At 49.5% G+C, this 285,177-nt stretch overlaps 3 protein-coding genes, 2 long non-coding RNA genes and 2 other non-coding genes across 18 annotated transcripts; 4 read left to right on the plus strand and 3 right to left on the minus strand.

Annotated features, from left to right (window-relative positions):
* The first annotated feature begins 16,886 nt into the window (after positions 1-16,886).
* SMURF1 (SMAD specific E3 ubiquitin protein ligase 1) lies at positions 16,887-108,332 on the plus strand. Of its 3 annotated transcripts, XM_019987960.2 has the most exons (19): positions 16,887-17,019; positions 82,784-82,822; positions 83,945-84,053; positions 85,545-85,678; positions 85,827-85,892; positions 87,332-87,407; positions 88,841-89,082; positions 89,807-89,891; positions 90,495-90,572; positions 91,522-91,668; positions 92,748-92,946; positions 94,337-94,440; positions 98,356-98,470; positions 99,621-99,799; positions 100,779-100,916; positions 101,590-101,710; positions 102,594-102,795; positions 104,071-104,155; positions 105,401-108,332. In XM_019987960.2, the coding sequence occupies exons 1-19, from the start codon at positions 16,965-16,967 to the stop codon at positions 105,498-105,500; spliced, it is 2,274 nt and encodes a 757-aa protein (XP_019843519.2). In that variant the 5' UTR covers positions 16,887-16,964; the 3' UTR covers positions 105,501-108,332. The 3 variants fall into 3 exon arrangements, with proteins under 3 accessions (XP_019843519.2, XP_019843516.2, XP_019843517.2); XM_019987957.2 differs by lacking the exon at positions 90,495-90,572; XM_019987958.2 differs by lacking the exon at positions 90,495-90,572 and having other exon boundaries at positions 104,080-104,155.
* Positions 17,979-82,783, plus strand: LOC139179767 (uncharacterized). Its single transcript, XR_011564126.1, has 2 exons — positions 17,979-33,623; positions 33,864-82,783. It is a non-coding gene; the product is annotated as an uncharacterized lncRNA (long non-coding RNA).
* Positions 108,333-111,762: 3,430 nt separating the features above from the next.
* On the minus strand, positions 111,763-202,288 carry TRRAP (transformation/transcription domain associated protein). 9 transcript variants are annotated; one of them, XM_070780187.1, is made up of 73 exons: positions 202,131-202,288; positions 199,821-199,981; positions 199,354-199,403; positions 194,548-194,658; positions 193,423-193,527; positions 192,403-192,486; positions 191,595-191,651; positions 189,924-190,049; positions 188,358-188,435; positions 188,072-188,160; positions 187,157-187,253; positions 186,246-186,384; positions 184,916-184,994; positions 184,075-184,309; positions 183,111-183,474; positions 182,924-183,021; positions 182,303-182,497; positions 181,263-181,454; positions 179,176-179,341; positions 176,910-177,166; positions 174,363-174,563; positions 171,698-171,849; positions 171,062-171,261; positions 169,590-169,807; positions 169,295-169,492; positions 168,264-168,524; positions 167,628-167,789; positions 166,004-166,100; positions 164,603-164,724; positions 164,146-164,316; positions 162,679-162,747; positions 160,253-160,306; positions 160,103-160,123; positions 158,393-158,512; positions 158,039-158,158; positions 157,516-157,680; positions 157,240-157,421; positions 156,880-157,078; positions 156,318-156,446; positions 153,194-153,460; positions 151,837-152,043; positions 150,473-150,631; positions 150,241-150,375; positions 149,869-149,979; positions 148,884-149,030; positions 147,341-147,554; positions 146,668-146,793; positions 145,887-146,033; positions 145,091-145,290; positions 144,452-144,573; positions 144,069-144,282; positions 142,763-142,942; positions 140,742-140,888; positions 139,398-139,517; positions 138,890-139,177; positions 138,617-138,754; positions 137,891-138,003; positions 137,359-137,494; positions 134,387-134,578; positions 131,473-131,701; positions 130,603-130,868; positions 129,962-130,062; positions 126,774-126,975; positions 125,469-125,640; positions 124,025-124,108; positions 122,332-122,531; positions 121,334-121,595; positions 119,195-119,420; positions 118,286-118,503; positions 116,757-116,941; positions 114,237-114,440; positions 113,960-114,154; positions 111,763-112,736 (listed from the first exon to the last, which is right to left on the minus strand). In XM_070780187.1, exons 2-73 carry the CDS (start codon positions 199,918-199,920, stop codon positions 112,452-112,454), a joined length of 11,655 nt encoding a protein of 3,884 aa, XP_070636288.1. In that variant the 5' UTR covers positions 199,921-199,981; positions 202,131-202,288; the 3' UTR covers positions 111,763-112,451. The 9 variants fall into 9 exon arrangements, with proteins under 9 accessions (XP_070636288.1, XP_070636289.1, XP_070636292.1 ...); XM_070780188.1 differs by having other exon boundaries at positions 182,924-183,018; positions 183,108-183,474; XM_070780191.1 differs by having other exon boundaries at positions 124,025-124,115; positions 125,476-125,640; positions 131,506-131,701; positions 183,108-183,474.
* Positions 117,226-125,610, plus strand: LOC139179766 (uncharacterized). The gene is made up of 3 exons (XR_011564125.1): positions 117,226-118,133; positions 118,247-124,108; positions 125,469-125,610. It is a non-coding gene; the product is annotated as an uncharacterized lncRNA (long non-coding RNA).
* LOC139179816 (small nucleolar RNA ZL1) lies at positions 199,487-199,692 on the minus strand. Its single transcript, XR_011564178.1, has one exon. It is a non-coding gene; the product is annotated as a small nucleolar RNA ZL1 (small nucleolar RNA).
* Positions 202,289-207,508: 5,220 nt separating the features above from the next.
* Positions 207,509-223,680, plus strand: TMEM130 (transmembrane protein 130). 2 transcript variants are annotated; one of them, XM_070780195.1, is made up of 8 exons: positions 207,509-207,702; positions 214,365-214,670; positions 216,494-216,653; positions 217,642-217,808; positions 218,499-218,583; positions 219,620-219,822; positions 221,701-221,813; positions 222,295-223,680. In XM_070780195.1, exons 1-8 carry the CDS (start codon positions 207,618-207,620, stop codon positions 222,481-222,483), a joined length of 1,308 nt encoding a protein of 435 aa, XP_070636296.1. In that variant the 5' UTR covers positions 207,509-207,617; the 3' UTR covers positions 222,484-223,680. The 2 variants fall into 2 exon arrangements, with proteins under 2 accessions (XP_070636296.1, XP_070636297.1); XM_070780196.1 differs by having other exon boundaries at positions 207,525-207,702; positions 222,331-223,680.
* Positions 213,360-213,432, minus strand: TRNAG-CCC (transfer RNA glycine (anticodon CCC)). Its single transcript has one exon. It is a non-coding gene; the product is annotated as a tRNA-Gly (tRNA).
* Positions 223,681-285,177: the final 61,497 nt, after the last annotated feature.

The following is a 285,177-nucleotide window of genomic DNA, read 5'->3' on the forward strand; positions in this document are numbered from 1 at the left end:
AGTTAAAAAGAGGGACTTCCTTGGTGGGTCCAGTGGCTAAGACTCCTCGCTCCCAGTGCAGGGAGCCCAGGTTCGACCCCTGGTCAGGGAACTAGATCCCACGTGCTGCAACAAATCTAGAACTAGATCCCATGTGCTGAGACTAAGACCTAGCACAGCCAATTTAATTAGCCAATTGGTTTGGCTAATTAGCCAAATAAATATTAAAAAAAATAAAAACAGGCAGTGCAGCCAGATAATTTTTCTTTTTAGAAAATAGAAAACACAAACTAAGCGCCCCTTCACTCAGTTTGGGTGAATCATAATTGGCAGTATATTCCAAATCCCTGATTCTCTTGTCTTTGAGAAATGTGACTGTTTAGAAAACTTGAAACAGTTTCCTTTTTCAGGGGAAGGGCAGAGAGGTATAACATTTAACAAAAAGTCAAAATTAGGGGAACTTTTATTGTTAACAAAGTCCTGGTCACTACCTACACATTCAGTTAAATGAACACACAAACCAAAATCCCTCTCTGGAAGGTGGCTTAGATACAAATACGCCTGGATTCAGAACAGTCACAGGATACACAAAATATTTTTACAGATATCCTCCATACCCGTAATGCTTATAGTAACAGTATGATGTTGGTATTATATCTACTTTATAGATGAAGAAGTTGAAACTCAGATTTAAAGGAATTGCCCAGGATCCCCTAGCCGGTCAACAGGGAAGTATTTAAACCCACTCATGTGTGTGCTTAGTCGAGTCTGACTCTCTGCAACCCTTTGGACTGTAACCCATCAGGCTTCTCTGTCAGTGGGGTTTTTTAAGCAAGAATACTGGAGTAGTTGGGCTTCCCTCGTAGCTCGGTTGGTAAAAAATCTGCCTGCAATGCAGGAGACCTGGGTTCCATTCCTGGGTTGGGAGGATCCCCTGGAGAAGGAAATGTCTACCCACTCCAGTATTCTTGCCTGGAGAATCCCATGGAAAGAGATTCTGGCAGGCTACAGCCTGTGGGGTCGCAAGAGTTGGATATGACTTAGCGACTAAACCACCATCACCACCACTGGAGTAGTTGCCGTTTCCTGCTTCAGGGGATCTTCCTGACCCAGGGATCGAACCTGGGTCTCCTGCATTGGCAGGCAGGTTCTTTACCTGCTGAGCCATCAGGGAAACTCTTAAACCCACTGATCTGCTGATACCAAATCTGCTCTAGGTCATATGTGTAATGTGAAGATTGCCAGGGACTCACGCTCTGGGTTTATCCTGGCTCTTATATGCCTTGAGTTTTTAGATCTCTGCATTTGAGGGAAGGAAACTGATGATTGCTAAACAATTTGTGGCAAGTCTCTAGATTTGAGGAAAGAAATGTTGGGTGGTTCATCGCTTTCCTAAGTCATCCACTGTTGGCACCAACCCCCTCTCACCCCTGTATCCCACCCACTTAGATATGAAGTATTCTGCAAAGGATTGCATTCAGGGGGTGGAAACTCCTTCAGGGAATGAGGTGTCAGCCAGACTGTTCCGGTTCCATGAAACGTCTCTAATGTTACTTAGCCCCACCCTTTTTCCAACGGAAGCTTTCTCCTAAGACTAGTCCACTGTTAGCATAACATTCCCCTTGGATTCTCCCTGGTTTATTTATTCAAGTCTCTTAATTTTCATCCGTGAGTTGAGAATCTAACCAGAACCTATAAGTTCAACTGCAGTAAGGACAGTCTGTCTTCTATGCAGCGAATACTTTCCTGCGAGAAAATCAAACTGTATTCTCACTTGATTCCAAGGACTCTCACGAAAGAGAAGTGTGACAGCCTTGTCCTGAGCTCAGTTAAGACATCACAGACTGAGCAAATTGCAACATCTACGTTGATTATACCTCTAAGTGACAACCTGAGATGAAAATTCACAGCAGAAATAGATGGGGCTTATCAAGAAAGCTGCTCAAGCCTTTTAAGAAGCAAAGGTTGGGGGCTGCCTTCTGAAAGGTAAAGTTACCGACCATACCTCCCAAGTATATTTAAATGAATGATGCTCCTGAATTAATTGCTGACGATTTTTGAGCCGCTTTAGAAACTTGCTGCTTAAGATAACGAGGTGAAAACACTCAGCGAGCAAGTCACCCTCCACATGCATCCAGGTGAAGCGACTGACGTGTTCCTTTCTCCACAGACACCCACAGCATACCGAGAAAGGGGAGCGTTCAGTTTGGCTCTTCTGTCTCATTTATACATGGTTTGAATGATTTGCTTATGTGATGGGTCTCCAGTACTAGACACAGTGAAGGACCATACCTAACTGATCTTTTCAATTTGCCAAACAACCCGATTCCAAACCCGGCAAAGGACTTGAATAGACATTTCTCCAAAGAAGCGATATGAATGATCAACAAGCACGGAAAAAGATGCCAAATGTCGTGAATCAGCAGGGAAATACAAATCGAAACCGCATGTGATACCACTTCACACCCACTGACTCGGATGACAGTAACCCAGAAAATAACAAGTGATGGCCAGGATGCCGTGAAATGGAAACCCTCGTGCGCTGTTGGTGGGAATGGAAGATGGTGCAGCTGTTACAGAAAATGGTTTGGTGGTTCCTTAAAAATTAAAAATAGAATAGCATATGATTCAGCACTTCTGGGTATCTACCCCAAAGAATTAAAACAAGGATCTTTAAGTGATATTTGTACACCCATATTCATAGTGCCAGTATTCATGGTATCTTAACAGGTGGAGACAACCCAAGTGTCCATGGACAAATGAATGGAGAAGCAAAGTGTGGTCCATCCGTACCAAGGAATATGATTCAGCCTTAAAAAGGAAGGAAATTCTGACACATTCTACAACGAAGATGAATCTTTTTTGTGATTTTTATTTTTTTAAATTGATGTATAGTTGATTTACAGTGTTTTGTTAGTTTCAGATTACAGCACCACATCTCTTTTATCCGTTCATCTGTGAATGGACATTTAGGCTGCTTCCATGTCTTGGCTGCTGTAAATAGTGCTGCTGTGAACACTGGGGTGCATGTATCTTTTCTTTCTATTTTTAAAAAGTGTTTATTTTTTTGGTTTCAGTGCATGTGGGATCTTAGTTCCCTGCCCAAGGATTGAACCCACGCCCCTTGCATTCGAAGCACAGAGTATTAACCACTGGATGGCCAAAGAAGCCCCCCCATGTATCTTTTTGAATTAAGGTTTTCTCCAGATTGATGCCCAGGAGTTGGAATGCAGAATCATATGGTAGCTCTATTTTTAGTTTTTTACAGAACTTCCATACTGTTCTCCATCTTGAGGGCATTAAGTGAAATCGGCTAAATACAAAAAGACAAATATTGTGTGATTCCACTTACATGAGGTAACTAGAACAGTCAAATTCACAGAGACAGAAAGTAGAAGGGTGGCTGCCAGGGATGGGGAAAAGGGAGGAAATGAGGGCATTATTTCTTAAAGGATACAGTTTCAGTTTTACAAGATGAAAAGAGCTCCAGAGACGGAGCATGATGAGGTAACACAGTGCTGTGACTTTATACTTAAAAGGGGTGAAGGTGGTACATTTTATGTGTATTTTGCCTCAACAAAAAGATTGGAAAAAAGAAAACCAACAGAAAACTTATATCCAAATAACATAAAGGATGCAAATAGCAAGAAAGAAAAAAATCCCAAAGAAAAATGGACAACCCCCTTCAAGCCCCCAAAACCTTGAATACACACATCTCTAAAGGGATTCCTAACAGCCAAAGCGATACCTATTATTAATCAGGAAGTGCTTCCCGGGTGGCTCAGTGGTAAAGAATCCGCAGGAGACGCAGGTTCGATCCCTGAGTCGGGAAGATCCCCTGGAGGAGGAAATGGCAAACCACTCCAGTATTCTTGCCTGGAGAATCCCATGGACAGAGGAGCCTGGTGGGCTACAGTCCACTGGGTTGCAAAGAGCTGGACGTGACTGAGCACTCATGCACTGTACACGTGCTGCACCACAATTTAATGTAATATTCATATTAGTCAAAATGCAATTTAACACATAATCTTCATATTATCCTCCAGTTAGAACAATCCAAATGTCCATAAATGGATAAATTGAAATATAGTCATACAATAGAATACTGTACAGACAATAAAGATACAGGAACTGCAGCCATAACACAAAAATATAGATGAATCTCAAAGACATTACGCTGAATTAAAAAAAGATGCCAAAAACTGTATGGTTCCATTTTTAGAAAGGTCAAAAAGAGGCAAAAGAAAGCTGGGTTCATACTTAATGGATCAAACTGTGAATAAAAGCAGGAAATACTTTACCCCAAGAGTCAGGAGAGCGGTTACCCTGGGAGGGGTTGGAATCAGGAAGGTGAATTCAGATGTCTTCCTGGGCCTGGCAGGGTTCTATTTCTTCATCCAGTGATGGTGACATAGGAATTTCACTTTTCCATAAGCATGTCATCTTTCACAATAAAAATGTTTCTAACAGCAAAAAAAAAAAAAAATCTTTGCACAGCAGCACAAGAACTTGGTACACTGGGGTTCTTAATAAGTGTTTGCTTAAATTATTATATAGAGTGGGCATATTCAGTCACTCAGTTGTGTTCAGCTCTTTGAGACCCCATGGACTGTAGCCCGCCAGGCTCCTCTGTCCATGGGATTCTCCAGGCAAGAATACTAGAGTGGGTTGCGATGACCTCCTCCAGGGGATCTTCCCAACCCAGGGATTGAGCCCAAGTCTTCCACATTGCTGGTGCATTCTTTACCGTCTGGGCCACTGACTGTGTATTTAAAACATAGTTGAAGGGAGGGGAGAAATGGAAGCCTAAGCATCTTTTCTATGGGCTCGGCCTCATTCATCCAGGGAGGCCCTGGGCAGGTAGAGGGCTGATGTAGGCTTGAGGGACGGAGGGATGGACCGAGCTTCGGTTTTCAGCATACTTTAGTGCTGCAGCAGGCACTCGAAAGGGCTGAACCTGGATTTGAAGAAGCGATCCTTGAAAACCTTTATCAAGCTCACCAAGCAGAAATAGAAGCTAGTAATTATGTAGCATCCTTCCCTCACACAAGCCAGAACCCCAAATTAATTTAATTTGTTTATATTAATGCCTTTAAATAATGAGGCGTTGCTCCCACCCCTCTTTCTTGGTACTAGGGGAGTCTCTCTCACGTTCATCTGCACTTGTTTCTATTTTTGCCCAATCACGGTAAGATTAGAGCCCCGCCCGATCTCTCACTGAGTTTGATTTCAACACAGTGCATAAGACATACAGCAATGATTTCGTGACCAGTCCAGCGTATCTGTAGGAGTAGGGAATTGGGTCCCCTCCTTGCTGTCAGAAACTTTGGTTAATATTCTCCGCAGACAGGCACTTGCTCCAGCTCTTCTTTGATAATTAGTGCAAGGGTGTGTGATTCATGAATTTTCCAGTTTGTTTTAAATCACAGACTTCCTTTTTTCCTGTTAAGCTGTCTCCATCTTCCTATGAGTCAGTGTGTGCCTGGGGAGTAAAAAACGAAACTCTAATTTAAATTATTGGTATCTGTTTAAATGAAATGATCAATCAGTTCAGTTCAGTTCAGTCACTCTGTTGTGTCCGACTCTTTTCGACCCCATGAATCACAGCACACCAGGCCTCCCTGTCCATCACCAACTTCCGGAGTTCACCCAGACTCACGTCCATCGAGTCAGTGATGCCATCCAGCCATCTCATCCTCTGTCATCCCCTGCTCCTCCTAGCCCCAATCCCTCCCAGCATCAGAGTCTCTTCCAATGAGTCAACTCTTTGCATGAGGTGGCCAAAGTACTGGAGTTTCAGCTTTAGCATCATTCCTTCCAAAGAAATCCCAGGGCTGATCTCCTTCAGAATGGACTGGTTGGATCTCCTTGCAGTCTAAGGGACTCTCAAGAGTCTTCTCCAACACCATAGTTCAAAGCATCAATTCTTCGGCGCTCAGCCTTCTTCACAGTCCAACTCTCACATCAATACATGACCACAGGAAAAACCATAGCCTTGACTAGACGGACCTTTGTTGGCAAAGTAATGTCTCTGCTTTTAAATATGCTATCTAGGTTGGTCATAACTTTTCTTCCAAGGAGTAAGCATCTTTTAATTTCATGGCTGCAGTCACCATCTGCAGTGATTTTGGAGCCCCGAAAAACAAAGTCTGACACTGTTTCCACTGTTTCCCCATCTATTTCCCATGAAGTGATGGGACCAGATGCCATGATCTTCATTTTCTGAATGTTGAGTTTTAAGCCAACTTTTTCACTCTCCTCTTTCACTTTCATCAAGAGGCTTTGAGTTCCTCTTCACTTTCTGCCATAAGGGTGGTGTCATCTGCATATCTGAGGTTATTGATATTTCTCCCGGCAATCTAATCTTGATTACAGCCTGTGCTTCTTCCAGCCCAGAATTTCTCATGATGTACTCTGCATATAAGTTAAATAAGCAGGGTGACAATATACAGCCTTGACGTACTCCTTTTCCTATTTGGAACCAGTCTGTTGTTCCATGTCCAGTTCTAACTGTTGCTTCCTGACCTGCATACAAATTTCTCAAGAGGCAGGTCAGGTGGTCTGGTATTCCCATCTCTTTCAGAATTTTCCACAGTTTATTGTGATCCACACAGTCAAAGGCTTTGGCATAGTCAATAAAGCAGAAATAGATGTTTTTCTGGAACTCTCTTGCCTTTTCCATGATCCAGCGGATGTTGGCAATTTGGTCTCTGGTTCTTCTGCCTTTTCTAAAACCAGCTTGAACATCTGGAAGTTCACAGTTCACGTATTGCTGAAGCCCGGCTTGGAGAATTTTGAGCATTACTTTACTAGCGTGTGAGATGAGTGCAATTGTGCGGTAGTTTGAGCATTCTTTGGCATTGCCTTTCTTTGGGATTGGAATGAAAACTGACCTTTTCCAGTCCTGTGGCCACTGCTGAGTTTTCCAAATTTGCTGGCACATTGAGTGCAGCACTTTCACAGCATCATCTTTCAGCATTTGAAATAACTCAACTGGAATTCCATCACCTCCACTAGCTTTGTTCATAGTGATGCTTTCTAAGGCCCACTTGACTTCACGTTCCAGGATGTCTGGCTCTAGGTGAGTGATCACACCATCACGATTATCTGGGTTGTGAAGATCTTTTTCATACAGTTCCTCTGTGAATCGAATGATAGGGAATGTTAATTCAAGGCTCTCCTTCCCTCATCGTGTTTCTGAGACAGGTATTAGCCTTTTAGGGGCTATTCAGTTCTCTTCCTCTTAGGGAGAAAGAACCTACTGTGTGTGGTTTAGGCAGGAGTCAGCACCCCAGTTCCCTCTATGGAGGTAAAAGGGGCTTTATTTGTCCTTCTCACTGTCCCCAGACAGTGAAAACAGGGGGCTTGCTTTCAATGCAACAAATTGGGAACTCCTTCTAGAACTTAAAATCTTTAAAAAAAAATTTTATTGAAGTATAGTTTATTTACAGTTTTGGTGTTCGTTTCAGGTGTACAGCAAAATGAACCAGTTAAACATATGCATCTATTCATTCTTTTTTAGATTATTTTCCCATATAGACCATTACAGAGTACTGAGTAGAGCTCCCTGTGCTGTACAGGGAGTCCTTATTAGTCATATATTTTATATGTAGTATATGTATATATGTCAATCCCAATCTCACAATTTATCCCTCCCCCACTTTCCCCCTGGTAAACATAAGTTTGTTTTCTACATCTGTGACTCTATTAGAGTTAATAACCCTGACATGCAAGGACAGATGGCGTTAATTCCTAGGGGAGCAGGGGTGGCATCCTGGCCGCAGTTTCTGATTGAAGAATCTGCTCCTTGGCTGATCAGATGTATTGATCACAGTCCATGGTTTATCTTAAAATCTAGCAAGGATTTTATGACCCCTTGAAGTTTTTCTAACAGATCTCATTTTTGCTTAGGTTACCTAGCATTGATTTGGACATTCTGGCCAACATAACTCTGTTGTGGATTTTTGCATTTCCTTGCTCTCTTCCTTTCGTTGAGACATTAGAAAAGCAACTGGATGCCTTTCACGGGGGTTCTCAAACCCGAGCTTGCGTCAGGATCGCCTGGAGGGCTTGTTCAAAACCAGCCTGTTGCGTCGCCTCTTGAGTTTGATGCTGTAGTAAGCTGGGTGGTGCCGGAGAATTTGCCTTTCTTATTATTTTTTTATTCTAAAATATGTTTTTTTTTTTTTAATTTATTTTTAATTGGAGGATAGTTGCTTACCAATATTGTGCTAACTTCTGTCACACATCAACGTGAATCAGCCATAGGTATACATATGTCCTCTTCTCCTGAACCCCCCTCCCACTTCCCACTCCATCGCACCCCTCTAGCTTATCAGAGAGCACCTCCTTTGAACTCCTTGGGTCATACAGCAAAGAATTTGCATTTCTAACAGTCCCCAGGTGTCGCTGCTGCTCTGGTGACCACACTTTTGAGAACCATTGTCTTAGAATATACAAGCGCTTCCTCCAAGCTTGCTGTAAGACTAGCAAAAATATTTAGCCAACAGACAAGTGATTTGGGGACTTAAGATTTCCTTTGGTTTGTTGATTTCCTTGGTTGCCTATATATTGCCTATATATTGTAGATGAAATATAACCAATTTAGAGAATTTCTAATCTTTTTTTTCTGGGCCAAAGAAATCATGAAATCTGTAAAGAGTAATAGACCAGAACTTTAGACACATCTTTTGTTTACTAATAATAAGATCATTGTGTCTCATTTTTTTTTCTTTTTTACTTTTTAAATTATGAAAGTATGATAACACATTTATAGGAAACTTGGAAAGTACAGAACAAAGTTACATATGGTTCCACTATATATTACAATTATTTAAGTAGATAAATTAAGATTTTTAGTTGGAGTTTCAATATCAGACTCTCATAAAGTAATAGAATGAATAGACAGAAGAGTAGAAGGATATAGAAGACCTGAAAAGCACTATGAACCATTTCAACATAATTAAGATTTATACAATTTTTACACCACACACACAGTGAAGTTGCTCAGTTGTATCCAACTCTTTGCGAACCCATGGACTGTAGCCTACCAGGCTCCTCCATCCATGGAATTTTCCAGGCAAGAGTACTGAAGTGGGTTGCCATTTCTTTCTCCAAGAGATCTTCCTGACCCAGGGATTGAACCCAGGTCTCCCACATTGCAGGCAGATGCTTTACTGTCTGAGCCACCAGGGAAGCCCTTTTACGCAACAGCAGGATACAAATTCTATTCAAGTTCCCATAGACTATAAACCAGGATACACTGGAACATACCCAGGGACATAAAACAAAGTGCAAAAATGTTACGGTCTAAAGGTATTGAAATCATACTGAGTCTGTTCTCTTATCTCTGTGGAATTATGATAGATAACAATATCAAATGGAGAAGGCAATGGCACCCCACTCCAGTACTCTTGCCTGGAAAATCCCATGGATGGAGGAGCCTGGTGGGCTGCAATCCATGGGGTCGCTAAGAGTCAAACTGAAGTCTTAATCGACTGAAGTGACTTAGCAGCAGCAACAATATCAAAAGATATTTGAAAATAACCCACATATTTTCAAGTGCAATGTAACATTTACTAAGACAGATCTTTGACTTAGCCATTGAAAACCTCAATAAAGTTAAAAGACTGAAAAAACACAGAGGGTAATTGCAGAGAATAAAGCATTTAAATGAAAAATTAATATCAAAGATACTTTAAAATCAAGCTTATATTCTTAATAGTGTCTTACTTTTATTTGGATAATCAATTGCTTAGAACACTGCTAATCTAAGTGAGAACTACTCTATAAACAAAATTACATTTTTAAATGAATAATAGCAGTTCAATTATTTTCTCATTTTTCACTCATGACCTTACTTGTTTCTGAACACAGACTGTGAGGTTCAGCTATGATCCTTAAAGAAAGACTTTAGAGTTATTTTTCTGGAGAAGGTAATAGCACCCCACTCCAGTACTCTTGCCTGGAAAATCCCATGGATGGAGGGGCCTGGTGGGCTGCAGTCCATGGGGTCACTAGGAGTCGGACACGACTGAGCTTTTGACTTCACTTTCACTTTTCACTTTCCTGCATTGGAGAAGGAAATGGCAACCCATTCCAGTGTTCTTGCCTGGAGAATCCCAGGGATGGGGGAGCCTGGTGGGCTGCGGTCTATGGGTCACACAGAGTCGGACACGACTGAAGCGACTTAGCAGCAGCAGTTATTTTTCTGGGATTTCCCTTAATTACTTGGCTGCATCTATTTGAAGAAATAATCTATATCTCAAATAGTTCCACAGCCATAAAACACAGCGACTACACATCTACGGCTGAAAGGGAAAATAGTAATATGAAATGCTGGCAAGAATGCTGAGGAGCCTTGCTTGTAGGTAAGTGAAGCGTTATAACCACTCTGGAAAAGCTTGGCAGTTTCTTATAAAACTAAACATTGTCCTTTCCTTATGACTCAGCAATTATACTCTAGGGTATCTTATCCCAGAGAAATGAAAAATTCTGTTGACATCAATACCTGTATACAAATGTTCATAGTAGTTTATTTGAAATAACCAAAAATTCGAGTTAGTCCAGGTATCCTTCAAAGGGTGACTGGTTAGACAAACTGTGATACGTCCATATTATGGAACACTGCTGCTGCTGCTGCTAAGTCGCTTCAGTCGTGTCCGACTCTGTGCGACCCCATAGACGGTAGCCAGGCTCCCCCGTCCCTGGGATTCTCCAGGCAAGAACACTGGAGTGGGTTGCCATTTCCTTCTCCAATGCACGAAAGTGAAAAGTGAAAGTGAAGTCGCTCAGTCGTGTCCAACTCTTAGCGACCCCATGGACTGCAGCCTACTGCTATGCTAATGCTATGCTATGCTAAGTCACTTCAGTCATGTCCGACTCTGTGCGACCCCGTAGACGGTAGCCAGGCTCCCCCGTCCCTGGGATTCTCCAGGCAAGAACACTGGGGTGGGTTGCCATTTCCTTCTCCAATGCATGAAAGTGAAAAGGGAAAGTCAAATCAAAAGCTCAGTCGTGTCCGACTCCTAGCGACCCCATGGACTGCAGCCCACCAGGCCCCTCTGTCCATGGGATTTTCCAGGCAAGAGTACTGGAGTGGGGTGCCATTGTAAAAAGGAAAGAACTCTTGATACTTGTAACTACTTGGATGATTCTCCAAGGAATGATGCTGCATGAAAAAAAAAATCTATCCCCAAGGATTACATTCTATATGATTCCATTTATGTAACATTTAAAATGAATAGCATTTAAAATGGAAGTCAGATTAGTGGTTGCCAGGTGTTGAGAGTGGGACAAAAGGTGTGGGTATGAAAGGGCAACATGAGGGATCCCTGTGGCATTGGAAGTGCTCGGTGTTTTGACCATGGTGATGGATACGTGAACCTATCAAATGGTAAAACTGTGTAGAACTTAGCACACACACTATATAAGTAAAACTGGGAAAATCTGAACATGATTGGATTGCATCAATGTCAATACCTGGTTGTGATATTATACTACAGTTTTGCAACATGTTACCATTACGGGAAACTAGCAAAGTATCTAGAAGCTCTCTGTATTATTTTTTACAACTTCATGTTTCAAAGCATTATCTCAATAAAAATTTCAATGAGAAAAAAAGTAAAAAGCCTTACCAATGATAATAACATACTAAGACTTGCATCAAGTTTAGGTTATAATTTAGAAAAAGATCCTAAAGCCTTCTGGGCATAAAAGGATAGACGAATGTGCTAATTAATCATACTTGTTTTTTAAATTTTTATTTATTTATTGGTTGTGCTGGGTCTTTGTTGCTGTGTGCAGGTTTCCTCTTGTTGAGGTGAGCAGGGGCTACTCTCTAGTCGGCATGTGCTTCTCACTGTGGTGGCTTCTCTTATTGCAGAGCACAGGCTCCAGGCATGCAGGCTTCAAGAGTTGTGGCACATGGGATTACTTGCCCTTCACATGTGGAATCTTCTCGGACCAGGGATTGAACCTGTGTTTCCTGCATTGGCAGGTGGACTCTCAACCACTGGACCCCCAGGGAAGTCTCACAATTATTTTTTAAAACTTGATGTTTAGGTGAAAAGTAAAAGAATCCTAGATCCTAGATCTACAAAACACTGTAAAGGTTAGTTTGATGTAACCGCTGGTCTCAGAGGCACCGGCTCAGGTCTAGACGTGTCTTCTCAAGAGGCATGTTTTAGAGCTGTCTGCTTCCACCAAGCATTCTCTGCACGGTATTCCAAACAGATTTCCCTAGGGCCATAGAACTTGCTGGTTTCAGAGCAAAGACTAGCACATGTATTTTACACTCACTAATTTTGTTGTTTGTTGTTTAGCCACTAAGTCGTGTCTGACTCTTTGCGACCACATGGAATGTGGCCTGCCAGGCTCTTCTCTGACCATTGGATTTCCCAGGCAAGAACAGTGGAACAGGTTGACATTTCCTCCTCCAGGGGATCTTTCCAACCCAAGGATCAAACCTGCATCTCCTGCATGAGGGCAGGCAGATTCTTTACCACTGAACCACCAGGGGAGTCTTCTTGAACACATACATATGGGATATTCCCAATGCTGTTCATTTGATCGTTGCCTTTAGATTAGGAGTAATGGGACCTTACAGGATCCATAAATTGGTTTCAGGTGTTCATGAACCCACAGAAATGGGATGCAAAATTTGGTGTGTATTTGCATAGATCAGTTTTTCTGGTGAAAGTCTCCACTGTTGCTATCAGATTCTCAAAGAGTTTGGGACACAAAAAAAGAACTACTGTAGTCAGACCCAGAGAGATTTTTTTTCTTCCACTGGAAAACCTTTCAAATGCCCAATAACACTGAGTCAGGGAAGTGATACATCTCGGGGCAGTAAAATCAGTTGCCAAATCCTACACGGAAAGCTGGATCAAGACTGCTTTCTGTAAATCATTGCAAAAAGGATACTCACTGAACTTTGTCTCTGTCTCAGCAGAATTGTTTGGCATTTCCTGTCTATTTGTCAAGATAGCTTTAGGAGAGAGTAGACATCCCTTCCTATTTGTGGTGGACTGGTCCAGGACCTCCTGAAGATAGCAGAATTTTTGGATGCTCAAGTCCCTTTTACTATATAAGATGGCATAGTATTTGCATATAACCTAAGCATATCTTCCTGTTGGGTCAGTTTTTTCCCCTCAGTTCTTGTCTTGTAGCAAAGAATTGAAACGACAGACCAGGACAGCTCAAACAGGCAGGATTTATTAAGCAAGTGGCATGCAGTACACGCTTGAGATGTTAGAGCAGACCCACCCTGGTAGGAATGGCCTCAATCCACTTGGGCTTCCCTTTTTATACTTTTTGGAGGTTATACTTTGGAGGTTCCTGAGGCTCTGTTTGCTATTCTCCACGTAAAATGGGGTTTGCACCTAAGACCAATCAGGGAAGGGAATGCAGATAGGGTGTATGCTCAAGGCCAATCAGGGAAAGGGGCATGTTAGGCATGTTTTCCCCAACAGGTTCTCACCCCCAGCTGTGGTTTTCCTTTTCTCAGGCTTTTTCCTTTCCTTTGTCTGGTCTCTGCATGCTTCTTACCACTTCCTCTGCCTGCCATCTTGGAACCTGTTTCCCTATTCTAACTACCTAACATTCCTATAGACTTGAAATCATCTCTAGATGTAGATGCTATGTAAATAGCTGCTGGTACAGAGGGCAAATTCAAGTTCTGCTTTTGGGAAATTTCTGGAATTTTGAGTATTTTTAATCAGAGATTGGGTATCAGGGTACATTTTTTCTTTTTTTTTAAGGTTTAATTTGGAGCTGAGAAGCACATTGAACACATTGAGGATATTTGTATAGTGAGAAGATTTTTTTTTTGCCACTCAGCATGTGGGATCTTAGTTCCCCAACCAAGGATCAAATCCATGCCCCCTGCATTGAAAACATTAAGTCTTAACCACTGGACCACGGGGAAGTCCTTCAAGGTACATCTTAAGTTTGATATAAGGCTGGCCTACAGCCTCAGCACAAAATTGTGGTGATGGTTTTTAAGTGGGCAAACATCTTTTTATCATCTTTATCAACTTTTAATGGAGTTGGTGTAAGGACAGAAAATTCAGCAGCTATGTGACTGCAATGCCACTGAACCCTGCACTAGAAAATGCATTCACTTTGCACAAGCTGTTCCCTCTGTCTATAGTGCCCTTCCCCACTTCTTGGCCCAAAAGACTTCAACTTCAACTTGCCTCTAAATCCCTAGATCAAGATCTTCTGTGACTCTTCTGAGCTCTCCATCTCTCTCCTCCCAAGCAGAGTGGTCCTGTAATCTACTTTCTAGCCTCTGACACTGTATCTTTGTCCGTTCTTGTCTGTTTCAGCCATTCAGCAGAGCCTTGCAAGTGCTGTGCTGCTGCTGCTGCTAAGTCACTTGAGTCTTGTCCGACTCTCTGCGACCCCAGCGATGGCAGCCCACCAGGCTCCCCCGTCCCTGGGATTCACCAGGCAAGGACACTGGAGTGGGTTGCCATTTCCTTCTCCAGAGCATGAAAGTGAAAAGTGAAAGTGAAGTCACTCAGTTGAGTCCAACTCTTCATGACCCCATGGACTGCAGCCTACCAGGCTCCTCTACCCATGGGATTTTCCAGGCAAGAGTACTGGAGTGGGGTGCCATTTCCTTCTCCAATGCATGAAGGTGAAAAGTGAAAGTGAAGTTGCTCAGTCGTGTCCGACTCCTAGTGACCCCATGGACTGTAGCTCTGACTTATGTTTCTTGTCCCTAGTCATGTATTACTTGCTAATGAGTAAATAAAATGCAATTCAGTAACCTCCAGAAGTAGCCTTCTGACTCAGGAGTTGAGGAAACAATTAAGAAAAGGCCCAGACATCCAGGATGGTAAGAAAACAATGAGGTTAAGAAATGAAAGGTTTTTAGGTCAGAAACAGCTGGCGTAAGAACAGGGTTCAGCACTAAGGTAAGCAGAGAAAGGAAGACATTTAGTGTAGTTTACAGAGAAGAGGCTCCTCGAATGTGGGAACTGAGCAAAGGGAGAAATACTGACCGCACTGGAAGCGGAATGGGGATTACGGAGGCACTGCGTACTCTAAACGGATTTATTTAGATCCAGGGACTCAGTGACAATCGTCTCAAAGAGAAACAGAGCTGGATACTGGATCCACTGCTCTGTTGCTTCAACATAGCTTGTATTCTTGGATATTTCACTGCTGCTGCTAAGTCGCTTCAGTCGTATCCAACTCTGTGCGATTCCATAGACAGCAGCCCACCAGGCTCTGCCGTCCCTGGGATTCTCCAGGCAAGAACACTGGAGTGGGTTGCCATTTTCTTCTCCATTGTGTGAAACTGAAGTCGCTCAGTCGTGTCCGACTCCTAGCGACCCATGGACTGTAGCCCACCAGGCTCCTCCATCCATGGGATTTTCTAGGCAAGAGTACTGGAGTGGCTTGCCATTGCCTTCTCCGGGATATTTCACTAGACTCATTCAAAGTCTGAGGTGCAAGGGGCCATAGAAATGATCTAGGTCTGTCCTTTTAAGTCACCAATGGAGGCTGGAAGAGGCAGCTTTGAATCCAGCTCGGGAGTCTTGAGCTCAGCAAGGGCAGGTGGGCATGTCAAGGGGCCCTAGGAAGAGGGCTGTATTCTGAAGACTGTGACCCCAAGGAAGGTCTCTATTCTGAAGACTGTGACCCCAAGGAAGGCTGCAGGGGATGGCTGCAAGGGATCAGAGCCCGGTTTCCTTAAGACACAGACCAAAGAAGGCATCCAGAGAATCAGGTAGTTGGTCAAAGACAAGTCTGATAAACAAACCCAGCTTTCCCTATCAACGTATTTCCTCTTTGTAACAGGTTAACAGAGGGGTTTGTTTGCTGAAGAAAGCATAATGAGCTTTAGTTCCAACCTGAAACTCTGGGAGAAGTGTTAGCAGAAAGCAGAAGCGCAGGCCTTAAAGCTACCTTTTTGTTTGGCTCAGGTGTCTGTTGACTGGATGGTGACAACATCCACCTCTTTATCTGCCTCTCGCATCTTATTTACCTTGCCCATATACGGCACTTCCTGCGATTCTGGCAACTTCGTTACGGGTCAAGAGAGAGCACTATTTGCCCAGAACATACCTAGAGGACTTTGTCTCTGAGAAGTCCCTCCCTTGAATTGCATTTTTTAAGACACTCTTTACTAAAAGTAAATAAACTGGAATTGCACGCCTATTTGTGCAAAGTCCTTGGTGTAATCACAGACCTCGGTTTGCTGTAAGCCCGCTTTCAATAGCTCTCACGAGCTCGGAGCCTTGAGTGAGAGGCCTGGAAAATCGATGCCGTTCTCTGAACCTCAACGTCCACATCTGCAAACCGACTCCGTGGGAGAATGTGGCGGAGAACGAGAACGACCGCACGCGGGCCTCGCCGTCCCGCCCGCCATGGGGCGTGCCCGGCGCTCGCTCCCGGCCGCCGAGGCTCTGCACGTCGTGCCGGGTCCCGAAAGCCTCCGATCCCCCTCCTCCGCCCGGCTGCGGGACGCCCCAACCACCGGCTTTGGGAGCCCGCGCGCCCGGGGGCTGGGCCGGCGACGCGGCCGCGCTCCGAGCCCCGCCTCGCCATCCCCGCGGGCGCGCGCACGCACGCACGCAGGCGCGGGGCCGCACGGCGCGGGCGCGCGCAGGGCCGGGCCGGCACGGCGGCGGGCGCGCGCGCGGCTCCGGGAGGCGGCGGCGGCGGAAGCGGCGAGGGCGGCGGGCGTCCGGCTCTGAGGTGGTGGCGGCGGCGGTAGCGGCGGCGGCTCCGGACTGGGCTCGGCTGAGAGCGAGCGAGGGTCGGGGGCGCCGGGTCGAGCGCCGATCCCCAGGCTTGACCATCTGCCGGCCGCCCAGACGCCTGGGCCGCGGAGTTTGTGTCCCGGCTCGGACCCCGGCGCCCAGCCCGGAGCCGTAACCTTGAGGCGGCGGCGGCGGCGGGGCCGGGCCGGGCCGGGCCGGGGGGCGGCGGCGGCGCTGGATCCGCGGCTGCCCGATCGTTGGCGGGAGATGTCGAACCCCGGGACGCGGAGGAACGGCTCCAGCATCAAGATCCGTCTGACAGGTACGGCCGGCAGGAGGCCCCCGCCGGCGCCCGCTCGTAGTCCGCACTGCCCCTCCGGCAGCCCCGGAATTTCCCGCAGGGCGCCCCGGGGAGGCGGCCCTCCCCCTCGCCGGCCGCCGTCCCGGGACCGGCTCGCCCCCCTCAGCTGGCGCCCCTCGCGGCTCCCTCCCGGCCCCGCCCCCGCCTCCGGCCCCGCCCCCTCGCTTCTCGCCCCCACCCGCCCCCCGGCTTCCCTGCTTCCCTGCTTCCCCCCACGACCCGCCCCCTCGCGTCTCCCCTCCTGGCCTCCCTCGGTCTCACTCCCTCCATCCTTCTCTCTCCCTACTCGGGCCTCTCGCTCCCCCCTCCCGGCCCCGCCCCCTCTCGTCTCCCCTCCCGGACCCCCTCCGTCCCCCCTACTCCATCCTCCACGTTCCCCTCTCCTCCTTGCCCCTCCGTTTTTCTCCCCCCTCCATACTCCTCGCCCCCTTGCCCCTCACTTTACCTTCCTGGACGCCTTCCGTCCCCCACTCATCCTCCCCACTCTCCTCTCCCCCTCACTTCTCCCCTCTTGGACCCTTTCCGTACCCCCCCAGCCTCCTCGCTCCTCTCGCCCCCTTGGCCCTCGCTTCTCCCCTCCTGGCCCGCCCCTCACCCCCTTCGTCCCCCTCGATTTCTTCCCTCCCTCCTCACCTGCCCCCTGTCTTTTTCCTTCTCGGTCCCGCCCCTCTCTTCTCGCCAGCTTTTCCCATCCTCTGGCGTTTCCCTGTCTCTCCCCGCCCCCATCTACCCTCTGGCTTCTCCCTCCTAGTACCCCCCCCCCTCCCACCTATTTCTGCCCCTTCCCCCATCCGTGTTCTTCCTCTCTCCCCCCGCCCCCCTCCACTTGCCCCCTTGCTTCTCCCCTCCGCGCCCCGCCCCTTTCTCTTGAGCCCCGCCCCCTAGCTGGTTTTTCCAACCCACCGCCCCGCCCCCAATCCCGCACCCGTTTTCTACCTTGTCCCTCCCTCGCTTATCTCCCAGCCCCGCCCCCTTGCCTCTGTCTGGCGGCCTCCACCCTTTCCTTCAGCCTCTAATTCCTCAATCCAGTCTCGTAGCTTCTGCCGGTCCCGGTCCCCTCACTTCCCCTCTGGTCCAGACCTCTTCAGTCTGAGCCACTTCCTCTCTCTCAGGCCAGGCCACTATCTTCTCTTGACTCTGCTGCTTCAGTTTTTTGCGTTACCGTCACCCCTGTCCCACCCACCTCACCCCCCCACCGCAACACACGCACGCGCGCACGCACGCACACACACACACACACACACACACACACACACACGTACGCACGCACACGCACACTCTGGAGGCTTTGGCAGCTGCATTAGCGCAGGCTTCTTGATTCACTCTCATTGAGTCTTCAATGAAATGCCCGTGTCTCCTAGGTGGCTCTGTAGTGCCACCTTCAAGGGTGAGCTCGAAGCTCTGTTCTCCGACTGCGACGTGGTGGTTCTGGTGTGTGTAGCTGCCAGTCGTGTCTGCCGGCCGTGCCCCTGGCTGGCGGGCTCCAGAGATCCTGGACCAGTGTGCACCCGCTTCTGTCTTTTCCTCGCTCTCCCCACTACTACTGCCCCGTCTCCCGGTTTAAATTCACACCTGAGGCTGGATTGTAGTGTTGCAAATACGGTTCTGCTGGGGGACTTTCCAAACGCAAATATTTCCAGCTCTGGAAAGGAAATATAAAGTTCAGGCTAATCCCTGTTAGGGGTTTTCCCCTGGATTTTTCTGTTCAGTGACAGGTCTGATGATGACTTCAAAGTCGGTCGGGTCAGATTCTTTAAAAAAGAGAATGAGCATTTGGGATGGCCCTCAATTATTGGTGAAATCCCTGGAAACAACAGAGAGTGATTTTTTTCAAACTAAAATTTCCTCTGAGAGTTCTTAGTTGTTCCATGATCCATTTTTTGTTTCAAGGAAAGGGAGACAGTTTTTTTGTAGAACGATGTCAGATCACGTTATGATTAGATAACACAATCAGATCATAATTATTTGAACCCAAATCCAGACCCTGGTTTTGTCAATAGCAAATATGTCCCAGGGATTTTTGTTTCTGGAGAAATAGAATTCTTTATCCCAGGGCTGGTAGGAAACTCTCACTGTGTAGATGTAAGTATATACATTGTTTTACGGTTACATAAAAGCCACGGTTTTTACTTTGTAATACTTGTAAAACTTTAATGACTGACACCTTTCATTTGGTTCTCATTTGCAGTGTAATCTATAATTGACATGAGATTGGTTTCAGGTTTCTTGTTAAGAGCAGAAGTAACTGATTTTGTGAGTTAGATAAAAGTGTGATTAATGTTTTAGAAGGACTAGGTTTTAATTACAACTTTGTGTCAGGTGTGTATTATTAATCAAGCCTAGTTAGCAGGTCTGGACCTGAGCCTTTTCCGCCTGGAGTGGGGGTTGTTTCTTCCCAAATTATTTTTGGTCTCAGGAATTTATAATTTTTATTTAGTTTTCGGCTGCGCTGGGTCCTAGTTGCTGGGCAGGCTTTTCTCTAGTTCTGACCGTGTGCTGGCTTCTCATTGCTGTGGCTTCTCTTCTAGCCCAGGAGGAAGGGTTCTAGGGCACATGGGCTAGGGCCGCGGAGCCACCAGGGCAGCCAGTTTTCAGGAATTTAGATGTCGCAGATGCAGACATGCGTCAGAGTTTTTGGACATGTTTGCTATTGAAGCATCAAGTTATGAATGTTCTTTCCAAAACGACTTTTGCCTTTCCCCCTGCTGATGTTATTCCTGATCTGAGGGACTCTGTGGTCCTCCCTGCAGAGAGGTTGAGAATTTAGTGTTGATTGCAGATGCACATGATGCCAGTAGTCTGATGAATGTTAATTTACCTGGAAACTACGTAAATTATGTGGAAACTACATAATGTACGTAGGAATGAGCTATCTTGTTGGCAGTGGGAGGGTAGGTTTCTGGCCCCATCTTTGAACTTGTCGAGGGGAGGTTAAAATCTCTTCTGGAAACTTGGGAAACCATCTTTCAAGAGGTGTGTACTTTTGTTACCTGTTTCAGAATTTATTTCCCTGTGTGATATTTGAAAAAAGTGATTTTGTTTTTAGAATGAGGGTTATTCTAACCAGTCAGGGAATACCACACAGGGCACAGTAAAATGAAAAACATAAAGAATTGGATTATAAAAGAGCGTTTAGAACTTCGGGGTCCACAGTTATATATGGTGGTTGAGTAGAACATTGGGTTTAGAATTAGAAGACTCGATTCTGGTAAGATTACCATTAACTATGATATGGAGCAAATCATTTAACCTTTCTGGGTTCTCTGTTTCCTAATATATAAAATAAGATTTCAATCCCATAGTAGTCTTCTTTTCCTTCTTGAGGATGTATCAGTGTGACTGTCTACTTGTTCCAAATTACTGTTTGCTTATACTTGCTTTTGTTAAATCTCAGTCCTGATATTTAGAATTTATGTTAAAACCCAGCACCTCTGTTTGATTTATGCCAAGCATTACTTTTGTGTAATGGTTACATTTATGATTTCCGCCCCCCCTTTCTCTGGAACACTTTTTGTTTTTGAAAACTATTGTGTCGCAGGTTGACCTGCTTTGGAAAGCAGGCCCAAACTAGTAGAACATGTAAGTCTTTATATTGAAAAGAATATGATTTTAATGAGTGTCTTTGTGATATCTTAACAGGAAAATCATTCTTTAATGGTTTCAGTAGGCTTGGAGCATAATATGTTCAAAATTGAGTGGTCTTGGTTGAAGAGCTTTATTTTGTAGATAGTTTAGAGTCCTCTGACAAATCAAATACTTTGGAAACACTTTTTATCTTAAATTCAAGTAGAATTTGCAAGAACTTTGTTCTTACATGGTACACAAATGAATCCCAGATACGATATTTAGGCCACTTTGGTAAAAGAATGGAAATTTTGAGTTCTCAGGGTTCCGCTGCTGCTGCTGCTGCTGCTGCTGCTAAGTCGCTTCAGTCGTGTCTGACTCTGTGTGACCCATAGACCGCAGCCCACCAGGCTCCCCCATCCCTGGGATTCTCCAGGCAAGAACACTGGAGTGGGTTGCCATTTCCTTCTCCAATGCATGAAAGTGAAAAGGGAAAGTGACACGACTCTTAGCGACCCCATGGACTGCAGCCTACTAGACTCCTCCATCCATGGGATTTTCCAGGCAAGAGTACTGGAGTGGGGTGCCAGTGCCTTCTCCATTCCACAGTGCCCTTCAAACAAATTCTGTTTTATTCTACCGTTATCTTGTGAGTTAAAATGTGGTGTGTGTGCACTCAGTTGTGTCTGACTTTTTTTGAGCCCATGGACTGTAGGCCTCCAAGCTCCTCTGTCCATGAAATTTTCCAGGCACGAATACTGGAGTGGGTTGCCATGTCCTACTCCTGGGGATCTTCCCCACCCAGGGATTGAATCCGAGTCTTCTGTGTCTCCTGCATTGGCAGGCAGAGTCTTTACCACTGTGCCACCTGGAAAGCCCAGTTAGTTAAAAAAACAAATGCCCAAACTTTTATTTTTTAGGGTGCTTTTATGCCTTGAAACACTCTCAGATCTCCTCGTGTTTTTATATCTTTCAGAGCGTGACTGTGTACTGGAAAGGGAGAAAAATTCTAATTCCAAGTAGAGAAGGGGAAAGAGAGCTTCCTTGATAGCCTATGGATGTAGAAGCTGTTTTTAGAGCTGTAGCATGTGTAGTGTAAGGCTGACTTTTTTGGTATCTTGGATGATCCAGCTTGGAGAAAAGCAGCTGTAGTCATTAGCTGTTAATAACCTTAACTGATCAACCACAGGTGACCTGAGTGGTTCGAAATAGTTGTTTTTCTTAAAGATGAAGCAATCTGAAGACGTCGCCTGTGTCAGTTTGTATTTACGTAAGGCAGGCAGAACTCTTGTTTTAATCAGCCGAAACTGTGATGAGGGACTAAGTCATCAGTATTCACCCTCCACCTGAGTTTACCTAACAGTGTCTCCGGTTCATGAAGGTACAGTCAAAGCACTTTTTTGAATTGAATTACTAAGGATGAGTGGTGGGCTTAGATCAAATGCTTATTCAAAACTTAAACTGCAGTTACACTTTAGAAGGACTCACCTTCTGCCAAATACATGTTCTCGTATTGACTTTATTTTTGATTTGGTTATATCCATGCTGTGTTAAGAAAAATCTTTTCCCTCAAATCCATTAAAAAAAAAACAAAACTTTGACCACCTGAGTGCCTTGAGAAATGGACCTGTCCATATGCCCTGCTTCTCTCTGTATTTTGATTGTAGTTGTGATTTATCAAACTACAATTTTTTACTTCAAGCCTATTTCTTTGTCTGTTCAGAACTCCTATTTTTTGCAACCATGAAAGTCGTGTCTGAACTTCAGTTTTTCTTTCTCTTCTCCAAATTTTCCTTTTCTATGTTCGGTCACATTGGCTGGTTCTAATGTGGAACATTGGGTGAGGGGGAGGTCCTGAGGACTGAGTCACTTGTGAAGAAGTATTTCCTAATGAATTAAAAAAAGAAACACTGCCCCTTAGTATTTCAACATCAGCTCACTGATCCAGTTCACTAGCCTGGCTGTTTTGTAACATGCTTGTGGGCACTGGTTAGAAGTTAAAATAGCTGAATTGTGCATTTTCTTGAGCGCTAAGAGCAAAAAGGAAGTTCAAAAAACCTTCTGAGATGGATGAAATAATTGGGTGTTCATACCATGCTCTGATTTTCTGGGTGAGAAACCCTAACTTTTAGGATTCTCAAATCAATGTTTTTGTTACTTCAGAACCATTTCAGTGGTTAAATGTCTTTAAACAAAAAACATGTAAAAAATATGTGGGTTTGTTGTGTTTTGTTTTTTTTTTTTGTCACTGAACAACCTAAATGACTAGTTTGCTTGTTTTGTCAATGAATTTTATTGAGAAAAAGCCCCTCACTTAAATTGTCTTGTTGTCAGCCACATCTAGCTGCCCGTAGTCCCTAAGGCCATTCTAGTTAAGAGCTGCCGAACTCTCTCTTGTGGAAGAATTTAAAAAAAGCTCATAGCCTTGTGGATCAGGCATGTCTTCTTTTTAAAATGTTAGAATTCCTGTTGTGTCTATAGATGAAATTGAATCCATTTAGATACTTAAACTGAGGGAAATGTTGTTTCCATATTTCTAGATTAAAGGGGAAAAAAATCCTCTTATTGTTTTAAAACAAGGCTTAAATAATGTACAATCAGTGCGTCTGGTGATGGCCCCACTCTGTAATTCCAGCTGTGTTCACCTCCATTGCAGCTGAAAGGAATTCTAATTGGCTGAGGAATGTTGGCAGCGTCGTGTATCACAGAACTCGGACCTGTTATGCTCGCTGCCGGGTGATGCATTTCAGATGTTTTAGGCTCCTGAGTCCAACTTGAAGGTTGCTTGCAGGGAGTCTGGAAGAGCATGTTGTGAAGCGGGGCTTGCAGACAGCAGCCTGGTTTGCTTTCTTCGTGTTGTCGGGCATCCGCTAAATTCTCTAAAGGCCTTGGTGCTTCCTTGTGACTTAAATACCTGACTGGCGGGTCCGACTTTTCTTTCTAACTCACAGAAGTGCCGCGGTGAAGAAAGGGGTGGTGGAATTATCATCCATTTGTGACTCAGTTTTCCAGTCGGTAATGGAGGTACCTGCCTTTTTCTGTCAGGCAACGACTTGATATGCATTCAATATTTGGATGAGCAGTTGTGAATTATTCCTAGAGGAGCACAGTGTAAATACAAAGTCATAGATTCCTGTTATTTCTTGTGCTTAAATGATCATGTAAGTGCTCAAGCTAATAATGTACTGAAGAAAATTATGGAATCTACAGATAAACATGGAAAAATTATGCTCAAGAATGAACTGCTAAATTCTCTATGCATTCAGAAAATTCCTTAGAGAAACAGTATCCTAAGCCAAGTGATATCACAGCATCATTTTAAATTGTGAAACCTTGGAAGCATTCCCGTCAAAATCAGGACCAATGCAGGGACGCACACTGTCACAGTTGTCAGCTAGAGAAAGACATCAGAAAGCAAAATCCCTGTTTGCAGGTGCTTATGATTTTATATCTTTGAAAGTCCAAAAGAATCAGCTGAAAAACAGTTACAAGCAAAACTTTAGTAGTTGGATAGAAAATTTTTCCATGGAAAATAAAATGGATAAAAATCGACAGGCTAGGAAAAACACTTGGTAGTCTGTGTGTTATGAAAGTCTAGCTTGCTTATAAAGAGCTTTTAAAATCAATTAGAAAAAGGCCAGTGACCTATTTGGCAAAGGATGTGGACAATTCACAGAAAAGGATGAAAATGGATTTCAAACATGTGAAAAAACATGCAGTCCTGTTCATGCCAAACAACATTTACGGATTCAAACTAAGGGGGAAACAGTTTTCTGTCTAGCAGATGGGCAGTGACCAGAGTTTAACAGCATGTCATGATGACAAAGGTGTGGAAAAGCAGAAACTGTTTTACACTGTGGTCGAGAATATAAATTGGTACAATCGAGTAGGAAGGGCAGCTTGATATTGGATAAGAAAAGTATGGCTTCTCTGGTGGTTCAGAGGTAAAGAATCCATTTGCGATGCAGGAGACTCAGGAGACGTGGATTCGATCCCTCCTCCAGGGGGAGGAGGGCTTGGCAACCCACTCCAGTATTCTTGCCTGGAAAACCCCATGGACAGAGGAGTCTGGTGAGCTACAGTCCATGGGGTCCCAAAGAGTCGGATTTGACTGAAGTGACTGAGCACATGCAATGAATGTATATACCCTTGGACCTGACAATTTTGCACTTAGGAATTTTTCTTACAGATATTATAATCACACATTTATGTAAAGCCTATGTGCAAAATTGTTACAGCATTGCTTAAAATTATAAAAGCTAGAAACAATTTAAATCTGCATTAATAGAAAACTAAATAAATGATGACATATCCCCAGGGATACATAGCTGTTTAAAAGAATAAGCTAGTGTTTATATTCTGAGATGGAATATTTTCCAAGGTCTGTTATTGAGTGGGGAGAGGGGGAAGCATGATTCAGAAGAGTGGAAATCATATATACTGTTTGAGTAATAAATAAAACAAAATGGCAATTTATGGTGTATGTGTATAGACATCACTGGAAGAGTCCTGTTGAAATACTGATTGTGATGACCGCTGGGGACGCAAACTGGGACTTGAGGGTACAGATCAGAGCGGGAAAGACAGAGACTTGGTTTCACTGTGTTTCTTTTACTATTTCATCTCCTCCCCGCCCAGTTCTTGTCCCCGCTTTGAGCATATATTGCTTTTCAACAATTAAAAATGGTAAAAACAAACAACAAAAGAATCTATAACTCTTAAGCAAAGATTTTTTAGAGCAACTAGTACATTAATTGCTAATAGTAATTATTTCAAATATGGGTGTTTTGGACATTCAAAGTAATTGTGCCAAATACACGTTAAAGGGCTGAAGTAGCATCTAAGGGTGTATATCCACGTCATGTGTATTTCACTACTAGGAAGATTCCTGGGTCCCAGAGAGTAAAATGCATTGCGTTCTTTGTAAGTCTGAATAGATTTTTTCCCTCAGAGAATATGTTCATTCTGATACTAAGAACCCGTCCCCCAGTCCCCCAAAAAACCCAAAACCAAAAAAAAAAAAAAAAAAGCAGAAGCTCAAAAGCCCTTGTTCTAGCATAATATTAAAAAGCTATTCCAGCCCAAATGATTCTTTGCAGATTCAGGAATCTAATCCTCCTTAGACCTACTTTTTTATAGAGAGTCCTTTGAAAGACTGGAGTCTCGATTCTGAATAACAGTGTTGGTTCATATCACTTATTTGGAATGTCGTTTGGGGTTATCACTGACCTATTCTTGTAAAATAACCTCCTCCCTGAAGTGCGGTAAAAATGCTAACTTGCATAAACCAGCTGTAATAATTTGGTAAATTTGGTATTTTTCCCACATATCTCTAATCAATAAATTTATTTTGAACCTCTAAAAAGGCCTGTTTATTAATGTTAGTGGTACCTAAAAAAGAAATATTGATAGCTGACTCTGTAAATGGAGAAAAAGTCATCACCACATGTAATTTGTTGCTTTTTTGTTCTCTTAGAGCTTTAGGATAAAAACCTTAAGTTTTACCATATTGTATTTCTACATATATTACCTACAGATCATAGGTTTGAGAATTGCTTGATGAGAGTTTGTCCATATGAATAATACTAATAGTAATTATATCTGTACGGCGTCTCATAGTTTCCAGAGTTCTCATAAGCATTTCCTCACTTAAGGCAAGATGCAAGCCAGCCGCAAGAAGCTTTTTTTGATTTTTGTTTTTAATTGTGTTTTTGTTTCTAGGTTAAAAAAAAAATCATGAAATTTGTCTTATTCTTTAAAAACACATTTAATTTAATCATTTCATGGGCTGATAGAAAAATTCTCAGAAGCAGCTATAATAGACGCATTCCCTGGTGGCTTAGATGGTAAAGAATCTACCTGCAATGCAGGAGACCTAGGTTTGATCCCTGGGTCAGAAAGAGATCTCTTGAAGAAAGGAATGGCAACCCCCTCCAGTATTCTTGCCTGGAGAATTCCATGGACATGTAGCCTGAAGCCTGGCAAAGAGTTGGCACGAATGAGCAGCTAACACACACACACGCTTTGCAATAATCAATAATCATGTGCAGGAGAAGGCCTGCATGTCTTCATGGGATGTTGACTTAATTTAGGCTACACTGAGGATAATCGACACTCACAGAATTAGACAGGTTTTTTTGGGTGGAGATAAGGTAGCAGTTTTTTCTCTGTAACTATACGAGGTTGGAAACATGACATTCTTCTCCCCTACAACATGCCGAGTAGACTAAGCTTTTCTGATCCCCTTCCCAGGAAACCTTGCTCTCTACAGTCATTCCCACTTCATTGAATCTACCCAGTTGCCCAAACCAAAAAAAAAAATGAAAAATAAGCCTTGTTGTCATTCTTCGTATCTAATTCAGCCTCAAGTCCTCATTTCTGTCACCACATTTTGTCTGGAATGTGTCTTCTCTTCTTGTCCACTGACCCCATCCTGGTTCCAGCTGCCATCATCAGCTCTGGCTTGGAAAGCTGCAGCTTGCCCTTTTGTATTTCAGTGTTACTTACAACCAGAATCATCCAGCTGCAGTGTTAGTTATTTCTCTCTTTCAGTGATGTTAAAGGATTCATGAAAAAAGTTCTCACTTGGGCAGATCCTCAAGTAGGGTGGAAAGAATTGGCTCCATCCATTCCTCCATCCAACCGCTTATTTCCCACTGCCCTGAGGGGGAGGCTAAGGAGAAAAACGGGAAAGCTGCGTTCACTTCTGCAGCTCCTTCACTCCTGCCTCTGTGCTCACTGCCTCCAGCTCCAGTTCCAGGAGCCTTGGTGAGGTGGCCAGCTGTCCTTGTCAGGGTGACATGGAGCTTCCCTCGGTCTAATGATTGAGGAGTGGCCAGTGGTGGAGCTGGAGAGCCTATTGCCAACAGGAAGCCTTCGGCCTTGCTGTCTTGTTTACATCGGTTGTCCCACTGAAGGTGGCTTGGCTCACAGTGGTGTTCACACATATTCATTGGTTGAGGGAGCTAATGACCTTCTTGTTGATCGTGTTCCATGGCCGCATGTGAGTAGGGCACTGGAGGACACCCCTCTTGGAGGTGGTGTTTGCTGGGGTGGGCCGCTTCTTGTAGGCCACGGGGTGAGAGACTGGGGCTGGGAACTGGGCAGTCACAGCCTGTGGTCCGCTAGGCTTAGGATGTCTGTGGCCATATGACACCCCAGAGCTAGTCTGCCCCTGGACTTTGGGCAGTTCCACAGGTTTGAACCAAAGCCTGAAATACTCTCAAATCTAGAATTTGGCCCATCTTTGTAACCTTTGGTTTCCCGGTTATCTCCTCAGCTTCTCCCTCAGGGCTGTTGGAAAAAAAGTAGTTGGATGGAAGTAGTCATTAATTTGTCCCTTGCCTAGGGGGTGTTTTGCAGTTACATCTTGAAGGATCGTGTTTGAGGGTGTCCTGGGGGTCAGGACTCGTTTGCCCACCCTACCCTGAAGTCTTGTCTCCTGCCCAGGGTACCATTCCCCTCTCTCTGTCCTGTTTCCTCTCTTCACACTATTGGTCCCCTTGGATTGCAATTTGAAGCAGAAAGGGCCTCTTAGCAAAGGCATATTTTTCTCCCTTTTCATTTTATCTCCTCGTGGAGCCTTACAAAATACTGTGAGCAGGAGTCAGAACCTTTCCTTATCTTGAATCTTCCTATTAAGTGCCGTCATGCTCCTTGTATTGTCATCTTGGCGGGCACATCTGACTTCTTTCTTAGAGAGTAAAGACTAAAGGCTCAGGCTGAGGACGTAAGGTATTCATTGAATTTTATCCTGTTTCCTTTCTTCAACCAATTTCACAGTTCTACTTCTGTCTTGTATTTACAATACCACACTTCCTAATGCCAATTTTTTATTAGTTTAAAAAAAACAGAATGCTTTCAGATGGAAGTAGCAGAAAACCTAGCTTAAATTGGCTCAATAGAAAGAATTTTCTTTCGTAAATTTACTGAAAAGTCCAAAAGTCATTCCAGCAGCATGGCAAGGACCTGATTTTCCCATTTCTCAGTGTTGTGACCTCAGACCATTCTTGGCTGCCTCCTCCACTTGCGTTCGGAAGGTAGGAGGTGGCCACCAGCAGCTCCCATGGCTGTTTGCGTCTAGCTTTAATCAGCAGAGATGTTAAGAGAGCACTTCCCCAATGGCTTCTTCCTGGAGTAGAAGTCCTGGAGCTGAATCTTCTTGTCTGATTGGCCTTTTTGGGTCCACGTGTCCATCTCTGAACTAGCCACTGGCTAGGGTGATGGGGATTAGGGTCCATCTTGGAATCTAGTACTGGTATTAGTCTCCCAACATATACGACAGGGGCATTTGAGGGAACTGGAAAATAAATACGAGGAAGGCAGCCAACAAATAAGTAGACGATACTATTTAAAGAACTTTTGAAGAAAAAAAAATACTGTCTTTGTACTAGTGTGAATTAAAAAATGTGTTTTTGTAAAAGTCCCAAACATTTTTACCAAGTGTTAGGAATGGTAGTTTTTTATGTGAACTTACCCCAACAAACAACTCAATGGGCATGAATTTGAGCAAACTCCGAGAGATAGTGGAGGACAGAGAGGTCTAGCGTGCTGCAGTCCGTGGGGTCGCAAAGAGTTGGACATGACTTAGCGACTGAACAACAACCACCCTAATAAATTTCATTGTTGATGTATAGTGTTGTTTTATTTGGGGCTATTTCAACACTGATTTAAACACAATTTAGCTACAGAGTAAAGGAATACATTCTTAAATCATTAGCCATAATAGAATTAAAAAATTTTTTTAAAAATATTTATTTGGCTGTACCAGGTCTTGGTTGTAGCATGCAGGATTTTTGGTTTCAGTATGCAAACTCGTAACAAACTCTTACCAACCCTTCCTTTAAGTAAAGGCTATGAAATAATATCTGTTCTTGATATTTGAAACTCTATATTTTTACTTCTATGTTCCTTAAAAAAAAAAAAAAAGTGCTTAGAAGATGCTTGACTGAGCCTTGAACTCATGCCCCAAGGAACAGTTGGCTCTCTCAGACCCCCAGCAGTCTCTTCCTCCGTGGAATCAGTGGGCAGGGGTGAAGGGTAGGCTTAAGAGCTGGGCTGGAGCCAACCTGTGCCTTTAGACAAGTGACCTCATCTCTTTAATTTTCCCAGCTATAAAAATGAGGTAAATAATTGGAGCCACTTCAGAGTATCGTGGGTATTAAATAAAATAATCCACATGCAATGTCTGGTATACAGTAAATGTTCAATACTTGTTAGCTAATATTAACATTGTCATATTTCAGCGACTCTGAGTTGAAAGTCACACCATTGTTTTATGGACCAATAAAAAAGAAACATCAGTAATTACACTGCAATGTGATTCATTTGACAATTTCAGAGATGTTAAAATATGGAGAAATGTGTCTTAGCATCAGTGATACATGGTATTATGGCTGTCTCTGACTCTAAAGTCCTAGAAATTGTTTGCATACCCACAAATTAATGCCATCTGTCTTCCGTTTAAACATAACACAGTGGGATCTGCAGTTTCCTTTCCTTTGTGTTTTTGTCCTGAACTTATATTGGATTTGGCCTCATGTGTCGCAATATTGGCAATTTCATAATTACTAATTCATTGTGTACGTTGAGTAGTGGATCCTGTAAGACCCATGAAAGGCTTCGCAAACGGGTTCTTTGCGTTTCTTCACTGATCGAGAAAGAAACTTGAGATACATTTCAGGAATTCATTAATATTAGTTGAATACACCTATTTGGAGGCTCCCAGCAGGTTAAATGATAGTGCACATAACCTTTTAGAAAAGCACAGGTTGTTGGCAGAAAGCCCACTTAGGGAAGTGCCTTTGATGCACCCAAACGCGTGCTGTTAGAAAGCGTGGTATTGCCATTTGAAAGAAATGCATGGCAGTTGATTTTCCCCTAAAATATAAATGCGGACAGTATATTGTAGAACTTGAGAGATAGTCACAGGCTATTTAAGTACAAACTTGGTATAGAAAAAAGTGGCTATGTAATGTGCTTAGCATAAATTTAGAAGGAAAACCCATAAGGATATCACATAACTCGATAGAGTGCTATTTCTCTTGGAAATTTTCTGGTATTTAGAGTGCTGAGAATGGGATAGTATTCGCCTGTTTTTTTTTGTTTTTTTTTTTCAGGCCTGTTTTTGATATAAAATTGAAATGAATGATGGAAGAGGTTTCGGGGACTTGACCTAAGTGTTTACTTATTGCATTATTTATGGCTTCCTTCATCAGCTGAATGTCAGCAGGATTCTACTTCTATTGACAGCTGCGTGAGCAGAGCAGACATGTTGTTGGGTTACCTTGTCACAAGCCTGGAGGCAGGCCCCTGGCACATCTGGCCATGAAGCATTTAAGCGTTGTTTAGGGATGTTGATCATGATTTTGTCAAAGGCTGTGTCTCAGTGCAGACCATATTTTAATGCATTCTGAAACATTTCTCTTCTGGGGAGAACCCAGGAGACTTTGCTGGTTTTTTTTTTTTTTTTCTTTTTTTTTTTTGAGATTTTACATAAGATTAAGCTTAACAATGCCAGAAGTACACTTTTATTTTAGAAAAGGACATTTTTTTTTAGAGAATAAATGGTACTGAAGTTGAAATAACAGGACAAATTATTTCGAAGAGCAGACATTTGATCGGCTTCAGTACTTTTCTCATCACCTACAATTGTAGTGATGTTTATATTTGGAACAGAGAGAAGTCAGTCCAAAATCTCTCAGCGAGGCTTTACAAAGGGATGTGATTATGTCAGTGTTACTCCAGGTGTTTAATTTCAGGCTGTATGAGTCAAGAACTTGGTGTTTCTTATATTAGAATAGATTGGACTTGATTCAGAAAAAAACACCCTCCAAACAACCTATTAATTTGAAGTGTATAAATCACAGCCTAAAAATTATTTTAGTTTTAAAATAGATTACACGTGTGTGTGATATAAAAGGGTACCCATTAAAAATGCCCTGTCCTCCTCCCTGTCCTTTGCCAACCAGCTTGCCTTCAGAGACGTTAGCTATTTTTTAAAATGTTTTACATATTTTAGAATTTTTTATTGGTTTTTAATGCTGTTTGTTTTAATGTGACATTAAAAATTCTGCTTATTTATTTGTACCTTTTTAATATTCTTTTCCATTATAGTTTATCACAGGACATTGGACATGTTTTTCTGTGCTGCACAGCAGGAAGCTTGTTGTCCATCCCGTAGGTAATAGTTCGCAGCTGATAACCCGCCCCCTCCCTCTTGGCAGTCACCAGTCTGTTCTCTGTTGGTGATTCTGTTTCATAGCTATAGGTTCATTGTGTCATATTCTATATCCCACATATAAAGGATATCATAAAGTACTTGTCTCTGACGTACTTCACTTCTATGATCATCTCTAGGTCATCCGTGTTGCTTTGTTCTTTTTTATGGCTGAGTACTATTTCACTGTATATATGTATCATGTCTTCTTTACGCATTCATCTGTCTATGGACATCTAGGTTATTTCCATGTCTTGGCAGTTGTGAACAGTGCTGTTATAGACACAGGGATGCATGTGTCTTTTGAATGATATTTTTGTCTGGACATATGCCCAGGGGTGGGTGGCACGGCTGGATCATATGGTAGCTCTAGTTTTAGTTTTCGGAGGAAGCTTCATACTGTTTTCCACAGGGGCTATCCCAACTTACATTCCCACCGCCAGTGTAGGAGGGTTCCCTTTTCTCCACCCCCTCTCGAGCATTTGGTATTTGTAGACTCTGTAAGGACAGCCATTCTGACTGGTGTGAGGTGGTACCTCATTGTAGTTTTGGTTTGTGTTTCCAGAGACGTAACTGTTTTTACCACGGTAATACTAGTTTCTCCTGTAGTAGTCTCGCAGAGGTTTTCTGTCCCCTTTTCTCCCTTTCTCCCTCCTGTTAACACAGAGGATAGCCTACTCCATGCGCTCTTACTTCTTTCGTGCCCCCACCACCCCCAGCACTCCGGAGCTGCCTCTGCGGTGGTGCAAACAGCTCAGTGACTGTCCTTGTGCCCTTCAGTTAGGTGGGACCGCGTGGTTGGTTCAGGCTGGTCAACCGTGAGGAGCAGTGATCTCGCCCACCCTGGGGCTGCTGCTATAAGCGCCTCCCACTCGGCCGTGGAGCACCCAGCACTGTGTATCACATGGGGGAGCCTCCATCAGCCTGGGTCCCTGAATGATTATATAGAGCGGGAGGTCCCCTTCTGCCCCAGCCCAAGCCCCAGACCCAGCCTGTGTTGGATAAACCAGCCGTGTGCTTATTTCAGATTGTCTTACAAGTTGTAATTGGAGCTTCAGGGGGCTTCTCCAGTCTTGCTGATAGGCTGGTGTTTGTGTAGTGGCTTTTTAAAAAAAAGGTGTTTGTTTTTTGGACACCAGGCCTCCTCCTATTTACAATCAGGTTTAAAATCCTTTTTCGTGCAAAAGAGATCACTCCTAAATGCATGGGAGGGAATTGCATCTGGTGGGAGGCAGAGTCGGTGGTGGAAGGCCCTGCCCTGTTTCCCTTCCCTTCACTCTGCCCCACATCACACAGGCTGGGGCTGGCAGCCTTCATTCCCAAAGTTTGGGATCTCTCCCCAAATACCCTAGAATGGGAGCCTGCCACGTGCCGGCTTCCGAGCTTCCGTGTTGGGAGATCACTCATTGGTGCGCCCCTCCTGTCCTGTAGCCCTTTATATGCAACTTTGAGCAGTGGATGCAGGGCCATCCCTGTGCAGAGTATGGGTTTTGGAGCACAGCTGACCTGGGCTTCAGTTCCAGCTTCGCTGCTCAGGAGCTGGGTGACCTAGGTAATCATAATCAGGTATCTGGCAATTATTGACTTTTTACTACTTGCCAGACAGACGCTAGGCTAAGCAGTTTCCCTGAGGTCTGTTTCCTCCTCTCAGTAAACTTACCAGGGAAGTTCTGGTCTTGTCCTCATCCTGGAGACCGTGGAGCGCAGTGGAGTCGGCAACCCAGTTTGACTACATACCAGTGACCTTGAGCAAATCGGATATTTCATCTTTAAGCAGCAGAAGGTACCCACCTCCTAAGGTTGTTGCCAGAAATAGTACCTATCTCCTAAGGCTGTTGCCAGGAATAAATGAAGTAACCAGACACCAAGCAGCATACAGTAGGGGCTACCTTGCCTGAGACTTCACTGAAAATTTTGTAAATGGACTAAAGTTGAATTGCTTTGTTAACTTTGCATCTTACTTTAAGTTGATGTCAGTGTGGTTTCTAAATCTGGTTTCTTCCTTTTTGTCTCTGAATTAAAGCCTTCATCAAACGCCATTCTGTGAGGAACTCCCAGGTTCACCCGACCTTCCCAGAGAGAGAGCACTTTAAGGCTTCTTACATGGAGAGGGAAGTGAGCCTGACACCGATGCATAACAATACAAATAGGAAAGAGAATATTTGTTCTCCCCAAATTTCCACCGTCTCTTAACCAACCTCAGATTTTTTTTTTTTGTATTAGCTATTTCCTACTTGGCCTATACCCCTATTGATTATTTACTAAAAATCAGATTCAACTGTGCCTTGTTATCACATATGTATTACTGAAATGTTACTCTGTTGTTACGCTTCCACAGAAAAAATAAAACCTTGGTGACTTTCAGACGCTCTCACATTCTTGGTATAAGTTAACCCTGTGCTGCTTTTCCATTTGGTTTGGCCCCTAGGTCTCCCCACAGGCTCACCCAATGACTCAGCGGTAGAGAATCTGCCTGCAATGCAGGAGACACAGGTTTGATCCCTGGGTTGGGAAGATCCCCTGGGGGAGGAAATGTATTCTCTAGTATTCTCCACTCCAGTCTTTTTGCCTGGGCAATCCCATGGACAGAGAGCCAGCAGGTCCATGGGGTTGCAAAGAGTCAGACACAACTTACCGACAGCCCACATAGCCCACCATACCAGGTCTCCCAACCACCGTCTCTCTGGGAAAGAACTTGACATTCTGTTCAGTGTAATGAAGCTGACTGTTGCTCTGAGCTGGAGTGTTCTGTGGCTCTATGTAATCTGTCTGTGAACTCAGGAACCAAGTTTAGGAGAGAATTTGCTAGCACAGATAATTGTGTGGTCTGGGAGAGAGTTTGAACAGCACCCAAACACAGTGAAATGTGGTCCAGACACAAGACAAAGGATGTGAAATGGTGATTGTGTAAAAAAGGTGCATGTGGAGTGTCAGTGTGACTGTCAGCCTTTTCAGTAGTGTAAGGACCAGGACATTTCAAAAATACTAAAAACAGGTCTTTCTAGTTGTTTTCATTGTGGCCTAATAATATCAAGCAGCTGCTGAGGTTACACGAGAAAAGAAACATGCCCAGTGGCACTGAGAGTGGAGACTTTGTCCGCCTCGCCTCCCCCTCCTCTTCCCTCCCGCTTCTGCTCTCCCTTCCCCCAGGGAGCAGGTCCTGTTGGGATCGCAATTGATTGATCGATTTTGGCTGGGTCCATTTTGGCTGGGCTGGCGTGTGGGATTGTTAGATGAAGCAGGCAGCTACTTAATCACTCAGTCATGTCCGACTGTTGGCGACCTTATTGGACTGTAGGGTCCAGGCTCCTCTGTCCGTGTAATTTTCCAGACAAAAATACTGGAGCAGTTTGCCATTTCCTACTCCAGGGGATCTTCGCAACCCAGGGGACAAACCCGCATCTCTTGTGTCTCCTGCTTTGGCAGGCAGATTCTTTACCACTGAGTTGCGGCATGCGGCATCTTGAGCGCGGCATTCGGGATCTAGTTCCGTGACCAAGGATATAACTTGGGCCCCCTGCATTGGGCGCTCAAGAGTCCTAGTCACCGGACCACTAGGGAATTCTCTTTATTTTTTTCTTTTGGAAGCTCTCTTGAACAATACTTTTCCCTTGAGGTGTGAGGAGCTTTCCTTGGGTGTGGTGCTCCCCTCCACCATTTGTATAGTTTCCAGCCTGCTGTGATTTTATCTCTCAGCAATGTTCCAGGAGGTTTTAGTGAAAATACAAAACTGCCAAACCGTCTATCAAACGGAGTTTGCAGAGAAAGCTCTTGGGAAAGGACAGACTGAGTATTTTAAGTGGTCTACGATCCAAAGCATTTCCTGGGTTGAGTGTTTATCGAGGCTGAGCTTTACTTCCAAACTAAGCTTGGGAAGAATCTGGGACTGTTTCCCAGTTGCTGGGGGGCAGGGAGAAGAGGAGACAAGTCTTTAGGAATGAGGAAACTCACTATTTGTCTCTTACACAGTCATCTGCTGGAATCTGTCTAAAAGAGACGGCTTGCAGAATAGAACCAGTTTTGGAGCATGAAGTTGGATGAGGCTGTTAAATGTTAATTTTAAAATTATATATAATATTTTAACTTTATTTTGGAAATGGAACATTGGAGAAGATTAGCTTTTAAATGGCTCACTCTTAAAGGTTAAAAAAATGCATAGAAAAAGAGCATTATCTCTCTGTTGTTGTCAGTGTTTAGTTACTAAGTCACGTCCGACTCTTTGAGATCCCGTGGATTGTAGCCTGCCAGGTTCCTCTGTCCATGGGATTTCCCAGGCAAGAATACTGGAGTTGGGTAGCCATTTCCTTCTCCAGGGGATCTGCCCAACCCAGGGATCAAACCTGCATCTCCCGCATTGCAGGCAGATTCTTTACCGCTGAGCCACCTAGGAAGCCCCTGTCTCCCTGTTAATTGTTGTTCCATACCAGGTTTTTGTGTGTTGGGGGTGGGGGGTGTTTTCTTTTTTCATGTGTCTCATTTTAGAGTTCAAGGTCTAAATCGACACATTTGGGAAGAGTAAGGTGTTGGGGAAATAGTAGCCGTAAGAAAGAAGATGGTTCTTCCTTCCTGTCTGACTCAGTGTAGAGAACTCATTTTCAGACAGTATGCTGATTTCAGTACCTTGATGCCAGATGATGTCATGACAGACATCCTGGTATACAGAGTAATTCCTTGCTCGAAAACCCGTCTCCCTTAGTTCACCGTTCCTCTCCCTAAAAGTTTTTGTAGTCACTCCTTCTTTATTGAGAATTAAGATGTTGGTGGGACCAGAAGAAAATTTCTTTGGGCTGAAACATGCCAGCTTCACTTCCTCAATGATGACACATTTATATGTACTTTTTAAAGTTGTTGATTTCGCCCCCACCCCCGCTGTGCTGGTGGGCATGTGGATTCTCTAGCTGAAGAGGCTGGCATCCATGGTGAAAGACTTCAATCTAAATTTAGCCGCTTTTCAGAGGTTTCATAGAATACTTCCTTAAATGAAGTCACAGACTACAAAAGCTCCTGCTGCATGGGGCTTCCAGGTTTGTTATTTTTTTCTGCTCCAAATGAAGCCAGGCAGGAAGGACAGACTCTTACTCCCAGCTGCTCCAGGAGGTTCTCCTGTTTTAGCCAGAACCCACTAGCAGCCTTTGTAATGAACTTGAAGATGAGGAGAGAAGATTTGGTGGTAAATGTGACAGAAACGGGAAACAGTCACGAGCCTGAAAGTGTGGGTGAGACAAACACTTTGGGTCGTATTGCAGGTCGTGGGCAGCCATGAATTTAAAAGACGCTTGCTCCTTGGAAGGAAAGCTGTGACAAACTGAGGCAGCATACTAAAAAGCAAAGACATCACTATGCTGACAAAGGTCTGTCTAGTTGAATCTATGGGTTTTCCCAGTAGTCAGGTACAGATGTAAGAGTTGGACCGTAAAGAAGCTGAAGAATTGATGCTTTTGAACTGTGGTGTTGGAGAAGACTCTTGAGAGTCCCTTGGACAGCAAGGAGATCCAACCAGTCAATCCTAAAGGAAATCAACCCTGAATATTCATTGGAGGACAGATGCTGAAGATTCAATACTTTGGCCACCTGATGTGAAGACCTGACTTATTGGAAAAGATCCTGATGCTGGGAAAGATTGAAGGCAAAAGAAGAAGGGATGGCAGAGGTTGAGATGGTTAGATAGCATCACTAACTCAATGGACATGAATTTGAGCAAACTCTGGTGGCTCAGCGGTAAAGAATCTGCCTGCAACACAGGAGACTTGGGTTCGATCCCTGGGTTAGGAAGATCCCCTGGAGGAGGAAATGGGAACCCCACTCCCGTATTCTTGCCTGGGAAATCCCATGGACAGAGAAGCCTGGCAGGCTACAGTCCGTGGGGTCACAAAGAGTTGGACATGACTTAGTGATTAAACAACAGCAACTGGGAGATAGATGGTGGAGGACAGGGAAGTCTGGCATGCTGCAGTCCATGGGGTTGCAGAGTCAGAGCTGACTTGGCGACCGAACAACAGCAGAAGTTAGCATCGGACACCAAAAGGCCTTCTCTATTTTCCTGACACCTGTCAATGTGCCTGAAGACTCACTAGCCATGAATTAAAGCAGTATATTTATTTTGGGCGGTTAGTGATACAATTGGAAGATCTTCAGAGTCACGAGAAAGTGTTGAAAATAGGCCTTTGGACTATAATGGTGGTCATGGGTGTTTTGTACAGTCTCTGTCTTGTAGAATTACAGAAGATGTTTTAAGTCAAGCTCCTTTTCAGTATGGGGAACGCCCTTACCTGTTAGTGCCTGAAGGCCCTAGGCTGAGATCTTAACTGGGAGGAAAAAGGAGCCCAGGTTTCCTGCCCGAGGCGTCAGGAGTCCTAAGGATGGCTTGCTAGTTGTCACTGACTCAAATAGCCTTTCAATTTCTTACGTAAGCATCACATTGTTTATACAGTCTTCTAGTTGAGAAATTTGTAATTACACCCTTAAAAAGTATTCCAATATCTGACATTGTTGTAGAATCTCATTCCCAGTGGTTTTCCATGCTCAGTATGGATCCGCATACTTAACATACCTTCCCGTAAACATGTTTTCATTATATAAGCATCTCTTTATTTATTCTCTTGTAAAGGTTATTTATTTATTTTTTTTTGACAGGGTCGGGGGAAGTAATATACACATACATACTTTTAGGTTGTTCAAGAGGGCTTATTTTGAAAAGGAAGTCTCTTTATACTTACCTGGCCATCAGATTCTCTTCCCCAGAGACAGTTCACCAGAAACAGTTTCTTATGAGTTTGTTAAAATGTTAGATAAAAATGCTTGTATGTATAGCCTTCCTTGACCTATTGCCCCCCTTTTAAGGGAGATCATATCATTCACAATCCCATGCGTTGCTTTTTTCACTAAATAATGCATCTTGGAGTGCTTCCAATATCAGTATAGCGAGGGCTGCCTCCCTTTTTTTTGTAGATTGAAGTAAACTTCACTGTGCGATCCAGTGACTTAGTGCGTTCCCGGTGTCGCGCAGCCATCACCACTGTCAAGCTCTGGGGCGTTTTCCTTGCCCCCATAAGCAGCTGAGTACCTGCTGAACGGTCGTTCTCCATTGTCCCCGCCCGAGCCCCGACGCCTGCTTTTGTCTAGAACTTCGCCTGTTCTGGTCGTTTCACAGACTCATACGACACATGGCCTTCTGTGTCTGGCTTCTTCCACTTGGCATGATGTTTTCAGGGTTTATTCAGGTTACGGTATGTGTCAACCCTTCTTTTTTACAGCAGAATATATTTCATTGTATGGATACAGACATTTTGTTGGTCCGCTCGTTGGTTGATGAGCATTGGGATGATTTCCATTTTTTGGCTATTACGAACAACGCTGCTGTGAGCATTTGTGCCCACGTTTTTGTGGAACCGCATGTTTCAGTTCTCTTGGGTTATACCCAGGGGTAGAAATGGTGGCGTCACATGGAATTCTGTTTAAATTATAAGGAACCAGTAAACTGTTCTCCACAGTGATTGCACAGTTTTACCATCCCACCAGCAGTGTCTGAGGTTCCGATTTCTCCATATCCTAGTGAACATTTGTTACTTTGCATTTTTAAAAAAGTTACTAGTACACTGTCCTAATGACAGCGAGGTGATATCTTACTGTGATTTTGATTTGTGTTTCCCTAAGGATGTTGAGGATCTTTTCATGTGCTTACTGGCCATTTGTGTATCTTCTTTAGAGAAATACCTATTAATTGGTTTGTCTTTTTGTTCTTGAATTGGTAAGAGTTCTTTATATATTCTGGATACCAGATCCTTGTCAGGTGCGTGATTTCCAAACATTCCCTCTCCGTGGTTAGGTTGTTTTTATCACTCTCTTGGAAGTTTCCTTTGCATAAAAGCTCTTCATTTTGATGAAGTCATTTGTTTTTAAATTTGGTTTGTGCTTTTAGTGTCATATGAAGCCATTACCTAATCCAAAAATGATGAATCTACCCCTGTGTTTCCTCCTAAGAGTTTTATAGTTTCAGCTCTTACCTATAGGTCTTTAATCCATTTTGAATTAATTTTGTATATGCTGCAAAGTAGGGATCCAAACATACGCTTTTTGTGAGTGGATATCCAGTTGTCCCAGCAGCATTTGTTGAGAAGACTACAGTGGAGCCCTGAACAGCATGGGTTTGAACTGCACAGGGTCACTTATACATGGGTTTTTTCAGTAGTAAATACTCTAGTATTACTCGATCCTTTGTTGGTTGACTCCACAGATGCAGAAGCACATTTTCAGCTGCCTGGGTGGTCAGGTCCCTAACCCCCATGTTATTCAAGGTTTAACTATATTTATTGAAAAAGACTTTCCCCCCATTGATTGGGCTTGGCATCTGTTGAAATCATTTTACCATAAATGCGTGCTTTTTCTAGACTTAATTGTATGTTGTCTTCATCTCTCCTTATGTCAGTACCACACTATTTTGATAATTATCACTTTGTAGTGAGTTGACGGAGAAGGCAATGGCACCCCACTCCAGTACTCTTGCCTGGAAAATCCCGTGGGCGGAGGAGCCTGGTGGGCTGCAGTCCATGGGGTCTCGAAGAGTGGGACACGAGTGAGCGACTTCACTTTCACTTTTCACTTTCATGCACGGGAGAAGGAAATGGCAACCCACTCCAGTGTTCTTGCCTGGAGAATCCCAGGGAGGAGGGAGCCTGGTGGGCTGCTGTCTATGGGGTTGCACAGAGTTGGACATGACTGAAGCGACTTAGCAGCAGCAGCAGCAGCAGTGAGTTGAAATAGAAAGTGTAAATCTTTTTCCTTTGTTCTTTTTCAAGATTGTTTTGACTCTTCAGGGTTCCTTGCAGTTTCATATGAATTTTAGAATGAGCTTGTCCATTTCCATTAAAAAAAAAAAAAAGCATTTGAGGTTTTGATAGGAATGGCTTTGAACCTGTAGATCTATTTGGGGGTTGTTGTCATCTTAACATCATTAAATATTACAATCCATAAACATGGGATTTTATTTTTCTATTTATTTAGGTCTCTTAAAATTTCTTACAACAGTGTATTATAGTTTTCAGTGTATAAGTCTTGAACTTCTTTGGCTAAATTTATTACAAACTATTTTATTCTCTCTAATGTTAATGTAAATGCAATTGTCTTAATTTTATTTTTAGATATTCATTGCTAGTGTATAGAAATACAACTGATATTAGACTGCTGACTGTATTCTGCAGTTTTGCAGAGCTCATTTATTAGCTCTAATAGTTTTTATATGGATTCTTTAGAGTTTTCTGTATGTGAGGTTTATGCCATTTGTGAATAGAGAGTTTTACTTCTTCTTTTCCGATCTAGATGCCCTTCATCTGGCAAAAGCAGCCATTCTAGTCTTATTCCTGCTATTAAGGGAAATAATTTAGTCTTTGGGGTCTTCCCCAGTGGCTCAATGGTGAAGAATCCATCTGCAGTGCAGGAAACATGAGTTAGATCCCTGGTCTGGGAAGATCCCCTGGAGAAGGAAATGGCAACCCACTCCAGTATTCTTGCCTGGGAAATCCCATGGACAGAGGAGCCTGGTGAGCAACAGGGCATATTCTCTTATAACCTTTTCTCTCTATAAGACTGGTAGGAATGACCCCAGGTATACTGCTTGTATTAGTGATTTGAGTCATCTCTCTCTTTTCCATGGCCAATCTAGATAGAGATTTGTTGGTTTTGTTGATCTTTTCAAAGAACAATCTTTTGCTTTTGTTGATTCTGTCTACTATTTTATTCTGTATTTTGCTTGTCTCTGCTCTGATCTTCTGCCTGCTTTGGGTTTAATTTGTTCTTTTCCTGGTTCCTTTAGATGGAAGATTAGGTTATTAACTTGAGATCCTCCTCTTTCAGTGTAGGCATTCAAAACTACATTTCCCACTTTGCAGTGCTTTCGCTGCATCTCATGCTTTTTAATATGTCGGATTTTCATTTTCATGCATCTCAAAGTATTTTCTAATTTATCTTGCGATTTTTTTTCTTTGATGTACTGTTTTTTAAAAGTGTTGTGTGGTTTCAACATATTTGTGAATTCCAGATTTCCTTGTTATTGACTTCCAGTTTCATTCCACTGTGATTGTAGAAGATACTTTGAATTATTTCAGTCTTTTAAAACTTATCGAGACTTGTCTTTTGTCCTAATATATGGACTGTGCTGGAGAATGTTCCACATGCACTCGAGAAGGATGCGTTTTCTGCCATTCTTGGGTGGAATATCTGGTAGATGTCTGTTAGGTCTAGCTGATTTATGGCGTTGAGTCTTTCGTTTCCTTGTCGATCTATCTTACTGTTCTTTCCGTTATTGGAAGTGGGGTACTGAGGCCCCCGGCTGTCATTGGAGAACTGTTTCCCTCCTCAGCTCTGTCAGCTCTTCCTCATGTATTTGTGGCCCCATCATTAGGTACGTATGTAATTTTTACATCTTCTTGATTAACTGACTCATCATTATATAAGGTCTCTCTTTGTCCAGTCTAACAACTTTTTGTCTTAAAGTCTATATTGTCTGGTATTGCCATAGCTGATATCCAGCTGTCTTTGGTTGCTGTTAGCATGGAATGCCTTTTTCTGCTCTTTCACTTTCCGCTTATTTGTGTGTGAGTCTCTTGTGGGAATTCCCTGGCAGTTCAGTGGTTAGAACTCAGTGCTTTCACTGCCGTGGCCCGGGTTCGATCTAGGGTTGGGGAACATGTGACATGGCCAGAAAAAAAGCCTTTTGTGGACAGCATATAGTTGGATCCTGCTTTGGTGTCCACTCTGTCCATCTTTGCCTTTAGTTGGAGAGTTAAACACTTTTACTTTATGTACTTGCTGATAAAGCATTCTACCATTTTGATATTTGTTATCTGATATGTCTTACATACTTTTGGGGTTACTCTATTCCTCCGCTGCCTTGTTTGTGTTAAATCAGTTGGACTTCTTTGATGGACATGCAGGTGTCTCTAGTCTTAGGGTTTTACCCATGACTCTGCCCCGGATATGCTTGAGTATGTGTCATGGTGCATATCTCAACAACTGGAGATCCAGTTGCTGCTGGAGTGATGCTGACAGAAATAGAAAAACAAGGAAGAAGTCCTTTGTTCTTTCTCTCCTCTTTTAGCCTCTCTCTAGGATTTCCCTTTGGCAGAAATGAACAGGGAGGCAGCCAGCACTGGGTCCTGGAAATGTAGATTGTAGAGCTGCAGCCCCGGCCCCAGAGTGAGCTGAGAGAGGGGAGAGGATGGGCGAACAATGGCACGTAAAAATCATCGTACTCTCTTAACATCTTATTTCCAACGTCTTAAAATTCAGTCAGTTTCTTATTATCATATCGGGAGAGATCAATCTCTTGTAAATTACAGTTCACAGCACAGATTTCTTAATCTTGTGATTCTGAATCCTATGCATGGTTTTCACAAACCTTCTCCTGTGATCCAGGGTGTGAATATTATGTTAGGCTTGCAGTTGTGTCTTTTGTGGCAGTTGAAAAAGGGACTCTGGGAAGTGCCGTGCATCTACGCTTACTGTGTCCTTTTTCACTCAGGGATGAGCAAGATGCTGTCAGTTCCTGCGTTAGTTTACTGGACAGACGATGCATTTCAAGTCTCAGCTGTATTTTACCTTCCTTCCCCCCACCCAGTTCCTATTATTCTGCCATTATCAAATACAGGTATACCTCAGAGACATTGTGGGTTTGGTTCTAGATCACTGCATTACAGTGAATATTGAATAAAGTGAGTCACATGGACTTTCTGGTTTCCCAGGGCATATAAAAATTATGTTTATGCTCTTCTGTAGCATTCTGTCTAAATACTGTCATGATGTTGTTGTTTAGTCACTAAGTCATGTCCGACTCTATTGCTAAAAAATGTTAACCAGCATCTGAGCCTTCAGTGAATCATAGTAACGTCAAAGATCACTGATTACAGATCACCATAACATATGTAATAATAATTGAAAAGTTTGAAATATTGTGAGAATTACCGAAATGTGACAGACACACGAAGTGTGCAAAAGCTGTTGGATAAATGGTGCCTATAGACTTGCTTGACACAGGGTTGCCATAAGCCTTCAATTTGTAAAAACCTGCAGAATCTGAAGTTCCATAAAGCAAAGCACAGTAAAACAAGGTATGGCCGCAGCATGCCTAAGAGGAGGTGACCTACCCAATGTTTCGGCATCTGTAGAACAGTATAAATAACGCCTTAGAACTGGGAACAAGTTTTATCTGGTGGGAATATTCTAGAGTAATAATGCTGTCAGTTTTTGCCTGGAGCAGTTCTGTTTAGCCTTTTGTTTGACCCTGTTGTCCTGGCATAGTTCATAAGAAGACTTGCTCTTTTTCTAAAACGGGCTCACATTTGGTTGATTAGGTCACTTGATACAAAACTTAACTGACTATTATTCAAGCCAGTTTCTCTGGTATTGTTCTATCTTTAGAAATTCTGAAACTTGGCTGCTCAGATGTCTGGCTGTGTCGTAGGTCACCATGTGAAGAACATTCACATAGAGAGAGGCTAAAGTCTGGGGTCGGGGTTAACATAAGGCCTGAGACTGAAGACTGTGTAGATCCGTAGACATAACATGTACAAGGTCTTCAACATACGTGATTTGGCAGAAGATAAAGAATCCACCTGCAATGTAGGAGACCCCAGTTCGATTCCTGGGTCAGAAAGATCCTTTGGAGAAGGGATAGGCTACCCACTCTAGTATTCTTGGGCTTCCCTGGTGGCTCAGATGGTAAAGAATCCGCCTGGAATGTGGGAGATCCCTGGGTTGGGAAGATTCCCTGGAGGAGGGCATGGCAACCCACTCCAGTGTTCTTGCCTGGAGAATGCCCATGGACAGAGGAGCCTGGCGGGCTCCAGTCTGTGGGGCGCAAGAGTCGGACACGACTGAGCGACTGAGCACAAGCACACATCCGCACATCCAGATACATGTACGTCTCTAACGAGATTGTCCCGTCAGTTCTTTATTAAAGGAATGATTCTTTTCAAGAGAAGCAATCCTATTAATCTTTTAAAAATCGAATGTCTTGAGTGCAGGGGAGTAACAGGGAATGCCTGCTGTGGGCCAGCTGTGGAGACTCTGCAGCAACAATGGCCAGTGTTGTTAGGTTGTGAGCAGGGTGCGAGTCCCGTTATGGTTCGCCTAGGTCTGCTCCGCTGGTGCCTTGCGCACGGCTTCAAGGGTTTCTCTTAAACCTTGCAGTGAGTTTGGAGATGTCTGTTCTCAATGATTGTTTTAGAGAGAGGAATGACTTTTTTTTTTAAAAAATGAAGCATAGTTATTATAATTTACAGTGTTTTAGTTTCAAGTGTTCAGCAAAGTGATTCATTCACATATGTGCTTAGTCGCTCAGTCATGTCCAACCTTTTGCGACCCCAGAGACTGCAGCCCGCCAGGCCCCTCTGTCCATGGGATTCTCCAGGCAAGAATAGTGGAGTGGGTTGCCATTTCCTTCTCCAGGGGATCTTCCCGGGCCAGAGATGCAACCTGCGTCTCGCGTGTCTCCTGCATTGGCAGGTGGGTTCTTTACTTGCTGAGTCATCAGGGAAGCCCCATTCACACACACACACACACACACACACACACACACACACACACACACGCTCTTTTTCAGATTCCTTTCCGTTATAGGTTATTACAGGATATAATAAAGTTCCCTGTGCTATTCAGTAGGTCCTTGTTTTCTTGTTATTTATTACTTTACATATAGTAGTGTGTATACGTTAATCCCAAGCTCCTAATTTATCCTCCCCCACCACAAGAAAAATGACTTTGGAAAGCGTTCTCATATAGGCAAATAAGATTAGCAACCTCGCTTTTGCTCCTTTTCACAGGGTTGGGATGGATATTTGTCATCTGTTTTCTGGGTCACATGTGGATAAATGCAAATGAGTTTGCTATTGAGGTGAACTATAGGATGTTTCTCTCCCCTGGTGTGGTTACTAACTGTCAAGAGAAGAAGTGAGATTCCATTGAGGATACCCTTTTCTCTGGGAAGGCCATTTGGTGCTACTTAGGACTGGGCTTAGGGGAGGCTGGGACCATTTATCGTTGCTTCCTTGCTGTGGCTGTAAGCTGCTTGGCACAGGGCCGCCCTGCAATCAGAACAGAAAGCTCGTTTCCACCGGGGACTGCTGGGGGCGGTTACCCACCTCTCTGTGTCTGACAACAGTTGTTTTCCAGTTGTGTTCAGTTCCAGGGATTTCCAAGAGCTCCTTATGAGTCTGGACCAAGAGGAAGGCAAGCGAACACAATCAGAACGATCACAATACAGGCTTCATATCCTTTAAAAAATATTTATTTTTATTTATTTGTTTGGCTGTGCTGGGTCGCGGTTGCGTTGTGAGAGGCAGGATCTTTAGTTGAGATGTGCAAACTCCTAGTGGAGGCCTGTGGACTCCAGCTCCCTGACCGGGGATCGAACCCAGGCCCCCTGCACTGGGAGCGCAGAGTCCTAGCCTTCAACCACCAGGGAAGTCCTGAGGTTTCATACGATTTTAAGTGAGGCTTTGTAGTGTTTAGGAAGGAGTGCATGCTTTGAGATGCTCCCACCAAGGGCTCCTCATGACAAGCGCTTTAATGGGTCACCCAGTGAGGGTGGGGGAGCGCTTTCTCTTTTAGAGTTTCTGTATTGTTTTTGGTTGCGCTGGCTCTTGGTTGCTTTCTCTCGGTGCTGGGAGCAGAGGCTGCTCTCTCGTTTCGGTGCTCGGGCTTCTCACTGTGGTGGCTCCCCTTCGTGCAGGGGCTCTAGGCAAGAGAGCCCACTCTGTGTTGGATCTGCAGGTGGAGGGGACAGTGAGTCTTTTTGTTCGTTCCTGTTCCTGTTGGTGGCCCAGGATCGCACCTTTCCTGTAAACGGATCACAGAATCTAAGTGTAGTGTTTCCACCTGGTTAATAACTGTAACTCCGTTTGGGTCTCACCCTCCCATTTTCCATAATTACGTATCCGATCTGAGAAAAATGCAAAGGGAATAATAGTTTATTGTTTCTGCAGTGATGAGCAGGTAACTCAGAAAAATGCAGACAGCTTCTTAGCTTTGATTGAGCCCATAAATCACTCGAGGAAAACCACCTGGAGGAAGAAGAGCTCTGAGGGCAGTGGGCTCCGGAGGAGGGCTGCCCCGCCTGCCTCGCCTGTGGCTGTGCCCCTCTGCTGGTGGCTCTAGCAGCAGCCCGAGTTTAGGCTTTTCCCTTGTGGTTCATGTGACCTTGTGTTCCCAATATTTACCAAATATTTCAAATAGTTTTCCCCAAAATTTCCTCCTTCATTTCCCCCAGGGCGCACATTCAGACCATAAAAGGCTCTTTTGAGATAAATGTTAAAATTTCACAAATGATAGTGTCTCTTAATGATAGGTTTTTAGACTTAGATTTACTGGGGCTTAGAGTAGTTTAATGATAGCCTAAGGTTTTCTAAATCTTTGATATTTTCCAGTTGCTTCCTTTGATAATCCATCTTGATGGAGAAGTCTTTACAGCCTGGATTTATTTCCTTAACCTCAATGGTTATTAATCAAGCAACTATTTCTTGCAATGACTTTTTCCCATGCAGTGAGGGATACCAAATAAGAGAAGGGAATTGATCAGATATAGTCCCTGCTTTCCAGACTCTTAGATTGGGAGAGTAGGAAAATTGGCAGATTGTAGTACACACTCCACTGGGAGGTAAACAGAATCACAAGGAGATAAGGGCCAGCAAACTCACTCCATCTGGATGGGCTTGGGGAAGGTTTGTGGAGCATGTGGCATTTGAACTTGGTGTTGTGTTATTGGATGGAAACAGGAAGAAGGGTAAGGGCATTTAAAATAATGGAATTTGGGACTTCCCTGGCAGTCCAGTGGGTGAGACTTCAAGCTTCCAGTGCAGGGGGCACGAGTTCGATCCCTGGTCGGGGAACTGAGACCCCATGTGCTGCTGCCAAAACAATAAAGTCACCTAACAAAACAATTAAATAGTGCAAGTAGCTTGAGTGAAGGCTTAGAAGTGAAAGCACTTGGCATTTGTTGGGGGAAGGGGTGTGATGAGATGTTCTGTGTGGGGGGGTTATAGTCTCAGGGGGAGAAGCTGCAACAGAAAATGGGGTCTTTATCAGAGTCCGTGCATGTGGTCAGTACTGTCCTGCCCTTTAGGCACCGACAGTGTTATATTTTGGGCAGAACTCAAATGTCTGTCACTGTAAAACAAAAATCAAGACACAGTATATAGGGTGGTTAAGGACACAGGATTTTGAAGCTGGGTTGCCTGGATCTGAATCCTGAATTGCTGTGTGACCTTTCGCAAGTTACTCAGTCTCTCTGAGGCCTCAGTTTCCTCACATATAACATGGGGATAATAGTACCTACTTAAAAGTTTATTGCAAGTTTTTGGAAAAGGAAATGGCAACTCACTCCAGTATCCTTGCCTGGAAAATTCAATGGACAGAGGAGCCTGGCAGGCTACAGGCCATGGGGTCGCAGAGTCGGACACGAGTGGGTGACTAACACACATGTAAGTCATTTATGACAGGGCCTGGCCTTATAGTAGATGGTGTATAGTATTAGCAACTGTGATTGTAGTAAGTGTTAGTAGCGATTCGCATTTGGGTATAGCGTGCAGTTTGATTTTTTTCCTCTGAGAAAGAGATTAGATTAGCCTTTCTGTAGATGATAGTCTGTGCAGTTTTGCATTAGTGAAATTGTAACATCCTTGGCCTGTAAGTGCATGAAGGCTCCTTTGGATTTTGTATTCACTGGAAGAAAAAATGTCTGTCTTGAGAACCTGAGTCCTTTGCCTGCAGTTGTCTAGCTACTGACTGCTTCCTGGATGGAGCTGATTTTGTGAAGGTCAGTTGGTTGTGTAGCTTGTCACTTGTGTGTGTGCAGTGGAATTATAAGAGAATGACATCGTGTGTATCTGTAGAGTGTTTTGGTTACAAGTAACAGAAGCTGACTTGGGCTAATTTGAGCATCAGATAATTTATGCAAAGGCTGCTGAGAACGCCTAGAACGGCTGGAAGGCTGGCACCTAACTTGAGGGAAGGCAGGAACCGAGTGGCCTGGGCGTCCAGGAAGATGACAACCATTTCACAGGCTAATAGCCTGGTCGGTGTCACTGTGATTTAGGACATCCTCCTTCCAACCCTGACATCTCCTCATGCCCCGTTATGAGAGCAAAAAGTTGAAGACAGTTTACATGCCTGGTGATGAGGGTCAAATACATTCTAGAACAGCCATGTAATGGGATGCACTGCAGCCCTTAAACATTTCATAGTAGAATATTTAGTGACATGGAAACTGTTCACAGATTCTATTAAGTGAAAATGGCAGGTAGCAAAACTCTATAGGTAGGATAATTATATTTAAAAATTCAGTGAAGTAGCTGCTATTATTATTCCTATTTGACACACAGATATTAAGTTCCTAAGTTTGCTCAAGGTCGCGGGGCTAATAAAGGGAAGAGGCAGGATTCAGACCTGGGAGTTCAGAACCAGGCACTTGGCCACTTTTTGGTGAGGTTATGGGTGGTTTTATTACTTGGTCTGACTTCTGGATGAGCATATATTACTTCTGTAGTGACCAAACTGGCTCTGAGATTACTGTAAAAATGTAAAGTTTTAGATTTTTCTTCCAGTTACATGTCCAGAGATACCCACTGCAAGTATGTTAAGTGTGTAACAAGAAATCTCAGAAGTTACCTCCATCAATATATGAATTCCCTTCTTGAGCTTGTGTCACACACTACGTGTTCACCAGTAATGGAACGAGTGATTACCATCATCACAACCAGAAAACATTACTGAGATTTTAAACTCAGTGTTGCTGCGTTTTCAGGATTATATCAAAGCACTGATAACACAGCTTGTGTTTTAAATGGAAGATTTAAATCTGTGAAGCTTTTTAAGATTTATGTTTGTCGTGTCTCGGCACGAGTTTCTCGTTTGTAGTCTGGTTATGAAAAGACTCTGGTTTCCATATGTATATTTAAAATACTCTGAGTCATGGATTCAAATGAGTAATAGACACTTTATTCTTATCAGATTTCTGCTTTGTCATACCTTAACTTGAAGGCCATGCATTTATTTTGGTTTTGGAAGAGCAAACATTGAATTGGCAAAAATGAGATTAGTTTTAAGTATTCTTTCCCGTGTCTTTTATTACTTTCCAAAAATTTGTTGGAATGAAAGTTGATATTCTGTTTCACAGGAAGTGAGGGAAGGGGCCCATGGATATACGCACAAAGGCATACATGTATAATACACACATATACACACACACACACACACACACATATAGTGCCGGGTGCTATGTTCATGGTTGTTCTAAATTAAAAACAAAACATTTCCTGTTTCCTCATCCTTTTCAGCAAGTCTCAACTCAAATATGAAAGCACATTGATTGTGAGAGGTCATTATATGCAGCACTAAAAAGAAAATGTTGTAAATTATTTATACTATTTATTTATACTATTGGAGGAGAGACTTAAGTATAGGTTTTTTTTTTTTTAATCATGTAGTATTCTTCTGAGTTGTAATTAAAAAGTATAAGTAAAGTGGATGAAAGAATCCCTAAAACAACCTCACATTCAGGTTGATTCTGAGTCAGCTGACCCAGAATCAACAATATTTGTGTCTTTCTACACTAGGCCATAAAGAGAGTTGGCAATGCAACTGTTTTGGAAGAGTGGCCCACTCTTTCTCTTATTTATTTGAAATAGCGTTGATTTACTGTGTTGTGCTGGACAAATTTTTAAATTGGAGAATTGTTTGCCATAGACAGTGAAAGCCGTTTGCCTATCCTATACCCCTCCCCGCCTTCCCCTGCTATTACCTGATAAGACAGCCACTGATTCCAGAGTTAGGGACGCGAGCCTGCAGACTTCATTCTAGGCCTGTGTCCACACGTATTGTATCATTTTATCTTCCTCGTATTCCATTGTCATGGGATCATACTAGTGTTTCTAATTGGTTTTTCAGATTAGAAACATCTATTTGGAAGGAGATCTAGCAACTTCATTTTATTTTATTCTCTGTTAAAATTTCTATTAAAAAATTTGAATACTCTGCCTATGGTAATAAATAAATTAGAGAAGGAGCACCAGAGAGATTAGGCTGAAAAATTGACAATATCTCTGCCTTCCTTTCTCCACTCCCCAGAGTTGCTATTTTTGGTTCCTTCGGTTACTCCAGATAATACAAATATCCTTCTCAGTGTCTACTTACTTTTGCAGAACAGTGTAGCTACTGTGTAAGAACTTTTCAGGTTTGTATAGATTCTGTTTGAAGACAGCATGACTGTCTTCCACCCACTTTTATTTAAAAATATCACGTCTGCTCCTAAGACCAGAGTATAGTCCCTGCTTCATTACTGAATTTCTGGCAACCTTTAAGTCTAGGTTTCTTTAACCAGTAAATCCAGGAAAGTAACACCATTCCTGTCACATGGCACGCCTTTACTGTGATATTGACATGACTATAGAGTAGATCACTTCTCTTTCAAAACTCTTTAGAGACAGATGTATAGGAGGGTAGTAATTTATACAAAGAACTGAAAAATGCTGAGATGAATCCATTAAAACACTAGCAAGATTTTAGAATTAGATATAAAAATTTCAAGTTACTGTTTATAGAATATCTTATTTCGCCTAAATTTTGTGCAAATAAAAATTGTACAGCCATCACCAGGATCTTATTTTAGAACATTTTCATCACTCTAAAAAGAATGTAGATTTAAATGGGATTAAAAAAACGAGAGTCCTAGTTTGTGCCTGTAAAAAGCAATTTATGATGCCTTATTAAAAATTTTCAAATGCATGTCATAATATCATACTTTATTTCAGTTCAGTTCAGTTCAGTCGCTCAGTCGTGTCCGACTCTTTGCGACCCCACGAATCGCAGCACGCCAGGCCTCCCTGTCCATCACCAACTCCCGGAGTTCACCCAGATTCATGTCCATCGAGTCAGTGATGCCATCCAGCCATCTCATCCTCTGTCATCCCCTTCTCCTCCTAGCCCCAATCCCTCCCAGCATCAGAGTCTCTTCCAATGAGTCAACTCTTTGCATGAGGTGGCCAAAGTACTGGAGTTTCAGCTTTAGCATCATTCCTTCCAAAGAAATCCCAGGGCTGATCTCCTTCAGAATGGACTGGTTGGATCTCCTTGCAGTCCAAGGGACTCTCAAGAGTCTTCTCCAACACCACAGTTCAAAGCATCAATTCTTCGGCGCTCAGCCTTCTTCACAGTCCACTCTCACATCCATACATGACCACAGGAAAAACCATAGCCTTGACTAGATGGACCTTTGTTGGCAAAGTAATGTCTCTGCTTTTGAATATGCTGTCTAGGTTGGTCATAACTTTCCTTCCAAGGAGTAAGCATCTTTTAATTTCATGGCTGCAGTCACCATCTGCAGTGATTTTGGAGCCCCAAAAAATAAAGTCTGACACTGTTTCCACTGTTTCCCCATCTATTTCCCATGAAGTGATGGGACTGGCTGCCATGATCTTCATTTTCTGAATGTTGAGCTTTACGCCAACTTTTTCACTCTCCACTTTCACTTTCATCAAGAGGCTTTGAGTTCCTCTTCACTTTCTGCCATAAGGGTGGTGTCATCTGCATATCTGAGGTTATTGATATTTCTCCTGGCAATCTTGATTCCAGCTTGTGTTTCTTCCAGTCCAGCGTTTCTCATGATGTACTCTGCATAGAAGTTAAATAAACAGGGTGACAACAGACAGCCTTGACGTACTCCTTTTCCGATTTGGAACCAGTCTGTTGCTCCATATCCAGTTCTAACTGTTGCTTCCTGACCTGCATACAGATTTCTCAAGAGGCAGATCAGGTGGTCTGGTATTCCCATCTCTTTCAGAATTGTCCACAGTTGATTGTGATCCACACCGTCAAAGGCTTTGGCATAGTCAATAAAGCAGAAATAGATGTTTTTCTGGAACTCTCTTGCTTTTTCCATGATCCAGCAGATGTTGGCAATTTGATCTCTGGTTCCTCTGCCTTTTCTAAAACCAGCTTGAACATCTGGAAGTTCATGGTTCACGTATTGCTGAAGCCTGGCTTGGAGAATTTTGAGCATTACTTTACTAGCGTGTGAGATGAGTGCAATTGTGCGGTAGTTTGAGCATTCTTTGGCATTGCCTTTCTTTGGGATTGGAATGAAAACTGACCTTTTTCCAGTCCTGTGGCCACTGCTGAGTTTTCCAAATTTGCTGTCATATTATACCCCCCCATAATATCGTGTTAAAAGTCTTTGAGTTTGACTAGATGTGGAAATGCAAAATAAGAAAAACTAAATTATTCTGTATTTTTGTATATATCATTTTTCCCCCTTCAGTGTGAGATTAAAATCTCTGAATCTTCAAAAGTGAAATTGCTACCCCCAATTACAGAAATTGATTGTACATCATACAACAGATCACACATATGTGTTGTGTTTCAGTTTGAAATTTAATTGTGCATTTCTCCTGTAGTGTATTTATTTGTATGTCTAACCTCCAGTCCAAACATGAGCCAGGACCACAGTATCTCCGTTTTTAGATTAGTAGAAACTGCGTGTTAACATTGATGGGACATTCTTATCAATATCCCCCAGCTCAGACCCCAGCTTTCTTTAGGACATAGCAATAGCATTGCTCCTGAACAGGAATCAAATTCACTGGTAACTTTTTAGGAGGTTGAATTCTCAAATGGAAATAAACAGTTGAAAAATTGATTGACATTAAATATTGGCTCCCTCTTCCTCTCGTTATTTGTGTGTGTGTGCTTAGTCTCTCAGTTGTGTCTGACTGCCGCCCATGGAGTGTATCCTGCCAGGCTCCTCTGTCCATGGGGATTCTCCAGGCTTGAATACTGGAATGGGTTGCCATGCCCTCCTCCAGGGGATCTTCCCAACCAAGGGATCGAACCCAGGTTGCTCCCGAATTACAGGAGGATTCTTTACCATCTGAGCCACCAGGGAAGCCCCAATTATTATTTTTTTAAAGTCTCTAAATCACTTTACTCAGTAAAGAGTTCTTTCTCCTACCAGGTTTATCTCTGGCCATTGGTTTTTGGATATGGGTTTAAAATTTGGTGGGGATTATCTTCTCTCTCTAGCTGACTCTGAAAATTCTTGTTGCTTCACGATGTGAAGCATCCCACATCCTCTTCTCCATCGCACGTCAGGAACTCTCGCTTCTGTAGTCTCTGTTTGAGCTTCGGTTTGATCATTGATAGAATGTTTCTAGTATTAACTTATAAAACAAGGCTATGAGTTAATGATTGTTGTTCCAACAAAGATATAGAACTTATTCAAGTAAATGTGCTTCTTTATACACATCACCTGGGAAGACAGGATCTATATTTCTATAGACAGTTGGGCTCAGAACTTGCAATTTGCTTTTTGTAAATTGCAAAAGGCTCTGGTTGCTCTCTTCCTTTTTTTTTAAACTATAGTGCAACATCTTTCCAGGACTAAATTCATAGATTTCCTGTTGTCTGGCCTGTTGCTAACCTCAGTGTATTTAAGAGAATGTGTGATATTTGTAAGCCTCAGTTATTAATAATGATCCTAGACCAGTTGTTTAAAATAACAGGCAGAGACTCTGAGTTTTGAGCGTAATTTGCTTCAAACCTTCTGCTCACAGGAAATAAATGCCTGGACCTCCATTCTGTCCAAACCGATTAACTTGTTACAGCCCATGCCTTTCCCGCGTACTTTCCCCTGCTTTGTTGCTATTTAGCCCGCATGCCTGAATAGCTCTGGACTTTGTAAAAACAGGGACTGTTCATTTAACTGAAGAGATTAGCTTGACAGTTTATAAGTAGATCTTATCCTACATATTTAGAAAGCATATAACATTTGGCATTATTTAAGGGTAAAAGTCTTTCAGAGTCATATCTTTATGCTGTTTACCTCACCTTTGTGATGACTTTTTTGGTTCAATATTTTCCAAATAAATCCTAAATTGATTGTTTATAGACGAGAAAATAACCCATTAACACCAGTGCCAAGTGGTTCATAAGCAATATGTCATATATATATATATAACAACTTTATTGAGATATGATTCAGTAACATAAAGTCCACCTTTATGGACTTAAAGTCCAGAAATAAAAAGCGTAACAATTCAGTGGCCTTTGGTGTTTCGTGGTGTTATATACAACCATCACCACTGTCTTTATTTACTTACCTATTTATTTGGCTGTGCTGGGTCTTAAGTTGCGGTATGTGGGACCTTTGAACCCTGATTTGTGGCATATGGGATCCAGTTCCCTGATCAGGGGTCAGACTTGGGCCCTCTGCGTGGGGAGTGCGGAGTCTTTGCCGCTGGATCACCAGGGAAGTCCCGACCACTGTCTTATTTTAGAACATTTCCTTCACTCTAAAAAGAAACTCTGTGCCCAGTAAGTCAATCCCTATATCCTCTCCTCTCATTTCATGAAATCTACTATTTTCTGTCTCTATGGATTTGTTTGGCATCACCTGACTCAATGGACATGAGTTTGAGTAAGCTCCAGGAGTTGGTGATGGACAGGGAAGCCTGGCGTGCTGCAGTCCATGGGGTTGCAAAGAGTCGGACATGACTGAGCGACTGAACTGATGGATTTGTCTATTCTGGACATTTCACATCAAGGGAATCATACAAGATGTGATCTTTCATTTAGCATGTTTTCAGGGTTCATTCATGTTGTTTGTATCCGCAGTCCATTCCTTTTTTTGCTGAATAATAGAATAATATTCCATTGTACGGATATGCCATATTTTTCACTCATCGTTTGAATTGTTTTTGCTTTGGGGCTATTATAAATATGCTGCTAATGAAGATTTATGCACAAGTTTTTATGCACACATACATTTTCGATTCTCTGGGGTACACACCTTACGTGTGGAATTGCTGGGTCATATGCAGTTCTGTGTTCAACATTTTGATGACCTGCCAACTATTTTGCAAAGTGACTGAGTCATTTTGCAGTCCCACCAGTCAAGTTTAAGTGTTCCAGTTTCTCCACATTCTCACCAGAACTTGTTACTGTTATATTTATTTTGCCTATCTAAATGACTGTGACATAGTATCTAACTGTAGTTTTGATTTGCATTTCTCTGATAAGCATCTTTTCCTGTACTTAGTGACCACTTGTATATTTTCTTTTGAGAAATGTCTCTTCACATCCTTTGCCCATTTTTAATTGGTTGTCTTTTTATTGTTCATTTATAAGAGTTCTATATTCTGCATACAGGTCTCCTTGTGTATTTTCATATAGTTTTGAAGTATTCTGTGGATTGTCTTTTTACTTACAGTTTTTAATTTTGATCAAGTACAATTTATATATCTTTATCACTTCTACTTTTGGCACCATATCTAGATAAGCACTGCCAAAACCTAAGGTCACAAAGCTTCGCTGCTATAGTTTCTTCTTAAGAGTTTTGTAATGTAACTCTGGCATTTGGGTCCATGGTCCATTTTGAGTTCATCTTTGTGTATGACGTGAGTTAAGGCCCCAGCCTCATTCTTTTGTGTGTAGATATTCAGGTATCCCAGCACTATTCGTTGAAAAAACTGCTGTCTCCCCACTGAATTATGTTGGCACTTGTCCAAAATCAATTGACGTCAATGTTCGGGTGTATTTGTGGGCTCCCAATTGTAGTCCGTTGATCTATATTTATATGTCTACCTTATGCCAGTACCACGCCATTCTGATTACCATAGCTTAGTCATAAGGTTTTTAAAATTTGTGTTTATTAAAGTGTAGTTGATTTACAATGTTGTATTAATTTCTGCTGTACAGCAAAGTGACTCAGATATATGTATATGTATTTCTTTTCATATTGTGTGCTTTGTTAAGGGGTTGAGTGCCAGTCTGAATTTGTATAGTGCCCTGTGCTGTACGGTAGGGCCTTGTGTTTATCCATTGTGTATGTAATAGTTTGTGTCTCCTAATCCCAGACTCTCAGTCCATTCCTCCCCCACCCGCCTTGGGAACCACAAATCTGTTCTCTATATCTGAGAGTCTGTTTCGGTTTCATAGATATGTTCATTTGTGTCATATTTTAGATTCCACCTATAAGTAATATCATATGGTATTTGTCTTTCTCTTGCTAAGTCATTCCACCTAGCATGGTAATCTCTAGGGCCATCCGTGTTGCTGCAGATGACATTATTTCAGTCTTTTTTTAGCTGAGTAGAATTCCATTTATATACACACACACTACATCTTCTATGTCCATGCTTCTGTTGATGGAAATTTAGGTTGTCCCGTGTCTTGGCTGTTGGAAACAGCGCTGCTGTGAGCATAGGGGTGCATGCGTTTTCGAGTTATAGTTTTGTCCGCATGTATGTCCAGGAGTGGGATTACTGGATCACATGGCAGTTCTCTCTCTGGCTTTTTGAGGAGCCTCCATACTGTTTTCCATAGCTTCTACAGCAGTTTACAGTCCCACCAGCAGGGTAGGAGGCCTCCCTTTTCCCCACACCCCTCTGCATTCGTTATTTGTAGAGCTTAGTCATAAGTTTTGATACTGGTGTGAGTCTCCACCTTTGTTCAGGGTTGCTTTGGCTTCTGAGTCCAATGAATTCCCATAGGAATTTTGGGCTCAAACTGTCAATTTATTAAAAAACAACAACAGCTGGAATTGTAATAGGAATGCAATGGATAGTAGATCGCATTCAGCTCTGAACAGGTCTCGTTATTTCAGCTGTGCATAGGAGACTTGTGTCTTGGTGGATAACAATGCAAGTCGAAAACTAAGTTTTTTGAAGAAACACTCAACTGGCATTATCTTTGTATTAAACTCTTTCCTTGGTTTCATTATTAAAAATATAGATGTGGCATCCTTTGGTCAGAGTATTTGCTTTGCAGGCTTTTTACTCTTCCCATTTTTCAAAGTTTTCACTTAGCATTTAAAAAAATGTTTATATTTCTCTGTTTGTTTATTGTTGGCTGAGCTGGATCTTCGCTGTGAGCGGCCTTTCTCTAGTTATGGTGAGCGGGGGGCTGCTCCAAGGTTGTGCGTGCGGGCTTCTCATTGCAGTGGCTTCTCTTGTGGAGCACAGGCTCTAGGGCACGTGGGCTTCAGCAGTTGTGGTGCACGGGCTTAGTTGCCCCATGGCCCGTGGGATCTTCCCAGACTAGGAGTTGAACCTGTATCCCTTATATTGCCAGGCGGATTCCTTTAAAGACAAGGAGAGACAGAATTGGGAGAACCAGGGTTCTCCAAGGTCTTAGCTGTATATTATAGAATGGTATGAAAGAAATTGGTGGTCTTATCAGAGTATTCACCGTGTGGCTTTTTTTTCCCTTCCCCTATCTTGAGAAAGAAATTGCCTAAGAAAGCAAGAAAGCACTTTGTAAGAAGTTTAGGTCTTTTTCTCTTGGAGTCAGTTTAGTTCAACATTGTCTTCTCTTGCCACACCTAAGGCACTGTGCTGGCTGCTGCAGGAGGAGAAAGGGGAAGACTTCCTTTGATTTTTGAAACAGCCTCCAGATAACATCAGTCTTCTTGCCTCCAGCCTCTCCCCATTCCTTCTCATTTTCTCCTCCAGCAACAAGAGTTCCTAGCTTCTTAACAAAGTCATCTGGCTCCTGGTTGCCTGGGGTTGGGGTAAAGTCCAAATTCCTGAGCCTTGCAGATAAGACCTCTTCCAGTCTGGACGTAGCCTTTTCTCTTGCTCACGAACTGGGCATCCCACAGAAGCACAGTTTTCCCTGAATACATGATGCCTCTCAAACACGCTTTCCTGTGTGTTCCTTCTCTGTAGAATCTCCTACTGCAGCCCTGTCCTGCCAGAAGAGGCCAGTCCCCTTCTCATCTTCCTGCAGCGGTGTCTTCAGAACCTTCCTCATATTATTCATTTCCTTGTCTTTGCTGCTGCTAGAGAGGCAGAGACTCGGTCATCTGTTTCGCCCGTGGCACAGGGCCTGGCGGAGCATTTCCTCACTGTTATGGTATTTATTTGAACTTTTTCTTTTATATCAGAGCGTAGCCGATCAACCGCGTTTTGATAGTTTCCGGTGGACAGCAGAGGGACTCAGTCATACATGTATATGCACGTATCCCTTCTCCCTCAAACTTCCTCCCATCCAGGCTGCCACAGAACATTGAACAGAGTGCTCTGTGCTACACAGTAGGGCTTTGTTGGTTACCCATTCTAAATAGCTCATCTCAAACTTAATTTAGAGTCAGTCTGTGTCAAAGATTTATTTAATGCATAAATGGGGAAACCAGTAAAGTAGCAAGAATGATATTGGCCATATAGCTTTTAAATGAAGGTACTTTATCTTGCTTCCCTGGTGGCTCAGATGGTAAAGAATCTGCCTGCAATGCAGGAGATTTGGGTTCAATCCCTGGGTTGGAAAGATTCCCTGGAGAATGAAATGGCAACCCACTCCAGTATTCTTGCCTGGAGAATTCCATGGACGGAGAGAGGAGCCTTGTGGGCTACAGTCCATGGAGTCACAAAGAGCTGGACATGACTGAGCCACTAAACAAAAACTGTAGTAAATTTATTGTGTAATTATAAAATTCACTGTTGAGAACTTTCGTCTTTTGTTTCATGAATGTTTTAAATAAAAGCATTTTTTGATGGTGACAATGAAAATTTCACTGGTAGCTAATTCAGGTTTTGTTCTGAAGAGATCTTTATTTCATCTTTTAAAACATTTTCAAAATAAAAATGTTTATTTTTAAAATTTTTAATTAAACTATAGTTGATTTATAGTATTGTGTTAGTTCCAGGTATACAGCTTCAGACTCGTTTACATTATAGGTTATTATAAGATACTGAATATAGTTCCATGTGCTAAACAGTAAATCCTTGTTAGATGTGTATCTGTTAATCCGTACTCCTAATTTATTCCCTCCCTCTCCCCCTTTCCCTTTGGTAACCATTAATTTGTATTCTGTGTTTATGAGTTTTTCTGTTTTGTAAATAAGTTCATTTGTTTTAGATTCCACATATAAGTGGTATCATATAATGTCTGCCTTTCTCTGCCTGACTTCACTTAATATGATCGTCTCTAGGTTCATCCATGTTGTTTCAAATGACACAATTTTGTTCTTTTTTATGGTTGAGTAATATTCCGCTACGTATATTTGTATGTGTGTGTGTGCACACACGATTATATATATATCACATCTTTGTCCATTCATCTGTTGATGTACATTTCATCTTGCTTCTTGAAAGCTATTTTTACTGGGTAGAGAATTCTAGAAAGTGAAACGTGTTAGTTGCTCAGTCATGTCTGACTCTTTGCAACCTCATGGGTTGTAGCCTGCCAGGCTCCTATGTTCATGGAATTTTCCAGGCAAGAATACTGGAGTGGGTTAGTGGGTTGTCATTTCCTTCTCTAGGGGATCATCCCAACCCAGGGCTCGAACCTCCTTCTCTGGTGTTTCCTGTATTGGCAGGCAGATTCTTTACCACTGAGCCACGAGGGAACGCCAGTAGTCTTTCCTTTTTCTATGGCTGTTTTTAGGATTTTGTCTTTGTCTTTTATTTTCTACAGTTGTGCTCTGATATAACTAGATACGCTTCTTTTTATTTACCCTGCTCAGGCTTTCTGAATTTGTGGATTGCTGTTTTTTATTACTTCTTACATTCCCAGCCAGGATCTCCTTCATTCTTGCTTTTGCCCACTCTTTTTATTCTCTTTCTGGGATTTCAGTTAAACTTAAAATTAGGGGTTCTCACTGTAAGTTTGTTTTGACCTTTTCCTAATTTTTTAAGGTATAAAAGATTGTCCATTTGTAACTTTTCTAATAAAAAATTTTAATCTCATAAGTTCCCTTCTGAGCCTTACTTTAGCTGAATTCCACAAATTTTGGTATGTTTTTAAAAAATTTTTTCTCTCAGTGTAATAAAATATTCTTTACTTTCCCTTTAGACCTTCCCTTCTATCCACTGATTATTTAGAAGTATGGTATTTACTATCCATGTGTTTGAAGATTTGTTTTGCTTTATAGTTGAATTCCATTTTGATCAGAGAACATAGATTGTACAATTTCAAGTCTTTTAGGTTAATTTGTTTTTCGCGTATTCTGTGGGTAATTGAGAAGAGAGTGTAAAACTGCCATGGTTGTGTGGAATGTAATATAAATGTCAGTGTGATCAGTTGATGGCCTTCGTCCTCTATTCTCACTGGCCTTCTGTCTGCTACTTTTATCAGTTACTGAATGAAGTGTTGAAGTCTGTAGCTGTAATTTTGTCTTTTTCAGTTCTGTCTTTTTTTTTTTTTGGCTGTACGGGGCCTTTGTCGCTGTGCGGGCTTCTCTCCAGTTACAGCGAGCAGGGGCTACTCTTCAGTGCGGTGTGCAGGCTTATTGCAGTGGCTTCTTCTGTTGCGGAGCAAGTAGGCTCAAGGGCACTGAGTTCGGTAGTTGCGACACATGGGCTCAATGGTTGTGGTTCCCGGGCTCTAGAGCACAGGCTCAGTAGTTGTGACACATGGGCTTAGATGCTCTAAGGCATGTGGGATTTTCCTAGATCAGGGATCGAAGTCGAATCTCCTGCATTGGGAGGCGGATTCTTTACCACTGAGCCATCAGGGAAGCCCCCAGTTCTGTCCCCCAGTTCCGGCTGCCTTTGCTTCAGGTATTCTGAAGCTCTGTTAGGTGCACACATGTTTATGGTTGTTATGTCTTCTTGGCAAATTAACACTTTTACCACTAGTTAATATTCCTCATTATCCCTTTCAGTATTCTTCGCTCTAAAGTTTGCTTTGTTTCATATGGATACAGTGACTCCAGCTTTCTTTTGATTAGTGTTTGCATGGCGTATCTTCACACAAGTTTCCTGGTTCTTTGTATGCTAAGTAATTTAGGTTTATATCCTGGACGTCTTGAGTGTTGTGTCATGAGATTGCATCTTGTTTAAATATTATGGACAGTGTCGATGTACAGTTGACCCTTGAACAACACAGGTTTGAATGGCGCAGGTCCACTTAAATATATTTTTCAATAACTGTGTACTGCAGTGCTACTTGAACTGTGGCTGGTTGGATCTGTGGATGTGGAATTGCAGATACTGAGAGCTGACCAGTGGCAAGGGGTGGGGATCCTGTCCCTTACCCCAGGCTGTTCAAGGTCCAGCTGTATTTGTTTCACTGTCATTGACCTAGTTGGGTTCAGAGTATGTGTTCTAAGCAGCCCTCTGGGCATTGTGGTTCAAGGTCAGTTCTGTTTCCAAACCTGTTCAGAGCTGTCTGTACCTGACCTGGGTGCTGCTATAGTCACCTGAAGCTCGGTTGGTAGTTTACCCATAGGTCAGAGGTGCCGGCCATTTGTGTTTGCAAGTCATTTGTAGCAATCCAGAACTAAGACTTGAGATTTTCTTGGGTACCAACTGCTACAAAGGTGGGCTGCTGCCTGAATTCCTGCCCCCAGCATGCTGCCTCCTGGGACTAGCCCAAACCGAGAGTTTAAGTGACTTACAAGATGTTGGTTTAGCCAGAACTGTATTTTAAAAATTAGTTGTGCAGCTATTTAAAAAGTAAGTTGATAACTATTTCCCTAAACATGGCCAGTTTTGACATTTTCAATTAGTAGGAGAGGGTTCTCTTTATGATCTGTTTAATATAAGGCTATTCATTTTTCCAGTTGATTTCCTTTCTTATAAAAGGGATTATTTATGAATTTTTAGTTTGATCCTCTTTTTATTTCTAATATTTTAGTTTTCTGCCCTGTAATATCTAAGGTTACTTTCAGGTAATAATCATTAGATTTTAATTTTGAGATATTATATACTTGGGTTTCAAACAACTTCTATCATTTATTTTAAAATCTTGTCTATAAATTTCAACTCAGTTAATACTAATGAAACTTACAACTTGACTTTTGTCTGTTATTTTTTAAAATTCACATTAATGTATTATAACATAGAAAGCCCAGTTATTTATTTAGACTGAAAAGCTTTTATTTTAGCAAATTATTTATAATCAACTCATAACTGAAAAATTGACTTACCTTAATTCAACCTTGGGATTTATACTTAGCTTTTATTTTCAATTGTTACACACACACACACACACACACACACACACAGAAGACTGCACATGTAGGGTGATGTAATTTGGATCACATTGATATTTTTCTAAATAAAGAGAATGTCTTAAAGAACAACCCTATATATGAAGAGAAAAGAAATCATAAACTATATATAGCTTGGCATAAAATAACTTGTGCATAAGAATTTTAGCAATGAAACTGCAAACCTCCTCAGGATTTGGGCACCATTTCTGTAGGGCTCTGGCAACTTGGTAATAATTAATAGCATCATGGCGTGGTTGCTGTGTGACATCTGACTGCATTTTGGGCAGTAAATTCCAAGAGAATCTCTATTTTCCAGGACAAAACACACTAAATCTTTGTGGAGATAATTCTGTCTACATCTCACCTAATTTTTATGACTAGAACTGAAAACAGTGGCTTTGAGATGAGAGGAAAGAAAATTTGACAAAAATTATCAAGAATGCCAGACTGAAGGCAGCTTTCAATTTGATTAATTGATTTGTAATTCAATTTTGGAAACATTTTCTGAATATAGGGATTTTGGAGATTACTACCAAAGCTGCTTATCATTCTGAAAGTTGGGAGGAGCAGAGGGAACAGAATATGTTTTTGGTGTAAAGCTTGCATTTTCTCCTGCTCTCGTTTGAGCAGTATGATTATTGGAATACCGCATTTGCTTGTCTTCATTCTGCTCTTGTTCCTTCTTTTGCCAATGCTCTGCCTGGCCCGATCAGTGCCTGATGGATAGTGTAGAGTTGGCGACGGACGAGAAACTTCCGGTGTGAGTCTGTACAGTGTCTGAGGTTTGGATAACACCAGATCTGACTGTCAGTAGAAAGCAGACTCTACAGTTGATTCTTGTTATCCATGGTAACTATGTTCTAAAGTCCCTCAAACTAAATTAGTGGACACAGAACCATGGCTTCTGAAGGAATACAGGATTCTGTTCCCATGAGCCTCTGCTACCTTTTTGTCAGCTGATCAACACATAAGCTTGTTTCATGCTTCTGTTGAAAGACACCGTATTTAATACATATTGCCGATTCATTAACACTTAAAGCAAGGGCAGCCCCCGCTGTGAGTCATCCTGGATGAAGCTCACCTAACACACATGAATTTTCTGGAAGGCGCTTCACAGCCTTCTTTGGTTTAGGAGCAGTAGGTCGCACTTCATCACTGTACTTTGGGCCTATTTTAAATAGCAGAACCACCAACAAAAGCACGACAATGTGGGAAATGTGGCACTAAATGGACCGTAAAAAGGACACTTTATGTGGTATGACACTTGAAACAAGAAGGCAAGATATCGCCTGTTCAACCACAGCTGGGAGTGTGCACGCTGGGTGACAAGTTAGTGCTCATGTCACTCTGCATGTGTCTATGAGTGAGAGGAAAAGGGCCCCAAGTACTGATTTTGGAGTTACAAGCACATTTAACAAGTAGGCATGTTTGCGAATACCGAGTTCATGAGTAATGAGGATTAGCTCTACTTCAAAGACTAGGAGTTTGTGTCTGCTAATCCCAGCTTTCCAGACCATCCCTCCCCAACCCCTTCTCCATCTTGGCCACCACGAGTCTGCTCTGTGTCTGAGTCTGTTTCTGTTTTACAAGCAAGTTCCTTTTGTTGCATCTTAGATTCCACATGTAAGTGAGATCATATGGTATTTGTCTTTTTCTCTCTGACTTCACTGAGTATGATCATCTCTAGGCCCATGTATGTTGCTGCAAGTGGTAGGATTCCGTTCTTTTTCACAGCCGAGTAGTATTCCCCTGTGTACACGCACCACATCTTCATCCATTCCTCTCTCGATGGAGATTTAGGTTGTTTCCGTGTCTTGACTATTGTGGATAGTGCTGCTGTGAACAGAGGGGTGCATGTATCTTTCCCAATTTTAGTTTTGTCTGGATAGATGCCCAGGAGTGGGTTGGCTGGATCATATGGTAGCTCTATTTTTAGTTTTTTGAGGAACCTCAATACTGTGTGGATCAATGCTAGTTTACTTTCCAACATTATTTTGACAAATAGCATAAAAATTTAAAGGCTTGAAGATAAACTAATCAACAGTATTTTTAAAATTTAATTCTTATCTCTGTCTCAGTCCTCGCAGTAAAACTCAGTCAGTTAACACATGGATCCTGGGCTTTACCTCCCTCCCCTGCCTGCCTCCTCTGATTTCTGACAGTATTTCCTCTCCATGAATCCAAAACCTACCCAGCCTTTGAAACCCAACTTGTCTCATTTACACAAAAACAAACCAAAACAACCTTTCTAAGCATTCCCACAGTAATATTGTGTTTCTCTGAATTCTTCTGATCTGCCTGTACAGCTCATTTTGAAATTTAATTCCATGTGGTGGTGGTTATTGAGCAAGATGTTAATCTTAGATCCATTTCTGTCATGGATCCTACTTGCAGTTTAAAATCTGTTTGGAGGGGTATATAAGTAACAGTTAAAAATGTAAGTAATTCTACAGGGCACTAAAGGGTAGGGACAGATGATAGGAGAGGGGAGTCCTGAGCTTGGCCTGGAAGCGGAGATCTGGAAGGATGATGACGTAGCGGAGGGCAGCGGGCGGGGGCTCTCGAGCAAAGGAGAGAATTAATTCGTGAGCGGGGAGGGGTATTGGGGGGATGGATTGGGAGGTTGCGATTAGCAGATGCAAAGTATTTTATGGAGAATGGATAAACAACAAGATCCTACTGCAATAGCACAGGGAACTGTATTCGATATCCTGTGATAAACCGCAGTGGAAAAGAGTATGAAAAAGAATGCATGCATATGTTTAGCTGAATCACTTTGCTGTACAGCAGAAACTAACACAACATTGTAAATCAATTATCCTTCAATAAAATTTTTCGAGAAGCATGAGAAAGATCTGGGAGACAGTACAGTAGTCTGACTGGAGGGGCAGCACTCTGTGGGCCTGGGTGGATGGTAAGGCCAGAAAGTGATTATAGAAGTTTATGTGCTGGATGCTAAGAGTTTATACTTTTTTTCTCTCTCTCTCTCTTTTTTGGAGAGGGAGGGTGGTGGCCAGGGATGACTTTATATTTTATTTTGTAAGTGGTACTGAACTCAGAGGTTTATGGGAAGGGGGTTACATAATAGCGTTTTATTCATTTAGCCAACAAATAATTATTTCACGATTAAAATGAATTCGAGAAAAGAAATGCCAGAGCCTGTTGTCATAACTCAGGAGACGAGAGTGGCCGGGAATTGAGCAACCATAGTGGGCCTGGAAAGAATAGATTTCAAAGATACAACAAAGGATGAATTGATATGACTTGATGAGTCACGAACAAAAGGGATCTGCTTTGCACTATTGTTTGCTTTTCTTGATTTATGGTGTCTGTTGAGCCAAACTGTAAGCTCTTTGGGAGATACACTGCATTTTACACTTTTGTTGTAGGTGCCCATTGTCTTTTTATTCCAGTGTAAAGAATGTATTATTCCACACAACGTGACATTTTAGACAGTGTCTTGTAACTCCCTAATAAGAGAAAGCTGAGACTGAAGGGTGTGTCTTATGAGAAACAAACACCACTTTCATTAGTCCTTGAATCACTATTGCAGTTAGTTTTTAATTGAGATATGATTATCATGTCCTAAACTATACACTTTCAAGTTACAGTTCAGTGTTTTCAGTATGTCATGGAGTTTAACCAGTTACCAGCCGATTTCAGGATATTTTCCTTACCTCCAAAAGGAACCCCCACCAACTTGAGCAGTGCCCCCCCATTCCTCTTTATCCCCAGCCTCTGGCCACCACTAATGCGTTTTCTGTCTCTATAGATGTCTGTTCAGACTTCTATAACAAAATGCCATAGGCAGGGTGGTTTATAAACAACAGAAATCTATTTCTTGTAATTCTGGAGGCTTGGAAGTGGCACCAGCTGACTTAATGTCTGGTGAAGCCCCAATTCCTGGTTCATACGTGGCTTTCTCATTGTCTCTCTGTGGTCACCAGGGCAAGGGTGCTCTCTTTTGTAAGGGTGCTAATCCTATTGGTGAGGACTCCACCCATGACCTAATTGCCCCTCAAAGGCCTTGCCTCCAAATACCATCACATGGGTGTTAAGATTTAGCATGTGAATTTTGAGGGGGCGCAGACATCCAGTTTATAGCAGTGGATTTGCTTATTCTGAACATTTCATATAAATGGGATCAGCACTATGTGGTCCAGTGAGTGTCTGGCTTCTGTGACTAAGCGTAAAGTGTTCAGGATGCATCCATGCTGTAGCGTCTGTCATGTATCAGTGCTTCTTTTTTATGGCCGGATAATATATCACTGTAATGGCTGCACCACATTTGATTGACCCATTCATCAGATTATGGACATTTGGGTTGTTTCTACTTTTTGGCTATTAAGAATAATGCTGCCATGAACATTCATGTACAAGATTCTATGTGGCCATATATTTTCAAGTCTCCTGAGCGTAACTAGTAGTGGAATTGCTGGTTCATGTGGCAACTCTCTGCTTAATGTTTTGAGGAACTTCCAGGCTATTCCAAAGTGACTGTACCACTTTACATTCCCACCATCAGTATATGAGTGTTTCAATTTCTCTCTGTCCTTGCCAACTCTTGCGTTTGTCTATCTTTTTTATTTTAGCCATCGTAGTGGGTGTGAAGTGGTATTTCATGGTAGTTTTTATGTGTGTCTCCCTGATGGTTAATGGTATTGAGCATCTTTTATGGGCTTCTTGGCCATTTGTATATCTTCTTTGGAGACATGTTGGTTCAGATCCTTTGCCTATATATTTTAACTGGGATGTCTTTTTATTGTTGCTTTGTAAGAGTTCTTTAAATATTCTGAATTCAAGTCCCTTACCCGATTTTATAAATACTTAATTTATGTATATCTTCTCCCATTCTTTTAGCACGTCGTCTTTTCCCTTTCTTGATATCTATTGAAGCAGAAAAGTTTTAAATTTCAGTGAAGTCCAACTCACCTATTTTTTCTTTTGTTGCTTGTGATTTTTAAAAACTGATTTCCTTCTTATACTTATGGCTGCGCTGGGTCTTCGTCGCCGTGTGCAGGCCTTCTCCAGCCGCAGCTGGTGGGGCTTCTCCAGTCGCAGTGCGGGCTTCTCATTCCAGGGCTTCTCCTGTTGTGGGGCACAGGCTCCAGGCTCCCAGGCTTCAGAGTTGCAGCTCATGGTCTTAGTTGCTCTGGGCCATTGGGATCTTCCCGGACCAGGGATCAAACCCATGTCGCCTGCATTGGCAGGTGGGTTCTTTACCACTGAGCCACCAGGGACACCCCTGTTGGTGGCGATTTTGGTACTACATTTAAGCAACCACTGCTTTGTCCCAGATGTAGATTTATTTAATCAGACCTATGATTTCTTCTAACTTTTATATATGAGTGAGATTAGGGGTCCAACTTCATTCTTTTGCATGTGGCTACTCAGTTGTCCTGGCACCATTTATTGAAAAGACTGCTGTCTTCCCATTGAAGTGGTTTGGCACCACTATTAAATTTGAATTTTCGTAAGTTTGACAATACATTGATGAAATAAGCTCCAGAAATCTATTGTTCTAACATACTGACTTTATTGGCTTTGAATCTTACAGAGCTTGCTTCGGTTAGTGGTGACTGTGGATTTGGAGAGTATTTCTAAGACTTTTTGAAGCAATAGCATGAGAAGCACTGTTAATGCCATGAAACTCGTGGTCCTTTCCAAAGCCACAGGATTGTCGTCAGGAGCTGTCATGACACAAAGCTCCCTGTGTTTATGGGTTGGCTTGCTGCTACCACTGATTTCTTCTGATAACTTTATGGATTGCTTCAATGAGGATAACTTCAAAGAATATGAGTTTGGAATTCTAAGCAGCCTATTAAGAATTCAGGACTCTGAGGGTGCTAATGGGCTTCCCTGGTGACTCAGTGGTAAAGAATCTGCCTGCCAGTGTAGGAGATGTGGGTTTGATCCCTGGGTCGGAAAGATCCTCTGGAGAAGGAAGTGGCAACCCGCTCCAGTATTCTTGCCTGGGAAATCCCGTGGACAGAGGAGCCTGGCGGGCTGGGATCCCCCATTCTTCGTAGTTTTTATGTGTCTCCCTGACGTTCATGGTTGCGGTCCTGGTCATGGTGTTCTGCAGTTCAGAGGGTTGCAAAGAGTTGGACATGACTTAACAGCAACAGACGTGCTGATGGCATCTGCTTCCAGCTCCAGGTGTCCTGCAGGAGGTTGGCACCGTGAAGGCTGGATTTGCTGTGAGTTTCACACTTACTGGGCACTGGGATCCACCACATTAGACCCGAAGCCAGTAAGTCCATAACCTGGACTAGCCTCACACCCACGTTGTGTGCTTTCCAGGGTTGGGGTTACAGAGGCTTAGGAGCTGGTGTGCGGCAGGAAGCCTTGTCCTCCGTGGCTCCCATGTGCTCTCAGTCACCCATCTGGAGGATCGCTGCCAGTAAACAGAAAGGCCACATGGTATCTTCTATACGGATGACGTGAATTTTCATTCAAGTTACTTTAAACATCAGGTGATATTACTTCCCAGGGAAAGCAGTATGGCTACTCAAAATAACTTTGATATATTTAAGCCCAATTTTGTAAGACTTAAAAATGTGGGGAAAAAAAATTAATGCAGAGGCCACATCCAGGGATAAAATGTTTGCAAAGGATATGTCTGATAAAGGACTGTTAATCCAAAATAATAACTTTTTTTTTTAATTGAGGTATAGTTGACTTATAATAGTAGTTTCAGGTGTACACATGATGCTTAAAACTCAACAGTAAGAAAACAGCCCACCCACTCAGTTAAGAAATAGGCAGATGACCTGAACAGACGTCTCACCAGAGAAGATACACAGATGGCCAAAAGCATATGAAACGGTGCTCCATACCATACGTCATCAGGGCAGTGCAAAGTGAAACAACGATGAGATTCTGCTGCACACCTATTAGAAGGGCCAGAATCCAAAATACTGACAACATCGAACGCTGGCGAGAATGTGGAGAAATAGGAACTCTCGCTCACTGCTGGTGGGAGCGCAAAATGGGGCAGTCCCTTTGGGGTACAGTTTGGCAGTTCTTTTCAACACTAAACATATCTCTGCCACATAATCCAGGAGTTGTGCTCTTTGGTATTTAACCAAAGGGGATGAAAACAGTCCACAACAAAAAATGATGAAAAAAAAGGATTTTCGAGACAGGACAAGGAAATCTTTAAACGTGAAATTCTCTTTGCCTGTTTGAGCCCCTTGCCCTCTCCCCTTTGGTGAGCATGGCGCATTTGCATTACATATTAACTAGATCCCCCTAGAAGATACAGGAATGCCTCCTTGCCAGAATAAAAGGCAATTTCCCCCTGGCGCCAGCAAGGTAACTCCTTAGGAGATAACATTCCTTCCCCAACCCTGTAAGGGGCCACAGGAACCCACTGCTGGCCTTGTGGGACAAGGACACTATCAATATGTTACTCCCCAAAACTTGCGTAACTGTGCCTTGACCTCTAAAAGGTGGAACGGGCCTTATAGCTTTCTGAAAGACTGTCTCCTGGGGTTATAATCCTCAGGTTGGCTCAAAATTGTCCATTTCTTGTGTTGATTAATTCTTTTGTTGGTAGATGTTTATTTGAAGTTTTATTCATAATTGCCAAAACTTGAGAAAGCAGCTCTAGTCCATCCAGACAGTGGAATATTATTCAGTACTAAAAGGAAATGAAAACCACTACAATATTGTAAAGTAATTAGCCTCCAATGAAAATAAATAAGTTAATTTAAAAAAATAAAAGGAAATGAATTGCCAAGTCATGAAAAGACAAGGAGGAGCCTTAACTGCATATTACTAAGTGAAGGAAGTCAATCTGAATAGGCGCATACTGTGTGATTCCAACCATATGACATTCTGAAAAAGACCAAACTATGGAGGTTGTTTAAAGATCAGTGATTGTCAGGAATTTGAAGGAAAGGATGAATAAGCAAAACAACTTTCGGGGCGGTGAGACGACTCTGTGTGATACTGTGTTCGTGGATACGTCAGGCCCTGCAGGATGCACGGCACTGGCAGTGAGCCGTCAGGCCAGCTGTGGACGTGCGGCGCTGCTGAGGCGTCGTGTGGCTGCCCTGACTGTCACAAAGACGGCACTCTGGTGAGGGATCCTGATGGTTGGGAAGGCTGTGCCCGTGGTCAGGGAGAAGGGGAAGGCTCCCTACTTCCCACTTAATTATGCTGTGAACCTAAAACTGCACTAAAAAATAAAGTCTGCTTTGAAACTACAATTCAGGGCGGTATATGTCAAAGGCAGGAAGCCCTTTAGAAGTTCAGAGAAAGGAGAAATCGCTGTTGGCCTAACAGGGAAAAAGTTAAGATTTGAGCTGTAACTGAAAGAATGAGTAGAACTGCAATGACTGAACGGTGTTTCCACGTGTGCAACCTTGGCTGAGTTTCTCCTCAGACCCTTAGGTTCTTCCTGGGGTTTGTGGAAGAGGTTGCATAGGTGAAGTGCTTGGGACAGAGTTGAGCAGGAGATAAGTAGAGCTCTCAACAGATACCGACCGAATACCTACTCTATGGGTTTAAAAAAAATTTTTTTATTGAAGTATAGTTGATTTACAGTGTTTCAGGTATATTGCAGAGTGATTCAGATTCTTTTACATTTAGGTTATTATAAGATACTGACTATATAGTTCTCCATATATGTAGTGCTGCTGCTGCTGAGTCGCTTCAGTCGTGTCCGACTCTGTGCGACCCCGTAGACGGCAGCCCACCAGGCTCCCCCGTCCCTGGGATTCTCCAGGCAAGAACACTGGAGTGGGCTGCCACTATTTATCTGTTATTTATCTGTACTATTTATCTGTTAACCCCAAATTCCAAATTAATCCCTCTCCCCGCTTTCCCTTTTGGAAACCATAAGTTTGTTTTCTACGTCTGTGAGTCTGTTTCTGTTTTATAAGTAAGTTCGTTTGTATCACTTTTTAAGATTCCACGTGTAAGTGATATCATATGATATTTGTCTGACTTCATTTAGTACGTTAATCTCTAGATCCATCATCCCTGTTGCTGCAGATGGCCTTATTTTTTATGGCTGAGTACTATTTCATTGTGCCTATATGTGTGTGTGTGTGTGTGTGTGTATAGGTATATATATAGGTACATTATATAAGTATATATAATATACAAAGGGCTTCTCTGGTGGCTCAGACAGTAAAGAATCTGTCCGCAATGCGGGAGACCTGGGTTTGATCCCTAGGTTGGGAAGATCCCCTGGGGAAGGGCATGGCAGCCCACTCCAGTAATCTTACCCGGAGAATCCTATGCACAGAGGAGTCTGGTGGGCTCCAGTCCATGGGTAGCAGAGTCGGACACGACTGAGTGACTAACACGTACACACGCAATATACATATGTATATATAATACACACACACACACCACATCTTTATCCATTGATCTGTTGTGGACATTTAGGTTGCTTCCATGTCTTGGCTATTGTAAATCATGCACAATTGTTGGACTCACACTCTAGCTCAAAAAAAAAAAGAGACCACATGCTTAACTATCACAGAAAGAGGTCAGCATGCAACAGGAAGAAAGGCCCAGTGGTAAAAATTGCTATGTTGTGGTCTGGGAACGGTTAAGTAAACCACACTTGGGTGATAAAGCTGGTTAAGTAGATCAAGAGAAATTTTATTTTGTGTTTTGAACTCCAAAGGGAGCAGTCTGTAGGCAGTGGAGATCCTTGAGGTATTATCAAAAAGGATTTTGATAATGTTTTAAGAATAATTTGAGTTTAAATCAACATAGGAAGCAGGGATTTCAGTTGTGACTCTTCCAATAATTTTGAAATCATTGTAGCAGTCTTTAGCTGGTGTGTTTAATGGGCAGGTCATTTGTCCATCTAAAATGGACTTGATCAACATTATAAAAGTAAACAAGTTTTTTTCTTTCCTTAGTTTAATATCATGACATTCCAACTTTGCTTCAGATGATTTAACTAATTTGTAAATAAATCATCAGTCTTAAACAGAGTCTTTTTGACACTGGTCTGGGGAAATGAACCCTATAGTCTTTCCTATAGAGATAAACTCCTTTCATCTTGTACTTTTTCATTTATCTACTCAATGGGGTTCTCTCTTTCTTTCTGTTCAGTAACACCTTTATTGAGGTAGAATTCACATATTATAAAATCCACTCATTTTTAGTGTACCATTCAGTGGTTTTTAGTATGTTCACAGAGCTATATAACCACCACCACAATTGCAGTATCACCTCCAAAATAAACCCTGTACCCCTTAGCTGTCATCCCTGCGTCCCCTCATTTCAACCTCCTTTGTAACCATTAATCTACTGAAAAAGAGAGCTGAAAACAATTCCTTTTAAAATAGCATCAAAAACAGAAAAATGAATATTTGAAAACCATAAAACATTGAAAGAAACTGAAGGCCTGAGTAAATGGAAAGACATCTATGCTTACGAACTGGAGGCATCTGCATGTGTAGCAGTTCAGTTCAGTCGCTCAGTCGTGTCCGGCTCTGCGACCCCATGGACTGCAGCACGCCAGGCTTCCCCGTAGCAAAGAGCCAATCAATGTCTCAGGAGGCTTTATTTGGGGAATTTACAGAGTTTGATCTTCAGATTCATATGGAAATGCAAGAGATCTAGAATAACCAAAACAATCTTAAAAAAACAAGAACAAAATTGGAGATTCACACTTCGCAATTTCAAAACTTACTATTAATACCAAGCCATGGTAGTTATTACAGACTGTCAAGGATAGAAGTGTATAAGGATAGAAGTATATAGATCAATGGAACAGAACTGAGAGTCAAGAATAAATCCTCATGTCTTCATTCAGTTGGTTTTCAGCGGTGATGTCGAGACAACTAGAAGGGGGAAAGAGAGGTCTTTCTGTCTCATGGTGCTGGTACAGATAAAAATACTCGGAGGCGAGGATGCAGAGAAATTGGAACTTTTACACATTGCTGTGGAAATGTAAAACTGGGCAGCCAGTTTGGAAGACAATTTGGCAGTTCCTCAAAATGTTAAACATAGACTTACCATATGATCCAGTAATTCCACTCCTAGGTGGGTACCTAAGAGAACTGAAAACATGTTTCTACGTAAAACCTTGTTACATGAATATTCATGCATCATGCACAGTAGCCCAGATGTGGGAACAACTGAAATGTCTATTTTCTGGTGAGTGGATTAAATGAAGTATGATATATTCATATAACTGAGTATTATTTGGCAACAAAAAGGAATAAAGTATTGACACTTGCTACAGAGTGAACAAACCTTGAAATCATTATGCTAAATGAAAGAAAGCAGTCATAAAAGGCCGCATACTGCATGACCTGTACATGAAGTGTCCACTGTAGGCGAGCATCAATACAAATACAAACAGAGACAGAAAGTAGATTAGTGGTTGCCAGAGGCTAGGACAGGGGCGAAGGGGTGTGTAACCACTAATGGTTCAAGGCTTCTTTGGGAGATTACGAAAATGTTGTGAAATTAAATGGTGGTGATGGTTGTACAACTCTGAATATATTAAAAACCACTGAAATGTATTCATACTTTAAAAGCATGAGTTTTATGGTTTGTCAATTATATCTCAGCAAGTTGTTATATTTTAAAATGTATGCTTAATGAGATACCACTGCTTTACAATTTTTTTTTTCATTTTCTAGTTAGAAGTAGGATCTAGCAGAGTTAGTTCCCTTTTTATTTAAGTCATATTTGTTTGCTTTTACAAAAATATGTGTTTCTCTAGAGTATTCTGGCTTCCTTATGTTTATGTCAACTTGTCACTGTAATTATACCTTTTGGAAACAGTATCAGGATGCGTGCAGTAGAGAGCTTGGGCTCTGGAGTCGGTCAGACGCAAGGGAGAAATCTACAGGTTCCATGGGCTTGGGCAAGGGATTGAATCTCACCTCGTCGTGGCCTCCTTATTTGTTGTGTTAAATAAGATATAATCTGTAAAGTGCTATTGATAGTGTTTGGCACAGAGTAAGCTCAATAAATATTAGCGATTGTTACTGTTAGTTTACAGTTAATCATTATTCGATCTCCCTCTCAATGTATCTGCTCTTACTCACACGAACTTATGTATGTGAGTATTTTTGTTAATTACATGCCTAAGGGTGGAATGGCTGGGCCACGATTTTTTTTTAAATTTAAAATGATCTTGTGAATTCCATATTGGCCACACAGACTGAAAAATTTTAATATGGTGACAAATAGTTTCATTCCTAACACTCAGTTGTCTTAATGAAGGAGCATAATCCAGTGAGCTCTGTGCATTTCATTCACAGATAAATCAAGTTCTTATCTCCATCACTGACTTGCCAAGGTCATCTTGAGCAAGTCGTTCAATATCCTTTTCTTCTATTTTTCTTGACTAAATTGAGCATAATAATTTCATTCCAACTAATGCTGTGATGTGAATAGTGATTAGCTCCACAATTATAGACGATTTTATGATAAAACTATGCCAAATAATACCTTCACTTCAGTGCTATAGAAAGTATTACTATAAAATGATATATAGGAAAGAAACGTTACGGGACTTTATTTGAAAAGATTGTGCGCTGTGGCTTTAGCCGTTTGTGGGGATATTTGCTAAAACTTTGGTCTTCCCGTGCAGTTTTCTATTGACTTTTCTACGCATCAAATTAATAAAGCCTCATATGTCAACTCAGTAACTGAAAGAAAACACAGACAGAACTTTCTCTGGCTATTACTACTTTTTCCTTGTCTATTTGTTTTAGGTCTGGACTGATTATGAGGTTGTAGGAGAGCTTGCTTAATTCTAGCTTTCTTCCCACAACATTCCTTCATTTCCCTTTTACCCTCAGCAGTTATGGCCTTGTTTAAAATGACTTGGCCCGCAGAGCAGTTTGCTTTTATCTTCATAGTTCTTCAGGAGTCAACTGGGTGGGGATGTTTGGTCTCACGGGAAGTTCTCCTCCTTGTTAACTCTGGATTATCTCCTGTCAATGGAGTTCATTCACTTTCCTTCTAAGGTGACAATCAAATATAATTTACTTAATGACAAGCTTTTGGGGGTTAAAATTCATTTCCTTCCTGACAAAGTTGAGTTTTATTTTACATCATATAACCTTAGGAAAATAGTCTAAACTTAGGAAGTCAATTTTAAGCAACCGTTTAAAAGGAAAAAAAAAAAAACTACCTGACTTGCCTTAAAAGTCAAACCCTCAGGCCTGAGAAGCACCCCAGGACAGGCACCTTTCTGGGTTGGTTTTGTTCAGTTCTTCATGGCATTCTGCGCTTGGAACAGGACTTGGCCTCGGGCGGGTCATCAGTGGGTGCTTGTTAAATGGATAAACAGATGCACTGCTCAGAGCAGCAGCCTTTACCTGGCTTTTGTTGGTCAAAACATGAGAGTAACTGTTTCATGGGATTGTGGTGTTGGATAAACCTGGCCAGGCTTGTCAGACACTTAGGGTAGTGCCTTACACCTCATAAGCATCCGATACATTTTAGCTGCTGTTATTAGGTCTGTGAAAGGGAATTAGATAGTATTTGGAACTTTTCACAAAACAATGACAAAGTTTCCAAACCTCCCACTGTGATTCCATTGATAGATTTCATCGAGTGTTTTTGGCAGAGGCACTGGTCAGATGGTTGCCGAGGAGACAGTCTGCTTTCCAGGGTGGTTTTTGGAAGCATCAGTAGCAAACTGCTCCTTAGTTCCTGGTTATAAAATCACTAGGAGCTTTTTAGGAGATGAGATTCTAGACATTGGGGCTGAAGTTTTGGAGTTTTATTTTTTTAAGTTTTGGAGTTTAGTAAATGTCACCATGTTATGGCTCTTGACTAAGGCCGCTTGAAAACAGAAAGAAACATGTAGGGAGACAACATTGATCCCAATAATTAATTGATCGATGAGGTGATTAATTTTGGAGTATAACTTTAATTATTTAGATAAAACATTCTCTAATGAAAACGTAAATTTTCCTCAGCTCTTCGCAAGGGAAAATGCTTCTACCTAGAAAATTCCCCTGATTCTTCTTGCTGTCTTAGTCCCAGTCGAACAAGGTTGAAAAACATCTCATTTACTTTATTTAAGACAGAAATATGATCTGGAGATAGAAATTATTCTAAGTGACAGAGACCTTTAATGAACTAATTTTCTTATCTTCCAAGGCAAAGGTGCATAGGCCTGTAATACTTGAGGGAGAAGAAAAGTCAAACCAACCATAGCTTTGGAAATTGCTTCCTGTGAGGCCTGTCTCTCTCCTCCACCCAGGAAGTCATCCTCCTGTAGGTTCTGTGGGAAAATCCAGGTGTCAAAGAAAGCAACGTTTTAAGATTAAAATGTAAAAATGTCTTAAAAATTTAAATTTTAAAAAATTGAAAAATGCTCCTCAGTTATAGATTTTCTTTGAATGTAATGGCTTCATTGGTCTATGGAAATCATCCCTTAAGCTGTAAAAAAAATAACTGTTCATGAAGGAGGGCTTTGTGCAAATATAGTGAAAGTCACTTAGATGTGTCCGACTCTTTGTGACCCTATGGACTATACAGTCCATGGAATTTTCCAGGCCAGAATACCGGAGTGGGTTGCCATTCCCTTCTCCAGGGGATCATCCCAACCCAGGGATTGAACCCAGGTCTCCCGCATTGCAGGCGGATTCTTTACCAGCTGAGCCACCAGGGAAGCCCAAGAGACAATCGGGGTTACTCTTCCAGTGTTCCGTGTTGTGCTTAGGTACTTAGTCGTGTCCGACTCTGTGGGACCCCGTGGGCTGTAGCCTGCCATGCTCCTCTGCCCATGGGGATTCTCTCGGCCAGAATACTGGAGTGGGTAGCCTGTCCTTTCTCCAGGGGAGCTTCCCAACCCAGGAATCGAACTGGGGTCTCCTGCGTTGCAGGTGGATTCTTTACAGCCTGAGCCCCCAGAGAAGCCCAAACATAATAAAAAGTCCCAAATGCCCTCTGGACTTTTTGTTGTTGTTTAGTTGCTAAATCATGTCTGACTCTTGTGTGACCCCTGGACTTTGTTACTTGTTTTTTTAACACGAACTATGTTTCTCCCTCACTGTCATCCAACCTCTGGCTTGGAACTGCAGGCAAACACTTTTATCCATAGTGCCAACCAGACGAGACTAATGAAACCTTAAGAAAGAGCATCAACTCCTTCTGAAGAACATGATCTTTCAGAGAGTGGGTGAATCACAAATAGTATTTTGGGGACCCTACGCGTCCGTCAGGGAGCTGGTAGAGAAGCTTGACTTACTAATTGAATGTTAGCAAAACACGTCTTTCCCGTGTAGTTTCAGAAGCTAAGTGAACATTATGTAGTTTGTTCTTTCTTTACCCCCCAAATTAGGAAACCGTGGCATATGATTAGGAAATTACTGGATTTAGACCTGATTTGTCCTCAGTAGAGGGCACCTCAGAGTTGAAGAGAACATGTGGTAATATACTCTGAAAAAAATCAGCTGCTTTTTCTTCAAAGAGTAATTGTATCTTTTGTTCATTGTTGTAGTTCCAAAATCTTACTTAAAATTGGTACATATCTTTACAATGAGTGGTAGATCCAGACAGAGTGGGATTTTAAGTGCAATAAGTTATCTCTTATCTCATAGACTGGACAAACAGAATTCTACCACAGGATCACAAAATTTTTCTACTAGGAGAGATCAAATGCCATTAACTAAACTAGATTAATAGTGACCGTAAATGATCTTTGCACAAAATCGAGGCAAAATTCTCTTTGTGCTGACGATATTGAAACCCTCGCTACTTTTTGAGGTAACCAAATTCCACTGGAATGAGCCTTAAATGAAAACATTGCTGGTCTTCCATGCTCGCAATGCTGGGGCCTGGGTTCAATCCCTGGTCAGCGAACAAGACCCTGCATGCCACAGCTAAGGACTGGCACAGCCAAGGAAATACATACATAATTTTTTTTAAATTACTTGTCTTGTGCAGAAGAACAAGGATTAATCTTTTTGTTACCAGAATTCTTCTAGTCAGAAGCAATCCAGCATCAGCACCTTGGAAAAACAAGGAAGTGGAAAGAAACAGTACATCACAGGCTCATGGGAAGAGCAGTGAAGAAGATGGTAGGTTGAGAATTATTATAAGACAAGTTATCACTTACCTATACCCAAATCACTATTAGAAAGTGCACCGAAAACCCATAAAAGAACAGATATCTTGATGATTTTTTTTAAAAGTACAATGAAAGGCACTCTCCCATTCATCATGATAACAAAACCCAAGACACATAAGAGTAACCCCTATTAGAAATGTGGAAAACTTTTGTGAGTAGATGAAAATGTTACTTAAAGGCATTTAAAGAAGAATTTAATAACTGGATATATATGCTGCTCTCAAGAATGGGAATACTTAATATTGTAAAGCAGTAAATTCCCCTCAAATTTATTTATGAATTTGTTGAAAACTTGCTCAAAGAAATTCTGAAGTTAAATGGGAAAAAAGGAAGTATGTGAGACCAGCCAGGAAAATCCTATTAAAAAACAAAGGATAACAATGAGATTTTGGAGGCATGCATTTCCTATTTACACATTTGCAAGTTTTCATTTTTTGTAAGTACTTAGTCCTTACTTTTAAATTAGAGAAACAAGAAATGAAGCACTAACCAGAGCTGTAATAAATTATGGTCCAGCCACAAAAAAGACTGAAGAGTTTGTGTGTGTGTGTGTGTGTGTCTGTGTGTGTATGTATCTCCGTTGAAAGGAAGGGTGTAAAGATTATACTGAAGAGGAAATGTAACTGTATGCCAATAAATCGGTAACTTAAGTGAAATAGACAAATTTCTAGAAAGACACCAACTACCAAGGCCGATTTGAGAAGTGAAAAATGTGACTAGACTTGTGAAGAGATTATGGATTAGGGACTGGAAACACTTTCTACAAAGAAAAGCCCTGGCCTGGCTGGCTCACAGCACACATGAAAAGGTTCCGTTATGCGCCATGACCAGGTGGCCTTCAGCTCAGAATGCAGGGTTGGTTTCACGCTGGAAGTCAATTCATGTAAAGCAGCATTATCAATAGGTGCAGGACAGATAGCAATCGGCCATCCCAGTAGGCACAGGAAAAGACGCAGACCGAGAGAACAGACCTGTGGGCACAGTGGGAAGGAGAGGGTGGGCCGCCTGGAGAGAGTGGCATGGAGACATACACGTTACCGTGTGTAAAACAGATGGCCAGTGGGGATTTGATGTGTGACTCAGGGAGCTCAGCCTAGAGGGGTGGGAGGGAGGTTCACCAGGGAGGGGACATATGTGTACCTGTGGCTGAATCATGTTGATGTATGGCAGAAACTAATACAATACTGTAAAGCAATTATCCTTCAATTAAAAAAGTAAAAAAAAAAATGTTAAGAAGCCAGTCATGAAATACCACATATTCTATGATTCCATTTATGTGAACTGTCCATTCTAGGCACATCCAGAGACATAAAGTAGATTAGTGGTGGCCGTGACTGGTGGGGTTTGCGGTTAATAATGAGTGACTGCTAATAGGTGCAGGATTTCTTTTATGCGATGATGAAAATGTTCTAAATTGATGTGCTGATGGTTATACAGCTCAGTGAGTATATTAAAAACCAATAAATTATACACTTCGCTTGGATGAACTGTATAGGAATTTTGTCTTGATAAAGTTGTTATATAAAATATTCTAAAAGTTTGCAGAACAGTATATTATGGATTTCCTGGAGTTGAAACAGTCGCTAAACCTACGACCTGTACATTGCCTTAGCAGTGATCTTGTGTGCTCAGTCACTCCAGTTGCGTCCGACTCTTTGCGACCCTGTGGACTGTAGCCTGACAGGTTCCTCTGTATGTTTTTGTCAAATAAGGTCACAGTGATACACTGTATTCTTAAAAATTGGGATGCTATGTATGCATAACACACTGGTGTATTTTCCCTTCATGTCATAGTTTAATCATGTAATGGATCTGGTGGCAAAATGTCTTACCAGCTGTACACGTAACTGTTGTTGTTGTTCCTTTGCTCAGCCGTGTCGACTCTTTGTGACCCCGAGGACTGCAGCACACCAGGCCTCCCTGTCCATCACCAATTCCCGGAGCTTGCTCAAACTCATGTGCATTGAGGCAGTGATGCCATCCAACCATCTCATCCTCTGTCGTCCCCTTCTTCTCTTGCCCTCAATCTTTCCCAGCATCAGGGTCTTTTCTAATGAGTTGGCTCTACGCATCAGGTGGCCAAAGTATTGGAGTTTCAACTTCAGCATCAGTCCCTCCAATGAATATTCAGGACTGATTTCCTTTAGGATTGACTGGTTTGATCTCCTTGCTGCCCAAGGGACTCTCAGGAGTCTTTTCCAGCACCACAGCTCAAAAGCATCAATTCTTTGGCTCTCTGCCTTCTTTATAGTCCAGCTCTCACATCCATACATGACTACTGGAAAAACCACAGCTTTGACTAGACAAAGCTACTTTGTCGGCAAAGTAATGTCTCTGCTTTTTAATATGCTGTCTGGGTTAGTCATAGCTTTTCCTCCAAGGAGCAAGTGTCTTTTAATTTCGTGGCTGCAGTCACCGTCTGCAGTGATTTTGGAGCCCAGAAAAATAAAGTCTGACACTGTTTCCACTGTTTCCCCATCTATTTCCCATGAAGTGATGGGACCGGATGCCATGATCTTTGTTTTTTGAATGTTGAGTTTTAAGCCAACTTTTTCACTTTCCTCTTTGACCTTCATCAAGAGGTTCTTTAGTCCTTCTTCACTTTCTGCCATAAGGGTGGTATCATCTGCATATCTGAGGTTATTGAGATTTCTCCTGGCAGTCTTGATTCTGGCTTGTGCTTCATCCAGCCCGGCATTTCGCATGATGTACTCTGCGTATAAGTTAAGTAAGCAGGGTGACAGTATGTATTATCACATATCAAGGAGTACCTTGATGTACTCCTTCCCAATTTGGAACTAGTCTGTTGTTCCCTGTCAGGTTCTAACTGTTGCTTCTTGATCTGCATACAGGTTTCTCAGGAGGCAGGTAAGGTGGTATAATATATTGTGTATTTTCCCTTCATATAATAGCTTTAATCATGGAATGGATCTAGTGACAAAATTTCTTACCCACCTCATTAATAAAATTGTAACAATGGCATTTATTGCGTTCTTTCTATATACCAACATTGTGCCACATTCTTAGCATGCATTTTATCATTTGTTTTTCACATTTGATGATGGCCCCGTATTTTCTGTCACTCTCCTGTTCTGTTCTCCAACATACCAGAGCTTACGTTCATAAAATTGTGTTATTTAGTCAAATATCAAAGATGCATGGCTCCTCTTAGGAGCAGGTGCTCTGAAGAGACAGACTGTAGGTCTTCATTTCAGCTGGTGTTAATGTGATCCTGGCAGTTTCAAGAACACATTGATAAATTCACCCATGTATGTTTAAGAAAAATTTTTAAGTTTAAACCATTTTGCATTTGTTACAGTTGATTTCTAACTGAAGGAGAAAACATTTCCTAGTTACTGTCAGTTTTTTGTTTAATGTAACACTTAATTTGAAATACAATCAATGGCAAAGATAATTTTGAGGTTCCCTCCCCCCGCCCCACTGCAAATATAGGCTAGCGCCTCAGCCAGTTTGGGCCTCTAGCAAAATCCCATCGGCTGGCGGCTTACACAGCAAACATTTATTTCCCATAGGAGGCTGGAAAAGCCTAAGATGAGGAGGGGGGAGATTTGGTTCTGGGCGAAGGCCCTCTTGCTGGCTTGTAGACGGCCACCTCGTGCATCTTCACATGGAGAGCCGAGTGAGGGCATGTGCTGTGGGCCCTTCTTTATAGAGGCACGGACCCCCCATCATGCCAGCCCCACCCCCGTGACCTCGGCTAACCCCAAGCACTTCCCAAGGGCACCACCTGTAGATACCTTCACATCAGGGCCTGGACCTTCAACATATGGATTTTGGGTGGGGTACAGTTCTGTCCATAGCGACTAACTATGGTGAAAATCTTGTCCATAAATGCTAACCCTTGCCTTTTCTGTTTGTTTGTTTTTAGTATTATGTGCCAAGAACCTTGCAAAGAAAGACTTCTTCAGTAAGTAAACACCCATTTTTGCTCTCTTACACTATTAATATTCTTCACGTATTTCTGAAATTTAAAACTTTTTCAAAAAACACTGGGTGTATTCTCCTAAAAGAAAAGACTAGAAACCCACGGTTTGACAAACTTCATTTCCCAGTTGACTACGTCACAGAGGCTGCTTAGCTCCCAGGCACAAAATTTATAACTCAAGCAGGAAAAGCTCTCTCTCGTTCCCTATTCTGGCCACACCCCATTTTCTCTGCCTTTCCATCCATTAATGTATCGCTTTCTGCTGAAGTGTTCTCAAATACAGATGAGACATTTTTCTATAAAGCGTCTGAGTTTCAGTAAAACTAATAGTCAAATTTGATAAATTCAATCACACTTGAAAAGTCTTGTAATGAAAGGAATTGTAAAAATAAAAATAATAAATGGAGAGTCATTTTCTTATGAAAGGAATCGCTTAAGGAGCTCACCTACTATAAAGTAGGTGCCCGCAGCAGGAAAATTTTCACACTCTTTCTGATCCTCACCAGAATGCTTCTTGGTTCCTAAGTGGTAGTATTCACACTCTCAGGTGAAGAAACTGAGAGGTTCATGGGCTTTATTCAAGGAGCTAAGAAGGTGCAGAGGGATGGATCCCATCCAGGTCTGTCTCTCAGACCCGGCCACCTCTTTGATCTTATAAACCTGTCTGATTCACACTCCAGCATTTAAGAACCTACCTAATGAAAATGTGGTGAATGCTGCATCCAGAGATAAAATAGACAAAGACCAGCAAACACAATGTCTAGGTGTTATTTTTTAGAAAGTACAAATACATTTATTTGTAGACACTGTTTCCTCCATTCAACTGGTAGTGATCTCCAGAAATGGAAATCCGAATTTAAGCCTGTTTTCAGAGTTTCATTTCTAGTGTCTAAAAAACTGAGGAGGTGTCATTCTGGGTGGGTTTTCTTAGAAAGCTTAATGGAAATAACTTACTTTGCTGATCGAAACTAACCTTAAATTTGAGAATGAAATATACCAGGATAGTTAGGTGATCTTGAAGCGCCCTTTACCTGCGGGACCATGTTCTGTGTTGCACTGGTAGATCTGTCATCTCATCCAGTGTGGCTGTCCCCTCTCCTCCAGGGCTCCCTGACCCTTTTGCAAAGATTGTTGTGGACGGATCTGGGCAGTGCCACTCAACGGACACGGTGAAGAACACACTGGACCCAAAGTGGAACCAGCACTACGATCTGTGAGTCGGATGCCCCACAAGGCACTCGGGAATGAGGGAGAGTAGGTGTCTAGCTTGTAAGAGAAGCATTTGTTTAAAAAAGGGATTACCAACTTCTTTCTGGTAACAAACATGGATGGCCAAAGACACAGTGCCTACTTTTAGAATTCATATACTTGGAAGTTCTTGCATTTGACGTTTTCATACATTTTTTTTATGGTTTGCTTCTGTAACTGTGATCTTCAAACATTGAGTCTCCTGGCCCTCCCTAACAGGAAAAAGGGGCTATGGTTCAGGTCCTCTATATGCTACTGTTTTTTGAGCAAAACCATGAGCATAGTTGTAAAACGCATTATTTGAAATGTATTATTATACATATTTATTATGTTGTTTTTGTTGTTCATTCACCAAGTCATGTCTGACTCTTTGGCGACTCCATGGATGTAGCCTGCCAGGCTCCTCTGTCCATGGGATTTCCTAGGCAACAATACTGGAGTGGGTTTCCTTCTCCACATATTATACAAATATCTTATACACACACACATATATATATGCTGATTTTAAAAATTTTGCTTAGATAGTAAAGAACTGCCTGCAATGTGGGAGACCCAGGTTTGATCCCTGGGTCAGGAACATTCTCTGGAGAAGGGAATGGCTACCCACTCCAGTATTCTTGCCTGAAGAATTCCATGGGCAGAGGAGTATGGCTGACTACAGTCCATGGGGTCACAAAAAGTCGGACACAACTGAGCAACTAACACACACACATTTTTTGCAAGAGCAAATAAAGTTTGGTATGAGTGAATGTATATGAGCCCACACACCATCCGACAACTTCTTATATCCATGTGGGGATTGCCCTTTGAAAACCACTATTTCATATTCACCTCTGTTTTCACATCCTTGCTAGGAAATTTTGTCAGGTAACGCTGAGTGAGTACTGCTTTCTTTTACTACCACACCACAGATCGTGCTGGTTTGAGGGGGTTTTTAGTAGCTGGATCCTGAAGCCCATTTTCAATTACACTGTGGCTCTGGAGGTGGTCTGGAAAGCGGTTGTCAGTCCAAGTCCTGGAAGCCCCCTCATGGCTGACCTGCCCTGAAAAGAAGGGGGTCTCCTGTCCGAGCTCTGCTCTTTCGTGTGCTTTGGGTGGATGGAGGGTTTGTAAGGAGTCCTTTGTTGCAGACTGGTTATTCTCTACAAAGCCTAATTGGTGGGAGCTTATGAATCCTGCCATTATCTTTGAAACTATTAAAATCTAGTAAATCCCTGTTATAAGATTATCATCAGCATGTAGTTATCTCCATGTGCTTCTCACATAATCAGCTGTAGCCCTTTTGCCACCCATTGAAGTTAGTGACAGATATTCATCGAGTGCCTGTACTTGTGGATCTAGAGCCAACATTATTTTCAGAGAATTCTTCTGGACTAACAAGTCTGTCAAATAGAATCTCGATGGGCCATTGTAATATAGAAATGCAATTAAAGATGAATTTGCACTTTGGTTTCAGATATGTTGGAAAAACGGATTCTATAACCATCAGCGTGTGGAACCACAAGAAGATTCACAAGAAGCAGGGAGCCGGCTTCCTGGGGTGTGTGCGGCTGCTGTCCAACGCCATCAGCAGATTAAAAGATACTGGCTGTAAGAACCCGACGCTTTTCTGCCTCTCAATGCACCGAGGAAGGCTTACGAGCCATCATTCTGTTTATTACCATTTTTGAATACAGAATTCCTGCCCTCCTCCCTAGTTAACATTCCCCAGGTTAAGTTTTGAATTGTTTGTTTGCAGACCAGCGTTTGGATCTGTGCAAACTAAACCCCTCAGATACTGATGCAGTTCGTGGCCAAATAGTGGGTAAGAACTTTCTCATCTCTAAAGAGATAACTTTTACAGAACTTAACATCCAGCTCTTCATCACTGAGAAAACACACAAAGCCACTGACCCATGGTGACGTACGTGAAGGACAAGCCACATTTGGGGGCCATCTCTCCAGTACTAAGAAGTTTCATCTTGTGTGGTTTTTGTTACTTTATCCGGTTCCCTTCATTTAGTTGTTCAAGGTGGAGTTAAAGTGACTGAGGTACACAGAGATGTAGGGTTGTAATTTTGGATGTAATTTGAGTCCTCACACTTGTCCCGTTACCCAAGCGCAGATGGTAAACACAGTGGCCACGCGTGCATGAGCTGAGACAGCTCCACGGGAAGGCCATTACGCATGTAGATGGCAGTGGGGTTTCTGAAGACTTCCGTGTCCTATGGTTTTACAGAAGATTGACTTAAAATGAAGAAATGAAACATGCTAACGTTACGAAGTGTTGACTAGACATATTCTGCTGGAAGTTAATTTGTCGGTTAAGCAGTTCCTCCTGTTATCCCACCCCATTCTTATTAGCATTTCAGAGTAACTCAGATATTGACCCTGCATTGCAGGGAATCCAAAAAAACCCCATAGTATTTCAGTAGCACACAGAATGACTTATGACCCCAAATCTTTTAGGTCTTGTCTTGTGTAGAACTTGTTGTTCAGTTGCTGAGTTGTGTCTGACTCTTTGCGATGTCAAGGACTACAGCACGCCAGGCTTCCTTGTCCTTCACTATCTTCCAGAGTTTGCTCAAACTCATGTCCATTAGGTCGGTGATGCCATCCAACCATCTCATCCTCTGTTGCCCCCTTCTCCTCTTGTCCTCAATCTTTCCCAGCATCAGAGTCTTTTCCAGTGAGTCGGCTATGTAGATCTGACCCAGGATAAATGAACAGTGAGAATCCATCCTGCAAACTCTCCTGATGACAGAGTTCTCACTCACTGCCTGTTTGTGATGTCTTCTCTTCTTTGTGGAGAGACATGCGGGGCAAAACCAGTACCTGGAAGCAACTTCATCCGTGTCTTTGTTGGTTGTACTGGGGATGGAGAGTAGATACACAGATGCGTCTAGACTGTGCAAATAGACAGTGCTCTCTGTGTCCTCATCCAGCATAAGTCAGAATCTTTAAAAAACAAGATAACTTGGAAAAAGTGAACATTGTGTTATTTTTATGGAGAGCGTGGCACACACAGCACCTCCTCCTGTTCCATGTTCACAAGGAGGGGTCCGAGTGGTGTGCAGTGGTGTGGAGCCACTGCGTGAAATGTCTCATACTTGAAAGCACAGGCATGTGTCATGTGAGTGCAGAGACAGACACCTCACTTTAAAAATAATATCGTGTATAAATTATACATTTGTAGTGGCTCACTATATTGCAGTTGTATAAAATATCCCTGGATTTTAATGCAAGATGTCCTTTTCTTTTCAGTCAGTTTACAGACACGAGACAGGATCGGCACTGGCGGCTCTGTGGTGGACTGCAGAGGCCTGCTGGAGAGCGAAGGGTGCGTACCCCCAGGCTGCTGGCGCTCGCGCTGCGGGAGAGCACCCCGCACACCTTTTCACTGCGTTGAATATCTGAGGTGCAGGGAGGGACTTGGGGATACAACTACGATCCAGTTTCCTTGTCTGTAAAGGAAGCTGTCAAGACTAGTAGGGTCATGCCCCAAAGACTCAGGGTCCAGTTTACAGAGGTTCCCACTGGCCTGAGAGCGTTGGTCAAGAATGATAACTGCAACACATCAAACCAGTCCGTGGAGTTCATGACGATACAGAAAGAAAGAAGTTATAAAAAACCAAACCCCCCAAACCATCAAGAGCTCTCGCTGGTCACTATCATGATTTTTCGATCCCCAATGAATTAACTCTTAATGCCATTAATAGTTGTTGACACCATCAGGAAAGAGAACCTGACGTGAACATAGATCTTGGAGGTTCCAGGGATGGGAATGGGCTGCCCAGCCCCAGGGGACTATAACAAATCCCATCCAGAAGTGGGGCTCCCTGTAGAGTATAGCAGACCTAAGCCAGTGTCCAGCAAATACACTGCAAGGAGAATAAGGGAATAAAAAGGAAGGAAGAGAACCCATAAATTTAATCAACAGGATTTAAGAGGCCCACCTACTAGATGCCGTGTATGGATCTTTTTGGATCCTGATTAATGCGATAGTGGACTGGCGAAATTTGAATACTGACTGGCATTATGATGACCCATTTTGGGGATCATGCTAATGGTAAAAGGCCCATCTTTCAGAGATATGTGCCGAAATATCTAAGGATGAGATGGTAAAATGTGGGGATTGTTTTCTGAATAATCCAGTGGAGGGGGGAGAGCTGGCCGCGTGGCCAGGGATGGTGTCGGAGGTGGGTGAGGAGTCCAGGGCGTTCACCGAGCTGGTCCTTCCCTTTGTGTTTCTCGGGAATTTTCCAGCGTAAAACGTTTTTCAAAAGTACTTGCTTAAAAGGGAAAATAGCCTTTAAGGTAAATTGTCTTCCCAGTTGTTTAGGGGATGAGGATTTATGTTAAAAGTCACTTTTAAAGTCATTGCAATATTTGATGTAACCAGGAGTTCTATTATAAAATGACAAGGCAAATGGAATGTTTGATTCCAAGTCAAGAAAATTGAAATCTCCTTTTCTGAACTTCTTATAGTTCAAGGTTGGTGTTTTCCGACCATTCAGCTATCCCCAAGTTTGAAATCCTACCTTGGCCTCAGTGGCACTTAACATGTGGCTTCCTTAGGCCATTGATTCCTTGTGAACAAGTTTGGCTTCCCAGTGAAAAAGGACAGGACGAATTTGATGAAACTAAGTCCGGGGGACATTCTGTATTGTCTAAGAGAAGCAGAATAGACGGGTGTGAGAGCGTGGCGTGAACTGGGGTGCGTCCCTGTCTTTGGCGGGTGTTGTCACGTGAGCTGTATCCTCCCCCTTCCAGAACCGTGTATGAAGACTCCGGGCCTGGAAGGCCCCTCAGCTGCTTCATGGAGGAGCCAGCCCCGTACACGGATGGCCCCGGGGCCGCTGCTGGCGGGGGCAACTGCAGGTTTGTGGAATCCCCGAGTCAAGACCAAAGACTTCAGGCCCAGCGACTGCGAAACCCTGAGGTGCGAGGGTCGCTCCAGACGCCACAGAACCGACCTCACGGCCACCAGTCCCCGGAGCTGCCCGAAGGCTACGGTGAGGGCGCGCACCCGCCATTCCAAGTGCGGTTGGCCACGTGTCCCTCTCCGGTTTCAGACCTTTTCTGGTAACACGTACCTGCCAGAGCCGCTGATGTTTGCAGAGCTCTGCCCCATGGCGGTTGTGTCAGTGTGATGGTGGACAAATCCTGCTCCTCCTTAATGTATCCGCCCTTGCTCCAAGCTTCTAGGACAGCAATTGTGTGAAGAATGTAGGCAAACAAATGTCAAAGAGAGCCAAGAGGAGCAGGGCGGGGGTCTGGATGAGGCTCTTTGCAGCGCCCTGGGATTTGAACGTGGGAAGGACGGCCTTGGGTAGGAGTGATAAGATGTACTACTATCAGGAAACGTAAAACAGAATCTTTTGACAACCACGGAGGAAGCGCCTAAATGAAGGAGGACTCACGTAGATCCATGTTGGAGGATCCACATAGATGGGGCAGATGAGACCGGAAGTATGAGTTGTTGCAGGGGACGGGGTGGAGGCAGGATGAGTCCCAAGGTGGCAGGTCGAGGGGTGTGGCCGCCTCTCCAGGTGGGAACAGGAGAAGTAAGATCTGTCCACACGCTGACCCCAGCAAGCCAGGCCCGAGTTCACTCCTGCCCTTCACACCCTCTCTCGGTCCTTTGAGAGACTGTGGGAAGGAAGTGGGGCCTCCGAGCTCACAGGCCTGACCCCTTGGACCGAGTGTCACTGACCATGTCCCCACTGTGTCGTGCAGAGCAGAGAACCACGGTACAGGGCCAGGTGTACTTCCTGCACACGCAGACGGGAGTCAGCACGTGGCACGACCCCAGGATACCCAGGTAGGTTTCCTGAGTGGCTCACTGGCAAGGCTGCGTTCCAGCAGTGCCTGGACCCCCTGGCTGCGGGTGATACAGCCCTTAGGGTATGGAGATGTAGGCTTAGAGGGTGGGCTGTCTGAGGTCCTGACTCAGACTCTCGGGACGGGGGCGGGGTGGGGGCTGTAGTCCCAGCTCTGCTCCCCCCTCCCCCAGCTGGTCAGCAGCTGCTGTGGCACAATTGGGTCCTTTAGACTAAAGTTTAGAGAGCGATCCTGGGTCTTGAAATCAGGTTCCATAACTGGAAAAGACCCTCACCCTTAGATGAAATCAAATGCACTTCCTCGAAAAACCTTCAAGATGTGGTTGCTCTCATTTTAAACTAAAAGTATTGCTGAATAAAATGATCTGATATCTGACCTGATGCTTTAAATAATTGGAGTGGGGGAGTGAATGGGGAGCCCTGGAAGCAGGTTGGTGATGGGCTGGTAATGGTTGAAGCTGGTTATTCACTATGGTCTCTCTTTTTTTATATGCTTAAAATTCTCCGTAATAAAAAGTGAAACAGGAAACACAAAGGCTCTGTCACCCTTTCTCTCTTCTACTTTACCATCCCTATTGCCTCAGTCCCTGGGGGACCACTCCTGGGGGAGATGGAGCTTTTCTATACGAATTCCTTCTACAAGGCCATACATCTGAGCCCAGGTCAGAGAGATCCCTGCCCCTCCCCTACCTGTAATGGAGTTAAGTTTCTTTTTTCTCTTTGTTCTGCTTTTTTTTTTTTTTTTCTTAGAAAATTTTTTTTGGTTTCAGAATAGCATTACTACTTAATAACATTTTAGTAATGCTCATTTCCTTTTTATTCATAATTTGTTTCATCTGAGAACAAGCTTCTTGCCTTTGATTTTCCAAATCTATGTTGAACTTACAATTCAGTGTCTATAATTAGAATGGAAGTATTACCTGCAAATGAATGAACTATCTCCTTGGTACTCTCGGGAAGGAAGGTCAGGCTTTTGTGCTCATTAGAAAAGCATCTTGGTCAGTAATGCTTGCTCCCAGGTGACTGTGGATTGGGTTGAAATAATTAATCACGAGGTTAGACTTAGAGCTACTTGCTTATTAACAAAAGTGACTCAAAACTGAGACGGCCTCATCCTGGCGCAGCTCTCTAAAATGGAAAGATTTCCAGTGCATGTTCCTATACTCGTCTGCTGGAGAAAACGTGTTTTCTGGGAGCTTTCCCACGGAGAGACCCTTCTGACCTTGAGCATCTCGTTAACTTGTGAACCCAGAGAGGCCTTCTGGCAGCATTCAGGTCCCCCCCACTATTGGGCTGGCCAAAAGCTCGATCGAGGTTCTGCATTGCATCTCCTGGATGCAATGTTTCGGTCCTCTTTGGTGGGAGGAATGGTCTCCCAGGCAGACCGTGCCCTGTCACGACCGCAGGCTCTGAGCGTTGCCGTTTTATCCTGGGGTTTTGCTGCCGCCTGCACCAGAGGCCGGGCCTCGGCGGGTGTTTGGTGTAAGCAGCACCTTGGTTGGCCTGCGTAGCCCCTGGATAAGGGGGCGCCCCTGCTTTTCTCACTGAAGTTTTGGTCTCAGGCCTCCACGCTCAGATGGACAAACCGCTGTGTGTCTTCCTTTCTGGTAGAGACCTTAACAGCGTGAACTGCGATGAACTTGGACCACTGCCGCCCGGTTGGGAAGTCCGCAGCACGGTTTCCGGGAGGATATATTTTGTAGATCATAATAACCGAACAACCCAGTTTACAGACCCACGGTTACACCACATCATGACGTAAGACTCTTACCGGCTCTTTGCTGGCCTCTTTACCGTTACAGTGCCATGTTTTCTACCGATATTTCCCTTCATCTGTCGACTGCATTGTTGGTTAGCAGAGAATAAGCGTGAGCAAAATATGATAATTACTGAGTGGACAGTCATGTGTTTTAAACTCTCAAGCCAGCTGGGTGCAGTCCTGAAGGCCTGTGTCACAGCCAGCCTGTAACTGAGTTGCAGCCTAAATCAAACCCCCAAACTGGCGCAGCTTCATTCTCGGAGCTTCCACACGCATATCTGATAAGACGGGTGGTCTCAGAGTGGGAAGCAGCAGAGTGAGGTTTTCCTTGGGGTCTGCTCACCACTGCAGGGAAGGGCTGGTCCAGAGCGCCATTTGGCTTCCCAGACTGTCATTCCCGGGGCACTTGGGTCTGGGGATAACCTTGGATCCCACACTCCACGTCCCAGGATAAGGGATTTGTGTCCTCAGACATGAGAGCCCGGGGGTGCTTGTCACTGAGAGCTGACCTAAGTCAGCAAAACTGGAGCAGAGCAGGTAGCTGGTCCTGGGCCTCCTCTGTCCCTGGACTTGCGCCTCCAGTGAGGAGATGGAGGCCCCCGGGTGAGAGGAGGAGGAGCGGCGCCCGCCACATTCCCTCGTTTGCCTTGTGCGCGTCACCGCCTCCACTGCCGTCTGCTTTCAGTGTTCCGGTCACCTCCGTGTGATTCTCGGCCCCGAGGCCCCGCTGAGCGCGCGTCGGCACTAGTTGCCGATGAGTGCTAGAAGTTTCTGTGTTTATCATGGCAGTGATGATGTATGAGAGGCGGAGATGGGGGTCTCCTCTGTTATATCCTGGACACCTGTTGGGTTGGCCAGGAAGTTCATTTGGGGTTTCCGGTAACATCTGATGAAAAGGCTGTTCTGAGGGTGGCCACCCCGGTTTTCACGAATCTGCATACAGAGTTGTGTCACCGGGGAAGCACTCTTGACCGGAAGTGGGTGTCCTGACCTCTCTTCTTGGTCCCTTGGTATGTGTTGGGGGGACACTGCTGGCTGTTGCCCTTGGGGTGACCTCAGCGCTTCTGTTCTCCTCAAGTCACCAGTGCCAACTGAAGGAGCCCAGCCAGCCACCACCGCCACCCAGCGAGGGCTCCGTGGAGGACGAGGAGCTGCCCGCCCAGAGGTACGAGAGAGATCTGGTCCAGAAACTGAAGGTCCTCAGACACGAGCTCTCCTTGCAGCAGCCCCAGGCTGGCCACTGCCGCATCGAGGTGTCCAGAGAGGAGATATTTGAGGTATGGGGTTTGGGGCAGCTGGCCGTCTGGTGGACTCTTTCCCCCCTCAGTGGACAGTGAGTTCTGCTTCCTCTCTGGTGTGTTGGGGGTGAAATGTAGGGGTTTATCAGGGCTGAAGCCCCAGGCAAGAGAGGGATCAGTATTTCCTCCTGTGGTCTAGGTTTAAAAATCGATGACTTCTGAGTGAAGATCTAGCGATCTGTACAGAACCAGTACAAAGTGGTACTATAAATCCCGCACCTGCGTTGTACGGATGGTATTTCCTGCCATTGGCATGGCATCCTCAGAACCAAGCATCCCCGTGCGGGGCCTGGCCCACCACCTCCCTGTATGGCACTGTCTCCCTGGAGGAGCCAGTGGCCTCCCTCTCCCTACTGGCTCTGGGTGGCGTGCTGCCCTCTGTCCAGCTGCCCTGTGGCATCGGGCTCCCCAAATAGGGGACCTCTGGCAGGCAGGGCCCTTTTCTCGGGACCACCATCGTTGGTAGAGTCTCAGCCATGTATGGGTCTCTGCGGAAGCCTTGCTGAGGCGCAGGCTCTCCCAGCCCACAGCAGCCGGGGGGCCGCTCAGCGCCTTCCCCAAAGTGCCCGGGGCCGCACAACTGGAGCCGCTCAAATGCCCGGTTTTGCCCACTGAACGTCTTAAACAGCTGTCAGAACGGGGAAGCTGAATTGTGGACACGCTGCTGCCAGATCTTTTCAACATCCTCTCGCCTCTTGGGGATGGTCGCTTTTGAATCCCGTTAAATTTAAAGCAAGAAAACGTTCTTAAGTGCCTTTTCACTGAAAATACCCACAGACACTGAGCTGGTTCCACTCCAGAGGCTGACTCTGAGGCCCTGTTAGGCTGACCACATGTTTCCTGTGTCTGATGAGCTGCTTTATGTTCCACTGAAAGCCTCCTTGGCTTTTTGATTCAGTGGGAAAATGTGATTTTTGACTTCAGATGTAAAACCAGGCTCAGGATTCTTTTACTATTTCGCTCTTATTATTTTACTCTCTTATGAGGTCTTCATTTGGCTAAAGCATATAAACTTATAGGACACACTGGAATTCATTTGTGTGGAGAAAATCAACCCTAGAGAGGACGTTTAATCCTTAAGTTGTGATTGTGCTGAGGGTACATGTGTGTATCCTTGGGTACAGTGTCAGCTGCCGTGAGCTTTGTTGTTTCTGAGGGAGTGATGGTGGGAGAAAGGTGAAGGAGGAGCAGTGAGCCAGAGCCCAAAGTACCATCCTGACAGGAACCAGACAGGACTCAGATTGCAGTTCTTAAAAATAACCTCGGATCTTATTTATAGTCAGGCTCCATTATAAATAACCTTTCATCATGTTATAACTTTAAAAATAAGACAAGTTCTTCTCTCTGAAACTGTAATTTTGATGTGCAGGAGTCTTATCGCCAGATAATGAAGATGCGACCAAAAGACTTGAAAAAGCGACTCATGGTGAAATTCCGAGGAGAAGAAGGCTTGGACTATGGAGGGGTGGCGAGGTGAGAGGCTCGTGTGTCCCCGCTTCTGCATGGATGTCGGCGCACCTGTGAGCATATGTTTGCTGAGCGGCCCTCTGCCCCTTCCTGGTGCTGATCTTGGGGCAGTCAGAACTCAGGTCTTGCCATCAGAGCATTCTTAGGAAAAGAATTCCTAAAAGCGTGTGCTTGCTAGCATCTCGCCATGACCCATCGAGACCCAGCTCTTGACCCAAACATCGCTTCACTTCTTACAAAGTTTGAATTAAACTTTTAACCTTACTCCCTTCTCCATCTGGCCTGGGAAGACAGTACACTCCCTGAACTTCTAGTTCAGGAACTTCTGAACCGGAAGTTAATGTGGGGACAGCCTGGCTTTTGTCCTAAGAGGACCTTCAGGGCTGGGAGGAAGGCTTGTGCATTGCCTTTGTGTCGAGGGGTTAAAGCGAGGTTTGGGTCAAAATAACTCATGCAGATGATTTTAAAGGTAATAGTTTTTCATGATTACGTTATGTGTCCTATCTTCCCTCTGTTCACCTTTGAGACAACAGTTCTTTGGCTCTTTTAACTGTTTCTTTTAATAGAACCAGTCACCTAGACCATGAACTTGAGCGAGTTCGTTTATCAGCTACTGATCCTGTGATGTACGTTGGTAGGCACACAGACTAGGTCATGGTTGTGGTGAGGATGAAATGTCATTCTCCCAGTTCCATAATATCAGTATTCCTAGTTCTTCTCTCATTCTTTGTAACTGTATGTGATGTGTTTCCGCCTTTATTTTTTTGTTGTCCACTAGAGACACTGTCTCTTGGCCTTTTTCATAAGAGAAGGATATTAATGCTCCTGACTTTCCCTTCCTTCCACTTCTTACCTCTTACATTCCATTATCTGTAGTATAACTTTAATAGTGTCAAGGCCAAAGATTTACATTTTGTTCTGTAACCAAAATTAAGCCAGTCTCCTGTGCTCATGTATTATTTGTGAGTTGAAAGTCAGCACACTGTTTTATGTTATTATGACAGTGTAAGTACCATTCAGAGGGATTAAGTGGTATTCTATCATTTATTTTATCCTTTCGAACAAATTTTAATTTTTCTAAGAATTTCTTCTTCTTTTAAACCAGGTCTTGTCTTTGTTGCTCCATTAAATATCACCTTTGGCCAATTTCCCCTCCCATCCTCTCTTGTGGAGGCCCTGTCCCCTGACGCGGTTTCTGTAGACCTTCTGCACCGCTGTCTTCGTGGGACATCACTGCTTTCTTGGGTTGCAGCCATTGTTGTGTGGGTCCCATGGCTACTTATTCCTTGGCTTACTCCCTCGTGTTACTGGAGTATATCCTCAAGTAGCCTTCTTAGAAAGGGCGTGTGTGGGGTTAATTTTCCAAGATCTTAGGTCTGAAAATGTCTTATAATCTTCACTTTGATAGCTTGGCTTCTTATAGACTTCTAGAAAGAAAACCGTTTTCAGTCAGAACTTTGAATTTGCTGTAGTGTCTCCATGCACCCAGGGTCACTGTCTGATGACAGTCTGGTGTCAGTCCCTTTTGTGCTCTTTGTCCCCATCCAGGAACACCCACCACCCACAGAAGCTGTACTGTTTCCTGTTTTCCCCCCACTCCTGTCTGCACGGCCTCCTTGCCCGCATCCACCATCCTGCTCGTTCCTCCCACCCCCTCCTCACTTCCGTGCTCCTCTTTCGGCTTGCTGTCATTCACTGGCAGAACCCCAGTTCTGAAGCATCCCATCCCCTGTGAAGGAGTCCCCTCTGACAGGGTTACGAGTCAGAGAATCACCAGCGACTGCAAACCTCAGCTGTGGTAGGTGCTGCAAGGGGCCTCGTTAATGTGCAGTCGTGTGTGACAGTGGTCCCATCTTGGGGGTCACGGGACAGGAGAGCCTCCCACCCTCACAGTTTAGAATACACAAGCAGATTGGCAGCCCTGCAGCAGTCAGCACCAGCAAAATTAGGTTCTGAGAAGTGATATGGGGGTCTCACTACGTCTCTGGGTGAAGTTGGGATCTTTTCCAGCCGCCAAAAGTAAGTAAGTAAATGGGGCCGGGAACAGAATCGTTCCTCCAGCCTCTTCCCATCTCGTCCACCTCTCTCCCCTCCTGCCCCTCCGTCTGGGATACAGGTTGAGCCCAGGCCTTCCTGACCACGTGCTCACACTGCAACTGCCTCTCCCCGAGAAGTGCTTTTTCTTTCCAGATTGTCCCAGGTTTCTTCTTTGATCTTCTCCATATTGATTCTAGAAAGCATCTTTCTTCTGGCAAATGTAACTTACATTTGCTCTGAAAACATAAATCCCATTCCCAACAAGACAAGGGCTTTAGGCTTTCTGTCCCTCTCTTCAGGGAGACTCTTCTGTTTCCTCATTCATGTTTGTCCGAAATTCATATCAAACTACTTCCATTCTCTCTCCTCTGCCTTTTTCTTTCTAGTCTCAGGATGTCTCAAGAGTCAGTATCTTTGAATGGTTTCACTTAACATTGTTCTGTGCGTAGCTGGGGTTTTGGTCCCTAGGCGAGCATGTGAACAGCTGGGTGAAGTTTGATTTGGAAGGAGTTTGCTTCCTCTCCCGTTTTCCATGGTTGTGAAACCTTCCAGGTGGAGGTGAGTCTCGTGTAGCTGCCTTGATGAACACGGTGCTGCAGGGGAAAGAGCTGAGCAGCCCTGCTTTTCTGCTGCCAGTCTCATTTCCCGTTGTTTCAGCTCTCGAGTCTTCCCCGTGTCTGAACGGTCCATACCTGTTGTGGAAGGCCGAGATGCCAGTGACCTGTGTGTTACACACGCGTGTATGTCTGCTCCTCTCCCCTGCCTCCGGCTCTGAACCTTTATCCTTTCTCTCTCTTCTGACTCTGGGGATAGCTCTTCCTTGACCACTTCTAGAACTTCTCTCATGTTCTATACCTTGTCCACAGCTCAGTCGGAATGTTTGCTTGTATTTTAATCACTTCCTGTCTAGACAGTTGCAGGTCCTTGGCGTTTATGAAAATAATTCTTTGTAAATCCAAACTCTGAAACTTGGGGCTGAACAAAGCACCAGAGTTGGGAAATCCTGCCTTCCTAATAAAGAGGCTTCCTAAGACCCGGCGTCTTATCTCTGACAGTTCCTTCCTGTTGGAGTTTGATATGTCACTTTGTCGGTGTGATCATTTTGCGGGTCTTTTCACAAGCTTCTCCGACAGATTATCTGCATTTGTGCTTATCCTTCCATATTTTCTCAATTCTATGTTTTCTATTTCAAAGAGTAAGAATTTTAGAACTTAATAAGATTCGTCCATTTCAAGTTTTGAGTAGAAAGAAGACAAGGTTATGCAAGTGTTTGTATAAGACTGCATACTGGGCTTACCAAACCTGACCACGGCAGTTGAGTCACGTTTTCTGTTTAGAGTGCTTTTTTGGTTTGGTTTTAACTTGGGGCTTTTAAAAATTAAAACATTTATTTGGCTGTGTGGGTCTTTGTTTCTGCACACGGGATCTTTGATCTTCCATCGTGGCGTGTGAACTCTTAGTTTGGTCTTGTGGGATACAGTTACCTGACCAGGGGTCGAACCTGGGCCCCTGCGTTGGGAGTGCGGATTCTCAGCCATTGGACCACCAGGGAAGTCCGTTCGTCACAAGATTTTCTCTCTACAAAGTAGCAGAGAAAACCTTCGTTGGGGTGCAGGCAGGCGGACAGACACCGTGCCTCGGAGCTGGTGATGATTCCCACAACCAGAGATAGTTCTCAACTTCGGAGTCACTGAAGTTTTGCTTTTCTGGAACCGCTAGAAGCAGCTGTTTCCTTCTCCCCTATTTGCCCAGCCTGTCCCGGTCACCTTTTCTCAGAGCCAGGCAGCCTTACCAGTTTGGCTTCCGAGGGCAGTCTGTCAGTCCTGTGGTGAAGATCTCAAACGAGGGGGTTTTAACGTGTCTTCTTGTTGCTGTGGTTTCTAGGGAGTGGCTTTATTTACTGTGCCATGAAATGTTGAACCCGTACTATGGACTCTTCCAGTACTCCACGGACAACATTTACATGTTGCAAATCAACCCAGACTCTTCAATCAACCCTGTAAGTATTAATGAATAAGGAGGTCAGAAATCTAGTTGGAGAATCTCAGTGGCTTTCCAGTTTCAACCTCAATTCTTGGTTTAGTCATTATAGACCTACTCAAAGTCTGTGGCAAATAAAACTGGGAAGGTAGAGTGACAGTTGGTAGGATGGATGGTTTCCACCCCTTACCTTCAGTGACTGGGATCACTGAGTATATTGTTTCAAGGACAACAAGAGTGAAATTGAGCTGCTTGTGGACTCAAAGCACTTTACTGCCATTGGAGGGAACTCTGGCTCAATGGCTGTATTTGTTGACAGTATCATTCTGAGAAGCGGGGTACGAGGTCCATCCTCCTCCCAGCCAGAACTGGAGTATTCCCTTATGTAACTGGCCTTTTTGGCCAGCGTGCCGATACTCTTAGCTGCTCGTCATAGCAATGAGGAAACAGGAGCAGCATGTGGCCCAGGGGTGGCCCGCGGCGAGCGGAGGGCTCTGCTGCGGGCCACGTCCTGTGGTCCGCACCACGCACACGGCTCTGAGGGGCAGCCAGTGCGACTTTCACCAGTGTGGGCACTCTCTGGTTGTAATTCCAACCTGAGTAGAAACGGGGGTTCCCTGGTTGCAAACCACAACAGCACTGGTTTGGGGATGTGTCCCCCGCTCAGTCCCTTCTCTGGATTTTCCTCTCTTCTGCTTTCCTGTGGGCTGGGGCAGGGATGGCAGAGGAAGGGCTGCCTGTCGCCTTTATTTGTTCGAGGCGCGCCGGGAGAGGCCGGCGGCCTCCTGGTGTGCCAGTTGGCCTGTGCCAGCACCAGGCCCTGCGCTGAGAAGGGGCGGCTCGCGGTTGACGCTCTGCCTTCATCATGTTGAAATTCTCCATTTTTGAATAAGGGGTTCTGCATTTTCATTTTGCACTGGGCCCCACAAATTCAGTAGCAGTTTTGAGAAGGTATTTGAACCAAGGGCGCATGAAGTGTCATGCAGATGACCTCTCCAGAGTCGTGCTCTTATGTGACCTTTGATCGGGTGGGTCCTGAGCACAGCCTGTGAGTCACTGATTCAGCTTCCTCCTGTGGGACGGGTCTCCTGAGAACCTGGAGAAACACACACCTGTCCGCCCTGCCGGTCAGCTTCCTAACACTTGGTGTTCTCTGCTGCCCCCTGCAGGACCACTTGTCTTACTTCCATTTCGTGGGTCGGATCATGGGTCTGGCTGTGTTCCACGGACACTACATCAATGGGGGTTTCACGGTGCCTTTCTACAAGCAGCTACTGGGGAAGCCCATCCAGCTTTCTGATTTGGAATCGGTGGACCCTGAACTCCATAAGAGCCTAGTGTGGATTCTGTAAGTACCGACTCAGAGAACTGAAAATTCACCTGTCACCTGTCTTAGGGTGCACCAGATCCATGGGTGTGAAACTGGAGAAACCAACCACCAGAATCATAAAAACTGATCTGACGAAAATATTTAATTGACTTACTATCTCATATACTGTTTGACCAGCTTCTCTTCATGGACTAGTTTCCTTTGTTGTCTCCTTGAATATTAGGTTACGATTGTGGCTGTTAATCCCCAGGCCTGGTGGTTTTTTTTTTTTATTAACACTCTGAGGTGTCTCCTGGTGTCTAGAGGGACCAAGTGAAGTGCAAGTCGCTCAGTCGTGTCTGACTCTTTGCGACCCCATGGGCTGTATAGTCCATGGCATTCTCCAGGCCAGAATACTGGATGGGGTAGCCTTTCCCTTCTCCAGGGGATCTTCCCAATCCAGGGATTGAACCCAGGTCTCCTGCATTGCAGGCGGATTCTTTACCAGCTGAGCCACCAGGGAAGCCCCTAGAGGGACCAGGAAGATATCAAAAAAGTCCTGATATTCAGTCACCTTTAAGATTATCCTAAAACTCTTAAAAGCAACAGGCACAGCTACATGGTCACCGTGGATGTCGGGGGTCCTCGTGAATGGGCTGATTTCACAGGAATGGGAGGTCCACATCCTCCCACATGTCCTAGCTGCTAAGGCTGGGGTGCGGGGGTCAGGCCTGCATCCTGTGGAGAACCACCCCAGCTGTGTTTCCAGAAATGTGGCGGACAAAGGAGCCAGTCCTAACTTTCAAGGGCTTCTCTGCACTGAAGCCTTGGAAAGGCTGCCTGGAGGCAGGGCGGTGATATCTTCTTGGTGTGGCTGCCCCTTGACTCAGTTTCCCCATCACGCTTCCCTCTTGTCTGCTCGGAGACTTGGATGCCATGTCTCCGGAGGTCCCAGCAGCGTCGCTCCCGTCACCCTCCTCTTGAGGCCAGCCTGACCCCCGCCTGTGCTCCCCCGCAGAGAGAATGACATCACCCCCGTGCTCGATCACACGTTCTGCGTGGAGCACAATGCGTTCGGGCGGATTCTTCAGCACGAACTGAAGCCCAACGGCAGGAACGTCCCCGTCACAGAGGAGAATAAGAAGGAATATGTCCGGTAGGCAGTGTTCCGGGGCGCCCGGGGCGGGGCTTGCCAGGCAGCGGGCACGTTGAGATGGTCGAGGCTCCTCTGCTGCGTGAGCCTCCCTTCCCATACTTGGACCAGAGTCACAGTAGAGACTTCCCGAAAGCAGTGGTGTCAGCAGTGGGAGCTCTGAGTGGAGGGCTGACCTGTTAAAGGGGGATTCACGACCCCAGAGACCGAGGCGGGGACTGGCAAGGGAGCACTCGGTGCTGCTGTGACGGTGATGACCACAGGAGAGCGAGGGGGAGGAGCCTGGAGGCTTCCTGAGCTCAGTCTAAGGGCATCTTCCCTCCGGTCTGTCCTCCCCGCTCTGAAGGCAAATAGCTGACTAGCAACTCCATGGGGTATTCAGACACATGTGGGGGTGTCGTTCTCAGGGTCCTTTATTTTATTTTCAAACATTTTTTTTTTCAACTGTGGCATCCCTAACAGGTCAGGTCAGATCTGACCGATTTCAAGCAGAGAATCAGCACATCTAAGGGAGCGGCTGACTTCCTTTCCTCTTGAGTCTTAGGCTGGTCACCAACCAGCAGGGGGCGTTCCTCCCTGTCGGCGGGCCGGGCGGGCAGGGCTTAGCTGACGTCAGCCCCGACTAACGGAGGAAAGAACTGTGCTGCTGCTTCCAACGTGTGACTTGCCTTCTCAGGTTGTATGTAAATTGGAGGTTCATGAGGGGAATCGAGGCCCAGTTCCTGGCTCTTCAGAAGGGGTTTAACGAGCTCATCCCTCAACACTTATTGAAGCCTTTTGACCAGAAGGAGCTGGAGGTGGGCTGTGCGGGGCTGGGGTGCGAGGGGCTGTTGTGTGCGGGGCGGTCCCTGCCTCCTGGCCAGGCTGCGGGCGAGGCTGCATGGTCCCCACAGGCGTGGGGGTCGCTGTGGCTGCAGGAGCAGGGACAGGGTGGGGGGACAGGGGTGTCGGGGAGCCCCGAGCAGGGCTGACGAGGCCTGGTGTCTATGTGGTGGCAGGGAGTCCAGCTCATCCGTGGGACATCAGTCAGGGTGTTCCGCGGCTTCCCCTGACTTAGAGACCTCCAGTGTAGAGCTTCCCCAGTGCCTCCTCCTGAGGGGTCACCTTACGGTTACTGAGCATGTGACCGTAACCAGCTGCTCCCATCCTAGCCAGCTGCTCGATTTTGATTCCAGCTGTTATCAGGCCCAGGACGGGGTGTTACTGTCCTTTCTTGTCCATCTTCATGGGACACAGTGATTCACTCACGTCTTGTCCACCTCTGGCACCAAGTAGCTTGGGCCTTTCAAAGTGTCCCCAACCTTCTGCCCTGGTATGCCGGAGTGCACGTGATCCCCTGGGGGGGAGTCACACTTTACACCCCACACGTCCCCAGGTGTCCCCGCTGGGCAGGTGACCCTGTGCAGCCTTTCTGGCTCCTCAGGGCACACACACACATGCGCTCAGCTGTAGGGAAACATCACGTCAGCGGCCGCCCCCGCACCCTGGGGGTGGCAGCCAGCCTGGAAGTGCAGACACAGACGGGGGCCTTGGGCCGGCTGTGTGTGTGTTGGGTATCCCCTTGTCTGAACATCGCCCGGTTGACTGGGGCGTGGTTGGTCGGTCTCTCCATGACCCGGGAGCCTGGGGTGGCCCGTCGTGTTGTGTGTCTGGGAAGTGACCCACCTTCATGCCCCGCAGCTGATCATTGGCGGCCTAGACAAGATCGACCTGGACGACTGGAAGTCCAACACGCGGCTGAAGCACTGTGGGGCCGACAGCAACGTGGTCCGGTGGTTCTGGCAGGCGGTAGAGACCTTCGATGAGGAGCGGCGGGCCCGGCTGCTGCAGTTCGTGACAGGCTCCACGCGGGTCCCCCTCCAGGGCTTCAAGGCACTGCAAGGTGACTGCAGTGGCGGCCGGGCCAGGCCGGGTGGGGGCCTGGGACGTCTCCTGGCATCGGGTCTTTCATGATGGACGCCGGGCACGGCAGTGTCGCTTGTCCAGAGACCTCTTCTCTCCCCACTGCTGCTCCCGGGGTGAAAGAAACGTCTGTAAACAGTGGGAGCCCGTGTCAGCCACACAAGTCTTCCACACCACCTGCTCGGGGTGTCTCAGCCTGTGGGCCCACAGCGGCGGATGCTGGCCGGCTGGCCTGGTGTCCCCGTGAGGCTAGACCAGGAATGACCCCGCCTGCGAGGCCAGGGGGCTGGGGTAGGGGGTGGGTTCCCCTCACCCAACAGAACAGATGGCTCTGGGGGGAGGAAAGCAGCTGTAAAGCGCTCGGGTTAACTTCTGAGTCTCCTGAGCGCACAGCGCGCTGTGCAGGTCAGGCCCTCAGTCCCCTCGTCCATGGGCCCGCCTGGTCGGCTGCCTTGTCCAGTGAGGAGCCATCCTCCCAGGCGTCCCTTTCGGCTCGGACTGAGTCCCTGGGAAGGGGGCCGGGGGCGGCCATGCACAGTAATGCGGCTGAGCTCAGGAGGGGCTGCGGGGCTCGTGGTCGGCGCCTCCACCCGGGAAGGGCCCCTTCTGCGTGCTGATGCTAAATCTGGAGGTTTTGTCACTTGATAACCCTGGCAGAAGTAAGGTTGAGAATATGAGTACCTTAAAACTTAGTAACTGGACTTCACATGTTCTTAGTGAGAGCAGGCAGTTTTCACGCGAACGTTCCCTGTAGCCTCGTCCTTCGCCTGAGGCCCTCCTGGACTGAGAAGTCCCCTCCTGTCCTGGGGCTTGGGTCCTGGTGTTCGTGTCTGTCTTTTTTCCCACCGCCTCTGCACAGGGGGTTTCCTGACTCCAGAACCTGCTTTTCTTGTGATGCTACCATCCACTGCAAACAGGGGGTCTGCTTGCTAGAAATTCCTGTTTTTTTTTTTAAAAAACAAATTCCTGGTGACTTAAGGATTCTGCTTTCAGACACCTGCCCTGGGGCAGGCTCATGTCCTCTCAGCTGTGAGAGGACAGCTCGGTCTTTGCTCTTCCTGCACCCATGAATTTTCTAGAATGTCTGATGTTAGTCACTCCGTAGCCATTGTGTGCATATCCCGAGACTGCACAGAGCTCCTAGGGTTACGTGAACCCTGACACCATCTGGGAGGATGGGCGTGGGGCCCCGGGTGGTGGCAGGGGGCCCGGGCCCCACCTCTGAAGCATGTTAACTAGACTGTTGTCTCGTAAGGCTCTACAGGCGCCGCAGGGCCCCGGCTCTTCACCATCCACCTGATCGACGCCAACACGGACAACCTGCCCAAGGCCCACACCTGGTAAGGACCGGCGCCCCACCCGGCGGTCCGTGTGCGGGACAGCCCGCACGTCAGGGTCAGCACGAGGCTCTTTCAGGAGCGCAGTTAAGTCCTGAGACGTGGCTGTTCTTGGAGCTACTCCCCTGGCTCCTGCTGCGTGTGTGTGTGTCCATGGGTGCGTGTTAACCTGTTGCCCACACAGGTGCCGTCAGGAGGGAGCACTGCAGGTTTAAGTTTGGGGTTACTGGTCTCTTCTTGGAGCTCTGACTGTGGAAGACGTGCCTGTGTACTGAAAAACGCTTCCTCCCTCAGTCCTCACTTAAACGGCACCTGTAGTGGGGTTAGTGCCTTTGTGGTTTAAAATGTGGTTTAAAATCTAGTCACTCACTCGCCCTTGTGAACCACGTCTTGAGTGTCCCTCCAGTTGACCAGAACCGGTCCAGACGCTGCCGGGATGCATGGTGACGTGGGGGGAGGTCCCTGGCTGGGAACCGGGGCTGGGGATCCCACGCTGGCCACGACATCCAAGTGGGCGGGTCTCCACGTCTGTGAGACAGAGGACAGTCCCCTGGCCCACGTGAGGATCCAGGGTCTGTCCAGCGGGGTCGACCCCCAGGGCCACTCCTCCCATCCCCAGCAGGCTTGGTCCTCTTGACGGATGTGAAGAATGTCCTCGGGGTCAAGGACCCCTGAAAAGACTCCACACGCTGTAGCCTCACTCCACCTCAGAAACCGTCCTTAAGGGCTCAGCCCCAGCAATTCACGAGGCCTCTGTCCTCTCAGTCAGAATTCGGTAGTTTTGGATTCCTTGTGAGGTAATAGCTTCACAGGGCTTTTGGACACAGCTTTGGGAATGAACATCCCTGAGGAGATGCTGGCCCGTTCATCTAACCCCGTTGGGGATCTGACGTCTTGTTGGTTTTGGGGAAGAATCTGTTTCTTCTGGAAATACTGCGGACTGCCCCGCTGTGGTTAGATCAAGTCCTAGAGGGTTTGACGCGTGGGCAGTGAACTGATAGAGGGGTTTTGTGCTCTGCAAATGTGTTCCTGGTCTGAGAAATAACTTCTCCCCAAAACAAGAAACCCAACAAGGTGACAGCTTTGTCCTAATCTGCCCAGGATGTACTCACCTGGTTTCATTGGTTTAAAAATCTTTGCCCAAGAAGCCCCAGGTGTACACACAAGCGTTCACCCACTGCCCTCTCCCGGGAGCAGGCCCTTGGCCAGGCCGGCTCTGCGGTGTGTCTCACCTCTGTCCCTTTCCAGCTTTAACCGGATCGACATCCCGCCCTACGAGTCGTACGAGAAGCTCTATGAGAAGCTGCTGACTGCGGTGGAGGAGACCTGTGGCTTTGCCGTGGAGTGAAGTGCACCCTGAGGAGCAGACATGAGCTCATGGCCACCAGACCCCGAGCGGCAGCTCTGGATGCCTCCGCGAACCGGCTGAGGCCCTGGAATCCTAGGAACCCGAGGGAAAGGCTGGTCTCCCCTGCTCTTTGCTGGGGGAGCGAGGGGCGGGCAGACTGCGGCTGGTGGCTCCTCCCACATTCTCCCCCTCCTGGCAGGCCCCCCCCATCCCCCCATCCAATAAACGCAGCCAGGTCAGCACGGCTTCGGTCACACGGGACCCTCTGCTACAGCCGTGGCACTTGCGGTGGCAGCTCAGCGCCCATGGGCTCCATGGGAGTCTTGACTCCCAGGGAGGGAGCCGTGAGGGGCTGCCCGGGGCACACCCCACAGCTGGACCCGCTGCTCTGTCTCAAAGCCGACCTAAGGCCCCTTTTCGAGTTCAGCAGCTCGGATTCCACACCCCATGTCCCAGCGGCCTGCTCTGGGTAGCAGGTTAAGTTCTGACAGTAACGGTAAAGGAGATGCTTACTGGAGTTCCGCCACTGCAGGAAGCTGGCGTCAAGAAGATGCTTCTGATTTGGAAGGGGACACGAGTCGGGGCGGCTTGCGCTGGGGGCCTGGGTGTTTCTTTTCAGGGTTTCCTAGCTGAAAACTTTGTTCTACAGAGAGAAAAATAATCTTTCCTTTTCAGAGTCCCTTTAGCCACATTGTCTATCCAATTCAAAATATTTTTCCAGCGAAACCACCACATAGCAGAGCTTATAAAACAGACCAAAACCAGCCCCGCCCCGCCCCACACCTGGATACTAACGAACCATTTTGTGGAAAGTGCTTAAGAACTAAACTAACAGGACAGAACTCTGACTTCATAGCTGCTGGCTTGGTGCGAACTAGCTTGAAAAGGAGAGCGAGAATGTCTAATCCTCATGATCGACGTTCACCCCAAGTCACCTTTTTACAAAAAGTGGGTCGTGGATGGAACCCGAAGGCAGAGGGGCCCCAGGACCCGCTGGCCCATGTCCCCATCTGACGGCAACGCTAACCAAACACCGCGGTGCGGCTCACCCGCCCAGGCGATGAGCAAGGCCAGAGAAAGCCTTGACCCTAAATTTCTAACACCATTTCCCAATTTGCACAAAAGTTCAAATAATTTTTAGAGTGGTTCGATTTTAGATAGCTAAACTTCAGTGGGAAAACAGCAGGGGCGGCACACTCTCCGTGTGGACTTCCGTTGTTTTTGTTTGGGGGCCGAGTGCAGGGTAACTCACTAGCAGGACGAGTCCCTGTTGAACTTCTGTTGTGGACGCTCCCGAGGTCCGTGCTGGGATCCAGCCGGCTGTGGGTCCGGAAGGCGCTTTCTGACCTGTCTGTCCTTTTTCGTTCCCGACGCCTGTGGACAGCGTTACCCTCTGCATCTTGCTGTGGTTCTTCTCTTGACCTGGAAGCAGTCAGTGGCCTAGGGTTGGGGGGCAGACTGCAGCTGGGGGTTCCAGGAGAGAAAGCTGTGCTGCCGGGCGACTCGCTGGGGTTCTAGAATAGGAAGGATGCCGTTGGCTGTAAAAGGAAAAGCGCCCCCTCAGAATGTGAAGGCCAGGCTTGGGGCTGAGCTGTGCCCGGGTTACCATCACACTTTCTGGGTGTGCTGGGAGCTGGCTCCTCGGGGGTGTCTTCTGGCGGCGTGAGGGTACAGACACACACACCCGCCCTGCGACCCATACCTAAACCTAGAGGAGGGGACCGAGGGGGGAAGACACCTGGTTTTCCTGGGTGTCGGCCAGAACCTGCCGTAATTAGGGAGGAAACGAGGGTCTCGTGGCTGTAAAGACCTCGAAGCAGGAATGAGGCATTTGCCTCCTTTCCAGTGACCTTCCTGCTGACGGGGGATGGGCTGCTTCCTGTGTCAGATGTCACCTCAGCAAGAGCAGAGGGTCTCCTCGGGGCTCCTCCGCGGGCTGCTGGTGACAGCTTCACCTCCCCCCAGGGCCCGGCTCTGTGTTTCCCTGCTGGCACGTGGACGCCTCGGCCCCCACAGCTGGTGTCGGGGAGCCTAGCAGAACCTTCCAGAGCTCCAGGTCACTCTTGCCAAGCAGGCCTGTCGGTGGCACTGCCCCTCGAACCTCAGTGTCCACGGGGACTGGGCCTTTCGACCCTCCACCCCCACCAAAGAATCGTGTCTAGCCCTGGGGGGTCCCGGGTGAGCCCCCCGCCCCCTGCCCTTCCCGGGAGCCGCAGACGAACCCCGTCCCCCCGCCTCTGCCCGGAAGCTTCAGGGCCCGACCTCCAGGCTTGCCTCACCAGCGGCCATCAGCCGACCCTCAGGGATGTAGCCAACCACCGCTCCTCAGTGCTTTAGGAAGACCGGAGGGGCTGCGGGGCGGCTGCCAGCCGTCCGCCGACTCCTCCCGGGAGAAGCGCCTGGGAATGAGGCCCGGGGCTCGCCCAGCCCAGGGTCCCAGTCCAGGTCGGGCGGTCGTCCAGGCCGAGCTATCCGAGAAGACGCCCCGGCTGCAGCCAGGTGTTGCTGCACGGCAGCCTTCCCAACACATAGTATGGATTTTTAAAGTTGGTTTATTTTTGTCTCTCAACCACTTTATAATGTATTTTTATTTATTTTGTTTTTAAGTACTGCTGCTATCCTTGTTATCCTTCCCACGGTTTTTATTGCTGATTTATTTTGTGAAAGTTGTACACTAATGTTTTATGTCAAAATCAAAAGTATTTAAAGAATACTAGTTCTATTTAATGTGGTTATAGAACCAGCTGGAAACACAAAACAGTGGTTGAACAGCAGGCTGGACCCCGGCGGTCAGGTTCATTTTGTTACATATGCAATAAACTCACGACTTTACGTTTTTGGCGTCTGTTATTTGGTGTGCAAAAGAGATTCCAGCTTTTTTTTTTTTTTAAACAAGACAGGAAGCCAGTGGCAAGGGCCTTCTAAAGAAAGGGGCAAACTCACCACTCTAACGGCAGGAGGAGCTGATGGCAGCAAGTTTGGAAAACAGTATGGAGGTTTCTCAACAGACTGAAAATCGAGCTACCATATAAGCCAGCAATTCCACTCCTGGGTTTATATCTGAAAGAAAGCAGAAACACTAGTTCAAAAAGACACCCCCACCAGTGTTCACAGCAGCATAATTCACAATAGCCAAGACATGGAAGCAACCAAAGCGTCCAACAGATGAATCGATAAAGGAGATGTGGTGTATATGTATGTACGTGTGCATGCGTATATACGTACGTGTACACACAGAGTGGAACACTGGGCCATAGAAAGTATTCTGAAGTTCGCAACAACATAGATGGCCTTGGAGGGTATTATTCTAAGTGAAACAAGTTCAAGAAATACAAATACTCTGGTATCACTCACATGTGGAATCTTAAACTAGTGAATGTAACAAAAGGGGAACAGATTCATAGGGAAACCAGTGGAGGGGACGGCAGGGGAGGTGCACGTAGGAGCTGGGGATTAAGAGGACAAAATACTAGGTATTGTGGCTTCCCTGGTGGCTCAGGGGCAAAGAATCCACCTGCCAGGGCAGCAGACGTGGGCCCTGACTCAGGAAGATTCCACACGTCGTGAAGGAGCAACAGCTGTGCGCCACAACCACGGAGCCTGTGCCTGAGAGCCCACGTGCCCGTCCTCCGCAGAGGAACCACTGCAGTGAGGAGCTAGTGCACCGCAGCTAGAGAGCAGCCCCCGCTCGTGGCAACAGCGAAGACCCAGCACAGCCCCAAATAAAAACTAGATATAAAATAAGCTACAAGGACGTAGTGCACACACAGGGAATATATAGCCAGGATCTTGTAATGACTATAAATGGAATATAACCTTTAAGATTGTGAATCATTACCATACACCTCTTACACTGTACATTAGCTATACTTCAAGTAAATAAAAAATAGTAACTTTGAAAAGAGAGAAATGATTAACATGAAAGGAAAAAAGAACCAAATAAAAATTCTAGAGCTGAAAAATACATGAAGTAGAAAATTCAGTAGCAAGTCTGATAGCTGACACTGGATTTGGCAATGATTCCTTAGATATGAAACCAAAAAGCACAGGCAACAAAAGAAAAACTAGATAAATTGAACTAAATCAAAATTTAAAACCTGTGCAAGAAAGGACACTATCAACAGAATGAAAAGGCAGCCTGAAGATGTGGAGAAAATACTGAAGTCACGTATCTGATAAGGGTTTAAGATCCAGAATGTATAAAGAACTCCTACAACTTACAGAAACAATGAGCAATGGTTTTGAATTTACATTTCTTCAAATACAATTCAAATGGTCAACAAGCTCATGAAAATATGCTCAACCTCACCAACGAGAGAAACGCAAGCCAAACCCACAATGAGGACGAATGGCACTTTACACACCCCTTAGGATGGTTCCTATCAAAAAATAAATGTTTGGGGGACTGGCCTGGCGGTCCAGTGGTTCAGATCCATGCTTCCATTGGAGCGGGTGCCGGTCGGATCCGTGGTCAGGGAACTCAGATCCCACAGTTTGAAAATACATATTTTTTTCTTACCAGAAAATAAGCATTGACAGGGATGTGGACAAAGTGGAACCCTTGTGCACTGTTGGTGGGGATGTAAAATGGTGCAGTTACTGGAAAACTATATGGAGGTTCTTCAAAAACTTAAGAACAGAACTGCCATATAATCCCGAAATTTGTTTTGTACACATTCCCCAAGGAATTGGAAGTGGAAGTTGAATGGGTACTCTGACTCCCCTCAAAACATCCATGTTCATTCCAGCATTTTTTACAATAGCGGAAAGACAAAAGCAAGCCAAGGGTCCAAAGACGTGGTACACACATGCAGCGTACGCCCTTATCCAGCCTTGGGAAGGAAGGCCGTTCACACGTACACACGTACACACATGCAGCATACATCCTTATCCAGCCTTGGGAAGGAAGGCCGTCCCGTCACGGGCTGCACTGCTGTGCTAAGTGAGCCAAGTTGGTCACAAAAGAACAAAGAGCACATGCTTCTACTCACAAGATTCCTGGAGGAGTCAAAAGCAGAGAGATGAAATAGAAGAGCATTTGCCCCAGGCCGGGGGAGAAGCATGGGACTTGGGGTTGATGGGAACAGTTTCTCCTCGGGACGAAGAAAAAGTTCTGCAGGTGACAGCGGCAAGGGCTGCGTAATGATGGGAAGGTACTCAAGGCCACTGAACTGCACGCACAGAGACGGTGGAAATGGCAAATTCTGTCACATGTAGTTTAGAGCTTAAGAAAATCTTACCGATCATGCTTACCTGGAAACCGTGTTAGGAAAACTGGGCACACCCTGGGGGTGGCTCCCCACACAAGCCCTCTGTCTGACCTTCCTCGCTCCTGGGGACCCGGGTCCCAGCAAAGCCACATTCTTTCAGGAGAGAGAGCAAGAGGCTTCTGGTCACAGAGGTGCTGGCTCAGGGCTGCCGACTCTGGGACGAACTGATGGGCACGGGATGGGCTGGGTCTCTAATGGGGAGAGGCTGGCTTTCCCAGGAACAAGGGTCAGTGCCTGGGGCCCTGGCCTTGAACCTGGGCCCTTCTTACCAGGACGCTGACTCCAGACTCCAAGCAGCGAGGCTGAGAAGCAAACGTTCCCTCCTCCCGAACACTGTCCATGCATCTCTGCGACCACCAGGCTCCACGCCCGCTCCAAGAGGACCGAGGTAACTCAGTGGCTGGTTTCAGCTACGTCCTGACCCTGGATCTGGAGACCCTGCTGCACAGGGAGGGCTGTCAGACAGACGGGCGCCTTCCCCTTCCAGCCTGCTGGCTGTGCAGTGACACCTGTCATTTGAAATACAGGCTCCTGTCATTCCAGAACCCAAGACGCTTGCTCACAAAAACAGCAGAGTACTAGTAAAATACTTACAATCAGCTCCAAATAAAGAATGGGACAGTCTGGTCAGATAGACCAAACCCAGTCCCTCAGGCTCCCTCCGTGTGGGGGCTGGAGTCTAGGCGATGAGGTTCAGTCTGTCCCACTGACGGGACGGGCCACAGCCGGGGACGAGGCTCCAGGCTGCCGCCTCCAGGCATCTCCCCGTTGCATGCAGGTCACTGGGCCACAGCCCTGAAACTCGGGAACGGCACCAAGAGCCCCCTGCACGTGTTTTCCTGCCTTTGGTTGGGATCAGGACTTCACGCTGGAGGGGCGCGCACCCAAGCCCCGGCCCGGCGCATGTTACGGTCACCGTGGGGCCACCCTGGGGGCAAAGCCCCGCTGGTGCGAGGGGCGGGGGGTGGGGCATACTTCGCAGAAACAACACGTCCTTTGATAAAATATTTATTCTAAAAAATTCACACTGTACAAATTTAGATAGAACGTTCTCAAGGCTCATAAAAATGTGAACAGATTGGAGGTAACAAACAAACCTTCGTTGCTTCTTTTTAAATTAAGAGGGGAAAATGTTTTTTTTCCAGGTACAGTGATAGTAAATATCAAGAAGACAGCCGAAGAGCAGCGGAACAGCAAGCGGAATCGCGCTTGCTCTCCGGCTCTGCGGGCCCCGAGGAATCTGACTCCAAACGCAGGGCGGGCAGCCCCCGCCTCTCCATCCACACCAGCCGTACTGGGAGGTTCTGAGGCTGCTTCCTGCAGCCTGGAAGTCTGTGCTTAGAGAAAACCCAGCACACTGTCTTCATAATTTCCTGTTTCTCTAACAAAGTGGGTTTTCTGTACACTTGTTACAGAGCTCTGTACAAAAGCCTGAAGCTCCTAGGAGGTATCACCTCCGAAAGGTAAAAACGACGACAAGGAAGCGTTTCCTACAGTTCTATCTGTACATTCACACGAGGGAGGAAGTCGATAAAAAAGAATTCACAAGGAGATCCTGGCTTCTCTGAAGGCTGCTTTAAAAGCTGCAGGTTGGTCTCCGCTCCTGCCTGGACTTGCCCGGCCTTCCTGACGCTCAGTCCCCAACCGTCGGGAACCGCCCACCCCACCAACGCAGCCGCGCTCACAGCCAAGGGTGCCAGGCGGGGTCCATGCGGCACAGGTTGTCCAGGCTGTTGGCGGCGGCCACCAGGGTGTTGACTTTGCTCTCCCCACCCTCGAACTGGGCGAGGTTGTGCAGGCGGGTCATGATGGCCGTGACGGCCTTCTGAACCAGGGAGACCAGCTGCTGGCTGTCCATGTTCTCGGGCTGCCCGGCGGCTGACAGCGGAGACGACGTGTCCTCCTGCGTCTTCTTGTGCCAGGCAATGATCTCGTCCCGCAGCACGGTTTTCAGGATGCCGTCCACCTGCGGGGTGAGAACGGAAGGATCGCGCTTAACTACCGGCCCAGAGGGCAGCGTCCCAGCAAGGTGCTCTGTTGCGGCAGCCATCGGGGCCTCAGTAGCCGGGGCCCACACCTCGGTCACTCTGGTGGCGATGCTGCAGCCAGACACGTGTGATGACCCCTGGGGTTCTAAGAAAGAGGTGGGGGACCCCAGGTCAAGGCACCGTAGAATGGAGTCCTGAGGGAAGGTGGTGGGGGCTGGAGGGGGGCCCGTGGGAGGGGACAGAGGAGGGCTGGGGACCCAGGCCCATCACCTCTGATGGCGGCGCTGGGATGACAGACAGGATGGTGTGATGGCAAGACGGACAGGCTGTTTGCAAACTCTCCTGAACTGGACGCCCAGCCACGGCCCGCTGTCACATCAGAGGCACTGGGGCTGCTTAAATGTGACCCGGACTGACACGCTGAGGGCCTGGCCCCAGCGCAGTGTGCTGGGTGGTCTCTATGTGGATCTAATGCGAAGGCAATCACCCCACTGGGGCTGGAAGGAGCGTGGCCTGAGTGTGGAGAAGCCCAGCTTCCTCCCGTCCACAGCCACTCAGGCCACACTGTTCTTCCAGGTTGTAACAGGTTTTTAAACAGGGTTTCCAATCACGGGCCCCTCTCGGATAACCCCGTCTCCGGAAGTGAGTGTTTCTACAGAACGAGAACACTGTGCTGTATTTCAGGTCTTAACCCTAAGTGGACGAGTGTCATTGCGCTCCCTGCCTGAGTGGGCTCCATGTTCTGACCCGTTTCACAGAGGCCTTCATGGGCCCCGGAGCCGCGCCGACCCCGGGGTGGGGGCGGGGGGAAGAGAGCAGTCGAACGTCAACAGAGCTCAAAGTCCGTGTTTGCAGTCAGGAGGTGACTCGATGATTTAAAACCTGTTCTGAGTAAATGTTTTGCAAAAGCAACTGGTGTCTGAAGCCTTTTCTAGACACAAACTGCTTATCTGGGAAAAGAGCAATCAGTACAGATGGTCCCGGAAGTCAGAAAAAAAGAGACCGGACGGTGTGTGCTCAGTCTCCGACTGCGAAGAGACAGGCTGGGGGCCAGAGGGACTGGACCAGCACCCCGTCTGTCCTCCCGAGCACGGCGTGTGGCACGGCGCTGTCAGAGCCCCGGCGTGGCCACGGGCGTCCGGCCACGTCGCATCCCCCAGGGCTTCACCACACGCTCCTCCTGGGATGACCCTTGACCCACCTTGAAGTTGGGCTGGGCGAAGCAGCGGGCTACGGCGATCATGGACGCGGTCAAGGGGCCGGAGACGCCGATGGTGGTTAGAAATTCGGAGATGTTGGGTGTGAGGCGGAAAGGGACAGGGCGGTTGGCATCCAAGTCCCCAGTGGCGTCGTTTATGTCAAAGCGGAAGTAGGCCACGTTCAGCTTGCCCGTGTCCTGGAGGTCGGAGGCAGACACTCAGGGGCAGAAGCAGCAGGCGCAGACTGAGAGGGGGGCCCGGCCGCGCCCACCACGTTACCTGTGCGATCTGCAGCATCTCGGGGTTGAGTCTGTTGAGGTGCAGGACGAACTCTGCGAAGCCGATGAGTGCCAGCTGGATGGTGAACATCTTGCGGAAGGTCCAGTAGTCGGTGGCGTTGGGGAAGGTGTGCAGGGCCCACTCCTTGAGCATGCTTCGGGGCACCATGTTGCTCTGAACCTCCTTGAGGATGTCTCGAAGGACCTGGGGGACAGGGAGTTCGGCAAGCAGGTCAGGCGCGGGCTGGCTGAACAGACACCTCAGTGGGGGGGTGGGGTGTGTGGGTGGGGGTGTGTGTGTGTGGTGCTCAGGGCCGCTGGTAAGGTCCCGGCGTTGGTTCTGGGTATTCCTCAACAGCCTCCTGGGCTGACTGAGCCCAAGAAGTCACCACACACACACACAGCAACACACCGCGTGGGGAAGGGTCTGACGGTGAGTGTGGCCACACTGCATTATCCAAAACATCCTGTTTTCAGCAGAAGGTTATGAGGCACGTGGAGAAGCAGGACGACATACCCAGCAAGGAAAGAAAGTCACCTGTCGTCACTTACATCCAGATCATAGAAAGAGTTCTTAGAATCAATAAAAAAACAAGTCTTTTTACAAATCACCCAACATAAAAAAAGAACAAACGGGGATTTTCCTGGTGGTCCAGTAGTTAAAAATCCGGCTGCCAATGGAGGGGACAGGGGGTCAATCCCTGATCCGGGAAGATGCCACAGGCCACGGGGCAGCGGAGCCCATGTGTCTCAACTACTGCAGCCATGTCTCTCGAGCCGGGGGTCCACAGCGAGAAGCCAGAGCACGGCGACTGGAGAGCAGACCCTGCTCACCACAGCTAGAGAAAGCCCGAGGAGCAGCGACAACCGGTGCGGCACAGAACTTAAAAGAAATTTTATTTAAAAAAGTGAGTAAAGGACTTGAACTGACTTTTCTCCAAAAAAAATATGCAAACAGCCAATCAGCAAATGAAAAAATACTCAGTATCACTTGCTACCGACCAAAATAAACTAGCACTTCACACACACTCGGGTGGCTGTAGTCAGAAAGACAGATAATACTAAGTGCTGGCAAGAACGTGGGGAAATCAGAACTCGCGTCCATTGCGGTCACTTTGGAAAACAGTCTGTGGCTCCATCAAAATGTTAAACGTGAGAGTTACCAGATAACCCAGCGATTCTACCCTTGGTATACAGATGGCCAAGTGAAATGAGAACAAAAATCCACAAAAAAACCTGTACATGCGTGTTCACAGCAGCATTAATCTTAACAGACAAAAGGCATAAACGTCCACCACAACTAATAAGTGGGTAAGTTAAACGTGGTCTCTTCATATAAGGAAATAATCAGCAAGAAACAGTACCGACGTGCCACCGAGCGGATGACCTTGAGAACACGCTGCGGAGGGAGCCAGGCACGAAAGAGCACATGCTGTGTGACTCTGCTCACATGATGCGTCCAGAACAAGCAAATTTACAGGCAGTGTGGTAAAAACCGCAAAGGGTAAAGGAGCCGAGTCAGTAACGAAGCAAACTAGGGGAGGAAGACTAAGAAGAGACGTCCGCGCCTCCCGTGGGCCCAGGAGGGCCCCGCACCATCCCTGTGCCAGACCCGCGCTCAGCTCCATCTTCACAAAGCGGGAGGGGGCTTCCGATGTAGCCACGTATTTGCAGACAAGGGTCACTGGCTCCCACAGTCCAAGGAACACAGAGCCTTGAGAATCCAATCCATTCACTTCCCACCAACACCTCAAAACTGCCATGGTCCACGGAGACCACTGAGCACAGAAGAACCCCACCTGCTTTGCCCGCATGACGGTGGGGGCTGACTCGAGACCCTGCACCCTGAGCATGGTGCGGGGCTGAGACGGGCACCCCTGGGCTCTGTCCTGAACCAAGCCCTTTAGGACCCAGATTAATGGGAGACCAGTCCCTGGACAACAGAGGCAGCTTCCGGCCCTGGGGGTCTCTCCCCAGATCCAGGAGGCGCCCTCGGGGAGCCAGGAAGGACCACGGAGGCAGCAGGAGAACCGGCCACAGGGTTGCCTCTTGGTGACACAGAGAACCCTGGACACAGCCTTCTCACCCACGCTCCCCCTGCCCCGCTGCCCCCAGAGCAGGACCCGCAGGTGCAGAGAGACCCTCGGCCCGCCAGCAGGTGCAGCCGGGGCATCCGGGACTCCCGAGGCCACAGAAACGGCTGGCTCGACAGGTTTCCACGTCCCCACATTCTGCATTTTAGCAAGGACACACCACACAGAGACTGTGTGTGACCAGGAGGCCTGGCAGCAAACCTGTGAAGGTGCCCAGGAGGCGGGCGGACAGCCTCACACCGCCTACGCCCCGGCTGCCAACCAAATGAACCTGCCAGGAAGTTCCTTTAAAATTCTAATTTCTGAGCTGTTTTGCGGGAAGGCCTCTGAGCTTCTGCGAGGCTGAATGAAAACATGCCTCTGTCCTGTTGCAGTGAATGGCCCTTGGCCGAGGCGCACGGCCCTACCCTGCGCCCGCCCGCCCGCACCTGGTGGCTGGCCTGCGTCCCGCGCGCCTGCACCGTGGCCAGGCGGTCGTAGTAGCGCGAGATGGGGTTGTCGTGCTCGATGCCCTTCTTGGCGCAGCGCTGCTTGTAGATCTCCACCAGCGACAGCGAGGAGGGGTTGTCCTCCACCAGGCGCATCTGCGGAGACACGGCCACCACGCGGGGGACTGAGGAGAGAGGGGAGACGGCGGGTGAGGCGGGGACCGACCAGCAGAGTGCGTCACACATGTGCTCGAACACCCACAGCGCTCTGCAGAGCCGATTTCTCAATTCACTTATTTTGGGGGATTCTGAACTTAAAGGTGAGAGACTTTAGCATTGAAACATGTATAATATCATGTATGAAACGAGTCGCCAGTCCAGGTTCGATGCACGGTACTGGATGCTTGGGGCTGGTGCACTGGGACGACCCAGAGGGAGGGTAGGGGAGGGAGGAGGGAGGAGGGTTCAGGATGGGGAACGTGGGTATACCTGTGGCAGATTCATTTCGATATTTGGCAAAACTAATACAATATTGTAAAGTTTAAAAATAAAAGAAGAGGCTGGATCACAGCTCAGCCATCAGAGAGCTCCGAACAGGACCAGACACCACGCACGGCAACGGACTCCAAACCCGGGTCAACATGAAGGGTGACCACTGTTCTCTCTGGGGCTGGGGAGCCACAGGCACCGCCCCGCCCCACGTGACAGGTTCACGATTCACCCACCACCACTTGGTTCTGTAAAGACCTCACCCGAGGTTGCTGGGTGCCGCCTCAATGAGATGTCAGGGGCCTTCCTGGGGCTCCTCGACTCCAAGGCGGGCGCCTCAGGTGGTGCCCAGAGCAGATCAAGAAGTGAAAGTAAAAGTCGCTCAGTCGTGTCCGACTCTTTGTGATCCCATAGATTATACAATCCGTGAAATTCTCCAGGCCAGAATACCAGAGTGGGTGGCTGTTCCCTTCTCCAGGGAATCTTCCCAAACCAGGGATTGAACCAGGGTCTCCTGCACTGCAGGGGAATTCTTTACCAGCTGAGCCACCATAGAAGTCCAAGAAGAGATCAAAGACTGTGCTTAAAAACCATGTGGAGCATGCCACCTGCTCAGCCAACGTCACCAGAGCTTGGGCAGGCTCATGGGCGAGTGGAGACAGCTGTGCGCCCGGTCGGGGCCTGCTTCTCCAGGTGGGTGCTGGTCAGGCGCGTGTCCTGCAGGGGCTGTGCGCCACCAGGGTGTACCCAGAGGTGGCTGCGTGCATACCCGGAGGCGCCACCAGGGCGTACCCAGAGGTGGCCGCGTGCATACCCGGAGGCGCCACCAGGGCGTACCCAGAGGTGGCCGCGTGCATACCCGGAGGCACCACCAGGGCGTACCCAGAGGTGGCTGCGTGCATACCCGGAGGCGCCACCAGGGCGTACCCAGAGGTGGCTGCGTGCATGCCCGGAGGCACCACCAGGGTGTACCCGGAGGCACCACCAGGGCGTACCCAGAGGCGCCAGCAGGGCATACCTGGCGGCGGCCGTGCACGTACCTGTGAAGAACAGGTGCCTCTTGGTGGTCTCCTTCCGCTTCTCCAGGCAGGGGTTGAGCAGGCGCAGCAGCTGCAGCACGCGCTCCTCCCGCCGTGACTCGGTCAGGCAGGCGTCGTTCATGACCAGGTATGGGTAGATCTTGCCGTTGTGCCCGCGGATATAGAGCCTCCTGGCCGCCGTGTTGTGCTTCTGCACGATCTCCACCCGGGGCATGAACCTGCCAAGACCGCGGGCGCTGACACCACGCCACGCGCCCACTCCGCCCCTCTGCTTTGAGAGCAGAGCTTCCCAGACGACCAGTTGCGCCGAGGGTCTGGCCTCCGGAGTCAGAGGACACCAGGGACCCCAGAAGTGGGAGGGCCTGGGCCCTTGGGACAGAGGATCCGCTGCTGATGAGCCGGCCTGGGGCCTGTGCACCCTCGGGGCTCACAGCGGAGGGGCGGTGTGGGGCCCGCACAACCTTGGGGCCGACGGTGGAGGGGAGCGGCAGGGTCCGACTTGGAGGGCCCTGTTAAGGCCAGTTCCCAGCTCGCTTTACGTTTTAAATGGGATGCAACTCGCTTTGCTCTAAAAAATTTTTAACATCATTTGATTCTGTTTTGAATACTGTGCTTTCAGAGTATATAAAACACTGCAAAACTCTGCTTTGTCAAGTTCTACAAGCATTCAGAAAGGGTTCTTTTGAGAGCAAACACAAGCTTGACTCAGACAAAACACGGAACTCATGGGTTCGCCTGGACACGTGAAAGGTGCCCAAAGACTCCAATCTGAGGGCAGTCCCGTGTCCTCTCCCGGGGGCAGAAGGGAGGGAATCACAGTGTGAACCGCTGACTGGTCTCCCTGGATCATCTCCCGGGCCTCTCCCGGGGGAAGGCGTTGGTGACCCCAGGCCGGCCAGGCGCACTCACCGAGCAATCTTGATGTAGTAATGTGTCGGCTTTGGCATCAGAAACTCCCCGGGAATTTCCACCTCGGCCGTCTGTGCCGAGAAGTTGCTCAGAAACCGGCACTTCTCCTCAATGAGGAAGAATTTTGGAAGCTGCTTGGTTTTAGCCTCCAGGATTTTGATCCACTTTTTCAGTTTGGAAATCAGATTGTGAAGCTTCATGGATCCTGGAACACTGAAGTCAAAATCTGCAAAACAGAATATGATTAAGAAACATTTCAGTCACCTGGGTGATTTTCAATTCACTGTACAACTACGACTCCGGCACGGCCCAGGGAGGAAACAGGCGCGTTTTCTATCTAGTCTGTAATGAAGTGCTGTGAGGGGCAGGACTCCAATAAACAGCACATAAAAATGCCGACTGGAATAAACGGCGCGGAGCTCTGGGCCTGACACACAGCTGCTCCCACAACTCCACTCGTCATGCCCACGTGTGAGTTTAACTGTGCATGCGTGTCATCAGTTTCACGACAGTCGATGCACTTCTCTCGTGGGGTTTTTCCTCACGGCGTTTCTCCGGCTTTCCTTTACCATCTCACGTGCGGTCCTGTGACTAGCGAGGTGAACACGGGGGAGGCAGGTCTTCGTCCACTGGGACACGGGGCTGTGCACCTTCTCAACTCGGGGGCAGGAAGCTGTTATCAAGGCCTGGCCTGGTCTTCATGGAACGGGTTTCTATTTGCTGTTAACTTTTATCTTGAAATAAATATTCACAGGAGCACCAAGAAACCTAACAGGGAGGGCCACACACCCCTTCCCAAAACCAAGGCACTGGCACAACCCACGGGGCTGATTCAGACACGTGACCTGTGCGTGTTCTGTGTGCACGTGTGCATCCGTGAGACGCGTGGGGGGCGCCCCGCTGTGTATCCAGGAGGCCCCCGTCCCCCAGCTCTGAGCCATGCCCGCCTCCCCCACACCCGACGCCTGGCCACTGCTGGTCTGTTCTCCATCGTGACCTCACAAAGGCTTCATGATTTAGAAGTGCGTGGCAGGAATCCTGCTGAGAGCGGCCTTCTGCATTCAGCATAATTTCTCTGAAGTTCATCCAAGTTGCCGTGTGTGTCAGTTAACGCCTCTTCATCTGCTTTATGAGCGTGGAAGAGCCACACTGCGTGTCCCTTCTCCTTGGAGGGGCATCTGGGGGACTCGCGTTTGGGGCTGTCGCCACAAAGCGGCCGTCAGCGCTCGGCACAGCGTTCCCACGTGGGTCAGTCTTCCGTCTCCAGACCGACTCTCCGGAGCTGCCTTCCCCCGTGCTCACAGACGTGGAGCTGGAGCCAGGGCTGCGATGCTGCTGTGGGCGGAGGGGCAACCCTCCTGCACTCTCCAGACCAGAACCCAGGATGGACACAGGGTCGGCCCCTGGGGTGTGTGGCCAGAGGGGCTCGATGAGGGCATCTGACGCTCACTGCAGCTGGTGGTGGGTCAGCGCCTCGAGGCTGGCCCTCTTCCAGGTTTTAGCGCCTGTCATTTTTTCACATCAGAATCCAGATGTGTTCCACCTTTAAGGCTCTATTTCAGACTACATTTGGGTGTAGATACAGATGCACTTAGTATCACTTCTTCTCAGTAGTATAGGATGGTGTCCACAAGACTTCCATCTCAGACACCTCCGTTTGCTGTGAGGAAGAGACCACACGCGCTCCAGCTCCAGGGGGCGCAGCCTGGCCTGTGTGTGCCCGGGGGTCCCCGACAGGGACTCGGGCTGAGTGAGGGGCACCAAGGGGTCACACAGAGAGGTGGGGCTGGATCCGTGCTCCCGTGGGTCCAGGAAACGCGAGAGTCCCCTCCCAGTCCTGACACCAGAGCCACCACCAGGGGGATCCCTGCCCGTCACCGCGGAGCCAGCAATCTTCCACAAAAACCTGGCAGGCAGCAGGACTGCGTCCTAAATCCCTGTGTCTACCCCGGCTCCGATTCTTTGACTTTTCCCCTGGAGGGAAGGCCATGCAATCTCGGGGCAGGGGAGTGTCCTGTTTGCTTACAGTCTAACCTGCCCACCCTGTGCTGCGTTCCAGAAAAGCAACGGAGGCGGTTAACTGGGATGGGCAGGACCGAGGAGCAGGGTGAGGGGCCGCTTCCCCGGGTTGGGACTCACCGGTGGTGAACTGGCCCTTCAGCTTCTGGAAGACGGGGTCCTGGGCGGTGGCCTGGGCGCGCCGGGCCAGGGACTCGGAGGCGGCGCTGGAGAACATCGTGGAGACGTTGGACACGTTCTCCAGGCCCACCCCGAACGTGCTCACCAGCTTCTTGACGAAGTTGAGGGTGTGCGGCGTGATCTTGGCGTCCGACACCGCTCCGCTCTTCTCAAACGCTACGGAGTAGCACTTGGCCAGGCCCTGCTGGAGCTGCCTGAGGACCTGGGGGACAGAGACACGGTGGGCTCGCGCAACAGAGCTCTGCACTCGAGCAAGCTGCCCCCTACCCACTGGGCACCCACCCAGCCGGCCCCACCACGGACAAAGCTCTCGGGGCGCCAGAGTGTGCAGAACCAGGGTGGGGGGTACCCTGGACGCTCACGCCATGAGCTGCGTTCTCAACAGCAAGGAACAGCATCCCAAACGTTAACAGAAGAAAAAGACCCACAACCCCACCCTTTGCATCGCGCACACACCCTTCTGTTGTTCAAGGAAAAGCCTATTTCAGATCACATCCGTGTGCTGTGCACACACACAGAGTAACACAGCACTAACGAGGGGGCCTCGCGGCCAACCAGACAACAAACGCTGATTACTTATCACCGCCACTGAGGAGGCGGCCTGAGAACCAGCTCTGGCCCCTGGAGATGATGACCCCCGAGATGACCTTTGCCCACCCCACTGCTCCTTGGCCAGTGGTGGGATTTCAGCAGTTAGATTCGGACAAGTGAACAAAAGAAGCATTTTAAGGGCAGCAATGGCTTCCTTGATGTCGCCTTCGTTTCAAGTTTTCTGCTTCGGCGGTGACGACAGCACCAGGGTGCAGACGTGGAGACTCTGCGGCTCCATCAGCCAGTCCACCCACAGACACACACGAGCGGGGAGCTCGTGTGGACAGGCCGCATCTGCGAGGGCACCCAGACCCACGCCCTCCGCGGCACACAGACCCGCCGCGTACCTCCTCGTGCCAGTTCTCCCGGAACCAGACCATCTGGTCGACGATGCCTTCCAGGGAAGACAGCAGCGTCGGGTGCAGCTCCCGCTGCATGTGCATGATACGGCTGCAGCGCCACATGGGGGCCGTGGCTCTTATGGGCCCTGGATCTGATGCAGAATGGGACTGGTTACCCACTGAACTTGGCTGCTGCTGTCCAGAATCTGAGAGCAACACACACAACGCCGATGTCAGCGCCGAACTGACCGACGGGAGAGCCGGCGCTCCGAGGACCCCCCGGCCAGAGGAACGCTGGTTCCTGCCGGCGCGGGACACACCCCGGGGGCCTCCCGGGGCTGCGAGGCAGGTGCCCTGTCCCGGGGCGCAGTGCAAGCAGAAGGCGCACGGGTGAGGGCGCGAGGCGGGCGTGTGACCGCAGTCCAGGTGGGGGGCGCAGGCTCCCTGGACTCCCTCTAACTGCAGTGGGAGTCTGAGTTTTTTTTTTTTAAGGTCTGGCAAAATATTTCACAATTCATTCTTTGTATTAGCTCTGAGAATCTAGAAGTGTGCTTTCATCAAGGAAAGCCAAACCACAAATACAAATGACGTTAAAAACAAAGCTCGCTGCTTCGTAAGAAAAGCTACAGAACCCCTGATGCTCATTTTTTTAAAGCTTCAACTCACTTAGAACAAAAACCCTTAACTTTCAATTGACCCAAACTCCAATCCACCTAGCCAGCCAGGAGGTTGGCACGAAGACCCACCCTACAGAGGACCGGGAGCTGCCACCACCGTCGGGAGGAGGGAGTCACCTTCCTGGAAAGGCTCTGGCCTCGCAGTGAGTGTGTCTACGTATTAAAGACACAGCAAGTAAGCGGTGCTTTGACTGTTTACAGAGCACCATGCTTAGTGGGTAACTGAAACCATTAAGTAGGTTATTTCTCTACGTACCACAGTAATCGTTACAGATTAAAAACCTATTGTGAATAAGTTTTTACCTTTGGTTAAGACTGATTTTTTTCTTTTTCTTTAGGCTATACTGTGTGGAAATGGGATCTTAGTTCCCTGGCCAGGGATCGAACCCGTGACCCCTGCGTTGGGAGCTCGAAGCCCTAACCTCTGGACCACCAGAGAAGGCCCAGGTAAGACTGCTTTCTGTGCGGATTCTTCTGGCAGCTGAAGGTGTGATTCCTTGTAACACAGTAAGTGGCATCTGTGCTATTTATCAGAACGCGTTTATAACTAATGAGTTAAGTTCAACTTTTGTTTTTTGTTTAGTCACTCAGTTGTGTCCACTCTTTGTAACCCCATGGACTGTAGCCAGGTTCCTCTGTCTGTAGATTTCCCAGACAAGAATACTGGAGTGGGTTGCCATTTCCTCCTCCAGGGCATCTTCCCGACCCAGGGATCGAACCCACAGCTCCTGTCTTGGCAGGCAGATTCTTTACCACTGAGGCCCTGGGTTTCACATATTTTCTCCTACTTATGGATGAGATCACTGGAGTGGATGAACACCTTGTCACACTACGGAGAAGGGGAACCAGCAGCCCCCGGGAGGTCAGGTTTCGTCTTCCCACCCCGGTGTCCTCCCAGCATCTGAACACAGACGGGCCCGCGGGCTGGAGGGGAGCTGCCGGGGCGTGTGCTGGTGACAGTGGGAACCCGGACGCCCTGGGGACCCGCCCCACGGCCTGGCCGCTGCCCCCAGGAGACGTACCGCTCTTGTAGCGCTCCCGCTGCTCTATCTTCAGCGTCAGGTACAGGGTCCGGATGGGGAAGTATACAGCCTGGGGATACACGCGTCCCACCTGCTCAGAGAGAGTCAGTCGTGAGTGGGAAGGGGCCCGCACCTGGCCGGCACCACTGACTTAGCACAGACAGGAGGCCGGACTGAATAGCAAGCCCAACGTCCAGTTTAGCCAGAAAAGACCCAGGCAAGAGCAGCCTGGTGTATTCCATCAGTCTCACCCACCCAAGACTCCTCCTGGCAGAGCAACCTCACTTGTCATCTGATCTAACCTGAGGGGGCAGACACTCAGGTGCCTGCCTCTCAGGCCAGTGACAGAGAACACAAAATGCCAGCCGTCTTCATTCACCAGAACTGAGAGCAGGCTGACGAAGGGGCTCCCTGGCGAGTCACTTCACTCTGTGTAACTGTAGGACGCAGGGGACTGGCCTTTTTCTTTTAGGTAAGAAATGCCAGTTTTGGTCAACTAGAGTTCTACGGCTTCTTCAGAAGGGCTGAGCAGACGTTACCCAGCTTGGCCACTGGCTGCAGGAAGGCTGGCTAATGTATGTTAAGAGATGTCCAGTGAATGATGATACCAAACAGAATCTACGTCTTTGACAGATCAACTCCAGGTGAAGTACCAGTACCCAGGACCACAGCCGCAAGCGCTCAAGGAAGAATGAAACCACTTCTGGGTGCCGTGTAGATGCTGTGCATGAGCAGCGAGCGAGCAGCATGCCCCGGGTGCTTGGTTACAGGTTCACGTGTGAGAGGCTACATACAGGACTCTGTAACTTGATAAAACAAACGCCATCAAAGGCACCAATCCCAGACCAAACGGTATCCACATGTCCCCTGCTCAGGGCCCTCCCCTGCCTCTCGGCCTTTGCGCAAGAGGAGGATAATCTGGAGCAGACCTCAAACACGGGTCATGACAGCCTTTCTACAGGCCCAATCCCCCGAGCCTGCCCCAGTGCACACGACTGTGAGCCTCCAACAGCGCGGCTGGGCAGCTGGGCCAAGAGCAACAGACCCACAGCCTGCCAAGCTTTCTTCTGGGGCTCAGAGCTCCCGGTCCAGCCCGTGAAGGGGAGTCAGCCGTGGGCACTGACCAGGCACCCGCGCCTGGTCAGTAACCCGAGTGCTCGCCAGGGACCCTGCATTTTAACGGAAGGCGTACTTTATGTGTATCTTACGTGGCAACGTGTGTAAGAGAAGAAGTCAGCATCCTGACGCCATAAGTCCAGCAGACCACTGCCCGCCAACCCCGCGGTGCTCTGCAACTACTGTCCCCTCTGCTTTACGTCAGGTGACAGCTAACTGCGCACGCCTGCCCATCCATCTTAGTTTCAAAACTCTGAGGGTGCACATTTTCTTTCTTGGAAAAAAGGATGTGAAGGGAAAACACCTTGTGACCAAAGAGGCCCTGCAGGTCCCACCTGGCTAATCAGGTTCAAAAGCAGCTTTCCCTCGGAGCCGACCAGACAGGTGAGCAGCTGCGGGATCCAGGCCAGCCACTGGATGGGCGGCACGCCGATGCAGTACTTGTCCACGGCATCTGCCAGGGTGTTCTTGTCATCGTCAAAACTCAGGAGCCACAGCACCTAAGACAGAAGGGCAGTCAGGGAGCTGAGCCAAAGTCTCCGGTTCCGGTCAGGGGCGTTCCCGACATTAAACTGCCACACAAGGCACCTTTCCTGGCATCATGGGAAACATGGACAAAAGGCCCAACTGTATGATGAAACTTAATAGAGCTTACAGATAGATGACGCTGAGAATATAAATACAGTTTTCGTCAAGGTTTAGCTTTAATGCCAACTACTAACTGACCTGGTCAGCTGGCTAGCGGTGGTCATGTGGACCCCACGGGCTCCAGTCTGTTACCCACACTTGTGATCTCCCCAGAACAAAATGGACTTCTGCTCAGATCTCAGGTGACCACCACCACCCTAGTGCGAGGCCCCGCTGGCAGTCTGCCGTCAGGAGACTCTGAAACCATCTCATCCACAGGAAAGCACACCCAGAGCTGGCCGTGCAGCGGCTCCTCGGCATGACTACAGCCGGCCTGTGTCCGCAGTCGGCTTTCACCACTTGGGATGTTCAGTCCAAACTCTGACGTTAGACCAAGGAATTCTAAAAACTCCTCACCTTTATTGGACAAAGTAAGCGGAACAATCTATTCTTAAGTTATCTGCAAGAACGGATTCTGGGTTGTACGGATGTGTTTCCCAGGGAAGCCAAGAGGGTGCACGCTAGGAGGGTGCTCAGGCTCAAGCAGCCATCCACTAGGCACACGTGGATACAGCCCTGTGCCCAGCGCTGCAGTGGGGTACCACGGGACGACCTCACCCTACAGGAACCCAGGGCCTCAGCATCACACAGACTGGCTCCAGCCTGTGTGCACGGCCCTGGGAGCGAGAGGTCAGAGCCTGAGGCGCGCGGCAGGGTGCGCTCCTGGCAGAGCCCTCGCAGTCTGCAGGAATCCCCGTCCAGCGGGAGGCCCACAGCCACACCAGACCTGAGCTCTAAGACCCACCCGCACTCCAGGTTCCATTTTGCGGCTAAGAAGTCCTCTGACCCCAAGAATGTCCAGGCCTCCACTTTCCAGCTTTAAATAGAACCTACAGACTCTGTGTGCTGCCTCATGCCCAGCAGGGACCAGGAGGTCGCTGAGCTTCCATCCAAACTAAAGGTTCCCAGGAAGGTCTCTGGTCAAAGCGAGTTCCTCTGGCCTCACCTTGGCCAGGTACTTCCTCGACTTGCTCTCGTTCTGGTGCCGGCACGCGTGCAGGTAGCAGGTGATGGCGGACACCCCGAGATGCAGCTGCCGCTCCTTGACGAAGATGTTCTCCAGGTAGTCACCCCACATGGCCCAGGCTTTCACCAGCACGTCGTGCATCTGCACGGCTGCAGAGAACGCTTTGTTCGCTTCCTCAGACCTGGGAGGACACAAATTGAGACCGTGAACACCGCGGGACAGAAAACCAACCGTCGTGAAGTGACCAATTCGGGGGCAGCTGGTACATTTAAAATGCTCTGTGACCACCACCTCTACGGAGGCTGCGAACATTGTCATCACCCCAAGGAAACCCCGAACCAAGAAGCACCACTCCCCACTGCCCCCAACCCCCAGCCCCGGTGGCCACCCATGGAGTTACTGCTGCTCTGCCTCTGTGGACTGACTACCGCACATCTCACATTAATGGACCCACAGACGGCGACTTTTTGTGTCTAGACTCTTTCAATCAGCCTCAGTGTTTCTGAGGTTCATCCATGCTGACGTTCATGTCAACACTTCACTCCCTAGAGAAGGAGATGGCAGCCCACTCCAGTATCCTTGCCTGGGAAATCCCATGGACAGAGGAGCCTGGCAGGCTACGGTCCATGAGGTCACAAGAGAGTCAGACATGACTTTGCAACTAAACCACCACCTCTGCCAAAAGGTTTAAAGTAAAACATAATGTACATATCTTGCACCAAGTCAGAAATACTCAACCCATATTTAAGAGCTGTGTTATGTATGCTAATCCAAGAGGGTCTGGTGATCCCTGTGATTAAAGAAACATGAGGTTTATGTCTGCTGTTGAAGAAGCAGCAGCATCTCGGCCACTGTGGATCACCCTGGAAACATCCCATCCCTGCTCCCAATTACTTAGATTGTTGAAGCAAAGACAATTTGGTTTAACGAACACAAAACTGCTTTAATGGTCTCAAAAGGTTTACAGTGATATAGAAAAGGCAAGCACAGAAACGAACAGTTACAACACAAGTGGTAAGTAAAAGGTGTGCTATGAGATTTAGAAGAGGGAGTGGGTAATTTCGGAGTTGGATGGGCTTAAGAAGGCCTTAGGGAAGAAGTCATGTTTGAGCTGGGTTGTGAAGGATGATGGAGTTCACCAGAGCTCAGGATGAAAGGATGGTAACGAGGAAAGGGGGGCCGTGCAGAGTCCTGCAGAGAGTTCTCACAGCCGGTTAGTTTAGTGTGAAGCACTCTGATGGGAGATGTGCAGGAGAGGTGGGTGTGCGCCAGATCACTGAGGGCCACCGTGCTCACAAAAGTGAGACCAGGGCGTGGTGAGGAGCCAGGGCAGGGTTTTGAGCAGAAAAGTGGGGTGATCCTTCTGAGACACAAATCTGACTACTTCGTGACCATGTTGAGAATGTGTGGGAGAGCGAAGAAACTGGAGGGAGGCAGGAGGCTTGAACTAAGGCAGTCCAAGTGCATGTGGGGTGGGTATGTTTGAGAGGTGTGCAGGAGAACTGCAAGGACTGATTTAATAATTAAACGAAAGAGAATGTGTGTGTGTTAGTCACTCAGTCATGTCCAGCTCTTTGCAACCCCATGGACTGTAGCCCGCCAGGCTCCTCTGTCCATGGAATTCTCTAGGCAAGAATACTGGAGTGGGTTGCCATTTCCTCCTCAAGGGGATCTTCCCGACCCAGGGATCAAGCCTGGGTCTCCTGCATTGTAGGCAGATTCTTTACCATCTGAACCACTAGCGAAACCCAAAATGAAGGGGTGCAAAGCTTTAATCATTTAGAAAAATGTTAGCTATATTTTTATATTGTTGACATTTAAAATCATTTAAGCATCAGATTGGATTAGGTAAAACTTAATAGGGAATTCATAAACGTGGAAAGAAAAAATATTAAACACACTTCTAACGAAGGTAATATTTTCAAAGCATGAAATAAATTATTGACTAAAATGTCATAGATCTGCTATATGAATTCAGATTTACCAGCCTTATTTTAAGTAATTTTCATATAACAAGAGTTTCAACAGATAAGAAAAATATTAGACTACCATAGCCATAGCATCTTTGAAATGGAATATCCTACAGTTTTAAAAATCATGGTTGTATTTTTTATTATTCTGTGCTTGAGCTTTCATTATAAAACTCATGTCTGTCCACATATAAGCCTGAATTCCTGAATTCCACATATGGTTGAATTCCTGGATCAAAGATTTCAGAAGAGAATTCAGCAATGTTCTTCATCACACAAACTGCTCACCACAGAAAGCCTGGCCCCCTCTGCTCATGATGGAGCATGGAATTTTCAGGTCATCCAAGGGGTAACTTCCTGTTAAAAAAGGCTTTTAATTCTTACTAGTAAATAAAAGTTACTTATTTCCTGGTAGCTCAGACGATAAAGAATCCGCCTGCAATGCCAGAGACGTGGGTTCGATACCTGGGTTGGGAAGATCCCCTGGAGGAGGGCATGGCAACCCACTCCAGTGTTCTTGCCTGGAGAATCCTCATGGACAGAGGAGCCTGGCGGGCTACAGTCCATGGGGTCTCAAAGAGTTGGACAAGACTGAGTGACTAAGCACAGCAACATATTAAAGAAAATACCACTTCATTCTTATAATATTCTACTGTTTGTACACACCACATTTTGCTTATCCAGTCATTTGAGTAGTTTCAATATTCTGCTACTGTAAACAGAACTCTGTGAACCTTCATGAACGACTACCTGTTTGAGCTCCTGTTTTCAACTCTTTTCCATAAATACCTAGGAGTGGAATTGCTAGGACATAATTCTTCGTTTACAGTTTTTTGAGGACCCACCACAGTGTTTTCCAGTTGACTGACCCCTCCTCTAAAGCAAGAATCACCTCCATAAAAGGAATCAACTCTGTTTCCAAGACAGCACGCTGAGAAAATGGGGCAATGAAACCATTATTGGCAGTTCCATGGTCAAGCAACTCATAGCTAAAAAGTACCACACTCAAGCCAGCTTTCTGATCCTGCTGCAAGTTACTACTTTCCTAGATACAAAAGCTGAACACCATGTCTGATGACTGATGCCAACTCATGTCAATTTCTAGCTTCATCTTCACATTGCTTTTTAAGTTACAAACAATTATTTAAATAATCTGATGAGTCTTTCTCTCACCCGCCACCTATATAACATACATACTTGTTAATCTGAGCCAAGAACATCCCCTTCAGTGCATAAAATTCAGCCGTCATCTCTTTCGTGAAGTATTTTAAGTTTGTAGATTCAATAACTTCAAGGCCCTGTTTGTAAAAACAGAAAGGTTCTTGAATTTGCTAGACACTCATTGAAAACCTCATTAAAATATTGATCCAGGCAGTTAAGTCCTAAAGGTCACTGACAAATGTATTTTAAACTGATGAGGCGTGCCTACCTAGAATATTTATTGACTGACAAGGAGTATTTAAACTGAATCACTAAACACAAATTCAGTTCCAGACACCTTAATGGTATTATTTTTTCCAAAGCTTTAGATATCTTGTCAGTTTCATTGTTAATTTCCCTCTGAACATAGATAGCCCAAATCTACATATGCCCCCACAGTCCTGCAATTTTTAGTTTTCGTTCTATATTACCCAAGAATATGGCAGATTAGAGACCGTGGCATATAATTCAAATACTCGAGTGGCTTCCTGTCCCCTTCTCGTTCTGGCAGAACTGCTCCCTGAGACCAAGAGTCCCACAGCGCTCCAGTCCCTTTTCCTGTTGTCTGAGGCAGGAGCTGGCCCAGGGACCCTCACTGCCAGGGCAAGGACGGGCACTGGGTCCACCTGGCACCCTACCTGCATACACTCGTTCTTGCCCATGACGCCTGCCAGCTGGAGGTAGCATTTGACCTGCTGCCGAATCTTCTGGAAGCAATCCACAATAGGGACAGTTGGAATGGTGTGGATACGACTTAATATATCCAGAGCCACATTGACCAGGCCCTGCTTCCGGGCAATTTTTCCATATTGGATAATCGCTGAAGCCGACGCGTGAACCCCAAGCATAGCATTGTTTGAACTTGGGTCGTGCTGAGAACTGTTTTCATATGCAGTTACAATAGCTGGAGAGGAAAGAAGTGACATTTCAGTCCACATCAGACATTTCTCAGTTTAAGGCTTAAATAAAAAATGAAACACACACACAGGGCGGCTTATGAACATGGGAAGCTCTGTGATCAGCCCGCGTTACTCTGCCTCGCGTTTGCATCAAAGGGATGATCTAAGAAGCACCAACTCCCCGGTGGAGAGCTACCCTCTTGGCCAAGGCTGCTCTGGATAAAAAGAGGCCTGGCAGGTGTAGGGAGAGCAGCAGAGGGGCCCAGGGAAGCTGCGCAAGGCTCCACCCGGCCCCCCGAGGGCAGGTCTTAGGAGTGGGGGGCCTTCAGAACAAAGGGCCAAGACCCAGAGCTCTGATCCCACTAGTCCACGCCCCTGGGGCCAGCAGGCAGCTGTGTGGCAGCAAGTCTGTCCCGGGTGGAGAAAGGGAGCAAGGAGGGAAATTCTTCCCCTCTTTCACCACCTTCATCTTTACCCTCGTCATACCAACCACCTCTACCACACCTGCCAAGAAACAGAAGATTCGGTAAAAGAAAAAACAAACAAAAAGAGAACAAACAGAAAAACAGCCAAGACATGAAACCGGAACAGTGGGTGTCTGAAAATTACATGGTGGAGGCATGCCGGACCAGGTGGGTTTACCCTGGTAATGATGCTGCCGCCACATGAACACGCTGCTCCAGTGGGACAGGTCGTCCGACACGATGGGCAGCCGGTTCCGCCACGTCTTCACCACCGTCTTCATGTCGTGCAGGCTGTTGTTCCTCCCCAGGTTGGTGGGCTGCAAGCCTGCGTTAATCTGAGCAGCTTCCTGAAGTTCGATGATTTGCTGGGCTGCCTAAGGGGACCAGGGTGAGAGATTCCACGGTGAGCAGGGCGCAAGGATTGGATGAGGAAGGCAAAGCAGAGCTGACCAGGAGTGTCTCCTGTGAAGGGCCCAGGATTCAAGAGGATGCTCTGGGATTTACTCAGATGCGGCATCTGACTTATTCCACGCCTCACACATGACTCGGGATACCACCCCCCCCACTCTTAAGACCTCCGCCTCCGGCTGCCGTGACACCGGAGCCTAAAGAACAGCGGGGTCCACGCTGCCCCCTCCCGCCCCCACAACTATCCCTTTGCCCTCCCTCTGCCCCCCGCTGAGTGTGGCTCTCGGTAGGTCTTTGACAACGCCTCCTGCCCTCAAGTTTTCCTCCGTCAACATCTGAACCCCAGGGCCACGTCAATCATCTCGAACACGGCTCTGATGCTCTCTCCTGGCTGACACATGTATTCTCACCACCCGCCTACCCATCTGTCCAGGCGCCCCCCCTTTACACCCAACACATGCTGCTGGCTGCAAACGGGCGGTGCCCTCTGGAGCCCCTCTCGGCTGGGGGTGGGGGCTGGGGCGCAGCTCTGAGCCTTTTCCCACTGTTAATTTCACACTCTGTTCCCCATAGCGATTCTTCCCTTCTCTGAATCTTGGGTTTATCTGTTTGTCTTCACATGGCACCGAGTCACAGACGCCCCCGTAAAACTTGGCTTCTTACGGATATGCCCTCTCTCTTCAGCCTAACTCTTTGAGAAGAAATGTTTTTAAACTCTCTGAATTGTCTGAACCCCCAAACACAGCACCAAGTTCAGGACACAGTATCCTTTTGTTTTGATCTTAATTTTAAAAATTGTCTACAAGAATTCACACTTTCCATCCGTATCTATACTTCAAGTTTAGTTAATTGCACTCAGATTTCTGAAACCCTAATGGGTATTTGTACTGTAACAGCTTTACCGAAGTATAATTTAAACATCACTGAAAGCACCCTTTCAGGCGTACGGTTCAGTAGTTTTTAGCACTGAGCTTCCTCAACTTACCATGGTGTCATGTCCCAACACACTCATCATAAGTTGAAAATATCTGAAGTTGAGAATGCGTTTAACACACCGAACCTACCAGACGTCTAGCTTAGCTGACCTGAATGTGCAAAGAACACTCACACTACCTAACACAAGGCCTGTTTAATGATGAAGCACTGATTTTCTCACATGATGAAAGTGAAAAGCAGAACGGCCGTCAGCAGGGGGCTGTCCGCCGTCAGGATCTCGTGGCTGACCAGGTGCTGACGCTCGGCGCCACCGCCCAGCACCAGAGAGCATCGTACACGCATGTTGGTCCGGAAAAACATTCAGATCCAGGATTCGAAGTATGGTTTCTACTGAACATATACTGCTTTCAAGCCCAAAATAATAGATACGAAAAGGGAAAATATCAAACCAAAGAGATAAAACTGCTTTGATGAACTTCTGGTTCACTATGATGAAGACAAGATAATCTAAGTATATTAATAACTACGTAATTTTAAAAGCTTATAAAAAACTACACTATAAAAATTAATGTAGCAGTTTTAAGTCTCAGAACTACTCTTTCCAGAGGAAAAAAAGTGTGAGCATTGTGAACTACTGTTAAAACGGCAGCCTACAGTTATCCCTCATTCAGCCACACTGGGAGCTGCTCTGCGCCAGACGAAAGAGGCCAAGAGCTGGCACGACCCAGGGTGTGTGTGTGTATCTGCACGTATGTACGTGCGTGTGCACACACACAGGGGCCGGGAGGATGGGAAGAAGGAATTTCCATGCAGGGGGCGGTGTGCACAAGGGGGCTGTGGGGAGTCACTGACCGGTGGCCCGTGTGGCTGAACGAGTCAGAAACAGAGAGGATGGAACACAAAGAAAGAAACCAAGGCGCAGGCTACTTAACTGCAGCCTTGGAGTCTCAGAGGGAGAGGCCCTGCTCAGACTGAACAGCAGCAGCACACTGAGGCTGGCACGGTGGGCATCAGAGCATACTCCTCAAGCAAGAAAACCATCACAGTCACCCCTGAGGGAGGCCTTCCTTCACCAAAACCCCTGGACGCCCCGAACACCAGAAGCCACGTTTCAGTCCTCTCCCTTCTGACTCTAGCTGTCCTCTCCCCAAGCCCGAGTACAAATGGTGGGGGAGGACGGGGGGAAGGAGTTTCCTCTGCCATCCAGCTCCGCTCACAGCCCTCAGCCTGAACGGGAGGGGCTCTGCTGGGAGGGACCCCCTGGAGAAGGGCTCCCCCATCCCCCCAAGAAGGGCCCCTGAGAAGGCACCCCGTCCCCCCGAGAAGGGACCCCCTGGAGAAGGACCCCATCCCCCTGAGAAGGGCCCCCCTAGAGAAGGCTCCCTCCTCCCCCCAGGAAGGGGCCCCCCTGGAGAAGGCCCCCCATCCCCCCGAGAAGGGACCCCCTGGAGAAGGCCCCCAATCCCCCTGAGAAGGGCCCCCCTGGAGAAGGCTCCCTCCTCCCCCTGGGAAAGGCCCCCCTGTTCCCCCGAGAAGGGCCCCCCTGGAGAAGGCTCCTTCCTCCCCATGGGAAGGGCCCATCCTGGAGAAGGCTCCCCGCTCTCCCCTGGAGAAAGGCCCCCCACCCCGGGGACGGGCCCCACCTGGAGAAGGCCCCCCTCCCCGAGAAGGGCCCCCCTGGAGAAGGCTCCCTCCGCCCCCCGGGAGGGCCCCACCTGCAGCAGGGGCGTGTGCACGTGCGACACCACGTGGGGCAGCCGCCGCCACTCGCGGATGGCCAGGCTGCTGGCCATCTCCACCAGGCGCTCGATGAAGCTCAGCTGCTGCTCCTCGGGGTGGCAGATAGCCAGGTACCCGCGGTACATGTTGACCTTCCAGGCCATCTCCTTCGGACAGCTCACCTCTACCTGGGTGGGGAAGAGCATCACACGGAGGCAGTGGGTATACTTCCTCTCAGCGCAGAGTCAAAAAGCAAACTTTTTGGTAGCCAGTTATGCAAAGCAGTAAAGAGCAATTAAGCTACAAACAGACACTCGTTTTCTCTGGAGAGAGAATGCATTAGATATTTTTCTGAACACTCTCCTTTTCCAAACACCAAAGTGCGGCCAATCTCTCTGGCTACAAAGCCTTGCCACCAGCTCCTTGCTTTAAGATGACTTTTAGTTCCAAAAAGGGGAAACTGATAAGACTCTGTTATGATACACCAGGCGAAAAACCTTCAAAGTCGGCCAGGGAATTTCAAAAGGCTTAAATAAGTGCTCATCTCCACTCTGGTAAGTATCCATATAAATCTGAATTGTCTCCAACTCACACTGTTATCCTGAGAAATCAATCTAACTTGCTCCACATTACATACAGAAGCAGAAGACAGCGATTCAGGTTTCTAAGAATATGAGTGAACATTCACAAACTTTATGGTCACTTAAGTCCACATTTATTATCCACTGCAAAATGTTCCCCAGATCTCTCTCGTGTCCTGATTATCAGTTCTCCTGATGAGCAGATGGAGCCCAGCATCACGTCTGCCCCTCAGCCCAGGCGGAGGCCCCACAAGTGCCTGGAAAGCCCCTGCGTGTGCTCAGCACCTTCTAAAGAAGGTGTTAGAACTCATCGCATCTTATCAGCATTTTAAAAACTGTAAATAAAAAAAAGTCTTTTCAAAAATAACCTCTTTGTATATAAGAAGATGAAAGAACACAGAGATATTCTTGAAAAAATTTTACAGGACTTGCTGTAACAAGATCAGTTAGATATTCATTCGGAAGCACCTCTGGAAGTGACAACGGAAATGACACATCAGAGCCGAGTGGCTCTCAGTCTGGAGAGGGCAAGAGCAGTGATGGTGAGAGCGACACGCTGACCTGACACGGGCCTTGTCTGGTGACATCTGACCTTGGAGCACAGTCATGTCCGTGGCCCCTCCTGCTTCTCAGTAACCCAATCGTGAAGAAACTCAGGGAGGCAAACTTGGGAACACAACTGCTTCCTACAGGGTCCTTTACGATCACAACCTTCCGTCTCACATTTTCTGGACTTAAACACTAATTAAGACAGGACTTGTTTAATCATACCTACTCTCTGGAACATTAAGAACAAAAGCATCTCATTTTTCCTCTGCTGAAAATATTACCTCATTTATTAAATCGAACCAAGAAATATACTGCTGCAAGCAGCCGCATAATTGTAAGATATAAGAGAAAGATTTTTTTGAAGTACTGGTAAATAAGTAAATAATTCAGTACTATCAAAAACATTTGAAATTAATTTACTGCAGATTACCCATAGTGCTCATTAATATACTTTGAGCTTTTTCCAATCAGTAAGTGCCTTAAAACTGGGGGAAAATAATCAAGAACTTGTAAAACAAGAAACTCATCTGTCAGACTTATGGTCAGTATGATACTGCACATATCCTGCTAAGTAAGACCTCAGAAAGGAGAAAAAGAAACACTAGAGTGAGCTATAAATATTTTTATATTGATATAAAATAAAGCACAATATTTATCAGAAAAAAGGACATTAAAAATGAATTAAAAAAAAAAACCACCAATGGTAAATGCAACCTGTCAGTAAACTATTTTTGTTTACTTAAATAGTGACTGGTTTACTTCTCAGAGTAACTCCCTGCATCAGAGGAGCCATTTCCCGATCCCAACCTGAAAGTCCAGACCCTGGGCTCTATAACCTCCCTGTAGTTAATGGTTTGTGGCTATTCCGGTTCTTGCACCTTCCACATTTTGTTCAAAAGCAGCAGCAGTGGCGAAGTAAGCACGGGAGCCATAATACAGGTAAAGTTTTAAGTCAGTCCTTTCAAACACACGGCCTGTAACCTCCGTGCGCTTTGAGCCTACACGTCAAGAAAGGAAAACCACTGGTGTGCCTGTAAGTACGCCCTCACCAGGCCAAGGGGCAAGGTGAGAGCAGGACTGTGGTACGAACCCCTGAGCCCCGTGACACAGACACCACAGGGCAAAGGTTAAAACCTGAGCAGCAAAGGGGCGCCAGGGGAGAGAGACACAGGAGGGAGAGGAGTGAGCCACAGGCACGGCTGCGTCGGCAGAGGCCGAGGCGCTGGCAGGGACGTGGGCTCGGGCAGCAGAGCTGGGCCGTCAACCCCGGCTGCCGATGCCCCGCAGAGGCTCCCAGGGCGAGAGAGACCTGCACCTCGCACTGAACTCCTCCGGATGGAGTTTAACTTCTGAAAAACGTGCAGCTCAACCAAGTTAAGGGCTCGACTTCACCTACACGACACGGTTACCACTTCTGTGATACAAGATACGCTTTGAACGTGATACTGCTTTTCATGCCACAAGCTTACTGACAGCCCGGCCCCGCGCTTGCACCACACTCACACCTGCAGCGCCTCTGCCAACCAAATCCACCGGTAAAACGGCCTCTGCTCTTCCCAGTGTCTCAGAGTCCAGAGTCTCCACACCTGACACTTCCTGTAACTGAAGGATGAACTAAAACCAAGTTATCATTTAACTCAGACTCAGGAAAGATGTTCGTGAAAACCAAAAGTAACTCTTACTTCCCAGGAGCTATCTTGCATCTGCCAAGGTACCCCGTGTGATGCAAGTGAAGGGAGACCCCCCGAGACTCGGGGCTTTGGAGAAATGGTCCCTGTGCCTGCAGAGACTGTACCCTGAGTGTGGACAGGTCACGGTGTGGGGGGTACGGTCCTCACCTGCACCAGCGCCTCCTTCATGGCGGTCCAGTTGGACACCCGCCAAGCACACTCCAGGACCAGGTAAGGGTTGATGTGACCTTTGGACTGGCCGTACTCCGTCAAGGCTTCCCATTGGTTCAGCTCCTTAGAACACCTGGAGACCAAGGATCGGCCGGAACTCAGTGATTTTAAGCTACTTCCATTACACAGAAAGGAAAAAATGTTTCCCCCAATAGAGAAGGGTGGGCTTTTGTGGGGTGCTGCGGTGCTCGAGGCACTGAAGCAGGGGCCCCCATGGAGCAGCAAGAACAGCACCCCCACAGCAGAGCAGAGCTCCGGGCCAGCAGAGGCAGGACTCAGTCACTTTCTCCAACACACACTCAAGTACTCAAGCTTTTAATAGCTGTTTCTCGATTTTTGTTTGTACTTTTCTTCGTGGGACCATAAAGAGAGCAGCAGAGCCCCTTTCTAAAAATACTTGTCAGGGAAAATTTCAGACTTTCCACTGGCTCCCTGCAGTGACTCCTGGCTGTGTCCCCGCTCAGCTCACCGGATCCAGTGGTCCTCCCAAAGCTGGTACTCTGGGAAAATGGCGGGGGAAGCGTTGCTCCTCTCGTGTTCCTTCTTGGCTTTATCCATCGCCTTTTCATACGACTCTTGCGCCTGTAAAAGTTAATAATGCTTTCAAACTGCTGCTTACCTAGCAACTGCTGCACGACCACTGCTCAATTACTTAGGGCAAACCGGATCACAGACCCGGGCCCGTTTCGGGCTCTCAGCATCTCCACCCAGAGAACGAGAGTGAACGAGCTGGCGCCTGAGTCCCCGCCCCGAGCAGAAGCAGCGAGACTTCGTGCAGGTCTCCACCCATCAGTGACGGCAGCTGGGCCACAGCTCTGCCTCTGCTTCTGGAATTTCTGTGGCTCGGCATCCTACCCGGGGCTGCGGCCACGCTCAGCGACCCCACTACCGAGCAAGGACAGGCAGGGGGACGAAACCCTCACGCTCCACGAACCCCAACGGGACAGAGGACTGCAGAAGGGAAGCATCCACGCCGGCCTCACTGACAGTAAAGAACTTATGACTGAGCGTCAGTGTTCATGTCTCTAAAACTGAGGCTTCAATCTCAGAGTCTGTATGTGGACCAATACATGCTTCCAAGAAATCAGGAAACTTCTTTATTTAGACAGAAACTGCCTCGAGGCTACAATACCACAGAACCTCCGTCAGCGCCTTCCACCACCCACGAGGCCCGGAGGTTCCCTGGCGGTGCTACCTGCTCAAAGAAGCCGTGCTGCTCGTAGGCGATGGCTGTGGCCGTCTCTGAGTACTTGCAGCGCTTCTGCCACAAGCCCGCCCACATGTCTTCCTCTTGCAGCAGAGAGTAGAGCTCCGCAAGGGAGTCCAGGATCTCCTGGAACAGAACGCAGTCTCTGAGTGCTAAAGGGGGAATACCGTGTTTCCCCAACAGGGCAACTTCACGGCCCCTAATCTGCCACCACCGGGGAGAGGCTCATCAGGACGGGTGAACACGGAGGCAGGGCCTCACCTGCTGGGGTGGAGTGATGCTCTCCTGCTCATAGAACTCGGCTGTCTGCTTGGGCTTGATCTGCAGGCTCAGCCCCTTCTCAAAGGCCTGGTGCTCCAGCATCAAGGTGGAGCGGAACCAGAGGTTGTGGGTCTTGCCCAGGTACTTGAGGACGCAGGGCCGGATGGGGATGGGCGGGACGCACTGGGACATGGCCTCCACGAAGCAGTTGAGGGCGCTGGGCTGGCAGTCCCGCTGCACCTGGTGGCTGCCGCTGCACAGGAACGGGCTGATCTCGCCCGCCAGAGCCTGAAACCCAAGCGCAGGCTGGGGTTGGCCGGGGCCTTGTGCAAGAACCAGCCCGCCTTCGTGCTTTCCCCCAGCGTCTGGCACGCGTGTGGTAACTCACGCTTGGATAACGCTAGTTCCCTCAGCCTTTGAAACTTAATCAAGAGTTTCTTTCACGAACACTCCTCAAAAGCTAAAACTGTATTTTTCAAAAGAGGACTTAAAGAAAACACAGACTCACATGCTGCTGTCTGTCAGACAGGATCTTCCACAGCCTGGGGAAGAGCTGGACCCATGTCTTCTCGGCCAGCGTGGTGGAGATGTGGCAGAGCTGCACGAAGGCGCTGAGCAGGGCTCCCGTCTGCAGGGCAGAGACCGTCTGGCACCAGGCCCCTGGCATGCGGGTGCCGCCCGAACTCCCTGCCCAGGAAGCAGGACCACCCACTCTACCCGATGCTGCTCCACTGCCTGACGTTCAGAACCTGAATGGATGTCGTGCCGAAGTGAAGCCTGAGTTCTGGGCACCACAGACCCCTCCTGCTGTGCCGAGCGGCTAGTATGGACGCGGGAAAGGGGCTCAGTGACATGCCCACATGTCTAACCTCCCAGAGCACCTCTTAACGTTACTGATTTCACCATGTCCAAGAAGTACGAACACTACGCTGACCCGGAAGGTGCAAGCAAGAGATACACAGATGCCATCAAAGCAGAGGCTGCTGAAGACACCAAGGGGAAACAGAGCTGTATGCAGAGAGTCTATGTTATTTGCCAGCAGGCGTAATCCTGAAGAAGAAATCAGGAACCACGAGAGGTCAGAGTCTCTGCAATGAACAGTGAGCAGATGGAGAAGCAACTGGAATGGATAGGACTGGACCAGCACGCCCCACAACCGGGGCCAGAGCTGGAAACTGGGGACCCAACAGGCACATCAAACCCACAAACGTGGCTGCCTCTGCCCACAGCTCCGCTGTCTCTAAGGTGTGAATTTCTCATAGTCAGGTTTTTGGCAGCTTGAAGCCCACCTTCCCACATAGCAACACACAGTTGATGCAGAGGTGCTCGGGCACACGCCTGCCAGCCCACAGTGGGCCCTGCGGCTGAGACAGAGACACATGTGTCAAGATCATCTTGTCCCTTTCACCCAAGAGCGGACCAGGAAGGGAGCTAACCCCAGACCACGTCCCTGTCAAAAATGCAGAGGCCCAGGGTACAAACATTCCACAGAAAGGGGGAGAGAACAGTCAAGTGAAGAATGCTCCTGTCTGCTACTCAGGCTGCCCTGTGTGGAAGGCTGCATTGAAACCAATCTGGCTGCCCTCACATGGCCGCTCCCTGCCCATCGGGCAGGCGGCTCCTGACTCCACGTTAACATAGCAGAGGCCAAAGCTCTCAATGATCACGGACCTGCCCCCAGAAATGCTCGCCTCAAGCTATGAATACGGGAGCCCATGGGCTCACAGACTGTTCAAAATATAGGGGGTTGCGGAGAGCCACCATCATTGAATGGGGGAGTCTGTAGGCTCATGGACTGTTCAAAATACCGGGGAAGGGGAGAGCCACCATCATCCCCCAGACTCGCACAGACCTTCACCTCCCGGAGCGTATCAAGAAATTTGTCATGTCTGTTGGTTAACATGTGCAGCTGGTTTCCAATGTCCTTCTCAGACAGCTCTTTGGTTTTGGGCGTGCTGGTCTGATCGCCAGGAGCCAGTTCAATATCAATCTCTACATCCTAAAGAATACAAAAAACAAACATGCAAAACCAAAAGGTCAAATAGTTAAAGAAGATCAACACACACAACTTTCATAAGCTTTTTGTTACATTTTTGCCAAGTAAAACTTCAGTTTCCTGGAAGTCTGATTATTTAAATAATCCTGAGTTCTAAAACAAAAGACAAGCAAATAAAGCTAGATCAGATCTAGCGCTTTCTTACATGATGCTATAAAAATGTCAGCATTTTGCTGTCATGTTTGGATTATAGAAAGGAAAATAAAAAAGAAAACACAACTTTAAGCACCATAAAGACTACTAGGAATCACCGCCTGCCACTCCTGAGAACGCAGCACAGACTGGTTTACTTGGATCAAGACTATCATCGGGGCCAATGCACAGCACCTTGTGGGCACAGGGCTTTACACAACTCGTCCCCAAAGAGGAAGGAATCTGATTTCTGTCTGAAGCTTCTGGGAAGTTAACAGTCAGCATCCCATCGCCAAGACTGGGCTTGAAGTCAGGTTATGGAACATTTGGTGTGTGTTCTTGAGAATGAAAACAAGTCACATCAAAAAAGTGAAAGTAAAAGTGAAGTCGTGTCCGACTCTTTGCGACCCAATGAACTACACAGTCCATGGAATTCTCCAGGCCAGAACAGTGGAGTGGGTAGCCTCTCCCTTCTCCAGGGGGTCTTCCCAACCCAGGGATCGAATCCAGGTCTCCCGCACTGCAGGTGGATTCTTTACCGGCTGAGCCACTAGGGAAGCCCAAAGCTGCCCTGAGTCATGTCAAAGCTGCCACTAACCCCACAGCGGACTACAGGAAGGAGAGATCCCATCACCGATGATCTCCTGTGCAGAGTGAAAAAAGTCTTAAATTCTTATTTGTTAATGAAATAGAGATCTCACACACAAGGGGTACAAACCACCCCTTTCAGAGCAAAGAGAGTGCCTTCCTCCACCAGCACCAGCTGGCTGTCTTCTGACATGCAACGCCCCAGCCAGCCTGAGCTTCTACAGGCCGACAGCCTAAAGGACACGTTCACAGATCCATGCCTTGAGGGTCGTCCCCACTCCCACACGGAGTCCCGACAACCATCGGGACCGAGGCTCAGCCCTGATGGTTAGTGACAGGCTCCTGGGCTGCCCCAGCCAGACCGGGTGGAGACCCAGGAGGGCCAGAGTAGGTGGCCTGTGGAACCAGCTAGAGACACGGCTCCTTCACGACAGCGTCACTCTACAGAGCGGTGCGTTAGGACACAACGTGGGCGACTCCTGACTTGGAGAGGACCGTCAGCAGAGAGTAAAAGACGCTGTCCTCAGCAGCACCAACTCGTGATAAGTGACTGCTCTCAAAACTGAATGGCAACCCCAGATGCTCATCACTTCTACCCTGAAATCTTGCCATCTGCGACATGGACAGACCCTGAGGGCACTGTGCTCAGCAAAGACACGCAAAAGGCACAAACTTCTGGTGAAAAAATAAACTCCTCACGGGGGTGTCACGGACAGCATGGGGACTACAGTTAATAATGCTGCACTATGTACCTGAAAGTTGCTAAGAGAGTAAATCTTAGAAGTCCTCATCACAAGAAAAAGAAATCCTGTAACTACGTGTGGTGATGGATGTTAACTAGACTTACTGTGATCATTTCACAACACACACAAAATACCAAATCCTCACATTGTACCCCTGAGATGAACAGGATGCACGTCAACTATACCTTGACACAAAAAGGAAACAGTAGGTAACTGAACAGGCACCACACTCAGACCTATCAGCAGAGACAGGTTCTGATCTGTCCCTCTCGCCCTAGAACCCCCACGGCTGACAAAGCATCTTCCCAGCGAGCCGGGAGGCTGGCTGCGGAGGCGGCGCGGGCGCGGCCCTACCTCCTCCTTGGACTCGCTGTTCTCGCGCTCCCGGGGCTCCTGCTTGACGTGCGTCACCATGGCGAAGGCCGCGCGGTCGTGGCTGTCAGCCAGGTTGATCACGTTGGTGATGGAGGGCAGCATGGCGCCCTGGCAGCTGGTCCCGATGGGCGTGCTCTTCTCACACACGGCCAGGAGGAGCTGGGGGCACGCAGGGGAGGAGAGGCCTGGGACCTGCGCCTGGCGCTCAGGCGTGGGGACCCCGGTGACCTCCGAGTCACCTCAAGGGCACACACGTGCACTGACCCCCCAGCGCCTGGCTGGCTCTATCCCGCTGCCCCTACCTAGACAGGAGCTTGCACCTCCCTTCCACTGTCCCCTCTCAGGTGCCCCTGACTCCATGTCTCAGCGGGCTGGAGACAGACCAGCTAGACCGGGCCCTGGAGTCTAGACCGTGTGCTGGGCACGAAGGCAAGCAGTGACGCGATCTGCTTTGCCATGAGAAAGCTCATGAGCACAGCTGGCAGGAAGAGGCAGCCTGTGCCAGGCAGCACATGGTGGGCGAGCCCTGGCAGGACACTCCTGGCTCCACTGTGAGGAGCGAGAAGGAAGGCAGAGAAGTGTGGGGCTGTGTACTGGTGTTGCCTGGAGACAGGCCAGACCTTCGGACAGAGGAGGAATGGCCAGCCCCTCCTCCAAGGTCTCTCTGACCACCTGACCCAGAGCCTGGCACCTGATGTAACCGACAGCCTCCTGAAAGAACAAGTCGGGGACCTCTGCCCCCTGTGTCACCATCACAGAATCCCACCTGCTGCTGCTCACAGCGCTGAGAATGGATGCTCAGCTCTGGTGGGAACGTGCCCACACGCTCTCCCTGAAGCCCGGCCACGAGTCCCTCCTTTCCCGCAAGCAGAATCTCATAGCCTGGCATGTCAGATAGCTGTGACTCCCTGCAGACGTAGTCAACAGCCTATGTGCACGGCATGCGTAACCTCCCATTCTCTACGGGAAACCTAGGTTGCCTAGGAAACCTGGTTGCTGGTAATAAAGCCAAATAATGAGGAATACAAACAACTGACCACAAGCTAGTTAGAAACGGAGGCCGTCTGACTCTGCATCCACTCAAACAGCCTGACTGTTTGCAGGGGCCCTCACCTCCAGCTCCCTGGCCCCGTGAGTTAAGTGGTCAGAGCCCACATGCTGTGAGGCCGGCTTGGCCTGGCCGCTCCACCTCCTGGCTGTTGGTCAGCTCCTTCCTACTAGAGAGGACAGCGGTTCTGCGGTGGAGACGTCTGCCTCTCTGCGTTGGTGTGGACACCCGGCTTACCTCAATGCACTGCTTGATCCAGAAGTGGTTCCCCATGGCCTCCCAGTTCTGGGAGCAGGTCACGTAGAGGAGGCGCTCGTAGACGCGACGCTTCATGGAGTTGTCGAAAACTTCGAAAAACTTGGCCCTGATGAGCGGCTGGGCACAGCGCAGCCCCGAGAGAAAGGCTGGCTCAAGCTTTGCGGTCAGCTCGCTGCCCGACAGCGTCTCATCCCTGGAACATTTGGACAAAAGGCTCACTGATGACGCCCACCTACGCTGTGTGTCTTACATGAGCGAACGTTTAAAGCTTATTATATACGAGAAGATTAAAAAGTCACACCACCAGTGGGTCAGAGAGCACAGCAGGGGCGACACGCGACGTGCTCGGCTGCGGTGATTACCTGTAGACGTAGTTAACAAGGTCTAAAAACTGGGCGTTTAGTTCAAGGTCTTCTGGAAAACGCTTTTCTATGTAGGTCATCATTTTCACAAGCAAAATGGACTTCTCCCGGAGTGTAGGTGTCTGCACAAATTTAAGAGTCAATTATTTGAGAAAGGACATGTTCAGAAGTATTTCAGCCATCTGCTCAGCTGATTTTTAACCTCCTACAGTCTTGTCAGGTAAAATAAGGTTGTTTCTAAATGGTTCTTTGGATGCTTAAGATCAAGACAGGTGCCAACATAATTTTCCTGGGGGACTACAACTCACTTGGGAGAGAAAGCAACTAAACTAGAAAACAAACTGGAAGTTTGCTAGCATCTTAGTTACCAAGTAACAGTCCCTCATGGTTGTTATTTTTGGCTCATTTAACATTCTAACAGAAGTAAAACCACATTACACAACCAGTTATTTCAAGTTTCTGTTCAAAATTTGTGAAGCACAGTGAGAAAAATCCAACTCAAAAAAAGAACCCCATGAGTGCAACTACTGGAGAGAAAAAATACTCCGCTTGAGAACTTGCAGAAGCGCTTAGACAGCGACGGCTGAACCTTCTCTCGAGAAGGCCCACAGGCCAGAGCACAGCCCCTGCCCAGCTCACCTGATTGGCTGCCATCGGGGAGTTGTTTTTAACCCATTCTTCCACAATTTTCACCACGGACCGGAGGATTTTGGCATCGGGGGATTTCTCAATGAGGGAGGTCAGGATGGCCTGAATGAAGTTCTTCCTCATCTCCATGCTCATCACGGCCAGGCGCGTCTTCACCAGCTCCAGACTTAGCATCACCAGCTCACTGGTCCCTGCGCATGGGAGAGACACCGGCTATCCCCACCACCCAAGCGGCTGGATCCCGCCCACGCCCTCCCCAGAACGCTTTCGCCCCGAAACGAGAGCTCCGGCGTGGGAAGTGCCTCCTGGCTCTGACCTCACCGCCGTGCCAGGGAGGCCCAACAAGAGCCTCCTCACAGGGCAGGGGACGACAGAGCTGACGGGACCGGGGGCTCGGCCAAGCCCTGGAGTCACGCGCACGGCCCTGGCGGGCTGAGAGGTGCGACTCCCACTGCTCCCCTCCCCACAACACGTCACCCGAGTTCCGGAGCTCACAGCTTGGGTCTGGACCCTGAGACTTCATTCTTCAGAAACAGTGGCTCTGATTTAGCCATCTCTGCTTACAGCAAAACTGTTAGATAACTAGTGGCAAAGGCTCCTCAAAATCTCTTCATTCTTACAATCACAAACTTAAAAAGCATTTCACTTTAAAAGAGTGCCTGACTCTGGAAATCAATGAAACGTTCGGAATTGCTCTGTTAAGAGCAAATGATGATGAACACGAAAGCAGTGGTCAGTGGAGCTGCCAGTCGCGGCGGCCCGAGGCGGGGCCGGCCCAGCGCGTCACCTGAGGCGGCTTCCGTGCTGCCCGAGGCGGCCTGTGGGCTCAGGTGCTCGCGCACCATCTTCTGCAGGGAGCGCATGAAGACCGAGATCAGCCTGTCGATGTAGCTCGGGTTGTTGCTGCAGGCGGACTTGAGGATCATCAGGGTCCCTGCAGGGGGAGAGTGCCAGGGGGTTTCTGAGTCTCTAAAAACTGCGTAAGTCACAAAAATGTCAATTACCCCTAAAAATATTTAAACAATGCACTAGACAAAAATGGGCCGTTTTTGACAAAAGTACAGATTGATCTGAAATGTCGACGTTGCCGTTGAGCCTGACACAAGTCTGAACTGCTCGAGTCCACTTGTGTGGCTTTTCTCCAGCCATATACACGACAGCGCTACTCGATCCTCAGTCAGCTCAATCTGCGGACAAGACACGGTGGACGCAGCGAGACCCTGTACAGACGCTGAGGCCGACTATACTCACAAGAAGGCTTTCACCTGCGCAGGGTCGGCGCCCCAGGCCCCAAATTGTTCAAGAACCAGCTGTAAACGTCCCATAAAAGCTTACACCATGGACCTTTAAACAACCCTGGAGATGGGGGGTGGGGAGGAGCACGTGCGTCTGAGGCAGGAAGAAGCTCTGAGGCTGGGCTTCCATCTCCAAGACCCCAGGGAACCTGGCCTTGTGTGCGCCCGGCCACTCGCAGACACGCTCAACACCACATTGGCTCAGAGCTCCTCCCAGAAGGGAAGCCCGTCCAAGCGAGCAGAGAGACGTGTGCAGGAGGGGTGCACACTCACCGAAGAGCTGGGAGGGGTTGGCGCTGGTGGCCTTCTCGTAGTTGGTGAGCCCCTCGTAGATGACCTTGCCCACTGCCGCGTACAGGCACTCTAGCTCCTCGTACTTGGAGGCCACACTCGAAGTGCCTGAAACAGGAGTGGGACTGTGGGGCTGGGGGCCAGTTGGCGGGCCCTGCCCGGCTCTGAGAGACACTGACTCTTCCCAGGCCAGCTCTGAGCTTCATCATCTGGGACCCACGGCGACCCTCACCCCAGGATGCGTGGCTCCCAGTTAACGGAGCTCGGTGACCACCTTTCATGTCCCCAGTCCTCAACTCAACCCCCTAAACACAAGGAAAACATGCCAAAATTCCATCTTTCCAGCTGTTCATCGCTTGACCAAAATGCTTTAACCGAGCTTTCTTTTAACCTTACAGAAACGGTAATGTTTAGCTGATGAAGAGAAACTGTATTTCCCAAGCGGACCAAAAAATGTAATGCGAAGACTTTGACTGTGAAGTTATGTCAACCTTTTTTTTTTTTTAAACAAAGTTTCACGGTACAAAAAAAAAGCTTGGATGATAAAATGGCTTATATGGCAAGTGGAAGAGGGAGGAGCAGTCTCAGTAATAAGGTCTGGGCCCACCCAGCCAGGCAGAAAGCAGAGAGAGAGAGGAGTGTGCTGGCCACGTACTGGGCTCGGTGGGGAAGAGGCTCATGAGGCGGGACAGCAGGCTGTGCACGGCCCGCAGCACCTTGGTGTTCCCGCACGTCATGCAGGCGGCCACGCCGCGCTGCAGGGGCTTGAAGCTGCTCAGGATGGCCGGCGGCTGCAGGACGGTGAGCAGGAAGCTCAGCACTTCCAGGCCGGTGCAGATGTTCCCGTAGTTCACCTGGTTCGGCTGCTCCTGCAACGGGGGACACGGGCCAGGTGCGGATGAGACAGCACGTGAACGCCGGCGACGGGAGGGGGCAAGCCAACCCGAGCCGCATGCCACTGAGGCTTGGGAGGTGAAACCAAAAACACCCAGAACCACCAAGGGGTGAGCACACCAGGCGTGTACATGGCGCCATGTTCTGTGACTACGGTAGGATTTCACAATCTTCCTTTCAATAAATTCGCCTTAAGAATTTAGTCAAACTTCCTTTAAAAAGTTCACGAAAAACATTAGTATTTGGCTTAAAAAGGCAACTGCTGCAATAAATTTTGCTTTTCTCCTTTCATGTTTTTAGTTCAACTACATACATCCTTCCAAAAGCAAATATCCTTAAAACTGTATCGTAAAATCAACTTCATAAATTGTCAGCACTAAAAAAAAAAAAACAAAACAGAGCACCAAGGTCCACAGTAAGGATTTAAGTTTGGCTTCAGGACACTCGTGTCTGTGGCTCACACACACACACACACACACGTGCCCTGCATGGATGCTACTCTGAGGTGGACCCTGGGGACAAGGCAGACGTCCACGTGAGCACACCCACTACTCTTGGAGAATGTAAGCCCGTGAAGGGGCTAAGCTGGAGTCAACGGTGACTAATTCTCATAGGAAAATAATTCCCTTTCCAAGAGAAACAGAGGAAAGAAATCTGAGATATCTAGCAGTGAAGCCTAAGGCTAGACTCAAAGCACGCACTGCGGACCCAGCAGGCCTACCGCTCTGGAGCTCCTGTAACACAGGAAACCTATGGGGCCATTCAGTACACTTGAACAGCAACACTCATCTTTGCAGCACAAAGTAACAGACATTTACTGCAGGTTTTAAAATCTTCAAACTGAAAGCTTTCAGGTTTCACCAGAGACCTAGACACACAACTGTGTCCTGGTAACGAGATGGATAAAGCAAGAGAGCAGCTTCTGTAACCTCTGGACAATCACAGGACGAAGAACACCCAAAAAGCCATCAGAAGACCTGCACTTGGGGCTCTCTCTTAACACCTGGCTATTCGGTGCCATGTTTATTATTCAATCTGTGTTCAAAAACTCAACTTCATTTTAAAGACTGTTGACTAAGTCAAACGTGTTTATTCCGGGCTAGCCAGTAAGTCGGTTTAAGCAATGAGTCCATGAAAAGGAAGGGCACTACTCTGCTTCCAAGACTCCTAGCTCTACCTGGGTGGAGGGGTAAGCACGGCGCTCTCTCCTCCTCTCCCAGCGACCAGAAGAGCAGTGGGAGGAGCCCCGACTGGCGGAGGGGGGCGGCTCGGGGCCCACCCGTCCCGAGGACCCCCGCACCTACCACACTCATCAGCAGCTTGTCGAACCACTGCAGCTTGAGCTCCGACTTGGCCCACATGTCCGGGCGTAAGGCCGTCTTCAGGAGGGTCACACACCGGCGGGACAGCACCTCCCCAGGAGAGCCCGCCGCACTGGTGTTGTCGTTAACCTGGAAGTTCACGCAGGTCAGGCCCGAGTTACCCTGCACACAGGGCCCACCCTGCTCGCCTGCCCTGGCCCACCCTTGCTGGCCTCCGCCAGGACCCTGCCCCCTCACAGCGGGTCAGCGGTGACCTGCACTCTTCTGTGCAACAGAAGGGGCGGCATCAGGGCCTCCCCGAGGTACCCCTGGCTGGGCCTCCCAGGCTGTGCCCAGCACGCTGTGGCACTCAGGGAAGTATCGGCTGATAGTCGGGTAGCTTGTTTCCAGCACTTAGAGATCCTCAATAGTGTTGTAAAATAGCACGCACTACTTCTTAATAGCTATAAAACTCCTTTGTGAGGGAAATCTCACTTACAAGGGTTTGTTTGAAATTTAAAACGCAAAGTTTCAGAAACTGATCGCCAACAATGGCGTGAAAATATGTTACTGATGTGAATGGTAAACGAATGCCAGTTACGAGGCACTGAACCACTGAACGCTGTCCACTACTTGTGTGGGATGGATCGGCCCAACACCCTCATGACACAGGTCACCTGAAAGTCAAGTAGTCCAACCCAGGGTCACTGAATGTCACCAACATGCTATTAATTCTAAGATATGCCACTATTTCATCACTGATGAAAAACAGTTATAAAAAATCCTATTATAAAACACAGTCGGCTTTCAGGAACATCAGCATGTCACCAAACGAGATCTGGTAAGAAAGGGACAAGCTACTGAAGACAAGCTCCCAGACCTGGTTTGTCTGTTTCTTTTCTGACCGAACGGTCAGACGGCTGAATGCACTCAGTCTACGGGCAGCCCTTGTGCGGAAGGACCCTAACGGGGACGCGGGGATGCACACCTGACAGGCCACTCGGATGAGGAAGTTCACCACGGTGTCCGTGTGCTGCTTGTCAATGGGCTTGGCGAGCAACGAGTCGGCGCCCGGCAGAGACTGGCTCCGCCCAAACACCTGCAGATGCGGGACAGCGGGCTCAGGAGCGCGGCCTGGCCTCGGCCCGCCCCAGGGCTGCCCGTGCTGGGCACCAGGGCACCCCCAACACACACACAAGCACAGCCGCCACGGAGGAAGGGCGGGGCCTGGGCCACCCCCGAAAGGGAACCAGGTCCAGGGGGCGGGGGCACGGGCCTCGTGGGGTGTGGCGTGGCGCCCGGCCCGCATTCCGAGTTCCTGGATGAATGAACCGCCTGCGGCCCGGGTCCACGCTCTCACCGTGCTGATGGCGCCCGTGGCCGTCCTGAAGCGCTTCACCTCCTGCGCAGAGTCCACCGACAGGCCTCTCTTGATGGAAGACGAGACGGAGGTGACCCCTTCTCCACTTGAGTTCGGGTCCATGTCTGAATCGGGCTTAAAAAGACGCACCCACGCTTGACTTTGCCGACTGCTCTCCGGGGAGGGCTGCAGGGAACGCAGCCGGGGCCGGCGGGAGGGGCTGCCGCCCTACCTGCTGGTCCTTGATCCGCTGCAGCTCCCACTTGATGACGACCTCGGACAGGTCCACGGCCAGCCGCCGCTGCTCGATGGTGACGCTGGGCGTGAAGCCCAGCCGCTGCATGGCACTCACCATGTGCTGCACGAGGTGATGCCGCACCGGGTAGTACACCTGCGGACGCGGGTGGTCATGCCAGGGCCACCGGCACGCGGGCACACGCACGCATCTGCCTCGGCCTCAGCACGCGACCCAACCTTTGCCCAAGAATTCTGAACCCTAACTTAAGCTAAGAAATCTCTCAACACCTTTTATGAGTATCACTCCCCCTTCATTCACTGAGTTCCAATATAAAAGCGTGTTTTAGCTTTTAAGGACCATCTTTAAAAAATGCTGAAATAATGAATTTGTTAGGTAGGCAAGTCTAGTCACACGTATTAAACTTCAGACAGTGTTATAAAAGCTGGCCACGCCAAGAGGCAAATTCCTAATTCTAAAGAGCTGACTGTGAAAGAACAAATTTTCAATTCAGTCCTTTCTCCTCCACCCAAAAATCTATAAAAAATAATCTACATATAAATAAATACAAGAAGGAGGTGATCTGGTTATAGAAGAGGAGATGCCAGTGACCTCTTCAAGAATTAATGACACTACTTCCCACCTTAAAGTAACAACTCGCCTGTATTCACAGGTAACTGAGTACAGCTGACCCTTGAACAACACAGGGGTCGGGGTGCCCACCCTCCACCAAGTCAAAAACGCGACTGTAGAGTTTAGTCAGTCCTCCGTATCCACGGATTCAACTAACCGCAGATCATGTGATATTACAGTACGTGTTTATTGAAAAACATCTGCATACGAGTGGATCCACACAGCACAAACCCTTGTTGTTCAAAGACCAAGCGTACTTACAAGAAAAATGTTGTCTTAGAAGCATATACCTAGGATACATCCACTGAACTACAGCACTTCCCATGTTGTAAGGCCACACACATACTCATGCTAATCTAGAGAAGAGAAATACCTTCTCTGAAAGATGAGGAGTTGGGAGTGTCTCGCTCAGTCGTGTCCGACTCTTATGTGACCCCGTGGACTGTAGCCCACCACGCTCCTCTGTCCATGGGATTCTCCAGGCAAGAATACTGGAGTGGGTTGCCATTTCCTTCTCCAGGGGATCTTCCCAACCCAGGGATCGAACCCGGGTCTCCTGCATTGCAGGCAGAGGCTTTATCCTCTGAGCCACCAGGGAAGCCCAGGGAAAGATGAGGACAACCTCATTATTGCAGAAAAACGAAAGACAAGGGAAACTTCAAAGCAAATGCACGAGAGCGTACCAGGTTCTGCTCTGAGGCCCCCGCGCCCAGCCACACACACCCCACCTTGAAGTGCTGCACGATCAGGTGCAGGATGTGGACCAGCTGCGGGACCGTGTGGCCCTCCTCCACGATGATCTTCCTCGTCCAGTGGGTCAGCATCTGGTGCCCGTCCTCCATCCGGGCCGGCACCGCCGGAGTCAGGATGGCCATCGCCTGCCTGACAATGGCTCGCGCTTCCATCGCGTGTGCCTTGAGGAGACTGTGGAACACCTGAGACAGGACGGAGATTGTCACGTAAGCATGGAGGCTTTAACAAGCGAGATGGAAGTAGTCACTCAGAAACAAGGTGTTATTTCTGTAAAAACAACCTTTAAACAATTCCTTGAGGCTCTTATTAGGAAAGCACATAGCAGTGACTTTGTCTTTCATAAAGTTTTGATCTGTGAAAATGTCTGCGCTAATGTTTTCTGAGCACCTAGTGTGTGCCTGTGCTGGACTAGGCTCAGATGGTAAAGAATCTGCCTGCAATGTGGGAGACCCGGGTTCGATCCCTGAGTCGGGAAAATCCCCTGGAGAAGGGAATGGCAACCCACTCCAGTATTCTTGCTTGGGAAACTCCCATAGGCAGGAGCCTGGCGGGTTACAGTTCATGGGGTTGCAAAGAGTTGGACACGACTGAAACACACACATGCACACAAAGCGAGCCCGTTTTCCCAGCGTGACCAGCACGGAGTTTCGAGGGACACAGGTCATGGACAGGCTGGAAACAATAGGACCTGCTGAACCCGGGTGCCTGGGAGAACTACAGGGTGTCACAGACACCCCTGGTGGGTCTCTGGCCCATGGAAGTTCCCAGGAGGGTGTGGTCAGAGCAAACAATCAAGGGTGGCTCAGGACAGGATGAGCGCCACCCCTGACCAGTGGCTCAGTGGGACAGACAGGCTAGGTGCTCAAGCACAGGATCACAGCGAACTCTGACACAGACAGGGATGAGCTCGGTCAGAGTTATGGAACTCATAAGCAGGAGAAACCCAGGCTGCGTGGCATCAAGGCCCAAACCCACTGAGCAACACCGGGAACGTGCTTGAGATGGTCCACCCGGACAGGGTCAGGAGACGAGGACCCCCGAGTACCCGCTGTCTGTCCGCAGCTAATGAGTGGGCTGAGGCCCTGGACGGACACACCTTCAGCAACAGACAGAGGAGCAGGAGGTGGTCGAAGCAGAACCGTATTGTTTCAAAAGCAAGGCTGAGAGGAAGGAGCAGACAGAGCAGGAGTGGGAGGAAGGGCGGGAACAAATCATGGGGGAGGATTCACCATCCCAAAACGACGGCAAAAGGGGCATCTGTAAATGCACCGGGGAAGACGATGAGCCAGGAGGAGGCTGTGCGTGCCGAGGGGGACTGGGCCCTGCCGGTACCTGCAGGACGATCTTCTTGTGGATGGCGAACTTGGCGATGATGTGGGCCAGCAGCAGGTGCCCGCTGTACTTGCAGGCGGGGTCCACGCAGGCCTTGGACAGCAGGCAGGGCCACGCGAAGGTCATGAGGCGGCGCAGCTTGCTGTTGCGGTTCTTGTTGTTGTCGTGGATGTGGTGGGGCGCGTGCTCCACCAGCAGCGTGGCGAACTGCAGCAGGTAGATGCGCAGCGAGTCCAGCATGTCCGCCTGCTTCTCGGGCTCCAAGACCTGAGGGCACGGGCGCAAGGGGGCGCTGCTGGCTCTGCTACGCCTGCCACGCAGGGCACGCGCGAGTCTGCACATGCACACACGCTCTAGACACACACTTCTCAGGGGCACGCACGAGTCTGCACCTTCGCACACACGCACACACACACTCTAGACACACACCTCCCAGGGGCACGCACGAGTCTGCACCTTCGCACACACACACACACTCTAGACACACACCTCCCAGGAGTACTCACAAGTCTGCACCTTCACATATGCACACACACTCTAGACACACACCTCCCAGGGGCACTCACAAGCCTATGCCTTCACACACGCATGCACGCACACACTATACACATACCTCGCAGGGCACTCATGAGTCTATGCCTTCACACACACACACATTCTAGACACACACCTCCCAGGAGCACTCACAAGCCTATGCCTTTGCGCAGGCACGCACGCACGCACACACACACACACACACACACACACTCTAGACACATACCTCCCAGGGGCGTGCCACAAGTCTACGCCTTCACACACAAACACACTCATACGTGCACACACGCTCTCTATACACGTAACATTCTGCTACCTCTGTACCTCCCAGGAGCACTCCACAAGTCTATGCCTTCACACGTGCACACATACACACACTCCATACACAAACCTGCCAAGGGTCACTTGACAAGTCTACGCTTTTACACACACACTCACGTGCACATACCCTCTATACACATACCACTCTGTACCTCTGAACATCCCAGGGTCACTCGACAAGTCTACACACACACACGCACGTGCGCGCGCACACGCACACTATACACAAACCTCCCAAGGGTCACTCGACAAGTCTATGGCTTCACACACACACACACACACACACACACACACACACACACACATACCCTCTATACACATAACATTCTGCTACCTCCGTACCTCCTCAAGGGTCAGTTGGCAATCTACTCCTCCACACACACGCATACACACTCACTCATAACACACGTACCCTCTTACACACATAGCGTTAAGCCTTACGGGGATAAACTCAATGACGTTACATCAATTTTCCTTTATTATGGACAGATTACAAACTTGCCAAATTTATTTCAGTGTTGAAGAGGGAGCAGACGTAGACGCTGGAACACAGGGGGCAGGGGGCTCCGAGCCCTCCCACACAAGGGGAGTCACGACCGAGTTTCTCAATTTCCAAGTAACTGAGTTATTGTTTTTCCTAGTCAATCATTAATTACTAACTCGTTTTTTAGTATTATTAGAAAATATTACCTACTCCCCAATTCTCTATTCTTAAAAAAAAAAAAGTTACACTTTTCCATACAATCAAGGGTCTGACAAATTTCTACATGTGTTTCACGGATATAAGAAAAATGTACACAGAGGAAAATGCTACCTGCCTCTGTGGAGTCACACAGACCGACCACACAATCCAGTACGAACCCTCACAACCTTCTGCCTCTCAGAAGACCTGTGACGGAAGCCTTCCACAACAGCTGTGTTGCCATCAGGGGGCCCTTTAGTCCCCAACTCCCTCCCTTGGATCTGCGGCTTCACAGAGGCCCTTCCCTGGGGGCGCGAGCCTGCCCTGCACCATTGATCCTCATCGACACTTGAACTCCTGACCCCTCACTGGTGCCGAGTTGACAGCATCCGACTCCAGGATGCAGCCCACAGAGGGCAGCCCATGGCAAGGCCCGAGTCTGGGTCTCCATGTGCCCACAGCTGCCCAGCACAGGGCACACAGCAGTATGTGGACCAAAACAATTGCTGGGACTTAGCTCTCACTCCCCCAGGAGGATGGAGCTAGGGTCAGAACTGCAGAAGGACGCCTGGCTTAAGCAGCAGACTATGGAAAGCCTGGCCACGTGTCCTGTGAACAGCCTCCCCTCTACCCGGACCCCAGGCCAGGGGGTGTGGAACCTACTCTCTTCTTCCCAAGGGTAGTAATTCATGGGCCGCGCAAGGAATGAAGGCCCATGATGAGTGAAGCCCCACGGTCACAGCATTCGACCAGCAGCCGTGCATGAACACTCGGCCCAACCACCTCAAGGCAAACTCAGCATCCAATGGTGAAGTGCACCAGCCCGACCACAGAGCACCATGGGAAGTTCTCAGGAGAACACGATTCCTAAAGCCTCACTTGTGCAACCTGCAAACACTATTGTGCACGAACCAAGACCCAAGTTAATTTCAGACATCCCACTGCCGCAGCATTTCATGAATGTGGCAGCAAAGGGTCACAGTGGTAACTGGTCCAGTCTCACGTCCTCACTGGCTTTTAGTAGATTCTTTTGTAAATAGATCATGAAAACACTACTGACCAGCAATAGGAATTTCTGCAAAACAACCACGACATGTGAATTTTCAACGTGATATATTCTGCTTCCCACTGAAATCTATTAACCTGGAAAAATTAAGTGATTCCACAGTGAAGCTGCCTTAGTAAGTTCACTAGTAAGAATGAATGCAATCATGAAAAATAAAAGCCGCAGGGAAATAACCTTATTTCGATGAATCCATCACACACACACACATCTCCCACACTGTGCGTGGTTCATGATGTCACTTTACTGCAATGAATCCATCTCGCACACACACACACACACACCTCCCACGCTCTACGTGGTTTGTGATGTCACTTTATTGCAATGAACCCATCACACACACACACACATACACATCTCCCACGCTCTGCGTGGTTCGTGACGTCACTTTATTGCGATGAACCCATCACACACACACACACACACATCTCCCACGCTCTGTGTGGTTCGCGACATCACTTTATTGCATTGAACCCATCACACACACACACATCTCCCATGCTATGCATGCTTCGTGACGTCACCTTGGTAATGAACACACTGGTGATGCTCTCGGGGTTATCGCCTTCTGGATTGGGAGGTCCTAGGAGCTGCTCTCCTTCCCCCTTCTCAAAGCTGTATAAGAAAGCAGGATTCAAGATATGCTGCAGAACCTACAAAAAAATTTTTAAATGAAGGAGAAGAAAAACAAAGCCAGGCTCTCTCTCTCTCACTAGGTGGAACCAGCTCGGTCATGCTGCAGCATCCGGGCAGAACTCAGTCAGGGGTGCAGCTAGCAATTTTGTCTTTCCTTCCAGTGGCAACTGCAAAGGCAGGGTAACAACTTGAGGAAAAGAGCAGACTCGTTCACTCTTCTCACCTCAAACAAGTTGTTTTATAAAAGCAAAGGAACTAACACACCACTCGTCAGCATTGGTTCACAGCTGGACCTGCCTCACGTTTCTCAACAATGAAACTTCCTTCCTAAACAGCCCAGACTGCTCTTCCAACGCCAGGAAAGACAGCAGACCATGGACAGAGTGCCCTGGCTCCCGGGAAAACGAGCTCAAGCATTGTGGATTCTCCTGCAGCAACAGAGGGACCTACCTTGGCTTTCAGCTCATCTCCGAAGTTGGGGTCATTGAAGTCCACAAAGCGAAAAAACAGGGCCCGTTTCTGGGCGATGTTGTAGTTTTGGGGAATCTCCTCCTCCATGTACTCCTTTAGGAAGGTCATGTTGCAGAGGAAGCGACCAGTGAAGGCCCGGAGCAGCTGGAACAGCAGCTCGATATCTCCGTAATTCTTCCTGCGTGTTCAAATGAGAGGGCCGTAACTGCCGGGACATCCGACCTGCCCTCCAGCTGCTCAGAGCCACAGCCCATGCTCTACAGGCCATGCCTACACACAGGGACCCCGTGACCCATGCCTCAGAAGAGCCCACAGGCACCGGAGCCCAGATGCACCCACTTGCAGTAATTCAGCAGACAGTAGGCCAGCAGCTTGGGCTCCTTCCAGTTGGTGGCCGCCATGTTCTCCTTCCGGTGTCTTTCTTGGAAGGTTTCACTGACCCACACACGCCTCAGCTGGCTCACCAGGGAGTGCTGACTGGCCAGCCAGGAATCCTCGTTTTTAACGATGATACTGATGATCTGCCAAAGAGGAGACGGTGAGGACGCCGGCGGGGCTCTCCCTGCATCCTGACGGCACGTTCGGGGCACCGGCCGTGGTGGGGAGCCGCGCTACCTTGACGGCCTGGAACTGCAGGTCCAGCCGCAGCGTGCTGGTGCTCGGCGAGCCGGGGCGCACTGCGGTCTGGGTGCCACCGGGCAGCAGCAGCGTGATGAACCGGTTGGGGTTGGCCGCCAGCACGTCTCGAAGAGGTTTGGCATCTTTGTGTTTTAAGAAACTCTGCAAACAAAACAAATAGCTGTTTTAAGCTAATCAAAGCCCACAAACTATTTTATATTTTAGATGATGTGAACTCTAAGGTTCTTCCTAAATCTGAGGTAGAATAAAAAAAGAAAAAAAGACTACAAAAGCACTCTCTTTAGAAAGTACTTTTTAGACACTTGGTTTTCATAATTAGAGCAGCTCATTTATCCATTACGATCAAAATCCTCCAAAGGAGGATTCCTGGACCTGAGCTTTTCTCAGCAGGACACGATGTTTCTAATGCTCAAGTTATATCAGAGAAAAATAAAACCTCAACAGTCAACTACAAATTTCAGACTGTAGAGCAGCACCCCAGTCCCAGCCCGGCTCCCACCATGAACATCCGGCTCCACTGGGGGTCGTTCAGCGTCGCCTCCATCATGAACAGCTCCACTGTCTGCGAGGGGTGGCGCGTCAGGAACTTGATCAGAGGTTCTCTGAAGGGACTGCCAGCCTGGAAGACACGCGGTGAAACCTGCACTGTCTGGGGCTCTGAGGTCTCTCCGGTCCAGCGACTGCCCACGGCTCCGTGTGCGCCTTCTCCCCTCATGAGTGGACTGCACGCGCCGCAAGCCAACATGAACACCCCACACCTTCCTCTGCTAGATGAACCCAGCTGAAGCATGACACAAAACATTCCCCGTCAAAGACGCAGGAAGAACCGAATGAGCCTGAGCCTGGCCTTTACCTCGATCAACATGGCCCGTTCGGTTTTCATCACGACCTCTAGCAAAGGCTTGACCAGAGTCTGGGGCGCAGCTGGGATCAGATGAAAAAGGTTTATGATGGCAGAGCAGATTTTCATCTCCTAATGGAGAAAGTCAGAAATTAGAAAACAGGCCAATTAATCGCACCAGCCAAAGGCATCAACCTCATACAGACCCTGCTAGGCTCTACTACGTTCGCAAGGCTCGCCAACAGAAGCAGAGTTAACACGTAGAAAGCCACAACTTGCCAACCTCAGCTTCCAGCTGTGGCCGGAGGAAACGACCTGCCCTGGGCTCTGCCAGCGGAGGGAGGGGACCGCACACCTGGTGATGGTGCCACGTCCGCTTGCACGCACGCTGACCAGTGCTGGGAGTGACCTCTCGGGCCGCCGAGGTGAGCCCCCTCGGGGGCAGGGGCTCGTGCCCGTGGCCTGAACATTAGAGGCCCCCACGTGCTGTGACCGCATGGGGTCTCCCCAGTGCAGCAAGTTCTGAGGGCACAGACTTCTTCTGCCCTTAAAACTCAGCCACAAAGTCCTCAAAACATACGGGAAGTCTTTACCCCGGAAATTAACTATCAGCAGAAATAAATGACCGGCTGTGGGACTAAGAATTTGCCAAGCAGGCCTGAAAACAAAGCTGACAGACTGCTCCCCGGAATCACGTGCAAAGTGGGCTGCTCGGCGACCAAGCCCCGTCACCCGACTTTGCGTTCTCGGCGTCAGTTCCCACAGTTTTGGGTCCGCCATTCGGGCCACGGGGGCGGAAGATGCCCTGATGTCCCTTGTGGGTGGGGGGCGCCAGGCACCCAGGCCCCACTGCGGTAAAATGGGGATGGTAAGCGCCAGTCAGGGGCACCGGGTCCCGGCGGCAGTGGAGAGAGCGCTCAGAACGCCTCTTCAAGCCGAGAGGCCAAACATGAGAGGGGTCAGAAACGAGAAGCATCAGCTCACTGTCACCCCCGGCCTCCCCTGGAGTGCCTGTCTCCAGTGTTTCTGAGTTTGGGGGCAGAATAAGTTAGTTCGATCCTCAAGTTTGAATAACCTTCTAAAAATGGCACTTTCGTCTCCAAGGTGTAGGTTTTCAAAGCCCTGTCACAGAACCACTGCTGGTCTTCGCGTCACCACCGGGAGGGGCGGCAGGAACGACAGGCGTTACCACCCCCACTTTACAGAAGAGGCCAGCGCGGGGCTGCGCCCCGGTCCCAGGCCATAGCGCTGGGCCCACCCGAGGGCGCTGTGCGCGGCAGACACACACGGGGGATGGGCGCGGGCAGGGCCATGGAGGCAGCTGCTCAGTCAGACGTGTGCAAGAAGGACGAGAACGCCTCCCGATTTCTGGCAGGCCTCCTGCATTCTTTGCGGTGTCTCCTCTCAAGAGGCTGTTAGATGTGTGAGTTCATACAAACGGTATGAGAGCAAAAACCCGAGGGAATCAGAAAAATTGAGATGTGGCGATTCTAGCGTGTAGGAAACAAAACAACTTAGAAACCGGCTTAAAAAGGTCCTAACGGGAAACATGCGTGGCCCCCAGACAGTTCACGGCAACGGTGGGACCGATACAGGCCCGCCACAGACAGACAAGTACGCTCACTGCACTCAGGCACGACACACTCCGTCCACCACAGAACCACGAGTCACGGCAAAACCAAGGACGACGACAACCCCTCCTGCACCTCCACTGGTTCTCACCTCTACCCCTTCCACGGCAGGCTGAACCAAAACAAAAATTACAGCATGAAAAAAGGCAACGCAAAGGTAAACACAACAGAACAGAAAAGGAAATATAAACTGTTCTTCACAGTGCAAGTCACAAACTGACTGTTAATAGGTTGTTCTCACCTCAAACTGACAGAATGGAGACAAGGAGCATCTCCCGCACTCTGAAATGCTCTCCTGAGGATGGGGAGGAAAATCATCTTTTTTCTATTCATGTTATTTACACAGAACTTCCCGCACACTCAAAACAGTCAGGGTTGTTGGGGAAAACAAGACAGTGAAGACAATTGTCAAGAAAGCACACGACAGTTAACAGATGCGCAACAGCAAAACATACACCGTCCACCCTTCGGATGTCAGAACAGCTCTTCCGATGGTGTCACGGGAGTGCGCTCTTCCCTGAATTTAACAAACAAAGAGTTTTGGAATTCTTGTCCTGGGGGAGAAACTGTAAGACTTCGCTGTATGCAAATACGTTTTAAAAAACTGTTTTGTTTAGAATCAGTCATTCAAGATTTTACGTGAGGGCTAAGACATTTAAAAAAAAACTTGCCCCGCTGAAGCTGGGGCTTAATCCCTATCAATCAGGCATGTTTCAGGCCTGCACACTCAGAAGAACCCACAGGCCATGACACCACCCACTGGATGGACATCTGGGTTACCTTGTGAAGTGAAGCTGTGTGCCTGGGTATGTGTGTGTAACAGGTGGTCACGAGTTCTCCCCCGTAAGTTCAACGCCAAACAGGCAAACCTCCCTAATGTGGTGATAATGCAAAGCTCGGATCATCAGGGGTGAAGATGTCATGGGGAATGACTATTTTTATTCAACTTTCAGCACATCGTCAGTTACAGTTTCTCAGCTGGGCAATGTTATTTGGAAATCCAACCAAATAAACTGCTCCTCAATCTGTGGAGCACCCACTGAAAACCATCAGGGTTCAAGAGCAGAAAGGAAGCTTCGCTCTGGGCTCACACCAGAAACCACAGCCGCTCTGCCTTGGACCCCAAACACTGTGGCCCCCGAGTGCAGAGCCGTGACTCCCTCAGCAGTGAGACGCTCTTGGGGACGTGCTCACTGCTGAGCAACAGGCTTTAGCAGGAGCTTAGCCAACTCCCAGTATCCATGGCCCCAGCCCTTGTGCAACTGGCCCCCATCGCATGTAAGCTTCACTGAAACTTTGTGGGATCTTTTTGATCTAATGTAAGTCGTTCATCTACCTGCTAGGGCTTAAATGTTTATTGTAAAATTGGCTGTAAGTTTCAGAGAATTAACAGCTAACTGTAAAAGCAAATATAAAATTTAGAGCAAAAACACAGCTCTCATCTGTACAGAGGCACTCGTGCCTACTCCCAAGAGCTCAGCTTTTTCAAACACACTCCGCAATTCCCCCATGAGGATTTTCTGGGTTTTTTTCACCTATATACATAAATAACAAACCTTCAAAGAGGTTATGGATGGTTTGACACTTCTAAAGAAAGTTTAAAATCCTGGTTCAGTTTTGCTCGTTGGCTGTTTAGAAGCAGCAGGAAACAAGACTCACAGAAAAAGAACATCTTGACACAGAATGGTTAACACAAAGCATAATAAAGCCAAAATAAAGAAAATGCAAGCTGGGATGAAACAGAGCATCCAACAAATAGGCACAGGAGCATGGAACACCACGTTAATGATGCCTCTGCAGAGCTCGGGAACCCCTCATCGGGGTACTGCTGCAGTTCCACAGGGCGGAACAGGAGCTTGTGGAAACACAGCCCACCGAGAGGACAGACATCAACTTAAAAGATATTTTAAAAGAGTATTAACATCTGTGAATAAGATTAGAGTCAAATCAGCAAGAAGCATTCATTTAGCGACCCACGTCGGATCCTTTAAAAGATTTAAAGTGAAAGTGAAGTCGCTCAGTCATGTCTGACTCTTCGAGACCCCATGGACTGTAGCCTACCGATTTAACTAGAGTGGTTTTCCCTCGAAATTGTAAAAAATTATGTTTTGAAGTACGGGCCATCTGGCCTTTGGGCAAACAACAGGGGTGGGGGATTCAGACCTCGAGAACACGCGTGCCAGGACTCACGTGATGCTTCATCACGTTGTCCTCGGGGCGTGGTGAAGGCCTAAGACCTCTGCTCAGCTTATGAGGCAATGAGGGCGGAAAGCAGTGGGAACAGCAGCTGAGCACTGCACCCCCGTGCAAACGACAGCTGCCAAGAACCGTCCAGAAAGCACGCTTTATTCACTTTAAAGAAAAGCTAGTAAAAGTGAAATACTAACATGTCAAGCTTCCCAGGATTCTCATCAACAAAAACATCGTGTTCAAGTGAACAAAAGGGAGATTTTTTTAAAGAAACACAAAAAGGAACGTTCAATGATTAAGAGAAATAAAAGCGAAAATGTAACGCTAACAAAATATGTGTAACAGGTTACATGGACTAGAGTCACACACAACTAAACCTCTGACCGGGATTTAATTAAGAGCATGGCTCCGACGTTCGCATCACTAACGGCAGTGCCCGGCGGCGGGGCTGCCCCCGGAAACAAACGAGTCACTCACATTTCCGTCACTCCTCTGGCCCCCTTTGTGGGTGAGGACCACCACTTCCATCCACTTTCGCAGATGTTGCTGTTGAAAAAAAAATACATCCTTAGACATTTTTTTCTTGACAACGGGAGCATCTCAATTCCAAAATAGGTGAAAACCTATATATGATCATTTCCCAACCTACTCAACATGAGAATGGCAATGTTTCTAATTACTGAAATAGTGCAGCCAAATGAGTGATGAGAGTAACATGTTTTCTTATGTTCTATAAACAGGAAGGCTGAATTTACCCTGATACAGCAGGAGATGTCCTACAACTGGTCATTCCAACAAGAGGACCTGTATTCCTGTTACTCTGTGCCGTGGCGGTCCCCGGAGTCTGCCTGGAGCCAGCAGCCAGGCTAGGCATCAGGGCAGAGACATGACCAAGCAGACGGCACCCCTAGCCTGTGGAGCTCCAGTTTACAGCAGGGGAAACGAGGTAAAACTCAGGCATCCGCCACGTGACAGGAGCAGGAACCAGCTACAGGAGGGCCCCAACAGAGGCGGCCAGGCCGGAAGCATAGGGAAGAGCGTTCCAGGTCGTATGCGTGTAGACCGGTAGGTACATATCTGTATCATATATGGAAGCTTGAAGGGAAGGGGCCTTGCAATTTGGAGAATTCACTTACATTACACTCTACTATTAGGGCATCACTTAAAAATTTTAGGACCAGTCAATTCCCAGTTAGGTATTTGGGCCATGGTTCATTTCTTTGGTATCTACAGACATGAAGAAACCAGCAAGTGAAGCTTAGAAGCTGCATAAAAACATGCATGTTTGCAGTAACGTACTGCAAAATCGTAAAGTTAACAAATTATTTATAAATGTTTATTTACAGAATGCAAAATGAAGTTAATAGCTGTAACTCCTTCATCTGTCTACTCCTCGGGTTTAAACACTTTTCAAACAGATCTTTTATTTGCATAGCTATTTCCTTGCTAACTGTAAAAACTCAAAAGGATTTCTAAAGCCCTTACAAGTTCTTCACTGCATCACGGTCGACAAAGGCCAAAGACTGGGAACAATCAAGATGGTCACCAGTAGGGAAAGAAGCGGTAGAGTCTGGCACGTCCCCGCCACGGAACACTATGTGGCCATAAGACAAGGATGAAGAGGCACTTCGCACACCCATCTGAATGATGGGACGGTAAATATAAAAAGAAGGAAGGATGGATGGATCCCACATCCCTTTGTGGGAAGGAATCAAAGAGACGTATGTCCCACGACAAACGGGAACCACCTCTAGAAGGACACACGGGAGACTGTTCCTGCTGGCTGTCTCCCGGAAGAGGAGCTGGGAGGCTGGAGGGCGGGGATGGGAGGGAGGCTGTTCACAGTACCCCCTCCACACCTTCGGAGCTGTAAGTCATTTAAGTGTGTAATTCACTTTTTTAAAAAGTTTAACCTTTCAGGTTCATCATACACGTCTGGCTTACCATCATCTGATCACAAAATTTATCATTGAAGGAGTTTGGGAAGAGCCTGGTCACCGAGGTCAGACGATTGACGACGTTGAGCGTCAGGCTCCGATAGTCGCCCAGCATCATCAGAAGTGGGCGCATGTGAGTGTGGATCTGGTCTACTTCTATGGTAGCGCCTTCTAAAAACTATTAACAGAGAGAGGTTAGGGGGGAAAGATACCAGAGTACGACTCATACTAACCAGAACTCAGTCAAGTCTAGCTGCAAGTCTCTGCTTTCCCACAAGTTTATGATGAAATGAGGAGGACTGGGCATTCCTGTTTAATTTTTCAAGAGTTCAGGATGGCTATGAAATAGGTAGAGATGCTATTACACTCCGGGGTGGGATGAACCACAGGCAGACTCCTGAGATACAGACAAAGTCAACAGGACGAGCTCAGTGTGGAACTCCCACCCGCCCAGCCCCACTCACCTTCCTCATGCAGGCTTCTCCGGCCTCCTGGAGCTCGCTGTTGGTTGAATTCAGGGCTTTGAAGAGCGCAGCAATGATCTTCTCTCTGGACTGAGGAAGATAATTGCAGGCCGCAAGCGCATCTTTAGGGAGAGAAATCAACACGATTTTCATCATTCACCTTGAAAAACGTACAGCAACAGCCTCATCTAAAGGCTTTATCAACCAACAGACACATGGGTCCCTAAACTTCTTTCCTAATAACCCGGCTTCCTGCAAGACAAAAGAACGCGTGGCCTTCTACTCACAGGGTCACTGTTATCCATGAGTGACTATTATCTAACAAGGTAACAGCCTGCCAGAAAGCCCACGATCAGTCTTACTGTCCAGATAAATGGAGGGGTGAAAACAGGGGTGAAGGGGTCCCCAACGACGCCCTGCCCCCAACATGCCGCCCAGGCGCGGGCACGGCAGACCAGTGGGCACGCGCACGGCACTGACACTGAGGGCGGGGCCGCGGGCTCTGGCGAAGAAGGGGACACTCAGCTCAGTGTCCCCCCACTATCTGCGCCCCAATCTGCAGGGGGGTCAAAGGCCTTGACAGGCAGACATTCTCAGGACAGAGGACGTAACTTGAGCCTGTATGTTACAGCTTACTTAAGCAGTAATGTTCTAGCTCGTGTGAAACGCGTGAGGGGTGCCCCAAGGAGAGGAGCCCCAACAGGAGGGGTGAGAAGACCCCCTGCATCCTCCCTCACGCTGGCCTGCCATGTCTTGAGCTCCATCCTCAAGTTCTGCCTCTCAGCTCCTCTACCTCTAATTCAAGGAGGATTCTGGCAATATTTCATTAAGTCATTAAGTGTGTAAAAGTCAACAAGAGACAAAGTTAACCACTGGGTATTTATCAAAAAGGAGGAAATGACTGTTTCTAAGTACGAAGGCAAGTAGTGTATTTTCCTAAATTATGTACAATTCCTGTGCTAAACAATGATGACTGACATTCTTAATGAAAGCCTGGAGACAGCAGGAGTCTCAAACGCTCCTAAATCACTAAAAAGTCTAAAAAGATCTAAATACTTTGATTCAGATGAAAATGGCAAGATGTGAATGGTGTGACATCACTCTTAAACCAGGAAATTAGAGATACACCTTAGAGACATGTTCAGTTCCCATAAGAGGGCCACAAAGAGTTTACAACACATAAAATGCAGTTTACTAGAGAGTAGAATAATTATTTAAATCCTAGCAATCTATACAGTCCAATGACATCTCATTATGCAGCCTGATAAATACACCAACAATTTTTTTTTATTCCCCCTTAGAGACCATAGAGAGTCAGAAAAATCAGACAACAAAAAAAGGGCCATCGGTCCCCCTCCACTTCTGTGCCCGGTAACTTGTTTCAGATTTACGTGAACTTACTTAAGGCTGCAATCCGTAAAGGGACAAGCGATGGAAGGCTTTTATAACAGGGCAGCTTTGTTAAAGCCGAATCTTCAGCCTCGCACAAGTTCAAGAGCTGCAAGAGACAGAATGATGTAATTCGGCCTGCTCTCACTGTGAAGACCTTGCAAGTGACAGGACACGACCATCAGCCACACGTGACACAATTAACAAACCAAACCCAAATCCTGAGGCACTTAAGTATCCAAATGTCACTGGGCTTCCTTATTCTAAAGCAAAACTCAGTCAACCTCTGTGAAATAAATTTTTTGGCACTCTGATCGGCTCTGATATCATCATGCTTTTTCTTTACACAGAGGGTCACTCTATCTAAATGCAAATTCCACAATGGGGGGACAATGCCTTGTCCAGAGCTGTTTCCCAATGCCGTTGGCCAAGGCCCAAGAAATAAACACGCTGTATTTCAAGTGTTTGAGCAGTAATACTTTTTCTTTCTTTTCAAGCACACAGAAGCATAAGAAGGAAGTATTTTATTGCAAATATATATATATATATATATATATATACATGGAGTATAATGCAGATACTCCAGCAGCTAGTCTTCCAGACATTTCACCAAACCAGTACACATTTATATATGTACTGCCTAAAATCCTATATATGGTGTTCTATTAACCACTTTCTCCTTCTACTGACATCCTGGACAACTTACATAAGGGCTATAACCAAGGTATAAAAAAATAAATAAATAAAAGCTAGAACACACGATCAATGACCTCACGTCCAAGTAAAAACAAGGGACTTTAAAGAATCAAGAGGCAAGTTTTTTCATAGCTGGAAATTCAGACTTGGTATGCATAAGCAAGAACTTGCTTCTTATGACTTCTGGCTCAGTTTAGTCTGACAATGCCTCCAGAATAAGTCACATCTTGAAACCATTTCAAATTGGGCTAATCCACAGCCCATTATCAAGTCTAAGCTGATGTCTATGGTTTGACCGCATCTATAGTTGCGTTCCTATTCAGCACTGTCTAGTACCTGCCACGCTGTAATATCGACAGTGACAAGCCCGCGGAAGGGGCCATCCTCCACTGCCTGTTATCTTGGGGTCAAGGGGCAAGTCAAGTCCACCAAACAAAACGAGAGCCCAGCAGGGCAGTGCTGTGATGAGACGCCAGGTTCTAACACAGTTGCGGTGGCTCCAGCCTAAGCTCTCCAGCTCGCCTGCGCTGGGGCTCCGGGTGCCTAACAAACCCTAAGGCTCAGGTCCGGCGCCTTCAGAAAGAGAGTGCTCAGGCTCTGTACTTCATGTGGTACTACCGGAGCCAGGTAAGGGCGCTCACGTGAAGTGAGGTCTCAACAGGGCATGACACACTCAAGTCTGATAAACTTAATAAATGGAGAGCCTGCTGACATGAGTGACAGAGGAGGATGTACAGTCTTGGCTCTGAAATGCACTTCACGGTCCTGAAGAGCAAGGCTCCCCGTGAAGGCTAACAGAGCTCCAAGGACTCAGCAACCCCCACCTCACTGGACATCTCAGCCACATGCCTGCCTCCTCCCCGGCCCAGGCGACAGCCGGCTCCCTGCAGCCACAGCCCCGCCTCCGTGCGGACCGGCTGCTCACCCAGGCCAGCCCTACCTCAGTGTAGAACACCTTGTGCTCCACCACGTTGAGGTCCATGGTGAAGAGCCGGGGCTGCAGCGTGGTGCAGAACGTGTTCCCCTCCATCAGCCCGATCTGGGCGTTGGCGGGCTGGTGGCGCAGCAGGTGCTTCTTCGGGGGGACCATGTCCTGGAGGACCTGGGGGAGACACAGAGGAGGCACCGCTGATTGCCGCCTCTTAAAAAGCAAACACCTCAGCGCAAGATCCTAAGTTAGTGAGCAACCTGAACACCGTAACTGAGATCAAGTTCTCCCAGACAGCCCTCAGTTAGGAAAAGGAGGAGCTGCTTCAAGCGCTGATGCTGGGTCGTGGAGAAACGCACTCAGACGCATTCCACTCCTCGGGGTCCAGAGCAGACGCTCTTACAACAGCGAAAACCAAAACAAGGATGAGACCAGGTTGTGCTCATCAGGCCCAAAAACCAGCCCCCAACCCTTGACAGTCACCGAAACAGACGTTAACATAAGCACGTTGCCGTCTGCAAACCTGAGGTCAGAATGAGCACATGTAACAGCACTTAGCTCACAAAACGCCAGATTCCGTATCATCAACACTCAAACCTGAAGGAAGAAAAAGCCTGCAGAGGTTCCGCCCGGTGACCAGCGCCTCACCTCCTTGTGCGGCTCCATGATCACGGTCACGCTCTTCCCGGTGACCTGGGCCAGCACCTGCAACGAGTGCATGGCCTGCTTCCTCACGGTGGAGTTCGGGGACGTGACCTCCCGAACCAGGTCGTGGGTCACGTGGTGGAAGGACTTCTCCTGGGCCGCCACGATCTCCTCCACCCTCTCCTCGTCCTTGAGGGGCGTCGCGCACCTCATCAGAAGCTGCTCCAGGGTGGTCTTGGCCATGGCGACCGCGCCGTTGGAAACCTGCAGGCCAGGGACTCCTCAGCACCAAAGACGGGCGCTGCTGGCCACAGCACCCGCATCTGCACACCCGCCCCAAATGTTGTGGCTGGGGGCCCACGCCCCTCACACACCAGCTAAGGCGTCAAGACTGCTTCATGTCGTCCTCAAGGTACCCCGGTAGCTAACCCTGCTGCTTAGAGATCGCTTGTTTGTCATTCAGGAAGAAAATATGGATCCAGACTTGATCCTTGTGTTTACCAAACACATTTAAGCAGGCGATGCCCACCACCTTCTACTTGTTTGTGCTACGTCCACACAAAGGTTCGTAAAGAATGTGGCTCCCTCAGGAACTTCTGCAGCACGTGCACTGTTTAATCTGTGGCAGGACTAAGTACTTTCCCTTCAAGGACCACTGTGTTACGTGGCCAGTTACTGTTTACCCAGACTGACCCGTATTTAGAGTCTCAGAGAATCTGAGGGCTGTGATCTGTCCCTTCATTTACAATATTGTAGCGGGATCAGAAGATGAGATGGTTAGCTAGCAACACCAACTCAATGGACGTGAATCTGGGCAGACTCCACGAGACAGTCGAGGACACAGAGGCCCGGCCTGCCACAGTCCATGGGGGTCACAAACAGTCAGACACGACTCGGTGACGGAACAGCATTAGCGGTGAGATCTAAGCTTCCCGGAGAGCACACTTGCAGAACCGCCTGACACTCACTGCTGCCCAGGCAGACGACCGTCCTGCGCCCTTGCAGTCGGGCCCGGGGCCGCCCTCCCCGCCTACCTCGCCCGTCAGGTCCATCATGACGAAGAGCAGCGCTTTGAGGAAGGTCTGCTGGTTCTGCAGCACCCAGGTGAGGGGCAGGCGCTCCATGAGGAACTTGATGGACACCACGCCACCCAGCTTCGCGTACCAGGCCTGCTCATAGCAGCACGCGCACAGGCGCTCCACGATGTAGGAGAAGAGGGGTAGCTGGCACGCCTGCAAGAGACGCGCACCGCTCGTGTGCCCCCAGGTCCCGAGACTCGGAGAGCGGCCGCCCGCGGGCAGGCAGCCCCACCCAGACCGCACTGCTCACCCGCTCCTTTGAGCCCAGGATGATGCTTGCCACGTCAAAGATGACGGCGAGGGCCACCTCCCCAATCTTGCAGAGCTCCTTCTCCTCGTACGCCATGCAGATGGCGATGGCGTCGATGAGCACCAGGGGGTCCATCCCTTTGGAGCCGTTCTCCTCGCTGTGGAACATGGCGGTGCTGGGCTGGCTGCCCACCTGGTAGCAAGGGAGCAGGAAGGGGCCTGGGAGGAGAGGCGGGCGGCAGGCGGGAAAGCCGGGCTTAGCGCCACAGACACACTCGTCCCTCCAACTGCAAAACTACCCGTTTCCCTGGAGATTAGGAATTTAATAAAAGCCAACCCTGGTACCTGACCAACTTCTGTTAAACCGCAATCATTTACAAACTAAGCAGGTATAACGTAACTGACTCCATTACACAGTGTTAACTTTCAGATTTTCTCAATCACAGCTCACAGACAGACTTGTTTAAAGGGAGAACCGTAATCAGGTCTCTTCGTTGAAAAAACTCATTAACCAGGCCACGAGGCACAATGTGCGAGTGACGATGGGTTATGCTTCGGACATTCCTGACACACACAGAGGAAAGAGCAAGAGCACCCAGCTCTAAAACCCAATCCGCGCAGGAGGGGTTGGAGCAACTAACAACTCACACCCGGCAGGCACCGGCCCGAGGCGAGGCGGCAGTGACTGAGACGCGTGCGGGTCTGCCGGGAACACTGGGAGACAAGCTCCATGTTAAATGCACGGCGCTGACTGTTCGGACAGGAAGACTTTAAAAAGGGGGGAGTTCTGCGTTCTGCAGTGCTGGGAGAAAACTACTTGTCGCCCAGGGTAAGAGGTTTCGAGGACACAAAGTGCTACTCAAGAGGTCATGCCCACGACTGGCGCCGGTCTGGGAGCAGCTGCAAAACTGAGGCTGAGTGTTCAGGAACAGCAGCGGGTGGTGCTGTGACATGTTCACTGTCTCTTACAAAACCACCAGTCTGCAACGGATTGGAAACACTAACAGAATAGGTCCTTCGGCACCCAGAGCCGGGGAAGGCCTGAAGCAGAGGGGAGGAGCGGCCAGGCAGGCGAAAAGGCACAGATGAGGGTCCAGGAGCAGACTGAGGAGCCGGGGGACCGGGGCAAGCGGTGATGGGGGCTGGGCCTGGCAACCACCACCGGGGACAGGGGGCCAGCAGGGGCAGGACCGCACAGTCACCGCTCTACACGCAGAGGTCCAAAAGTACTCGGCCCCCGAAACGAAAACAAAGGGCCAAAACGCTAAACCCACCGTGTTAATATTTTATACGTAAAACCAGGTGACAATTTTCCAGTGAATACAGCACCTACTGCTGAAACACCAACTCTCTGTGTCAATGGAATGAGTGGACAACCAGCAAACAACAGTCCACAACCAATCAGCCAAACCCAGCTTCTGTGAAACACAATGTCCCTGAAGACCTCAACCCGGCCCGTCTGGGGTCACTCACCGCACTGCTGGGCGACCGCCACCATCGTGTAGTGGCGGATCAAGCTGGCCACGAAGGGCAGGGCGCTGGGCCGCAGATCTTTAATGACTGCGGACATGAACGCCCCGGTCAGGGCCTGCTCAAACGTCTTCCGGGCTGGGGTGTCCTGTGCTTTGTAGCGATGTGATATAATGACGTTGGGGATGGTCTTTTCTGTAAAGCTGTGCGACAATTAAATTCAGCGTCACCACACTCGAGTCCAGAGCCGACGGTCCTACCACAAGGGACCTATGTGTAGCTGCACAGGCCTAAGTGACTTCTCTGCTTTAATTTCAGCAACAAGTGGAATCTAACGTGACAAGTTTCACAATGCACGTCTTCAGCCAACGGGTCAAGAGACACCAAAAGTGCTGTCCCCTAGCGTGAGCACGGGCCAGTGACCCAGAGGGACACCACAGAACGGCAGCACATTCAAGGGCTGAGAGAGACTAACCCTCAGCACCCAATTCTTTCCATTTTCTCTAAGCGAGGCAGGGCTGGGCAGTGTGTCCTTTTCCTGACTGATGGAACACGCTTCCGGCACTGAGCGATCTGGGAGGCACCCCCACCCCTAATGCTCTGAAACAAGGCCCGCGCCCTTCCCCGCGCAGAGCATACTTGGGGTGGGCCAGGAGCTGGTAGAGTGCGTGCTTGTTGTCCTCCAGGCTCATCATCGCCACCAGGAAGCACTTGATCACTTCCCACGCCTGCCTCCGGTAGTAGGGCTCGGTGTTGGCGCTCTTCAGGCAGTCTAGAGCCGTTTCAATGGCCTGCGGTGAAAAAGCACGGTAACTGGGTTTGTGCTGAAATCGTGATTCTGAAAAGCCTTTGCTGGAGGCACGAGCAGCACCCAGAAGCAGCTCGATGCATGTCTACCCGCACAGACAGCAGTGGTTCTGCAGACAGGCGAGCAGGTTTCACCAAATGAAGCATCCAGAGGCGGCAATGGATGCGGCTCAAACTGAAATGTGAAGCCGGGTTTACTGATTTTGTGCTTAAATGGCCGATAGGAAATTTCAGAAATTAAGTGAGCTCAGGACTCCTGTGGCAGATTTGCTGGATTAAACTAGAACCTGAGTCGTCTCAGCTCAAAACTGAGATGACTTTTCTAAGGTTTAACTAATTTCTTGCAAAAGGATTTACTTCATTTTTTCAGAAAACCTACACAGCTTCACACATCTTATCCTACCCTGCAGGTGGACCAGGAAGGCAGGATCACACACAAAAACACAAGTCTTCAACAGCTCAGGTGCTAATGTTAAGGGTACTTACACACCTAGAAATCAAAGGCCTAATCTGTACTGGGCTTCCCTGGTGGCTCAGAGGTTAAAGCATCTGCCTGCAATGCGGGAGACCAGGGTTCAATCCCTGGCTCAGGAAGATCCCCTGGAGAAGGAAAAGGCAACCCACTCCAGTTTTCTTGCCTGGAGAATCCCATGGACAGAGGAGCCTGGTAGGCTACAGTCCACGGGGTCACAAAGAGTCGGACACAACTGGGCGACTTCACTCAATCTGTACTGAAGTCTCCTCCAGACGCAGTGTGAGGAGCCAGGGAGGGGCTGATGGAATGGGGCCCACGTGCTCCAGACGCAGGCTGGCCTCTCCCTACCTCACCCCTCTCTGCAGAGACTGGAGGGGGAACTGTGTTATCTTAGAGCAACATAACTTCCAAGCCGATCACCGTCCCCTCCCCACCCAAGAAAGGACTGTCTTCGGTATGCCAAAAGGTATGCCAAAAGCAACTCGTGTCATGTAAACCCGCGGCACTGGGCCTGGCCCTTCCCTGCTGGCTCCTGCCAGGGCCCCTCGTGCCACCCTCTGTGAAGGGTCCCAGGAGCAGCATCGGATCCCTGGAAGGACCAGGGAAGCCTGTCTTCACTATCTGGTTTCTTCCCTGCTGTAGCTGCTTGGGGGAAAAACTACTTCTAAAGGGATCTTCTTGCTCTGCTCAGTCTATGTAGAGGTCAAGTGAAAGTCATAGTTTGCATTCTAATGCCAACCCGACACAGACAGGGCTAAAGCAAACAGAATCCTAACTTAAGGAAATTACCTAAGATGTGCGAACTGGCTGGATTCACAGAGTGGTCACTATGGTCATTTTCAAGGTAAAGACAGAATTGTAGTTGTATTTTCTCACAAGGAAACTAGTGTTTATTTGGCAAGCACTTCGATAAGGATTGCGATGAGGAGCTGAGATTAAAAAGGGCAATATGTCTGTGGGGCAGGGCTGGGGGAGGGGAGCGACAATGTGTATGCTTGAGAAGGTGGGGGGAGAGGCTGGGTGGGGGACAGGTGGACACAGAGAAGACCCCAGAAACAGCTCCAGGGAGATGCTACCCAGAGGGCACCCTTCCTCACAAACGGTCAGCAATGTCTGGCTCAAAAAAAAAAAAAAATCACAGGCACTCCCGCTGTGTCTACTTCCCACACGGACAGTGGAGTTCTAATACACAGGACAGGGCAAGGTGAGCCCGCGCTCAGGCAGGGCTGAATGGTCCTGGCCACAGGGCACAGCCAGGCCCAGGCCTGCAGAGACCTCAGCGTCCGGCCCGCGTGCGGCTCACTGAAGCGGCCGTCACTTGGACACACGCCAAAGGGCGGTAAAACCCCTCCCCAAAATGCTCTGGGTAAAGTAGCCTGAAATGATGAGGTATCAAAAGCGGCAATGCAGGCAGCGAAGGCGGCTTTTATAATAAAAAGGGGAAAGTCGGATGCGACCACAGGGACAGTAATAAGTACGACCTTGAGTGTGGGAGGGCCAGAGGGGTCAGTGAGGTGAGGGGGCCAGATCTCAGTAAGGGTCAGGCAGAAGCAGCTGAGTGATGCAATACGCTGGGCACCGTCTCCTGGTTTTGACAGAGCCGCCCCTGGAGGGAGCCGGGAGTAAAGTAGGAGCTTGGGGCGGGGCGGTGAGACAGGGGCACGATCAGCCTGGTTCTACGATCAGCCTGGTTCTACGTCACCCTTGATGAGACACCCGCTGGGCATCAGAGCAGACAAAGGGCAAGGGTGAGGCGGGCGGGGCAGCACCCCCGCCCCTCTGGAAGGATGGCCCTGCCCAGGCGCAGGTCCTCGGGGGCAGCGCCCCCCACTGGCCTCCTGGCGTCATGGAAACCCTCACCAGCCAAGCTGGGCCCCAGCAAGCCTTGTTGCTCTTTGGGTTAAGAAACTCCCGCCCCAAAGGGACTGGTTCTATCTGCATGTTTCTGAACAGAAATTAAACGTCTTAAAGGGGAACCTGCAGTCTCTTTTTTAAGATGCTCCCAGAGACGGGCGCAGTTACCTTCTCCATTGGGAGCTGAAGGGACGCTTTACAGTCAGAAAACTCCACGGTGACGCTGGGGCCCTGAACTTCGGTCACAACGTAGAGCAGCTTCTGGGACTCCTTGAGCATCTTCCTGTTGCTGCCGCCGAACTTCCCAAGGACGCGGTAGGCCACGTGCGAGATGCTGTCCGCGGGGTTGCGCAGGGTGCGCCACAGAGCCTGCAAGCAAGCGCGCGCCTGTCAGCCTCCGAGCCCGCGCCCACAGCCCCCGCCCCACCCAAAAGCTCTGTGGACGACGCGGCGAAGACGCCCCCCCCCCCAAAAGGCTCTGGGGAAGACGTGGCGAAGACGCCCCTCCCCAAAAGCTCTGGGGAAAACGTGGCGAAGACACCCCACTCAAAAGCTCTGGGGGAAGACGCGGCGAAGACGCCCCTCCCCAAAAGTTCTGGGGAAGATGCGGCAAAGACGCCCCACTCAAAAGCTCTGGGTCTGGGGGAAGACGCGGCGAAGATGCCCCACTCAAAAGCTCTGGGGGAGACGTGGCGAAGACGCCCCACTCAAAAGCTCTGGGAGAAGACGCCTCTCCCCAAAAGCTCTGGGGGAGACGCGGCGAAGACGCCCCTCCCCAAAGCTCTGGGGGAGACGCGGCGAAGACGCCCCTCCCCAAAGCTCTGGGGAAGATGCGGCGAAGACGCCCCACTCAAAAGCTCTGGGTCTGGGGGAAGACGTGGCGAAGACGCCCCTCCCCAAAAGCTCCGGGGAAGACGTGGCGAAGACGCCCCACTCAAAAGCTCTGGGGGAGACGCGACGAAGACGCCCCTCCCCTCAGTCCCCAGACACAGCTCTCTGCTTCCAGGACCCGTGTTAGTCCTGTGTGTGTCCTTCCCAGAAACTGAATGCCTTTACAGAAAACACACACGTAAATGTTCTTCCATGCTCCTGGAGCACAAATGGTAGTGAGTCGTCAACAGCGTAGAGCTCAAAGGCAAGAGAACGGAACAACACACTGCTTGGATGGATACGCACACGGGCTGAGGGAGCAGCCAGGAAAACACGTCTGCCGGTAAAGCCCTTGATCCTGGATTAGATGGAGTGTCCTCAGGTTTTTACTATTAGGTTTTATAACTTATAAACATGATACACAAATTTTCTTCTACATTTCAAATCTAATATGAGAAAGGATGGTGAAGAGGGAACACTGGGATTGTAAAGGGACCGGCATTATAAGAGAAACGAGTTACTGGGTACCTCGTACTCACGGTTAATATAAAGAACAGAGAGGCCCTTGACTTTCAAAAAACTGCGATTTTCCCAACTTTTTCACTGACATCTTCATAAATCCTGAAAACGGCCACAGCTCACTATTTAAATCTATTTTCTGACACATCCTCTGTAACAAGGCCAGGTATTAGTGTCTAGCGATCATCAATATAAAATCTTTGAACTCTTCTGTACGCAAAATTCCAGTTTCTCTTATGTTCCTGTTGGCCCACTCGAAGCCTGAGCACTGCGGGAGAGGGGCATCTGCTCGCCTCCCCGGGAGGAGGCAGCCTGGGAATGGGGGTCCAGTTTCCCACCCTCGCACAGGGACTCGGCGGGCTGACTGCTGGCCTCTGCCAGCAGTCCGGCAGGCAGGAAGCAAGCAGGGGCCCTGAGCGGTCTCTCCCTCAGCCTGTTCTGCTCACTGAAGGGCAGGAGGCCCCGAGCCCAGCCCTGCCTCCTCTCTCCACGCAGTGGCTCAGGTCGGGCCCACGGTCAGCCTTCCAAAACCAAAGTCCTGCCCTCTGGCCAGGCCTCCACGTGATGGCCTTGGCAGCTCCCACCCAGCCTCTCGGCCATCTTCTCCTTTCTAGATGGAGCCTGAGACACGCGTGCAGGTCACTGTCTCCTGTCCACTGTCCAGAGATCCTGCATCTCAGGAGCGACTGCGTGCCCATCACAGAAGCTGGCAATCAGACCCCGATCTGGGGCCAAACACTCTCTGCTAAAGGGGTGGGTGAGCAAGCAACAAGTCAGCCCTGACCTCTAACATTCACCAACCACAGTACAAACCGTCACCATTAGCAAAACACGAGGGGACAACCCCACACCCGACACAGAGCTCTAATGACCACAAGACCTAACACGGGTTCAACCCGCCTTTCTTTTCTGTTTCCTCCGGGGGCGGCCAGACAGCTCTCTCTCTACAACAAGGGTGTACCTCTGCACTGTGTAATTCGGTAACCTCCAGAAAGAGAGTGCATCTCCCTGGAAACAGCGGGATCCAGGTTAACACCTGCCTTCCCAAGCCATCAACCTCATGAGAACGCGACACTGTGAGAGCCCTCCGAAAGGGGAGCGATGCTGCAAAACAAGTATCTGCTCGACACTCGTGGAGTTTCTCCACATCACTTCGTAGGCCAGAAGCCTCACGCAGCCAGGCGAAGGCTCCATTGGTAGCGCAGCAGAGCGCGAGTGCAGGGCAGCGAGCTTGCCTCTGAAACGGAACGCATGGCGTCCCCGGGAAGGAGGTGGGTCCCGGGGCCCGCGGCGCCCTCTTCCGGCGGCACAGGGACGTGCACTCACCTGCATGAGCTCGGCGCGCACCGGCTGGATGTGGTCGTACAGGAAGTCGGGCTGCAGGTTGTCTACGCACAGCTCCAGCGTCCGCAGGCCTTGGCTGACCAACGTCTGAGAGCCGTTGAGCGCCGACACCAGGGGGTCCATGAGCATGGGCAGGTAGGGCAGGAGCGAGCTCAGCCGCACGGGCACCGTGAGACACAGCTCCACAAACAGGTCCTTCATATGCTGCTTGTGCAGGCCACTCTGCAGCATGTTGAGCCCTGCGTGAGGACGTCAGCACGTTAAGCCCTGTCTGTGGGGGACGGTACTGCCCAGGTGCACCCAGGTAACGCCGAGAATAACAGGCCACTCTTTCTGTAAACATCCGCCTCAAGACAGAATTACGCCTTAGAATTACGTTTGCTGCACCTATCCTGTAACTGCACCCGAGGCCTCTTCCATCTACCGTATGGCAACAGCAGGCTGCATGTAATCAGTTTAGGCTGTGATGAGTATTATTTAATGTGGACTGAACTAACATTAAGGACTAATTAATGCTGCTGCTGATGCTAAGTCGCTGCAGTTGTGTCCGACTCTGTGCGACCCCATGGACTGCAGCCTACTAGGCTCCTCCGTCCCTGGGATTTTCCAGGCAAGAGTACTGGAGTGGGGTGCCATTGCCTTCTCCGAATTAATGCTACACAAGGTATTTAACATCATGTTCTCCAGTGAATAAGCCCAATCTAGAAAGAAACAGACTCCAACGTGACGTGTTCATCTCAAGTCTGAGGCTTACAAGCTTGCATGTCATTTCAGGTTTCCACTAAACCACGGCTGATGTTTATACTTTAAAATAAATTTTTAAAAAAAATCCACTCGATTTTGTAAATGAGAGGAGCTTCCTTCTTATAAACTCAGGGCCCCATACACTCTTCACAAGGGTAACAAAGTATTTATTGAGCCCCACTCCTGAAAAACGTCAGATGTGGACCTGCCCACAGAACCTGAGAGACAGCTGGGAAGAGAAAAGCAGGGAACAGTGCCCCCCAAACAAGGTGCGTCCCAGGCAGCTGAGTCTAAAGAGAGACCGCGGGCCAAGGCAACACACAGCAGTCGCACCAGACTCAGAACCCAAAGGAGAAGGGAGACAAGGAGAGGGGCCAGGCCCAGCTCCCAGGAGTGGGTGTGCTTGAACAAAATAGGTGGGCAGAGAAGGGAGGCTGGGAAACCTGCAGGCGGGGCCGTGAGACCGATCAGAGCAGAGGGCGCAGGCTGGGGAGGCCTGGAGTCAGGGTCAAAACCAGACAACACAGCCCGCCTACGGGCCTCCTTAAGCACCTGCCGGGGGACTTAGGGCCACGTTACCTTCAACGTGGAGGAAGGCATGGCAACCCACTCCAGTATTCTCGCCTGGAGAATCCCAAGGACAGAAGAGCCTGGTGGGCTACATCCCATGGGGTCACACAAAGTCAGACACAACTGAGCGACTAACACTGCCTTTAACGTGCTCAAGGATCCCCCAGGTACCTTCTGGGCACATTATGCTATAAATGGCTTCTCTCAGAAGGATTTATAAAGAAAATACAGAAGAAGATTCAATCCCTTGCCAAGAGCTCACCCTTTCCAAACAAACACAAAAAACATTCCGAGGACAGTGTGTCCACTCAGTTCATACCTGTGAACATTCATTGGACTCAAGATGCCCTTCGGCTGTAAGCCTTGAAAGCATCCCTAATGCACAGAAATCAAAGAATCCTGTCTATGCACCTTAGCAACTAAATAAAAACACATATTTTTACGTATTTTTATATATTATATATAGGGTTTATATCTGGAGAAGGAAATGGCAACCCACTCCAGCGTTCTTGCCTGGAGAATCCCAGGGACGGGGGAGCCTGGTGGGCTGCTGTCTGTGGGGTCGCACAGAGTCGGACATGACTGAAGCAACTTAGCAGCAGCAGCAGCAGGGCTTATATCAGCTTTATCACTTGTTTTTTTGCCTTCTTGTTCTCTTTCAGTCTAGAGATCCCTGACCTTACTAGTCTCTAAAACTGCTTCGCAAATGCTACAAAAATGTCCTAACTGGGGTCAACGAAGACCTTCCCACTCCCAGTCAATTCTGAGCAGGGAGATGTACCCCTTTAAAGCTCAAGACACAGGGACAGACACACACACGCACACACGTCCCCTCGCCATGACCGGGTACAGAGGAGGAACACCAGCAAACAAGGTTAGCCAAAACCCACGCGTGCACACAAGACTCAACAGCGACCGGGATCACTGCTCTGACCTTGCAGGAGGTTGGGTAGGAGAGGCAGGAATTCCTGATACAGGAGATCATGGCTCCCGCCCCCAATGGAGCGGAACAAGGCCCGCAGCAGCAGGAAATAGTTGTAGGGCTCTTTGGCCGTCTGGGCGAGCTCCATCGAGCTGTTGACAATCTTGTGCAGGTGAGGCTGTGGGACGGAGAAAAAGCAGGTTAACAGGCTCCCAAGGGAGGAGGGTTCGCTGCACAAAGGGAGGAAGGGAAGGTCATCTTGATGAATTTTCCAAAAAGAAAAACCAAACAGAACCTTTCCAACTTTTATTTGACTCAAATTAATTTCTCTTAAAATACAAGTAGCTTTCCACCCAGTTTGACTGTGAAAGAAGCATTTACTAGGTTCCTATCGTACCACTAATACGTAGGCGAGCGATGCTGCACAGACACTCGGTAGCAGGACCTGAAGGGCCTGTTGGCTCTGCAGTTCTTGTGAACAGTTCCTCCCCCTTCTAAGAACAAATAATCAAACGAGACGAAAGAAGCCGGTCTCCTAATAACTATGGAAATACAAAAAGCAACCCAGAGGCACGGAAACTTCACTACCAATCACGTACTACACACGACAAGTTGGGAAGAGCCTCAGAAGACGTTCGAGATCGGAACGTTTTAGAAAACTTGATCAAAAAATCTGTTCGTATTTATTTACTTCAAAAAAGCATTAACTTAAAAGTTTAATGAATAGCTTAAAACAGGTTAGCTTTTTATCTTATACTTCAAATCCTAGTCTTGACACGCAACAGGTTAAGTTTGATGTGAGTTTTACTGCAGGCGCATTTAAAGAGAACTGCAAACTATCCGCAGAGCCATTTATAACCGTATATGGCATTTCTTTTATAGATAAATCATCCCTATTAGTCTCAAGACAAAGCATTCTATCAAATTATTCTTTGAACATCTCTCGAACAACATTCAGATGCCTCATCATTAGACTTGTCTGTTAGGTTTTATTCTTTTTTGTTGGTTGCTGGTTTATACAGTTGTCCCTGAGGTTGGCAAAAATTGAATTATTTGAAGATGTTAAATTATGTGAACAAAGAACACAAATATTTTACATCTTTCTGAAAGTTTGTCTTTTTATACTAACTCAAAAGTAACGTCAAGGTTGTTGGTAACTGATTACTACATAACTGAAGAAGTGGAGGAAACTGTCTCACACAAGCACAGACTACTGGTGCTTTACGTCACACTTACTTCAGCAGAAAACGGGTCTCCTTTACATTCTCAAACCTTCTCCCTACAGGAAAGCATCTCTCTTCAGACAGAACTGATAATACTCAGCATTCTAGAAACTAAAATATCCTGCGGTCAGTAGAAGACAATTTTGATAAGGTTTTTTGTTCCACGCGCTGCCTTCAGTGGCTGCCATAAGCATGCACTGGCTTCTGCCATTTGCTGGAATCAAGTAACTGATGAGACACCACGACACGCACAGGATCAGTCGCGTGGAGGAGTGCGTCAGCAAACACACCCTCCTGGACGGCCTTAATACAGGGACACAAGCTGGCTGCAGTCCTTGATTCAGAGGGGAATGAGCAAACAGGCCTGAAACAGGGCGTCTGTGCACCAAACGCAAGAAGGTACGAACACAGACACAGCACCCGGGAAAGAAGGGGATGTGATGGGAGCTGCTCAACAGCCAACTGCTTCTCGTCGGCTCTGAGAGGTCAGATGTTCCTTCCTCTTCTATTCTTTGGTGTCACCCGATTTTTTTTTTTTTTTTTTAAAGAACATGATGTGCTCCTACCCTACTTGTGTGGTTCATGTAAGAAATGACTTCAAAAATGAAGAATCAGTGGTGCCGAGACTACTGACAAGCCCTGCGAGTGAGAGTGCTCACGTGTTCATCCTGGGTCAGCAGGCAACCAGGAACAGCTCTGCTTTAAAACTGCAGTGTTTTCCACACTTGGCTCCAACTGGTTGTACACCTTTATTCATTTAATATTATTGTGTTTGAAAATATAAAGAGCCACTCCGGTTTCTGCTCAAAATGAAGTATTGAGAAACGACAACAAAAAAAACCCCCAACACAACGCGCGGGCTGGGCCTGACTCTACCTTCAGCATTTGTTCGTTTTCAGCTGCGAAGAGCGAGACAGAGCCGAAGACCAACTTGAACAGCTTGAGATACAGGTTGGAGAGCTCGACGTTGGAGCCCATCTCCGGCAGGCGGTCCAGGAGGTACTCCACCAGGATCGTAGCAAACAGAGCAGAGGTAGTAGGGTTTGCCAGAAAGGAATTGGCGACAATCTGTCAGAACGAGAGACGCACGTGACAGAAATCACCCCGTCCACAAAGCGGCTCCAAGAAAAAGCAATCAACGTTTCAAAATCACAAAATCAAATCTGTATCAGACACTCCCAGACATGAATTATCCACCAAAAGAAAAAAAAAAAAAACATCAAAATCTATTTATTGAGTGTTGCTGGAACAGTTCACTTTAAGAAGTCAAATCTGTCGTTTCATCCTCACTGTCAAGTACCAAGAGCCTACGTCTAACACACACTTAACTTCTACTATGAAAGGAACTGGTCCAAAATACCCTGAGCTTTTGAAAACATTTTTTTTTCTTACTATGGCCTAACAGTTTTCTTTATGGACCATAAAGATGAGCGCCGAAGAACTGATGCTTTTGAACTGTGATGGAGAAGACTCTTGAGAGTTCCTTGGACTGCAAGGAGATCAAACCAGTCAATCCTAAAGAAATCAGCCCTGAATATTCATTGAAGGACTAATGCTGGAACTCCAATACTTTGACCACCTGATGACAAGAACTGACTCATTGGAAAAGACCCTGATGCCGGGAAAGACTGAAGGCAGGAGGAGACGGGGATGACAGAGGATGAGTCGGTTGGATGGCATCACTGATTCACTGGACATGTGTTTGCACAAGCTGGGGGAGCTGGTGTGGGGCAGGGAAGCTTCGTGTGCTGCAGTCCATGGAGTCTCAAAGAATCAGACACAACTGAGCGACTGAAATGAACAGTTATCTATAAATTTTGCTCTACAATCACTATCCTTAGGCACGTTACTTAGAAATAAAAGGAATACCAAGTATTTGACACATGTTGAAAGAACGTAAGAAAGGAGTGTCATACCTGAAGAGCGTAATTTTTTGAGATTCTTTCCACCATATAAGGGACTGTAGTTTGAAAGATTTCTTTAAATGTCAGCGGGTTCATCATTGTGAAGACACCGGCAAAGTGCTCCAGCACCTCCTTCTCTTCCTTCATCCTCACGGTTTGGCAGTTTGCTACTCGGATGTATGTCTGTCCATTTCCTGCTATCTGAACCTTGCACAGGGGGAAAACCACACGGGAATCAAAACCAAGTCTCTGAACGTATTCCATTACATAACCAGACCAGCGGGGCGCAAGTAAGAGAATTAGAAATCAAATGTCTACTGCCCACCCCATCTTCTAAATTCTTTATTCTCATCTAAAATTTGCAAAAAAACCCACAAACCCAAAAACCTTTGTTAGCAGCAAAAAATTCAGTAAAATTAAATCTCATTTCTACTGCATTCCCTTTATACCATCTGCCTCTCAAAATACACCAACATGAGCATTCTCACTATCGACGCAACCCTGTGCTACAGCACAAACTCAACCCGGGAACATCGATACTGCAGACCACCTGAACGGTGACAGGCTTGTGAGACCCCTCTGTCACTAGCACCTGAATTCTAGGAGGAACCTGGCCTGAGGCCGCTGCCTTACCTGATAGATATCTAAAGCCTGCATTGCGTACTTGACAAGCTTGATGTAAATCTGAGTCTCTTTGGGCTGTAACTGCTTGTTGGGAATGAACTGAGCTTCTGGAAGAGAGAGGGCACAGTAAGTTACTGGGAGCAACACCCACCCTGGGAAGAACACGGTCTAAGCGACTCAGGAGCGGGATTACCACCAGGAGCTTTACACGACGTTATGCCCCACGTGATGGTCTTGACGCCGCAGACCAGGGTTTTGACCAGACTCCGGCAGTCCGTGACCTGGAACGTCTGCTTGTCCTCCTTGTCCTTCTCGCCTTGCTTCTCAAAGGGCGGCACGGGGGCCGGGGTTACAGGGGTGGCGGGGGTGGGTGGCGGGGGTGGCGGCGGGGCAGGGGTGGGGACGGGGGCTGGGGAAGGGGCTGGGCCTGGGGCTGCTGGGGCTGCGGGCACCCCGGGCAGGGCCGCCTCCACGGCCCCGAGCTCAGACTGAGGCTTGCACTTCTTAAAGATGGCAGACAGCTGGTACCGCGCGATGGTGTGGAACTTGAGAACAAACACCTGTCAGGAACGCAAAGTGGGAGGCAGACCCAAATCACCCTCTTCACCAGGCCCAGCACCCATCCAGAGGACAGAACACACTCTCTGAAGCCACCTGCTGGAATCACCGTTTCCCCTCCCGAGTTACTAGAGGAACTTCCCCAGGGGAGAAGCGGGGGGTGACCGGCCCGATGCCCTGGGACCTCCCCATGATCCACACAGCCCACCCTTGCCCCGGCATTGGACACCTCCCTAGAAACGTTCATGGACAAGGGAGCGCTGGGCTACACAGCGTCGCAGGAAACACTGCTCCAGACTGCCCGCCAGCAGAGTGCTGAGCGCGCCCATGGTTGCCTCCCTCAGCCCTGACAGTCCTAGGAGGTGGCCCATGGCTGTCCCGGGCAGGGGACGAGCAGGCCAGCAGAGAGGGTCCAGCATCTCGCCCCAGGACCCTGGCCTAGTTGATGAGGGAGCGGGGCCTTGCACCCAGGGAAGTCTAAACACCCAGGCCCCAGCTTGGCAACCAGGTGGCCTGTGAACTGCTGGTAAAGCGCTCAGGTGAGCACACAGCGCCAGGCGGGGGTGAAGGCGTGTGTTGGGTGGGGGTGCAGGGCACCGCACCTCCAGCATCCGCATCAGCACGTCCCGCCCATTGCCGCTCTCCTGCTCGCTTTTGGAGCGGATGCAGTCCACCAGGTTTAGCAGGAGCTTGCAGGACATGGTCTGGATGCTGCTAGGCAGGGACTCGTCGTCGATGTTCTTGGCGAACAGCTGGACGGCGAGGGAGAGGTCGCTGAGGGGCAGGTGCTGGCGGACGTGGTGCACAAGGTCGGCCAGCGTGCTGTAGGCGAGGGGCCTGCGGGCAGAGACCTCCGCTAGCGCATCTCAGCGTCTCCTGGCCAGATCTGCAGGCCTCCACCTCCACCGCCCCCAAGGACCCCAGCGGCGGGACGGCTGGTCTGGGCACACTGCACACGGTCTTGGATTCCCCGTTACCTCCTCCCAGCTACAGGATTAAAAGGGTCCACTCTTGTCTTAGTGCTTAAATCTTTACTTTCTAAGTTGAAAAAGATGGTCACCTTCATGCACATAAATGCACCTCCATGTTTATACCATCACACCTGGTTAACCTGAGCAGAACCACCTACAGCTGGGCCCTGCCCTGAATGGGCTCTGCTGCTCAAATACAAACAGCCTGTCAACTGGTAACTCACAGGTCATGTGACACATTTCCTATCTACAAAACAAAAACACTTAACACTAGTGAAATAGTTCTACCTACAGTGTAAATCAAGACAGCGACTCTGATTCAGCCAAGGCACATAAGGCAAACCAAGGCGTTTCTGAAACTTCCTGCAATTCTCAATCCAACAGGAGAGGAAAGGCCCACAGCCCACGCTCATGGAGACGCTCCTGACACAGTGCCGGATCCCCGGCCGCAGCGCTGGCTTTACCATCATACCTGAGAGTCTCCCGAGCAGTGTATCCTGAGCCAATCAGAATGGATTCGTCAAACAGCTTGTCCATGCAAGGAATGAACTCTGGAACACAAACATCCATTGCCTCCATCACCAAACAAGCCAGGTGGCCAGCAAGTCCCTTAACAGTACTTTCCCAGGAGCTGCTCTGCACCAACGAGCCACCCAGATTTGGGAAAGCGAGGAGGAGGAGGGCACGCACGGTGCTTCAGTCTGAGATGCTGGCTTTGCTGGGCCACGCCGGCCACGCGCCTCACACACATCAGTGTCAGAGATAAACCACGCACCTCATGTCCTTGGTGGGGAACCTGCCCCAGTGCTTCACTCAGGTCAGTCCAGGGTCCTTGAAAGCTGGAACCAACCACCCAAGGGGGTGGTAGTCCCTAAATGCCCCCTTATCCACTGCCCTGAAGTTGTCCTTCTTAAAGATCTTAAGGTTGGTCGTCATGGAGAAAGAAGTATACTTCTCTATGTAAACTAACAATGGGCTTCAAAATAAATATCCAAAATCGTGTTTGCAAGGAAAAAAAGCAGCAGCCTCTAAGAGCTGAATTCAACCAGTCTAACATCTAACTTAACTTCGGAGAGTAGTGTCTCGGAAACCTGTTGTTCTTTGTAGAGTTAACAAGACTGAAACCAAGCTTCACGGCCCCAAAAGAGTGCCAGGGAAAGACCCACCCTGCCTGCTGGATCGGACGTGACCAAACACACATGAGAAAGATTTCTAATCTGCCAGCACTTCAGCAAGGACAAACCTCCCGCTCCCCACCCCACCTCCAAAGTCGTTATTACTCAGTTGGCAGGAAAACCCAAAGTCAGTCACTTGAGACGCGACTTAGTCACTTCAGCGAACAGATTTTAAGACATTCCATGTAAACTGTTCATCGTTTCATAGCATGGAGAAAGAAAACACGGTCTTCCTCTCACCTTTTAAAGCTCGCTGGCTCTGAGTCAGAAAAAGCAAATGGATATTTGCAGTGTCAAAAGATAGGCAGTCAGAAGGCAGAGACACACTGAGAGCTACTCAGATGGTAAACTGGGCTAAGGAGATTGTCACATTAATTATGAAATTGTTGATGAGATAAAGCAAGAACCCTGGTGGCAGGTGAAACAGAGAGGCAGTCAGAGAGAGGAACGAGGCGGAGAGGGAAAGAGGGGAGGGAAGAAGGCAGACACAGACCCAGAAGAGAAAACAAAGCCAGAGCAGCAATAAACCAGGGAAAGATCAACGGAGCCAGAACCCCTGGGCAGGCTGATGGCCCAGCCCTCGCTCGCTTGCAGGCAGGCAGGCAGGCAGAGGCCGGGCGGACGTACGGTTTCTCAGCTCCGTGGTGAGGATGTGCTTGGCGGCGATCAGCAGCTCCTTCCGGAGGTGCGCGGTCTCCGCCGGACAATTTGAAAGCAGCTGTAACATTCCTTTGACCATCTGCTGAGAGTACTTAGTCACCAACTCCTGCACCAGGGAGAGGAAAGCAACGTAGTTACACTGATGGGCGGCTGTTGAGAAAAATCCAAGTTTCATAAATTTTTAAACAAAAAAATTTTCAGTTAGGACTAAATTTGGCTCAGAGGACCCTCAGAAATAATAAGCCTAACAATCAAGCATTTGCCTTGTCTGGTCAGTCTGCGTGCTGCCACCCTGCTGGGAGAGGCGGCGACACAGGAGGAGTTCAATGGGATCATGGAGGCCCTTTTTATTTTCTGCGTCTTTCCAACTTTCAACAATGTCCCTGTTACAGGGAAGGAGGGAGAAATAAACATCCAAGTTAAAAAACAAAATTCTTCACTCAGTCATCCCATCGACGTGAGTCACAAATGACACCTTTAATCAGCTCAGAATGAGTTCAAGTCACGTCTGCCTTCTGAGGAGTCTCAGGAAGTTATTCACGATAACTCAAGCTGACCAAAAGAGCAAAGGGCATCTACTTCAGATTTTTTTTACTAATATAAAAATGTCATCTCTTTGACATTCTGCAAAAGTCAAAAAACTATGGGGACAGAAGACAAACCAGTGTTTGCCAGGGACAGGGGGCGGGAGGACGAGACTGGCTACGTGTAAGAGGAAGTTTTTGGAAGATGGAAATGTTCTGTATTTTGATGTACTGGTTGGTGGTTAGGTATGTATCTGTTGATTCAGCAAACTGTACACCCACAAAAGGTGAATTTTACTCCTTGTAAATTATATCTCAGTAAACCTGATTTAAAACAGAGGTCAGTGAACTTACCTGGTAAATTCTGATGATGTAAGCTAAAAATGACAACGTTTTAATTTGAGCAGCAATGAAATCAGCATACAGCTCCTTGTTGTAAAGTTTATGTTGCCTAAGTGAGAAGTGATAAAATTGACAACATTAGCTCTCAGCTCTTTAGGTGATATGGTATCACCTGCAGTAATTACCAAGCCCAAAAGGTTGATTTCTACACAGCAGCAACCGTTAATATGCCCACACTTTTATGCAGTTCTGAGTAACATAAAGAGGCCTTAAAGACATAAAGCAGGCAGTTTTGCCAGGCCCTTGGGCAGCACCCACAACCTGAACCCCAACAGTCAATGGGAGACCGACCTGCCTGCTCCCCAAGGAAGGCACCTATTTGAACAATGAAAGACCTGTGCCACAGGGCTTCTCAGAGCGGATCCACCCTTAGATCCTGCCCTCGAGTGACTAAGAGCCAGACAGGCCACAGGTCAAGGAGACAAGTGCTAAGGGTCTGAGGAGGAACGCCACGAAGTCGGAGAAAATGCTTTGCTGAGAGGCTTCGGGGGTCTGGCCCAGTCAGTGATTAAGGGTAATGGCGTAAAAGGGCCTCCTGGCCCTCATGCAAAGAGGAGCAGCAAGAAAACAGGCTTGACGGCGAGGCGGCCCGGAGCATCTCAGAGCTGAAATCAGGACAGGAAGCCCTAACGATAGTTTCAAATTTACATGACACCAAGGACAGAGGGGGCACATCATCTTTCCAAAACAAGGAATCAAAAAAACCATTACTATCATCATCAAAATGTAAGTTCAGAAAGCCACAAATACATACAAGTTAAACCAAAATTTTATCTAAGTTTCCTGTTTCACAAATGACGACAAGTGTAGTGCCGCTTGGATTAAAGAGCTATGGAGGTCGGCTACATCACTGGCGAGAAATCTCACCTGGCTTGTGCAGATACCTGAATTGCAATGGTATTCATGATCAGGGGCACAAACTCCGCAACGACATTGTGGATATTCAGTTTGTAGAGCTAAAAGCAAACACATCAGATTCTCATGCTTTTTCACTCTGCTTATAGCGAACTAATTTGGCATAGCAAAGACACTGTGAGATTCATTACTCGGCACACACGTAACATATACATCTATTTGCCACAGAAAAGCAGGTGTGTAAAGTGTCGTAAAATGAGAAGCCTTAAACCCCGGAAGCTACTGAAAATACACATACCTGATACATTAACACAACAATGATGGGCAATTCTGCCAACACTTTCAAAGAAAGCGATCCTCTGGGAATGATGGAATGCTGGAAGACAGGAATACAGAGGACTGTGGTCACCACCTTGCCACCTAGTATAGCCCCCATCAGTGTCCCACCACTGAGCACCACCCGGTCGAAATACAGGGAAGGGAAAACACCGACTCATCTCTGTAATTATCTGTGGTGAAAGCAGCAAAATATTTTGAAAACAAAGTACAAGAATTATCATTCGATGTAAAGGGTTTTATATTTTACAACTTCATCACTTGTAGTAAAATCCTCAAGAAAAATGTGTCAAAAAGAGATTCAACTCATTGGAGAAATTTAAAAAAAAAATTTTTTTTTAAATCTGTTATGGGCTTCCCCGGTAGTTCAGTTGGTAAAGAATCCGCCTGCAATGCAGGAAACCCCAGTTCAATTACTGGGTCGGGAAGATCTACTGGAGAAGGGACAGGCTACCCACGCCAGTTTTCTTGGGCTTCCCTTGTGGCTCAGCTGGTAAACAACCTGCCTGCAATGTGGGAGACATGGGTTCGATCCCTGGGTTGGGAAGATCCCCTGGAGAAGGGAAAGGCTACCCACTCCAGTATTCTGGCCTTGAGAATCCCATGGACTGTATAGGCCATGAGGTCATGAAGAGTAAGACATGACTGAGTGACTTTCACTTTCACTTCACTTTCAAAAGAAAAACAGTAACGTGCGTACCTAGTTTTATTCAAAGGTACTTATAAACAGGAAAAATACAATAAATATAAGAAAAAAATCGTCAATACATAAAATCTCAAATAGGTAAGGAAAATATCAGACTCAAAAACACAAATGGAAATGAATGGATAGGAAAAGGGAAGTGAAAAAAGTTTGTAATTCAGGAAGAGCAAAGAAATGACAGCTTTGTTCCTTATAAACTAAAATGTAGTTTCCTATGCTCATATTGAAACAGTCTGCAAAACATCGCAGTAGAACAAACACAGATGATTGTCTTGATTTAATCATAAAACACAATCATAGTACATATTCAATACATGTTCCCTATGTGGCCAGTGCTATAGATTTAACACATGAGCTGCAGAAAATAACACTGTTACCGTCACAAAACTCATGGTTCATGAACTTTCCTACAGTGAGAAAATGCAAGTGGTGGAGCTGTAACATTCTAGAACTTCTGTCCCCGGAGCCCACACGGGCAGGCACTGAACTACAGGTTTATACGTAGTTTAAAGGGACTTCACTACTGTTGAAGCTAAGAACAGGCCGGGGCCCCCTGCAGGGTTAGCTGCTCTCATTCCACCATGATTCTGAATGTCTGCATCAGTAGTGAGCGACAGTTCACGCGCACACCTGCAGAGCACAATCAGTGAGGCTCTCTTGTGCGCACACACATTTATTTGCTTATTTTAAATGCCTCCATGAGTTTAATTTTTATGAAAAACCAAAAAGCTTAGGGTCTAAAAAGTCAAGACCTCGGGCTTCCTCCACCAGGGGAGAAGATGTGGATAAAAGCAAAGCTAGGAGCAGAACAACCGAGACACGTACTGTTCTTGTCTCGCTGTCCTCACGCTCGGGGTTCACCTTCACAGCGATCGTCGTGATCATTCCGACCATCTCTGGGGGAGGGACGGTGTTCTCAGGGATCACCTGAGGGTTCTCAAAGTAGCGGTTCTACAGAAAAAGCAGAGAAGTCATTTTTCCTAAAGTCAAACACAACATTCCTCTTAATAAAACACGCCTGACGTGGGGCAGGGACGCTCAATATCCTGCCCACGTATGCAACATCAGCCCCACAGTACTAGGAGGCCCCTTTCTTCAGGACCATGAAGATAACACGGCACATTCTCCACCTCCAACAACAGAGAACAGACTTGCCCACAGCCCTCTCTACTAGTGTTTCCAGGCTGATGGAAGAGGAAAGGTGTGCCACGTTACACTGCTACCTCAATGAAGCAGGATGCAGCTCTCTAGTGATAAGAAACCAGGAGCTGGTCCCTACTGAAATAACTTCCCAGTCTCCTAAATAACAGAAGCATAGTCCAGGAGACATTTTAAAAAGCCAGGAAGGACCTCACTGGCATCCTTAGTTCTCAGTGGAATTTGGGCTTCATGTTAAAAAAAAGACAGCTTCGTATGAAAAATAGCTCCTTTGATGAAAACAGTAGCTGACACAATGATAATCTGATAACTTGGAAAGCAATCTAAGTTTTATACACTACTGGCATCACCGACTCAATGGACATGAATTTGAGCAAACTCCAAGAGATAGTAGAGGAGAGGAGCCTGGTGGGCTACAGTCCACGGGGTCGCAGAGTCTCAGACATGACTTAGTGACTGAACGACAACAGCAGCGGCAGATTAAAATCCTCAGAAAACAAAAAGTGAATTCTACCATCTGTTAATTTTTTAAAAATTCAAGGTTAAAAAACACCTTCACAGTAGAAACTCTGAAACAAACACATTTATGCACAATGATCTTATACTACAGTATTATTGGTGGGAACCAGGGAGAAGGTCAGAATACACGGATACGGCAGAATTATCAGTCGCTCAGAACGACGACTGCCAAAGGGAGAGCCCTGGAGCACGCTCCCTGCTGTGACAGCGAGTCCTTGCAGTGGCGGGGGACGGGGAGCAAGGGGCGCCCCTCTTCCACTCCACACACTTTAACACGGGTGGCCCTGCTCGGAAACAGTTCTTTCAAGATACGGAAAAATTTTAATGACACAGAAAAGCGCCGCAAGTATACACCACCCCCCCCAAAAGCTTCAAGACTATGAGTGCAAACCATCTCTACAAAGCACACAGTGAAACTCGAAACAGCAATGTCAATGGTTGCTTACAAGTCAAAAGATAATTATGGACAATTTGTTTTCCTTTTTGTAATACAAAACTTCTTTAAGAATATACTGCTTTATGTAAAAATGCAGTAAACAATGAAACTAAAAGGACTCTTTTTTTGAAGTGGCTAATTTATCAATCGCTATCTGGGAGATGGTGAAGGACGGGGGAGCCAGGCATGCTGCAGTCCATGGGGCCACAAGCGTTGGACATGACTTAGCAACTGAACGGCAACAATTTATCAACCTAGATTTTGACTAAACGAAACATTCCTCATTGTAAAATTAGCACCCTTCCAATTATTCTTTCAACCCTTTGGAATAAGGTAGGCATAAATATAAATGATAAATTCAAAATAATATAAAAAAAGCATACCACTACTTTTGGAAGCTCCTTGTAAATCTGTTTCACAAAATCCAAAAAATGATGAATCTAAAAAAAAAAAAAAATATAAAGATATTTGTAATGCAAATACAGATTTTCTGTAACCATTTTCAGAAAATGCTTACAGTAAGAAAAATATCAAGTCTTCAAATATAAGATCTCATGAAATAGGCAAGAAAAATGCCAGACTCAAGACACAAATAGGCGATGAATGTGAACACACAGATCAAAAAAAGAAAAAGAGACAAAGACTGATAAACCGAAAACAAGTTTTCTAATTCAGGGAGAGCAAAGGAATGAAATAATAAATGCCACTTCTTGTCTTTCAAAAAGTAGCAACAGCACAAGCTGGAGGGAGTGAGCCAGGGAGACTCACTGCAAGCCCTCTGCACACCAGTGGGGCAACCCAGCACAGGGGCATCAGGACGTGACACCTGTGACCTGGGGGTCCTACTGCTACAAACTCAGTCTACAAAGTAATTTAAACTATAAACAAACACTAGGTTACGGTCATAAAATAAAAACTTTGAAATGCCCTAAATATCCAAAACTGTACAAGATTATTATATACCCGTTACAAATCAACTTTACAAAACATTCTTTATGATTGGGAAAACACATACATATAAAGTGAAGGGAAACAACCAGGATGTGATACGTTATCCACAGTAGAATTAATTATAAAACAGACAGACACGTAAGGTGGGAAAAAGAAGAAAGGAAACTCAGAGTGAAAAATTCACACAGCAGAAGGAATCTGTCAGTACACTTCATAAATGCCATCAGAATAAACACTTACTTCCTGGGTGATGGGCGGCCTGAACTGTTTGTGTAGTTCAATAATGATTCTTAGACAAATAAGAACATTTTCTTCATTTTCCGTCTTAAAAAAAAAAAGCATTTAGAAGAGTTATATTACTGAAATCTTACTAAAAAGATTAAAGAGTATTTCCTCAGCATTTTTTGCATATACACCCTCCATCAACCCACTTAAATGTGATTTGCAGAAAACTGATAAACCCACAGAACACAGCTGACCCAGACAGGACGTGTTCGTGGCCTCTGGTGGACCATCTGAAGGTACCCCACCGGCAGGTTCTGCCAGAGTCAACAGATGAGTAACCAGCAAGTCACACTACAAACCAAGGCCTTAACAACAGACACGTCTCACTGCTTGCAAAGATTGCCAGAAGAGTAATAGCTGAGCGCCCGCGTGCACTGGACCCTGTGCTAACACGACACTCATCACGGGAGTTGGGGTGTTGTCCACATCCTAGCAGAGGCAGCTAAGGCTCAGGGCAAGAGGAACGAGGCTGGTGTGGCAGAGCTAACACACGACACAGCCGAGACCTGAGATCAGCGTGACGCCCTCCGGAGCTCACCTTCCCAAGGGGCCCAGAAGCGCGACGGAATGCTGAACACGTCAAGACTGAGGGCAGCAAGAAAACGATTCCAGAAGCTAGCTTAGCAGGCACCCCGTGGATTAACCCAAGAACCTGAGCAACCCTTCATGACGACCGTGCGCCTACTGCGCCTGACACACAAGCACAGAGGTGCAGGGCCAGCCCCCGAGCTCAGAGCCCGCCAGCCCCCACCCACTGTGTCGAGTCAAGCCCCTGTGACCCCAAGAAGATCTTCACTTAATAATCTTTCTTAGTAATCTGGCTGGCAAAGTGGGAGAAAACAGGCAGTTAAGAAAATTTCTATTTGTGAAACTAAATTTTACTGAAAGAGAAACCGGTTGCTTACAGACAGGATTTTACTGTAAGAAAATCATTAAAAGCTTTCAAAGTGGCTAAAAAGAATTCTCAAAAGTTACCTCTAAAAAGCGAAACATCACAGACAAGACATTTTTTGTATGAGGACGAAGATGCTCGTTGGTTGGTATTCTATGAATTATTTCAAGAACAAGCTTCCGCAGTTGCTGTTGAAGAGAAACAAAGGTATAAATATGAAACCCTTCCAAGAGTTCCAAGATAGTGTTTTGCGTCCCACAAGCGTCACACACGCCTGCACCCAGCACTGGGAGCCACCATGCTACAAGATGGAGCCCATTTTACAAACAGTCCCGTAAATTATTTAAACGTAATCCAAGGCATGTACTACAAACTGGCATTTTCTGCATTTCCGTAGCTGTGTACCAAGTCAAGTAAGCCAAATTTTCTTTCACACCTCGTCACCGCTGCCAGGAGAAGGACACGAGGGCAGCGGGTGTGAATTTAAGACAAAAAGACCGGAACACCAACGCAACTTCACTGGCCATCTCCCTGCATCATCTCAGTCCAGCTCCTGGGACGAGCTCTCCAGTTACCTCGGACCGAACCACCGATCGTATCGCAGGCTGTGCCAGGCTTTCGTGATTTTGTCTACAGAACTAAGAACTTGAACAGAACTCAGAGGGACATCTTGAGCTGTCACCACACAAGAATGTTTCATTCAGCAGTTCACTTTACTGGTGCTGTGGTAATTTTAAAAATTTTTCAAGAGATACAAGCTGAAACATTTATAGAAAAAAAAAAAGACGACGGGGCTGTTTTAAAATGATCAAGGTCAAAGTGTGTATGGGAGGTGCAAAGAGGAGGCGCGGGTATAGAGAAAACCGGGCAGAGTTACGGGAACTGAAAACAGTGTGAGGCTAGAGCTGGGCACCAGGCATGCGGGGGGTCGTGAAATTCTCCCCCCACTTGTACACACGGGTGAACTTACAACACGCAGCCCACGCATGCGCGCTGGCCAGCACGTGTGGAGAGGTTAAACAGTCAGAGAGATGGCCGCGAGGAAATAAAACCAAGACAGCTACCTGAGGAGGCGATGGCCTTGGGCAAAGGGACCCTTATCTGGCAACACTGCTCTCATTTCTAAGGGCAGCTTAGGTGTTTGAGTTGTTTTCATTCACAAGGGCTGGGGCCCCTGCAGCAGGACAGTCTTCTCCTGAACAGCTTACCTGGGCTGGTTTCTCCTGAAGAAACTGAACTTCTCCATCTTGAAGAAACGTAAGGAACCGAGGGATGATGTGTTCCAGGAATGTGGAATACTGAGGAGAGGAGGTCACATTCTAATCACGCAGGAAGAAAAGAGAACGCCGTTAAGGTCTACGTACGGATAGTTCCACTGTAAATTCACATGTCACCATCATCTCAAGAGACATTCTGGGAGAGCTGCTAGCAATTTTTAAAACTTTCAGATGCTTTAATGATAACATCGTTTGAAATAAGTTGACTGCTGCTTCTGAAATCCACTTCAAGAGAACTAAATGCTAACATTTAGTGCTCAGCCTAGAAAAGCTGATGCTGTGGAGAACGTTCACTTCAGAGCCTGTCGGGGCTGACTTTGCCACCCTCTAAGGAGACTTGATCTGAATCTCTTCATCTGGAGGATGAGGAGCTTGACCACACTAAAGTCTAAAACTCCAGCTTATCAGTTAGGTTGATACGAGTTAGATGAACATCACGGGTGTTAAAAGGAAACTAGGAAATGAAACTGTGGTCTAGAGACTGTGCAGTCAGATAGCGACCAGGGCAGGGCCCGGACCCCACTCGGCGAGTATAAACCTGGAACGAGCACCTGACCTCCTGGGCCTCAGCGGCCCCACCTGCGAAGAGGCTGCTATCTCCTGCCTTACGTAACCATGTGCAGACTACACGAGCTGGTACACGTAAAGCTTTCCACACTGCCTGTGGTAAATGCTCAACGTCCCTCCGCTATTATTTACAGCTTCGTTATTATTTATAGTGCTTGCTTCACGAACACTGTGCCCTGTGCCTTTTACTCTTTCTCACTCAATCCTCACCATGACTCTCTTAAGTATTCTGTCCATTTCATAGATTTACAAAAAAAAAAAAAGCTCAGAGCTTGCTGACTGTCAGAGTCACAAAGCTTTGGAAAGTGGATTCCACTCACGAGTATCTAACACCTAAGTGCTCTTCCCTCTTCCCCTTGGAGGCCTCACCTGCACATTCAACGCATGCTTCTATCACATGCTCAACGGGGATAAAATGAGGAAGAAGGTAGACAGAGTCCATGTCCTTGGAGTCGGGGGAGGCAGCAGTGTGGTGGAGAAGACAGGTAATCAAGAAACGATCTGATAACACGGAATTATGATGGGGAAAGCGCTGGGCTGGCAACTAAGGGAACCTAACCTAACTAACTGGAATCTGGAACCAGCGGCAGAGAACACCCTCTGAAGAAGGGATGCAGCTAAGAAACCCTAAGAGGCCAGCAGGGGTCAACCACGGGACAAAGTGGGAAAGGTTCTAAGAAAAGCGCACACGAAGGCACAAACTGATGAGAACTTTTTAAAGTTTCCACACGGCAGGGGTGGTAGTGCAAGAGGGAGGCACTGAACTTTTACTATCCTGAGTCTGAGAAGCCCATGGGCTGCAACTAGACGTGTCTGGCGCTGCAGATACTGGTATGGGAGAGGACACAGGTCCAGGGTTGTCTGCTGCCTGAGGAATATGAGGAGGAGGAAATACAGGCAAAACCCAGAAAACTGTGTTTCGCCATAGGAACAAAGAGCGAGCTGCTGTACCTGGAATACACACCCGAGCGCTGGTCTCCCAGGGCCAAGTTCAACTCCAGGGGCTCTGAGCCCGCAGCACGCTGGGCAAGGGGGCACCCCCAGGAGCTGGCAGCCCCTCCCCCAGCAGTCTGCGAATCCATGGGGGACAAGAACTGTGCTTGTCACTTTTCACCCCCAACATCTAACTTTTATGAAACATCCCCACTCAAGGATTCAAGGAAAAGAGGTGAGAGTCAAGTTGGAACATTATTGAGGTTATCAAGAAAGCCAGGTCATCTACTCGTCAGCCCACAGCATCCAGATTCCACAGCCTTCAAAGCATCTTGAGTGTCAAATTCCTCCCACAGGACAGATGCAACAGGTTGCTCAGTTATGCCAGGATTTCAACCCAGCCCACAGCTTTTCGATCCACAGGAATGTCCCCCGTGACTTCTAACTTGAACATTTCTCTATTTTCTGTTAGGAGAGACGGCCCCTATGATACTTACTTTGCTTGGAATCTTATCCCTAAGTGGTTAATGAAAAGAATTTCTAAGATTCCTCAAACTCTTGCGAAGTCTTCATTTCACTTAAATATTTAGTTCTGGGATAGGAGTGGTGGTAATTTAGAATTACTTTCTGATGGTCATTCCAAGTATTTCATTCTTTGAAGGACTCAGTCATCTGAATTTCATTTAAGCTAAATGTCTATCAGATAGATTTCAAAAAGCATTATTTGGAAAAGCCCCAAGTGCTTTTCATTCTGCTAATTTAATCGATGCATCTGAGACCAAAGTGGGAACTGACTTGCTAACTGCCAGACTCTCGCCAACGGGAGAGGAAGGAATGAGACACTTCCCTGGAAGAGCCCCCTGCGCCCATCAGGCCGGCCCACCTGCCACTCCTGAAGCATCACAGGCGGCGCCGTGATCCCAGCCTCTCAGGCAAACCTCCGAGAGCTGTGGTTCTGTCCAGAGAATGCAAAATGCAAGCCTTTCCTATTCTACTCCCACCTCTGTTTTTAAACAGTTTGCACTAATAGTGGAAGAGAAAGCTCTTTCGTTCAACCTCTAAATATCTCAGGATTTTTTTTGTCCCACTTCAGTACAAGGCAACAAGTTCTTAAAAACATCTATTTAACACAAAACAAAACCAAACAATTTCCCTACCAAAGAAAAATACCATCCGTTACTATAGATAGGAAGGTATCAGATTCAATCCCACTAACATTCATCTCGTGTTTAGTGATTCAAATGACAGAGGCTAGGAAACATTTTGTTCTTAATAATCATATTAGCTCTGTGAGAAAGGTTTTCCCATCCCCACATTAAAAACAAGAAAGTGACTCTCTCTTTGGCCTATGAGACTGACTGGCACCAGACTAACCGTCAAGTTGGACAAAATATAGATAACAGTTTTGGGCGCTGGAACAGAGGCGGAGCAAGGCCATGATCTCCAGAAGAGGGGAACTCACCAGCCACGCCCCACCTCGACTCTCTGCCTGGGTCCCATTTCCCGACTGGGCTCAGGAGGCCGGAGCCCAGGGTAAGCACCATGGTCCTGCTGAGCTGAAGAGCAAACAGCGAGTTTGCAGCAGCCAAAGTGGCTGGAATCTGCAGGGCAAAGCCCCAGAGGAGAAGGAACTACAGAATGGGGGTGTGGATGGTCTCCCCAGAGTTCTGGACAGAGCACTGGGCTGTACTTCTGGTGAGGGAAGGTAAGACTGCCTGAGGCTTGCCAGGGAGTGCGGGCTTGAGGACTGAGAAATGAAGAGACGTCAGAGGTCTAGCAACGTTAGAGGATACTGGGGGTCCGGCCTCGACACAGTGCAAAGACCTTAACACCTGGAGACACCTCAGACACTCGGCTGACGAAGGACCACGCCCCCGAGGAAGGTCTAGTTTACCCAACCCAACAGAGTCTAAAATCAGTGAGAGCCACACCGAGATGGGGTTCGGAGGTTGAAGCCTACCAAGTCAGAGGGACTTTAGAAACCCCTTGGGCTTCCCACAGACCCTCGAGCACAGCGTAAAACCAAAACTCCACAAGCTCACTGAGATCGGCCAGCACCTGCACTGCTGACTACAGTACAAATATCAACTCTTCCAAGGGAGGTGACAGAACCCAGGGTCCCTACACTTCACAACGTCTGGTTTACAATCAAACCTACCAGACACGCAAGGAAGCAAGGCAACGTGACCTCGAGTCAACAGAAATCAACCTTAATACAGCCCAGATTTTATATTTAGCAGAGACTTCAAAGCAGTTACTACAAAAAATATGATGGTCTCAATAAATGAAAATGAGGAATCTCTGCAGAGAAGTGACATTTAAAGAAGCAGCAAATGGAAATTATAGGAAGTACAGTGATTAAAATTTAAAAACACAAATAAACTGAAATTTAAAAATAGCATCACAGCAGACTGGAGATGACGGAAAAACAGCCACTGAATCTGAGGACAGATCGGAGAACAAAGAGGGAAAAGACTGAAGAAAAATGAATAGAATCTGAGCGACGAATATAAAATATAAAACTGTAGAATGTAAGACCCAAAAGACAAAAACCGAGTCTCAGAGAAGTTACAAACAGGAGAGCCAAAACTGAAAGCCAGCACTCATTCCACACAGTAACATACCGTCCATTACCTAATGTAGCAAATCTACAACAGAAGTCTGAGTGTATTCTGAAGGCATACACCTAGAAGAGGTATCGGAGAAGGCAATAGCACCCCACTCCAGTACTCTTGCCTGGAAACTCCCATGGACGGAGGGGCCTGGTGGGCTGCAGTCCATGGGGTAGCTGAGGGTCAGACATGACTGAGAGACTTCACTTTCACGCACTGGAGTAGGAAATGGCAACCTACTCCAGTGTTCTTGCCTGGAGAATCCCAGGGACGGCGGAGCCTGGTGGGCTGCCATCTATGGGGTTGCACAGAGTCGGACACGACTGAAGCGACTTAGCAGCCATAGCAGCAGCAGAAGAGGTATACGGTATTTGAAAAGTGAAAACAAGGCCAAATACCTAAACAAAACAACATTCCTCAACACTGTTTGGGACTCACTATCACTAGTGTGAAGACAATGGACAATACTGTACAGATTTTCAAATTTCAATTTTGAAATACAACACATTACATTAACAAAGAATATAACTTTTAGGTGACTAGTGAAAAGACTTAACAAGGGAACTGTAGGAAAGCACATGTATTTATCTCAAAATGAAAAGGTATAAAAATATAAAGCTCATACCTCGAAGTTTTCACTAACTTCCTGCATCATTTTTAACTTTGTTTCATCAGCTGTAAATAACAAAACAAATGATCAGGTAATTGAAATTATGTTAAGGGTGTTCCTAAAAATTACTGGATTTAATAATTTAAGAGAAGCAATCAGATCTTATCAGTTTAACTGTCATGGTCCAAAAGGAGGCACATAACTAGTTCCCTACAACCAGTCGCACGCATTCGTACTCCCAGACACACGTGTGCATGCACAGACAAGGAAACACACACCCACACACACATACTCCCACGCACGCGCGTGCCTCTTTAGAGCTCCAGCTAGTAATGCTCATCACTTTGCTTCTCCACAAGGCAGAGAAAGGGGAAGTTCGGATAAAAGTTAACGTGACTACTTCTCTGAGTGTGGGCATCACCTAAACGGAGATGAAGCTGTCACATCAACACATTTCTTAATGACAAAGAGGATCAACTCACGTGTGTTTACATCCGTGAGAGCTGCCACAAACTGAAGATATTTTTTCATCAGAGTGGTTTGGTCAACCACCGTGGCCCCTTGTGTTGCAACAAATGCCATTTTTCTTTTGAGTTAGTTTGTTTCTCAAGAGAAAAGTATCATGTCCATGAGTTCGCCCAGCCTACAAAAAGAAGCACATGATTAGCTAACTTATTGAGGGCATAAATTCACAGTCTCCAGGAAAATCTTACCTAAATGCCTGTATTAATCTAAATACTTTGCCATTAATTCAGAAAACAACATGACTCCCTCTGCTTTTTTTGGAAAGTAAAAGTCCATTCTATTCATTTCTAAACACGACTTTTATACACAGATCCTTTTCTTTCCTAGAGTATGTCCATCTTTTCCTGGGCAAGGGGTCAGCAAACTCTCTGGAAAGAGCCAGATAGTAAATATTTTGGATTCTGTGCTCTGTCACAACTCTTGAGTTCTGCTATAGCCACAAAACAGCCACAGACAACTTACAAATAAATGAGCATGGCTGTAACTCATAAACCTTGACTTATGGACACTGAAATTTGAATTTCACTTTAATTGTACCATGAGACATTATTCCTCTTTTGATGCCCCTCCAACTATTAAAAAAAAGAAACTGTAAAAACCATTTTCAGTTTTTGTGCTGTATAAGAGTAGCCACCAGGCTGGATGCGGCCGGCTGACTGTGGTTGGACCCTCTCTGCACTGGGTGACCGAACTTCACCATGCACTAAAATCAGCAGTACCAAAGGTGACTCCCAAGCACCAGGCAGAGACGAGCCCTGGGAAGCTGTAAATTTTGTTCCCACCTGGGCACACATCAGGCACTCAGGAAACACTCCTGGGATGAATGCACAGGTACTTCCAAAAACCATCTCAGTGAGTTGGAAACAGGTGTGGATGACCACACTTTAAGCACTGCAACTCCAGGTGGAAAAACAAGAGACCTGGTTCCTGTACTAAGACCCCTTACTAAGAGAACCTGGTCCAGCTGTTTATCCATCCTCCCTGCGTGAATACCCGGCTCGTTTCACTCTGCACGAAGGCGCAGTTTCAGGACTCGATTTTCTTTCTTCCTTCAACAAACACACCACCGAACTCCTCTGCAGGCCCTTCCACGGCCCTGCCTCCGGGCTTAAGCTTCCCTGCAGCTCCCACTTCTGCGCCCCTCAAGCGATGGGGACCATCCCCCCGCCCCCGGAGACCAAGAGAGAGCCCCTTCCGGCCCGCCGGCTCCAGGCAGGAGAAGGCACTAAACGGAACCAAATGGAGGGAATCCCGCCGGCCGCGCTAGACGAGACCCGACTTCGGGCTTCCCTCCCCACCTCGAACCCCAACCCCGGGGGGACCCGAGACTCGGGGTCACGGCCTCCCCTTGCCCAAGAAACTTCGGGGAACGGGGGGAGGCGTACCTAAACTTTTTAAAAGGCTCGAATCCCACCCCCCCGCCTTTTTTTACCGAAAGCATCAAACTCTCCCATTTCCCGGGACCCCGAAGGGCCAGGCTCGCTCTCTGCCCGGGCCCAGAGTTGGGGGGCGCCCCTGAGGGGAAGACCTCCCATCTCCGCCTTGAGGGTCGGAGAGCAGCTCCAAGAGCCGGAGGCCGAGCGTCCGAGCCTGGCTTGGGTCCCGCCGCCGCGTCCCGCCCACGTTCGGGGCTGGGGGTCGGAGTGGGGGTGTTTCAGGGTGTGGGGGGGACCCCCCGAGACGCCGCCGCCGCGCCCGCTCGCGACAAACGGCCCCGCCCCGCCCCGCCGGGCCAGAAGGGGCGCTGTCGACGCCGCTACCTTCGCTCCGTGCGCCCGGCTGGGGCGAGCCAGGCGCCTGCGTGCAGGCCGAGAGCGGCCCGGCTGGCCCGGGGGTGCAGGGAGGACACGGGGACCCCCAAGCCCGCCCTCCTATCGCCCCGGCCTCAAACGGCCCGCGGCTCCGCTCCGTGGGTCGCCGGCCCCGGACGCCCGGTGCCCGCCTCCCAGCGCCGGGCTACGGCGGGCGCCGAGGGCCAATCCCCGCGCCGCTCGCCCTCCGCCGTCCCGCGCTCTGCCCGCCCCGCTCCCCGGCCGGCCACGCCGCCCGGCCTGAGCCCCGGCGTCGGGGGGTAGGGGGTGCGGGAGGACTCCAAGGGCGCTCGGAGCCTCTCTCCGTCGCTCCGCGGGCCGCCGCGCCCGCAGAGGCCTCCTCACGCCCGGGCCCCGCCGGAGCCGCCGCCGCCGCCGCCGCCGCCGCCGCGCGCGCGCCTCCCGGGGCAGTTCCGCTGCCCTCTGGCGCAGCCCCGCCCTGGTCCCCGCACTTACCCCGACCTCGGCGGCCGGCCGCCCGCAGAGGCCCCCGGCCGAGTCCCAGTCTCCGTCGCGCTGCACGGCGCGCAGTCCCGCCCCCGCTTAAAGCCGCTGCGCCGGCCGCCCGAGGACTAGGCCCGGGCGCACCGCCCTCCAGTGGGTGCGGCCTGGGCGGGCAGCGGGAGCGGGGAGGGGCGTCACGCCCGGGTGGGCTCGGCCCGGCGCTTTTAAGCCTGCGTCCGCTGGGGCGGGGCTGCCGGCCCGGGAGGGAGGGGCAGGCAGGTGACCGGCGTCTCTGGGCTCTTTCTGTCCTGAATGTCTTCTCCGGAGCCAGGAAGCTGGGGAGGAGGGACGCTTGCCGCTGCAGCGAGGGCGGTGGGGGCACCCTTAGCAGGCGGCGGACGGGCCCGGGAAGAGGCCACCTCCAACGTAGCAGGCTGGGCGGGGTTTTCTCCTTCGCCGGCGTTCTGGGGGTCCTTCTGAGTCCGGGGAGGGGGAGGAGGTAAGGAGGGTCTTTGGGAAGGACGAAGGCTGAGGACGGACGGAAACCCTGGAAACATAGGGCAGCCCAGGTGTTCTGCCTGGAGGTGGCCGGCCTGGTCAGTTGCTGCAGCTTCATCACCCTGAGGCTAGAACGCAGACCTTGGACCAGAGCAATGATGACAGGGAGTGAAGGCCCTGATGCCCTGGCGCCCTGGCGTGGGCTGGACCTAAAGGTCCTGGAAGAGAAATGTACTGTCGGATCTCACCTATGGACTCCCATGTTTGAGAGTGGTTGAATGATGAGCTATTCCTGGAAACCTGTGGTTAGCGTGTTAGATGGACAGAACGCCAAGTGATGACCTGACCCACCTCCACCTGCTCCATGACCTGGCTCCATCTCCTTTTTTTGACAGTACTTCCCCATGACCCCCAACGCCCTCCCCCCCATCATCATTAACTCACCAAAATCTTTGTGTTCCCTTCTCAGATGGATACATTTCACACCTGGTAATAAATAGAGCTTGCAATTCCTGTAAGATATCCTATTCACAGACATGCTTCTTGCTTTTGTTTAATGTTGCCTTTCAAGAACAAGCCTCAGCTGAAGCGCCTGGGATTGTAAATAGATGCATTTGTACTTAGTGCCAATTATTTCTGCCCCGGGGGGAGGGGGGGGGCGTAAATCAAGAAAGAAGCAGCTGTAGACAACTCCTTTGATAAGTTTCAGTTTAATTGCATTTGATAAAGACCTAGAGTTAGGTCAGTGATAACATTGGCGGAATTCCTACACTTTCCCATGGCCTTAGCTTCTCCTTTAAAAGTACCCATCATGCTGCTATGATTTTTGCCTGTTTTCTTGTCTGTCTCCTGAATTAGCAGTTGGGGACAGTGTCAACTTCATCTCTATCATATATTAATAACTTATACCCCTCCTCTGCTTAAAACCCTCCAAAGGGTAACTGTTTCAGCTTATCCTCAGCCCCTGGCCCTGTGCACCTTCCAACCTTATTCTTCATGTTCCAGCCACAATGGCCTTGCTGTGCACCCTGCCCACCTAGGACCTTGGCAGCTGATTCTTCTGCCTGAAATATTCTTCCCTCAAAGGCATAAAGCAGGCTGCTTGTCATCCTTGATGAGCTCAAATGTCATCTCCTCAGAGAGGCGAAAGGCCCAATAAGAAAACCATCACACACCCCCTCCCCCCCGCAATCTCTCATTATACTGGAATTTTCCTTATAATCTGAAATTTCTTATTTACTCATTTATCATCTGTTTTTCCCTCCTAGACGGAAAGCTCCCTTCTTGTCTTTCTTTACCAATGTATTCCTATTGCCCATTGGATGTTGTCTTAGTCTCCTTAAGCTGCCACTACAAACCATCACAGACTGGGTGGCTTACCCAACAGAACTTTATTTCTCATAGTTCTGGCAACTGAGAAGTTCAAGAGCAAGGTGCCACCAAGGTAGATTTCATTCTGAGGCCTCTTCTCTTGGCTTGTGGTGGCATCATCTCACTGTGTGCTCTCTCAAGAGATCAATCTCTGGTGTTTGTTCCTCTTCTTATAAGGATACTAATCATATTGGATTAGGCCCCCACCCTTATGACCGCATTTAGCCTTAATTGCTTCTTTAAAGGTGCTGTCTCCAAATACAGTCACTTTGGGGGCTACGCCTTGACATATGAATTTCTCAAGGGATACAATTCAGAACATAATCAAATGTATAAATTTGTACCCTGTATGAACCCATAGGGCAGGATCAGCTGGGACACTACAGAGAATACAGGGAGCCCCAAAATATTCAGTCAGGTGGGCACGAGCAGTCTGCAGAAGTGGTCCCTGCATGGAGTGGGTCAGGGCCTCAGCCTGACTTTTTGAGAGTCACCAAGAACCCACTCTTCCTCTCTCTCCCTCCCTGATTACCTTTGCCTCACCTCTTGGGCTGGCCCTAAGGGTCCCACCCCTATGAAGAACCTTTCCCCCTGATGAATCAATAAATCCTCCCTAGGTCTCGTGTGAGTTTCAACAGGGTGACTGGGTGTGCTGAGGTCAAAAAATTCCAACAGACAATCTGGCAGAGTGGAGGTCTAGGCCTGGAATCATGGTGAATTCAACAAAGAGATCACCCTGAACTCCCTTTTGCCCCCTCCACACTACCATAGGATTTAACCCCAAAAGCCTCTCCAGAGCTGATCTGGGGTGACTTATCAGATCAGGGGCCCCCACTTCCCGCAGTTACATTTCCAGCGAAGGACAATGAGGATTTGTGGTAGGAAGATGAACACTATGGCTGCTGCCCTTCTGTTACCAAAGGGAAGTCTAATTATACTATTTTGCTAGGGCCAACAGACCAAAACACCTGCTTTAGAAAAATTTTCAGCAACAAGAATGTACCTCAAGACAGGTGCGGGGGGCGTCGCTGTGGTCCAGTGGTTAAGAATCTGCCTTGCAATGCAGGGGGCGTGGTTCCATCCCTGGTGCAGGAAGATCCCACATGCCTGGGCAACTAAGCCCACTCGCCACAACTTCTGAGCCTGCCTGCTGTAACCACGGAAGCCTGTGCGCCTAGAGCCCATGCTGTGCAGCAAGAGAAGCACCGCACTGAGAAGCCTGTGCACAGCAACTGGAGACTAGCTCCCGCTCGCCACAAGAGATAAGGCCGCGCAGCAATGAAGACCCAGCACAGCCAAAAAGAAAGAAAGAAATATCAAAATAACACTTCAAAAAAGACAGGTGCTGTGAGAGCCCAGAAGAAGGAAGGTTTCCGGCAGAGGTGATACATGTGAGAAATTAGACAAAGAAGACTCAGATCAACATCAGCTTCAGGGTGGCCTTTCCAGGTGGTTTCTGCGATTCTGGCTGCTGTAAAGTTACCTGATGTAATGTTACACATTTTTAAAAGTAATAAATGGGGATTTCCCTGGTGGTCCAGTGGCTAAGGCTCCATGTTCCCAAAGCAGGGGGCCAGGGGTTCGATCCCTGGTCAGGGAAGTAGATCCCACATGCTGCAACTAAGACCTAACACGGTCAAAGAAATAAATAAAAACAAATATTATAAAATAAATAAATAAATAAAAGTAATAAATGTTCTTATTCTTTTCATACAGTTAGTAAATTTTATTTTTTTAAAGAACATGTTTGTCAGTTTAATTTTTTTTTAATTAAAAAAAATTGTATTTGGCTACACCACGGCATGTGGGTTCTTCAGTTGCAGCATGCAAACCCTTAGTTGAGGCATGTGGGATCGAGTTCCCTGACCAGGGGTCAAACCCGGGCCTCCGGAGCTTGGAGTTTTAGGCTTGGACCACCAAGGAAGCTCGGCAGTTAGTGCATTTTAAAAGCCACTAACAGCCAGACTTTTGAATCATGTGAAATAGTTAAATATTTGAAACAATTCATAACCTTAACAGATTCTTTTCTTCTCAAGCACAATGTTCTTCTCAATTCCTGGTGGACAAGCAAAATTCTCCCAATTCCTTAAGCACTTCTCATGACGACAGCCAGCACTGATTAAGCACTTAACTACGTCCAAGTACAGACTTCCTTTGTGGCTCAGTGGGAAAGAATCCACCTGCCAACACAGGAGAGGAAGGTTAGATCTCTGGGATGGGACGATCCTCTGGAGAAGGAAATGGCAACCCAGTATTTTTGCCTGGGAAACCCAAACCCACTCCAGTATTTTTGCCTGGGAAATCCCATGGACAGAGGAGCCAGGTGGGCTATAGTCCGTGGGGCTGCAAAGAGTCACATGTGACTTGGCGACCAAACAACAGCAAATGTCCATGCACTGCTCTGTGTGTTCACTCATTTTACCCTTACTGCAGTCTCATGGGGTCTTATTTTTCTTAAAGAAAACTGAATTGAGGCACCAGGACAGTTATGTGACTTTCTCAAGGTCACAGAGCTCTCAGGGAGAATGCAAAGTCTACTGGTATCTGTCCCCATGATGGTGACTGATCCCATCAGTGAGTGACATCTGTCTAGCACTTTTAACTTTCTTAAGGGGACTCACTCAAATCTGTCCCCCCCACCCCCTGGGGACCCCGCAGCTACTCCCCTGGTCCCACCCAACTCCCTCTCTCTGGGTGGGCTCTTTTGCCAAGGATGAGGGAGAGGCCCAGCTGGGACCAGGATTCAGGCTGCGGGTGTCCAGCCTTTAAGGTCAGCCAGACTGGCCTCCTTCTAGCAGAAAAGACTCGCTCTGTTCCTGTTAAGGCAGATGGAAGCCCCTGCTTGGGCCAAGGAGTGTCCAAGGAGCGGCCTGGTCTCTTCTCATCGCGGTTGTCTTGAGCGTCGCAAGGCTCTGACAGCGCTGTGGGCCCAGGGACATAAGCCTCATTTTGCAGCAGGTGCAGAGAGGGTAACCAGAGGAAGGGCATCAGTGCCAACGCCTGCGCCTGGGCCCCTGTGCTCGGGTCCTTCTCTCTGGAGGGACACAGTTCTCAGGTCCACCGCCCAGCTCCAGGCACACGGTGGCTCCTCAGCGTTTCTTGAACGGAGGGCAGCATCTCCAAGCCGTGTGCGTCATGAGCGAAGGCGCCTGGAGAAAGAGCCCAAAGGGCCCTTCTAGAGGTTTCGCAGCGTCGCGCGCGCCTCTGGGGACGCTGAGTCAGAGTCGCCGGGCGCGGGCACGGACGCTTGGAGGGGAGGGGGCGCCGACTGGAGGAGCGGGCACCGGGGAGGGGAGGGATCGAGGGGAGAGGAGGGGCGCGGCGACGGGAGGGAGGAGGGGGCGCAGATTGGAGGAGCTGGGGCCTGGGGGGAGCCGGGAGGATCGCGGAGAGAGGCAGGGTGCAGCGGGGGCCGGGGAGGGGGCGCAACGCGGCTGACGTGGGCCGGGGTCGGCGCGGCGGGCCGTGGGCGGCGGCGACGCGCAGAGACTCCGCGATCCGAGGCGAGGACGAGCCTGCGCCGCGCCCGCACCTCCCCGCACCGCCCTCGCCGCGCGCCCCACGGGCGGCCGCCGCCGCAGTCGAGTCCAGCCGCGTCCCCTCGGCGTTCCAGCGGCTCCTGGCGCCGCCATGGCCCCGGCGCTCTGGCCGCGCCTCGGCCGCATCCTCTGGCTAGCCTGCCTCCTGCCCTTGGCCCCGGCTAGGGTGGCCGCAGGTAAGGCGCCGCGCGGATCGGCCGGCCACCCTCCCCGGTCGGCCGCGCGCCGGGGGCCTCGGGGCGGTCTGGAGCCGGCGGCCTCGCCGGGAGCCGGGGCTGCGGAGGTGGCGCCCTGCGCCCTGTGCTCACCTCCCTCCTCTCCCGAGGCCGCGCACTGTGGAGGGGACCACGGCCCGACAGGCCTGTCCCTTCACCCCTGTCCCCTGAAGTCGCCGGCACTTGGGGGGCTCCCCGCGCCCCTCGCTTCTGCAGGCCCTCCAGATCGGCCCTGCCCTAAGAACGGCGTGGTGGCCGGGGCCTCCATCCCGGAGCCTGGGAGCCTCCAAGCCGCTGGAGGTGGGGGAGGATGCTGCAGGGGCACCGGGGATGCTGGGGTCGGTCGTCACGCCACAGACCCCAGGGAGTGCGGCCAGATTGCCTCCAATGTTGCCTTATTGGGAGAGGCGTGCCACCCAGCTCCTGTCGGCTTCGGGGTGGTGGTTGGGGGCGGAGGGATGCGATTTTCAGAGCCCGGGAAGCCAACCTGCCATTTCCTCTCTGGGAATGGTTTCCAAAATGGACCCCGAGCTGAATCCGCTGGGTACCACTCCATGTCCCCCGGGGCTGTGCTTCTAGCATCCCCACCTCCTCACCGCCCGAAGGCCAGCACCCCACTTTTCTGGGCCATTTTGGCGACAAAATAAAGGGGACCCAGGTTGGAGAGTTTGGAGTAGACTGTTGGCAGCTATTGGGTGCGTTCAAGATTATTGAATGCAGCTATTCAGTATTATCCAATATGTTCATCATGCCCCATCCCACCTTTAAAGAATGGTAGAGAGAAGAAGAGATGGAATCCTAACTTGTGAAATGAAAGCCACAAGGGAAAGTAAAAACCCTGCATCTTAGGAGTGAATGTTAAGAGAATTTTGTGTTTGGTCAGGATAATCTGCTTCTCCCTGGATATTCACATAGAAATGAGGTCTCTTGTCTGTTAGGTTTACAGATGTCCAGAAATGATCAATGTGGCCTAAATTGCCGGGAAAAAAAAAGTAGGAGGGGATTAATTCTTTGGAAATCATATGTAGTTCCCAGCCTGGCCTACTGCACCCATGATACAGTCGAAACAACTGAGATGCGGTTGGGGAAAACCCACAGGAGAGAAAGATTCAGAAGCCCTTTTGCAGCCTCCCCAGGTCTGAGTCAGACTCAGGCACACTTCCTGTACCAAGGGTTAAAGTCAGAAGTCGGTGTCCTGGACCATTCATTAATTCCAGGTTGTGTTGTTCACACTTCAGAGGTACTTTGGGAAGTGTTTTGGGCTGACAACATGTGCAAGGTGCAAAGGCCCATGTAACCCTTTTCTAGAAGGTTCTAGGGCCCCTGCAGGCTGTGTGATCAGGGAGTATGTACATGCTCCAGGTGGAATCCAAGGGAGCCTGCTGGTGGGCATTTTTCCATGGGTCAAGCTTCGTGGCTCTTGCCACTTCACATCTTGCTGTGGCCCTCTCAGCTCTGGGCCACTGGGGTGCCTGTGGGGTCCCTCAACCCTGGCCTGGGCTGCTCTATACTCCAAGGCCAGGGCACCTGGACTCCAGAACAGGAAACATGGATTTCGACGGGTAGGTTACCCGACCCGGGCTTGGTCCCTTCAGCCACAGGTGGCAAAGACTTCATGGCGCATTTCAGATTCTGGACAATTCTGAGACCCTGAAGACGAGGGGCAGCATCACCCAGGGGCTGTGAAATACCTGCTTTAAAAAACAAAAACACAAAGTACCCTTGGAGTCTCAGCGTTTGGATAGGTGGTGCAGGGGACGGCTCCCAGGAGCTGGGCCACTGCTGCTGTAGCTGCATTTGCTGTAGCCACATCCCCTGCCCTCCCCCACCCCGTCCCTCCGCCCAGCTGAGACGGCTGCCCCCCTATTCCATTCCCCTGGCAACCGATCCGCGTCGTCTCGTCCTCATCATCGTGCTGACATGCGCCCATCTTGCTGCAGATGCTGGCTGGCCATTAGCATGCAGCCGAACGTCCCTGCCACCTGCCAGCCTTGCTCGGGCCCACTCGCCTCTCCTTGTAGGGGGGGAGACGGTGGGCAAGAGCAAGAGGGGGAAGGGTGGAAATGGCCTCTCATCTCAGCACCTCCTTCTGCAGCAGCCTGGCCAAAGGCTGGCCCCCCACCACCGCCAGAGGCTGTCCCCCAGCCAGAGGGACTTAGCCTGGGGCAATGCAGATTTTCTCTGACCCCAGGCAGTAGCGTTATCCCCTGGGAGCCCTTGGGGATTCAGGTTCCCCAGTGTAAAATCTACACTGTTTGTTTGTTTGTTTTTTCAATTTAAAGAATCTTTGAAAGTTTTTTTTTTTTTTTTTTTAGCTTTTATTTTATGTTGGAGTATAGCAGATTAATTGGAGAAGGCAATGGCACCCCACTCTAGTACTCTTGCCTGGAAAATCCCATGGACAGAGGAGCCTGGTAGGCTGCAGTCCACGGGGTCTCGAAGAGTCGGACACGACTGATCGACTTCACTTTCACTTTTCACCTTCATGCACTGGAGAAGGAAATGGCAACCCACTCCAGTGTTCTTGCCTGGAGAATCCCAGGGACGAGGGAGCCTGGTGGGTGGCCGTCTATGGGGTCACACAGAGTCGGACACAACTGAAGTGACTTAGCAGCAGCAGTAGCATAGCAGATTAATAACATGGTGATAATTTCAGGTGGACAGCAAAGGGACTCAGCCATACACTGTGTTTTCTTGGAGAGACTTCTGTCTGGAATTCTCTCTTTGAGATTAAGACACTGCTGGTCCCTTTTGCAATGCTAGCTCAGATGACTTTATAATTCAAAATATGGCATCAAGGAAAGGGATTCGGAACCGATGTGTAACATGAGTGACCAAAAGGCTGGAGACAGAGTCCCTAGTAGGGGCAGGCGACATGGTGTCGCAGGGTGAATGGGATCCAGCTGAGGACCCACTCAGTCACCTTCCAGTTTGGCTGAATCAACAGGTCTCTCGTGAACCCCACAAGGGCAGGGGGCACGTCCTATACTTCTGGGTCCCCTCAGAGCTGTGGGGTGGGGCCCAAGGAAGGGGCTCAGTCTGCAGCACCTGGATGAAGAGTTTCCTAGGGCAGCACCAGGTGGGCTGGTACCCCTGCCACACCCTTCTCTCCAGGTGCCACTCCACAGCACAGTGTCCAACCCCTACTTGGTGCCGAGTGCTTGACTAGGCTAGGAGGAGACGGGGATGACCCCTGTCCTGCCCTCAGGGAGCTTGCAGTGCAGTTAGGGGAAATGAGGAAATGTCTATCCCAACCCAGGGTGAGCTGTGTGCCAAGCTGTTGGAAGAGTGCTGAAGAGATGAGGGTGCCGGGGGTGGGGTGGGTAGGAGTCAGGGAGGGCTTCCTGGAAGAAGTTATATCCACAGACAGCTAGGTGAAGAAGAGCAGTGGGGACAGCATGTGCAAAGGCCTTGAGGCTATGAAGGACAGAGCAAGTGTTAAAGCTACAGCATGGATGTGCCAAGACATGAATGTGGATTCCCTCTACCGGGAGGCCAGCCCGTGATCAGATGAACTGTGCAGGAAGCTGCTTGCTGGGGTGGCTGAGAGTAGGGCAGGACTGGAGGCCAAGGGTCAGCGGGTAGGATGGAGCAGTCATCTACTGGATGGGGGCTCCCCAGGATGGCGCTAGTGGTAAAGAATCGCCTGCCAGTGCAGGAGACACAAGAGACATGGGCTCAATCCCTGGGTTGGGAAGATCCCCTGGAGGAGGAAATGGCAACCCACACCAGTATTCTTGCCTAGATAATCCCATGGACAGAGGAGCCTGGCAGGCTACAGTCCATGGGGTCGCAAAGAGTCAGACACGACTGGGTGACTGAGGACACACACACGCACACACGCAAAGTGTTCGTAGTGATGGAGAGGAGCAGCAAGAGTGGCAGGGGCCCAGGGACCCTCTAACCAGACAGAGAATGACAGGTACTGAGAATGGTAGGTTTGGGAGGGGAGAAAGCCAGGGGGTCTAGAGCCGGGGACCCCAGCCTCTGGGATTAATGCCTGATGATCTGAAGTGGAGCTGATGTAGTAATGAGAGAAATGAAGTGCACAATAAATGTGATACTCTTGAATCATCCTGAAAACATCCCTACCCCGCTCCCTACCCAGCTCAGTGGGAGAAGTATCTTCCATGAAACTGGCCCCAGGTGCCAAAAAGCCTGGGGACTGCTGCTGCATCCCTGGCCTACAGAACTTTGGATGATGAAGGATATATTTTCCATCTGTGCTGTCCGGGAGAGCTATGGCTCTTGAGTGCTTGAAATGTGGCTCTGGTGCAATGGAGGGACTGAAGTTTTTAGTATTAATTACATTTAAGTGATTAAACATAATGGCATGTGGTTAGTAGCTACTACATTACTGCTTAGTAGAATTGAAGTCACTGTTCCTGGGTTCCATCAGCATTTAGGAGGTACCAGAAGTCAAGGGAGGGGGTGCCTATGCCTGGGAAAGGGAGAGGTGGGAGGGGCTGAAATGATGGGGGTGGGTGTTGTGGTCCCTCCTCCCTTCCTTCTGTATCACCTCATCTGCCCAGGTGTGCCCTGCCACAGGCTGGACAGTCTCTAACCTCGCAAGCCCTTCAGACATCGCACCTGAAGAGGAAAACCCAAACTGCAGGAAAAGAGTTACCGAAACACGCAGTAGTGTTATTGATGAGAGGGAAGAGTTCTGGGAATTCAGATACACCTGCTTGAGGGATTATCTTGCAACCACTGAAGTTCACGTTAGGACCCCCTCGGACATCCTTTTGATGTGTCATGTGGAAAAAAAATCACGCAGAGTTGTGTGCAGAGGGTGATGCTGACGAAGTTGGAACTTTGGTGCATGAAAAAGAGCCAGAGGACCTTAATCTGTTAGCAGCTGTTGTTTTTTGGGGGGGGCAGGGTAATAGGACACTTCTAATATTCTTCATGTGCATGTATTACTTTGCGTGTGTGTGGCCACGCTGTGCTGTGTGGCATGCGAGATTTTAGTTCCCCAGCCAGAGATCGAACCCATGCCCTCTGCATTGGGGGCATGGGATCTTAACCACTGAAGATTCCAGGGAAGTCCCTGTCTTAACTTTTATGATGGAAATAAACCTGATTTTTAAAATCTTACCCGTGAGTATGATAAAAATCTTCAGTTATCTAAAGCAGGTGAAGCATAATAACTTAGGAAGATGCTTGATATGCAAAACCAGCAACAACAGTGGAATAATCTCAGAGTAAGCATCATTTGAAAAAATAGCAGAAAATTGTCCAAATATAGTAAGAGAGACCGTTGCTGATTATTTTAAAAGTTTTCCTTTTTAAAAAAATTTTATACCTTTCTGTATTTTCAGATTATAATTAGTCTTACATTCAGTGTAAGACTGAATGGTCTTGGTCGGGTGGGGAGTATTATTTAAAAGGCCTCTTACATGGTCTCCATTCCATGTCCACAAGGCCCTGTTCTCTCTCTCTCTTTTGAAAAAATATTTGTTTATTTAAGAAAATTATTTATTTATATTATTTGGCCATGCCAGGTCTTCCTTGAGGCACATGGGATCTTTCTTCTTTGTTGCAGCATGCAGGATCTTTTTTTCAGTTGCAGCATGAGGAGTCTTTTTTTTTTCTCAGTTATGACATGAGGGATCTAGTTCCCTGACCAGGGATTGAACCCAGGCCCCCTGCATTGGGAGTGCAGAGTCTTAGCCACTGGACCACCAGGGAAGTCCCCAGGCCCTGTTCTCTGCTGGCAACCTGCAAGTCTTAATTCCCAGGTTCCCTGTAAGAGCTGTATGCCCAATATGTCAGTTCAAGTTCCTCAAGGAGCGGGCCCAGCTGGAATCAGAGCGCTCCCGTGCTGACCCCGGCCAAGACCCTGGAGGTCCCTGAGAACGTGTGGTCCCATGGAGCCTTTCTGTGATAACAAAGATCTGTATCCACAGTGTCCTCTCTCGTGACCCTTGGCCACATGCAGCCGTTGAGCCCTTGGAACATGGCCAGTGCAACCAAGAGAGTGGGTTTGAAGTTTGTTTCCTTTTGACTGAAGCTTCAGGAGCCCCACGTGGCAGTGGAACCAACCGTATCGGGTGGCTCAGATCTAGAAGCTCTCAGTTTGTGGATTTGCAGACTGAGACCAAAGAGAAGGGCCCAGTCTTGGATCACAGTGACCCTTCCTCCCAAGGCTTGTTCTGCCCTGCCAAGGCATGAGGCCTCTAAGGGGATCCAGATTCAGCTCTGTGTTTCAACTTGGAATTTTGTTTCACATGTAAAGCTCAGGCCCAAAGAGTGGGTGATGCGGGAGGGCGCCTTTCTGGGCAGCAGCTGCAGTGTTTCCTCCTGTGACATGAACTGATTGTCATTTTTGTAGCTGAGAAACCTGGCCAGGTCAGCAGACTCATGCTCTGTAAGGCCCTGCGTGGCTGGCATGAAAAAAGAAAATAAATTGAGACAGTGGAAAGAGTGTGGGTTTGGAGTCAGCTGGGCCTGGGTTCGAGTCTCCACTTGGCAATGTGCTAATCGTATAATCCTTGGGCTTGTCCCTTGACCTGACTCAGTTTCTCCACCCATGAGATGAATAGACACCCATGCAGCGTGGGGCAGTGCGGCTCCTGGCCATGCCCTCTCCTGAAACACAGCCTTTGTTTCTGGGTTCCTAGGCCTGTATGAACTTCAGCTCACCACCGATGGCCCTGCCACCACGGGGGCAGAGGTGACCATCATGGCCAGCCTGGTGGCCGATGACAACGGCAGCCTGGCCCTGCCCACCAGCACCCACCTCTACCGCTTCCACTGGATCCACACCCCGCTGCTGCTCACGGGGAAGGCGGACGAGGCTTTCAGCTCCACCATCCGAGTCGTGGGGAGCGTGCCCGGGGACTTCCCGATCTCCGTCTGGGTCACTGCCGCCGACTGTGGGATGTGCCAGCCTGTGGCCAGGAGCCTCCTCGTCCTCCCCATCACAGGTGAGGACCTTCCCTCCTCGCTGATTTGCCTTCAGGCTCTTGGGGCAGAGAAAACAACCAGCCTGGCACAGACATCACAACCATCACACATGGGCAGATTAGACCCATGGTTTTCAGTTGCTGTCAGTTGAGTTAACAAAGGATCAGAAGATGGTAATACCCACTACTGGCAGGGCTGTGCTGAAATGGACACAAAGTGCATATTTGCTACTGGGGTGTCAACTAATACAGGCCTTGGGAGAGGAGATGATCCAAGTGTATCAATGGCTGTAAGTTATTTTAGTCTTCCGATCCTTCTTTCTCTTTCTCTCTTTCCCTGTCCCCCCTACCCTACCCTTCTCTTTTTTTCCCTTCTTCCTCCCTCACACCCTCCCTCCGTTCTCTCTATTTCCAAGAACTCCCTGCTTTCTTGGAGTTTACAATCAATTTTTTCTTCTTCTTTATTTGGCTGCACTGGGTCTTATCTGCATGCAGGATCTTTAGTTCCAGCATGGGAACTCTTAATTGTAGCGTGTGGAATCTAGTTCCCAGGCTCCCTACCTTGGAAGTGTGGAGTCTAAGCCACTGGACCACCAGGGAAGTCCCTGTGCTATGCTGTGTTGAATCATTCCTTTGCAACCCCATGGACTGTAGTCTGCCAGGCTCTTCTGTCCATGGGATTCTCCAGGCAAGAATACTGGAGTCAGTTGCCATGCCCTCCTCCAGGGGATCTTCCCGACCCAGGGATCAAACCCAGGTCTCCCACACTGCAGGCGGATTCTTTACTGTCTGAGCCACCAGGGAAGCCCAAGAATATTGGAGTGGGTTGCCTATCCCTTCTCCAGGGGATCTTCCTGACCCAGGAATCAAACCGGCATCTCCTGCATTGCAGGCAGATACTTTACCAGCTGAGCTACCAGGGAAGACGCCCCAGGGAAATCCCTAGAATCTATTAAAGAACTTATCTTCAGGTAATAAACCTCCATTTGGGTAATGGTTTATGCACGAAAGTGTTCATCACAGTTTCTATAATAACAGAGGAAAATAGCAACAAGCTAAGTATGCAACTGTAAGAATACTGATATAATTTGTAATAATAATGATCTTTACAAAGAGTGTGTTTTAGCCTGAGAGAGTACTCATGCTTGTAAATTTTTAAAGATCAAAATGAAATTCTATGACCAATTTGATCAACTGTTTAATGTATGTATACCTTAAATATGTACACATGTGTACTTGGCAATGGGCTTCCCAGGTGGCTCAGTGGTAAGGAATCCACCTGCAGTGCCTGAGATGTGGTTCCATCCCTGGGTTGGGAAGATCCCCAGGAGAAGGAAATGGCAACCCACTCCAGGATTCTTGCCTGGAGAATCCCACGGACAGAGGAGCCTGGTGGGCTACAGTCCATGGGGTCGCAAAGTGTCAGACACGACTTAGTAACTAAACAACACATGTGGTCAGTAGAAATGCTCGTTTTTTTCTAGGCTCATCTAGTACTTTGAAGTATTTCCCAAGAATTGATTTAAAAGCCTGCGCATTTCCTTCTGGTCCTGGGCATCTTTGGCGCCAGAAAGTTCAGGGTCCTGGTGAAAGGGGTACAGGAGCGAACTGTACGTGTAAGACAGGAAGTGAGTCTTCACCAGCATCCACTGGCCTGGGGCAGTGCCTAGGAGGGGGGTGTATGCCTCTGTGTTCGGAGACCTGCAGGGTCCCCTCTTGTTACCACAACGGTGACAGTCAGGAGGTCGGGCGGGGGAGAGGCTGCCCTGCCAGCTGGCACATGGCTCTGCCCTCCTCCACCCTGGGGGCGGGGGACTCACCCTCCCATGGTTTCTCTCTCCCAGAGTTCCTCGTGGGGAACCTTGTGGTCACCCAGAACACCTCCCTGCCCTGGCCCAGCTCCTACCTCACCAAGACAGTCCTTAAAGTCTCCTTCCTCCTCCACGACCCCAGCAACTTCTTCAAGAACGCCTCGTTCCTCTACAGCTGGGACTTCGGAGACGGGTATGTTCTGACCCCCTTTGATGGCCCAGAGTTCTGGCCTGTGTGGAGTGCTCTGTACTCTGCTATCTTCACCTGCTCACTCTCACTCCGAACATGCCTTGCACACCTGCTCTATGCCAAACTCGGGGTCCCTGGGGACCAGTGTGAGCCAGTCTAATCCCTAACAAAACTTGTTCCAAATTTACAGATTTAAAATAGTAAACAGTAAACATAATAAACGAGGACTAGATTGGAATGTAGGCGATGATCCCCTGCAATTGAATAGTTTGGCAGTGGAGAAGGCATTTCTAAGAATACAAATAAAAAGTAGAAACTGTAAAGGAAAAAAAAATGCTAAGTTTGGCATCATCAGATTTAAAATTTGAAATGAAAGAAGCAAGTTGAGCCGAAAGATAATGGTTAAACTGGAAGAAAATATTTGGAAGGTATATAAACTTCATATATAAAGAGCATCAACAAATTAACAAAAATATTTTCTTTATTGTTACTCAAGTTCCTTTCAAAGTGATTCAGGTAATTGTAGAGAAAAAAGTCATAACTTAAGATGGAGGTATGATTCTTCCTGTCCTACAGATGAGAAAAGTAAGGCTGAGAGTTATGTAGATAGGAAATTTGGAGCTGAGATTCAAAGCCAGATTTGTCTTAACTCCAAAGTTCATATTTCTCCCCTTCCCAGATCATCTCTATCTAACACACGGTCTTTCCTTGGTCTGGATGGGGTTGCAGAGCACTTCCTGGCAGGTAACAGGCGCCTGTTGCTAAGAGTTCTTCTACCTGTAACTTACAAGTCCAAAGATGACCAGCAGCCACTCCACCCATGTAGGTCAGCTGACCTCATGGCCTGGCTGGCCCTGGGGACTGCTGCTGAGGTGACATTTTTGCTTGCAAAATGACATTGGTCTGAATGTGTCACTGTACACCCAACCGCTGATCCTAAAAAGTCACATGGATCACTTCTGTCATCTCTCCCCTCCCCAACACCGTACAGCACCCAGATGGTGACCAGAGATGGTACTGTCTATTATAACTATTCCATCATTGGATCCTTCACTGTGAAGGTCAAGGTGGTGGCAGGGTGGGAGCAGGTCACGCCGGACGCCGGGAAGGGCATTCTGCAGAAGACGGGTGACTTCTCTGCCTCGCTGAAGCTGCAAGGTGAGTCTCGAGGGGTTGGTGTGGGTTGAGTGTTTGGCTCGTCAAGGAGCCCTGGGTACCACTCCTTCCAGGGCTGGAGCACACACAGATCAGAGTGGCTTGCACAGCCTCTCTTCAGCTCCCTTGGCAGCCCTGTGAGGGTCTGTCATTGCCCACTTCTAAGAGGGCCCTGAAGGCCACGGAGGAGGTTGGGGGCACCGAGTGGCAGAGCGCAGACACTGTGCCGTGATAGGGTGCATCCCCATCACTCTCTCTTTCCGGCTACATTGTCCTGTCGGGAATGGGACGGCCCCAGTCGGCTGCACCGGGAGGGAGCCTCCAGACCCGCCGCTCCTGGCTTTGTCAAGACGGGGCACTGGGGCAGCTGCAGCCGATTTCTCAGTCATGCTAACAGGATGCTGGTCCCCTGCCCCACACACAGCCCAGATGGTGGGGAGGGAGGTGGTTATCCTAAGCCAGCCCCAGGTCCTGCTTACCAGAGTCCTTCTGGCTTCCCCCAGCGGTCTCAGTCTAAGCAGCTCCAGCATCTGCTGCTGATGGGGAAGCAGGACTCTGGATGTGACCTGTGACCTGCCCTTCCGGGGGGCCAAGTGGACGGGGTGGTGGTTGCACAGCCCAGGAACCCCGGGAACCCCGAGACAGCTGTCGTCAGCCACCAGGTATAACGAGGTTGTCTTCTTTGCTTTTCAGAAACCCTTCGAGGCATCCAAGTCTTCGGGCCCAACCTAATTCAGACCTTCCAAAAGATGGTAGTGACCTTGAACTTCCTGGGGAGGTGAGTGAAGCCTGGAGCACACTGTGCCTGATCTGTGGTCCTGTCCACACTCCCGCTGAGAGGCTCCTGACTTTGTTTCAGTTCAGTTCAGTCGTTCAGTTGTGTCCGACTCTGCGACCCCATGGACTACAGCACCCCAGGCTTCCCTGTCCATCACCAACTCCCAGAGCTTGCTCAAACTTATGTCCATCGAGTCAGTGATGCCATCCAACCATCTCATCTTCTGTTGTCCATTTCTCCTCCTGCCCTCAATCTTTCCCAGCATCAGGGTCTCTTCAGATGAGTCAGTTCTTTCCATCAGGTGGCCAAAGTATTGAGTTTCAGCTTCAGCATCAGTCCTTCCAGTGAATGTTCAGGACTGATTTCCTTTAGGATGGACTGCTTGGATCTCCTTGCAGTCCAAGGGACTCTCAAGAGTCTTCTCCAGCACCACAGTTGAAAAGCATCAGTTCTTCAGTGCTCAACTTTCTTTGTAGTCCAACTGTCACATCCATACGTGACAACTGGATTTCATCCCTGAGGGGACCCAAGTTAGGGAACACATGGAGTGACGAGCCCACCCTTCACTGGGCCATGGGAGAGTCACAGCATGACTCCATTCTCAGGGTCCAGGGGAGGGAACACGGGCCTTGTGGGGCTGTCTGCAATGTGGGAATGCCCTCACCCCTTCAAGTCTATAGAAAGCCCACTTATCCTTTCAGACCCTACTCAAATGCCACCTCCTCCAGAAAGCCTTCCCTGACTTCCTCATTGAGAGCGTGCTTCTCTGTCCCCTTGACACACCAAGGGCGTCACTGGAGCATGCATTCTGCCTCGCCCAGCAGTCTGTGCATGTCCCTGTATGTGTCACTGCCCTGGCCTCCCCTTGCAGTCTCGGGCCATCTCTAATGTACTACCATGTTCCTGGAGGCCTGGGCACCTGGGTGTTCTTTCCTGGGAAGAACACTGAAGTTCACGGCTGCCTGACCTTTCTTGGACTTGGTCTGTGCTCACACCCTTTGGCAAGCTGAAAAAACATCCCCCCATTTCCCTGCAGCCCCCCTCTGAACGTGTGCTGGCGTCTTAAGCCCGAGTGCCTCCCGCTGGAGGAAGGGGAATGCCACCCGGTGTCCGTGGACAGCACGGCTTACAACCTGACCCACATCTTCCGGGATCCCGGGGACTACTGCTTCAGCATCCAGGCTGAGAACGTCATCAGCAAGACGCACCAGTACCACAAGATCCAGGTGTGGCCCTCCAGTAAGTGACACTTTGCCTCTGCTCCCAGCAGAAATCAGTCAATCCTGCCACCATCGCCAGTCACCCTCGGTCCACCAATGGCCGTCAGCAGCCAATCCCACTATTACTAGAATCATCGGTAACCCTGCCGGCCCCAGTCAGCACCGTTGCCGACCACCCACAGCACCACCACCAAACTCTAGTGCCATCGGCCACTGCTCTAGCCCCCCCACACCAGCCGCCTTCAGTCCCAGCAACACCACTCTCAACACCAGCACCACTAGCCGTAACGTCTTCACGAGCCAGAGTCAGCGCTGCCGTAGCAACCACCCCAGCCACCGCCAGCACCGCTGTCAACGCCCCTGCTCCCAGCCCCGGCACCCACCATTTGGGCCAGCACCATCCATACCGTTGTGCCCTGGGATCGTCCCAACTTCAGCTCTCGTGTTGCCACCAGCGCTGCCAGTGGGCAGCGTCCCTCCCACACGTGACCTCTGCCTCCCTTGTCCCCAGCACGAGCCCTCCATCCTTCACTGCCGTCACACCCGCCCCATCACCTGCGTCTCAGTGTTTTCGCTTTCACCAAAACAAGCATCTCCGATGGCGACTGTGCTGGCCTCACTGGGCTGTCAGAAGTCTCCCAGGGAGTGCAGGCAGCTCAGAAAGTGTGCAGTGCAGTCTTTCCCATTCACATGGGTGCCCAGCCTTCCCCCCGGGCATACTCTTCTCCAAACAGTCACATGGTCCAGCTGCTGGCTTGCAGCCGTGGGATTGACTGATGACAGCACCAGGTTCTCCCCTTCACTTCCAGGGGGTCCTCTGGAAATGTCCTCCCCCAGAAGAGGGCTTTCTTCTGTAGAGGAGAAAGGATCCCAGGCCCTAGGGATGGTCTTTCAGCTGCTCAGCCAGGTCCCACCCTGTGTAGTATTAAAGAGGACCCCCCCCGCCAGCTGCACTTTCCCCAAGGTTGACTCTATCAATGCACCAGATGTGTTACCACCCCCTTCAGTCTCCCAGTCCCTACTCCTTGAGCCGACTCCATGCTCTGCCCTGGGCCCTGGCTGACCCTGTGTGCCAGGTAGACTCTTTGACCTGCGGGCATCCCTGGGGACCTTGGGCCCTGACTCCCCCGCACCTCCTGGGCACTGAGCACCTGGGATCCCCTGCGTCCTGTGTGGAAAGCTGGCACTGCAGGTAATCCATGCTGCCTTTCCTCAGAGACAGATCCTTTTGGTGTGTGGTGGTGTCTCTACCCGGAGGAGAGTGGGAGAAGGGTGAGAAGGAACCCACACTTGCTGATCAGCTGCCTTGCACCTGCCTCACCTGGTTGCATCTCCACGGCCACCTCGTGGGTCAGCATGACTGTCAGGTCACCTGGGCAGAGCCGAGATTTGAACCCAGGACCCGCTGGGCTCTTCTTGCTCTGCCCTGTGGCTTCTCCGCAACAGGACTAAGCGAGCAAGCCCAGAGCTGCTGGAGGTCCAGGGATGCTTGGGTGTCCTCATGCCCTGGCCTCCTTCCCCAACACAAGTCACCCGAGAGAGAAAGGAGGAAGCTGCTGGGTCTTTCATGGTCTAGGCTTGGAAGTTGTACGTCACCCCTCTGTCCTCTGCCGCTGTTTAGAAGCAAGTTGCTATGAGTCCAGCCCACGCTCTGGTGGGAAATTCAGTTGCACCCTTTGAAAGTTACTATCAAGTACCACTTTAAAACCCCAGCAGACCCTACCTTGGGTTTTATGAAATCCTGGATTTGCCTATTGGAGTTGCCTGACTGGGACGCATGTACACAAAGAGGGAAAAGGCTCTGGTGGGCTCTGTTCTCTCCCCCGTGCTGTACCCTGAGAGCTGGTATTCAGCACTGACTGCCCAGGCTCATGGCTCAACCCTCTCTTCCTCCTAGGCATCCAGCCGGCTGTCTTTGCTTTCCCGTGTGCCACGCTCATCACCATGATGCTGGCCTTCATCATGTACATGACCCTGAGGAATGCTGCTCACCAGAAGGACATGGTGGAGGTGGGTGCTCGGTGGGGTCGGGTGGGGTCGGGGGGCTGGACTCCCAGCCTCGACAGGAGAGGATCTGCAGAGAGGGCAAGGGGGGAGACCAGGGGGTCTAGGAGGTGCTCTGGATGTCAGAGCAAGACCCCAGGGCTGGGGCTGAAGTACCCATGAAGCATCCGTAACTGGGGCCCCGTTGATAAACTTGGTTGCTTCTGATGTCACTTACCTCCTACTCTGCTTGCCCTTGGCCTGCCCGCCATGCCCACGAACTGGTAAAGGAGAGGGCAGCCAAAAGCAGGGGAAACCCAGAAAGCAGAAAAGCTAAGGGCACAGGGAAGCCCCGTGTAGTGTCCGAAAGGTGTTTCTATGTGTGCAGCAACCAGGCAGCTGAGCTTGTAAGAGGCTGCCCAGCCAGGCTGCTGAGCTCGTAAGGCCACCTCACGGGGCTGCAGGTGGGCGGGAGGGTGATTGACCCGTGGGGTTTTATTCACCATAGGTGGCTGATTTTGACTTTTCCCCCATGTCTGACAAGAACCCGGAGCCGCCCACTGGAGTCCGGTGCTGCTGCCAGATGTGCTGTGGGCCCTTCTTACTGGAGACGCAGTCTGAGTACCTGGAGGTCGTCCGCGAGAACCATGGGCTGCTGCCTCCCCTCTACAAGTCTGTCAAAACTTACACGGTCTGAGCGCCGCCCACCCCCAACCCAGTTTCAGTGTTAACTGACTGCTGACCAGGAATTTTGGGCAGTGTCGGGGGCAGGCTGGTGCACGCCATGAGTGCGGGGCCATCCGCCCTGACCGGTCATCCATCTGTACAGTCTAGCCGCCTCCACAAGCCCCGCTCAGTCCCACCTCCCAGCAATCCATCCGTCCATGCGGCCGGAAGCCCCTTTCGGTCAGCCCTGCCCCACCCCTTGCCTTTGAGGAGGCCCCCAAGTGGGACTCCGACACTGGACGTGGTCCGTGTTCTCCCCTAGGTGTGCCCGCTGCCCCTCACAGATTTCTCCCCTATTTGGCACATTTGCCGTCCATCTGGGGTTCACACTTCCCTCCCCCAGGCAGCCCTGCCCAGGTCAGAGGGCTAGGAGGAAGCTCACAAATGGTTAATTTAAGGCTACATCACGAAAGATCTTACATACAGGGACAAGCACGCATGACGTCACCCAGACGTTTCAGACGACTTCCCCTCTCTCAGTTAGTTGCTTGCTGAGATGTCCCCTCGATCAGAGCTAAAAGGAAACCTGACCTTTCCCACGTGGCCCCGACAGCTCGGGGGCCTGGCTCCTGCCTTTGTGTGCTGTCCCAGGGGCTCCTGGGTCCCCTTCTGAGGAAACCCTGTTCCCCGTCTGCTTGCTGGGGGTCGGGTGGGGGGCAGGGCTAATGCTTTGTGAGTGTGAAGTGCTTCGTAGACAGCACTTTCTTTTATTGAGTCCCTGTCAACTTGCATTGAGGAAGAGGCTCTGTGGCAAAAGAGTCAGGCTGGGGGGAAACTTGGGTACCCTGTGCGGGGGACAGAGTTCTTGCCCCCTTAACTGCTCCCAGGGTGGCCTTGAGAGGGAAGAGGACTGGATGGAGCCCAGGGTGGGGGACCAGTCCACCCCTCTCCCTTTGGCCCAGTGGCCTGGGGGAGGCAGGTCAGGTGCAGAGAGTGTGGGTACAGAGGGAGCCCATGGTCGGGACCCCATCCACCGTGCAGGAGTGGGGAGCAACCTGGGCCTGTCTGGGGAGGGAGCAGGGCCGCGGAGGCCGAGCTCTGTCACCAAAATTGTTTGCTCTCAGACTCTGCTGAAGACAGCATCCCCACCGTTGTACAGCTCATACTCATAAATACTGCCGTTGTTGCTGAATAAAGCTTGTGTGCTCTGACGATAGCCAAGCCTTGAGCGGGTGGCTGAGTCTCTTTCTTTCCCATGCCTGGACGTTTGCGCCTTCAGGCAGCAGGAGAGGTTCTTGGATGTAGCAGGACTTCCCCAACACATTCTCTGGCAGGTGCACAGGATGGAGCTGCTGTCCCGGGCTCCGGTCTCGGTTTGGACCAGTGGTTCTCAAACTGCTGCTTAGGCTGCCTCACAGACGATCGGGCTCCTGAGGGTCCCCTGGAGGTGGGTCCAGGCGCCCCCAGGTGACTCTTAAGTCTGAGACTCTGGGGGTGACTCCTGGTCAGGGTGGGACGTAGGCCGCACCTGGGAACTTGGAAATACTGATCCCTGGGCCCCATGCCACACCCGAAACAGCTCCGAGGAGCGGGCAGCCCCAGTGCACCCTCAAGTGTGAGAGCTTCCTGTCTCCAGCAGGGCCTCTTGAACTTTGTTCAAACACTAGGACTTAGGTTTGAGAAAAGAGATTCAGTTTGCATGCTTAGTCATTCAGTTGTGTCCAACTCTTTGCAACTCTTTGAACTGTAGCCCACCAGGCTCCTCTGTGCATGCGATTCTCCAGGCCAGAACACTGGAATGAGTTGCCGTACATGCCAGGGGCTCTTGCCCACCCAGGGATTGAACCCATGTCTCTTACGTCTCCTGCATTGGCAGCCGAGTTCTTTATCACTAGTGCTGCCTGGCTTCCCTGATGGCTCAGCTGTAAAGAATCCCCTTGCAACGCAGGAAACAGGAGATGCGCGTTAGATCCTTGGGTTGGGAAGATCCCCTGGAGGGGGAAATGGCAACCCACTCCAGTATTCCTCCCTGAAAAGTCCCATGGACTTTTAGCTTAGTGGCCTACGGTCCTTAGGGTTTCAAAGAGTCGGATACAAATGAGCGAATAAGCACCTGGATTTAGCCAATTAACAATGTTGTGATAGTTTTACGTGAATAGCATAGCCATATATATATATATACACATGTATCCACTCTCCCCCAAACTCGCCTCCCATCCAGGCTGCCACATAACACTGAGCAGGGTTCCATGTGCTATACAGTGGGTCCTTGTTGGTTATCCATTTTAAATGTAGCAGTGTGCACGTGTCCATCCCAAACTCCCTAACCACCCCTCCGCCTGGCAACCGCAAGTTCGTTCTCTAAGTCGGTGGGTCTGTTTCTGTTTTGTAAGTTCATTTGTATTGTTTCTTTTTAGATGCTACGTATAAGGGATGTCTTATGATGTTTCTCCTCTGTCTGAGAACTGTCAGGGTTCTATAGTAGTTCACCCTACACCTACATCCCAGCCCCAGATGGCAAAAGGGCTGGGCAGCTATTCCCAGCAGCCTACACTTCTAGGAGGGACTTTGCCATGGCTAATGAGAGGCTGCGGGTTCTAATGACCACAGGATGTCAGGAGCAGAAGCAACTGAATGTATTTTTGCTGGTACCTGTTAAGAGCCACGTTTTCCTTGAAGAAGCCCATCACCCCAGACATGCCCAGGTGTCTAGGAAGATCCAAGGCAAGGTCGATGAATTCATCTATTCTGGGTTGACTAGCTGTTGTTATTGTTCAGTCGCTAAGTTGTGTCTGACTCTTTGCAACCTCACGGACTGTAGCATGCCAGGCTTCCCTATCCTTCACCATCTCCCAAACCTTGCTCAAACTCACGTCCATTGCCTCAGTGATGCCACCCAACCATCTCATCCTCTGTCGCCCCCTTCTCCTCCTGCCCTCAATCTTTCCCAGCATCAGGGTGTTTTCTAGTGAGTCGGCTCTTGGCATCAAGTGGCCAAAGTATTGGGAAGTGACTCTCCTTAAATTTATATCCACCCTGAATTGGTGAATGGGCCCTTCTGTGGAAACAGAGTCTCTACAGATGTGATCAAGTTCAGATGAGGTCTTGTTCATCATCAGAGCGGGAAGCCCATGGCTGTCTTCTGAGGATGATGTCTTGTTCTGTGTTGGGGGCGGGGATCAGAGGGTGGGAGGGAGGCAGCCAGGCTCTGGAAGGTACGGCAGGGGCCACAGCTGTGCTGGAGCCTGGCTAAGGGGCTGAGGAGGGGCTGGGACCACCAGGCAGGATCTGGGTCTGGGGCTCTTAACCTGAGGGTGCCTGATTCCCAAGGGACCTATGGAGAGAATTCACGAGCTTGGATGGGAGAAATGACATCTCTGCTGTTAGAAACCTTTAATCAAATCAAGGTCATAAATATAGGACCGAAATTGTTGTCAGCAGTTTCTGGGGCTTTGCCATCAGTAACAATCACAAATGCGTTCACATCACATTCCAATTGTGAATCTCTCAAAACGACATTTATGCTGATCATGCCTTCAGAATTACAGTTGTTATTAGACTTGCCGCTGGATATTATTTCACTGAGCACATATATTACAACTGCCATTTTGATAACTGGTTGCCTTTGGATTCCACTTATTTACTATTAAGCTTTCAAAAACATTCTGATTTATTCTGATGACTGGGTCTGACTGCAGAGGAGCTCAGGGTGTCAAGAAGGCTATCAGACCCCTGTAGCTGTACCCTGGGGCGGTCCTTGGGGGGCACAGGGGTGACAAGGGACTCTGCTTTCTTTGTCCCAGAGAGAAGGATCCTTGCCGGGGCGTCTGACCCAGGAGACCAGGTGTCAGGTCCCCACGGGCCACCTGCCTGCAGTTCCCAGGGCGACCAGCAGGTGGCAGCCCTTCTCAGCCATGCTTCTGCAGTTTCCTCCTTCCAGGGCAGCCTGTGGGCGCCAGAGGAATGCAAGGGCCACGGAGGGTGTGGGTCCTGGCAGCTGAGGCACCCACAGATGCATGCACCTGTGCACACGTGTGAATACACAGGCACACGCCACATGCACATGCATGCCCACACTGACAGCTGAAGGAGCCTACCTGGGAATCAGCTTCCAGAACATCCTACCCTTTCCAGGATGGAAGGCATCCCCAGGACCCTTGCACTTGGGAAGTCCTTGCAGGAGAGGAACCTGCATTGTTCTTTCTCATCTCTTCCTTCCCTAATAGTTTTTCTGAGGTGTCCGCAGGTCAGCACAAGCCAACAGCTCCAGCCACGAAAAGAATCCAATTGCAGCTGAGGTGGGCTTCCCAGCTGGCCCTAGTGGTAAAGAACCCGCCTGCCAGGGCAGAAGATATAGTGAAATGTGGGTTTGATCCCTGGATTGAGAAGATCCCCTGGAGAAGGAAATGGCAACCCACTCCAGTATTCTTGCCTGGCGAATCCCACGGACAGAGGAGCCTGGCAGGCTGCAGTCCATAGGGTCACAAAAAGTCAGACACGACTGAGCGACTTAGCACACGGGAGGTGGGGTGAGGTGTAGACCGGAGCCCCGGCCTGGCTCCCAGACCTCGGGCAAGCGACTTAACCTGTCCAAGCTCTAGTTTCTTTGTGTTGCACGATTTGTATAAAGACTGAACTCTCACAGCTCAATGTCTATAAGACCAACCATGCAAGTGAAAAACGAGCCAAGGACTCGAATAGACACTTCTCTAAAGAAGACATACAAATGGCCAATAAACACATGAAAAGATGCTCAGTATCATTAGTCATAGGGCAAACACAAAACCACAATGAGAAGCCACTTCATGCCCACTGGGATGGCTCTAACAGAGAAAACGAAACGCGATCAAACCGAAACAGAAAACGGCAAGTATGGGGACGCACAGGAACCCTCATACGTCGCTGGTGAGAATGTAAACTGCTAGACAGTTTTGGCAGTTCCTGAAAAAGTTCAACATAGAATTACCACGTATCCACATGTGCTCAGTCGTGTCTGACTTTTTGTGACCCCGTGGGCCAGGCTCCTCTGTCCATGGGATTCTCCAGGCAAGAACACTAGAATGGATTGCCACACCCTCCTCCAGGGGATCTTCCCAACCCAGGGACTGAACCTAGAATTGCCATATGACCCAGCAATTCCACCCCTAGATGTATGCCTAAAAGAACTGAAAACAGAGACTCCGATACTTGTTCATGAATGTTCATGGCAGCCCTACTCTCAAGAGCCCAAAGGTGGAAAGAGCTCACATATACATCAGCAAGAGAATGAATGAGCAAACTGTGGTACATACTGCGTGGAATATGGAATATTGCGTGTGTGCTCAGTCTCTCAGTCATGTCCGACTCTTTGCAACCCCATGCAACCTCTTTGTGGCCCGCCAGGCTCCTCTGGCCATGGAATTTTCCAGGCAAGGGTACTGGAGTGGGTTGTCATTTCCTGCTCCAGGGGATCTTCTCGACCTGACCCAGGGACTGAGCCTGTATCTCCTGAGTCTCCTGCATTGGTAGGCAGATTCTTTTCCACTGCACCATCTGGGAGGCCCTCAGTGGAATATTATTTGGCCTTAAAAACTAATGAAATGCCACTACAATAAGAATAAACCGCAAAAGTATTATGCTCAGTGAAAGAAGTCCGCTGTGAAAGGCTACACATGTGTCATTATTCCATTTGTACTGTGTCCAGAACAGGCAAATTCATAGAGAGAGAAAGCAGATTGGTGGTTGTTGGGGGTTGGAGGAGGGAGGGAGGAATGGGAAGGGATTTGTTTTTACAAAATATGGGGAATAACATTTATTATATTCATACTGTACACATACAACTGGCAACAGGGTTAGGGGACTGTTTAGTTAGGGTTAGGGGACATGTTTCTGACTTAATGGTAAGACATGATTTAATACATGAATATCACAGGGACTTCTGCTGGGAGCTCCATTAGGTGAGTCACCACATTCTGGGACAAATATTGGGATAAATTTTCTTTTTTTTGCTGGGGAAGGGATTATTTAATCCAACTGTCTGCAACCTCTTTGGCACAGTACTGGTTTCGAGGAAGACAACTTTTCCAGGGACCAGGGTTGGGGCGGGGGGAGGTGGGTGGTTTCGGGCTAATTCAAGCACATTACATTTTTGTGCACTTTATTTCTATTATTATTATATCAGTTCCACCTCAGATCATCAAACATTAGAATTTGGAGGTGGGGAACCCCTGGTTTAATGGGTAGTGGGCATTGTTGGGGATGGTGAACAAAGTTTTGAAACCACAGAAAGGTGGTTGTACAACATTCCAAATGCATTGAATGCTACTGAATCGTTCACTTTAAAGTGACCCGTTGAATGTTATGTGAATTTCATGCATTTTTTCTCCCCCAACAAAAGAAAAGCAAATGGGTGCATTTTCCAAGCAGTCATTCGGAGAATGTTCGGGCAGCATTGACAAGCCTGGCACAGGGGCCCAGAAGAACTGGGAAACACGTGTCCTTTTTTCCCAGCAGGTTGGGCACATATCAGAGTCCGAGTCAGTGGTGAGTTAGGATTGTGGAGGCCCCGGGCAGCAAGCGGCCTCCCTGCCTCCCTTGCAGGCAGATGGATTGGATGCCATCTTTGCGGTCTTTTCATTTTCTTCCCCGAAGTCCAGTGTGCTTCCAGGAACCGGCAGCAGGGGGTGTTATAAGCTAGCTGCAGAGCAGGGGATGGGCGCCCGGGCCTCTGGAAGGCTCTGCGGCTCCAGCTCCGGCTGTCGTTTCCAGCTGATCTCCAATACCCCCAGACCCCCAGACTGCCAAAGAGCGTTTGATGGGAACCAGGCCACTCCTAGCCCACCCCCCACCCCCAGGAGGGTGGGGCAGGTGCTGTGTCTTCTCTCAAACAGAAACCACAGCCTTCTGGCCCCAAACAGGTTGGAATCAGTTCTAAAACGCTGAAGGGCCCCCAGGGAAACACAGAAAGAGCCACGGGCTGTCAGGAGCTGGTGCCTCTTCTTCACATTCTCCCTGGGGAACATGCCTGAAACCTGGCCGGTGCCCAGCATCCCAGACCACAGCCACGAGGGTTCTGCTGGCCACATGTGGCTCTTCTGTCAGAAGATCACCAGGCTTCCCTGGGAGATGCTCTGGGATTCTGAGCTCAAGGTGGGAGAGGCTGAGGGGAGCTACAAAGAGCTTGGAGTGCCTTTTGGTAGCATCACCACCAGCTCTACCCAGGGCGACCTACACGCTTCTGCCAGCTTTTAACATGTATTAGGAAAAAAGGTTCTTGCCTGTGATCCATTTATTCTTATATTTCACCTTGGACACAATTAACATTCTTCCTGCCTTCAGGTTCAACCCACAATGACACCAGTGCCCTCACTCTTGACAACGTTGGATTTTTTTTAACCTGAGGCTTGAGCTCCCAAGAAACAATAGAGGTTAATGGGACGCTCCCCCCTCCACACCCCCGCCACCTCCTTTGCACTCAGGAAGATGGCTTATTGCAAAGAGTTACCCTTCTTCGCCCTACCCCCATTTTTGCCCATGACAACCCATGGCCAGACGCAGATGCTCAAAATCCTTTTCTTTGCCTCATAATGATGACCTGAACTGCTTGTCTCCACCGGCTGATCCTTTTGAATAGAGTCTGTCTTCCTGAGTCTGGATTTATCTTTATTTAACACTCTTGGGAGACGGTTGCTGATGACTCAATGTAGGTTTCAGGAGGTCTTGAGCAGGTGATGTCAGAAGCCTGCCCACCCACCTTCGGTTCTAAATGGGAGCTTACGTTGTTGGAAAAAGTGCTTTTGTGTTCAGACAGGCTGGATTCTTGGGAACATGGTGCCGCTGGATGCTGGACGGTATCCACCCTCTCCCACCCCGGGTGCCCCAATGGTTGGCCCTGAGTAATCACCTCTAGGTCAACATTCAGCATACAAGCCAGAAGGCAGGATTAGCTGACTCAAAGACCTGGAGGCAGAGGAACTCGGAGGCTTGCTCTTTTCTGGGAACGGGGCAGGGGGAAATTCAACAAAAAGGACGCATAAATGAATCACTCAGTGGTGTCTCCTGCCTGAGTGATATCTCTGCCCAAGGTAGCAGAGCCACTGTGAGGCAGCAGGGCTGGGATTTGACTTCCTGGCTCGCCGGGCTGCCACCCGTCCTGGTGGGCTCCCCAGCGGCTGGTCCTCGGGCTTTCAGAGGGACCCACCTGTCCCAGGTGTGGCCGTGAGGGAGGTGGGGCCGCAATGGCTTCTCCAACCACCAGGGGGCGCCAGGGCTCCAAGGAGGGGGAGGGGAAGGCCCTGTAGTTGGGTCGAGAGCAGAAACAGAGGGTTCAAGGTCCTGGTCCCAGGTTCTTACATCCTCCCAACAGCCCTGCAAGACCATCCAAGTGGGGCTGCCTGGGTTCAGATCTTTGCAAATGTGTGACCTTGGATAAGTCATTTTGCTCTTCTGAGCCTTGGTTTCCCTGTCTCCTTTGGGGGAAATCATGGTGCCAACCTAGGGGACTCTGTGCCCCGTGCCCCATGCTCCATGGTTGCTGCTGCTGCTGCTGCTAAGTCACTTCAGTCGTGTCCGACTCTATGCGACCCCATAGGTGGCAGCCCACAAGGCTCTCCTGTCCCTGGGATTCTCCAGGCAAGAACACTTAGGACCCAGCAAACAGTAACTGTGACACATATTCAATCCCCTGGAGAAGGAAATAGCAACCCATTCCAGTATTCTTGCCTGGAAAATCCCATGGACAGAGGAGCCTGGCGGGCTACAGTCCCATGGGTCACAAAGAATAAGACATGGCTCAGCAAGTAAACAATAAATACTTATTCAATACAACTGAATCGCTTTGCTGTTCACCTGAAATTAAAGCAGCATTCTAAATCAACTATGTGCTTGTGCTCAGTCGCTCAGTCGTGTCTGACTCTTTGTGACCCCATGGCTGTAGCCCAACAGGCTCCTCCGTCCATGGCATTCTCCAGGCAAGAATATTGGAGCAGGTTGCCATTTCCTACTCGAGGGGATCTTCTCAACTTAGGGATTGAACCCAAGTCTCTTGCCTCTCTTGCATCGACAGGCAGATTCTTTACCACCAGTGCCATCTGGGAAGCCCATGCTCCAGTGCAAAATAAACTTTAAAAAATACATAGTAACTGCTACTACTACTAGTATATTATCAACCCAATCTACAGCCAGGGAAACTGAGGCCCAGGGAGTCAGGGTCATGGGCACACAAAAGCTGGACTGGTACTTCCCCACCTGGATGTGATTCAACACACCATTGGCAGCACATCCCAGACATAAGCTCACAAGGAGTTCCAGAACCTTCCAAGTCCCCTGGACCAGAGCTCTACGGAGGGAGAAGGAGCACTGTGCATTTTGTAAGGAACCACGGAGATGGAAAGAGCTCCAGCTTGCGTCCCACCAGGGCACATGCAGCCGCCGACCTCTCTGAGCCTCAGTTTCCCTGGAGATGATGCCTTCCTTGGAAGTGGCCGGGAATTAAGTGCATGAATGTGTGTGAGAGCGCTTTGTTCCCAGGAATGTTGACCCTGACCTTGGAACTGCAGGAAGGCAGGGACCAGGTTGGAGGTCTTGGTTCCCAGGGTGGGACAGGGCATCCGATGTGTGTGCGTGCAGTGACCAGGTACCAGGACGTGCAGCAATGTCCATAGAGGGCGCACAGGTGAGGGGTGAATTGATAAAAAAGAGTCATCCGTGGGGTCAGAGGTGGGAGCCCGCAGGAGGAAGAGAGGTGAGGAGACAGTGGAGGGGGTGGGGCAGTTACAGCCCCTCCTTCTGGATCACATACAGCCCAGGGTGCTGGTCATTGCTAGGTCAGTGATGTCATAGGTCACAAAGTCCCTCGGCCAAAGGAGCAGGCTGAGGACACTGCCAAGGATGGGGGCCACACGGGATGGAGGTGCATTCTAGGAATCGCACCCAGGACCTCCGCCTTCTGATGGGCCCCAGCCTTTGGGGTCCGGGAGGTGCCCTGCCAGCTCTGGCTTCCCCATCCCCCCCAACCCCAGGAAGTGGTCGGTGACCTTCAGAAGGTCGCTCTCTGTGATCTTCCTCGAAGCCTTGCCTGCAGCTCCATCTTTAAAAATAGCTGCAGAAAAGCCCATTGCTTATTCAATGAGTTCTTTTGTTAAAAACAAAACAAAATAAAAGTCTGCAGCTTTGGTTTGTTTAGCTCCTAAAAGGCCAGGTTATCAAAGCGCCTGCTGCTTAAAGAAAAAGAGGGTGAAGGGAAGGAGTGGGAGAAGGAGAGAGTTGGGGGGGTGGGGAGACCCACTGGGCGGTGGCCACTCAGGATGAAATCTCGGTCCCCGCTGGTAGCCTGGAACGCCCCCTTCTTGGTCTTAGCCTCAGTCCTGCGCCTTAGCCTTCTCACGCGCATGCTGGCATGATTATAATAATGCCAGGTGCTGGGATTCAGAGCCAAATACAACACACTCCTCTCCACCATTCTCTCTCTGGCTCTGCCCCCGCCCCACCCTGCTAGCCAAACTTCCGGCAAGAATTCCCACTCCCCTCCCCTCTGAAACTGGTCTTCCCAAGGTCATCAGTAACGGTCACGTGGCTAAACCCACGTTATCACCAAACACTTATAGACCATCTTTGAGAGCCAGGCGTTATGCCCCCAGTGCTGCCCTCATCCCGCTTGGCGCTCAACAGCGTTGGGTCCTGGGCAGCGGCCGGTCCTCCCTGAAACCTACAAGCCCTCAGCTCTCCTTGGTTCCCTCCTCCCCCGCTCGTGGTCCCTTCTCTCCCTCTCTTCCCTGGACTTTCTCAGTGGAGGTGACCAGTTGTCTGCCCACCCACCATTCTTCCCATTTTCCTTAGGACGAGGGCCCCAGTTTTGTTTGGAACAGACACGAGCCCACCCAAGGAACTTTTCCAGTCCTCTGTACATTCTGGGGGGTGGCTGATGAGATAAAAGCAGACGTTTTGGCAAAAAGAAACCAGAGACCTAAGGGAAACAGTGAGATGAAATTTGCAGGTCAGCCCAAGAAATTGGCAGAGGGGAACTGGAGTCTGAGTGAGTTAGCTTACGCTTTGTAGAGACTGAGTCTTCAGAGGGTTCCATGATAGATGAGTTCCCTGGGAGACACTGAAAATGCGGATCTTGGGGAAATTGTGTGCTCTGCTAAGTAGCTCAGTCATGTCTGATTCTGTGAGCCCATGGACTGTAGCCCACCAGGCTCCTCTGTCCATGGGAATTCTCCAGGCAGAAATACTGGAGTGGGTTGCCATGCCCTTCTTCAGAGGATCTTCCCAAGCCAGGGATTGAACTCATGTCTCTGGTGTCTCCTGTATTGCAGGCCAATTCTTTACCACTGATCCACCAGGGGAAATTAGAAATCTTGCCATTTCCTGTTGAAAATACCTTTGGATGGTTATAAATATCTTTAGGAAATGTGCAAGAAAATTAAGAGCAGAAGTTTTTCATGAAATGTCTGCAAAGCCCCCTTACATGGGAGACAAGCAGTTTTTCTCCATCTCTGTAGCCACCATCCTAATCCAAGCCACGGTCATGTCTGCTGACCTCGGTGACAATGACTCCCCCCAAAGTGACTGTCAGAGGGATCTTCCTGGGCACCGATGTCTCAGCCTGTCAGCCGATGTCAGCCTCTGCTCCAACACCTGCTGTGGCTCTCCATTACCCAGGTAGATGTTCCAACTGTGCTGTCCACGAAAATTAATCAATAGTCAATCTAAGAAAGAAATGGAAAATTTTATTTGAGCTAACCTGAGGATTATAACCTGGAGGCCAGTCTTTCAGAACGCTCCTAGGATGGTTAGAGGTCAAGGCACAGCTACCTAAGCGTTTGAGACAAAGGGTTATGCATCAGAGTAACATATCGACAGCTTATATAGTCCAACAAGGTGAGTCGTGGGTTGCTGTGACCCCTTACAGAATTGAGAAAGGATTGTTATCTCCTAAGGAGTTATCTTGCTGGTGTTGGGAGGAAATTGCTTTTTTTTCTTTTTCTTTTTTTTGGTTAGTAGGTATTCCTGTGTCTTCTAAGGAGACCTAGTTAGTATGTAACGCAGGTGCACGATGCTCATTAAAGGGGAGAGGGCAGGGGCTCAAAGGGGCAGAGAGAGAATTTCATGTTTAAAATTTTTCTTGTTTTGCCTTAAAAGTAATTTTTTTTAATCAGTATTGAGCCAACAAGATCTCCATACCCACTGCTGACCTCTCAGCTCACTATCTATCCCTCCAAGCCCTAGAAATACACTCAAGGCACATACTCATTTTATTTTGCCTTTTCTTTTTTCTATTTTCTGGCCCACACTGAGTGGCATGTGGGATCTTCGTTCCCTGACTAGGGATCGAACCTACACCCCCTGCAGTGGAAGCATGGAGTCCAAACCATTGAACCGTCCCAGAAGTCCTGTGTCATTTTATTTTGTTTCTGTTTTTACAATTATTTATTTATCTGTGCTGGGTCTTCATCGCTCTGCTAGTTGTGGAGAGCAGGGGCTATTCTCTAGTTGCAGTTGGAGTGTTTTTCATTGACCTTAGATTTCATAAAGTGTAGCCGACTCATTGGAAAAGACCCTGGAGGCTTCTCTCGTTGCGGAGCACAGGCTGTATGTGTGAACTCAGTACTTGTGGCTCCTGGGCTCTAGAGCGCAGGCTCAGTGGTTGCGGTGCATGGAATTAGTTGCTCCACAGCACGTGGGATCTTCCTGGACCAGGAATCGAACCCATGCCTCTTTCACTGGCAGGCGGACTCATCCACTGAGCCACCAGAGAAGCCAGTGTTGTGTAACTTTAAATGTTCTAATGTCCACACTGAAAAAATGAAAATAAGCAGGCCAGGTGATTTCACTCATCTATTTTCTTTAACACAGGGTTTCCACAGGATCATCATCCCAGCACGTAATCCACACCGTCTGTTAGGGAGGTGTTTGTACTTCTTGGTTTTGTACTATTGTTTTCACTAATTGGAGTGTGTACCTTCCTCTAACAGCATCTACCGCCTTGACCTTAGATTTCATAAAGTGTAGCCGACTCACTGGAAAAGACCCCGATGCTGGGAAAGATCGAGGGTGGGAGGAGAAGGGGACAACAGAGGATGAAATGGTTAAAAGCATCACTGCCCCAATGGACATGAGTTTGAGCAAACTCCGGGAGATGGTGAGGACAGGGAAGCCTGGTGTGCAGCAGTCCATGGGGTCGCAAAGAGTCGGACACTACTTAGAGGCTGAACAGCAACAACTAGAAAAGTAGATTCACATCCCCGAGTTCTTCCAAATACAATGAAAAGTCTTCCAGTGACTGAATTAAAGATCTGTTTTAAAATGTTAAGTAACTGAGGCTGCGATGGAACCCAGAAAAAAGCCCCCTGTGGTGGTGAGTCCCTGAACCTGTGCGAACGAGACACCTGGAGAAGGACGGCTGGCACAGGGCAGATGGAGTATTCAGAGAAAGTGGGACTCGGTGCCAGGCGGGCCCGGAGCCATGTCGGCCTGCAGAGATTTCCCGGGGAGTGGCGCGAGGCTGGCAGTCCTCCCAGATCCTGGACGGGGGCCAGGGCCAGTTTCATGCAGACGTAGCAGGACAAGGTGACCTAGCTGGCCAGCGGGCCTGGGGGTGACAGGAGAGGCTGGCAGGCGGGCAGACAGCAGCAGATGTGCGTGCTCTGGGCTGGCCCCCCGCGCTCGCCTGCACGCTCACGCCCGGCCACAGGTGTGCACACACCTGCATAGGTGTGCACGTGGCGGGCAGGGGTGCGGCCACATGCAGACAGGCTGGGCGGCAGCCTCACCCCCCACCCCCCAGCCTCACTCCCGGCATTTTCCATTCCTCGAGGTGTGCTATCCTAGAAATCCCTTCCCAGGCGAGGATTTCTCGGAGGCTGCAGCCAATTCTCATTCCTGCCGTGGAGTTCCTCCGCAGACCCTGCCAGGAATGTCTCTTTTTTCATTTATTTCGGGTGCCGGAGAGGCAGTGAGAGGAAGAGGCTCCCTGGCGTTTTCATGCATGCGACCGCCTCCTGGACACGTGCACCCTAGAAGCCAAGGCTGCAGAACCAGGTGCTGCTGAACCAGGTCTTTCTTCCTCTGGGCTAGATCCCCGCCCCGGGAGCAGGGAAGCGGGGTGGAGAGAGGGGTCCCAGTGCCCTGATACACTTCCTCCCCCACTGGATCCTCCCCACCTGCCCCCTTCCCAAATCGTCTGTCCCGTGAGGCTGGGGGCCACTTCTGGGAGGTCCACCTTTGTAGTTCTAGCATCTAGCATGATGCCCGGCCCACAGAGGGTGTGTTAGCGCAGGTCCACCGGCAATCAGATGCCAAGATCGCATCTTATTAGGGGAGATGCCGGGGTAGTGGGTTGAACAGTGTCCTCCTGCCAAAAAAAAAAAAAACAACTCACGTCCACTCAGACCTCAGAACGTGACCTTACTTGGAAACAGAGCCTGTGCAGACATCATTAGGTAAGGTCCTCGAGATGAAAGCATCCTGAATGCAGCATGTGTGACAAGTCACTCTGTCATGTCTGACTCTTTGTGACCCCGTGGACTGTAGCCTGCCAGGCTCCTCTGTCTATGGGATTCTCCAGGCAAGAATACTGGAGTGGGTTGTCACGCCCTCTTCCAGGGAATCTTCCCACATCTCTTACAGTCTCTTGCATTGGCAGGCGAGTTCTTCACCACTAGTGCGACCTGGGAAACCCCAGGTGCTTGTGATCATGGTTAGGGTTTATTACAGAAAAGACTCAGATTAAGCTCAGCCAAGGGCAGAGACACATGGGGCAGAGTCCAGGAGGGCGGGTAAGCTTGGGGAAAACACTAACATCTCCTGGCAGCGACATGGCAACACACACAGAGATGCTCCCCGAGCTTGGTGTCCAGAGTCTTTACTGGGGCTCCATCACTTAGATATGGTTGACTTCTGATGTGGCTGGGCTTGGTTGCCAGCCCCTCTGGAGGTCAAAGCCCCCACCCTAAATCATGTCGTTGGACTTTCTGACACGGTCTAAGACCCCCCAGAAAGACACACTTATTATTGGGCAGGGCATTCCAAGGGCTTAGAGATCACCTTCTAGGAGCTGAGAGCAAAGTCCAGATGTCTCTTCGGATGAGGTTGACTCTTCACTGGACATCTGCCAAGAGACTTCAAACAAGACACTACCTCATGGTGCCTCAGTTTTCACACCTGCAGAATGGGCAGGCAGGCACCTTCCTTCCAGAGTTGTCAAGAGGATTCTGTGAGACTGCTTCTAGGGAAGCCCCCAGCCCAGCCCCTCACACATGATTGGTCCTCAGGAAGAGGGCGGTGCCAACTCACCCCCATACCTGACTCTGGATGACACAGATGTAAGGGTTCTTAAAAAGTAAGCCGACAGCCCTGGCTGCAGAGTTAAGAGTGGAGCTCATTACGTGTGGCCTTTTTGATGAATTATAAAGAGCCCGAGCCTCGTGCTGAGAAGGGAGAGGAAGAGATGTGAGGCCACAGGCAGGCAGATGTATAGAGTTTATTTCTGGAGCGAGAGGAGTTCGGTTCTTTACCGGGAGAGCTGGGCCTTTGTTGCAGAATGACCAAGCAGGCTCCGGGCTGAGTCAGGAGACGGGGAGCCCCATCGAGGAGAAAGCAGGCGGCAGGACCAGGTAGCAACTGCCTCTTCGCGGGTTCTTGGCTGTGTTAGAGGCTCGGGCTGTGGTATCTGCCCGTCATGAGAAGGGGTCACAGCGATCGCCTCTCTGAAGGTGTTACCTCTCTCCTGAGATGTGTGCTAACGAGCACGGGCCTGTGCAGGAGTGGGAGTTCCTGGCTTTCCGAGGAGGGGCTTCCACTGGGCACCCCTCCCTGAGGACAAGTGCTTGAAGGCAGATGGGTGGTGGCAGTGGGCACGGTGGTGGTCCTTGGATCTCCCACTTGCCTGCCCTCCACCCCCTTCCTGTCTCCTGAGATGGGCTCCCAACAGACTCAGGGCGAGCCTCCTTTCAGCTTCAGTCCCCTGCGACTTGCTCCTCCCCCTCTTTCCCGTCTCCGTCTCCGTTGACGGCTGCTCCGTCACCCTGGTGTCTCAGGCCAATCCTTCAGGTGACCCCAGACCAACCTCTCTCTCTCTTTCAAACACACCTTATCCATTTGTCAACACATCCCGGTTGAGCCCTGGGCTTCTGATGTGCCAAGCCTGTCACTAAATGGTTTTTGAGATCTGTCTGCTTTAACCCTGCCAATGACCCAGCAGCATGGCCGGGGCGGGGGTGAGGGATGGGTGGGATGGAGAGCCCCATTTTAACAGGTGAAGAGACTGAGGCTGAGAGCCTCAGTCATTTGCTCCATCAGTGGCAAAGCCTCAGAGCCGGCCAGTTCCCACCCGCTCCCTCAGGACTTTTTTTTTTGGAGACAGAGACCTGCATTTGTGTCCGAAGGCCCCTTGGCCCTCCGATGCAGGGGGTGGTGTCAGGCGCCCCCTACTTCCACCGCTGACCTCTCCATCAGTCTAGTCCCTCCCCCTCCAGATTTTTCACAACTGGCCAAGCCCTGTGCTCTCGGGACTTGCCTGCCCATCACAGTCTTTTAGCAGCCTGGCCACCCCTTATCCAGACTCTCCAGGCTCCACCCAGGGACCAGTTTCCAAAAATATACATTGGCTCCAGCATGTGTCTGAAGGGCAGGGCAGCTGGGAGTTGGGGGCTGGGGTTGGTGCTGCATAAGAGTCAGCTGGCTGCACTTCGATGGAAAATTTTACCCAAACTCCTGGAGTTGCAGCAAGGACCCATTCCAGATGCTGAGGCCCATGTTCCGGGGAAACGGTGCGACCGGACATCTGGTCTCCCAGGGTCTCACTGTAACCTCTGTGGGTCCCAGAGCAAGGGAGCTGGCTCTTTACCATTGTGAAGGCTGATCTGATCTGTGTGCAGGACCATAAAACCTAATATGTGAGCCACGGGGAAGACATTTTAATAAAAGTCACTACACACCGCTTTTCAAGACAGGCTTGTCTGATGAATAGCTCGGAGGAGCCTAATAAAGTTATAGGTGGATGGAAATTAGGCCTTTCATGGGGCCAGGAGTAGTTGAGGATGGCTTGTGCTGCTTTTTTATGAGACAGGGATAGAATGCCCCTCCTTCTTCATTCCTTCAATTCCAGCCTGCAGGAAGTGTTCCAACAGACCTAGAATGTTCCATTGCATGTGTGCATGCTAAGTCACTTTAGCCGTGTTTGACTCTTTGCGACCCTATGGACTGTAACTCCCCAAACCCCCAACCCTGGCGCCGCCCCCGCCCCAGGCTCCTCTGTCTATGGGATTTCCCAGGCAAGAATACTGGAGTGGGTTGCCATTGCTGTCTACCTTCAAAACACTTTCAGATGCAACCTGGATCCCAGCTGGGCTTTCCATATACAGCCCAGGCCCCCAAGGCCACCCTCCTCTTCCTTCTCCACTTCTCATGCTTCCCCAGAAAGCGGGCTGGCCTGTGCATGGTGTTTGCAAATATCCTGGCTGGTAGAGTCCCCTACAGCCCGTGGAGTCATTGCACATGCAGACCACCACCGCCTCCCCACCCCACACTCCCCCTCCTCCGCCAACTCCCAAACATCCTGGGCAGCCTCTGGAGGAAGGTGTGTGAGTGCAGAGGCAGATGCAGAGAAGCCCAGGTCTGTGGAGCCAGGAAGCTGCACAACCAGAATCAAGACCTCCCCCTTGGACTTCCCTGGTGGTCCCGTGGCTAAGAATCCACCTGCCAATGCAGGGGGCACTGGTTAGGTCTCCGACTGGGCAGCTAAGATCCCCACGTGCCATGGAGCAACTAAGCCTGTGAGCCACGCCCACTGAACTCACGCTCTAGAGCCCGTGAGGCGCAGCTACGGAAGCCCGTGAGCCTAGAGGCCGTGCTCTGCAGCAAGAGAAGCCACTGAAATGAGAAACCCGCGCGCGGCGATGAAGAGTAGCCCCCACTCGCCGCAACTCGAGAAAGCCCGCAGGCAGCGATGAAGACCCAGCTCAGCCAAAAATAAATAAATAGATGCAATAAGAACTGGATTAAAAAAACGACCTTGCCCTTTCTGCTCTCCTTGCCCCTCGGCATCACTGCTCGCCTGGTAGTAAGTTTCCGATGACCATTCAAGGCCTCTGCCAGTTTACATTTCCGATGAGGACTTTACACAGCGTCTGTGGTCTGGCAGGGCATCGCGGCTGCTTGCTGTCTTTTGTAGACCCATCATTTTGGTCCACTCAGGCGGCTGTAACAAACTCCCAGAGACCGGAGGCTTAGAAACAATGTGAGTTCATTTCTCACAGTTCCGAGGCCAGGCAGTCCAAGATCAAGGCAGGTTGGCAGATTTGGTGTCTGGTGAGGAACTGCTTCCTGGGTCACAGACGGCCGTCTCACGTGGGTGCAGGCGTGAGGGAGCTTCCGGGGTCTCTTTTTATTTATTTTTGATTAATATTTATTTATTAATATTTTTATTAATAAATAAATTTTTGACTGTGCCACAAAGCATGCAGGATCTCAGTTCCCTGACCAGGGATCGAACCCATGCCCCCTGCAGTGGAATCTCGGAATCTTAACCACTGGACCGCCAGAGAAGTCTCCCTGGGGTTTCTTAAAAGAGCACCAGTCCCTTCATGAGGGCTCTACCCCTATGACCTAAACACCTCCCAAAGGCCCCACCTTCAAATACCATCATATTGAGGGTTAGGATTTCAACATATGAATTTGGTAGGGAGACACAAACATTTAGTGCACAGCACCCCTAAAGCACTTTGTGTAAATTAGGATGAAGGAAAGTGGAGTCTTTTCTTTGTGTGTGGAGGGGTGGTGCTCACCATGTGGCAGGACCAGGGATGGAACCTCCTGCACTGGAGGTGTAGAGTCTCAACCACTGGACCACCAGGGAAGTCCCCGAGACATTTCTTAAAATGACCCAGAGGTAGCTACGCGCAACTTCTCAGAACACAGACGGAACACAGACGTTCACAGGGCTTCAGATCCCCAAAGAAGAAGATTTCAAGGCTCCGTCTTTGACAATGACATCAAGGTGGGCAGGTCAGAGTCCATCAAAGCCCTCAGTGGAGAAGCCTCAGCCTTTCATCTTTATTTCTCAAGTTCAACTGATGGTCATCACTTGGTCAGGAACTTCCGGGTCGGGGGATGGGAGGAGTTAGGAGTGGAGTTCATGGCCAAGGGTGGCTGGGGGGAGGTGATGCGGACGCAGGTGCCCAGTGCCCTGGGTGAAGAGCAGCCAGGAGGGGCCCTGGGGAAGAGGGGAGGAGAGAGACTAACCCCCCACGAGGGGGATGGGGGGAACGTGTGTTAGGGGAGGGGTAACTCTTCCCAGAAAAATAGGAAGTTGAATGTTTCTCCACTAGTTGAGAACTTCTGATTATTTAGATGTGACCTTGGAGCCATCAACAGAGAGGCAGTCTGCCATGCAAGCGACTGGTGTAGATAAAATTGCAAGGAGAGGGTTCATAAGTTGCTCTGTCTAAGGCAGCGTTTTCAAATACTGTTGAGAACTCTGCAGCCAAGGGATCAGGCCAGCCAGGGGACAGGCCGGTGACCGAGCAGCAGAGCCACCCTGCTTGCCCAGTGATATGACGCTGACAAAATCCCAGTGCTGCTGCCTGTGTGTATCTGTGTTCAGTCGTGTCTGCCTCTTTACAACCTCATAGACTGGGGTCTGCCAGGCTCCTTCGTCCAAGGGATTCTCCAGGCAAGAACACTGGAGTGGGTTGCCATTTCCTCCTCCGGGAGATCTTCCCGGCCCAGGGATCGAACCCATGTCTCCAGCATTGGCATGTAGATTCTTTACCGCTGAGCCACCGGGGAAACTTATGAGACCCTGACTTCACTGGCCTGGGGAAGAGCCTGGGCATTGGTAGTTTTTAAACCTCCCAGGATGATTGGTGAAGCAGAACGAGGCTGGTCTGGAAATCAGGACAGCTGTGTTCTGCTACCTGCTCTGCCCTGGCCTCACCGGGGGACAGCTGGTGTCCTTTCTGAGCCCCTGTTTCCCTAATTTTCCCCACATGGAGACAGAACTTCATGCACTGGGATCTGTTCTACATCTCTGGGGATGCTGACAGTCAGGCACCCCCCAGCTAGCAGGGATGGGCATTCGAAGCCTCCTGGGGGGAGAACTACAGGAGCCCAGGGTTTCTGTCCTCTTTCCTCCGCCTGAGGACACACCTCTCAGGATTCCTAGCCTGCATCCTGCTCCCGCTGCCTGAGTCTTGCCGCCCCCCGCTCTCCCCCACGCCACAGCTCACTGCCCTCCAGACACAGGGCTGAGACCTCCTTAGGGCTCCAGGCTTTAAGAGCCATCCTAGCACTGGAGGAAGGGGGAGATAGGCTCCCGGGCTTCGACCTCCTTTCCATGGCTTCCCAGCTGGGGCCTGGGGAGCCTGTGATCCAGGGCAGTGAGCCTTTGGTCTGCACCCCAGTCTCTCCAGCTTGTGGGTTCCAGCTGCCCTCCCAGGGCCTGGAAAACCAAAGCCAGTGACCCCCCTCTGGGGGCGGGGTTTGGTTGCCATGGAGACCTTTTTGCCTCACAGGCTGCTGATGCCTGAGTTCTGCCCCTTGCATCTTCCCAGGATGGGGCTGGCTGTGCTGGGCACAGTTCCACACTCAGACATGGTCCCTGCCAGGAACACAGCGGGGGCGGGAGGAGGGCAAGGCTGCAGCCACAGACGCTGGCCAGCACCCGCCATGGACCCCCGGGGTTCACTGCCCTGAGCACGTTCAGTGACCCAGCATCGAACCCGGCTGGTGATTGCCCAGGTGAGATGTGGTCCTGGCAGTTGTTAGAACAGCTATGTGGGTCAGCGGTGGGGCTTCCCTGGTGGCTCAGATGGTAAAGAATCCACCTGCCAGTGCAGGAGACCCGGGTTCAATCCCTGGGTGGGGAAAATCCCCTGGAGAAGGAAGTGGCAATCCACTCCAGTAGTCTCGCCTGGAGAATCCCTTGGACAGAGGAATCTGGTCCACGGGGTCGCAAAGAGTTGGACGTGACTGAGTGACTAGGCACGCAGGCACGTGAGTCAGTGGTGGCTGGGTTTGGCCCACTTCTGAGCCCTCTGTGTACATTCCTGTCCCTCTGGCCCCAGTGGGCAGGGGACCACATCTCATTCATGTTTCTGTGCACCCTTGGCATTGGTAAGGGATGCAGACTGGAACTGAGTTACAACCTTCCCACTCCTTCAGGGGGAAGTCCCAGGTCCTTGGCAGCTTCGTCAGAGCGTCCAGAAAACCTCAATTTCATATCCGATGTGGCCACAAGGCAGCCAGCTTCCACACACACCCCCATGGGCCTCTGTCTTCCAGAAAACTAGAAATCGGCTTTTTTTTTTTAAGCTTCTGCCGACAGCCCGAGAATCCTGTGATTTATACGATTAATATGAGGAGCAACATCATTATTCTGTTAATATATTATTCATTTCACCAGTGATCTATCCTCCCCGCACCCAGCTCTGAGAGTCAATTTTCCCTCCCCACTATTTTAATAGACCCGCATTCTAAATGGCAAGAACAGTACATTAAACATGTATAAGATGTAATCTCATTTGGAATGCGCCCTTCCAGTGGATCCGTCTCATAAGCATACAGACAACAATGTTGCCTGGTCTTGTTGGGGCCCGCACGGGTGGGCAGCTGAGAACAAAGTCGGGTTCTAATTAAGGAATATGTTAAAACTTCCCATTTGAGCTTTAGGCTCATTGACAGGAGGTGGGGGGGAATGGATCAGCTCCAGCCCCAGCTACTGAGTCTGCAGGTGTACCTCCTCGGCCCCCCGCCGACTCTCAATGTGTCCCCTCCCCCACGCTTGCCATCCACACCCCTCCGGATGCGACATTTTGGGGAAGAGGAAGGAGGGGTTCCTCTTTAAGGAAGTCAGATCCTCATCTTTCACTTAACTAAAAAGCACTGGGAATGGCTATGGCCTTCCTGATGAATACCATTCCTTCTCTTCTTAAAAACAAAAAATAGCGAAAGTGTTAGTCGCTCAGTCGTATCCGACTCTTTTGCGACCCCATGGACGTCGCCCGCCAGTCTCTTCTGTCCATGGAATTCTCCAGGAAGTACAGGTGTGTGGCCAGAAAGCTGAGACCTCAGAAAGACATGGGCTTCGCAGGTGGCGCCATGGTAAAGAATCCTCTTGCCGACCCAGGAGATGCAGGAGACACGGGTTCGATCCCTAGATCAGGACCATTCCCGAAAGAGAAAATGGCAACCCACTCCAGTATTCTTGCCTGGAGAATCCCATGGACAGAGGAGCCTGGCAGGCTACAGTCTATGGGGTTGCAAAGGGTTGAACACGACTGAGCATGCGCACACGCACAGAGACACAGGCTGGAGGCACGCGCCCAGCGGCGTCCTGCCCCATCTGTGGCTCGGTCACCACGGACTCTCCTCCGCTGGGACTCTGGCCCAGCACACGGGCTAGGACAGTTCACCTCTCCTCTTCCGATGCCAGCTCCCACTGCGCCCTGCCCGGAGCCCGCACTGGGAAGCGGTCCTGGGAGGTGGCCATGAGCGATACCACCACATCAGCGAACGGAAACGATTTCTCCATCATCCTCCCGTGAGCGTGCTTCTGAGAGATGGGCCCCCTGTGCACCCTGACGGTTCCCAGTACCTGGACCACACTGTGGGGACCAGTCCCCCTGCTTCCTGAAAGTACTTCTCTGCTCCCTTCCAGGCTCAAATCTCCCCAGCACCCCATCTTCTAAGTACCCCCTCCTCTGTCTTCTGTCCCCTCCTGGAACGAGCACCTCGGGGCACAGACTAGCTGGAGGACATTCTGGCCACTGTGCCCAGTCCAGGAGCCCATCGTGGAGCGTCTAATGGACAAAGGGCGCCACCCTGCAGTGGGCAACATGGACACATTGACAAGACCATTTGTTCTCAGTGGGGTGTCGGCACCCCATAGGGCTAAAATCAGTTCTGGGAGGAGGGTGCAAAAAATACTACAAAATTAATACTACAATATTACAAAATATGACAGTCTTAGCTATTATAATGATTTGTGTCCATCCAAAGCTCAGTGCTACTCGCTACGTGACAAAATCATATTTCTTAGTATTTAGTTTCACAGGGAAAGAGACGATTAGTTAAAAAGGGGTCTAAAATGTCTCCTTTACGAAGGTGATAAAGGAAAATACGTTGAGAAACGCTGGGCTTGATGGCAGGCTGCATGGTACCAGTTCATCATCTCTGTCCATTCTGAAGCACCGGTGGTACTTACCTGTCTTTGGAGAACAGCGGGGGCTGGACCAGGTGGGTTGTCTGTTACTGAGAAGAGGAAGGGGCTTGCCAATCCCAGGCCTCCGGCACTGGAAGGGGGTGGGTCCCTCAGCTCCAGGCCCGCCCAGCTCCGGGGCTGAAGAGCTACCCGTACATGGACATGCGCTGGCTTTATTCATCCCTCGATGGAAGGTCTCAGCCCCGGGCCACGAAGGTGGGCAGGTTCTTCTCGTCCCTGAGGCTAGAGGACCAGCGATAACTGGTCCCAGGAAGCCAGCCTGCTACGCTCAGCTTTCTTTCCTGGCACCCTGAAGCTTTCACCTAACTTCTGGTTGCTCACTCAGCAAACCAGCAGAAAGACCTGGAGCACCTCCCTCCAGCTAAGTGGCTGCAGCCCAAAGCAGGGACACAGCCCCCTGCCCTCTCCCACCTCTGGAGCCGAGGAGCCGCGTGGTCAGAGAAGGGGCTGGTGGCCAATCCCCGACCCCGGGCATCCTGCATCTCTTCGGTCCTCCAGGGGCGCCCACAGGCCTGTTCCAGGGGCAGCCAAGCAGTGTGTAGCAGCCTTCCAGCATCGGATGTGGGAGGACTGATGTCACGCTTCCCTCGGGTGGTCGGCGACCGAGCCTGTGCTCAGTGGCTCAGTGGCTCACCGCTGTGACAACTGTCATCGCCAAGCAATCAGTTCAAAGCCCAGGTGCCCTTCTGTGAGCTCTGCGGCCTTTGGCAGGAGGCCTCGGTAAAGACTCGAGAGAATGGTGACCCAGGAGGAGCAGGGACCACTGCGCTCACCTCCAGCTCACCCAGGGACTTGGGTGTCTGCAGGCGGTGGGTCCTCCCTGGGGTGGGGTCTGCCCTGTTTCCAGGAAGGGTGAGGTTCCGGACCAGGGGGTACGCCACAGGGCGTGGTGGCGAGGTCAGCATGGGCTCACCTCGGGCCCTGGCGGTGCACTCACCAACAGAGGGCGGGTGCCCCGGGCAGATGCGGGTGTTGGGTTGCTCTCTGCTGGGCCCAGGCCACGTGCGGGACCCTGTGTGGACCCGGGCTCCTCCAGAGCCGGCAGGCCTGCACCCGCCTGCCCGCCGGACGATGGTGAGAGCCTGGGAGAGGCTGCCTGGCTCCATGCGACCCCACCAGGTGACTCTGGGCACATCCCCAAACCTCTATGCACCTTGGGGGAAAAACAGATGTGCTGGCTGGCCTCTCAGGTGGAACCCCACAATCCAGAGCCCCCCCAACCCTAATCCCCCTTGTTGCTAAAAGGCTGCATCTGTGGGTGCAACCTCGGGTTCTGGTCTCTGGGAGTTTGACTTCTTGGGTACAGTAAGTGGCAGATTTGGGTGCATAGCGGGAGACACCCCTCTGCACTGTGGTCTGGGTGTGGAAGCCCCCAAGACGGTCCTAGGGCTGCACTGTCCCTCTCACTATTTCCTCTCTCCCGACCCCCTTTCCTCCCCATCGTGCCCCGCCCCTTCCTTCCCCGGCCACGCCCCTTTCACCCAGGCCCCGCCCCTCCACCCAGGCCCCTCCCCTTCCCTCTACCCTCCCCCTCTCTCCACTGCAGTAATGAGAGGCATTGCCTTTCCCGTTGGCAGAGAAGCCCTCGAGAGCCCCTCACATGTCTGGCTGTGCAAAGTGTGGCCCTGATTCATGGTTTCCATGGCAACGGCACTCATGTAACAGCCTTGGCTTGTTGCCAGGGCAGATGACAACCATTGACAGCAAGTCAGATCGCGTCCAGCTGCGCTCACAGCCGGAGGGGACAGGATGCTGAGTCGGGGCGGCCCTCCAGCCTCTCTCTGCCTGGGTCCAGCCTGGAGTGTGTGCCCCAGGCGGCCACTCCTCTTGCCTGGACAACCTCAGCCGGGAATCAGGGTGCAGGAGGAGCCCCGGATGGGGACCAGGACCTAGGAGCGGGCCAGATGATTGCCACTGTCTCGCTGTGCAAGCTTGGGCAGGACCGTGTCCTCTCTGGGCCCTGTCTATGCAGAGAGCTGGGCTGGATCAGTGACCTCCAGGGCTGCATGTGGGCTGTGGCCGCTCCCTGTGGCCCTGCCAGGCCCAGGGCCCAGGTGACTGGGCTGAGTGGCCTCTCTGTGACACTGCTGGATCCGGTGGGCGAGGGCCGCCCTGCTTCTTTTTTCCGGCCCAGCCCTGTGTCCCTACAGACGCTCGAGTTTGCAATCTCTTTGGGTCCTGCTGCTTCCAACAAGCCCACAGTCCTTAGCTCTGAGTATCACAGAGGGGACAGTGGATTGGAGCGGGAAATGAGAGCAACCAAGCCCCTCCACCCCAAACCCCCTGTCCCCCACCCCGTGCCTTGCTGTGGACCCTCAAACACATGCTTCTTGAACTGACCTCCCATTGACATTTCACGGGAGGTTTTTGTTTTTTTGTTTTTTTGTTTTTTTTTTTGCAGATTTCAGCCCTGTGGAGGCAGAGGGTACATCTGCTGTTTCACTTACCTGTTGCCGCATAAGGAGCCACCCCAAGCTGCCCTCCTGTTATCTCTCATGGGGCTGTGGGCCGGCTGGGCTCCGCAGGGCAGTGCTTCTTCTGATCTCACTTCAAGTCTCTCATGTTGTCAACAGATCATGGCTGGGCTGGCATCATCCGCAGGTGAGACCGGACCCGAGCTAGGCATCTCTCTGCTCCATGTGGTAGAAGAGTCTGGCCTCTCTCCACATCATCTTCCTGGGGAGAGGGACCTGGACCTTCAGGTGGTGGCCCTGAGCTCCCCAAAGCGCAGGATCCAAGAGGGAGGAAGCGGAAAGGGGGGCAGGCCAGACCTGGGATCGGCACATTGCTGCCATCCCACCTCGGGAAGGACCCGCCAGAGGGCGTAAACACTGGGGGGTGTGGTTCATCCTGGCCATCTCAGGAGACTGCCCGGCGCCCAAACTGCGGGTGAGAAAGCTGGGTGCAGATGGTAACGTGATTTCACTCCTGACTCAGTCACTGGTGTCCTTGTGGGAGAGGAAGAGACCCAGGTGCACACGGGTGTGTACATACGTGTGCATACACGCATGCACATGCACACAAACACAAGTAAAACCATGTGAAGGCAGAAGTCCAGGGTGAGATATCCAAAGTGAGTTGCTTGTGGAGTGAGTATTCCCATCCAGATTGCTCAGCCTCCCAACCCAAGAGTCTGCCGCATCGTCTTCACAGCGAATTTCAAAGGACCCTGAGGCAGCTGTTCTCTGCAGCTTTTTTTCCCCTTTTTTTAACATTTCTTTATTGGAATATAATTGGCAGCTTTTTTTAAAAGATTTTTTTCCCCCTACTGTGGGCCATTTTTAAAGTCTTCATTAAATTTGTTGCAATATTGCTTCTGTTTTTTTGTGTGTTTTGTTTTTTTGGCCACGAGGCATGTGAGATCTTAGCTCCCCGACCAAGGAAGGAATACACACCCCCTGTGTTGGAAGGCAAAGTCTCAACCACTGGACCGCCAGGGAAGCGGCACTTTTGAAGAAAGAAAGAGCAGAGTTGGGGGCCAGGGTGGAACAGGCACTGGGAAGGACACTGGGCATGCAGCTCGGGGTCTCCACTGCCTCTCGCTCTCCTGGGACCGCGCTGTTTGTTCACAGGGATCTCAGGTTGTGGCTGCAGCTGCTGCCCTTTTAACCTCTTCCTGACTCCCTGCAGGGGAGAGCATGGCCCGGGCTTCCCCCTACAGTCACCTAAAGGTACTTGGTGATGCACTTGGTTGGGGGGAACTTAAGTCCCCCTGGGGCCAACTTAGGCTAAAGGAGATGAAAGATGGGATGAAGCTGGGGGATAAATTCTCCTTTCCTCCTTTGGAGATGTCATTCTGAGGCTTGGCTTTCTTGCTGTAAACCTACTGGGAGACCTCCCTGGGGCCCTTCTTGCAATGGGTGAAGCAGTGGCCGGCCCAGAAGTGTATCATTATGTGATGTCTCCTGCATCCTCTCTCCTCTGCCCAACCTCACTCTCATCGCCCTGGGACTGCACCTTCCAGTAACCTGTTAGCACTGAAGTCTTGCCTCGGGTTCTATTTTCTAGAAAACCTGGGCTAGGATAGCCCTGGAGCCTCACGCAGCCCATGGAGGTTGGAATAGGATTCTGAAAATGCTTGCTGAGCACTGACCTGCAGAAGATGAACGCTCCGTAACGGTCACTCTTGTAACTCAAAATAAAGACTTGAAAAGCTTCACCCCATACCTTTCCAGGAAACCTCCTGTGGGGAAATCCCAAGAATCCTTCATTACCTGAGTAAATGCAGAAACTCTTTTCTGTAGAATCCATGAGGCCAAGCTCCAATTTGATTTAGATTCCTATTTTCAGGCTTAAGGAATTTATATTTCATAGAGTCAGGTGATAATCCCTAACATTTATCAAGCACCTGTCAAGTGGCAGAAACTCTGCCTCGTACTTTAGATGGGTTATTTGATTTTATCCTCTCAATAGCCTTGTGAAGAAGGTATGATTATTACATCCATTGAAAAAAAGGAGATGACAAAACAGGTCCAGAGACACCGAGCGCTTGTCCAATAATACATAGCTGATAAGAAGTGGAGCTGAGACTTGTCTGGTCTGAGTCCAGAGCCCTTGTTCTTCACCAGAACCAGGAGAGACTTCCCCTGCTCTGCTTGGCGAGAAGCATTTATCTTCAGAAAGTACAAACAGTTGGTCTTGTCTCTTTGACTAAAACGTCTTCCTTTTGAGGTAGTGAGTTCTTCATCACTAGGAGCATGTAAGCAGTAAGTTTCAAGGTTTGTGTTACCCTGGGCATGGAGAGATGTTCGGGTGGCAGATCCAGGAAGCAGACCGCCTTTTAAACTTTCAAACATCTTGTTCTGTGATGGGCTGTCCTGCTGTAACCACGGCTGTCCCAGGAGGACACGTTAATTTTCTGGCACCCAGTTTCTCTGGAAGAGCTCTCTGTTCCTCCAACCTGGGTACCGTCCCCACTCCACACCCCACACCCCCAGTGCACCCAGCTTCTCCAGGCTCAGTCAGGACTGGGCAGAGCAGCGAAGGCTGATGCTGGGTGAGGCAGGCTGGCTGTGAGGTGGAAGAGCCAAGGAGCTCAGTTCCCTGGCAGCATAAGAAGACCCTCCCTTCTAACCCAAGGTGGGGCAGGGACCCTGATTCAGAAGAGGAAGCCCCGGAGAGGGCGGGCCCACATATGCTCTATTTTTAAAAAATAATAAATTAATTTGGCCAGACCAGGTCTTAGTTGCGGCACGTGGGAGCTTTAGCTGCGGCATGCAAACTCTTCGTTTCAGCACCTGGGATCTAGTTCCCTGACCGAGGATTGAACCTGGGCCCCCTGCGTTGGGAGCACAAACAGCCACTGGACCACTAGAGAAGTCCCCATGTGTACTCTTGAAGAGAAGAGCATTTCTGGACCAGCTGTGGGCTTGGCCCTGCTGCCTGTAACTGGCAGGACCCCTCCTCTGTCCTCGGCCCATGTTTAGAACAGCAGGGACTGAGGGCGGGGGTCTCCAGGTGTTCCAGCCCACCCGCCACACTTGGAGAAGGCTCTGGACCCACAAACCTTTGCAGGATTGGGGGCCCCTCCCATCTTCTTTCCCCAAGGCCCCTCCCCTCTGTTGGAGGCCGAAGTGTTCCAGCCCCACTCTGGTCCCCGCGATGGCCTCCCATTTGTAGGCACCTGCCTCACTTGTCCTGGGGGACCTCACCCCTGGTCAGCCCCCCAGTAGGTCTGGGGTCCTCGGGTGCCCCCCGTAAGACCTGCTTCTCCTTCATCTGAAGCCTCTGCTGCTCATGGAGCCATGGGAAGCCCTCCGTTCGGCTGCCTCCTCCAGGCCCCCCAAGAGGCACCAAAAAGCTCCCAGGCCAGCCCCCATCTTCAGTGACTCCCCACAGGAAAGGCTTCCTTCTCACTCTTGGCTCAGCCGGAAGTAGGTTTTGTGGATGCTCTGCTCCACGTGGTCACGCAGGGGCCCAGGCTCCTTCCCATCGGATGTCACATCTTCACCTAGAGCCCTGGAAGCCAGGGAAGGAGGGAGCATGGAGGAAGGTGTGACAGGCCAGGCCAGGGGCCAGGGGGTGTGTATTTTGCTGCCCACTCAGCCCACGAACCTGCCCGCAGGGGGCTGTGCGGTTCAGCTGTGTGTCCGGGAGGCAGGGGCCAGGACCCCCAACTCCAGACATAGCTGAAGGGTGGGGATTTCTGCATCCAGGGCACAGACCTGCACAGACCCAGGGTCTCCCCTGGAGGGGAGCTGGAGGGGAGAAGCTATCCTTGAAGGAGGAATAAAAAGACCTTGCCTGCTTTCTTAGGCAAGGGACCCGAGGTCCTTGGCCTCCCGCGCCTATGGCTGGAGCTCAGGTCAGGCTGACTTTTCACGCCCACCGCCTGTTCCAGGGCTGGGACTCCGACACTGGGCCCCTGAGCGGTGGCCCCCCCAGACCCCCTGGTGTGGTTTCCAAATCTCCACCCCGGGCAAGCCCATCTGTCTGCTCCCCTCCAACTCCCCCCTCCCCAGCTCCAAGCAGCCCACCCAACATGCCAGAGCCCCTGGAGCCCGCCAGCCAGACTGGAGCCCTACCCCTCCCTCCTGGAACAAGAATCAAATCGAGTTTCTACCCCCTCCCCTTGGAATCAGTCACATGGGCTCTGGATAGGAGGGAGCCCGGTCTGTGGGCACGGTGTGGGGGCTGGAAATGAACATTTCTCCCCAAATAATAACATCAACAGCAACCTAATTCAGACCCAGCCTGGGCCCGCTGAGAGCCTTCTCTGCCTCCCTGGGAGGTCTGGAAACTGGGCCGAGGCCTGTGGGCAGAACTGAGCAGCTCCGGGGGCAGGGTGTGTGTTGGGGGGAGGGTAAGGACAGACCCCCAGCCTAGAGCAACGGGGAGCAGGGATGGACGGGGCTGGCTGAGGGAAGGTACCCAGCGTGCAGCCCCTCGGAGTGGCCCCCTGCGGCTCACCATGAGAGGAAGTGCCAGCCTTGGAGGTGGCACCCTTGCTGGCTGCTCCATCCAGGTGCTGGTGGCTGTGTTCCCCGCTTCGGGGGCAGGGGTGGCTCCTGGGTTTCTCAACCAGCAGTGTTTGCTGAGCCCAGTGGCTGACCCTCCACCACGATCCAGGGCTCCCTGCATCCACCCACCATGCTCAGTTCCAGACTGCGGGGCTATGCGATGTGTGGTCTTAACCCAGGCTCAGCTCCCAGCCCCATCTCTTCCCTGCTGTGTCACCTGGAGCCTACCCCTCTGAGCCTCCATGTTCTCATCCATAAAATGGAGAGAGTAGCAAGTTCCTTGAAAGGCTGTCTTATGGGCATTGTCGCTCAGTCTTGTCTGACTCATTGCGACCCCACGGACTGTAGCCCCCCAGGCTCCTCTGTCCATGGGATTCTCCAGGACAGAATACTGGAGAGGGTTGCCATTTCCTTCTCCGGGGGATCTTCCCCACCCAGAGGTGGAACCCAGGTCTCCCGCGTTGCAGGCAGATTCTTTACCGACAGAGCCACCAGGGAAGCCCAAAGGGATTAGAAATCACACGTAAAGCAGTGGTGCCTGGAGCACCTCCTGAGCTGGTGGCTAGTGTTGTCATGGCGATGAAGATGCTACAGAAGACAGGGATGACTCCCAGACCTGCCGTGTGCCCCTGCCCCACCTCCCGCCTGGCCTCAGATCCCAGGCAATGAAAGAACAGGACCTGCTGCCTCCAGTGTACTCATTTTCAGGAAACCTTTCCTGAGGACCCCCCCTCACCTTAACTGGGCCTCACCTGGGAAATGAGAGGTGGGGAGACGCCAGGCTCAGCAGTGTTGCGAGGGACATTCAAGCTGGGAGCAAAGCCTGCACAAAGTTGGGAGCAGGGCCCTGCAAAGTTAGGGAGCAGGCCCCCCACAAAGCCCCCAGAGCCGACTCGAGGGCAGCAGGGCCCACAGTCCCTGGGACGAGCTCTTCAGGTCACTGGGCAGCGCTGGCCAGGTGACCACCCAGGCGTCTCCCACCCTCCTCCGGCTCTGACGTTCCACACCTTCAGGACACACTCGGTTTCCACACAGACCCGCAAATGTCTGTCTTCCTGGGACAGTCCTTAGCGACCACCCACCCTTGTGTGACAGAGGAGGAAACCTGGGGACCGGCAGGGACAGGCCTGAGGTCACTCTGAGCCGCAACTTGCGGCCTTAAAAGGACCCCACGGACGCAGAGCTGCTCTGACCTTCCCCACGGCCACATCCAGTCCTTGGAGCCTCTGCCCAGACCCCGCGTCCCCTGCCCTGCCAGCCTCCGTCCCCACATGCAGCGACTGGTCTGGACCGCTCGTGCCCTCCAACGGCCTCCATCACAGCTGAACACAAAGACCAGACGCAGCAGCCGGGCCTCCCTGTGGGCACTGGCCTCGATACCTCCCCGGGGCCCCGATCTCTGAATTTAATCTCATACGACAGGGACCCAGAGTGCTCTGGGCCTGGGGGTTTATTGAGACGGGGTTGAGGGGTGGTCTTCTTCTAGATTCCAGAGTGGGCGGCTCAGCACCAGGACACCTGGGATCCCACCCTGGGTTTGCCCAGACACAGAGAGGGTGCCCACTGGGCCGTCCTACCTGCAGCAGGGAGAGTAACGCCTCTTAACCACTTCCCAGCGCTTCATTTGTACCATTAGTGAAATAGAATATGTACTGTTTTGGCAGTTTTTAGGTAAGCAGCTCAGTGGCCCTAAGGACACTGACCCTGTTGGACAGCCCCCACCACCATCCATGTCCGGAGCTTTTTCATCTTGTAAAAGTGCCCTCTGTCCCCTTTAAACACGAACCCCCCATCTCCCCCTCCCTGGCTTCTGGGATCCACCCTGCTACTCTCTGTCTCTATGAATCTGACTCCTTCAAGGAGCTCACGTAAGTGGACTCCTACCCTATTTACCTTTCTGTGACTGGCTTATTTCACTGAGTATAAGGTCCTCAGGGTGCATCTATCTTGCGACAGAATTCCCTTCCTGTTTAAGGCTGAGTGATCCTCTCTTGTGTGGACAGACCACACTTGATTCATCTGTCCACGGACGCATGAGTTGCCTCCATCTTCTGGCTACAGTGAATGACGCTGCTGTGAACACGTGTGTGTGTGATTAACTGTTTCGGGCTTTAGCTCAGAAGTAGAAATATTGGGTCGTATGGCAGTTTTGTGTTCATTTTGGAGGCATTCATCCACCTATTACCTGGACTGCCGCTTATGAATCTGCAGGGGGGCCGGAGCTTCTCCCATGCAGGAGAAGCCCAGCCTTTCCTCCTGGAGGAATCAGCAGCAGCGTGGCGCGGGGGCGTGGAGCTGGCTGAGGCCTGCCTGCCTTCTCACTGTCTTCAGGCGTTGTTGGTGACCCTTTGATCTCATCCGATTTCCAAGGGAAAAAAGAAAGGAGCGCTGATGGGTAGCAATGTGACCCAAAGGCTCCTTGGGAGAAATCTCATGCCTGGGGAGGCAAAGAGCTGGAGCGGGGAGCCTCTGCTCCATTCTGAAGAATCCAGATCTTGCAGCTACTGAGAGCCTCCAGGCAGGATGGGGGAGAAGTAATTCCATTATTCAACAGTGTGGCTTAGTTGGGGCAAGAGCCCTGTTCTGTGACAGTGAACACACGCTGGAGACAACACCTCTCACAGCAGGACACACGAGCAGCGCCCGGCAAAATGCATCAGACTGTCTGGACTCTAAAACGCCTGCTCTCCTTCACCCGGGCCCCTGGGGTGGGGGTGGGGGGCATGTCGACTGAAATCCAGATTTGAAACACTACGCCAAAAGCCTTGGTGGTGTTTTCATTGCAGAGAATTGTCACCAACTTGCCGATGATTTTGCAAGGATTGACGGCAGAAGACCAGGATGGACTGATTCCCCGTGGAGAGAAGGGCTAAGATGCTGGACCTCGGCAGAGTCTTCAACCCTCTGAATTCCTCTTGCCTTCTCAGTAGCCCCGAATCACACTCGCCTCAGTTTATTAACCCCCTTCACTGTGTCTGGCATCTCTATGCAGCCCCTCATTTGTTACGGGCTGAATTATGTCCTCTTAAAAATTCACACAGTGAGGTCCCATTGTTCTAGTACCTCAGGATGTGACTGTATCTGGAGACAGGAGATTAAGTTAAAACAAGGTCACTGGGGTGGGCTCTAATCCAGATGACTGGTGTTCTTAGAAGAAGAGGAGACGAGGACACAGAATCACAGAGGGAGGACCACGTGAGGACACAGAGAGAAGACATCCATCCACAAGCCAAGGACAGAGGCCTCAGGGGGGACCGACCTGCTGACACCTTGATCTCAGACTTCCAGCCCGTGCAAACATAAATTTTGTTGTGTAAGCCACTCAGTCTGCGTTAGTGTGTTATGGTGGGCCAAGCAAAATAATCCATTGTCCATCATTTAGTCCCTCTAACAGCCCAGGGAGGTGGGCTGTTAGAATGGGGAGGATGAGGCCAGACTCTTGCCCGAGGTGGTCCGGCAGCACCAGCGGGAGCCGGCATCTGCTGCCTCCTCCCTGCGGCCTCCAGCGGGGTCCATTTCTTTCCCGGGGTTGTTTCAGGCCGGTGAGGCTGCAGCGGAGTCTGCCTGGGTCTCCCTCCACTTTGACCTGTGGCTAAAGTGTTTCTTTTCTGGCCACCCCCTGAAAGCACCGCCTACGGTCCTGGTTATCGTTAGGGCTGGATCGATGCCTCTGCCTCCCAGTTCATCCATCACAGGCAGTGAGAATGATGGCTGGGCAGCCAGGCTGGTGTCCGAGCAAAATGGCCCTGCTCAGGGCAGGGAAGCACCAGCCAGTGGGGGGTCCCTGGAGAGGCCAGAACACAGGATGATGGCCAGCGGCTTGGCTCGAAGGCTGGGGGCCAGAGCCAGACCAACTCTGTCTCATCCCAGCATGTGGGTTTGCACTGCAGGCAATGACACTCTTTTGGCACAGAGAGGGCCCATCTGCTGTCCAGGCCCAGCCCCCGCTGTTGAATGCCAGGCCTCTGGCTGCTGGCTGCGAAAACTCCGAGTGCTTTAAAGCCCGACCTTAGGGGTTTTCTATTGGTGTAATTTATAGGTCACATCAGTTTTAGGACCTCCAGAAATCACTCCAGACCAGCCTTCAGCATCTTCAGCCTGTGACATCCACCTCCCCAGGAGCCCCAGACATTTCTGTCTCTTTTCCCAGAGACCTTGAAACTCCATCAATAATCAACGCCCACCCTCGCCCAGTCACTTTGAAGAGAAAGCAGAAAAGTCCCTCCCTTCTTGGGTTGTGTTATTTACTGTGTGTTTTCCTAGTTGTTCCAACCTGTCTGCTTCCTGGATTCAGTGTCATGATTTGTTCTTGTTGTTGTTTAGTCGCCAAGTCGTGTCGGACTCTTTGCAACCCCACGGACTGCAGCCCTCCAGGCTCCTCTGTCCACGGGATTACCCAGGCAAGAATCCTGGAGTGGGTTGCTATTTCCTTCTCTAAGGGATCTTCCTGACCCAGGGGAATCTTCTGGGGTTTCCTGCATTGGCAGGTGGATTCTTTATCACTGAGCCACCTGGGAAGCCCAAGTGTCATGATGGACACGATTAATAACGCAGTTTCTTTCCTGGGCTCTGGATGCTGCTGGTAAAGCCAGAGACTGGTGACCTCCCTCCCCTTGGAGAAGAGAGAGCACAGCTGTCCAGCTGCCCTGAGAATCCATCACAGCACATCAGGCTCCACTTCCTCGGTGGAGCTTCTGGAATAGAACACAGTTGCTTACACATTCGTATTTCAGGCAAATGCAGGCTGTTCCTTCATCTATTAATATTGTCTTCAAATAAAAAGGGGCGTGATGAATACCTTTCTCATACTCTCTCTCTCTCACACACACATACATCAGGCATCGAGACAGTAGACAACACCAAGTTCTAGGCATCAGATCTCCCCAAGCTTGAACCCTGGGTCCACTACCTACTTGCCATAGGTATAAACTGACTTGAACGCAGCTGACCTGGAAATTACCTTGAGCACAGGGGGAGTTTCTTGGAGGGACAGGTGGCCTGAGGAGCTGGGCTGTTGATAGACAGGAGGCGAGGAGCACTGGACCTCAGGATCTGCAGAAACCATGAAGCTGCTCACAACATAGTCCGTGTGCCTGAGAAAAGTGCCGGAAGCAGCCGTGTACATCAGTTGGAGGTGCGCGTCCGTGGTACTCATCAGGGTCTCGGAGCAGGTGTGTCACCCCCAACCCCAGAAAGGCTCAGAATCACTGCTTGTATCACCTCCCTGGCCACTCAGGGCCTAACCCCTTCTCTCCACTCCAGTCACAAAGTATCCCCTGGTTGCCCTGTCCTGGCACCGACTCCCCCCCATTGCCTGGGGCTTCCCAGCACCCGGGACTTTCAACGTTACCACCAGGACAGTCCCAGGCAAACAGGATAGCAGGTCCCCCCAGCTCCGTCCTCTCCTGACTTTGGCAGCCTTGCTCTCTCAGTGTTTCTGACCACCCACTCCACCCACCCTGAGTGAGTTGCCCCTCATCTGTGTGCCCACACCCTCTCTCCTCATCACAACGCCCACCCCGCTGTACTGAAATTGCTCTCTTAATCATCTCCCTTCCTGCTGCCTTATTCACTGCAGCATCCCCTGGTCCAGTCACATGATCTGTATGAGCGCAATAACATGTGTGGTTGGGGCAGGAGGGAGCCGATGACTCCATCGTGAGCAAGCCCGCTGCGCAGGGAGGCAGGGAGATTTCGCCCCCTCCCTGCCTAGAGACCCGATTTCCAGGGACAGCTCTTGGTTCTGACGTCAGTCAGGCACATCTGACTGACAGCAAGATAAAAAAACATTCTGAATTCAGAAAGCCCCTCAAAGTTCTCAGGAGGTTCTGGGGAGATAACCCAAAGAGTTGAAGGGGAGGTAGGAAAGAAATTCCCCACAGGAGACTTACCCAGCTGGTGGAGAATGCCTGGACTCACTGATGGCCATGGGGGTCACCTTTCAGGGAGGGGGGTCACCTGACCAGCATCTTGCCTGCAGCAGGTGAGGGGGTTGGGTTTGATGCTCCTGCTGTAGGAGTTTGCTAGGCCTGCCGTGAAAAGTCCCGCAAACTCAGGGAGCTCAGCTCATGCTCTGCGATGACCTAGAGGGGTGGGACGGGGCGGGGAGGGAGGCTCAGGATGGAGGGGATATTTGTATTCGTATAGCTGATATGTGTGTATATGATTGTGTAGCAGAAATGAACACTGTAAAGCAAGTATAGTCCAATAAAAAGTAAATTAAAAAAACACTGCAAACTGGGAGGCTTAACCACCAGCAACACACTGTTTCTCAGTTCTGGAGGTTGGACATCCAAGATCAAGGTGGTCAGCAGCGCTATGCTCCTCCCTGTGGGCACCCGTTCCAGGCTTCTCTCAGCTTCAGACAGCTTCTTGGCTTGTGGCAGCATCATTCTAGTCTTCATCCTGCATTCTCTCTGTGTTTGTGTCCATGTCCAAATTTCCCCTTTTTATAGGGACGCCGGTCGTATTGGATTGCAGCCCACCCACCCTCGTCTAGGGTGACCTCATCTTGACTAATGATGGCTGTAATGACCCTCCTTCCCAGTAAGGTCACACACAGAAGAACTCGGGGTTACGACGTCAACACGTGACTGCGGGGAGGGGAGACATCATTCAACTCATGACACCCACCAGGACAGAGTTCAGGAGGCAAGGTGGCCCCTCAAGATGAAACGAGAGAGCCATCCCCAGAAAAGAGGGGAATGGATGCTGAGCTGTTTGACCACAGTTGCCCTGGGGGCTGTGAGATTCACTAGGTCATGAGCTGTCAGAGAGCCAGGGTGTAAATGAACAACTTGCCTTCTCCGCAACAGAACCTTGACTTCCATCAGGTCTACACGATGCACCTGCTGAAGAGGTGTTGCCTGAGCACCTACTGGCAGCCAAGCTCTGCTCAAGGCACCTGGACTATGGAAGTGAAGACAGAGAAAAATCTATGCCCTCCTGGGACTTCCATTCTAGTGATAACTGCCCTCCCCAACACCCTGACCATCTGTTGATTCCCTCCAGAGGGAGGCAGGGCCTCATTTTTCCCACTGTGGTCCTTCCTGTGGTTTCAGCCACACGATCCCAGCAACACTTTTCCTGGGGGGGATACTTGCCTCCAGAGGTGTCAGCCCCCATCCCCAACCCCATCCATCTGTCTTCTCCGCCCCCACCCCGGCCCCCCACCCCGTCTTTCTTTGTCTCAGGAACTAAAACAGGAGGTGAGTTTATCAGACGCAAATTGCTCAAGGACCTCATTCATTTTGTGCAGTAATTAAATAGAAGCTGTTTGGAAATATAATTATAGATTGGCCCATCAAAGCAAATTAAATCTTTGAAGAGTAATGGCCTAATTAGCTGCTAGATTCTGCCATTAAAAAAAAATCCAAATGCCCTGTTGTCCCGAACCAGGAAATATCAGGGCCCAGCTGTGAAAGGCATCAAAGGGACATTAATATCAGGTGGCTGTGGATTCTGAGCAGATGAGGGGCCTCAGGGTGTAGACTCATTTATCAAGATTAACCTGGCTGGCTAGACTAGGGGTCCTCGTTTATTTATTTGCTTCACAGAGTCTTAACAGATGTGTATACACTATCCACTCTGGGCTTCTTGGCTGCGTCCCCCTCGGACCCCCTTCCTCTCCAAGCCCTTTCTCTTCCTTGTTAATGCTGACTCTGCATATCTCTTCTGTATCCTCAGGACCAACCCCGTCTCTGCCACAGCCTCTCCTATCCCAACTCTCCTCACGATCCCAGTTTTCCATTGATCTGGGAGGTAGGTGAGGCTCCGGAAAGTTCTGGAACATGCCAGGACGTCTCAGGTCCTTGCCCCTATCTGAGCCTTGACTCTATGTAATGGGTGCCTGTGGGGCCTGGGGCTCCCCCAGCGGGGCTGACAATGCTGCCACCCTTCAGGTCCTCTTGTAGCACCAGCGTCCTGACTTTCCCCATAGGTAACTGCACTCCACCCGTGGTCCACGTGGACTGCAGCAGGTAAACTCCACCTGGCGGGCCCAATGATGGACACGTGATCCCGGTCTGGCCAATCAGATCACTTAATTCCCCCTAACCCCAGTGATTGGTCAGAGGTGGGCATGTGACCTAAGTCAGGCCAATCAGAAGCATAGCGGTGTCACACGGGCTTTTCTCCCGAGCTGGAAGCGGCAATCCTGCTACTAGAAGGTAGCACCTCCCTGTGGATGCTTGCCTCTGCACCAGGCTCCAGTGCAGGCTCGAGTCCTGCATCAGCCGGGCGAGGAGTGTAACCTCCCTGGGTTTTCCAGTTTCAGTTTTAATACATGAACCTTTGATTTTTTATAACGCTGCAGCCCGTTTGAGTCCAGTGCTAACAGTTGCAATTTGAAAGCCTCTAATTCTGCAAGCTTCTCCCTTCTCAGCACCCGCAACCTGGAGGCCCAGTTGCCAGCACATTGCCAGCTTCGAGGGGCTCAGCCAGGGCTTCCTGTCTCCAGCCCCAGCTCCCACAGAGAATGACAGTTGGAGCCCTGGCCCTAGAGATCTCCTCAGAAACAGATGGGACATCCCCCAACATACACACCAGATCCCTTGAAAAGTGGATGCCAAGACCCTGTTAGAATTTTATTGGACACACGCCCAGGGGAAAAAATTGGGGAGGGTGTCAGGAAAGACTGGAGGGCAGTAAGCCCACAGTGTAAGGTGGACTCCGAGGGCAGGTGCGAGGGTAGGAAAGCAAGGTGGGTGGAGCTGTTCTAGATACCATGCAGGTTTAAAGGGGGGGCTTGTGAGGTGGTTGTGGGCAGGCCTGGAGCCCCCATCTCCTACCCTGTCACCCTCAGTCACCAGCTGGGAGCAGGAGTCCCAGAACATTGGTGTGGGGATGCTGAGTTGGTCTTTCTTGTGGGGTGTGTCAGGGGGGGTCTGCAAGGAGACTGTCACATTGGGGTCTCCTGTCCAGGACCCCCAGGCTGGACCCTGAGGAGCAGGGCTGAGTGTCACCACACTGAGCCTCCTCTTCTCCTGATGGGGACCCTCTGTGAATCAGCTCTGATAGCATGGCCGGCCGTGTCTAATGAGCTTGTGTGGTTGTTGCTAGGAAGACTTTGGAGTCCCATTGAAGACCTGCATGGTCTCCCCATCTGGTATACCTACCTGAACTCAGCGTCCTGGGCTGTGAAATCTCTCCTGGGGGTGTCTTGTGGATTGAAGTCACTTATTCGTTTGCTCATTCATTCATTCAGTCATTTGCTGTGTGCTTTCTAGAGTCAAGGCTGTGCTTGAAGTTGAGATGAATGAGTGGACTGGGGGCACTGCGCTCATGAAGCTAGAGCTTGATTGGCAAGAACAACAAAAATACAACAACAAAAAATTAGCAAAATGATTACAATGGTCGGGGTCAAGAAGGACTGGCTGTGTGTATACATGATGGGATGAGAAGGGAGGGACATGGCTTGGGACAGTGGGGTCCTCTCTGAGGTCATGACATTTCTAACCACTGGGGTTCAAAGGGTCATGAGTGAGCCCCTTGGGGTGAGAAGGGCGATGGGAAACAAATGAGAGAATTAATGAAAAGTAATTGCTGCGGGGTTTGCTGCAGGGCCCTCCCCTGCTTCCCCCACCTCCCTGGAGGGCTGTAGGCTGTAGGGTGCTGGCCTCAGAACCAACAGCCAACAGGAGTGGTGGTGAGAAAGCAAAGCTGCCCCCTGCCCCGAGGGGAGACCTGGTCCAGAGCCCTCGGAGTCTCAGTCTGGGGTGGCACACCTTGGCTGGCAAGTGGCCGCGCCGAGGCAGAGGACGAGACTGGCCTTGGGCCCTCCCATCTCTGGCCTCCAGCAAAAGGGGTCCCCAACCTGGAGGCCCAAGAGCTTCCTTTGACCAGCACTATGTCAGTTCATGATAGACGAGAAGACACAACTACCACTGATTTAATAGCAGCTTGAGGGGAGGCAGAAATGCTGCATTGTTTGTAAGATACATGTGGGTGTAAACATTAAAATTTATAAGGAAAGAAAACTCTAAGAATTGAGAAAGTACAGGAATTAAAAATCTATGCATGCATGCTCAGTCTCTTCAGTCGTGTCAGATTCTTTGCAGCCCCATGGACTGTAGCCCGCCAGGTTCCTCTGTATGGGATTCTCCAGGCAAGAATACCAGAGGAGGTTGCCATGCCCTCCTCCAGGGGATCTTCCCCACCCAGGGATCAAACCTGCATTTCCTGCATTACAGACAGTTTCTTTACAACCGAGCCACTGGGGAAGCCCGAAATCCCCTCTGAAGTGGGTTGAATTGTGATCCCCCAAAGATATTTTCAGTCCTAACCTCCAGTGCTTGTGAATGTGACAGTATTTGGAAAACGGGTCTTTGCAGATATAATTAAGTGAAGGATTTCAAGATGCTATCATCTGTATTCACTGCTGCTGCTGCTAAGTCGCTTCAGTCTTCAGTCGTGTCCTACTCTGCACGACCCCATAGACGGCAGCCCCCCAGGCTCGCCCGTCCCTGGGATTCTCCAGGCAAGAACACTGGAGTGGGTTGCCATTTCCTTCTCCAATGCATGAAAGTGAAAAGTGAAAGTGAAGTCTCTCAGTCGTGTCCGACTCTTCACGACCCCATGGACTGCAGCCTACCAGGCTCCTCCGTCCATGGGATTTTCCAGGCAAGAGTACTGGAGTGGGTGCCATCGCCTTCTCCGTACTCACTGGGTGGACCCTAAGTGCAATGGCAGGTGTCCTGATAAGAGACAGAAGACAGACTCACGGGGGAAGAAAGCCATGTGACAACAGAGGCAGAAATTGGGGTGATGCTTCTACAAGCTGGGGAAGGAACAGCAAAGATTGATGGTAGCCCCCAGAAGAGAAGAGAGGCGTGGGCTAGATTCTCCCTCAGAAGTTCCAGGAAGAACCACCCCTGCTGACACCTTGACTTTGCACTTTGGGCCTCCAGAACCGTGAAAAGACAAATGTCTGTTGTCTTAAGCCACCCGGTCTGTGGCTATTTGTCATGACAGCCTAGGAAACTAACACAGCCTTCAAGGTGGGGAGCTCTCTTCCAGAAAGGCACTCGTGGGGTTTGCAGAGCCTTTGGCAGAGGGGCTGTGGGTGCAAAGATGTCACTTCTAGCAGCCAAGGTGGGGAAATTGTGTGTGCGTCTCCAGGCTCAGAAAGAATCAAGCAGGGGGGCCTGGGCAGCCAGGGCACTCCCAGCATCCTGGATGGCTCGCTGTCCCCTGGAGGGCAGATGGGGCCAGAGACAGCCATCCCTGGAGACGTCTAGAGTGGCCAGCTAAGGCAGAAGCCCTGGGAACTTGGGGTGAAGCACCTCCAAGGCCCCACTTCATTATGGTGCAGGCTCAACAGAGACATGTGCTGGACGTAGTAATACTGGATGCTGGTGGCGGGGCTGCGGGGGGATCCTATATACACTGGTGTGATCTCCCATAAGCCTCTCCCCAGCCCAGCAAAAAGGCTGTACTGCCCCCATTTTTTAAGCTAAGGAAGTTTACCACAGACATCAAGCAACTTGCCCAAGGTCACACAGCTGGCAAGAGGCAGAGCCAGGAACAGCACCTCTGCTTCCGTCTCCCCTGCACTGCCGGGGGCGGCTGTTAATGGCCATCTGTTCCGGGACACTTCCCCATCCCCCTCCCCAGCCCCATAGGGCCACCATTGCCTCACCGGAAGTGAGAGTACTAGACTTGGTTCTCAAGCAGGGTGTGCCCCGGAACCATCCAGGGAACTTCCATAAGACCTACTGGGCCTTACCCTGGGAGTGGGGACTAAGCGTGTGCATTTTGTAAAAGTCCCTGGAGTAACAGTCCCCAGGTAAGTCTTGAGAACCCCCAACCAGGAGAACCCTTTGATCATCCCAACACCCCCAAATTCCTCCCGGTGTGGCAGCTGAAGCTGAGAAGGTTTGATTTATTCATGTTCATTATGGGTGAGTTTGCAGAGCTGTGGGGAGGATGGGCCGGCAGGCCGAGTTGAAAATGAAAACCAAACATATTCTAAATTATGAAATGCACACACAAAAAACCGGAAACCAGGCTTTTTCATTCAGATTCGGAGGACTGGATGCCGTATCCTTGGTAACACAGTTTGAGGAAAACAAGTCTTTCTCCCGCCAGCCAGCCTTGCGTCCGGTCGGCCAGGCTTCCATCCTTCCGTCCTGGGATGGGAGGCAGGGGTTCTCTGTCGGCTCTTGCTCTTACAGTCCCTCTGGATCAACCTTATTCATGAGCATTGATCTGGGGAGCTGGGAGGGAGGAGGGAAAACAGCAGGATGCGAGAAACTTGCTGGACACAGCATGAAAAATGCAGACCTAGAGGGTCACGTTGATATAATTTCCAGAACTCTTGCAAACCAATTCCCATTCCTCGATTTCCTTAATCTTTTTGATAAATAGGCCCTATAATCACATCTCCTTTCGAGATGTCCAGCAATAAAAACTCTAAGCCCGAGAGATCAAATAGTTGCTTTGTCATCCTATTATTCAAAGGCGACAAGGAAGAGGTTTCGGGCGAATTTTGCTTTACATTTCATTTACTCTGCCTTGATCTGCATCAATGTGATGGAAGCAATTACCTCTGAGATAATTCTTAGTTAAAAGGAAGTTAAAAGTTAGCATAGATATTGAGGTCTTGGGGCTTTACAATGGAAAGAGCTGTAGAGATCGGGCATCTAAGTGTTGTTCATCTCCATGTTTACAAGCGGAATCTGTCAAAATGGCCCGGGTGGGGGGTGGAGGAGGTGGCACCCCAGGTGAGAGGAGTAACTCTTGTCCCATGGCCGCAGTGCAGGGCTGCAAGGGTGATGCAGGTGTCCTCACACAGGTGGATGCCCTAAAGACTGGATGGTTAAGTCCCGAGGTCGATGGGATCTGGGGTTCTGGGTCTCCCCCTGGGAGGTCACAGGTCACCAGTGATGGCTCCAAGTCAGCAATGAAGAAAGCAAACTGGCTCACTTGCTGGGTGTAACTTGGGCCTCCTCCTAGGGGTGGGGACTCTCCTCATTCATGCCCTCTGCAGGTATCTAAGGGCACCTGCCCCGTCCAGCCACATGCCAGGCCCTGGCTCGCCGACAGGCAGACAGGTGTCCCTTGGGAGATGTGTTGGGGGTGCTGGGGAAGTTTCCAGGGTCCATGGAGAGGGCAGACGAGATGCCCAAGGAAGGATGGAGGAGGAAGGGAGGTGAAAGCTGCCCAGGATGCAAGGATAAGAAGAGCAGGGCCAGACAAACCCAGCTGGCTCACCTCTGACCTGCAGCTTCCGCTTTACCAGGACACCCTGACTCCATCACCGCTTGGGTGCGTGGAGCGCGCCCAGGGTGCATAGATGGTGAGATAATGTTTAGGAGAGTTATGGCCGCAGGAGGGAGAAAGGGGAGAAGGCTTGGGAGCCAAATAATAGTAACTCCAGGTGCTGTTTGATCCCTGCTCAGCAACCTATGAAGCAGGACTGGCCAGAACACTTTATTATGAAGAGACAGGGAGCCCACGGAGCCCGCGCTGGGCTCATCGCCTGTGCTGCCGTTGCTTTCCTTGGTTCAGAAGTGGAGGTGAGCCTTTGTTCTGCCTCAGCAGGTGTTTTCAAGGCCCGAAGAGTACCCCCAGCTTTGTCTCCTGACCTCACAGGGGAGAGGTCGGGGTCCTCCCACCGCAGCAGGAAGTGGGATTCTGCAACCACACTGACCCCATTCTTGCAGAGTGGATCCGGGCTCCGGCTGCCAGCGGGGAAGGAAGCACCAGGAGCGGCCAGACCGTGCACCTCCACCCTGCCCTGCAGGGATGCAGCTGGAGATTCCCCAAGGATCTCGTGAACATAGTCAGTGTCGAGCGGGGTGCTGGGCTGGAGGGGCCCTTCACGTGGTGACCAGGCAGCAACTCGGGGGGCACGGGAGAGCTGAGAAGAGGGGGCTGCTGAGCCAAGGGTGGGGGAGGGAAATCAACACTGGGAAGGCAGCGCAGACTAGGGGCTGCCCCCAGGGTCAGGCATTGACCTTTGTTCTCCCAGCATCTCCATCTCCATCATACTCCAGAGGCTTGGAGGAGGCCAGGGGGGCTAGAGAGGGTCTCCGCTGACCTGCAGCCCATGCCCCTTGGCCAAACTTCTTCAGGGCTCTGGAGGGGTCCCTTGGCCAGGCCCTGGGCACCTGACTGTGGTCCTCAGGGCACCAGCAGGAGGGAGGGCAGTGAGGGGGGTGGGGTGTTCCATTGACCAGGCCTCAGAGGCACAGGGCCCTCGGGCGGTAGGCTTTTCAAAGGCTGAGAAAACATTTGAAACCTGGCGAAAGCCATCATTGGCTGTGAAATACGGAAAAGAAATTGCAAAATCGTAATCAATACAAATTTAATGAAACATCTACAAAATGTCACGGAGGGCTGCTAGTCGGCAGGGACATGGTTTGACTCCTATGTTATTGGCTGTAAACGGTATTTAATGAGGGACACGGGTGCTCACGAGGTGCGATGGCCTTGTCTTAGTTTCCTGGGGCTGCTGAACAAACAAGCACAAACCGACTGGCCTCAAATAACAGGCATTCATTCTCTCAGGGTTCTGGAGGCCCCGAGTCTGAAGTCAAGGTGTGGGCGGGCGGCACTCCCTCCACAGGCTCTAGGGGAGGACGCTTCCTAGCCTCTTCTGGCTTCCGGTGGCGGCATCACTCGTCTTTGCGTCCATGCACCGCTGCCTTCTCTGAGTACCTCTCTGTGCCCTCTCCTCATCTTATAAGGATGCCTGTCCTTGGATTTAGGGCCCACCCTAATGGGCTTCCCAGGTGGCTCAGTGGTAAAGAATTCGCTGCCAGTGCACGGGATGAGAGTCCAGTTCCTGAGTTGGGAAGATCCTCTGGAGAAGGGAATGGCAATCTACTCCCAGTACTCTCGCCTGGGAAATCCCATGGACAGAGGAGCCTGGCAGGCTGCAGTCCATGGGGTCGCAAAAGAGTTGAACACGACTGAGCAACTGAGCACGAATCCAGTGTGAGCTGATTTAACTTGATGATGTCTGTAAAAACCCTATTTTTGAGTAAGGTCGCAGTCTGAGGTTTGGGGTAAACATGAATTTTGGGGGGACACATTCAATAAACTACAGCCTCCAAGGTGAGAGTATGTAGGGACTATGAAGGATTGGAAAGGTCTCAAGAGGAGGGCATGGGCCGTCCCTCAGCCCTCTGAGATGGGGGGTAGGGATGGTCCTGGCCAGGGTTGGACCCCACCTGCTGGCCTCTTCCCTGGCTGCTGGGAGGGGAGGAGAGGGATGCATGAATGAATGGAGGTGGTCTAAGCAGTTCTGCAGGAAGGCACAGCGGAGACAGAGAAACAGGGTTTATTTGAGAGCTGCTGCTGCTGCTGCTGCTAAGTCACTTCAGTCGTGTCCGACTCTGTGCGACCCCATAGACGTCTGGCAGCCCACCAGGCTCCCCTGTCCCTGGGATTCTCCAGGCAAGAACACTGGAGTGGGTTGCCATTTCCTTCTCCAGTGCATGAAAGTGAAAAGTGAAAGTGAAGTTGCTCAGTCGTGTCTGACTCTCAGCGACCCCATGGACTGCAGCCTACCAGGTTCCTCCATCCATGGGATTTTCCAGGCAAGAGTACTGGAGTGGGCTGCCATTGAGCAATGAGGTACTAATGATAACAATAGTCAACGATTTTTGAGCAGTTTGTGTTGAGCAGGCGCAGCTCTCCACTGTGACAAGTTTGAAGCCTCTGGAAGCAGGTGCGGCTGTTATACCCATTTCACAGAAGGGGATACTGAGGCTCAGAGAAAAGAACTTGCTCAAGGAGACAGGACTAGAACTTAACCCGCCAGGCTCCTCTGTTCATGGGATTCTCCAGGCAATAATAACGGAGTGGATTGTCATGCCCTCCTCCAGGGGATCTTCCCGCCCCAGGGATGGAACCTGTGTCTCTTACCTCTCCGGCTTTGGCAGGCGGGTTCTTTACCACTAGGGCCCCCTGGAAGCCCAGTAAGTGTCAGAGTCAGGATTTGAACCCAGACCCCTGGTAGAGCTGCTTCCAAGCCTGTACCCATCCTCCTGGCCCAAGGCTGCCTCTAGGTGGAAGCAGGTTGGATGGGGGTGGGAAAAGGGGAGGTGGGGAATGGCGAAGGCAGTGAGATCGGGTGTGCTGGGGGATTACTTCCATTTTGGACAGGTTGAGCAGGCGGGGCCCGTGGGACCGGCCGTGGGACACGGTGGTCACGGCTTGGCCAGCGGCCAGGCCCTGGGGGCTCGAAAGTGGAATCTGGACCATTCTCCGGGAGTTTACGCATGATAAATCTGAATTCATCAGAACGAATCCTCCTCCCCCCCCCCCCCCCGCCCCCGCACGCATACGCTTCCTCAATAGCCCGCCCTCGCGCCTGCCTCTGTCTCTGCTTTAATAAAGCTCCCTTGACAACCTGCCTCCCCCTGCTCGCGTGGACGCAGCAGCCAACGCGGACTATTTTAGGACGCGCTTCGTCTTCACCGCTGTTTCTTCTCCCACCGCTTCTATTCGCATCGGTTGTTTAGCGCAACGTTTTGAATTGTTGGTTGTTGCGCTAAATTCATTTCCCAGAAATGTCAAGCATCACCAAGGCCAAGAGTGGGACACGCAGTGCTCTCGGTCTTTTGTTCCGAGATTCTCTTTTCTTGCACAAATGGATTATTTCATTTGGCGTCGGGCGCGGGGGACCTCTGCACCTTGAACCAAGCCGAGAGCTGCGGCCCCGCCTACCGCACGCTCAGAGCTCCCCCCCACCCCCCACCCCCGCCTCTCCAGCCGCTTTGAAATAATATTTGACAAGGGGAAAAGTGGAGCGGTCTCCACCACGGTGCTCAAACCGCGACTGAATGCTGGGGCCAGGACACGTGCCTGCTGGGTGGACCCGTATGGACACCCGCCTGGGCTTCCTGCAAAAGTGGCCACGAGTCCCTGTGTTGCCTGCTGTCAAAGGGGAGTCCTCCCTGCCCTCATCCCTCCTCCTAAACTGCACCCCTCCCCCCACCCCGCTGACTTCAGAGCAGCGTAGAAAACGCCAGCTCGCTGCTTCCATCCCTTAAGACCCTGATACCTGCCAACTCAGCACGTGCGCCTCCTCCTTGGGCATTCCTCGGTCCCACGCACAGTTGTAAATATGACGAGGAGGCTCTGGAGGGTCCTCACTTTTTATGATCGCATCTGCTGACAGCAGTGAGGCTGCTGGCATCCTGAGGACGAGGTAACCTTTGTCCCTGTGGCGTGGGTCGTTTTCTTCCTTGGCTTTAATCTTTCCATAAGTGATTTTTGCCTCTTCCAAGCTCGGAGACACAGAACGAGACCTTCGCTTTGTTTTATGGGACTGGTGAGCCTGGTAAGCATTCACAATTGAGGACAGGATGAAAACTGACTGGTAGGTGGGATGGCACCAGCTCAGTGGCCAGCAGTAGGGTATTTTTTTAAAAATTTTTTATTTTGTATTGGGGCATAGCCGACTAACAATGTTGTGGTAGTTTCAGGTGAACAGTGAAGGGGGCTCAGCCATACAGCAGTAGGGTGTTCAAGAGAGTGGAAACCATGCCTCAATGTATAGCAATCATAATAATAAAAACAATCATATACTTACTTGCTTTGTCCCCAACATTGTGGTTCGTGCTTGATGTGTATTGATAATTAATCCTTGCACCAGTCCTGCTAGCAATCAGCAATGCACTGGTCTAAGTCAGGGTCATATGCAAGTGTTAGGGGTCGAATTGTGTCCCCAGAAGATGTCGAGGTCCTGACCCCCAGTCCCTGTGAATTAGGAAATAGGGTCTTTGCAGATGATTGTGATGCAGGCATGACCGTGGGCTCTTGTCCACAACAACTGGTGTCCTTCCAAAAAGGGGACATTTGGGCACAGAGACCCGCAGAGGAAAGACCACATGTGGACCCGGGGAGAGGATGGTCATCGACAAGCCAAGGAAAGTGGGTGCAGAGGAACCCCCCCGCCCCGACACCTTGACCTCACAGTTCCAGCCTCCACAGACGACTTACATTTTTGTTGTGGAAGCCGCCAGCATGTGGTGCTTTGTGACCACAGCCCCAGCAAACATAAAATGGCCAGTGTTTTATTAAGGAAAGTCTTCCCCGGGAGGCAGGTAAGGCAGAAGGGGAACCAGGACAGAAAATGGGAAGAAGTCAGCAGGGGGGGTGTTAAAATCTTGCTGGGGGCAGGGTGCGCAGGAGTGTGGGCCACAGATACCACCTCTGGCTCGTTTTTTCGATATGAAATTGCTTTTAACAGACCTTGGGTGCACACGAAGTCGCGTCGGACTCTGCGACCCTATAGACTGTAGCTCCCCAGGCTCCTCTGTCCATGGGATGTTCAAGGCAACAATACTGGAGTGGGTTGCTGTGCCCTCCTCCAGGGGATCTTCCTGATCCAGGGATCGGACCCAAGTCTCTTGTACTGACTAGCACGTTCTTCACCACTTGTGCGACCTGGGAAGCCATGCTGTATAAACTGTGAAGGGCAGAGACAACTGGGCTGAGGGGAGAACAGGACTCTCAGCTTCCTGTCTTTGTCCTTGAGCCATTCATTCATTCATTTACTCCAGAAAGCTTTTATTGGGTGCCCGTGATGGACTAGGCTTGCCTGGTCCATTAAAGACGCTGGTAAGAAATTGTTTAAAACATAGAGTAACTATTAACTATTCAACATTTTTTTTTTCAAAAAATCTCTACAGTTATGTTTTCAGTTTGATACACAGTGTGGTTCGTTTATGTTCCTAGTTATTTTTAGGCATTTCCCATCCCCCCCAACCTTGTTAACTTTTGACACAAAAGTGAAAACTGTATTTAAAAGGTTCGGTCAGATTAGTACCTGATCCACACCCACCCCGTCGGTAACAAATTTCATTAATTTTGAGGATATCCTCCAGTGTTTCTGTTTGCAAAAATGAGCAGATACGTGTGTACATGTATTTCTTTTCCTTTTCTTTCTTACACAAAAAAAATAACTCCACGGTAAATACTGTTTTCTTATCTTTTTTTTTTTTTTAACTTAATGCATTCTGGGACTCTCTCCACATCGAGACATAGAGATCTTAATTTTCTTTTTTTTTTTTTTTTGACAACTACACAGCGTCCACTATGTGAACAGATCACAGGTTTCTCAACAGCTCTCTGTTCTATGAGTGTTTCTACAGATACTGCTACAATTCCCAGAATTTCTCTGTCATACGGTTTGTTGTGTATCTTCAGGGTTGGTTCCTGGAAGTGGGATGACTGGGTTCAGGGAAAATGACTGAAGTTTCGTGAACTGTGATCAAAATGCCTTCCCTGGAAGGTTTGTATGAAAACCTTCCCATCGGCGATGGATGAAAGTGGCTGATTTGGGGGCGAGGATGGGTCAACACTGAGCCCGTTTCTGTGATGCCCTGATAGACATCCCTCTGCCAGCAGGGGAATAAATCCTTCAAAGCGGGGGATGAAAAGAAAATGGGTGTACATGCATTTGTCTGCGAGATCTTTTCTGCTTATGAGTAGGCAGGGTAGGGGGTAGTGCTCCAGGAAAGGTGGGATCAAAGAGCTCTCTAGTTCCCAAGAGATCCTGTTGACTAGAAGGATATCTGGAAAAACATCCTCCCTGCAAACCACCCTGTCTGCTGTCCCCTCTAAGAGGACAGGGAAGGGAAGGAGAGACCATGGGTTTTTCGTAAGAAGGGACCCTCAAGAGGACCTGTGAGGACCCTCTGCTAAGCCCAAGGATGAGTGGGACAAGGGGATGTCAAAAAATTCACAGATCTACGTCAGTCTGTCACACTGTGTGACACACCACCCCCCAACCATCATTTATTCATTCTGTTATCTGGGTTGGGCTCAGTTGCATGGTTCTTCTGCTGATCTCATCTGAGATTCTTCATGCAGCTGCTTGGTTGGGGTTGAAGATTTCCAGGTGGCTTTACCCGCACGCCTGGCGCTTCAGTTGGGATGTCTGGAACAGCTGAGGGCTGGCCGGGCAGTTCTCTCTTGCCTGCAAGGTAGGTTAGGGTTTCAAGAGGGAATCTCCAAGAGTGTAAGCCCTAATCTGCAAGACTCTTCTTGGTCACATGACCAAGCCCAGAGCCTATGGGAAGAGACCACACAAAAAATGAGCGTGCTGGGGGCAGGGTCCACAAGGAGCCCCCATGAAATAGTTTTCTCATTAGCCACATGCCAATCTAGAGTGGAGGGAATGAAAGAGAAGGAATAGCGTTTTGGCTAGGTTTCCAGTTCTGTCTCCCCTCCCCTGCCCCACTTCCACAGGTCTCTGTGGGTTCTAAAAACATCTCATAAGAAGGTCTGGCTCTGGGGCTCCATGGGGAACCTTGGTAGAGAAATTCTAGGGTTCTTTAAAAGCACTATGACAAAGAAACTCGCTTGACAGAACTGACAAAAGCTTGAATCTGGGGGAACAGAAATATAGTCAATCAAAATGACTTTCTTGGGGGAAGGAGGTTTCCTGTGAGCCTCTTGGGAGGTCCAGGCCTGGGGTGGATTAGGAGGTGATTGGAGTTACCTTAAAATAGAAAGTAGAGCGGGGTGCTACCTACAGGACATATATGATTAGGGAGCTGGGACTGGGACTACGGGGGTTCTCTTTCTGGCAGGGACGTGTATCCCTCCCACAGTGAGAAATACTGCAAGTCACAGAGCAGAGAGCATGAATCTGTTATCCAGGTACAGAGAGAGGAGAGAGTTGGGAACAACAATCCAATCTAGCCTAGTATCTCTGATCAAGACAGGGACTTGCGACCTCCCAAGGTGAAGAGCCAGCATGCCCTTGGTTCCAGCCACCTTTGCTCTCAGAAGCTCTTTGAACAAGTGACCAGGAGCAATGTCAGGCCCTCTGATCATCGTCACTGCTATTGCTATTGATGAGGATGCTGACATGGGCGGGGGTGGGCCTCCGCCACTCGGAAGATGTGGGTGTCACCCTCCCCTCGCTTCCTGAGAATGGTTGGGGACCCTCTGAGAGCCTTTCCCACATTTTATGGGTTTGGAATGTTTTCTGAATACGACGGGGAGAATCTTCCATTATGCAATGGCCTCTGAGCTGACACTGTGGTTTGGAGTTGAGGTTTTACCCTGTATCCCCCTCCCCTTTTGTGGGGGGCGGAGCTGCACTGCAGGGCATGTAGGATCTTAGTTTCCTGACCAGGGGTTGAACCCGTGCCCCCTGCAGTGGAAGCATGGAGTTTTAACCACTGGACTGCCAGGGGAGTCTGTTAGCCTGTATCCTTACCAGAAGAAGCTTCCACTTCTGAGCTTTTCTGAGCATTGTTGGTGTGTGTGTCTAAATAATGACCCATCACCAATTGTGAACAAAGTATAATAAAAGTGACAAATATTGGTCCACTGTACACAGATTGTCACTTTAGATTTACAGCTCCCCAACTTTTTCTGGCAAGTCACACTAAATTCACACTCTGGGCCTTAATCCATCACTCTATCTTTTAATGCAACATCTAATCTCACCGTTTCTTTTCCTCCCTTAATATGACTTCTCATGAGGTGCATTGGCAGGCCCGATTTTTATCATTTATAATGCGTTTAAAACAATGCGTTAGTTATAAATCAGAGCCTTTATTGGGATGCTCGAGAAGTCGCTTTAAACACCATAAATTTCACTTCAGACACCATAAATTTAGCGCCTTTGATTCCTCCTGGGAAATATGACAGTAGGAAGAGTAACTGAAGCCCTTTTGAACTCTGGGGACAGGAGACTCATCCTTTCAAGGTGAAAATGGAATATTTTCTCCAACCTCAAAACTTTATTTCTTGAGATCAGGATTCAGGAGCAGATATCAAACAGTGGGTTGGTAGAATCCACTAGGAGCCGGAGAAACCTGTGTTTGAATACCAACTCAGTCATCCCCATGCTGCGTGGCTTTTGGGTAGTCACTCTACCTCTCTGAGCTTATTCCCCACTTTTTAAAGACAGAGACAAACGGCCTACCTGAGGATTGTGAGAGTTAATGAGGAGGCCTGTGGGGGGTGCCCAGCGTGCCACGATGCTCCATTCAATGAGGTGGTTCGTTTACTGAGGAATCAAAGCCTCCCTCCCCGATGAGCCCCTCGCTGATGGGGACGTGCTTCTTCTTCGAGAGAATGAAGCAGCCCCATATATCAGCTGGGTGGAAGCCTTCATGGTCCATCTCTGCAGCTCTTGCTTCTCCCACAGGATGGAGGCGGGTCCATCTTCTGCCTCCTGCCCCAGCTCAGAGCTTGCGGCTGGGGACTGTGGGGTTCCCAGGCTCCTGTCTCTGTCTCTAGTGCCTTCCCTAGGGTGACCCCAAGATGTTCTGGAGTCCCCAGGGAGGTCCCTGCCACACCCAGTCTCTTCTGGAAGGAAACATGCCCTGCTCCACAGGGCTATCACAAGAGCCAGATTCTCTGAGACCTACCCTCTCCCCACCTCAGCCCCCACTTTGGAATGCCCCCTGCCTCCCCATCTTACAAAGGAGGAGACCGAGGCCCTGTGGGAGCGGTGCCTGTGTGCCAGGCAGGCAGGGGCCACCAGCCTGGGTTCATCATCAGGGTCCTGACGCCCATCTCCCAACAGTCCTGGAGGAAGTCAGCAGGACGAAGGCCAGACTCCATGGCCGCCCCATGCTCAGAGCAGGACAGGGGGCACATTTCAGCTCCAGAGCATCATAGAGCCATTGTGATGGGCAGGGGCCATCTCCCCACCGTATGCGCCTCTTTATCTACCCCCTCCCCATTCATTCACCTGCCATCCTTAAGGCTCCTACTGTGTGCCAGGCCAGTGCTGAGCACGACAAGGATCAGACCCAGGTCCCGCCACTTCTGCTGGTCTCCTCGCTGCCGGAACACACGGAGGAATGTGGGACCTCGGGGCCTTTGTACCGGTTGTTCCTCTGCTGGATACCTCTCCTCCCAGACTCACACTTGGCAAGTGTCCAGGCCAGGGAAAGGCCAATCTGGACCCAGATGCTCCCAGTCCAGTCGGGACAGGGCTGGGTTCAGGGAAGGATGAGGGGCTGGGGGCCCAGAGTGGGTGAGGGCTCTCTCTGGGGAGCTGGGGCAGGTTTGCAGGGGCAGAGATGGGGCTTTCTCCCCCCTTGACCCCTCCATCTCTTCTCCCTGCCCCATTTATGTTCTTCCAGACCATCCTTCATGCTCACCTGGAGCCCCTGCAGTTCCTTGTCACCTTTCTGAAGCCCCTGGTTCACGGGGACCTGCTCATATATCATACTGCTGCAGTCCAGCTGAGCTCAGCATCCCCCTTCCAACCTTTCCAACTGTGAAGTTCTGAGGCCACCTTGTGAATGGCTACATGGGTGATGCCGTGGTCTCTCAGGAACCGGCCCCTGTCCGCGAGGCTGGTCTGGACGTCCCTCCAGGAGTCATGTGGCCCACCCTGACCCCGCCCCCCACCCCCTAGGGGGGCCTGCCTGGAGAAAAAAAAAAGAGACCATCTCAGCCCAAGAGCTCCTTCCAGAAGCAGCGCCTCTGAAATTAAGGGGATAAATGGCTTCCAGCATTGTTACCAGCAAGACATTTGGGGGAACATAAATTTCTCGAGGAGTTAGTCACTCCAAATTGCTTTCTTTGGTTTTAACTCAGAATAGCGCCTAAATTATTCAGCTAGGTAGGGCGGGGGAGGAGGGGGCCGACGCGGGTTTGCCAGGAGGCCCTGCATCGGCGCCAGGGAGTCACGGGCGGGCGGGCGAGCGGCGGCATCTGTCCGGGGGTGGCCGTTGGTGCGGCTCGTGGGCCGCCTGGAGTCCTTCTGAGTCTGGTAAAAGCACGACTTCGCACTCCGCGCTGTGGATGCGCAGGGGAGTGGGGGGCCCGGGATTCCTGCCGCGTGAAAAGCCTCTCCTCCCAGCCCCTCTTCCTGCTCCAGCTCCGGCCCTTCTTCCGGCTTGGCTTCACTTTGCAACAAAGTTCCCCCAGGCGCGCGTTCTCCCCACCAACCCCCGCCCCTCCCATCTCTTAAACCCATTCCAGGTAGGTTTGGCCCACGCCGATCCTTGGGAGCAGCTCCCCGAAGCCCCGGGACCTCCCCGCTGCTAAATCCAGAGTGTTAATCCCCATCCGCCCTCCCCACCCTAACTCCTGCCTTCCCTCGATCCGCAACTTCCACTCTGAAGCCATACGGTCGCTTACTTCTGCCTCCTGGGAAAACATTCTTCTGCGTGCCTCCCACCAGGCAGGTTGGGGCTTCCCTCGGAGCTCAGTTGGTAAAGAATCTGCCTGCCATGCAGCAGATCCCGGTTCGATCCCTGGGTCAGGAAGATCTGCTGGAGAAGGAAATGACAACCCACTCCAGTATTCTTGCCTGGAGAATCCCCACGGACAGAAGAGCCTGATGGGCTACAGTCCATGGGGTTGAAAAGAGTCGGACACGACTGAGCTACTAAGCACACCATGCAGGTTGGTTTCTCTCTTGACCCCACCTCTCCCCTCACCCACCAACCCCCTAACTGAGCCCCAGGGCTAGGATCTCCGACCACAGAGAGTCTCAAAGCCATCAATTCATCAAAGAGCTCTAAGTGTATTCCGCCCCGGCCCCGCCACCCCCCCCCCCCCCCCCCCCGCCCCCGCTGGGGCTTCCATGGTGGCTCAGATGGTAAAGCCTCTGCCTGCAATGCAGGAGACCCGGGTTTGATCCCTAGGTCGGGAAGATCCCCTGGAGGAGGGCAGGGCAACCCACTCCAGTAGTCTTGTCTGGAGAATTCTTGGACAGAGGAGCCTGGTGGGCTACAGTCCAAGGGGTCGCAAAGAGTCAGACATGTCTGAGCAACTGACACATACCGGACCACACCTCCCTTGAAACTGCAAGCTCTCGGGTACCACTGCCTTTCTGACTCCTTCCCTTGGATGTCTGCTTAGACATCAGCCTCCAGACTGAATTTCCAATACCTTCTCCGCGGCCTCAAGCCCTCCCAAAGGCCTGCCTGGTGGAGTTCAGGGCAACTGACTTCCCTCAATTCATCTACAAGTCTCAAGGGCGCCCCCTTCAGAGCACGTCCAGAATCTCACCTCCTCTGCTCGCACCCCAGTACCCTAGGTTGCAGCGTTACTATTTCCTAATGTCCACTTCTGTCCCCACCATCGAATCTCAGCGGGGCAGCCAGTGGGAAAACCCGCCTGCTTCCCACGCCATGGCAGCCACGCCCGCCTGTTCTGCGGCCGCTGGCCTCAGGACGGTGTGGGGAAAACCGCAAGGGAGGGGAAGAAGTGGGTGTTACAGAGGGGGCCAAGGCCGGTACATCGAGGGCCCTTTGGCTTCCACGAACATCTGTCGGGTTTCTGCTGCGAGCCCAGCTTGGGTCCCCAAGTTCTTCCACGTTCTGGGTCAGGTGTGTGTGTGTGCATGTTTGCTGGGTCGGTTTAGTCGTGTCCAAGTCTTTGAGACCCCATGGATTATAACCTGTCAGGCTCCTCTGATCATGGGATTCTCCAGGCAGGAATGCTGGAGTGGGTTGCCATGCCCTCCTCCAGGGGATCTTCCCCACCCAGGGATGGAACCTGCTTCTCTTATGTCTCCTGCATTGGCAGGAGGGTCAGGTGAGGGATAAATTCAAATGAGTTCCAGAAACTGTTGTGTTAGCTGCTGTCTGCCAGACCTTCCAGCCTCAGGGAGGGTCCACCTGCGGAGGGGGCTAGGGGTTGGGGAGGGGGTTGGGGTGGGGGTGATTGGGCAGCTCACAGCCTTCTTGGGGAGGGTCCCCACTCCCTTGAGTGCAGCCCTTAGCCTACGCGTGGCTCCTGTGCCGGGTTGCTGAGGCTGCTGGTTAACCCTCCATTCTGCATGGAGCTCTGCTAGGAGACCACCTGCAGACTGACACTCACCATGCACTCCCAGGCTCCTGGCTGGAGGGTTTGGGGAGCCATCGCGAATGGAGGTGCCTCTTGAGCACACATGTGAGCTGGAAGGTTCCCCCCACCTCATTGAGATGGAGCCATGCAGAGCCCCAGCTGGCTGGCACCCCCTGAAGTCCGGTGCCCGTGGCCTCCAGCGTGTGCACAGGGCTGCCTCCATCAGCATGCTCATCAACCACGAGCCCGTTCATTCAGAAGGCTGTGTGCCAGCACCTTTGAGGAGGTCAGGAGCTGAGCTGAAAACAGGCGTGTTCTAGAGAGTTCTTGGGCCCTGGTAGGAAGTGTAGACTCATGCACAGAGGGCGGCAGGCTGTGTGGTGCTTGTTGTGACGTCGCTGGAAAGGAGGCAGGCCTCGGCCGCAGTCAGGGAGGGTTCCGTGCAGAGCTTCTTTGGAGGACTCAGAGCAGAGCACAGTGGCTGGGCATGGAACGAGAGTGTCAGTGGTATGGACAGAGTGGGTGGTGGGAGGGAGGGACCCTAGGGGACTAGAGAGTCTCAGGTCTTGCCCTGTCAGGCAGGGTGGTCTAAGGGAGCCTGGGCCAGCAAGCTCGGCCAGACCAGGTCAGCAGTAGGGGTGGGGTGGTCTCTGTGAGTCTTCACACAAGGTGCTGAGGGCAGAAAAGCAGGGGCCAATCCCTGCCTCACTCTGACCTGCTCAGCGTGGTGATGCATTGATGGGACAGAAGCCGGGAGTAGCCACTGGTCCTTCTGCACTCTGAGGACAGAGTCTGTCTGAGACTAAAGCCAGCCCAGAGGGGCCTAGAGTCAAGAACTGAGGGCAGGGAGATTATTGATGACTCATTTAAGCACCTAGATCTAACTCTACCTGAAGCCATCTTACTCTACTCCTCAATTTACAATTGTGTAACCCAAGATTTAACACTTCCTCCCAATCTAATTATCTAGGAGTTTCTTTGTTACTTGCTACCAGAAGAGTTCTAATATATTTCCTCCTTCTCCATGTCAGTGTATTCATCTGTAAAGTGGGTACAAGCTTGTTCAGAGAGGATTCCTGTAAGTTAGGATATAAAAGAGTTTGTAAATTGTGAAGTGCTGAGTGACTGTTGTGGGCAGACATCACATATATCCTTATTACAGAAGGAACTTTGGGGGTCTGGACAAGTGAAGCAGGGTTGAGCCTGCTGGGGTGGGAGGTGGAATTACAAGGAATGGACAAAGGCATTGTCTGGGGTCTAGAGCCAAACCCAAATGCTCTTATGTGGGTACCTCAGAGACCCCTGCCTTCAACCCCGGCCTGCGCACAGTAGGTGCAAAGCAAACGAGAAGAGCTATTTCCATGGCAAAGGAGGCTTGTCTGTTGTTGAAAGTGTTTTCAGACACGCTCACTCCTTCCCTCGTGGACATCCCTTGGGCTCTATGGACATCCCTGCCCAGACTAAGGCTCCTTCTGCCTGTCGGTCTACAGCCAGATGATGAACGGGGTGGGGGGGCGGTTATGGGATGTTGAGACAGCCCCAGGCCAGGTCCCACGTGGGAGCCAGGGGTGCCCTGGGGCTTCCGTGGTCAGAGCAGACCCAGAGGCATCTCCCGCAGTAGGCCTGATTGGGCTCTCAAGTTGGCAAGTAATTAGCTTGCTTAATGAAGGCGTGTGGTGCAGGGCGTGCTGGGGAGCTGAGAGACATCGCCGCAGATGGGGTCTCGTGCGTGTTGTTGCAGCGCATGGGGGGCGGGGGGTGGGGAAAAGTAATTAGGAAGCTAGTCACAGGCTCAGCTCTTCCTGGACTCCTGGCGGGAGGCTGTGAGCACAATGGGGGATGGAGTCCAGGCTGGGAACAGGCAGGACCAAGTGTGAATGGCAGCTTTGACCTTGCCCTTAAGCTGGTTACTTCACTTCTCCCAACCAGCTTCCTCGTCTATAAGGTGGTGCTCAAGACACAGACCTCACAGGGATTTTGTGCAAAGTAAAGGAGCTGATGAGGATGGAGAGCTCAGCCTGGTCCAGACCCTCCGTGGGGCATGGCGGTGATGATATTACAACAACTGCCTTTGTATTCACACCGTCTGTCCCCTGCTCCGCCCACCCTCACCCACGTGCCGGACAGCTGCTGGGCTGGGGCTCCTCGCGCCCAAGGCTGCCCTTGACCCAGCACTGGCAGTAGCCAGGAAACAGATTGTCTTTCAGCTTGACCGTCATACCTTGGTAGGGAGGAGTGGCTTTATCCCAGCCAGATTTGGGGACATGCTATATGACTGGCTGCCACGTCACAGCAAGTCCTCAGGGCCCACGACCTTCAGAGCCCTTCAGAGGCACCGAGGAGCTGGGCTCAAAGGCACGAGGTACTCGTGTTTGCTGGAAAATATAAGTCATCTAGTTTACCATTATCTTATCATTCAGCCCACGACTTGAGGAGCGAGAAATGAATGTGGGGCATTGAAGAACACAGTTACATACTCTTCAAGTGAGTGCTGGCGACAGATGTGCAGTTTCTGTCCCTTCCAGGCTGTGGTCCACAGAAGCGAGGGTTGGCTGCATGTGTGTTTACAAACCGAGAAGGAATAAGGGTGGGACACACTCATTTGACGTGCCCACAGGATGCATCCATGGGAACCTTCTCCATCACCTGTGAAAAAGGCCAGGAAAGAGAATAATCATATTGTCGAGGGCTTTTTTGTTGTTGTTCAGTCGCTAAGTCATGTCTGACACCTTGCGACCCCATAGGCTGTAACATGCCAGGCCTCCCTGTCCTTCACTGTCTCCCAGAATTTACTCAAACTCATGTCCGTTGAGTCGGTGATACCAACCAAGCACCTCATCCTCTATCACCCCCGTCTCCTCCTGCCCTCGATCTTTCCCAGCATCAGGATATTTTCCAAGGAGTCGGCTCTTCGCATCAGGTGGCCAAAGTATTGGAGCTTCAGCTTCAGCACCAGTCCTTCCAATGAATATTCAGGGTTGATTTTCTTTAGGATGGACCGGGTTGATCTCCTTGCAGTCCAGGGGGCTCTTAAGAATAGAGAGTAGGGACTGATTTCTGGTTAAATCATAACTGCTGCTGTGTCTGTAGGCACGTCTGAGGCTGGATGTAGACTGGCCACCTGGTGCCTTCCCCTGCTCTGCCAGTATGCCCTCCTCCATTAATACCCCCCATTCCCAGCAGCTCAGATCACAGATACCCGACCTCCCTCCCAGTTGGCAGATTGTGGGGCCCCTGATTACACAAGGCTTCTGGTCAGAGAGAGGTGGGGTGTGTGGGGGGGATGTTGCTGAGAAGGTATTAAAACGCAGCTATCAGAGGCGCCATCTGTAACAATGGCCTGGATAAAAGCTCTGATGTCTGATGTCCCCCGCCTCTCCACGGGGCAGGTTGGAACTGTCTGAAGGCGTGTAGGAGCCTCATAGGAGAGGCAATTCCACGGAATAAGGGCTCTGGTCACCACCAGGGGAGGCTGTGATGTAGGCTGGGGGCCACTGTGCTATGGGTTCAATTTGGGCTCCCCTCCCCCACCCGTATGTTGCCGTTCTTAAGGCCCCTGCCTCGGAATGTGACCTTTGAGATCATTAGGGTCTTCACAGAGTTAAAATAAGGGTCACTGGGGTAGGCTCTAATCCAATGTGATGGGTAGCCTCAACAAAAGGGGAAAATGGAGACACAGGCGTACACAACACACCCGACACACACACACACACACACACAGAACAGCATGTGAACTGCAGCGTTACATCACCATAAGCTGGAACTTCCAGAGGCTAGGAGAGAGGCCTGGAACAGACCCTTCCCTCATGGCCCTAAGACCCAACCCTGCTGACACCTAGACCTCTAGGGCTTTAGGACAGTGGGTTTCTGTTGTTTAAGCAGCTGAAGTCTGCGGTACCTTGGTACGGATCTGTGAGAGATGAAGACTTGCCGGGGGCCTGGTAGGGCGTTGGTGATGGGAGGGGATGTGAGTCCACGTGGATCGTGGCATCAGCCTTGGGGATGAGGTCTGTTTGACAGGGGCCCTCGCCTCTCCTGGCACGCACGCCGGGGAGCTGATGTGCTTGTGTGAAATAAAAGCTATGAAAAGCTGAGAGAAGGGTGAAGATAACCAAGAACCAGTCTCTCCAGGTAAGTGGAGCTGTTCTCCTTGTTGAGGTCTGGTCTTCCTCAGGTTCTGTGTGAGCAGCCTGGATGGGGTGTCCCGTCTCCAAGCCTGTGCCACCTGGAGGGAGCCCCCAGCCCACCTGGGCTGCCCCTTTACCGTGAACACCCCTGGTGAGGTTCCTGTTGGAGCAGTTACCCTCACTATGGAGGCTTGAAACCTGTATCAGCTGTGAAAGTGACAGGTGACACCCCACACCACGCTGATGCCCACTGAAGCTTAAGGGGGCTTTCCGGCTTGGGCACTGACCCCGATGCCCTGCCTGGCTCCCCAACAGAAAGCCCCCACTGCAGACTGGAGACCCCATTCCCATCCAGCCCAACCCTTCCAGGGAGTAGATGCTCTCAGTGGAAGCACGTGCAGCTCAGGAGCCCCCGAGTGAAGAGTTGGGGGCTCCTCTTTGTCACCTGGCATGGAGCAGGTCCTCGCCGGTGAGTATGAGGACCAATCCGGGTCCTGGGGAGATGGGCTTGGGCTCTCTGGGCATCTCTGACTGGGCCTGCTCAAAGGTGACCCCAGATAAGACACAGCTATTCTTACTTCTTTAGAATGGACTGGTCGGATCTCTTTGCAGTCCAAGGGACTCTCAAGAGTCTTCTCCAACACCACAGTTCAAAAGCATCAGTTCTTCAGCACTGAGCTTTTTTCACAGTCCAACTCTCACATCCATACATGACCACTGGGAAAACCATAGCCTTGACTAGATGGACCTTTGTTGGCAAAGTAATGTCTCTGCTTTTGAATATGCTATCTAGGTTGGTCATAACTTTCCTTCCAAGGAGTAAGCATATTTTAATCTAAAGGAGATCAGTCCTGGGTGTTCACTGGAAGGACTGATGCTAAAGCTGAAACTCCAATACTTTGGCCACCTCATGCGAAGAGTTGACTCATTGGAAAAGACCCTGATTCTGGGAGGGACTGGGGGCAGGAGGAGAAGGGGACAACAGAGGATGAGATGGCTGGATGGCATCACTGACTTGATGGACGTGAGTCTGAGTGAACTCCTGGAGTTGGTGATGGACAGGGAGGTCTGGCATGCTGCAATTCATGGGGTCGCAGAGAGTCAGACACGACTGAGCAACTGAACTGAACTGAACTGATTCTTCCTTCTGTGGGGGATGCCGCTTTGTGCAGTAAGAAATTCTGTCTCCCCTAAAGAGAGATTGGCTTTTGTCCTGACTCCCAGGAGGTAATGTCTTAGCATCTGGAGCTTCCCAAGTGAGAGAAGGGTCTTTGGGATTCAATCTGGGGTCCTCAGACCACACCTGACGATCGTTTATACTAATGAGGTGAAGTGTGGAGGACCCTAGGATAGTTTAAGTTATACGGAGATGACTGCGAATGGGGGCTGGCCAAATGGAAAGACCAACCACGTGATTAGAAGCTTGGAGCTCTGAACCGTGAAAATCAGCTTGACCTCGGAGGTTGGAGGAGGGGGCTGGAAATTCAATCATGCGGCCAGAGATTCAATCACGCCTACGTAATGAAGCCCCAGTAAGAACTCTGGACGTGGAAGTTTGGATGAGCGTCCTTGGTTAGCAATATACTGAGTGTGTCACACAGCATGGCCGGGAGGGTTAACAGTGTCAGGACTCTGGGGAGAAGACGGCGGAAGCTTCACAGTTGGACACCTCCCAGATCTGGCCAAAGCCAAAGCCTTCATTTGGCTGGTTCTCAAGTGCATCCTTCTGCTCCAATAAGACTGTAATTGTGAGTACAGTGCTTTCCTGCATCTTGTGACTTGTTCTAGTGAATTACAGAACCTGGGAGAGATTTGAGGGAATCCCCTGAACTTGAAGTTGGGGGTCTTACCCTTAAGCTCAGCTAACTCCAGATACAACCCAACACCACCAGGAGCAGTGGGGAGAGAGGAGGGGACAGGCTGGGGTGGAAGAGCCCCTTCCCGAAACAGACAGGTGTTCACGCCCCCAAATAAAAGGGAGCACTCAAGAAGTCCCACAGCTAGTTCATCCCTTCCTGTGTCTCCCGAGTTGAAGAAAGGGCTCCTCTATTCTACCACGGCAGAAGGCAAACATGAGCCCCGTGGTGAGAACGGTTTCCCCATTACCAGCATCGCTCCCTTCTATCTCTAATTATTCTTTAACAATATTTACAGAAGGAGTGTTTCTAGGCTCAAAATGTAATTTTAAGCCTGAAGATGCCCTCACGACAGGTAAGTCACCACATAGCAAGAAGACCAATTGGAATTAATGATTATCTGTGTCTGCAGATCATCATTAAGGACTTGTTTTGTTTGAGGGGTGGCATGGGGAAGGTCCTATTTTCTCTTTCTTGCATGACCTGGACTCTGGACAGAGACACACGGACAATTCTTTTTTAATGCACTCAATCCCCCCACTCCTGCCCCACCCCTTGTGGCCAGCTCCCATAATTCCGTGATAACCCAAATAGCATGGAAGATTAATCACAGTCCAAAATCAGCACCTCGGAAAATTAATGTCTTTCCTTGTTTGAAAACAATTTTCTGAGTGTTTTCCTGGTCAGTTTGGAGCCAGCTCAAGTCCTTGGTTGATTTCTTTTCCTGTCCATTCATCTGGTGGAGTCTTCTGAGGATTCCACTTTGAAAATGTAATTGACCATACGCAAAACGGAGGCCTTGTGAGAGAGTGTGTGTACACAGTATCTGATGAGCTAATTTTACATTTT

This window comes from Bos indicus, chromosome 25 (assembly GCF_029378745.1).
Source record: "Bos indicus isolate NIAB-ARS_2022 breed Sahiwal x Tharparkar chromosome 25, NIAB-ARS_B.indTharparkar_mat_pri_1.0, whole genome shotgun sequence".
NCBI lineage: Eukaryota > Metazoa > Chordata > Mammalia > Artiodactyla > Bovidae > Bos > Bos indicus.

Coding starts and splice junctions, on each gene's coding strand:
- TMEM130 (XM_070780195.1), top strand. CDS start 207,618: ATGGCCCCGGCGCTCTGGCCGCGCCTCGGCCGCATCCTCTGGCTAGCC. Junction 216,654..217,641: donor AGCTGGGACTTCGGAGACGG/GTATGTTCTGAC, acceptor AACACCGTACAG/CACCCAGATGGTGACCAGAG. Junction 221,814..222,294: donor ACCAGAAGGACATGGTGGAG/GTGGGTGCTCGG, acceptor TATTCACCATAG/GTGGCTGATTTTGACTTTTC.
- TRRAP (XM_070780184.1), bottom strand. CDS start 199,920: ATGGCATTTGTTGCAACACAAGGGGCCACGGTGGTTGACCAAACCACT. Junction 193,528..194,547: donor TTCAGGAGAAACCAGCCCAG/GTAAGCTGTTCA, acceptor TCTCTTCAACAG/CAACTGCGGAAGCTTGTTCT. Junction 157,681..158,038: donor AGTGGAGCCGGATGTTCATG/GTGGGAGCCGGG, acceptor TTTTGTTTGCAG/AGTTTCTTAAAACACAAAGA.
- SMURF1 (XM_019987960.2), top strand. CDS start 16,965: ATGTCGAACCCCGGGACGCGGAGGAACGGCTCCAGCATCAAGATCCGT. Junction 17,020..82,783: donor CATCAAGATCCGTCTGACAG/GTACGGCCGGCA, acceptor GTTTGTTTTTAG/TATTATGTGCCAAGAACCTT. Junction 92,947..94,336: donor CCAGAGAGGAGATATTTGAG/GTATGGGGTTTG, acceptor TTTGATGTGCAG/GAGTCTTATCGCCAGATAAT.